Source organism: Symphalangus syndactylus, chromosome 13 (genome assembly GCF_028878055.3).
Source record: "Symphalangus syndactylus isolate Jambi chromosome 13, NHGRI_mSymSyn1-v2.1_pri, whole genome shotgun sequence".
Lineage (NCBI taxonomy): Eukaryota > Metazoa > Chordata > Mammalia > Primates > Hylobatidae > Symphalangus > Symphalangus syndactylus.
The window spans coordinates 45,549,548-45,828,286 of NC_072435.2; the positions used below are offsets into that span (position 1 = coordinate 45,549,548).

The 278,739-nt window shown below is 52.2% G+C and overlaps 7 protein-coding genes and 1 pseudogene across 26 annotated transcripts; 5 read left to right on the forward strand and 3 right to left on the reverse strand.

Moving 5' to 3' along the window:
- The first annotated feature begins 30,523 nt into the window (after positions 1 to 30,523).
- Positions 30,524 to 158,895, forward strand: GATAD2A (GATA zinc finger domain containing 2A). 15 transcript variants are annotated; one of them, XM_055235483.2, is made up of 14 exons: positions 30,662 to 30,916; positions 85,164 to 85,252; positions 114,119 to 114,388; positions 141,634 to 141,766; positions 141,909 to 142,040; positions 143,896 to 143,985; positions 145,670 to 145,801; positions 145,968 to 146,135; positions 148,365 to 148,644; positions 150,061 to 150,213; positions 151,052 to 151,350; positions 151,903 to 151,977; positions 152,267 to 152,462; positions 155,303 to 158,895. In XM_055235483.2, the coding sequence occupies exons 2-14, from the start codon at positions 85,197 to 85,199 to the stop codon at positions 155,431 to 155,433; spliced, it is 2,115 nt and encodes a 704-aa protein (XP_055091458.1). In that variant the 5' UTR covers positions 30,662 to 30,916; positions 85,164 to 85,196; the 3' UTR covers positions 155,434 to 158,895. The 15 variants fall into 15 exon arrangements, with proteins under 15 accessions (XP_055091463.1, XP_055091462.1, XP_055091465.1 ...); XM_055235487.2 differs by lacking the exon at positions 85,164 to 85,252 and having other exon boundaries at positions 30,540 to 30,916; positions 114,114 to 114,388; XM_055235482.2 differs by lacking the exon at positions 150,061 to 150,213 and having other exon boundaries at positions 30,678 to 30,916; positions 151,055 to 151,350.
- Positions 158,896 to 164,568: 5,673 nt separating this feature from the next.
- On the reverse strand, positions 164,569 to 166,109 carry TSSK6 (testis specific serine kinase 6). Its single transcript, XM_055235502.2, has one exon. The coding sequence runs from the start codon at positions 165,769 to 165,771 to the stop codon at positions 164,950 to 164,952; it is 822 nt and encodes a 273-aa protein (XP_055091477.1). The 5' UTR covers positions 165,772 to 166,109; the 3' UTR covers positions 164,569 to 164,949.
- A 224-nt stretch (positions 166,110 to 166,333) lies between these two features.
- NDUFA13 (NADH:ubiquinone oxidoreductase subunit A13) lies at positions 166,334 to 177,949 on the forward strand. The gene is given in 6 exon segments (XM_055235503.2): positions 166,334 to 166,465; positions 166,468 to 166,681; positions 175,939 to 176,017; positions 177,053 to 177,124; positions 177,455 to 177,524; positions 177,758 to 177,949. Coding segments are annotated over 6 exon segments (687 nt in total). The 3' UTR covers positions 177,878 to 177,949.
- A 648-nt stretch (positions 177,950 to 178,597) lies between these two features.
- Positions 178,598 to 187,218, forward strand: YJEFN3 (YjeF N-terminal domain containing 3). Of its 3 annotated transcripts, XM_055235498.1 has the most exons (7): positions 178,603 to 178,751; positions 179,077 to 179,220; positions 182,315 to 182,423; positions 184,643 to 184,753; positions 184,964 to 185,077; positions 185,156 to 185,306; positions 186,956 to 187,218. In XM_055235498.1, exons 1-7 carry the CDS (start codon positions 178,678 to 178,680, stop codon positions 187,159 to 187,161), a joined length of 909 nt encoding a protein of 302 aa, XP_055091473.1. In that variant the 5' UTR covers positions 178,603 to 178,677; the 3' UTR covers positions 187,162 to 187,218. The 3 variants fall into 3 exon arrangements, with proteins under 3 accessions (XP_055091474.1, XP_055091475.1, XP_055091473.1); XM_055235499.2 differs by lacking the exon at positions 179,077 to 179,220 and having other exon boundaries at positions 178,598 to 178,736; XM_055235500.2 differs by lacking the exons at positions 179,077 to 179,220; positions 185,156 to 185,306 and having other exon boundaries at positions 178,598 to 178,736.
- A 682-nt stretch (positions 187,219 to 187,900) lies between these two features.
- Positions 187,901 to 196,284, forward strand: CILP2 (cartilage intermediate layer protein 2). Its single transcript, XM_055236888.1, has 8 exons — positions 187,901 to 188,049; positions 189,290 to 189,388; positions 189,817 to 190,089; positions 190,704 to 190,859; positions 191,989 to 192,264; positions 192,480 to 192,588; positions 192,865 to 193,022; positions 193,298 to 196,284. Exons 1-8 carry the CDS (start codon positions 187,986 to 187,988, stop codon positions 195,631 to 195,633), a joined length of 3,471 nt encoding a protein of 1,156 aa, XP_055092863.1. The 5' UTR covers positions 187,901 to 187,985; the 3' UTR covers positions 195,634 to 196,284.
- A 14,819-nt stretch (positions 196,285 to 211,103) lies between these two features.
- PBX4 (PBX homeobox 4) lies at positions 211,104 to 276,682 on the reverse strand. Of its 4 annotated transcripts, none has more exons than XM_055236134.2 (8): positions 276,483 to 276,682; positions 251,626 to 251,699; positions 219,518 to 219,765; positions 219,041 to 219,231; positions 218,372 to 218,507; positions 214,073 to 214,229; positions 213,103 to 213,209; positions 211,104 to 211,503 (listed from the first exon to the last, which is right to left on the reverse strand). In XM_055236134.2, the coding sequence occupies exons 1-8, from the start codon at positions 276,608 to 276,610 to the stop codon at positions 211,411 to 211,413; spliced, it is 1,134 nt and encodes a 377-aa protein (XP_055092109.1). In that variant the 5' UTR covers positions 276,611 to 276,682; the 3' UTR covers positions 211,104 to 211,410. The 4 variants fall into 4 exon arrangements, with proteins under 4 accessions (XP_055092109.1, XP_055092108.1, XP_063472489.1 ...); XM_055236133.2 differs by having other exon boundaries at positions 276,435 to 276,682; XM_063616419.1 differs by lacking the exon at positions 276,483 to 276,682 and adding an exon at positions 262,634 to 262,676.
- LOC129459423 (PHD finger-like domain-containing protein 5A) lies at positions 237,806 to 238,815 on the reverse strand (annotated as a pseudogene).
- LOC129459409 (small ribosomal subunit protein uS5-like) lies at positions 258,216 to 259,157 on the forward strand. The gene has a single exon (XM_055236139.2). It carries the CDS (start codon positions 258,230 to 258,232, stop codon positions 259,109 to 259,111), a length of 882 nt encoding a protein of 293 aa, XP_055092114.1. The 5' UTR covers positions 258,216 to 258,229; the 3' UTR covers positions 259,112 to 259,157.
- Positions 276,683 to 278,739: the final 2,057 nt, after the last annotated feature.

Sequence of the window (278,739 nt, forward strand, 5' to 3'; positions counted from 1 at the left end):
AGTGGCGCGATCTCGGCTCACTGCCGGCTCCGCCTCCTGGGGTTCACGCCATTCTCCTGCCTCAGCCTCCCGCGTAGCTGGGACTACAGGTGCCTGCCACCTCGCCCGGCTAATTTTTTGTATTTTTAGTAGAGACGGGGTTTCACCGTGTTAGCCAGGATGGTCTCGATCTCCTGACCTTGTGATCCGCCCACCTCGGCCTCCCAAAGTGCTGGGATTACAGGCGTGAGCCACCGCGCCCGGCTAATTTTTTGTATTTTTAGTAGAAACAGCGTTTCACTGTGTTGGCCAGGCTGGTCTTGAACTCCTGACCTCGTGATCCACCCGCCTTGGCCTCCCAAAGTGCTGGGATTACAGGCCTGAGCCACCACGCCCAGCCGGTCCCTGCATTCTTAGAGAGGACCAGCCTCCGTACACCTGGGAGTGAGGGGAGTTATTTGCCCAGATTTTTTTGTTTTGAGGTGAAATTACCATAACAAATTTAACTGTTTTTGCAGGTTGTGCTGGCTTACACCTGTAATCCCAGCACTTTGGGAGGCTGAGGCAGGAGGATCCCTTGAGCCCAGGAGGAGTTCAAGAACAGCCTGGGCTACATAGTGAGACCCAGTCTCTACAAAAAATATATAAAAATTAGCCAGACAACCAGGTGCAGTGGCTCAAGCCAGTAATCCCAGCACTTTGGGAAGCCGAGGTGGGCAGATCACTTAAGGCCAAGAGTTGAGACCAGCCTGGCCAGCATAGTGAAACCCTGTCTCTACTAGAAAATACAAAAATTAGCCGGGTATGGTGGTGTGCACTTATAGTCCCAGCTACTCAGGAGGCTGAGGCAGGAGATTCGCTTGCACCAGAGAGTGAAGGTTTCAGTGACCCAAGATCCCGATACTGTGCTCCAGCCTGGGTGACAGAGTAAGACTCTCTCAAAAAATAAATACAAATACAAAATATAAAAATTAGCCGGTATGGCGGCGCACAACCGTAATCCCAGCTACTTGGGAGGCTGAAGCAGGAGAATCGCTTGAACCCGGAGGCAGAGGTTGCAATGAACCAAGATCACACCACTGCACTCCAGCCTGGGCAAGAGAGCAAGACTCTACCTCGAAAAAAAAAAAAAAAATTAGCCAGGCATGGTAGTGTGTACCTGTAGTCCCAGTTACTCAGGAGGCTGAGGCGGGAGGATTGCTTGAACCCAGGAGGATATTAATAGAGACAGAGTCTTGCTCTATTCTATATATATACAAAATAGTATTATATGTAAAGTGGACTGCTCAGTGGTATTCAGTACGTTCACAGTGTTGCACAATTATCATCTCTATCTAGTTCTAGGACATTTTCATTCCCCCAAAAGGAGATTCATTGCTATCAGCAGTCACTCCTCATTCCTCCTCCCTCCCCAGGCCCCTGGTAACTACTAATCTGCTTCCTGTCTGTGGATTTGCCTGTTCTGGATATTTTATATCAATGGAATCTCATACCCTGTGACCTCTTGTAGTCTGGGGTCTCTCAGCACCATGTTTTCGAGGTTCATCTGCACTGTAGCATGGATCATTGCTTCGTTCCTTTTATGACTGGATAATATCCCATTATATGGATGGACCAAACTGTTTATCTTTTTTTTTTTTGAGACGGAGTCTTGCTCTGTCACCCAGGCTGGAGTGCAGTGGGTTGATCTTGGCTCACTGCAACCTTCGCTTCCTAGGTTCAAGCAATTCTCCTGCCTCAGTCTCCTGAGTAGCTGGGACTACAGGTGCACACCACCACGCCCAGATAATTTTTGTATTTTTAGTAGAGATGAGGTTTCACCATATTGGCCAGGCTGGTCTCAGACCCGACATTGTGATCCACCTGCCTCGGCCTCCCAAAGTGCTGGGATTACAGGCCTAAGCCACCGCACCCGGCTTTTTTTTTTTTTTTTCCTTGAGACAGGATCTTGCTCTATAGCCCAGTGCAGTGGTATGATCTGAGCTCACTGCAACCTCCACCTCCCAGGCTCAAGGGATCCTCCCACCTCAGCCCCCGAAGTAGCTAGAATGACAGGCACACACCACCATGCCAGGCTAATTTTTCTATAGTTTTTAGACACAGGGGTTTCACCTTGTTGCCCAGGCTGGTCTTGAACTCCTGAACTCAAGCAATCTGCCTGCCTTGGCCTCCCAAAGTGCTGGGATTACCAGCGTGAACCACGTGCCCGGCCTTATCTATCCTTTTATGGACATTCGGGTTGCTTCCCCCTTGTGGCGACTGTGTATAGTGCTGCTCTGTGAGTTTTGGCTGGAGCACGTGTTTTCAATTCTCCTGGGCTTTCCCTGTGTCTTTATTGTGGACAGACAGGGCCGCTCAGCACACACAGACGGTGTGAAGGCCCTCATGTCACTCTCAGGTTAGTTCCCCATGAGAGATACACAAGCCATCTTAGCCTCGAGCCCCAAGGGGCTCTGCTGGATGTGCAACGTTTTTGTATTTTGTTTTGCTGTGTGTTGTTTAGAGACAGAGTCTCACTCTGTTGCCTGGGCAGGAGTGCAGTGGTGCAATCACTTGAGCCTCACTGCCGCCTCAAATGCCCTGGCCCAAGGGACCCTCCTGCCTCATTCTCCCGGGTAGCTGGGACTATAGATACGTGCCACCACACCCAGTTAAATTTTTTTTTTTTTTTTTTTTTTTGAGATGGAGTCTTGCACTGTTGCCTGGGCTGGAGTGCAGTGGCGTGATCTCGGCTCTCTGCAACCTCTGCCTCCCAGATTCAAGAGATTCTCCTGCCTCAGCCTCCCGAGTAGCTGGGATTACAGGCACCTGCCTCCATGCCCAGCTAATTTTTTTGTATTTTTTAGTAGACAGGGTTTCACCATGTTGGCCAGGCTGGTCTCCAACTCCTGAGCTCAAGCGATCCTCCCACCTTGGACTCCCAAAGTGCTGGGATTACAGGCGTGAGACACCACACCGGCCCTGTGCGAGTGTTTGAGTCTCAACACAGTGATCACAGCACCCCAACCATTGATGCCTGGGCTCCCTCTGCCCCATCCCCACCAGTTCAGCACCAGCCAGCCTTTTCACTCAAGGTAGACTCTGCTTATCCTTCATCATCAGCGTGGACATCATCTCCTCCAGACAGACAGGCAGGGGCCTATCTGGCCCATCTCACACCTCTCCAGCCTCTGCATGGGATTCACATCTTGAACCTGAGCTGGACCACAGCACAGCATGACGAGCCTGCCGTGGGACCAGCCACCTTTCCAGCAGGTGTGCAGTTCCCAGCTGGGAGGTGTGAACCTGTGTGTGGACAGCAGGTCTATCCCGGGTTGACCAATGTTTCACACAAAGCCTACACCCAGGCAGTCACCTTGGCCTGGGCTCCCGGCAGACCAGGGTCACACAGCTCCTCCTGTTGAGTCATTTCCGAGTAGGCTATGCCCTGTGCAGCATCCATGGGACCCTGACTCAGGAAGTGAGTGACCTTCCTTTTCCCACAAGCCATGTCCTCATCCATCTCATCCCTCATCCACTTAGAGGATGAGGCGGGAGGGAGGCTGAGGCAGGAGGATCGCTTGAGCCCAGGAGGTTGAGGCTGCAGCAAGCTATGATCACCCCACTGCACTCCAGCCTGGGTGACAGAGTGAGACCCGGTCTCTAAACAAAACATAGTGAAACAAAAAACAAATGACAGGAGCCAGATGTGGTGGAGCATACCTGTAGTCCCAGCTCCTTAGGAGGCTGAGATGGGATGATGGTTCAGGTCCAAAAGTTTGAGACTAGCCTAGGCAACACAGCAAGACCCCATCTCTATAAAAAATAAAACATCTGCCTGTAATCCCAGTACTTTGGGAGGCCGAGGCAGGCGTATCACTTGAGGCCAGGAGTTCAAGACCAACCTGGGCAACGTAGCAAGACTTTGTCTCTATAAAAACTTTAAAATCAGCCGGACATGGTGGCTCATGTCTGTAATCCCACCATGTTGGGAGGCCGAGGCAGGCGGATCACCTGAGGTCGGGAGTTCAAGACCAGTGTGGCCAACATGGCAAAACACGGTCTCTACTAAAAATACAAAAATCAGCTGGGTGTGGTGCTACGCGCCTCTAATCCCAGCTACTCTGGAGGCTGAGGCAGAAGACAGTGACCCCAGGAGGCAGAGGTGGCAGTGAGCCAAGATGGCACCATCGTACTCCAGCCTGGGCAATGGAGCGAGACTCCATCTCAAAAAAAAAAAAAATTAAAATCAGCCAGGCCTGGTGCCTCACGCCTGTAATCCCAACACTTTGGGAGGCCAAGGCGGGGAGATCATTTGAGGTCAGTTTTGTTTTTGTTTTTGTTTTGTTTTTTTTTTGTTTTTTTGTTTTTTTTTTTTTTGAGATGGAGTCTCGCTGTCGCCCAGGCTGGAGTGCAGTGGCGCAATCTCGGCTCACTGCAGGCTCCGCCCCCTGGGGTTCATGCCATTCTCCTGCCTCAGCCTCTCCGAGTAGCTGGGACTACAGGCGCCCGCCACCTCGCCCGGCTAATTTTTTGTATTTTTAGTAGAGACGGGGTTTCACCGTGTTAGCCAGGATGGTCTCGATCTCCTGACCTCGTGATCCGCCTGCCTCGGCCTCCCAAAGTGCTGGGATTACAGGCGTGAGCCACCGCGCCCGGCCTTTTTTTTGTTTTTGATCTCGGCTCCCTATAACCTCCTTCTCCCAGGTTCTAGCGATTCTTCTGCCTCAACCTCCTGAGTAGCTGGGATTACAGGAGCCTGCCACCACGCCCAGCTAATTTTTTTTTTTTTTTTTTTTTGAGACGGAGTCTCGGTCTGTCACCCAGGCTGGAGTGCAGTGGCGCGATCTCAGCTCACTGCAAGCTCCGCCTCCCGAGTTCACGCCATTCTCCTGCCTCAGCCTCCCGAGTAGCTGGGACTACAGGCCCCCGCCACTGCGCCCAGCTAATTTTTTGTATTTTTAGTAGAGATGGGGTTTCACCGTGGTCTCGATCTCCTGACCTCGTGATCCACCCGCCTCGGCCTCCCAAAGTGCTGGGATTACAGGCATGAGCCACCGTGCCCGGCCGAGGTCAGGAGTTTGAGACCAGCCTGACCAACATGGTGAAACCCTGTCTCTACTAAAATATAAAAATTAGCCAGCCGTGGTAGCGGGTGCCTGTAATCTCAGCTACTCAGGAGGCTGGGGCAGGAAAATTGCTTGAACCCAGGAGGCAGAAGTTGCAGCGAGCCAGGATCACACCACTGCAGTCCAGCCTGGGCGACAGGGCAAGACTCCCTCTCAAAAATAAAATAAACCTGGCAGGGCGAGGTGGCTCACACCTGTAATCCCAGCACTTTGGGAGGCCGAGGCAGATGGATCACCTAAGCTCAGGAGTTCGAGACCAGCCTGGCCAACATGGTGAAACCCATCTCTATTAAAAATGCAAAAAAATTAGCCGGGCATGGTGGTGGGCACCTGTAAATCCTAGCTACTCAGGAGGCTGAGGCATGAGAATCGCTTGAACCCGGGAGGTTGGAGGTTGTGGTGAGCTGAGATCAGGCCACTGCCCTCCAGCCTGGGCCACAGAGTGAGACTCTGTCTAAAGAAAAGTAATAATAAAATAAATAAAAATAAAAATAAAATAATGCAAAAATTAGCCAGCCACGGTGGTGCGCACCTGTAATCCCAGATACGTGGGAGGCTGAGGCAGGAGAATCACTTGAATCCAGGAGGTGGAGGTTGCAGTAAGCCAAGATCACGCCACTGCAGTCCAGCCTGGTCGACAGAGTTAGACTCTCTCTCGGGAAAAAAAAAAAACACTTTTTTTAAAATTTAAAATTGCCAGGCGGCCGGGCATGGTGGCTCACGTCTATAATCCCAGCACTTTGGGAGGCCAAGGCGGGTGGATCACCTGAGGTCAGGAGTTTGAGACTAGCCTGGCCAACATGGTGAAACCCCGTCTCTACTAAAAATACAAAAATTAGCAGGGCTTGGTGGTGGATGCCTGTAATCCCAGCTACTCAGGAGGCTTGGGCAGGAGAATCACTTGAATCTGGGTGGCAGAGCTGAGATTGCGCCACTGCACTCTAGCCTGGGTGACAGAGCGAGACTCCGTGTCAAAAAAAAAAAAAAAAAAAAAATTGCCGGGCGCGGTGGCTCACGCTTGTAATCCCAGCACTTAGGGAGGCCGAGGTGGGCGGATCACGAGGTCAGGAGATCGAGACCACGGTGAAACCCCATCTCTTCTAAAAATACAAAAAATTAGCCGGGCGTGGTGGCAGGCGCCTGTAGTCCCAGCTACTCGGAGAGGCTGAGGCAGGAGAATGGCGTGAACCCGGGAGGCGGAGCTTGCAGTGAGCCGAGATTGCGCCACTGCACTCCAGCCTGGGCGACAGAGCGAGACTCCATCTAAAAAAAAAAAAAAAAAAAAAAAAAAAAAAAAAAAAAATTGCCAGGCTTAGTGGTATGTGCCTATAGTCCCAGCTACTCAGGAGTCTGAGGTGGAAGGATTACCTGAGCCTGGGAGGTTGAGGCTGCAGTGAGCTATGATTGCACCTCTGCAATCCAGTCTGAGCAATAGAGTGAGACCCGGTCTCTAAAAATAATAATAAAAATAAAAAAGAAAATGGACAACTTTCTTTTGAACACAGCTTCTAGAACCCAGCACCTGAGGAAATATATGCAGGCAGAAATCCTCCCAGCGGCCACCTCACATCCTGTCTCCTCCTATTCCGGCTGCTTTAACAAATTACCACAGACTGAGGGGCTTACAAACAACAAATACTTATTTCTTACTGATCTAGAGGCTGGGAAATTCAAAATCAAGGTGCCAGCAGATTTGGAGTCTGGCGAGGGCCTGCTTCCTGGTTTGCTTCCTGTCCTCTTGCTCTCTAGCTCCACCCTCATGACATAATCATCTCCCAGAGGCCCCACCTCCAAAATACAATCACAGGCTGGGTGCAGTGGCTCACGACTGTAATCCCAAAACTTTGTGAGGCCAAGACAGGAGAATCACTTGAGTTCAGGAGTTCAAGACCAGCCTGGGCAACATGGTGAAACCCTGTCTGTATAAAAAATACAAAAAAATTAGCCGGGCATGGTGGTGTGCACCCGTAGTCCCATCTACTGGGGAAGCTGAGGCAGAGGATCGCTTGAGCCCAGGAGTTCAAGGCTGGAATGAGCCATGATCACGGCATTCCAGCCTGAGAGACAGATCAAGACCCTGTCTCAAAAATAAATAAATAAAAAACAGAAGACCGAGCGCAGTGGCTCACGCCTGTAATCCCAGCACTTTGGGGGGCCAAGGCTGGCAGATCATGATGTCAGGAGATGGAGACTATCCTGGTTAACATGGTGAAACCCCATCTCTACTAAAAATACAAAAAATTAGCCGGCCCTGGTGGCGGGCACCTGTAGTCCCAGCTACTCCAGAGGCTGAGGCAGGAGAATCACTCACTTGAACCTGGGAGGCAGAGCTTGCAGTGAGCCGAGATCATGCCACTGCACTCCAGCCTGGGTGACAGAGTGAGACTCAATTAAAAAAAAAAAAAGAAAAAACAGGCCAGGCGCGGTGGCTCACGCCTGAGCTGAGATCGTGCTGTTGCACTCCAGCCCAGGTGACAACAGCGAGACTCTGTCTCAAAAAAAAAAAAAAAAAAAATACAACCACATTTCAACATATGAATATTGAAAGAGGAGGGACATAGTGGCTCATGTCTGTAATCCCAGCACTTTGGGAAGCCAAGGTGGGCAGACCACTTGAGGTCAGGGGTTCGAGACCAGCCTGGCCAACATGGTAAAACTCCATCTCTACTAAAAATAGCCAGGCGTGGTGACAGGAGCCTGTAATCCCAGCAACTCGGGAGGCTGAGGCAGGAGAATTACTTGCCTCCCGAGCCTCCCGGGAGGCTGAGGCAGGAGAATTACGTGAGGTAGAGGCTGCAGTGAGCTGAGATCGCACTACTGCACTTCAGCCTGGGCAACAGAGCAAGACCCTGTCTCAAAAATAAAAATTAAAGGCCAGGCACAGTGGCCTGTAATCCCAGCACTTTGGGAGGCCGAGGCAGGCTAACACAGTGAAACCCCATCTCTACTAAAAATACAAAAATTAGCCGGGCGTGGCGGCGGGCACCTGTAGTCCTAGCTATTCGGGAGGCTGAGGCAGGAGAATGGCGTGAACCCGGGAGGCAGAGCTTGCAGTGAGCCGAGATCGTGCCACTGCACTCCAGCCTGGGCGACAGAGTGAGACTCCGTCTCAAAACATAAATAAATAAATAAATAAATAAATAAATAAATAAATAATATTAAAATTAAAATTAAAATACAAAAATCAGGCCGGGCGCGGTGGCTCAAGCCTGTAATCCCAGCACTTTGGGAGGCCGAGGCCGGCGGATCACAAGGTCAGGAGATCGAGACCATCCTGGCTAACACGGTGAAACCCCGTCTCTAATAAAAATACAAAAAATTAGCCGGGCGTGGCGGCAGGCGCCTGCAGTCCCAGCTACTAGGGAGGCTGAGGCAGGAGAATGGCGGGAATCCGGGAGGCGGAGCTTGCAGTGAGCAGAGATCACGCCACTGCACTCCAGCCTGGGCGACAGAGCAAGACTCAGTCTCAAAAAAAAAAAATAAATAAAAATAAAATAAAATAAAATACAAAAATCATCCACGTGTGTTGGTGCACAACTGTAATCACAGCTACTTGGGAGGCTGAGGCAGGAGAATCGCTTGAACCTGGGAGGCAGACGTTCAGTGAGCTGAGATCATGCCACTGCACTCCAGCCTGGGTGACAGAGCAAGACTCTGTCTCAAAAAAATTAAAAAAAAAAAAAAAAAAAAAAAAAAAAGGAGGCTGGGCGCGGTGGCTCAAGCCTGTAATCCCAGCACTTTGGGAGGCCAAGGCAGGCAGATCACAAGGTCAGGAGATCGAGACCACGGTGAAACCCCGTCTCTACTAAAAAATACAAAACATTAGCCAGGCGTGGTGGCGGGCGCCTGTAGTCCCAGCTACTCGGAGAGGCTGAGGCAGGAGAATGGCGTGAACCCAGGAGGCGGAGCTTGCAGTGAGCCGAGATTGCACCACTGCACTCCAGCCTGGGCGAAAGAGCAAGACTCCGTCTCAAAAAAAAAAAAAAAAAAAAACAAGGTCAGAAGATCGAGACCATCCTGGCTAACATGGTGAAACCCTGTCTCTACTAAAAATATAAATATTAGCCGGGCGTGGTGGCAGGCGCCTGTAGTCCCAGCTACTCGGGAGGCTGAGGCAGGAGAATGGCATGAACCCGGGAGGCGGAGCTTGCAGTGCGCCGAGATTGCACCACTGCACTCCAGCCTGGGCGACAGAGCAAGACTCCGTCTCAAAAAAAAAAAAGAATATTGAAAGAAATATTCAGTGAATAGCACTTCCCCGAGCCAGCCACACAGATGTTGCCAGCCAGGTCTGTTGACAGGAGCGTGATCAGGTCACAGCCTGAGTGTCCAGCAGTGGCTGACATGGAAGTGGCTGGGTAGGAGGAGGTGCACATTTCGGGGGACACACAGGAGAAGACACAGAGTGGAGTGGACATGTGTGTAGGGGACACACAAGCAGGAACCACCCAGGCTAGCATAAAGGGAAGGTTCTCCGCGCAGGGGCGGGGTCAGCCTGCAACAGCAGGAAATGCAGAGGACAGGGTGAAGCAGTCAGAAGGGAACCCACAGAGGCCGAGGGACATGTGTGTTGTGGCTGAGGTGGACAGAGTGGCCTGGACTCAGGCAGGTGCTGCAGGACAATGCCCCCGGGCACCTGGTTGAACAGGTGGAACCGCATCCAAGAAACCCATGGATCCCAGATAAATAAAAAAGAGCCAACCGGGCGCGGTGGTGCACGCCTGTAATCCCAGCACTTTGGAATGCCTAGGCAGGCGAATCACCTGAGGTCAGGAGTTCGGATCAGCCTGGTGAACATAGTGAAACCTCATCTCTACTAAAAATACAAAAATTAGCTGGGTGTAGTGGCAGGCGCTTGTATTCCCAGCTACTCGGGAGGCTGAGGCAGGAGAATTGCTTGAACCTGGGAGGCGGAGGTTGCAGTGAGCCGAGATCTCACCATTGCACTCCAACCTGGGCGACAAGAGGGAAACTCCACCTCAAGATAAATAAATAAATAGGCCGGGCGAGGTGGCTCACGCTTGTAATCCCAGCACTTTGGGAGGCCGAGGCGGGCGGATCACGAAGTCAGGAGATCGAGACCACGGTGAAACCCCGTCTCTACTAAAAATACAAAAAATTAGCCGGGCGTGGTGGCGGGTGCCTGTAGTCCCAGCTACTCGGAGAGGCTGAGGTGGGAGAATGGCGTGAGCCCGCGAGGCGGAGCTTGCAGCGAGCCGAGATCGCGCCACTGCACTCCGTCTCAAAAAAATAATAATAATAAGGCCGGGCGCGGTGGCTCACGCTTGTAATCCCAGCACTTTGGGAGGCCGAGGCGGGCGGATCAGGAGGTCAGGAGATCGAGACCACAGTGAAACCCCGTCTCTACTAAAAATACAAAAAAAAAATTAGCCGGGCGTGGTGGCAGGCGCCTGTAGTCCCAGCTACTCGGAGAGGCTGAGGCAGGAGAATGGCATGAACCTGGGAGGCGGAGCTTGCAGTGAGCCGAGACTGCGCCACTGCACTCCAGCCTGGGCTACAGAGCGAGACTCCGTCTCAAAAAAAAAAAAATAAATAAATAATAATAATAATAATAAACAAATAAATAAATAAGATGAAGTTTCTTATTTCGTCCCAAATTTATGCTCACATGGTGAGATTACAATGAAATTGGCTGAGAAAGGAAAGGAAAAGGTTAATTTCCACATGAATTTTATTTTCTTAGTACTCTGATTTTTTTTTTTTTTTGAGATGGAGTTTCGCTGGTCACCCAGGCTGGAGTGCAATGGTGCAATCTCGGCTTACAGCAACCTCCGCTTCCCAGGTTCAGGCGATTCTCCTGCCTCAGCCTCCTGAGTAGCTGGGATTACAGGCACACACCACCATGCCCAGCTAATTATTTTGTACTTTTAGTGGAGACGCGGTTTCACCATGTTGGCCAGGCTGGTCTAGAACTCCTGATCTCAGGTGATCCACCCACCTCGGCCTCCCAAAGTGCTGGGATTACAGGTGTGAGCCACTGTGCCCGGCCAGGGATGGTCCACTTTGTCAGTGTGTGTTTGTTGTGAATGTCGTCTCTAACCACAGTTCCTTACACTCAGTGTTTCTGCAGCGCGGGGTTCAGGCTCCATCTGCAGTTAGGCACACTCTGTCCAGAGTGAGTCTCTGTGTGGCCTTGGCGCTGTCCTGCTATTCCAGGGTTCTGAGCACAAATGTTCCCCTAAAGAGTTAAGCACAAACTGCTCAGAAGTGCTGTCGTGAACCGGAAGTGTATCTCCCACTCTGTCTTCATCTGCAAGTGTCCTCAGTTGCTACTGGCGGCCCCTGGCCTGCTCTGGCCTTGGCCACCAGGGGGCATGGTGGCCCAGGAACAGCAAGGGCTGCCCAAGCAATGTCCCCACCAGGTAGGACAGGTGGGAAGCTACAATCCAGCTAGAAAGACTGGGCTGGATGTTGCCAGACCCCAGTCTGGCCAGGCTTTGCTCATCTGCAGGGATGTGGGGTGACCTCCACACCACTCCTGTAACTGTTGGAGAAGACAATGGCCAGGGTTCTCCAGGTGTCAGGGTGACACCATTCCCTCCTTTACTTGCCAAACATGTATTAAGCACCTACTGTGCGCTGGATGCTGGGAACACAGCAGAGACCACATCAGACAATGTCTGACGCCCTTAAAGGGTGGACATAGTTCCCCTGATGACGGGTTTCAGAAGGGAGGGAGTGTTGACCATCTGTGAGAAGAGAGTGTTGCACAGTAGCTGGGGGACAACCACAAGGGAGGAGGTGGGGGACGCTGTGACAAGACCAAAAGGAGGGCTGGGAGCGATGGTTCATGCCTGTAATTCCAGCACTTTGGGAGGCCGAGGTGGGCAGATCACCTGATGTCAGGAGTTTGAGACCAGCCTGCTCAACATGGTGAAACCCCGTCTCTACTAAAAATACAAAAAATTAGCTGGGCATGGTGGTGGGCGCCTGTAATCCCAGCTACTCAGGAGGCTGAGGCAGGAGAATCGCTTGAACCTGGGAGGTGGAAGTTGCAGTGAGCCAAGGTCACACCATTGCGCACAGCCTAGGCAACAAGAGCAAAACTCCATCTCAAAAAAAAAAGGAGGCCCTCCCTTGGGCCAGCTGATCAGAGCTGGACAATATTCCAGCTTTGGCAATGCGACCACCAAGACCCAGGCATCTGGGGAATTGTGTCCCCTACTGGCACAATTGAGTGACTCGGGTGGGGACTGTAGGCTCTGGCCCTGGTCCCCTCCTGTCTGGCCACTCCTCAGGGGACAGTGGGAGGGTATCGCGGCTACCAGGCTGCCTGTCACATTTATGGAGGGCCAGTCCACCACCATCTTGCACTCATCTGACATCTGGAAGCACATCCAGGAGGACACGGAGGGCTCAGAAAGTGCCTGGGCCCCTGTGTCCGGGGTGAAATCAAATCTCCGAGGCCCCAGACCAGAGCCATCGTCCTTCTGCCACCACTGGACTGAGACTCACATGCCCAGAACTGCACTCGTGAATGACGGTGGTACATCCAGGGCAGAATACACGGCAGATGGGTCAGCTGATGACAGTGTCTGCTGGCCAGGGTCAGTCCCTGACTCTCTTGTATTAATGTGTAACCCAATAGCGCGTGCCCAGGGGGCTGGGGCACTCCAGACACTCAGGCCTGACCCTGAAGGAACCCGAGTAAGTGTCTCAGAGCCGGGTCCTGGATCCAAATGCCCCTAATACTTCACACACCAGCCACCATGCTGCTTCCTGAGCCACCCGCTCCCCAGGAAAAGTGACCTAATTGCTCCAGGGTGTCCTCCAGAGCATCCTCTGGTACCCACCAAAGGAAGTGACCCCTGGGTCCTACTCAGCTCCTCCACTCACAGAATTTTTTTTTCTTGGCAACTAGTTCTCCTTATACCCAAAACCTATGTGACAAGAGGATCCTTTTTATTAAAAAAATTTTTTTTGCCCGGTGCAGCAAAAAATCCCAGCACAGGTCGGGTGCGGTGGCTCACGCCTATAATCCCAGCACTTTGGGAGGCTGAGGTGGGTGGATCACGAGCTCAGGAGGTCGAGACCATCCTGGCAAACACGGTGACACCCCATCTCTACTAAAAATACAAAAAATTAGCCGGGCGTGGTGGCGGGCACCTGTAGTCCCAGCTACTCAGGAGGCTGAGGCAGGAGAATGGCGTGAACCCAGGAGGCAGAGCTTGCAGTGAGGTGAGATTGTGCCACTGCACTCCAGCCTGGGCAACTGAGCAAGACTCTGTCTCAGAAAAAAAAAAAAAAAAAAAAATCCCAGCACGTCGGGAGTCTGTAATCCCAGCACTTTGGGAGGCCAAGAGTTTGATACCAGCATAGCCAACATGGTGAAACCCCATCTCTACTAAAAATACAAAAATTGGGCATGGTGGCTCACACCTATAATCCCAGCAATTTGCGAGGCCGAGGCGGGTGGATCACCTGAGGTCAGGAGTTCCAGACCAGCCTGGACAACATGGTGAAACCTCATCTCTACAAAAAATACAAAAATTAGCCGGGCATTGGTGGTTTGTGCCTGTAGTCCCAGCCACTTGGGAGACTAAGGCTGGAGAATCACCTAAACCTGGGAGGTGGAGGTTGCAGCGAGCCAAGATCGCACCACTGCACTACAGCCTGGGCGACAGAGTGAGAATCTGTCTCAAAAAAAATTTTTTTTTCTTTGGTCATGTGCGGTAGCTCATGCCTGTAATCCCAGCACTTTGGGAGGCCAAGGCGGGTGGATCACTTGAGGTCAGGAGTTCCAGACCAGCCTGGCCAACATGGTGAAACTCCCGTCTCTACTAAAAATAGAAAAATCAGCTGGATGTGGTGGCGGGCACCTGTAATCCCAGCTACTTGGGAGACTGAGGCATGAAAATAGCTTGAACCTGGGAGGCAGAGGTTGCAGTGAGCTAGGATCATGCCACTGCACTCCAGCCTGGGAGACAGAAAGAAATTCTGTCTTAAAAAAAAAAGGGGGGGTGGTGGCAGGCACGGTGGCTCACGCCTGTAATCCCAGCACTTTGGGAGGCCTAGGCAGGCAGATCACATGAGGTCAGGAGTTCGAGACCAGCCTGGCCAACATGGTGAAAACCCAGTCTCTACTAAAAATACAAAAAATTAGCCAGGCGTGGTGGTGGGTGCCTGTAATTCCAGCTACTCGGGAGGTTGAGGCAGGAGAATTGCTTGAACCCGGGAGGTGGAGGTTGCGGTGAGCCGAGATCATGCCATTGCACCCCAGCCTGGGCAACAAGAGGGAAACTCTGTCTCAAAAAAAAAATTTTTTTTTTTTGACCAGTGTCAATGGCTCATACCTGTAATCCCACCACTTTGGGAGGCCGAGGCAGGAGGATCACTTGAGCCTAGAAGTTTCAGACCAGCCTGGCAACATGATGGGACCCTATCTCTGCATAAAATTTAAAAATTCACCAGGTGCAATTAGGCCTGGTCCCCTCCTCTCTAGCCACTCCAATCTAAATTCAAATTGAAAAAAAATGTTGGGGCCAGGTATGGTGGCTCACATCTGTAATCCCAGCACTGTGGGAGGCCAAGGTGGGTGGATCATTTGAGGTCAGGAGTTTGAGACCAGCCTGGTCAACATGGCGAAACCCCATCTCTACTAAAAATGCAAAAATTAGCCAGGTGTGGTGGTGGGTGCCTGTAGTACCAGGTACTCAGGAGGCTGAGGCATGAGAATCTCTTGAACCTGGAAGGTGGAGGTTGCAGTGAGCTGAGATTGTGCCACTGCTCTCCAGCCTGGGCGACAGGGCGAGACTCTGTCTCATGAATAAATAAATACATAAATAAATAAATAAATAAATAAATAAAATTTTTTTGTGTGTGTGGAGACAGGGTCTTACTCTATTTCTCAGGCTGAAGTACAGTGGCATGATATAGCCTCGAACTGGAGCCTCAAACTCCCAGGCCCAAAATCCTCTCTCCTCAGCCTCCCAAGTAGCTCGGACCATAGGCAGGTGCCATCACTCCCGGCTAATTTTTTAATTAATTTTTTTGTTGTTGTTTGTTTGTTTGTTTTGAGATGGAGTCTTGCTGTCACCCAGGCTGGAGTGCAGCAGTGCAATCTCGGCTCACTGCAACCTCCATCTCCCAGGTTCATGTGATTCTCCTGCCTCAGCCTCCCGAGTAGCTGGGACTACAGGCCCGCACTGCCGCGCCTGGCTAATTTTTTTTGTATTTTTAGTAGAGACGGGGTTTCACCATGTGGGCCAGGATGGCCTAGAACTCTTGACCTCGTGATCTGCCCGCCTCAGCCTCCCAAAGTGCTGGGATTACGGGTGTGAGCCACCACGCCCAGCCTTATTTTAATTTTTTTTATAGAGACAGGGTCTCACCGTGTTACCCACGCTGGTCCTGAACTCCTGGCTTCAAGCAATCTTCCCGCCTCAGCCTCCAAAAGTGCTGGGATTCCAGCCCTGAGCCACTGTTCCTCGCTGAAGGGGATTCTTTTTCAGGGCATTCTTTGTGACACACTCCTTCCCTGGGTGTGTCCTGGAATGTCCGCTGGCCACACCCAGGCCTGGTCTGGCTGTGGGGACACCCACATGCATTGTCTGCCGGGTACGAGACGGGGGTGGGCTTTGCACACAGACAGATCCCATGACTGTATACACTCAGCACCGTGACAGGAACTGTAGCCCATGGCCACAGCATCTCTTGCTAGAAACTTTTTCAAGAAACTTACCTCAGTACTCAAAGCCACTGGGGTCAGCAAGTGCTGAACATGCCCCAGTCCCTAACCTCAGAAAAGGATACTCTCTTTTAACTCCTGTGTAAAGGGTCAGAACTGGTGTCTGGCCGCCGAAGAAACTAAACATCCAGCTTCGCTTTCCCAGGTAACATTTGCTGTATCATCTGTGATGCAGGAGATGGCAATGGTATTCTTCTTCTTATTATTATTTTTGGAAATGGAGTCTCACGCTCTTACGCTGTTGCCCAGGCTGGAGTACAGAGGTGTGATCTCGGCTCACTGCAACCTCCGCCTCCCAGGCTCATGTGATTCTCCTGCCTCAGCCTCCCAAGTAGCTGGGACTACAGGCACCCAGCACCACACTCGGCTAATTTTTGTATTTTTGGTAGAGACAGGGTTTCTTTTTTTTTTTGAGACAGAGTCTCGCTGTCGCCCAGGCTGGAGTGCAGTGGCGTGATCTCGGCTCACTGCAAGCTCTGCCTTCCAGATTCACGCCATTCTTCTGCCCCAGCCTCTCCGAGTAGCTGGGACTACAAGCGCCCGCCACCACGCCCGGCTAATTTTTTGTATATTTTAGTAGAGACGGGGTTTCACCGTGGTCTCGATCTCCTGACCTTGTGATCCGCCCGCCTCAGCCTCCCAAAATGCTGGGATTACAAGCGTGAGCCACCGCGCCCGGCCGGAGACAGGGTTTCATCATGTTGGCCAGGCTGGCCTCAAACTCCTGACTTCAAGTGATCCTACTGCCTTGGCCTCCCAAAATGCTGGGATTACAGGCGTGAGCCACTATGCCTGTCCGGCAATGGCATTTTGACCAATACAACATGGGCATCTAACTAGAATTGGGGGCACCCACATGGGTCATAATTTGGGGCCAAAGTAGGGTTTTGTTTTTGTTTTTGTTTTGTTTTTTTTGGTAGCGATGAGGTCTCATTATGTTTCCCAGGCAGGTCTCAAACTCCTGGGTTCAAGTGATCCTCCCACCTCAGCCTCTCAAAAGGCTGGGATTACAGGCATGAGCCACCGTGCCCGGCAACTTTTTTACTCTTTTTTTTTTAGAGAAAGGGTTTTGCTCTGTCACCCAGGCTGGAGTGCAGTGGCACAATTGTAGCCTACTGCAGCCTCGGCTTCCTGGGCTCAAGGGATCCTCCTGTCTCAGCCTCCAGAGTAGTTAGGACTGCAAATGCACAGCACCACACTTAGCCAGTTTTTAATTTATTATTAATTAATTAATTAATTAATTTTGAAACAGAGTCTTACTCTGTCACCCAGGCTGGAGTGTAGTGGTGCGATCTCTGCTCATTGCAACTCCCCATCCTGGATTCAAATGATTCTCCTGCCTCAGCCTCCAGAGTATCTGGGACTGCAGACACATTCCACCATGCCTGGCTAATTTTTGTATTAATATTTTTAGTAGAAATGGAGTTTTGCCATGTTGGCCAGGTTGGTCTTGAACTCCTGTCCTCAAATGATCCACCTACCTTAGCCTCCCAAAGTGCTGGGATTACAGGGGTAAGCCACCATGTCCAGCCAATTTTTAAATTATTTTTTGTACAGATGGAGTCTTGCTTTGTTGCCCAGGCTGGTCTCAAACTCCTGGCCTCAAGCGATCCTCCTGCCTCAGCCTCCCAAATTGTTGGGGGGTTACAGGCATGAACTACTGTGCCTGACCTGGAAGTGGACTTTGAAGTGGATTTTGAAGCCTGTTTGTGTCTCCCAAGCCACAAAAGACTTTGACCTTCATGTATGACCAGTTCCTTGGAAGGCACCAGGCTGTGTATTAAGTGGATTATCCAAACCCAGACTGACTCCTGGCACATGGAAGATGCTTTGGGATACACTTATACTAAAAGGGTATTCATTCGTGACTGATCTGAAATCCAAATCTAATGGGGCATCCTATATTTTCACTTGCTAAATGTGGCCACCCTAGATGCTCAATGACATCCTTGAATAAAGGAAGCTGATGAAGTTCAAACAAATAATTTTACCAGTGGGGTAAAAAAAGCTCAAAGCTCAGTGCACTTTGCGAATCAGTCATTTCCTCTTCCGGTCAGAATAAACTCCTGACTCCTCCCAGGCCCAAGTGATCAGCCACTCCCTCCTACCAGCTGGCTGGGTGGCTGTGCTCAGTCTCAACTCAGGAAGGACAAGAGTAGCTCTTGTGACCAGAATGCCTGTCCGCAAGCTGAGACCCGACCCCACTCCGCCTCCTTTTTTTTTTCTTTGAAATGGAGTTTTGGTCTTTTTGCCCAGGCTAGAGTGCAGTGGCGTGATCTCGGCTCATTGCAACCTCCACTTCGCAGTGGAATGGCTCAAGTGATTCTCCTGCCTCAGCCTCCCGAGTAGCTGGGACTACAGGCACGCGCCACCACGCCCGGCTAATTTTTGTATTTTTAGTAGAGACAGGGTTTCGCCACGTTGATGAGGCTGGTCTCAAACTCCTGACCTCGTGATCCACCTGCCTCGGCCTCCCAAAGTGCTGGGATTGCAGGCGTGAGCCGCCGTGCCCTGCCACCTCCTTTCTTTTTAGACACAAGGTCTTGCTCTGTCATCCAGGCTGGAGTGCAGTGGCATAATCATAGCTCACTGCAGCCTCAAAACTCCTGGGCTCAAGTGATCCTTCTGTCTCAGCCTCCCAAGTAGTTAGGACTATAAGCGCGTGCCACCAACCTGGCGCTGAGACCTGGATTTTTTTTTTTTTTTTTTTTTTGTGAGATGGAGTCTTGCTCTGTCGCCCAGGCTGGAGTGCAGTGAGGTGATCTTGGCTCACTGCAACCTCCGCCTTCCAGGTTCAAGCGATTCTCCTGCTTCAGCCTCCAAAGTAGCTGGGACTACAGGCGCCCGCCACCCTGCCCAGCTAATTTGTGTATTTTTAGTAGAGACAGGGTTTCGCTATGTTGGCCAGACTGGTCTTGAACTCCTGACCTCGTGATCTGCCTGCTTCGGCCTCCCAAAGTTCTGGGATTACAGGCATGAGCCACCACTCTTGGCCTGAGACCTGGATCTTAAAAAGGGCTCAGCTGGGTGTAGTCACACACCTGTAGTTCCAGTGACTTGGGAGGCTGATATAGGAGGCTCGCTTCAAGCCCAGGAGTTCAAAGTGAGACTAGCAACATAACGAGACCTCATCTCTTTTTTTTTTTTTTTTTTTTTTTTTGAGACGGAGTCTCGCTGTGTCACCCAGGCTGGAGTGCAGTGGTGCGATCTCGGCTCACTGCAAGCTCTGCCTCCCGGGTTCATGCCATTCTCCTGCCTCAGCCTCCCAAGTAGCTGTGACTACAGGCACCCTCCACACGCCCAGCTAATTTTTTGTATTTTTAGTAGAGACAGGGTTTCACCATGTTAGCCAGGATGGTCTCAATCTCCTGATCTTGTGATCTGTCCACCTCGGCCTTCTAAAGTGCTGGGATTACAGGCGTGAGCCACCGCGCCCGGCTGAGACCTCATCTCTTTAAAAAATAATAATAATAAAGTTGGCCGGGTGTGGTGGCTCATGCCTGTAATCCCAACATTTTGGGAAGCCGAGATGGGAGGATTGCCTGGGCCCAGGAGTTCAAGAGCAGCCTGGCGAACATAATAAGACTCCCATTTCTACAAAAAAAACTTAAAAATTTGCTGGGCATGGTGGCCTGCACCTGCAGTCCCAGGTATTCGGGAGGCTGAGGTGGGAGGATTGCTTGAGCTGGGGAGGTTGAGGCTGCAGTGAGCTGTGATCATGCCACTGCACTCCAGCCTCAGCAGTAGAGCAAGACCCTGTCTCTAAAATCAGAAAGAAAGGAAGAAAAGGCAAAAAGAGGGGAAAAGAAGCCAAGAGAAAGGCTTGAAATGCATGCGGATGAAAGCCCTGACCTGTATTTTAGGCTCAGTTATACTCAGATGTAACTCTGTGTCTGGGATGCAAAAGAGCTCAGATCCTACAGAATCTCAAGGTGAATTCTTTTCCCTGAGTAGCATAAGGCATCTTTTTCCCATCTAACACTGGGTTGGGTTCCTCCCTTTTTTATGCAAAGTGGCCGCAAGTGTCCAAAATGAACTCCCTCCAGTTCAGAAATGCATTCCTTCCTGGTTAGGGGAGTCATTGTTTTGACTTAGAATTCTTCTATACTTCAGGTGTCTAGTGTCTACCTAATACCTTTTGCCTCAGAAAAGGGTCTAATCCCACTTAATTACGGGAAGATTTGCTATTAGGTTTTTGACCTCAAGATCTAAAAACGCCTGGCTGAAAGAGTTCCTGAGCTCCATCTGGACTTAATTCCAGATTTTCTAGCCAACCAACACTAATAAAGCTATACTCTGCTCCCCACGCCTGTATAATTCAGGTGCTACCTGACTTTCTCTGGTGAAGCAGCAGGAGTATTTAGGCCAACCTGTTGGTTTGGCTGTGTCTGTTTCTCTCTGGAAATAGACAATGACTTTTTCTTTTTTTGTTCTTTTTTTTGAGACAGAGTCTCACTCTATCGCCCAGGCTGGAGTGTAATGGCACACTCTTGGCTCACTGCAACCTCTGCCTCCCTGGTTCAAGTGATTCTCCTGCCTCAGCCTCCTGAATAGCTGGAATTATAGGTGCCTGCCACCACGCCTGGCTGATTTTTGTTTTATTTATTTATTTATTTATTTACTTACTTACTTACTGAGATGGAGTCTCACTGTCTCCCAGGCTGGAGTGCAGTGGCTCAATCTCAGCTCGCTGCAAGCTCCGCCTCCCGGGTTCACGCCATTCTCCTGCCTCAGCCTCCCAAGTAGCTGGGACTACAGGCGCCCATAATTTTTGTATTTTTAGTAGAGACAGGGTTTCACCATGTTGGCCAGGCTGGTCTCGAAATCCTGACCTCAGGTGATCCGCCTGCTTTGGCCTCCCAAAGTGGAGGGATTACAGGCGTGAGCTACCACATCTGCCCAACACTGACTTTTTTTTTCTTTTTAGTATTAAAAAGTATTACATCTTTACATTTCTGAGTGTTAAATGAAAGTAATATTAGTTAAAGCAAAGGCACCTAATAAATGTTTGTTGATTATCAAAGTGAATGACTTTGCCAAATAAAATAACAAATGTGGCCGGGCGTGGTGGCCCACACCTGTAATCCCAGCACTTTGGGAGGCTGAGATAGGTGGATCACCTGAGGTCAGGAGTTCAAGACAAGCCTGGCTAATATAGTGAAATCTGTCTCTACTAAAAATACAACAATTAACCGGGCGTGGTGGTGGGCACCTGTAATCCCAGCTACTCGGAGGCTGAGACAGGAGAATCACTTGAACCTGAGAGGCAGAGGTTGCAGTGAGCCAAGATCGTGCCACTGCACCCCGGCCTGGGTGACAAAGAGAGAAACTCCATCTCAAAAAATAAATAAAATAAAATGAGAAATGTACTTGCATATAATAAGTGTAAATGATTTCACGGATCCTTTTAATGAATAGTATTTTATTATTATTATCTTTTTTTTTTTTTGAGACAGAGTTTTGCTCTCATTGCCCATGCTGGAGTGCAATGGTGCGATCTTGGCTGACCACAACCTCCACCTCCCAGGCTCAAGCGATTCTCCCGCCTCAGCCTCCCAAGTAGCTTGGATTACAGGCATGTGCCACCATGCCTGGCTAATTTTGTGTTTTTAGTAGAGATGTGGTTTCTCCACATTGGTCAGGAGGATCTCAAATTCCCAACCTTAGGTGATCTGCCCACCTCGGCCTCCCAAAGTGCTGGGAGTGAGCCACTGCTCCCAGATGTATTTCATTCTTAACAGTTCTTTAACTGTTATCAAAATATTGGTCTCAAAGTATTTTAAGGCACTGAAATAGAGGCACACATAACATATTATCAACATGCTGAAATGTCATGAAAAAAATTATACTGAGAGAAGTATATAAAATAAGATTTTTTTTTCTTTTTTTTTTTTGAGACAGAGTCTTGCTCTGTCGCCCAGGCTGGAGTGCAGTGGCGTGATCTCGGCTCACTGCAAGCTCCGCCTCCCGGGTTCGCGCCATTCTCCTGCCTCAGCCTCCGGAGTAGCTGGGACTACAGGCCCCCGCCACCACGCCCTGCTAATTCTTTTTTTGTATTTTTAGTAGAGATGGGGTTTCACTGTGTTAGCCAGGATTGTCTCGATCTCCTGACCTCGTGATCTGCCTGCCTCAGCCTCCCAAACTGCTGGGATTACAGGCATGAGCCACTGCGCCCGACCCAAGATTTTTTTTTTTAACTGAAAAAATGTATGGTAATTAGCCAATCAACCAGAATCTATAACATTAGATATATATATGTGTATATATATATATACACATATATATATATATTTTTTTTTTCTGAGGTGGAGTCTCGCTCTGTTGCCAGGCTGCAGTTCAGTGGTGCGATCTCGGCTCACTGCAACCTCCGCCTCCTGGTTTCAAGCGATTCTCCTGCCTCAGCCTCCCAAGTAGCTGGGACTACAGGTGCGCGCCATCAAGCCCAGCTACTTTTTTTTTTTTTTTTTGAGACGAAGTTTTGCATTTTGCTCTTGTTGCCCAGGCTGGCAGTGCAATAGCATGATCTCGGCTCATCGCAACCTCTGCCTCCCGGGTTCAAGCGATTCTCCTGCCTCACCTCCCAAGTAGCTGGGATTATAGGCATGTGCCACTATGCCCGGCTAATTTTGTATTTTTTTCTTTTTTAATAGAGACAGGGTTTCTCCATGTTGGTCAGGCTGGTCTTGAATTCCCGACCTCAGGTGATTGGCCCACCTCAGCCTCCCAAAGTGCTGGGATTACAAGCATGAGCCACCAAGCCCGGCCAATTTTTGTATTTTTAGTAGAGACAGGTTTCACTATGTTGGCCAGGATGGTCTCAATCTCTTGACCTCATGATCTGCCGGCCTCAGCCTCCCAAAGTGCTGGGGTTACAGGCATAAGCCACCGCATCCTGCCTAGACACGGACTTTTTCAACACATTTTCCCTGGAAGAACCAAGACCAATTCTGATGGGCTTCCCAAAGGATGCAGGTTGTACTGGATTAACAGTTCACATATGTGAACCTGAAAGTGTTTGGCAAATCCAAATAAATAATTATGTTTTCTATTTTGGGGTATGGGGGGACAGGGTCTCATTCTGGCCCAGGCTGGAGTGTAGTGGCACTATCATAGCTCACTGCAGCCTCAAATTCCTGGACTCACGTGATCTCCCTGCCTCAGCCTCCTGAATAGCTGAGACTACAGGCATGCACCACCACGCCCAGCTAAATTTTTTATTTTTTTGTAGAGACAAAGTCTCACTATGTTGCCCAGGCTGGTCTCGAACTCCCAGGCTCAAGCAGTTTTAAAGTGCTAGGATTACAGGTGTGAGTCACTGCACCCAGCTGCAAATGAATTATGCAGTCCAATAATCTTAGGGGGCAATGATGGAGGGCACCTTGCTGTGTGCACCTGAACCACCACTGTCATTGACACGAGAGTGCTTTAGCTCTTCTGCTTATTGACCTTCTTCCCACTGGTATTAATTAGCCATCATTCCTCATTGCCAGTGGGCACTGCTTCCTTTGCCCAAGGGTACAGCATTAACGGGAGGTCTCACAGGCTAGCACCAGGGAACCGTCACTTTTCTAGCTACCACTGAGGCCCCGCCTCCCTTGTCGCTTGTGGAGTGGCCTGGCTCCATTCCCATTTCCCTATTTGGATGTGAATGTCACTTAGCCAGTTTGCCCACATGATTTCCCAGAGCCAGGAAGGGAAACGCCTTGGTGCAGAGATGCAATCACAGCTACCACCAAGGAAAGGAAGGCACATCCTTGGTGATTCTGTCACGTGGTATCTCTTTTTTTTTTTTTTTTTTTTGGTTGTTGTTGTAGGTTGTTTGGTCTTTTTTTTTTTTTTGAGAAGGAGTCTCGCTCTTTCACCCAGGCTGGAGTGCAGTGGCGCGATCTGGGCTCACTGCAGGCTCCGCCCCCTGGGGTTCACGCCATTCTCCTGCCTCAGCCTCCCGCGTAGCTGGGACTACAGGCGCCCGCCACCTCGCCCGGCTAATTTTTTTTATTTTTAGTAGAGACGGGGTTTCACCGTGTTAGCCAGGATGGTCTCGATCTCCTGACCTCGTGATCCGCCTGCCTTGGCCTCCCAAAGTGCTGGGATTACAGGCGTGAGCCACCGCGCCCGGCCTGTTTGGTTTGTTTTTGAGAAGGAGTTTTGTTCTTGTCACCCAGGCTGGAGTGCAATGGCACGATCTCGGCTCACTGCAACCTCCTTCTCTCGGGTTCTAGCGATTCTCCTGCCTCAACCTCCTGAGTAGCTGGGATTACAGGTGCCTGCCGCCACTCCCAGCTAATTTTTTTTTTTTGAGATGGAGTCTTGGTCTGTCACCCAGGCTGGAGTGCAGTGGCGCCATCTCGGCTCACTGCAAGCTCCGCCTCTTGGGTTCACACCATTCTCCTGCCTCAGCCTCCCGCGTAGCTGGGACTACAGGCGCCCGCCACCACGCCCAGCTAATTTTTTGTATTTTTAGTAGAGACGGGGTTTCACCGTGTTATCCAGGATGGTCTCGATCTCCTGACCTTGTGATCCGCCCGCCTCGGCCTCCCAAAGTGCTAGGATTACAGGCATGAGCCATCGTGTCTTGCAGATGCCTGGCTAATTTTTGTATTTTTAGTAGAGACGGGGTTTCATCATGTTGGCCAGGCTGGTCTTGAACTCCTGACCTCAGGTGATCTATCTGCCTCGGCCTCTCAAAGTGCTGGGATTACAGGCATGAGCCCCTGCACCTGGCCACTTACAGCTGAATCCTAAACTTGCATTGTCTGAATCTAAAATTGGGCCCATGTGCAGGAATGGTGACATGAAGGGAGGAGAGGTCTATGCCCTGTTGAGTTCTTGTGCAAAGTGGAACCATATTAAGAACCTAAAACTTAATATGTTAATATGAGTGCAGTGGCTCACGCCTGTAATCTCAGCACTTTGGAAGGTCAAGGCAGGCGGATCACGAGGTCACGAGTTCAAGACTAGCTTGGCCAACATTGTGAAACCCCCGTCTCTACTAAAAATACAAAAATTAGGTTCATGCCTGTAATCCCAGCTACTAAGGAGGCTGAGGCACGAGAATCGTTTTAACCTTGGAGGCAGAGGCTGCAGTGAGCCAAGAGCGTGTCATTGCACTCCAGCCTGGGTGATAGTGCGAGACTGCAACTCAAAAAACCAAAAAAAAACAAAAAAAAGTTCGGGCATGGTGGCTCACACCTGTAATCCCAGCACTTTGGGAGGTTGAAGCAGGCAGATCATGAGGTCAGGAGTTCAAGACCAGCCTGGCCAACATGATGAAACCTCATCTCTACTAAAAGTACAAAAAATTAGCTGGGTGTGGTGGCGGGTGTCTGTAATCACAGCTACTCGGGAGGCTGAGGCAGAAGAATCGCTTGAACCCGGGAGGCAGAGGTTGCAGTGAGCTGAGATTGCGGCATTGTACTCCAGCCTGGGCAACAAGAGCGAAACTCCATCTCAAAAAAAAAAAAATAAAAATAAAATAATAATAATAATTAGCCGGGCGTGGTGGCCTGTGCCTGTAGGTCCCAGCTGCTTGAGAGGCTGAGGCACGAGAATCGCCTGAACCTGGGAGACAGAGAATGCAGTGAGCTGAGACATGACACTGCACTCTAGCCTGGGCAACAGAATGAGATTCTGTTTCCAAAAAAAAACAAACAAAAAAAACAAATCAGAACATCAGTCTCTAAGGATTGCACTGAGAATTCTGAGCGCAAAGTGTTCACAGTGCCTGGTACACAGTAGAACACAGAAAATTTCAGTTTCATTCCAGTCTCTGGGATTCTTTCTGAGAGCAGGCATTTAGCCTTATTCATTTAAGTAGTCCCTCAGTGCTCTGCACATGACTTCTTTATAGTTGTTGAATTGAACCAGGATCAAAGAGCAGCTCATTGTCCAGCCTCTTCATTTCATACATGAGAAACTGAGCAGCACAGAGGGCAACTGTAACTCATCCACATCCCATTTGTTTTTTTTTGTTTTTTTTTGAGACGGAGTCTCTCTCTGTTGCCCAGCCTGGAGTGCAGGGGCGCCATCTTGGCTCACTGCAATCTCCGCCTCCCAGGTTCAAGTGATTCTCCTGCCTCAGCCTCCCGAGTAGCTGGGACTACAGGCACGTGCCAGGACGCCTGGCTAATGTTTTGTATTTTTAGTAGAGATGGGGTTTCACCGTGTTAACCAGGATGGTCTCGATCTCCTGACCTCATGATCCGCCCGCCTTGGGCTCCCAAAGTGCTGAGATTATAGGCGTGAGCCACCGCATCCGGCCATCCCACTTGTATTTTATGGCTGGATCGTTTTTTTTTTCCTGAGATGGAGTTTCACTCTTGTTGTCCACGCTGGAGTGCAATGGCGCCATCTCAGCTCTCTAAAACCTCCAGGGTAGCTAGGATTCCCAGCCTACCTTGGCCTCCCAAAGTGTCAGGATTACTAGTGTGAGCCACCGTGCCTGGCCGCTAATTTTATTTTATTTTTTTGTAGAGAGGGGGTCTTGGTATGTTGCCCAGGCGAGTCTCAAATTCCTGGGCTCAATTCTCCCACCCTGGCCTCCCAAAGTGGTACAATTGCAGGTATGAGCCCTGATTTCTTATACAGTGAAGACAGTAACTGGCTTCTCTATGGATTGGCAGGTATGGGTTCGACCCCAGCTCTGCCAACCACCAAAGTCCAAGTGTTTATTGTCCACCTGGACTGCCTCAGACACTTGCAGGATGTGGTAAGTACTATGACACAGGTGCACAGAAGGTGCTCTGGGAACAGCTTGTCTTCATGTTTACAATGGCTTCTTTCCCTAGCCAAGGACTCTATCAGCCTTGCCACTTGGGGACAGGTTGAGCTCGCTCAGGGAGTCAGGCCCCACAGGGCTCCCTGCCAACCTCCCATCACTGTGACTGAATTTATTCTTTATTTTTCTTCCAGGAACATCAGCGCACTTGTAACAATAATAATCATCTTTTCTACTGGGTATACTGTTCCATGGTTTACAAAGCACTTTCACATCCATTATCTCATTTAATCACTTCCTCCTCTACATTCCTACAACAGTTTCTTGGTACCTCTTCAGTATAATATTCTGCCTGGTATAGCAAGCCTATTTCCCTTTATTGCATTTATTTTTACTCACAGGTTCCAGCATATAATTCAGGTATCTTTGCACCTTGGACACTTCTGTGTACAAAGTAAGGGCAATAAAAGTTTGACATGCCAGTCACAGCAGCCTTCGACCACAGTACCAGCTACTTGGGAGGCTGAGGCAGGAAGATTGCTTGAGCTCAGGAGTTTGAGTCCAGCCTGGGCAACATAGCAAGACCCTGTCTCTTAAGAAAATAGTTTGCCGGCTGGGCACGCTGGCTCACGCCTGTAATCCGAGCACTTTGGGAGGTGGAGGTGGGCGGATCACTTGAGGTCAGTAGTTCAAGACCAGCCTGGCCAATATGGTGAAACCCCATCTCTACTAAAAATACAAAAAAATTAGTCGGGCATTGTGGCGTGTGCCTGTAATCCCAGCTACTCAGGAGGCTGAGGCAGGAGAATTGCTTGAACCTGGGAGGTGGAGGTTGCAGTGAGCTGAGGTCACGCCACTGCACTCCAGCCTGGGCAACAGAGAAAGACTCCATCTCAAAAAAAAAAAAAAAAAAAAAAAGTTTGCCATATTGAATCATCAGTGTTGCAGTTCTTTCTCATTCATTACTGCCTTCTTCACTCCTTTCATTCAATGGGATTGCCTACTAAGGACAAAGCTGGGTTCTTTGGAGGGGAAATGAGGCGAGAAGTTCAGAATCAAGTGAAGGGGGAAGACCCAAGTGAAGGCCCTGACCCCTGGTAGGCCACAGTACATGCTTCATGCTTTAGCAGAGGTGCAAACACTGTTGGGGCTGGGCACAGTGACTCACACCTGTAATTCTAGCACATTGGAAGGTAAGTCGGCCACATTGGGAGGCCGAGGCGGGAGAATTGCTTGATGCCAGGAGTTTGAGACCAGCCCAGGCAACAGAAGGAGACCTTCTGTTTAAATTTTTTTTTTTTTAATGTAAAAACTTAGGTTGCCAGGCGTGGTGGCTCACACCTGTAATCCCAGCACTTTGGGAGGCTGAGGAGGGCAGATTATGAGGTCAGGAGTTTGAGACCAGCCTGGCCAACATGGTGGAACCCCATCTCTACTAAAAATACAAAAATTACCCAGGCGTGGTGGCGCATGCCTGTAATCCCAGCTACTCAGGAGGCTGAAGCAGGAGAATCGCTTGAACCTGGGAGGCACAGGTTGCAGTGAGCCAAGATCACCCCACTGCACTCCAGCCTCGGCGACAGAGCAAGACTCCATCTCACAAAACAAAACAAAACAAAACAAACAAAAAAAAACTTAGGTCTTGTGGCATGCACTAGTGGTACCAACTACTCAGGGGCTGAGTCAGGAGGATCACCTAAGCCCAAGGAGTGGAGGTTCCATCATGATCTTGCCACTGTACTCCAGCCTGGGTGACAGAGCAAAATCCTGTCTCAAAGAACAAACAAACAAAAAGAAAAAAAAAATACTCTTGCTTCCCAGAGTTTGGGGTGACTTTTTTTTTTTTTTTTTTTTTTTGAGACGGAGTCTCGCTTTTTCACCCAGGCTGGAGTGCAGTGGCTCAATCTCGGCTCACTGCGAGCTCCGCCTCCCGAGTTCACGCCATTCTCCTGCCTCAGCCTCCAGAGTAGCTAGGACTACAGGCGCCCGCCACCACGCCCGGCTAATTTTTTGTATTTTTAGTAGAGACGGGGTTTCACTGTGTTAGCCAGGATGGTCTCCATCTCTTGGCCTCGTGATCCGCCCGCCTCGGCCTCCCAAAATGCTGGGATTACAGGCGTGAGCCACCGAGCCCGGCCTGGGTTGCTTTTCTAAAAAGGTCTAACTCCTTGCATTGTCCTAGGGCAGAGGCGTCAGAAAGTTGAAGTTTCAGGAAAAGGGGACCCCTTCCTCCCACACTCAGATGCTGCTTAGAAAAGCACATGAAGCACAACTCCCTGGCATTTCTTTTGTTTTTCTTTCTTTCTTTTTGAGACGGAGTCTCACTGTCATCCAGGCTGGAGTGCAGTGGCAGATCTCAGCTCACTGCAACCTCTGCCTCCCAGGTTCAAGCGATTCTCCTGCCTCAGCCTCCCGAGTAGCTGGGACTATAGGCGCCCACTACCACGCCCGGCTAATTTTTGTATTTTTAGTAGAGACAGGGTTTCACCATCTTGGCCAGACTGGTCTCGAACTCCTGACCTCAGGTGATCCGCCCACCTCGGCTTCCCAAAGTGCTGGGATACAAGCGTGAGCCACCGAGCCCGATAACTTTCTTTTTTCTTTTTTTTGAGACAGGGTCTCGCTCTGTCGCCCAGGCTGGTGTGCAGTGGCACGATCTTGGCTCACTGCAGCCTCGACCTCTCGGTTCAAGCGATCCTCCCACCTCAGCCTCTGGAGTAGCTGGGACTACAGGTGTGCGCCATCATCCCTGCTGATTTTTTTATTTTGATTTTAATTTTTGTAGAGACGGGATTTTGCCATGTTGCCCAGGCTGGTCTGAAACTCCTGGGCTCAATCGACCCTCCAGCCTCGACCTTCCAAAGTGCTGGGATTCCAGGCGTGAGCCACCGCGCCCGGTCGCATTTCCTTAGTAAAGGGGTGAGGGGAGCCCTTCTCCTGCCATCCTTCTCCGGGAAGAGGCGAGGTGCTTGAAGTCCCAAATTCCTCGTGTAGTGAGAGAACAGGGGAGGCAGAAAATCCCCAAGTTATCTTCAGAAACGAAGGTGGAGTGGGGCGCGCAGTCCCCACTTTCCTCAGATAAAGGAGGGACAGGGAGAGCGGCCCCCAAGAGTGCTTAGAAAAGGAGTGTATGTGCCCCAAATATTCCTCGGAAAAGGCGGTGGACCCTGGATTCCCCAAATGCTCCTTAGGGATCCCGAACTCCCATGTTTTCTTAGGAAACAGAGCTGGGGTCCCGAATCTACAACATAATCGTGATCCCGGCAATTGTCCTCAGAAAAGCGGGTAGGGCAAGAAACCCCTAAACTCTCTCAGAAGAGGGGTCGGGGCAAGATTCCCGAAGGTCCTCCTCAGAACGGGGGCCAGGGAAAAGAATCCCGAAGCGGAGTCTTCTCAGAACCGGGGCCCGCGCCAGAATCTCCAAGATTCTCCTGGATAGAGAGGGTCGAAGCCACAAGACTAGGCAGAAGGAGCGCGGGGCCACCGGAGCCCCTTAGAAACATTGCCAGGCCACGACGCGCCCGGGCTCCTCGGAGGCGCCGCTAGCAGCCCGGCGTAGCTGCCCCACGCCCGCCCGGCCGAGGCCGCCTCCGGTGCATTATGGGTGGGGCGCCCCTGCAGAGCACTGCGGGGAACCCCCTGCCCAGCCAGTTGCCGGCCGCCGGGTGGCCCAGGCTATCCGCCCTCCGGGGTCCCAGCGAGCCGGCCACGAATTGACGCGTCCCCCTAGGCCCCGCCCCTCGCGGGGTTCCCGCCCCGAAGTTTAAGTCCCGCCCCCGCATGGCCTTGAGTGGCTCTGCGGCCCGCTCCCATCTACCATTGGCAGGATGGCTCTCAGTCATTTCGTCCCGCCTCCTCAGACCCGCCCCGGCCGGCGGCGCGATCCCGAGAACCAGCCGGCCCGCGCACTCATTGGTCGTCATGAGCTGTCTGTCATGAAGCTGGCCACACCTTCTATGGGGTGCGGGTCCTGGGAGTCCTGGCTGGACCTCATTGGCTTGTGGCGCCTTCACTCGGAGAGACGCGCCTCAACCCGGAAGTGTGCGAGGCGAAATCTGCCTAGCAACCGGGGAAGCCGGGCTGTGAAGCGGGCAATTTCAGTGTGAGACTGAGCCGCGAGACTGAGCGGCGGCTCCGAGCGCGGCGCAGCGGCTCCTCCCGCCCAGGGTCAGCGCCCCGGCGCGCGCACGCGCACCCCCGGCGCCCGAGCGCGCCCCGCGCCGCCCGCGCAGTCGGTCGGTCGGTCGTCTGTCCTGTCGCCGCTGCCGCCGCCGCCACCGCGGCCGCCGCGGGCGCCACCTGAGGGAGTCGCCTCCGCGGGACGCCACAGGACCTGACCGGACTGCGCCGCCCGAGGCCGTCCTGTGGCCCGGCCACCGTCGGCGAGGGCGCCGAGCAACTTCGGTGAGTAAGGGGCAGGCGCTGCTGGCGGGTCCCCGGCTTCCGGTGCCCCAGGCTCTCTGGGGCTTCCGCTTCTCCAGCACTACCTTGGCCGGGCTTACTCCCTTCTCTACAGGACCTCCCTCTCAGGGGAGCCCCCTGCTCTGGGCCCCCCCCGCCTCTCCAGGGGACCCCCGCCTCTCTAGGAGACCCCGTCTCTCTTAGGGACCTTCGCCTCTCTTGGGGACCCCCGCCTCTCTAGGGGCATCCCGCCTCTCCAGGAGACCCTTGCCTCTCTAGGGGACCCCGTCTTTCTTGGGGACCCCGTCTCTCCAGGCGGGGGATCCCATCTTTCTAGCGACCCCCGCGTCTCTAGGGGACTTTCTTCCCTTCTAGGGGACCCTTGCCTCTCTAGGGGACTCTCATCTCTCCAGGCAGGGGACCCCGCTTCTCTAGGGGAACGCTGCCTCTCTAGAGGATCCCCACCTCTCTAGGGGACCCCGTCTCTCTAGGGGACCCCTGCCTCTCTAGAGGATCCCTGCTTCTCTAGGGGATCCCCGCCTCTCTAGGGGACCTCGTCTCTAGGGAACCCCCGTCTCTCCGAGGGGAGCCCTGTCTGTCTAGGCGACACTGCTTCTCTGAGGGGACTCCCCCCTTATCAGGGGCTCCCCCGCCTCTCTGAGGACCCCTGCCGGAGGGAACCCCCACCTCTCTGAGGAATCCTGCCTTTTACAGGAACTAACTCCCTTCTTTGGGGATCCCCAACTCTTTGAGAATTCCCGCTTATCTGAGGGGACTCCCTTCTTCTCTGAGGGTCTCTCTACTTTTCTCAGGAACCCATCCTTTTGAGGGACCCCTGCCTCCCTAGAGACCCCTTCCTATCTGAGGACCCCTGCCTCTGAGGGGAGTCCCTTTCTCTGAGGGACCCCTGCCTCTTTAAGGGGAATCCCCATCTCTCTGAGAGACCCTCTGCCTCTCTGAGGGTCCCCCCTTTCTTTGAGGGGCCCTGGCCTCTCTAAGACCCTATCCTCACTCCTCTAAGGAGAGACCCCTGATTCTATTAGGGTATACTTTCTCTGAGGGATCCCCCACCTTTTGTGGACCCCTGGGGAACCCCTTCTTCCCCAGGGGACCCCTGTTTTCAGAAGACACTCCTGCTTCTCGGAGGAAGCCCTACCTCTCTGTGGGGACCTCCCCACCCCCACCTCTCTCAGCTGTGGTCCTACTTTTCTGACTTGTGCCCCTTTCTTTTTATTTTGAGACAGAGTCTCACTCTGTCTCCCAGGCTAGAGTGCAGTGGCGCGATCGGGGCTCACTGTAACCTCTGCCTCCCGGGTTCAAGCGACTCCTCTGCCTCAGCCTCCCGAGTAGCTGGGACTACAGTCACCCACTACCACGCCCGGCTAATTTTTGTATTTTTGTAGAGAGGGGGTTTCATCATGTTGGCCAGGCTGGTCTTGAACTCCTGACCTCAGGTGATCCACCCGCCTTGGTCTCCCAAAGTGTTGGGATTACAGGTGTGAGCCACAGTGCCTGGCCCCCTTACTTTTTGATGAGTGCCTTCACTTTTCTGAGGGGGTCCCCCACTTCTTTGAAATGCCCATCTGACCGGATCGTTAGTTATCTGAGGTATACCCCTACTTTACCAGTATCCTTCTTTTCTATTTCTTCTGGGCCCCCTAATGCTGTATGGATCCTGCAGTTTTCTGAGGGGTCCCCAGTTTCTCCAGAGGTTCTCCCCTTAACTTGAGATATCCCACTCCTGTAGCCTCTTCACGTCTCTGAAGTGTGTCTCCCTTTTTCCAAGATATCCCATCTCCTGATGGGAGACACTGTGGATCTCTTCACTTCTCTAAGGGGTCCCTCTGAATTCCGTGGGGATGCCTCCCACTTGCCTGAGGGCATTCCCTCTTTCTGGAGGCTTTCCTCCTGATTTTCTAAGGGAGAAACTCTTTATTTATCCTTGGAACACTCACATCAAGCTTCTCTTTCTGTCTGTGGCACCCACCTCCCCCCACTGTGGAGGAAGAGAGCAGAAATGTACCCCTCCTTCGGTCTTTGTTGCCACTCTAGGGATATTCTCTGGGCTTTTATTTCGGTTTCCAGGAGCCTGGAGGATTTTGTGGCTGGAGGGGAAAGTCGGGGACAGAGAGACAAAAAGCATGATTTCGTCATGTCCCTGTAAGACCTGCTAGATTTGGGGGAGCAGGAGCTGCTACTAGATGACCACCTTAGTTACTCCATTTTCCAGCCGTGAGGCCATCACAGTGTTGTCAGGCCTTTGTGATGACAAAAGGGACAAGGGAGAAACATTGTATCCCCATTATCACACTGTCAAGCTGTGGGAGTGACCCACTTCCTGTCCCATCCCTCAGTCCTCCCTCTGCATAGTATAACTTAACCTTCCCTCCCCCTGCTGAAAAAAATCAAAATAGAAAGGAGAAGAAAACTCTCCTTCATCTCTTCCTGTTGCATTTTCTCTCCCAAGACCCCCTGATTCAACCCTCGATCAAATAGGATCCCTAGTTCATAGACCACTTTGGTTTGAAAGACAGAGCAAGAAGCAGGAAATGGGTCACCTTAGATCCAGTAACAGAGGAAGGGAGGCAAGGGACAGGATTTGACGACATTTCTATAAGTTTTAGGTGACTTTGGCCTGGCCCAAAAGGAACTTTTTACGTGGCGTTTACAAATCTCGTATGTACTTTTTTTAATGGCCCACCCTGGATTCCAAGTTCACTCCAGTAGCTAATTTTATCTGCTTTGCCAAACGCAGAGCTCTGTGGAGCCCAAGTAGATGAATGCTGGCATTGAGAGATGGTCCAAAGGACAGGAATGAACTCAGTTTGAAACCTGAGTAACTTGTAACCACTTCGTGTCCACGTACAAGTCTCAAGCTAAAAACGTGGGGAGAGTTTGACTGAAGTGGAGTTCTGAAGTATAGGCTGCGCTTGTCTTTGGTTTAGCATTTCAACAAGTTCTTCCCTCTGACTCCACTGGAACTGCAGTTCACTTTACAGTTTGACTGAGGGCAGTCTCTCTCCTGTTCGTTTCCATCTGGGTCTTGCTTAATTTGAGTCCTTTGTGAAGACTCCTGCCGAGGCTATAATTTGAGTTCTAAATCTGTCGGTGGACCATGTGGACACAAGTTTCAACTCGAGCTATTTTCTTCTGGGGAGAAGTGCTTGGAGACTTTCCTGGGCCCTCTGCTGCTGGGCTAAGTCAAGTCCAGGCAGGAGGCTGCTGCAGACTTGGTTGCTCTTCTCCTGCCTCTTCCTGGTCAGCTGTAGGCACTGCCCTCAGGGGAAGGGAAAGCTGGTGGGGAGCTTGGGACTGAGATGAGGGTAGAGAAGTACCTGAGGTGAGGGTAGAGAAGTGCCTGCATGTATTTACTATTTTATTTTTTTGAGACAGGGTCTCACTTTGTCACTCAGGCGGGAGTGCAGTGGTGCGATCTCAGCTCACTGCAACCTCTGCCCCACTGGCTCACGTGATCCTCCCATCTTAGCCTTTGAAGTAGCTGGGACCACAGGCGCATGCCACCACACCTGGCTGTATTTTTATATTTTTGGTAGAGATCGGGTCTCACCATGTTGCCCAGGCTGGTCTCAAACTCCTGAGCTCAAGTGATCTGCCTGCCTCAGCCTCCCAAGGTGTTGGGATTACAGGCGTGAGCCACTGTGACTGACCTATTATTTTAAATAAAACCTATAGGACCAGCAGATGGGATGTTAAAAAGGGAATGGACAACTTTGAAGTCAGAAGGAGCCAGTTCAGATTCTGGTGCTGCCCTTCTTAGTTATGTGGCCTTGGACAAGTGATGGCACAAAATTGGCATGTTATTAAATATTTGAGGGAACACATTGCTGTGAATGTGTGTCAAGGTGCTTACTGATGATGGGAGGTGCTTCCTAGATAGATGGATGAATGAATGAATCCGAGATAATGAACTGGAGGCGGATAGCACAGCTCCTGGCACACAGTTGGTGTGCAGTAAAGGCTGCTTGTTGTGTTCCTGGCCTGGACTCACAGACCAGGAAGCGCTTGATATTCTGCCAAGGCTAAAAATGCCCAAAGAGAAAGAAACTTGGTATGTCTGTTGGAAAACCCACTCCCCCACTGCGTCTCTTAGCAAGAGTTTTCTGTGTTCTGATACCAGATGTGGGATGGATTTACTGTATGGCAGGGCATTTGTGTTTCTCTTGGCCTTGGTGTCTCCCCCCGTAAAATGGGGTAATTTGTGAATTAAGGGCAAGTAGAGAGACGTATTACTCTAATTAGACCACAGGCAAGATAGAAGATTATAATGAACTTGAAGAATTGTGGGAAGAAGAAAATAGATGAACTGTGTAAGCCTAAGGGATCATATGTGTATTATGAGACTGCTTGAGTGAGTGAGTCCAGCAGTTACCTGGTGAGTGATCTGTTCTTACACTTTAGAACCTTGAAAGTAGAGCCGTTCTTTCATTGTAATAGATCAGATTTGGGGACAAAAGACTGGGAAAGTGATGTACAAAGGCATTTGACGCCACACAATAATAGTACTTTGAGAGGGCCAGTGTGTGGCTTAGTGCCCACGAGGAGATCAGAATGCACCTCAAGCTCCCAAGGCCCAGAGGGTTGTGGAGATGCTAACTCAGCTTAGAGGCTGGGGCAAGGGTCGGGGGGCAGTGGAATAGAGGGGAGTGGACAGGACATTTTAAAAAATTTTTTTCTTGAGAGGATTTTTTTCTTAACAATTAGTAAAAGCCGTAGAATCATGGCTGGTGAATTAGGCCCAGCCTTCTTCACTTACTAGTATGGGAACAGATGGCATTCTGCCCCTGACGGCTAAAACCCAGGAGGAAATAATGGGTGAAAATCTGAGCTAGGCCCCTGGTGGGCTGCTCCTACGTTTGAAGAAAGAGTTGTGGGTTTGTTTGTTTGTTTTCTTCCTGGAAATATACCCTCTCTCTTCCTCCTTCTTTCTTTCTCTCTTTCATGCACACATATACAAACACACACTGACTTTGATATTGAAGCAAAGAAATATGCACCAATCTTAAATTTCTTTCAGTTCTTTTAAGGACAGTTATTCCATTACATGGGAAAGGAGCAAAATTTATATTATTTAAAATATAAGAACTAAGGTAAACAACTTTAAAGGGATCACTCTCCCCTTTAACATTATGCTATGTCCCTTGTGTGCCACAGACTTCACTTTGGTGGATGGTGGCGCCACCATCAAGTTTCTATCTAACAGGAAGTTTTTTTAACTTTTTTTTTTTTTTTACTTGAAGGATCCTTACAGCAATAAAAAACCTTGGATAGTTAGAAATGATATTGATCTAGGTACATTTATTAGATGTAATGTAATGTGGTTATCTGTTGGTGGGCAGGTCTAAAAGGCATGTGGGTCCAAACACTGCCCAGCTTCTAACTCTGGACGATAGAAACTGTTGATTTATGGAACTGAAATAGCTAGGGAAGTCAGGGTTTCCTTCCTGTTGGAGACAGCACTGGGGGCATTAAATCCCTGTAGGATCTTGATGATAAGAAATAAGCTGACCTCTTTTGGAATTGGGAAATAACTACTGTGTCAAGTGGTTCCATCCAAATGAATGGATGGTGTTATTTTTGATTTCTAGTTTTAAGTTTGACTTCATCCTCTCTGAAACTTGACTGCCTTTGTTTATACTGGTGTGTCTTTTGAATAAGAGTTTTTCCTTTTTTTTTTTTGAGACAGAGTCTTGTGCTCTGTCACCCAGGCTGGAGTGCAGTGGTGCAATCACAGCTCACTGTAGCCTCGACTTCCGGGCTCAAATGATCCTCCCACCTCAGCCTCTTGAGTAGCTGGGACTACAGGCATGCGCCACCACGCCCGGCTAATTTTGTATTTTTTGTAGAGACAGAGTCTCGCTATGTTTCCCAGGCTGGTCTTGAACTCCTGAGTTCAAGTGATTCTCTCACTTTGGCCTCCCAAAGTATTGGGATTATAGGTGTAAGCCACAGTGCCCGACCCAAGTTTATTTATTTATTTTTTTTTTCAGACAGAGTCTCGCTCTGTCACCCAGGCTGGAGTGCAGTGGCGCGATCTTGGCTCACTGCAACCTCCATCTCCTGGTGGAGCAATTCTCTGTCTCAGCCCACCCTGAGATTAATGGCCCACCCTGGATTCCAAGTTCACCCCTGAGGTGGGCCTGGAGTGAACTTGGAATCCAGGGTGGGCCAAGCAATTCTCTGTCTCAGCCACCCGAGTAGCTGGGATTACAGGCACCCACCACCATGCCTGGCTAATTTTTGTATTTTTAGTAGAGACGGGGTTTCACCATCTTGGCCAAGCTGGTCTCGAACTCCTGACCTCGTGATCCACCCGCCTCAGCCTCCCAAAGTGCTGGGATTACAGGTGTGAGCCACTACGTCTGGTCAAGTTTTTTTTGAAACAGAGTCTTGCTGTGTCACCCAGGCTGGAGTGTAGTGGCACGATCTTGACTCACTGCAACCTCTGCCTCCTGGGTTCAAGCCATTCTCCTGCCTCAGCCTCCCCAGTAGCTAGGATTACAAGTGCGCACCACTGCGCTCAGCTAATTTTTGTATTTTTAGTAGAGACAGGGTTTCACCATGTTGGCCAGGCTGGTCTTGAACTCCTTACCTCATGAACTGTCTGCCTCGGCCTCCCAAAGTGTTGGGATTACAGGTGTGAGCCACCGAGCCTGGCCAGTTTATTCTTTTAAATTGGCTTATAAGGGGCCAGGTGCGGTGGCTTATGCCTGTAACCCTAGCACTTTGGGAGGCTGAGGCAGGGGATCACTCGAGGTCAGGAGTTTGAGACCAGCCTGGCCAAAATGGCGAAACCCTGTTTACTAAAAATCCAAAAAGTAGCTGGGCATGGTGGCACGTGCCTGTAATCCCAGCTACTCGGGAGGCTGAGGCACAAGAATGGCTTGAACCTGAGAGGCACAGGTTGCAGTCAGCTGAGGTCGGGCCACTGCACTCCAGCCTGAGTGACAGAGTGAGATTCCGTGTAAAAAAAAAAAAAAATTGACTTATAAGGGACAAGTGAACACTCAAGAGCTTTACTTGTGTGGCCATAAGATATGGTGTATGTGTGTTTTCTTTTTTTTTTTTTGAGACAGTGGCGCGATCTCGGCTCACTGCAGCGTCTGCCTCCCGGGTTCAAGCAGTTCTCCAGCCTCAGCCCCCCAAGTACCTGGGACTACAGGCATGCGCCACCACAGCCAGCTAATTTTTTTTTTTTTTCGAGACAGAGTCTCGCTCTGTCACCCAGGCTGGAGTGCAGTGGCATGATCTCGGCTCACTGCAAGCTCCGCCTCCCGGGTTCACGGCATTCTCTTGCCTCAGCCTCTCCGAGTAGCTGGGACTACAGGCGCCCGCCACCACGCCTGGCTAATTTTTTGTATTTTTAGTAGAGACGGGGTTTCACCGTGGTCTCGATCTCCTGACCTCGTGATCTACCCGCCTCGGCCTCCCAAAGTGTTGGGATTACAAGCGTGAGCCACCGCGCCCGGCCATATGTGTGTTTTCTAGTGCAATTTACATTACATTAAAAATTAGAAAGTGTTAAATCTTCTGGCCCATGTAACTTCTTATGCGAACAAATAATTCAGGAACAAACACTTTGATGCCTAAGATAAAACATTTTCATGCTTGGTGATGGGGGTCTGGCAGTGAGCAGGACTGATAACAGTTGGCCTTCCAGGAGCTTACATCTTAGTTGCAGAAAAATAAACAAGCAAATGAATGAAAGAACATTGTGAGGTTTCTTGAGAATATCCCTAAGTGCTGCAGCTACCCTCATTGGGAGCTTCAGGTGGAGTTTCTTGGAGGTGTAGAAGTGAAACCTCAGTACCTCTTTAATTTCCTCACTGGGCTCCTGTTTCCTGTGTCTAAAGGGAGACAGAAATTATGGCATTTTCCTACTTGATTGTTGGTGATAGTTGATTCATGACCACTGTGGCTGTAATTTTGGAGAAACAAGAGAGAAACTAGAATGGTCATGGCAGGGAGCATTTTCAGGTTTGCCTTTCTTTCTTTTTTTTTTTTTTTGGAGACAATCTTGCTCTGTCGGCCAGGCTGGAGTGCAGTGGCGCGATCTTGGCTCACTGCAACCTCCACCTCCTGGGTTCAAGTGATTCTCCTATCTCAGCCTCCTGAGTAGCTGGGATTACAGGCACCTGCCACCATGACTGGCTAATTTTTTGTGTTTTAGTAGAGATGGGGGTTTCACCATGTTGCCCAGGGTGGTCTCGAACTCCTGAGCTCAAGCAATCCTCCCGCCTTGGCGTCCCAAAGTGCTGGGATTACAGGTGTGAGCCACCATGCCTGGCCAAGTTTGCCTTTCTTGAAGTCAGTGGTGATGTGTTTTTGGAATCCTGTGGTATTTCTTCATGGCAATGCATATTACACTAAGTGATAAACCACTCTAAAAGCTCTTCCCTTGTTGCAATCTTAAAAACATTCAGACAAGCTGGGGCTGCCTGGGTGTTGGTGGTGGTTTAGGAATAATGAGATTTCCAATAGATGACTGCTTTGTTATGTATTGGTAGACTCTTGGTGCATGGATTTCCCTCTGCCCGGGCTTTCCTCTTTTTTTTTTTTTTGAGATGGAGTCTTGCTGTGTCGCCCAGGTTGGAGTGCAGTAGTGCGATCTTGGCCCACTGCAACCTCTGCCTCCCAGGTTCAAGCGATTCTCCTGTCTCCGCCTCCCGAGTAGCTGGGATTACAGGCGGCACGCTGCCATGCCTGGCTAATTTTTTGTATTTTAGTAGAGACGGGGTTTCACTGTGTTGCCCAGGCTGGTCTTGAACTCCTGAGCTCAGAAAATTCACCCGCCTCGGTCTACCAAAGTGCTGGGATTACAGGTGTGAGCCACCACTCCCGGCCCAGGCTTTCCTCTTACACTGGGACTGGGAAGGTGCTGTTTAGACTTTTTTTTTTTTTTTTTGAGACGGAGTCTTTCTCTGTCCCCCAGGCTGGAGTGCAGTGGCACGATCTCAGCTCACTGCAACCTCCACCTCCTGGGTTCACACCATTCTCCTGCCTCAGCCTCCTGAGTAGCTGGGACTACAGGCACCCGCCAACATGTCCGGCTAATTTTTTGTATTTTTAGTAGAGACGGGGTTTCACCGTGTTAGCCAGGATTGTCTTGATCTCCTGACCTCGTGATCTGCCTGCCTGGGCCTCCCAAAGTGCTGAGATTACAGGCTTGAGCCACCGCGCCTGGCTTGTTTAGACTTTTTTATGTTGGGCAAGGCTGGAAGTCTTAGATCTGACAGGTGCTTTTCTTAAGTAAGTGTATCTGTGAGAGGTAGGGCTGGAGAGCAAGGCGGGATATTCATTTTGGGCACAGCCTCGAGGGCAAGAGGGAGGGTGTTAGAAGGAGAGTTTCTGGTTGTCTTTTTTTTCCCCTTCCACCCAAGTTCTGACTCCGGAGGTGGAGAGGCAGGCCCAGGCCGGAAGTGGGCGTGGACAAGTAATGCAACTGTCCATGTGACCAGGCTCCCACCTCTGGGCTCTACTGCCCTTGGGAAGTGGATGCTTGCTCCCTCCTGACTTCCTGTTCTCCCTCCTTACAGGCTGAGTTCTTGGGCTCCAAGTTGAGCACAGAATATACGTTCAAGGCCGGGCGCGGTGGCTCATGCCTGTAATCCCAGCACTTTGGGAGGCTGAGGCAGGCGGATCATTTGAGCCCAGGAGTTTGAGACCTGCCTGGCCAACATGGCAAAACCCCATCTCTACTAAAAGTGTAAAAACTAGCTGGGTGTGGTGGTGCACGCCTGTAATCCCAGGTACTCTGGAGGCTGAGGCAGGAGAATCACTTGAACCCAGGAGGCAGAGTTTGCAATAAGCTGAGATCGTGCCACTGCACCCCAGCCTGGGCGACAGAGTGAGATTCCGTCTCAAAAAAAAAAATAGAAAACATGTTCAAGTTCCCCCTTTTTCCTTGGTAAGCCACTTTATCAGAGCTGGAAGCCACCAGTGGACCTGTACTTGCCAGTTTTGGGGTCTCAACTAATACACCCACAAACTCAGAGGCCTATCTGGCAGGGCAGCCAAAAAGATGGTTTCTTGTTATACTATCATAGTGTTCCCTTCTGGAGCTTGTCTGCACCAAGAGCTGCCTGGAGGTGTGTATGGAACTTAAAGAATCCGACAGTAGATAGGTCCTTCAGGAAGAGTGTGCTCTCGAAGAATGGTTTGCAGTTACTTACAGCTTTTTGCTTTATAAAAGTACGGTGGGAGTCCCTGTGCCGTAGAAACTTCAGAGCCAAAAAACTTTGGGCTTGATCCTGATTCTACCACTTGCTGGCATGTGACCTTAGAAAAATAGCCTAACTTCAAGTGGCCTACTCTTTCTGAGCCTCAGTTTCCTCAAAATTAAACTCAAATCCTTGTTTGTGGGCTGGTTTGTTTGTAAGCATACAGCAAGCGGCCAGACTGTTGTAGATGCCTAGTAAAGGTAGTTGTTAAAGAATCATATTTAGGAGCTGGGCACGGTGGCTCACACCTGTAAACCCAGCACTGTGGGAGGCTGAGGCGGGTGGATCGCCTGAGGTTAGGAGTTTGAGACCAGCCTGGCCAACATAGTGAAACCCTGTCTCTACTGAAAATACAAAAAATTAGCTGGGCGGTGGGCGCCTCTAATCCCAGTTACTAGGGAGGTAGAGGCAGGAGAATCGCTTGAACCTGGAAGGCGGAGGTTGCAGTGCACTGAGATCGTGCCACTGCACTCCAGCCTGGGCAACAAAAGAGAAACTCCGTCTGAAAAAAAAAAATCATATTTAGGCTGACTGTTTCTCTTGAGGTTGGCACCTGAGTTTGGACAACAATCTGTGGATGTTAATACTGCCCAAGAACAAACCAGTTGACACTGGGCCAATAGGCTGGGCATGTTTGAAGGCCAGTGATCTGCAAGTTCCTAGATTGGTTGATTTTTCCCAGTGAGATCCCTTAGTTCATTGTAGCTTTAACCCCTACAGCCTCACCTTACTGTACTCTCCATATGGACTTGAAGCGCCTCAGGAAACATGATGGGGTAATTGGGAAAAAGGCTCAAATCTTGAGCTAAGGTGACCTGCCTGCCTCGGCCTCTTTTTTTTTTTGAGACGGAGTCTCACTCTGTCACCCAGGCTGGAGTGCAGTGGCGCAATCTCCGCTCACTGCAAGCTCCGCCTCCCGGGTTCACGCCATTCTCCTGCCTCAGCCTCTCCGAGTAGCTGGGACTACAGGCGCCTGCCACCACGCCCGGCTAATTTTTTGTATTTTTAGTAGAGATGGGGTTTCACCATGGTCTCAATCTCCTGACCTCGCTATCCGCCCGCCTCGGCCTCCCAAAGTGCTGGGATTACAAGCGTGAGCCACTGCGCCCGGCCCTGCCTCGGCCTCTTAGAGTGCTGTGATTTCAGGCATGAGCCACTGTGTGCGACCTATTTGTTAGGTTTCTTTTTTTTTTTTTTTTTTTTTTTTTTTTTTTTGAGACGGAGTCTCGCTCTGTTGCCCAGGCTGGAGTGCAGTGGCGCAATCTCGACTCACTGCAAGCTCCGCCTCCCGGGTTCACGCCATTCTCCTGCCTCAGCCTCTCTGAGTAGCTGGGACTACAGGCGCCCGCCACCCCGCCCGGCTAATTTTTTTGTATTTTTAGTAGAGATGGAGTTTCACCGTGGTCTCGATCTCCTGACTTCGTGATCCGCCCGCCTCGGCCTCCCAAAGTGCTGGGATTACAAGCGTGAGCCACAGCGCCTGGCCTTGTTAGGTTTCTTTTCCTTTTCTTTCTTTCTTTTTTTTTTTTGAGACAGTCTTGCTCTGTTGCCCAGGCTGGAGTGCAATGGCGCGGTCTCAGCTCATTGCAACCTCCACCTCCTGGGTTCAAGCCATTCTTCTTCGTCAGCCTCCCGAGTAGCTGGGATTACAGGCGCCTGCCACCATGCAGGACTAATTTTTGTATTTTTGGTAGAGATGAGGTTTCACCATGTTGGCCAGGCTGGTGTCAAACTCCTGACCTCGTAATCTGCCTGACTCAGCTTACCAAAGTGTGGGATTACAGGCGTGAGCCACTGCCCCCAGCCGTTAGGTTTCTTAAGTGGCTAGGTGTTCTGAGAAGAGGCATAGCATGGGCACAGGCAGAGACCTGGAGTTGAAAACAGCCAAGTGAGTTCCCTTGACCTGAGGAGGTTATGCTCTTCTAAAACTCAGAGTTTGAGCTGATCACATTGGCAAGAAAAGTCCAAAATTGCTTCCAAAGGTAGAAAGTTAAAATGTGCTATAGTAGGATCCAAGATTAAACTCAAAATAGTATTTAAATTGAGCTTTTTTTTTTTTTTAAGATGGAGTTTCACTCTTGTTGCCCAGGTTGGAGCGCAATGGCGTGATCTCAGCTTACTGCAACCTCCGCCTCCCAGGTTCAAGCGATTCTCCTGCCTCAGCAGGAGAATGAGTAATGTGTAATGAGGCTAATTATATATTTTTAGTAGAGATGGGGTTTCTCCATGATGGTCAAGCTGGTCTCGAACTCCCGACCACAGGCGATCTGCCTGCCTTAGCCTCCCAAAGTGTTGGGATTACAGGCATGAGCCTCTGCATCGGGCCTTAAATTGAGCTTTCAGTAAACATTTTCAGTCAGGAAGCAATGATGGCCAGTGAAATCAGCCATCTAGACTCTGTAATGGTATACTGTATATGTAGACTTTAACCTCCAAAGGAGCTTCAAGAGAACAGACTTCAGGGCTGCTTCTGACCTTTTTCCTTTGAGAATTGTTATCATTTAAGCTGGTCTAAAATTCTTAATACATCAGAACAGTTGTTTTTTTTTGAGACAGAGTCTCACTCTGTTGCCCAGGCTGGAGTACACTGGCATGATCACTGCAGCTTTGAACTCTTAGGCCCAAGCCATCCCCTTGCCTCGGCACCCAGATAACTAGGACTACAGGCGCATGCTATCCTGCCAGGCTAATTTTATTTATTTATTTAGTTAGTTAGTTAATTAGTTGAGACAGAGTTTTGCTCTTGTTGCCCAGGCTGGAGTGCAGTGGCGCAATCTCGGCTCACCACAACCTTCGCCTCCCGGGTTCAAGCGATTTTCCTGCCTCAGCCTCCTGAGTAGCTGGGATTACAGGTGTGCGGCACCAGGCCTGGCTAATTTTGTATTTTTAGTAGAGATGGGGTTTCTCCATGTTGGTCAGGCTGGTCTCGAACTCCCGACCTCAGGTGATTTGCCTGCTGTGGCCTCCCAAAGTGCAGGGATTATAGGCGTGACCCACTGCTACCTGCCTTATTTATTTATTTGAGATGGAGTCTCACTCTTGTTGCCCAGGCTGGAGTGCAGTGGTGTGATCTTGGGTCACTGCAACCTCCGCCTCCTGGGTTCAAGCGATTCTCCTGCCTCAGCCTCCTGAATAGCTGGGATTACAGGCATGCGCTACCACGCCCAGCTAATTTTTGCATTTTTAGTAGAGATGGGTTTTCACGTTGTTCAGGCTGGTCTCCAACTCCTGACCTCAGGCGATCCGCTTGCCTTGGCCTCCCAAAGTGCTGGGATTACAGGCGTGAGCCACCACACCCGGCCAGCTAATTTTATTTTTTAACTTTGTCTTAGAGACAGTGTTTCACTGTGTTGCCCAGGCTGGTCTTGAACTTCTGGACTCAAGGAGTTCTCCCACCTTGGCCTCCCAAAGTGCTGGGATTACAGGCATGAGACACTGTGCCCAGCCTAGAACAATTTAAACTTACTTTCGGCTGGGTGTGGTGGCTCACGCCTGTAATCCCAACATTTTGGGAGGCTGAGGTGGGTCAATCACCTGAGGTCAGGAGTTCACATGGTGAACATGGTGAAACCCCGTCTCTACTAAAATACAAAAATTAGGCTGGGCGTGGTGGCTCACGTCTGTAATCCCAGCACTTTGGGAGGCCGAGGTGGGTAGATAACCAGGTCAGGAGTTTAAGACCAGCCTAGCCTAGATGGTGAAACCCTGTCTCTACTAAAACTACAAAAATTAGCTGGGCGCGGTGGTGGGCGCCTGTAATCCCAGCTACTTGGGAGGCTGAGGCAGGAGAATTGCTTGAACCCGGGTGGCAGGGATTGCAGCAAGCTGAGATCATGCCACTGCCCTCCAGCCTGGGCGACAAAGTGAGACTCCGTCTCAAAAAAAAAGCAAAAATTAGCCAGGCATGGTGGCCCATGCCTGTAATCTCAGCTACTTGGGAGGCTCAAGCATGAGAATTGCTTGAACCCCAGAGGTGGAGGTTGCAGTGAGCCGAGATCATGCCACCGCACTCCAGCCTGGATGACAGAGCCAGGCTCCATCTCAACCAAACAAACAAAAACCTACTTTTTTTTTTTTTTTTTTTTGAGACAGGGTCTCATTCTGTCGCCCACGCTGGAGCGCAGCGGCAGTAGTGACACAGCTCACTACAGCCTCGACCTCCCAAGCTCAAGCCTGCTAATTTTTGTATTCTTTTTTGTAGGGATGGGGTTTTGCCATGTTGCCCAGGCTGATCTGGAACTCCTGGGCTCAAGTGATCCGCCCGCCTGGGTCTCCCAAAGTGCTGAGCTTACAGGCGTGAGCCACCTCGCCCAGCCAATTTTTAATCTTTCACCGCATTTTCAAACTTTAGCTTTTATATTTAACCTCTCAAATTGTCTCTATTCAAGGTTACCTTTTTGACCGAAATTTGAAATAAATATCTTAGTCTTCCCAAAACAGGAGTTGGTTAGATATAGACCTGATTACGTGGGCATGTGAGAGGGCATGGTTGTTATTATCAAGCTGTGAAAGAGAAAACAAACTAGAAGGGCACTCCACCTGTGTTTTTTAAATAAATTACGGGCATTTCACTATAAATGGGGGGTTTGGGGAGTATGCATCCTGTTAGGAAAACATTTGGGAAGAATGTTTTCCTAAGCTGGCAGATCTGCCATTTAACAAATGGGGAGTAGGGTGTGAAATAGATGCCAAGTTTTAAAAATACGTTTTTCTGCATGTCCAACTAAGGATATTTATTAGACTGATCATGTGACTAACACTCTTTCCCTGCTTGGGGGGTTTGAATAGGCTGATTTCCAGACTCGAGGCTGTCATATAGCCTTTTTGTTTTTCCTGGTAGTTTTCTGAATTTTTTTTTTAATCTTTAATTGATAGAAAACAGTTTACTTCCATCCAAATTAGGTGGGAATTTTTTTAAACCATATGTAGACACAAAAGAGATATTCCTTGCCAACTAGTGACACATGGCAGATGAAGACAGAGTGGGAGATACACTTCCGGTTCACGACAGCACTTCTGAGCAGTTTGTGCTTAACCCTTTAGGGGAGGATTTGTGCTCAGAACCCTGGAATAGCAGGACAGTGCCAGGGCCATACAGAGACTCAGTCTGGAAAGAGCCTGCCTAACTGCAGATGGAGCCTGAACCCTGCGCTGCAGAAACACTGAGTGTAACGAATTGTGGTTAGAGACGACATTCAAAACAAACACACGTTGACAAAGTGGACCATCCCTAGAGAGCTGTTTTTCAGGGAACTTTTCAGCATAAACGATGGTGATGGGCACAACGGGGGCCGCTGACCCATGTTCCACAAACTCTTGATCTAGTGTGAGAATGTTGTGAATGCAAAGATGACTCTTCTAGCAGTGGTGATACATTGGAAGTATTGTATTTTTCATAAAGCATCACTGTAAGAGTCCCTATAGCTATTTTCTGGTCCCTCCCTGAAGAAAGAATCAAGAATATCAAAGTATTAAGGAAATCAAAATCATTAATAATTAATCTTTTCCTTTCCTTTCCCAGCCAATTTCATTGTAATCTCACCATGTAAACATGGATTTGGGGTGAAATAAGAAACTTTAAAATGATCCTCCCTTAGAGATTGTTGTTATATTGTCCCTAAACTTAATGAAAACAATTTTAAACTTTAGAGTACTAAGAATGCAAAGTACAGAAAGTAGGGCCTGGTGTGGTGGCTCCTGCCTGTAATCCCAGCACTTTGGGGGGCAGAGGATTGCTTGAGACTGGGAGTTTGAGACTGACCTGGCTAACATGGTGAAACTCTGTCTCTACTAAAAATACAAAAATTAGCTGGTGTGGTAGCACGCGCCTGTCATGTCAGCTAGTCCAGAGGCTGCGGCACAAGGATCGCTTGACGCCAGAAGGTGGAGGTTGGAGTGAGCCAAGATGACGCCAGCCTAGGGCAACAGAGCGAGACTCTGTCTCAAAAAAAAAAAAAAGTAGTCAGTGCTCGTTTTTCATAAAGGTGATTAAAAGAAAAAAAACTTGGCGTATTTTTTTTTTTTTTGAGAAGGAGTCTCCTTCTGTCGCACAGGCTGGAGTGCAGTGGCATGTTCTTGGCTCACTGCAAGCTCCGCTTCCCGGGTTCATGCCATTCTCCTGCCTCAGCCTCCTGAGTAGCTGGGACTACAGGCGCGTGCCACCATGCACAGCTAATTTTTTGTATTTTTAGTAGAGACAGGGTTTCATCCTGTTAGCCAGGATGGTCTCGGTCTCCTGACCTCGTGATCCACCCGCCTTGGTCTCCCAAAGTGCTGGGATTACAGGTGCGAGCCACCGTGCCCGGCTGATTCTTCAGTCTTTATTATGAATACATTTCTGCATTGAAATCATTTTGTGTCTTTCAGTGGCACCAGCCTGTCAGCTTCTGGAGTATGTGCCTGTAGGCTTCTTGGGGTCCAAAACCCTTGGGAGGAGTAGACTCTCAGTTGTCAATCAGTGTTTATCACATAAGTCATCTTGTATGTTGTCCACCAAGAACTTCAAATAAATTTTCTGATTGAAAAAGTACAAAAAAAGGAAAAGAAAAAGGACAGTACCTTGAACATTCAGTAGGTGATGCTACTCTTTTTCAGTAGTTTCATACTAGTTTGGAGCCTTTGGCCAATTTCTGCCATAAAAGCAGACATGAACATGGAATTTGGCCCCAATTTCTTTTCCTCAGTCCCTCAGTTGTATAGGGACGGGCTCAGGTGGTGTTTAGAAGTTTAAGAGTACACTTGAAAGATCATTAATTGTCTATTTTTGCTGTAGTTAAGGTAGAAGGAGGCCTAGCTATTATTAGTGGGGTTTGGTCTATGAAAGACAATAAAGTTTAAAATGAATTTGGAAGTTTTTTGTTGTTGTTTTTTTGAGACAGGGTTGCACTCTGTCACCTAGGCTAGAGTGCAGTGGCACAATCATGGTTCACTGCAGCCTCAAACTCCTGGGCTTGAGTGATCCTTCTGCCCCAGCCTCCTGAGTAGTTGGGGCTACAGGCATGTGCCACCATGCTGGGCTAATTTTTTCTTTTTTATAGAGATGGGGTCTTACCATGTCGACCTGGCTGGTTTCAAACTCCTAGCCTCAAGCAATCCTCTCACCTTGGCCTCCTAAAGTGCTGGGATTACAGGTATGAACCACTGTGCCCGGCCTGGAAGAAAATTTTAACTAAATAACAGATGTTTTGAAAGTACAGTATTGGGCCGGGTGCAGTGGCTTATGCCTGTAATCCCAGCACTTTGGGAGGCTGAGGCAGGCGGATCATGAGGTCAAGAGATCGAGACCATCCTGGCCAACATGGTGAACCCTTATCTCTACTAAAAATACAGAAAAATTAGCTGGGCATGGTGGCACATGCCTGTAGTCCCAGCTACTCAAGAGGCTAAGACAGGAGAATCTCTTGAACCTGGGAGGTGGAGGTTGCAGTGAGCCGAGATTGCACCACTACACTCCAGCCTGGTGACAGAGCAAGACTCTGTCTCATTAAAAAAAAAAAAAAAAAAAAAAAAAAAAGTACAGTATTAACAACTGCTATCACTAAGGTTTTTTTTGTTTGTTTTTATTTTTTTTATTTTTATTATTTTTTTTGAGATGGAGTCTGGCTCTGTCGGCCAGGCTGGAGTGTAATAGCGCGATCTTGGCTCACTGCAACCTCCGCCTCTTGGGTTCAGCGATTCTCCTGCCTCAGTCTTCTGAGTAGTTGGGATTACAGGCGTGCACCACCACGTCTGGCTAATTTTTGTATTTTTAGTAGAGACGGGGTTTCACCGTGTTGACCACGATGGTCTCGAACTCCTGACCTCAGGTGATCCACATGCCTTGGCCTCCCAAAGTTCTGGGATTACAGACGTGAGCCACTGTGCCCTGCCAGCACTAAGTATTGACTATCTTGTTTTCAGAGCAGAGAGAAAACTTTTAGAAAACATGGTTCTAGGCCGGGCGTGGTGGCTCAAGCCTGTAATCCCAGCGCTTTGGGAGGCCGAGGCGGGCGGATCACGAGGTCAGGAGATCGAGACCATCCTGGCTAACAGGGTGAAACCCCATCTCTACTAAAAATACAAAAAATTAGCCGGACATGTTGGTGGGCGCCTGTAGTCCCAGCTACTCGGGAGGCTGAGGCAGGAGAATGGCGTGAACCCGGGAGGCAGAGTTTGCAGTGAGCCGAGATTGCGCCACTGCACTCCAGCCTGGGGGACAGAGCAAGACTCCGTCTCAAAAAAAAAAAAAAAAAAGAAAACATGGTTCTAGCCCTAGGTGTTTCTTAATTAGAGTTTCTTCAGCTTTAGTATGGCATCTGAAGGTGATTGCATCATATTTCATAATCACCCAGCTGAACTATTTGCTGTTTAGTCCAGTACTGGGCACCGAGGCTAAAAGATCTTTAATCCAAACAGCCTCAGCATTCACCCAACCTGAGCCTATGGGACCCCAAGCAGATCTGGATTCACTGTCACTTACCATCTACCCACCTGGCCCTCTCTTCCTATGACAGACAGAAATAAACCCTGTAGCTATTTCACCCCACCTACATACCCCGCACCCCTCCTACTCCCTGTCCGACTTTCCTGGCTGAGAAGTTGGCACTGCCCTCTGGAGCAGGCCCTGTCACCAGTGCACCCCTCAGTCCACAGGGGTGTGTCATTAATATGTTGCAGTTGATGCCTCCCTCTTAAAAAAAAAAGGGGTGGTTGTCACCCTGGTGACTCACACAGGGTTTGCCAGCTCAAACTCTGGAATCTGTATATCTGTCTCAAGTCTCAGGTCTCCCACCTGACCACACTTTGCTCTGTTTGTAGTTAATTAAATTGACATTAATCAAGACCCAGGTGAGGAGCAGTGAGGTAATAGTTTGCTTGTATTGCTTTAATATACATCCTCTGATTAATCATCGTAGCATGAAGCAGTTCTTAAAATATACAGCCACCATGTTAGGGTGAAAAACCTGGATAGTTGCCCTAAACCAACCTTGCACTTGGGATCAGGGAGCTCTCTGAATTCCTATACCGAGTCACCTGTTTGAGAATAAGACTGTTTTGTTTGGTTTCTGAATTTGAACATTTGAATTTCTTTGTAGCAAAGCAAGGCAAATTAGTGACATAACTGGGTCAGGGAAAGTGATTGGGAGTCAACAGTTTGTATTTTGTATCATTTTTAGGTTGAATTCTCTTTTAGCCTAGGAGAGGTTGTGCCAGATGTTGCATTAAGTAGTGGGAAGATTTTGGGGGGCAGGGCAGTGTGTGTGGGGAGGTGGGAGGTGGTGGGGTGGGATAAACTACAAAAAGTTGACAATTGTATGTACAACTCAACACAGAATTAGAAAGGAGCTTTTTTGAACTGTGTTTAAGGGGACATACAGCAGAAAAACAATTTTTTTTTCTTTTTAGAAAAACAATTTTGTAAAATTTGTTCTACATGAAGCTACATGAAGTGTTTTTCAGGTTTGCGGTTGAGACCCAATTATTGTTGGGCGTTACATTGATTTTCTTTTCAAATGAAGTAGAATAGAAAATAACAGTACAGGCTGGGTGCAGTGGCTTATGCCTGTAATCCCAGCACTTTGGGAGGCTGATGCGAATGGATCACGAGGTCAGGAGATGGAGACCATCCTGGCCAACATGGTGAAACCCCATCTCTACTAAAATACAAAAAAAAAAAATTTGCCGGGCGTGATGGAACGCGCCTGTAATCCCAGCTACTGGGGAGGCTGAGGCAGGGGAATCCGTGAACCTGAGAGGTGGAGGTTGCAGTGAGCCGAGATAGCGCCACTGCACCACTCCAGCCTGGCGGCGACAGAGCAAGACTCGTCTCAAAAAAAAAAAAAAAAAAAAAAAAAAAAAAAAAAAAAGAAAACAGTACATTGCATGTGGTAAATTTATGTTTGGTGAAACTTTTGTTTCAGTTGTACATATAGATGTATTAGGGTATGCGATAAAGCATGTCACCACCACTCTTCAGGAGTCTAGGTGTCTCATCAGGAATCGTTTGTTTTAAAACAACATGAAAAGAGGCGGTTTTGGGGATTCCTCAGAACCTGATTTTGGTATTGAGAGCCTTCTTGTGGTAGATTTTCCATGAACTTGGTATTTTCCCTACTGAAATTGTATTTCGCTTTATGTAGTTTAACATCTCCAAAGTCCATTCTCTTTCAGGCTTTCATTCTGTCTCCTGTGTTTCCTCCTTGTCACTGGAGAGGGAGGGGTGCAGATTTGCTTTTTTGAGGGGGTTTCACCTTCTCCCAGAGGCACGAGGGCAGACTGGGAGGTAACTGGAGAGGGAGAGCAGTCGTCCCCAAGTGTCTTGAGGTGGGTGGGTTTGGAGCTTTCTTTGTAGAACTCTGTTCACTGTGTTGGAGAAGTGATCGTTCAGCCGATCCACACCCCGCCCTCCCCACAGACACCGGGGCCGAAGTTCCCAGAGAAGAGCTTCCGCGTGACGACCCCGCGGGGGTGACATTCTAACCCGCGTTTCAGAGGCAACCCTGAGTTGCTTGAGGTCGCCCAGCTCAGCTGGCTTGAGGTCAGCAGTGAGCGCGTCGTGAGTCAGCCTTGGGTGCGGCCCGCCCGGCTCTGCCGCCGGTGAGTTGGCCACGACCCTTCGGCCTGTGGAGGGCGCTGGGACTCGGCGGGGAGGGAGCCAGCCGGAGCCCGCGTGGGAAACCAGCGCGCCCAAGGAGGTGTCGCGTGGGAGCGCGCCGGAGAGGGGCGGTGCTTCCGGGGCGGTACCGGCCGGCCCCGCCCCCTCAACTCAGGGCCCGCCTTCTACGCCCGGAGCCACGCCCACGAGCTCCTCCCTTCTCATCAGGCCCCGCCCCTCGGTCGCCGCGCCCCGCCCAGCCGGGCGCGGGCGGGCGGCGTCGCCTTTAAGAGCTCCCCGGTGTTTTGGGGGCCGCGGGCCGGGCGCGCTGACCTGGTGCGCATGTCCCGGGCGGTGACGCCGGCGCCGGGCTCCATGTGTGCGGCCGAGGGGCGCATTATCTGGCCGGCGGCGCGGGCGGGCGGGCGGACCGGCGGAGCGAGCGCCGCGGGCCCGGGCGGCCCCACAGGCGGAACGAGCGCGCGCGGCCCGGCGCCCCCGGCCCCTCCGCCGCCCGGCCCCGCGGGCGACCCCGGACCCGCAGCCCCCCTAACCTGCGCGCTGCCCTAGGGCCCGGCCGACCCGCGGCCCGGTAAGTTCTGGACCAAACTTGGCGGGGGGCGGGGGCCGGGGACGCTCGGCTGAGACTGGAGCTGCGCGGGCCGCGCAGGGTCGGGGCCTCGGGGGGCTGTGAGGGACCCCTGCATGAGCGTGGAAAAGTGAGAGCGAGCGAGTTCTACTCCTTGTATTCTGGGAGCGTCTTCTTGCGCTGCCCTGGAAAGTTCCTCGCCCCAAGGCGGCCGGGGCACGTGGGGGCCGGGCGGGGCTGGGGTCCCGGAAAGTCGCGGCGTCGCCCCGCTTCCGTCCTGCGCTTCCTGCGGGGTCGGGGGAAGGGCTGGGCCGCGAGGCGTCTCTTCCGAGCGGTCGGGACGGGTGGAGGCGGCGGGAAGACGGCACGTGGGCGCGCGGGGCGGGGGTCCCGCTCAGGGGCGGGGGTCCCGGGCGGGTTGGGCAGCAACGCTGAACCCCGCGGCGGCGGCGGCGGCGGCGGATCCCGTGTCAGAATAAGAGTCCCCGCGCGCCCATGCCTGGAGGGCCGGCCCTCCCCCAGCTCGCGCCCTTCTTGCCTGACCCCCGGGAGCCGCGGGACCCTTCCCCCTCTCTGATCTCTGGCCTTTCTCAAGGCCCGACACTTTAAATTTGCCTTAGCATCTAGGCGGTGGCTGCATTGATTTCTTTTTTCCCACCTGGAGTGGGTCGGCATCAGTGACTAGACAGCAGCATCTGGCCTTTTAAAGGGATTATTGCCAAGAATCGGAATTGATCACTTCAACAAGGAAAGGCTTATGGGCAGGGCCCAGGCTGAGAGCCTGACGGACACTTGGATTGTGCGTACACTGGGACCCAGAAATGAATGGTGACCCCTCCCTTAGGAAGTGAATGACAACCCTTAGGTGCGTGTTTCTGTCCTGAGAATTTTGCACAGGGCAAAATTTTGTAGGTTTGACTTAACGTCTTTAGATGTGTAGTTCATCCTTATCTTAAGAGCTTTGGATTCTTTAGATCAAAGTCCGAGTGAGTCACTTGAGCCTTTAATTTTCTCTCTTCCTACCGGTTTAGTTCTTTCAGTTTTCTTGGAGTACATAGTGCTGGTTACATCTCTGGTTCTGTGTGCCCATTCACACAGTGACACCTCCTGGCTGTGGCAGCACAGAAACTGAGAGACAGCCCTCTGTGCGGGTGCCTCAGTCTTGGACTGTAGTCCTGTTGACTGACTTACTCTTCTGGTAGTCGTTACAAGTTTTCTTTTAAACTAGATTACATGAAATAATGTTTGCTGGCACCAGTTTGTTAACATATGCTAAGCAGTAGTTTGTCAGACTTGACCACGAACTGTGGAGGGCTGATAGCTCATACTAGCCCTCGGGTTTGAGTGCCTCCGGTGTGCTAAGCTCCCCTGCACAGACATATTCAGTGCCCATAACAATCCCGTGGGGAGAAGGGGAGTATTATCTGCGCTTTACAGGTGAGGAAATTGGGGCTCCTGGAGGCCAGGCGGCTTGCTCAAGGCCTCTTAGTAGAGAGGCAGAGCCAGGCAGCCCGTACTTGGTGCTCTAGAGCCCACAAATGCTGCAGTTTGCGAACCCTAGTGAACATTTCCCTGGCGCTTCTAAAACACAAGGCCATTTTCTTGTCCAGGCTCCAGGCAGGGCACCTCTGTTTGCAGACGTAGGGGATAATCTGGTGACATGGGGACACCATGCTAGCCCTGCTTTGTTCTAGTGGAGCAGCGTTACCAGCTGGATTTTAAGGAACTGAACCACAGAGTTAGTTGCTACTTTGCATTCGCTTCTTCAGCTTCGGACTCAGAAAAGTTGGTCCTTTTCTAGAGGAAACAGTTTATAGAATGTGGGAAATTTGCAAGGGATTTTCTGTATCCTCTGTCTTCACTTATTCCCTCCCCTCCTTCATCTTTCATTTCTTATTTGTCTCATAAAATTCCGAAGCTGGTTTTTATGAAGATTGCTTCTCATCTTGAAAGGGCTATAGAGAATGGGAAAATTTGGATGCAGTGTGTTTTGTTTGTTTGTTTGTTTGAGACGGAGTCTCGATTTGTCACCCAGTCTGGAGTGGCACCATCTAGGTTCACTGCAACTTCCGCCTCTCGGGTTCAAGCAATTCTCCTGCCTCAGCCTCCCGAGTAGTTGGGACTACAGGTGTGTGCCACCATGCCCGGCTAAGTTTTGTATTTTTAGTAGAGACGGGGTTTCACCATGCTGGCCAGGCTGGTCTCGAACTCCTGACCTCGTGATCTGCCCACCTCAGCCTTCCAAAGTGCTGGGATTACAGGCGTCAGCCACCACGCCTGGCGGATGCATTGTTATTTCCACTCAGATGACATCATTTTTTAAAATGTCAAGTCATCTCTATTAATGCAGTATCATTTGGCAAATCCTATAATCTTACATTTTGATAGTGAGGGAAAAATATAATGCTACTTTCAGAAGGAAAAAATCCTGGAAAGATTTGTACCAGAATGTCAATAAAGGTCTCTACATTAGGATTAGCAATAGTTTTTCTTTTTTAGAAAACTTTTTAGTGTCTCTGTATTTTGCATGTGTATGTTTTTAATGAGGAAACATGTTTTAAATACTTTAATTTTCAACTCTTCAGTATCTCCTCTGACTTGTTTTGCATCATTTATTTTCTGAATTTCTGGCATTGCAAGTAGTGATTTCTAGATTGATACATTCAACAAATATCAGAGTGCATACTGTGCCTTTGACACTGCTAGGAATCCCTCCTCAGTAGAGTTTATAGTGAGATTAGTGGGCCAGGAGTCGTAATTAATCTCATAAACATGGGGAAACTTACAGGGATCAAGAAGAGAAGGACACTGTGACCTGGTGAGCCCGAAAGGGCCTTTCTCCTACTGGGATCAGAGAACATGTAGGGGAACCCTCTTGAAGGGGATAAGGCAAGGGCTGGTGCAGTGAGGCTCACAGCCAGGACCTCTTTGGGTCTTAGCAGATGACTAAAGGATGCCTCTGAAGAATGTGGCTGGGAAAGTTGTAAAGCCATTCTTTAAATGTTGGCTTTTTTTTTTTTTTTGGTGTTTGTTCTCTTGGGAGAAAATTAAGAATGACCAGCAGAGTCTTGGATATGTCAATTCCCAACAGAGACAAAAATGTAATGGCCCTTACCACTGAATTTAGTTAAGCACCATCATTAGCATGTACTGACACCTCAAAAGCCTGGGCAGCTCCGATGCTTGTCTGGAGAACTACCTGCTTGGACTCGGTGTGTTTCTGTGCCATCAAATGGAACAGGCAGGGCTATTTTCTCTAGACCTTTCCCCCCCATAATTGAGTTAATTTATGCTGGTTGTAGAAAACTAGGAAGATTATGAAATAGGTGAGTGGGTGAAGTCTTCTCGAGCAGCTGTCCTGGGGTAATAGAGCATCCCTGGGATTTCCTCCTAACCCTTGTCTGGTTGGGAAGTGTGGCAGAACCAGAAGAACAAGTTGGCAGTGTCATATTTTGAGGCTTACAGAACTATGCTGCCTGCTAAGTGTGGTTGTTTGTTAGAATGGATGCTTTTGAGTTATCTGAGCTGCTTCGGGAGGTGACTTTCCACAGTCTGGCCTCAGACTGTAGGTCTTTCAGGTTAACAGGACTTAAGTGCTAACTGTGCAAAGGTATGTCTTTGAATGGAATTAGGAAGGCAGTGTATTAAGAAGGTTGAGATTTAAAAAGACGGATCTTGAAGTGGTTGGTGGTTGCAGCGAGGTGGAAGTAGTGAGACCCGTACTGTCAGAAACAAAGATACCACTGGGGACAGATCCCGCTCGAGCATGGGTTCCCCAGCATCCCCGCAAACAGGATCTGGGACTTTTTTGTCAAGAGATTGTCAGACCTTTGGCTTCTTGCCCCTCCCCCACCTTGTGCTTTCCAGACTATATTTGTGACCTCTTTTTGTCTGATGGAAATGTAGGTTAGTCTTTTAGAAGACAAAGGAATTTACTCTAATAGAATACCTTCAGGTAGCCTCAGGAAGTGATTGGGAATCCACGAAACCCTCTAGGTGTGGGAGAGAGGGGCCGTAGGTGAGAATGTCACACGTTTGCACCGGTTTGCACAGTTGCCAGGGCCCCTTGCAGCTCCTCTGTACGCTGTACCCCCTTTGTCTCTCCTGAGCCTCCAGAGGCACCTTCACAGGTGAGTTTGTCAGGGAACTTGCCTTTCTGTCTGATTCCTGATTTTAGGGTTCCTTATATGGAAGGGCTGAAGACCTGCAATTTCTGAGGATGCTGGAGGCTAGCTTCTGAGATAGGATTTGCTGGCAGGAGATGAGCAGTACTCTAAAGGGGGGCTCCCAGCAAGTCAAAAGTGGTAGTTTTTGGGGCAGGGGGTGGGGGATGGAGGGTGGTGGGTGGAGTGGTCGAGGCTTCAGGGCTTTCCTGCTACTTGGCCTCAAAGATAGTAGCTATGCCTGTGGGGAGGGGTGTGGCCATGTGGTACAGGATTGGGGAGAAATTCCACTTGTTTGAAAGATTTGTTGAAGAATCCCTCAGCTATTCCTCCTGCAGTTCCGTCTCAGGACCTGGCGCTGCCTGGCCTGCCTTGCCGGTTAGATATTCTGGTTTGAACCTTGATACGTAGCCTAAATAAGGTGGTGCCTTCGAGCGCACACTTTAAAAATACTGCTGCATTATGGTGGCACAGCAGCTCCTCCTGTGCCAAGGAGGCCACTTTGAGTCTAGGGGGCACCTGCTTTTTGCCAAGTGTGGCCATGTGCTTATTGCTGAGCAGCCTGTCTCTAGTGGCATCCAGGACAGCCCTGGCTTTGCCTCAGACAGCCTGATGTGAGCTCTGCCTGGCCACTTCCTAGCGAAGGACGTTGTTGAATTTCACCCCTGTTTCCCATTTCTGTCAAGGGGGTACTTACTATCTCCCATGGAAGGTTGTGTTGGGAGTGAGATAGCAAGTGCAAATGATCGACCCCAGTGCCTGTGTTCCACACATTGGAGTTCAGTGAGTACTGTTATGACTGTAACAGATGAGCCAGAGTTCACAAGCATTAACAACTGCCCCATCTCTTCTGTGGGGTACGACACCACGCTCATGGTAAACTGTCACTGTCTGCATGCCCCCTTTGGAGCCACACTGGGGTGTATGCCTCAGCTTTGTGCCCCAGCCTATTCCCCTCTCTCCATGTTCCTGAGAAGAAGGCAAAGTTCCCCACAGGGGGTGATACTTGCCATAGTCACCTTGCTCATTATTCTGTGGCTGGGACCTACTCCAGCCTTTCTGATTTCAGACTTTGTCTATTTTTTTCCACTACCTTGGGGCCTTCTTGACGATACTGAATGCCTGGGTTGGTTGTGCCCCAAGCCAGGAGGCAGCCTCTTTCCTGGCCCAGGGCTTGCGGAAGCCAGCATCCTGACTTCCATCTGTGAGATGGGAAGCCGTTTGCCAGGCAGATCTGTCATCGGAGCCTTCCTTGGAGAACTGAGAGGGGTCCCTGTCATTGAGTGGACTCTGGGTGGAGGCTGGAAGTAGGTGGTTTGATGGTACTTGCAGTGGCGTCTGGGAGCGCTAGGGTGAATCTCATCCTCCTGGACATGCCTTCCAGACTGACAGCTTTCCAGCCAGCTTGGAGTTGGACAGACCTGGCTTTGTCCCTGACAGCATGCAGTTTACCACTCTTCAGCGTTGGGTGGGTCACCTGGTCACCTGGCCTCAGCTTTCTTTTCTGTTGGCGGAGACAGCATCTTTGACCTAACAGGATGCTGTGAGGACAAGTGGAAAGTGTCTACAAGCAGTCAAGGGTATTCCAGCCTTTGCCTCTCCATTTACCTCAGAGCCAAAAAGCTTTCTCCCCCCAGATGTCAACTACACAGTGATTCTTGAACACCTCACATCTCAGTTATCACATATAATGTAACACTCAGATTGAGGAGCTTGGTTTTCTTTATAACAGAATCCCACTGCAAGCTAACAATTTGGAGGCCTAAGAGTCAGGTCAAAGCCGGGCACGGCGGCTCACGTCTGTAATCCTAGCACTTTGGGAGCCTAAGGCAGGCTGATTACTTGAGCCCAGTAGTTCGAGACCAGCCTGGGCAACATAACAATCCCCCATCTCTCTCTTTTTTTTTTTTTTGGTGGGCTGTCTCAGGCCGCTTTTTTTTCTCTCTTTTTTTTAAATTTATTTATTTATTTATTTATTTTTTTGTTGAGACGGACTGTCGCTCTGTCGCCCAGGCTGTAGTGCAGTGACGCGATCTCAGCTCGCTGCAAGCTCCGCCTCCCAGGTTCATGCCATTCTCCTGCCTCAGCCTCCCGAGTAGCTAGGACTACAGGCGCCTGCTACCATGCCCGGCTGATTTTTTGTATATTTAGTAGAGATGGGGTTTCACCATATTGGCCAGGATGGTCTCGATTTCTTGACCTTGTGATCCACCTGCCTTAGCCTCCCAAAGTGCTGGGATTACAGGCGTGAGCCACTGCGCCTGGCTAATCCCCCATCTCTTAAAAAAAAAAAAAAATTAGCCAGGTGTGGTGGCACGCATCTGTTAGGCCCTGCTACTCACGAGGCTGAGGTGGGAGGATCGCCTGAGCCCGGGAGGTTGAAGCTGCAGTGAGAGGAGATCATGCCATTGCACTCCAGCCTGGGCAACAGAGTGAGACTCTGTCTGCGGGGGTGGGGCGGGGGGGGGGATGGGCATAAAAAAAAGGTCTGATCAGATTATCTGGAAGGGATGTGAAAAACCCTGTGGCCGTAACTCTACAAATAATACCAACTTAACATTTTCTCTAGTCACAGCCATTCTGTGCAATTAACCTTTGAGTCAGTGGCTGTGAATCTATACTCAACACATTCTTACCTTAGAGACCGCTGCTTGCCCTGACCTTGGAGGTGGGCAGGTTTTAGGCCAGTAAAGTAGGCCTCCAATTTACGATGGATTGACTTAAAATTTTTCAACTTTATGTTGGGTTTATCAGAGGTAACACCATTGTAAGTCGAGGAGCTCCCTTTGATTTATAACAGTTTCTCCTGAACGCGGATCCCTTTCGTACCATGGTAAAGTTGAGAAATTTTAAGTCGAATAATTGTAAAATGGGACCAGTGGCTGTGCTAAATGCATTTGATATTTTCTACTCCCAGTGGAGCTGCATTCTAATAAACCCATCATAAGTTGAGGAGCATCTGTCTTCTTGTTGCTGGGGTTTCAAGTTGGTGGATTTTGGTGGTAGTGACAGCAGATTTGTAGTTCTCTTGTGTGTTTAGCACAGGCTCACTCTGCCAGCAAGTTTTTAAAACTGCTGCTGCCACCTTCGTTCACATCCGCAGAGGAACATTTTTCCTTGTTGCTCAGTGTGGCTGGAGAAAGTAGGAGAGTAGTGAACTGAATTCTTGGTTTGAAGGCATCGATTGAATTGGTTCAGTCACTCATGAGACCTGTGCTGTTCTCAGGACTTGCGTATCATTGACGGAACACCTGAACTTCGTTTTCTGTCGTCTCATTTAGTGTCCCTGGATATGCCGAGGATTCATGCCCACCCCCTTCAGTGGTGGTTCTTTCAGAGGATTCTGTAGTCAGCTCCTTTCCTAGGATTCTCTTATAGCCACTCTAACCCAGGGAGAGTTTGCTGGTGTGTTTGGTGTTTTTGTTTTTGTTTTTTTGAGATGGAGTCTCACTCTGTCGCCCAGGCTGGAGTGCAGTGGTGCAATCTCGGCTCACTGCAACCTCCGCCTCCTAGGTTCAAGCGATTCTCCTGCCTCAGCCTCCCGAGTAGTTAGGATTACAGGCACCCACAATCATGCCTGGCTAATTTTTGTATTTTTAATAGAGACAGGGTTTCGTCATGTTGGTCAGGCTGGTCTCGAACTCCTGACCTCAGATGATCCACCCACCTCGGCCTCCCAAAGTACTGGCATTACAGGTGTAAACCACTGTGCCCGGCCGTGTTTGATGTTTTTATTAAGACGTTTGTTTGATGAACTGACCTTCTCGGTAGTTTGTATGTGGGTCATCTGTCTCCTGCCTCCCTTCCCCAAACTTTTGGTCAAGTTTTTAGTGTTGGGTCTTTTTGTTGTTGTCTCTTTTCCGACTGTACAAGCAACATTTCCTGATGCCGAAGTCAGGGGAGGGGGTGGGAGCCTCAGGTGTCGGTGGTAGGAGTTGCCTGGTCTGCTTTTGAAGTTTTCTTGGGCAAGTATATTAACATATACTGAGTTTAGGCCGGGCGCGGTGGCTCACGCTTGTAATCCCAGCACTTTGGGAGGCTGAGGTGGGCGGATCACGAGGTCAAGAGATTGAGACCACGGTGAAACCCCGTCTCTACTAAAAATACAAAATATTAGCCGGTTGTGGTGGTGGGCGCCTGTAGTCCCAGCTACTCGGAGAGGCTGAGGCAGGAGAATGGCGTGAACCCGGGAGGCAGAGCTTGCAGTGAGCCGAGATTGCGCCACTGAACTCCAGCCTGGGCGACAGACCGAGACTCCGTCTCAAAAAAAAAAAAAAAAAAACATATACTGAGTTTAGGTTGAAATGTAATTGCAGTCTTATTGTTAGTTTGTATCTGTCAGGTTATAGGATTAGAAATATAACTATTTTTGGTAGTTGGGTAGCAGACAAACTGAGGATTCTACCTGGGACTTTCTTCTGTGTACTGTGCTCTGCTGAACCCAACACTGGGCACAAACAGGAAACTGAGGCTCAAGCGGAGGAGGAGTGGCCTGCCCAAAGTTGATTTGCAGAAGCAATGAGGATATATCCCTGTTTTCTCCTGGAATTAGACTTTCTGATCTCTGTTGTTCTTACTGATGTCTTTGTGGCTTGGTGAATTTTGTTTTAGCTTCCTTCTTACTTTATTTATATAGGTCCGTTGGTCAGCTTCCTTCCTCAGGGCCTTGTCTTTTTTTTTTTTTTTTTTGAAACAGAGTCTTGCTCCATTGTCCAGTCTGGAGGGCAGTGGCATGATCTCGGCTCACTGCAACCTCTGCATCAGGGTTCAAGCAATTCTTGTGCCTCATCCTCCCAAGTAGCTGGTATTACAGGCGCATGCCACCACGCCCAGCTCATTTTTGTATTTTTTTTTTTGTAGAGGTGGGGCTTTACCATGTTGGCCAAGCTGGTCTTGAACTCCTGGCCTCAAGTGATTTGCCCACCTTGGCCTCCCAAAGTGCTAGGATTACAGGTGTGAGCCACCATGCCTTGCCTTTTTTTTTGAGTCCTGAGGTCATTTTGGGTGTCTGTAGGGTGAGGATGGGACAGGACATGGGGAGGGAGAACTTAGGGCTGCCTCTGGTTTCTCAGGGCTGCCTTAAAAAAACTATAGTGGCCAAGTGCAGTGGCTCAGGTAACCTTAGCTCTTTGGGAGGCTGAGGTGGGAGGATTGCTTGAGGCCAGAAGTTGGCCTGGACAACATAGTGAGACCCGCCCCCGCCCCCCCGCCCAAAAAAAACCCCCAAAAATGTAGTAGTGTTGAGTAGGTGATGGCTTTACTTTTTTTTTTTTTTTTTTTTTTTTTAAGACGGAGTTTTGCTCTTGTTTCCCAGGCTAGAGTGCAATGGCATGATCTCAGCTCACTGCAACCTCCGCCTCCTGGGTTCAAACGATTCTTCTGCCTCAGCTTCCCGAGTAGCTGGGATTACAGGCATGTGTCACCACACCCGGCTAATTTTGTATTTTTAGTAGATACAAGGTTTTTCCATATTGGTCAGGCTGGTTTCGAACTCGCAACTTCAGGTGATCTACCCGCTTTGGCCTCCCAAAGTGCTGGGATTACAGACTTGAGCCACCACACCCGGCCTTTTATTTTTTTTTTTTTTGGAGATGGAGTCTCACTCCGTTGCCCAGGCTGGAGTGCAGTGGCACAATCTTGGCTCACTGTAACCTCCGCTTCCCAGGTTCAAGTGATTCTCCTGCCCCAGCCTCCCAAGTAGCTGCAATTACAGGCGTGCGCCACCATGCCCGGCTAATTTTTTTTTTTTTTTTTTTGAGACACAGTCTCACTGTGTCACCAGGCTGGAGTGCAGTGGCATGTTCTTGGCTCACTGCAACTTCTGCCTCCTGGGTTCAAGCAATTCTTCTGCCTCAGCCTCCCAAGTAGCTGGGACTGCAGGCACACACCACCACGCCTAGCTAATTTTTGTATTTTTGGTAGAGACAGGGTTTCACCATGTTGGCCAGGATGGTCTCGATCTCTTGACCTTGTGATCCACCCGCTTTGGCCTCCCAAAGTTGGGATTACAGGTGTGAGCCACCACGCCAGGCTGACTTTACATTTTAAGAGCATAAAACTACTTTTCCCTGTATTTTTTTTTTCTCCCAAGAGACATGGTCTTGCCCTGTCATCCAGGCTAGAGTGCAGAGGCTCGTGATCACAATCACTAGGCCTCGACCTCCTGGACTTAAGCCATCCTCCCACCTTAGTCTCCTAAAGCACTGGGATTACAGGTCCCCATCTATTATAAGATGTAATTGCACTTAATTTGTAGACATCCTTCAAGTGATATGCGGGTGACCATTTAAAGATACAAAAAAGGAGCACATGGAAATGGGAGGAGCCAACTAAATATCAGGTCCTGCACTGGGCTCCAGTGGTTGACTGTGTTAGTCCCAGGCGAGAGCAAGGGCCTTAACACTACCAAGGATGCTGGATGAGACCTGGTTAAGGGAATTGAACATGTTTTGTTCAGATGAGAGATGATTTGGGGTGGGGGTGGTGGCAGGTTCCAGAAGGCCCCAGGATCCTGGCTCAGGACTGGACTGAAGGCCTTTCCTGTTGCTGGCACCAGGCGGGCTTGCTCACTTCCTTGGGAAATACAGAGGGGATTCCTCTTACTTTCCAGAGATGAAATCAGGTGACCCTATTGCAAAAGGCAGCAGAAGTGGACAGTGGCTACCTGGGGAAGGAGCTCAGCATCGAGTGAGCAGCTCAGAATCTTGCACCCACCTTCTATGAAGTTTAAGGTGAAGGGAGCTTCTCTACTCTGTTGCCTTGGTTTATTGCATTAGGGAAAAGGATACTTAAATTGCTTGGAAAAATTGGAGTAATTTTGAGCTGTTTAGCCAGTCTTCTGAGTTAGTGAACTACTCTTGGTTGTTTTTTTTTTAAAACTATTTTCTTGTTTTTTGTTTTTTTTTTTAGACGGAGTCTTGCTCTGTCGCCCAGGCTGAAGTGCAGTGGCGCAATCTCGGCTCACTGCAAGCTCCGCCTCCCGGGTTCACGCCATTCTCCTGCCTTAGCCTCTCCGAGTAGCTAGGACTACAGGCGCCCGCCACCACGCCTGGCTAATTTTTTGTATTTTCAGTAGAGACGGGGTTTCACCGTGGTCTCGATCTCCTGACCTCGTGATCCGCCCGCCTCGGCCTCCCAAAGTGCTGGGATTACAAGCGTGAGCCCCCGCGCCCGGCCCTTTTTTTCTTGTTTTGAGGCGGAGTTTCGCTCTTGTTGCCCAGGCCAGAGTGCAATGGCTCTATCTCGGCTCACTGCAACCTTGTCTCCAGGGTCCAAGCGATTCTCCTGCCTCAACCTCCCAAGTAGCTGGGATTACAGGCATGCACCACCATGCCTGGCTAATTTTTGTATTTTTAGTAGAGACAGGGTTTCACCATGTTGGCCAGGATGGTCTCGATCTCCTGACCTTGTGATCCGCCCGCCTCGGCCTCCCAAAGTGCTGGGATTACAGGCGTGAGCCACCGCGCCCGGCCTAAAACTTATTTTTTAAGTCAATCCGTTGACATTTTAGAGCTTAAGCTGCTCCGGCAGGTACCCTGTGGAATGAAATGCAGCTGGGCTTTGCATCACCACACAGTGAAGTGACCAGTGCAGGAAATGTGTTGCTGGCTGTAGGATTCTCTAAGCAGAGCTTCTTAGTTGGTTGCCTGGGATGAGTGACAGGAGTGCAGATGTCCTTGTGGGTAAGTGGCCCCTGCCCTTGACCAGCTCCTTAGGCTGAGAATAGCCTCATCTTACTCTAGTGTCTTCCACACTTCGAATTCTTACTACATGGCAGAAGCTGAAAAAGATGGGGCATCTGATTACCCCCTCCACCCACTATTCTGAGAAGAGAGATGATTTTTCTTGGCTGTCTCAGTCTCAGGGTATCCACAGCTCCTGTGGAGAAGGGGTTCCTCTGTATGCTGCACTAGAGGAATGTTGGGGGCAGGGGGTGGAGTTGGCCATTCACCCTCCTGGACCTCAGGATTTATGGAAAGTCATACCGGGAACTAAGATCGAAAGCGCAGGTTGTTGTGATTATTGTTGATGTTCTGAAACAGGAGACTGTTTATACTTCACTCAAAATAAGGAGAGCCCTCAGAGGTTTCTGAGCATGACAATATCGACTTGAATTGCAGAAGAAAGGCCATTGATAAAAGGCAGGCATGAGCTAATATGGCCTTGGATTTGCCTGATGGAATAAAAAGCAGGGACAGGTGCCAGAGACACTTCAGGAAGATTGGATGGGGATTAACTGGATATCAAGGGTTGAGGACAGTTCATCTGTTTGACAACTGTTGGAGTGCCTTCCCTGCTTGACCAGTGCTGAGCCCCAGGGTTGTCTGGTTGTGAGGGAGATTCCTGCCCTCTGGGGTCTTAGAGCCTCATGGGGGAAACAGGGCAGGGTGTCATGATGCAGACGTCTGGGGCTCTCAGAGAAAGGGCGGGCAGGAGAGGTGTCGTAGCAGTGACAGCTGAATGAGGACTGGAGGGTGACATAGGCCCTCAGATTGTGGGTCTTTGGTTTTAGGGGTAGTGAGCTAGGTCCTGGAGGATGCTCTGGGACAGCTGGGTATTGGCCCTGGGCAGTCATTGTCAGCTATGATGGCCGAGGATGCAGTGGGTGAGGTGTGGAGGCCCCATGTGACCATCAGGACCTTCATGAATGAAGAGAGCATGGCTCTCTGACCCCATCTGACTGGCCAGCTCCAGGGGCAGATGTAGAATTTGATCCATCCTTATGTGTCCCCCTCTCCAAACTGTAGTGCTTTGTGTTAGGTGAAAATGTGACAAGTAATAGTTGAAAGAATGAAATATCCGAGGGACCATCTCCATACATTGGAAAAGTTTGTTCTGCTCTGTTCCTATGAATGAAATAGCAGCAGATGGATGGAAGTTCGAGGAACACAGACTTGTCTTAGCCTGAGAAAGAGCTTTCTAGCACTTGGAGCTATCGAGAAGAGGCTCAGTGTGAACCCAGAGCCCTGGGAGCTGGTTGGGAACCCACATTTTCTAGATTTCTGAGGATTTTCCAGCTTGAGGTTTTAGACATTTTTCCAGAAAGACCCAGAGCGATTAAGACACGTCTCTGAAACAACCACATGAATTATTCTAACAGCTGCTGCTTGCTGGTTTTAGGAAGTTTCCTTGTTTCATGCATTGCTCAAATGTTTTCAGATTCTAGCTCTTTTGGCAGAGTTCGGGGGAGAAGACAGGTGGGTGTCCCGCTGTGACACTGGTTTCGAGAGTGGGGAGGGGTTGTGGTCGCCGGAAGGAAAAGAGCCTTGGGGATTTGCCACTTGGATAAAAATGAATTGGTATCTGTCTAGTAATCACCAAGACCCAAACAGAGTCATTTTGGGGTGGGGGTGAAGTATCAGATGAGTTAGGTGGGAGTGGGCTGGGATGTACTGTGGCTACTGCCCACACTCCAAAAGGCCTCCTAGCTGGGCCTGGGCTGTCTCTCAGTGCCTGTACCCTCCACCATCCTTGAATTCAGTGGCCAGGGAACCTGTCCCCTCCCCCTGGTCTGTGCCCACTCTGCTCATTGCTCTGCTCATGCCTCACATATGTGAGCACTCAGTGGAAGGAGGAAGGGATGTCTGCACACACTCCCCGTTGAGGGACCCTGGCTTGCTCCTGTGGTGCCCTGAGCATATAGTTGCATGCACGTGTGTCTCAATGAAAATGAAGATGAGAATTGGTCCTGGTTTATGACCCAGGCCGGGTAGTATTTGTCAATTCTTCCAGCCCCTTCCTGCATCTCGTACAATGGCAGACAGGGACTCAGAGGCCAGGTGGCTTTTCATGCCCATGGAACTCTGAGGGTTTCCACGCCTTTTACAGCTGGGCTCAGTCCTGGGAGTTTCTAGCAATTCAGTAGAGGGTTAAGTTAACATGCACTTAGTTAGAGGAATAGAGGAATCCCGGGTCTGTACTGATCTCTACATCTTTTTTTTTTTTTTTTTTAAAGATGGATTCTTGTTCTGTCACTCAGGCTGGAGTGCAGTGGTGCGATCTCAGTTCACTGCAGCCTCCGGCTCCCAGGTTCAGGTGATTCTTGTGCCTCAGCTGCTCGAATAGCTGGGATTACAGGCACAAGCCACCACGCCCAGCTAATTTTTGTATTTTAGTAGAGATGGGGTTTTGCCATGTTGGCCAGGTTGGTCTCGAACTCCTGACCTCAAGTGATCTGCCTGCCTTGGCCTCCCAAAGTGCTGAGACAGGTGTAAGTCACCGCCCTGGATGATGCCTGCCTACATCTTTGGTAGAGGAAGTTTTCCCAGAGCCTTGGGAAGGATCCAGTCCTAGGACCGTCTCAGTCAGATTGTTCTCAGTGGTACAGTGGTTCAGGTTTGAGCCTGGGCCTAGGAGGTGGCTGACCTGGGTCTGGATTCCCATCTGACTTATTAACTGTGTGACCTTGGACAACCATCTTGACTTTTTTTTTTTTTTTTTTTTTTTTTTTTTGAGACGGAGTCTCATTCTTGTCACCCAGGCTGGAGTGCAGTGGTGCGATCTCAGCTCACTGCAACCTCTGCTTCCCAGGTTCAAGCAATTCTCCTGCCTCAGTCCCCTGAGTAGCTGGGATTATAGGCGCGCACCACTATATCCAGCTAGTGTTTTTTTTTTTTTTTTTTAAGTAGAGATGGGGTTTCACCATGTTGGCCAGGCTGGTCTTGAACTGCTGACCTCAGGTGATCCGCCCACCTCGGCCTCCCAAAGTGCTGGGATTACAGGCGAGAGCCGTCGCGCCCAGCCCATCTTGACTTTTTTTTTTTTTTTTGAGACGGGTTCTCACTCTGTCGCCCAGGCTGGAGTGCAGTGATGTGATCTTGGCTCACCGCAAGCTCTGCCTTCCAGGTTCCCGCCATTCTCTTGCCTCAGCCTCCCAGGTAGCTGGGACTACAGGCGCCCACCACCACGCCTGGCTAATTTTTTTTTTTTTTTTGTATTTTTAGTAGAGACGGAGTTTCACCGTGTTAGCCAGGCTGATCTCGATCTCCTGACCTCGTGATCCGCCCGCCTTGGCCTCCTAAAGTGCTCGGATTACAGGCGTGAGCCACCGTGCCTGGCCCCATCTTGACTTTTTAAACCTTGGTTTTCTCCTCTGTCAGGTGTGGATATTGGCGGTAGTCCCTTGCGTGAAGTGCTGATAACGGTTTGGGTTCCATCGTGTGAAGTGTGGGTATGATGACAGTCCGTCGTGTGAGTGTGTGTATGATGACAGTACCTCGTTCTGTGGTTATGAGGATTAAATGAAATCAGGCATGTAACGTGTTGGCACATCGCCTGGCACCAAATAAAGAATTCAGTAATTGTTAGCCACTGTTTCCTCTTTCAGTAACAAAACCTCTTGTCAACATATTAGAGATAATTCTCTTGGTGTCCCCAAAGTTTTCAGAAGTGTGCTTTTCTCTAGCAGTTTGAATCCATGTACCTGGCAGTAACTTTCTCAGTTGAGGGTCAGGTCCTCCCCATCCTGCCCCAGCAGTGCCTGACGGACACTGGGGGAGGCCTGGACTGTGAGGATGCATGAGCAGCCCCATCCTGGGGACAGAGACAAGCAGGGCCTGGCTTGGCTGCATGTTAGTGCTGACATAGGGGTTAGGTAGGGCCTGGATCTGCTTGAGGTGGCTTGAGATAGAGGAAGGGAGGGCCAGGGAGGTGAGGGCAGCAGGCCTCCTTGGAGGAAGAGAAGGCTGGCCCAGTGAAAGCCAGTTGAATGGATGAGTGAACTAATGCCCCTGCCCCTATGGCCCTGCCCCTCCTCCCCCCTTCTGGCCTGTACTGTCCCTTCGTCTGTCCATACCAGTTAACCAGGGCATGTATTGCATGTAGTTTGGGTTGTCTAGGCAGTGCTGTGCTTCAGTGACACTTTGTGGTTGACTTGGGACCCTGACCACACTGAGAGCAGTGCGCTTCTCTGGGTTGGATGGCTGGGTTCTCAAGGACCAACAGCTTAGAATTGTGGAGGGTGGAGTGTGTGCCAGCCCTGTGTTGGCCTGCCTGCTGGCGTGAAGCCTGATATGTGCAGCCACTCTACTGTGTGCGAGGGAAGAAAGACATCCTAGTCCATATTGGACATGGGCTCTGTGTGGGAGAGTTCAGCCTCTTGTGGGGCCCTGTCTTACTCTGGGGGTGACGCAGGTGAAGTCTGCTGAGGACCTAGCCTAAGGCTGCGTAGTCTGACAGATTTCTTCAGACCTTCTCTCTCTTTTTTTTTTTTCTTTTTGAGACAGAGTCTCACTGTGTTACCAAGGCTGGGAGTATGCAGTGGCACAATCTTGGCTCACTGCAACCTCCACCTCCTGGGTTCAAGCAGTTCTCCTGCCCCAGCCTCCCACGTAGCTGGGATTACAGGCGCCCACCATCATGCCCAGCTAATTTTTGTATTTTTAGTAAAGATGGGGTTTCACCATGTTGGCTAGGCTGGTTTCGAACTCCTGACTTCAGGTGATCTGCCCTCCTTGGCCTCCCAAAGTGCTGGGATTACAGGCGTGAGCCACCACACCCAGCCAGACCTTCTTATTTTTAGGCAGCGATTCTAGTGAAATTTACATTGTTCCTTATAACACGTCAGCATTTTCATACTGAAGCCTCTTCCCAGCAAGGAAAACGCCACTTGAGGCAGAAACAGCAAGGGTATTTCAAGGCTCTGGGATTGCTTGCTTCCCACCGCAGGAGGCAGGTGGTTTGGCCTTTGCTATCTGGCTCCTCTTGGAGCAGGGTTCCCCAGGTGCCAGCCCCCACCAGCACAGTTTTTCTCCCTGCTTGCTCCCACAAGCAGAACTCCTCCTAGCTGGCAGGGCCCCACGTCCACCTGGCACCTCCTTTCCCCAAGCCTCGGTGTCCCTTCTGTGACATCTAAGACTTCAGGGAGGCATTGCTTCCTCCATCTTGGCCTCAGTTTATCCTGTAAGGGCTGGGGATAGTGGTGAGGACAGTTGACAGTTCTGTGAAACACTCTGAGGAGCCCTTGCTGTTCTTGCATCTTCCAATCCTACTTTTATTGTCTGATACTGTACATTGTTGAGGAGGTGTGGAGTATGTGTACAGCCTTGCATTTCTGTATTCTTTTTGTTTGTTTGTTTGTTTGTTTTTGAGATGGAGTCTGGCTCTGTCACCCAGGCTGGAGTGCAGTGGTGCGATCTCGGCTCACTGCAAGCTCCGCCTCTCCGGTTCACACCACTCTCCTGCCTCAGCCTCCTAAGTAGCTGGGACTACAGGCGCCCACCACCACGCCCGGCTAATTTTTTGTATTTTTAGTAGAGACAGGGTTTCACCGTTTTAGCCAGGATGGTCTTGATCTCCTGAACTCGTGATCCTCCTGCCTCGGCCTCCCAAAGTGCTGGGATTACAGGCATGAGCCACCGCGCCCTGCCTTTTGTTTGTTTTTGAGATAGGATTTCCTTCTGTCACCCAGGCTGGTGTGCAGTGGCACAAAAATGGCTCACTGGAGCCTTGACTTCCTGGGCTTAAGTGATCTTCCCACCTCAACCTCCCGAGTGACTGGGATTGCTGGTGCGCACCACCACACCCAGCTAATTTTAAAATATTTTGTACAGACAGGGTCCCACTGTATTGCCTAGGCTGTTCTCAAATGCCTGCGCTCAAAGCAGTCCTCCTGTCTGTCTCCCAAAGTGCTGGGGTTACAGGCATGAGCCACCACACTTGGCTCATTTCTCTCTTAACTGGCATATGAGATTCGCTGATAGATGATTTTGCCATTGTTGTAGTTTCTTTTTTTTTTGAGATGGAGTCTCGCTCTGTCACCCAGGCTGGAGTGCAGTGGCGCAATCTCGGCTCACTGCAAGCTCCGCCTCCCGGGTTCACACCATTCTCCTGCCTCAGCCTCTCCGAGTAGCTGGGACTACAGGCGCCCGCCACCACGCCCGGCTAATTTTTTTTGTATTTTTAGTAGAGATGGGTTTCACTGTGGTCTCGATCTCCTGACCTCGTGATCCGCCCGCCTCGGCCTCCCAAAGTGCTGGGATTACAAGCGTGAGCCACCGCGCCCGGCCCATTGTTATGGTTTCTTCGTTCATACTTTGCAGCATTTCAGTCATCACATGCTTTTTGTGATGGCTGTGGTGCATAATCAGTTTGTGGCAGTGATGAAGCTTCTGGGACTAAGAACGAGCTTGTTGGCCTGGTTCTTGGGCAAGGCCCTGAGAGTCCTGGGCTGAATGCCCTCGTGAGCTGACCACGTGGCCTTAGCCAGGGCCATTGGTGCCATGGCGTGGTTGGTAGATGGTTCCAGCCAAGTCTGGGAATTTACCGAATTGACTGTTTGATTTGGCAGCTGATGGTCAGAGAAATTCAATTCTGCCTCTTAGTAAAGGAAGCTTGGTGGATTTCTAGAATTCTTTGTTGTAGAGGGGGTTGGGGATGGCGTGGGCAGAATGAATTCGAAGTGTGGGGGCTTGAGGTCTGCCAGGCCCTCCCACTTGCCCTAAACGGGATTTGGAGGTGTCTGGAAGGTTGTGGGTGGACAGCACTGATCTTGCTGCTTGGCCAGTTGTTCCCCAGCCACTCTGGATTTGGATCTAGGTGGACCCTATGGTATCCTAGAAACTACCTTTGTCTTCTTTTCTTTTAAGAAACAGTGTCTTGCTCTGTCATCCTGGCTGGAGTGTAGTGGCATGCTCATGGGTCACTATAACCTTAAACTCCAGGGCTCAAGTGATCCTTCCACCTCAGCCTCCCGAGTAACTTGGGACTACAGGCATGCGCCACCACACCCAGCTAGCTTTTAAATTTTTTTTTTTTTTTTTTTTGAGACGGAGTCTCGCTCTGTCGCCCAGGCTGGAGTGCAGTGGCGCAATCTCGGCTCACTGCAAGCTCCCCCTCCCGGGTTCACGCCATTCTCCTGCCTCAGCCTCTCCAAGTAGCTGGGACTACAGGCGCCCGCCACCACGCCCGGCTAATTTTTTCTATTTTTTAGTAGAGACGGGGTTTCACCATGGTCTCGATCTCCTGACCTCATGATCCGCCCGCCTCGGCCTCCCAAAGTGCTGGGATTACAAGCGTGAGCCACCGCGCCCGGCCGCTTTTAAATTTTTTATAGAAACAGGGTCTCACTATTTTGCTAGGGCTGGTCTTAAACTCTTGGGCTCAAGTGATCCTCCCACCTCAGCCTCCCAAAGTGCTAGTATTACAGGCATGAGCCTCTGCATGTGGCTTTGTAAGTTTTTGTTGTTGTTTTTGATATAGGGTCTTGCTCTGTTGTCCAGGCTGGAGTGCAGTGGCGTGATCTTGGCTCACTGCACCCTCCACCTCCCAGGCTCAAGTGATTCTCCTGCCTCAGCGTCCTGAGTAGCTGTGACCATAGGCAGGAGCCAGCATGCCCAGTTAATTTTTGTATTTTTTGTAGAGACGGAGTTTTGCTATTTTGCCCAGGCTGGTCTTGAACTCCTGAGATCAAGAGGTCTGCCCCCCTCAGCCTCCCAAAGTGCTGGGATTACAGGTGTGAGACACTGTGCCTGGCCTCCACTGAGTTTTTAAATTTTTTGTAGAGATGGGGGGGTCTCTTTGTTGCTCAGGTTGGTCTCGAACTCCTGGGCTCAAGTGATCCTCCTGCCTCGGCCTCCCAAAATGCTGGGATTACAGGCATGAGCCATCATGCCTGGCCTGGCGCTTTACTTTTGACCCTGTGACACACCTGTTGTTGGGGTCTGGGGCCTCAGAGGCAGCGACTGTGCTGTGCATTGGTGAAGGAAGCATCCTCACCTTTCCAGGAGGTTGCCCATATGACAGATTAGGTGTTGTTCCTGCTTGAAAAACAAACTTAAGCTAGGTGTAGTGACTTGTGCCTGTAATCCCAGCACTTTGGGAGGCTGAGGCAGGAGGATTACTTGAAGCTAGGAGTTTGAGACCATCCTGGGCAACATAGTGAGATCCCATCTCTACAAAAAATAAAAAAGGTGTGGTGCAGTCATTGACACCTATAATCCCAGCCCTTTTGGAGGCCAAAGTGGGAGGATTACTTGAGGCCAGGAGTTCGAGACTAGCCTGTGCAACAATAAAAAAAAAAAAAAAAACCCAAACTTGAGAAAACTTGCCATAAGAATAGAATAACTGGAGGTTTTATTTCTTGTTATAAAGTGAACAAAACCCAGCCACTGACCATAAAGGTAATACAATTGGTTGAAATATTGCAGTGTGGGGAGGCTACTTGGGTGGCAATTTGTTGGGGACAAGGATGGCTGTCATCAGAACCTTCTGTGTGCATTCTCCTACGATGGAGGCAGTGTCTTCTGCCAGATGGAGCCTTTTGGGATCCTCCCAAATTTTTCTATTTTGACCGGTCCTGGCCATTTGGCTATTCCCTCCCCTCCCCTTTATTAGAGTCATCCCAAGAGGACTCTGTGCTTTGTGGTCACAGGTCACACAGGTGCATGTGCAAAGGAGACAGCCTGTTTAGAGGTGAATGAGGTGGGAGCCCCAGATAGTCGTTTACCCCCTTTCCCCTTACTCTATTCAGGAGCACTTGACCAAGCCATAATTAGCATGCTTTGCACATTTCCAATCTGAAATGATTGGCAAAGAAATGCCCGCTCTCTTGTTCCAGTTGGGTACCTCAGGCGGGGTCACCGAGTATTTTGTTTTTCACCCAGCATCTGTGGACTCAGCCACACACCGGCCTGGCAGACAGCTCCCCAATGCAGCAACTCCCATGGGCCTGGCTTAGCCTACAGGGTAGGCAGGCTTGGAGCTCAGAACTTGACGAGGGGGGACATAGTGGTTTTCTTTTTCTTTTTTTTTTTTTTTTTTGAGACAAGGTCTGGTTCTGTTGCCCAGGCTGGACTGCAGTGGCTCAGTGTCTACTCACTGCATCCTCCACCTCCTGGGCTTAAGGTATCTTCTCATCTCAGCCTCTAGTGTGGCTGGGACTACAGGTGCTCTGCCATGCCTGGCTAATTTTTGTATTTTTTGTAGGGATAGGGGTTTTGCTATGTTGCCCAGGCTGGTCTCGAACTTGTAAGCTCAAGCAATCCATCCACCTCGGCCTACCAAAGTGCTGGGATTACGGGCATGAGCCACTGCACCTGGCCCCTGCAGACATAGTGGTTTTCTTTTTAATGACGTTAATTAGTAGGGGCACTATGGGTGGGTTGTCTGGAGTCTCCCTTGTCTAGAGTTAGATGTGATGGGAGCTCAGGGCTCATACCCAGCCATGGGTCCATGTAAGTCTCCCTGTGTCTAGCTTGGGTGCTCCAGGGAGTGGATTTGGGATGTCTTTGGCTTCTATTCCACAAACTTAGAGGAAAAGTTTGTACCCAAGATGAGCTAGTCATCTCCATTCACACAACAAGCATTCCTTGGCTTATGGCTGTGAGACAAGGCTAGAGTTCCTGGGAGGTAGAGTTCTTCTGCAGCTGAGAGCTGGGATCAGGCCGGCAGACTTGTCCATCTGTGGCATAATGTGTGGATGCTGCTGTTATCTCACCATTCCGTGTGTTTCCACTGCTTTTTAATTTAATTTTTATTTTTTTGAGATAGAATCTTGCTCTGTTGCCCAGGCTGGAATACAGAGATGCGATCTTGGCTCACTGCAACCTCCGCCTCCTGGGTTCCAGTGATTCTTGTGCCTCAGCCTCCCGAGTAGCTGAGAGTACAGGCATGCAGCACTACCCCTGGCAAATTTTTTTTTGTATTTTTAATGGAGATGGGGTTTCACCATGTTGCACACACAGGTCTCAAACTTCTGGCCGCAAGCGATCTACCCGCCTCAGCCTCCCAAAGCGCTGGGATTATAGGCGTGAGCCACTGCGCCTGGCCTCCAGTGCTTGCTTTATGCAGCTTATTTGAGAAGCGGAGGGAAGGACTAGTTGGTAGTGAAGCACGTCAGTGGCATGGCTGAGCTGGGGAGCAGAGTTTCAGAACCATGCTTTGTTTGGTGCCATGGGTATACCAGGCTTATGGGCTTTTTTTCTGTACAGACTTTGGCCCCACAGGGTGACTGATGTATGTAGCTCTGCCTTGAGGACATTATGCTGAGTAAGAAAAGTCAGGCTCAAAAAGACACACTTATGATTGCACCTATATGAGGTTCCTAGACTCTCAAATTCTTAAAGACAGAAAGAGGAAGGGGGGTTGCCAGGGGTTGGGGGCAGAGAGATGAGAGTGAGTATTTAATGGGGGTAGAGTTTCAGCTGGGGAAGATGGAAAAGTTCTGGAGATGGATGGATGATGGTTGCACAACAGTGTGACTGCACCTAATGCCACTGAGCTGTGAACTCAAAATGGTTAAGATGTAAATTTTGTGTACGTTTTACCACAATTTAAAAAATTGAACCTTTCTGAATTCAGAAATATTCTATACCTTTATGACGACATGTATTCTGTCCTCTCAGAATTAGCTTGGGGACAAAGGGACAAAGGCACACACACTCATTGCCTACCTTGTGCTAAGTACTGGGGGTGTTAAAAAAAATGCACGTGGTTCTAGAAGGCTCTTAATGACATCATCTTGGGATCACAATGTTGGATGCGGATATTCTATGGGTTTTCTTCAGTCCCTGGACAGGTGGGGTCATCCTAGGACCCCTGAAATCTTTAGGGCATTTAGGGAGAAACAGTGTCCAGGAACATCTGAGGTCTCTGTTCCCGTGCATTGCTTGGGGATTGAAGGTATTTCTTTCTTTCTTTCTTTTTTTCTTTTTGAGATGGAGTCTCATTCTGTCACCAGGCTGGAGTGCAGTGGTGTGATCTTGGCTCACTGCAACCTCTGCCTCCTGAGTTCAAGTGATTCTCCTGCCTCAGCCTGCTGAGTAGCTGCGACTACAGGCATGCGTCACCACACCCAGCTAATTTTTGTATTTGTAGTAGAGACATTTTTAGTATTTTTAGGTTTCAACATGTTGGCCAGGATGGACTCGATCTCCTGACCTCATGATCCACCTGCCTTGGCCTCTCAAAGTGCTGGGACTACAGGTGTGAGCCACCATGCCCAGCCTCGAAGGTATTCCTTATTTTCCTATATCTGTTTGTCAGTGAGTTTCCTTTAATACAGCAGTGTGTTGGTATTTTTATTTTTACTTTTATTTCGAGGCCAGTTCCTAGATCCTCAGTATTAGCAGAGAAGTCATTTCCTCTTTTGTTCTTGGGACATTTTCTTCTGGTGTCCTTTAATACTGCAACACATCAGGCATCTGAAATACTAAACACTTAAATGTTTCAGACACTTCCTAAGGCCTCAGTGTCATCTGCACATAGACATTTGGTTTCTGGGCATTTAAGATCTGGGGTCGATAGGCAGTTTAGGACTGCTGCGTGCACTGCCCAGGCAGCTGCTGGGAGCCTGGGTGGAAACAGTAAGAGGAGCATCCAGATAGAGGTGGCAATATTTTGAGGAACAACATTAATCATAGTAATAAAAGAAAGAAGTAGTTGCTTCTGTTTGAGAAGCTGCCTGGTGCCAGGGCCTGTCGCTGGGTTCTCAGGATGGTCTGGAGGCCTGAGGTGGGTTCCATGCAGGCAGGCAGGCTCCCCGGGAGGGTACTGGGCCCAATGTTTAACTGCCAGGAGAGCCAGGCTGGGCAGAATGTGCTAGGAGGAAGCTCGTGAGCATTTGGGATGGTTTGGAGGGAGGCCTGGAGTGCCAGGGAGGGAGAGGGGTGTGGTGCTGGAGTCTGAGCTTTCCAGAGGGCAGGGCTCTGGACCCTCATGAGAACCGTGAGTGGGGTTTTAGGGTGGGACACAGCCTCTGCCATAAGAAAGGAGACGGGGAGTGCAGAGTGTGGGCGCTACTGACACTGGGGCAACTCTCAATTCTCAGTGGTGGCCTGAGGGAAGCCCTTCAGACACAGGGTCCCCACAGCTCCCCAAATAGCATGCCAGGGGTGGGGCAGGAGGGGGGCATTGGCCCCACCCTGAAGCCCTGGACTCACCCCAGGGGCTGTGCTGTGCCCATGGCTGTAGTCTTGCCTATCTCCATGTGGCTTCTTCCTGGCGCTGATTAACTATTTTAATTAAATACAGCATTTGTATGTTTTTTTTTTTTTTTTTTGCCTCCAGCCGGTGGTAGAAACCTCTTGGTTGGGTCCTGACAACTCGTGGAGGTCCCCATTTTGTAGTCTCCTCCTCCGTGCCCATGTGGGTGTTAGATGAGGTGATGCGCAAGCACCTTGTGTCCATGGAGCGTGGAGCCTTTGGGAAGTGGGATGCTCGATTTCAGGTAGCAAGTTTCAGCAAAAAGTTCCAGCATCGTCCATGGTGAGGGGCTGGGGGAGAGAGCTTGCCTGAGTAACAGGTTCTTGAACCCAAAGGATGAGTGGGAGCTAGGAGGGGTTCTCCTGGCTGTGGGAACGGTGCGTGCAAAGACCTGGCACGGGGAGTAGGCAGGCGTGCTGGGTCTGAGGAATTGAGAGGAGGCCAGGTGGTTGAAGCGGGAGCATGGAACGCGTATGCTCCTTCACGTGCATGTAGCGCTCTTGCATCTGAAGTGGGCCGGGCCTTGAAGGCCGTGGTGAGGTGCTGTGACGCTGGGGGGGACCTGGGAAATTAAGAAGGGCTGTGCCGGTTTATTATGGGGAGCAGAAGATGGTGGAAGTGGAAGACAGCCAGTAAATGCTTTAGGCTGCTGGCCTGCCCCTGCCTGTCTCCTCCCTCAAGGAGGCTGTGGTTCCCATGGCTGAGGGAGGAGACAGGCAGGGGCAGACCAGGGGCCTACAATATGTCCTTGCTGTCACCGTAACGGGAATCTCAGTTTGAGAGCAGAGGTGGGAACTCCAGCCTCCAGCGTCAGCTCTGGTTGCCAAGGATGGGCTTGTGTGGCCAACCTCACGATTGGGTCTTGGTCCTCCCGGGGCTGATTCTCTGCATCTCTAGTCTGCCAAGTCATACTCTTCCCCACAGAGGGTTGATGGGGCTCTGTGCCTTGGGGAGAGCAGGGACTGCTCAGGGACTGACCTGAACACCTCCTCAATGTGCCTCTCCCCTGACTTCTTGGCGGCAGCTTGCTGCTGTGGCTAGGGCTACCTCTGTCTTTTTACTGAGTAGCTCACTGGGCACAGTTTCTTCCTGATCCCCCTTCAAATCTCAGTATTGGGATTTGGGCCTTATGGTCTCTGTTGTTAAAGGTGGAAACAGCCATAGACAGTGTGTTCTTGAGTACTGACATGGCTGTTTCCCAGAAATACTTTATTTACTAAGACAGGTGGCAGGCAGTAGTGTGCTGACCCCAGACTGAAAAACTGGATCTGTGGCCCCTGCTAATTCTTCTCCAGCCAGCCAGCACACGGTAGAACAGCCTGACATCTGGGCTTCCTCAGGATGATCTGCTGTTGCCTTGCTTCAGTTTTTTCTTTCCTGATTGAGCTGGGGACTTCCCCACATTGAAAGTTTGATGGGACCATTAGCAAAGAGGGTCTGGGTGACCCTGTGAAGGGGGCATTCAGTTTGTGCAGGACCTAGGAGAGGGTCGGCAGAAGGTGAACGGTGTTGTTGGGTTTCACCTTGTATGTTGTTGGCCATGTCATGTTCCCAGGATTGGACTGGAGCCAAGCTGTGTTTGGATGCAGAACTAGTTGAAAAATTCTAGAGACAGCACAAGTTTTTGGTGACTACAGATGGTGATAGGTCAGTGGGTCTGGGACCAGGGAAGGGACAGCGGGGCTTCCTAGGGGCACCTGATAGAGCCCATGCTTCTGGATCAGGTGCTGACAGCCCCAGAGACACCATCACAGTACCAGCCATGAGTGCCGCAACCACAGCATCCCCATGGAACCAGAGTTCCCTAGGTGGTGGCCAGTGTCAGGCCATGTGTCCTTTCCTCAAATTAAAAGGACCTCGCTAGCCTGAGCTTGAGAGGATAAAATGGCAAGAAAGGACTTCTGTTGCCCAAAGTGCAGTGACTTGATTTCATGTAAATTGCCATAGCTACCTTCTCACCAAGGCTGATCTTCCCTCAGTTTGAGAAGTCCTTGTGTTTGGGTGGGTTGTACGGTAGGGGTGTGTGTGTGTGTGTGTGTGTGTGTGTGTGTGTCTGTGTGTAGTACCCAGGTGCAAGGTCAAAGCCAAACCATAATGATTTATCAAGGGAGTGGAAGAGTCTCTTATGAGCTGGTAATTGTGCACTTAAGGGTTACTTGATACTGCTTTAAATGTATGGGTTGGAGATAAAAACAGTAAAAGCTCTCTGAACTCAGCCACTGTGGGGTGGACGGCAAAACAGTCCAAATGGTAGATTAGTGGAAAGCGATTACAGTGTATTTTCAAGAAATGCCGCTAGTTGTGATCATGCTAAGTGGTCTTCTGCTTGGTCTCCTCCTCTGTGAATCTTGCACTGACTGTATTGCAGGGCTGCTGCAGTGGGCTTCTCAGATCGGCCCCTTCTCTTTCAGGGTTAAACTATCCCTGCTCGTCCGTTCAGTAAATATTTATTAAGCGGCTGGGCGCAGTGGCTCACAGCTGTAATCCCAGCACTTTGGGAGGCTGAGGCAGGTGGAACACAAGGTAAGGAGTTTGAGACCAGTGGGGCCAATATGGTGAAACCCCGTCTCTACTAAAAATACAAAAATTAGCTGGGCATGGTGGTGCGTGCCTGTAGTCCCAGCTGCTCGGGAGGCTGAGGCAGGAGAATTGTTTGAACCCAGGAGGCAGAGGTTGCAGTGAGCCGCGATCGCGCCACTGCACTCCAGCTTGAGCAACAGAGCAAGACTTGGTCTCAAAAAAAAAAAAAAAAATTTATTAAGTACCAGTTATGTGTCAGACGCTGTTGTAGGTGCTTGAACTAAAATCGAGCATCAGGCAGATACCCCTGCCCTTGTGGTGTGTACGTTATTGCTGGGTGAGAAAGTTCGTCGGCAACACAGTAGCTGTGTTGTGTGGAGTGTGGGAGGGGCGGTGCTGTGGAAGAAGAGGAGCAGGGCCAGGGGATGGTGGGCCTCTGTGAGGAGACCTTTGAGCAAAGGCAGGGCTGGTGAGGGATCACATGGAGGGGTTAATTTTTTATTTTTATTTATTTTGAGATGGAGTTTCACTCTTGTTGCTGAGGCTGGAGTGCAATGGCACGATCTCAGCTCACCACAACCTCCACCTCCCAGGTTCAAGTGATTCTCGTGCCTCAGCCTCCCGAGCAGCTGGGATTACAAGCTTGCGTCACAACGCTTGGCTAATTTTATATTTTTAGTAGGGACAGGGTTTCTCCATGGTGTCCAGGCTGGTCCTGAACTCCTGATCTCAGGTGATCCACCTGCCTCCATTTCCCAAAGTGCTGGGATTACAGACGTGAGCCACTGTGCTCGACAGTAAGTTTTGTTTTTGTTTTTGTTTTTTGAGACGGAGTTTTGCTCTTGTTGCCCAGGCTGGAGTGCAGTGGCACAATTTCAGTTCACTGCAACCTCTGCCTCCCAGGTTCAAGCGATTCTCCTGCCTCACCCTCCCAAGTGGCTGGGATTACAGGCATGTGCCACCATGCCTGGCTAATTTTGTATTTTTAGTAGAGACGGGGTTTCGCCATGTTGGCCAGGATGGTTTCGAACCCCTGACCTCAAGTGATCCACCCCGCCTCAGCCTCCCAAAGTGCTGAGATTACAGGCATGAGCCACCGTGCTTGGCCGACAGTCATTTTTTAAAGGTCGTTTTCAATTTGGGATGCAGATTGAATAGTTAATTGATTGATAAATGACAGAACTAGGATTTTGTTTAACATAAAAAGACCTCAAAGTGGGGAGGGTCCTAGTGTGTTGGAGGCACGGCCAGGAGGCCAGTATGGCTGGAACAGAGTGAGCAGGCTGAAGTGGGGATGGGATGCTTGGGTCTGCAGGCAGTGTGTGGGCCTCTGGGGTTAGGAGAGGATGGGCTTCACTCTGAGTGAACTTTGAGTCCAGGAGTTTTGGAGACCTCCATCCCAGTAGAGGACAGTGTGGCCAGTGGAGGTGTGAGGAGTGGTTGGGCTCCAGATATATTTAATGGCAGAACCAACAGGCTTTCCTGATGGACTGGATGGTGGGTGGAGTCTGCCCAAGGGGACAACTCCAAATTTTAATCGCTGTGAGAACGGATTTGCCACAAGCTGGCTTTGAAAGCAGTGGTAGAGTGTAAAAGAAGTTACCTTAAGACTTCTTGCCAGTTGCACTGTAGGTATGATGTACTGTTTGTTGTGATTTGACCTTCCTCCACCACCCCCCGCCCCAGGAAGATGTGATCTTGTGCATCTTGTGTTCATGCAGAGTAGGGTATTTGGATCTTTGTCAAGTATCAGTGATCCACATACGTGCATCTATTCTGTGAGTCAGTCTGCTTGTCTTTGTGTCCATATCATACTGTCTTGATGTAGCTTTATGTTAAATCTCAAAATCAGTTGGGGTAAGTCCTCCAAATTTGTGCCTGTTTTTCCAATTGTTTTCATTATTCTATGTCTGTTGCACTTCCATGTAGATTTTGGAATCAGTTTGTCATTTCTGCAAACCATCTGCTGGGAATTTTTGATTGAGACTGCATTGAATCTATAGATCAATTTGGGAGAGAATTGATATCTTCTGACCCATGAACAAGACACATCTCTTCATATACTTCGGTTTTCTTTTATTTTTCTTTTTTTGTTGTTGTTTTGAGATAAAACAGTGTTTTACACAAGTGAGACTATCGTGATTGATTCATGCAAACAGCAACTTTAGAAACATCTTTTTTTTTTTTGGGTTAAAGAGTTTGAATACTTTCTTTTTTTTTTCTTTTTCTTTTTTTAATTTAATTTAATTTTTTTTTGCACACAAAACAATAAACATTTTCTAAAAGTACATACGAACAAAAAGATGCATATCAAACATATTAGGAAGGTTGCACATGGGAAGACGGGGAATAGAAATGAGGGGCGGGAATTAAAGAAAATAAATGAGAGAGGGACTTTGTATGGATCAATGATAATAACTCAATCCTCTATTTGACAAAGAAGAAGGAGAAGGAAGAGGAAGAAAAAGAAAGTGAGATAAAGGATCAGAAAGGGAGGAAAATAGAAAAAATTAGAGTATGACTCCAGGGTAGACCTGTTTTGTTGTCGCTTGGTTCGTTGGTTGGTTTGGCAGTTGTATTTTTCATATGTTTCGCCATGTTGGCCAGGCTGGTCTCCAGCTCCTAGCCTCAAGTGATCAACCCGCCTCAGCCTCCCAGAGTACTAGGACTGCAGGCGAGAGCCACCACATCCAGCCCCCACATTGCTTCTGGCCTCTGTGGTAGACCTCCCAGACGGGGCGGCCGGGCAGAGGCGCTCCCCACATCCCAGACGGGGTGGCCGGGCAGGGGCGCTCCTCACTTCCCAGACGGGGCGGCCGGGCAGGGGCGCTCCTCACTTCTTCCCAGACGGGGCGGTCGGGCAGAGACGCTCCTCACTTCCTAGATGGGGTGGCGGCCGGGCAGAGGGGCTCCTCACTTCCCAGACGATGGGTGGCCGGGCAGAGGCGCTCCTCACTTCCCAGACGGGGCAGCCGGGCAGAGGCGCTCCTCACTTCCCAGACGGGGCGGCCGGGCAGAGGCGCTCCTCACATCCCAGAAGGGGCGGCTGCGCAGAGGGGATCCTCACTTCCCAGACGGGGCGGCCGGGCAGAGGCGCTCCTCACTTCCCAGACGGGGCGGCCGGGCAGAGGCGCTCCTCACTTCCCAGAAGGGGCGGCTGGGCAGAGGCGCTCCTCACATCCCAGAAGGGGCGGCTGCGCAGAGGGGATCCTCACTTCCCAGACGGGGCGGCCGGGCAGAGTCGCTCCTCACATCCCAGACGATGGGCGGCCGGGCAGAGGAGCTCCTCATAACCCAGACGATGGGCGGCCAGGCAGAGACGCTCCCCACCTCCCAGACGGGGTGGCGGCCGGGCAGAGGCTGCAATCCCAGCACCGCACTCCAGCCCGGGCAACACCGAGCACTGAGTGAGCGAGACTCCGTCTGCAGTCCCAGCACCTCGGGAGGCCGAGGCGGGCAGAGCACTGGAGGTCAGGAGCTGGAGACCAGCCTGGCCGAGATGGCGAAACCACGCCTCCAGCCAAAGGAGAAAAACCAGGGAGGGGTGGTGGCGCGCGGCGGCAATCCCAGGCAGCCCGCGGGCCAGGGCAGGAGAATCACGGGAGCCGGACGCAGGGAGTCTGCAGCGAGCCGAGTTTACTCCAGCCTGTGCCACAGAGGGAAGAAAGAGAGAGAGAGAGAGAAAGAGGAAGGAAGGAAGGAAGGACGGACATCTTTTAAACATGTTCAGAGAGTGTATAACATACAACAGAAATTGATGAGAAGTGTAACACTAAAATAAAATTATTCTCATTTATTACTGCAGCTAGTACTTCCCCATACCCCCCCCCCCGCCCCACCTTTTTTGAGACAGGGTCTTGCTCTGTTGCCCAGGCAGGAATGCAGTGGCATAGTCAAGGCTCACTGCAGCCTCCTGGGCTCTGGTGATCTTCCCACCTCAACCTCAGAAGTAGCTGGGACCTCAGGTGCACACCACCACACCCAGCTAATTTTCAAAATTTTTTTTTGTAGAGATGGGGTTTTGCCATATTGGCCAAGCTGATCTTGAACTCCTAAGCTCAATTGATCTGCCTGTCTTGGCCTCCCAAAGTGCTGGAATTACAGGAGTAAGCCACTGTGCCCGGCCTTCTTTCAGTTTTCTTGTTTCATTGTAGTTTCTTTATCCTTAAGTATTTCACCTTTTTTGTGCTAAGGTAGATGACTTTTTTCAGGTTTTGAGTTCTGATTGGTTGGTGCCTGTGTGTAGAAACACAGCTGATTTTTTATATATAGACCTTGATCCTGCAGCAGAACAGCACAGGACAGCTGCTTCTGAGGCTTCCCACTCTCGGGGCAGAGAGGCCTTGGATTGGCAGATGCAAAATAATTAGGACTAACGCTGCCCATTGGGTTCCTCAGCTTGAGTGGGGCTAAAAAGAGTGGCAGAAAGGGTTCTTCCTGAGGAGCTAGCCCTGTGCCTCATTTAGGAGGTGCCTAAAGGTCTTTCCATAGAGTTCACTGGTGTTGTCCCCATCCTTATTTTTGCAAGTTCTCCTGTGGGAGTGTTTCTCGCCATCCATCAGCTGTGAATTGCTGTGAACCTAGTTTAAAAATAAAGGCTTCGTATCAGAGCAAGCTCCTGGTAGTCATGTGGGTGCAAAGAATGACAATAGAGGTGATGTTGACACTATTTGGCAAGCTACAACTGACAGAACTGCTTGGGAGTCTGGGATTTGGCTGGTTCGTAAGGTTCAGCCTCTGGCCCATAGCCCTGGACGTCTGATGATACAAACCGGAAGTGGAAGTCCGAGGCATTCTCTCTATGACCTTGGAAGAGAAGTTCCTGAACATTGTTGAGCGTTAGTTTTCCTGTCTGTAAGACAGGCAGCCTCTTTCTCTCTGGACAGCATTCCATAGGGACGACCATGACCTTTGGTTTTGGAGGTGAAGCCCTCTCAGTCTGGAGAGTGAATTCTGCCCATTCCCAGGCACATCATGCCCTCATCTTGAGGATAAACCTAGCACTGCCTTCACCAGGAATGGTGGCTGGTTTCCCTGGGGTCCATGACAGAGAACATGATGGTGAGGAGGTTACATGGGGAGAATGAGCCCTGGGTGCTGCCTGTGTGCTCTGTGACTCTGGGCAAGTTCCTGAAGATCAGACACATCATGATGATCCCTTATCTGTAAAATGGGCATGATCCAGGAACCTGCCTCTATGGTTGCCTTGGGGATTCAGAGATGCTGTGTGAGCACAGTACCTGGAACATACTCCTAAGTACCTATTAAATGCTAGGTTTCTGGGTTGTTTTTTGAGACAGGGTCTCACTCTGTCGCCCAGGTTGGAGTGCAGTGGTGGGATCTTGGCTCACTGCAGCCTCAACCTCCCAGGCTTAGGTGATTCTCCCACCTCAGCCTCCCAAGTAGCTGGGACCACAGGCACACGCCACCACACCTGGCTAATTTTTGTATTTTTTGTAGAGACAGAGTTTCACCATGTTGCCCGGGCTTGTCTCAAACTGCTAGGCTCAAGCAGTCCTCCTGCCTTGGCCTCCCAAAGTGTTGGGACTACAGGCGTGAGCCACCGTACCTGGCCTATTTCTGTTTTTAATGTCATTACTATTATAATAAAAACCTTGGGCTGGGCACGGTGGCTCATGCCTGTAATCCTAGCACTTTGGGAGGTCGAGGTGGGTGTATCGCCTGAGGTTAGGAGTTTGAGACCAGCCTGGCCAACATGGCAAAACGCCGTCTCTACTAAAAATACAAAAATTAGCTGGGCATAGTGGTGGGCGCCTATAGTCCCAGCTACTCGAGAGGCTGAGGCAGGAGAATCACGTGAACCCAGAGGGGCAGAGGTTGCAGTGAGCCGAGATTGTGCCACTTCACTCCAGCCTGGGCATAAGAGCAAAACTCCGTCTGGGTTGGGGGGAAAAACTTGAACCATTTATCTGTATTCAGTAGATGAAAGATAAAAATAATTGTATTTCATCGTGTGACTGCTTTTTATGTCACCATCTGTATTGGTGAAGACGGTGTCTGGGATGTTGGCATTTATTGGTTAGCACTGTATTGTTTCATACCTCAGAGATCAGTAGAAATTTGTTTCCTCCGACTGTCCCCGTTGTGGAAGGTAGCTGAGGCAAAACTCTGGAAATCTGAAATTTCGCTATGTAATTCCAGGGGTTAGAGACATTTTAGAAATGCCAATATGTTCCAGAAACCTTGCTTGGAAACACAGTGTTTCTTTCTCTGTCCTTTGCTTTAGGTTGGTCAGCACGTTGTCTCAAGTAGCCTTTTGATGTCACTGTGGCCATGGCCAGCTGGTAGGACCAGCACCCCATACCCCAAAGCCAGGTGAGTGCTTGGGGTGTAGTGTCTGTGGAGGGAAGGTTCCACGCATCCAGCAGGCTTCGGTCAGCTTTTTGGACACTTTAAAGTGAGTGCTGTTTCAGCCACCTCCTAGAGAAGATGGAGGGAGGCAGGCCCCCTGGGATCGCACACTGTGCGGTCTGTATGGGGCTGCCTGACCCGTCCCTTCAGGCCTCAGGAAAAAAGAAACCATTCTAATTGGTCATTCATTTGAAAACTCTAGGTCTAAATAAGATGAGCCTGTCCTCTCTGAGGGGCAGGGGCAGAGGATAATCCTGGCCAGTGGCCTTTGCCCTCTGGCCATTCCCATGATTTCCCAGCACTGATAGATGCCGTTATACTTTTTCCTTATTCACCGCAAAGCCCAGGGCCCCGCACTGGTTCTTGGAGCTGGTTGCCCTTACCTTCCCTCGTGCCTCATGGCAAAGCTGAGCTGCCCCTGCTGCGTGGAGCTCTTAGATGGAGACTGTCAGGAGCTGTCCAAACCTACCAGGGCATTGCTGGGTACCATGGATTTTCTCTGTTACTATCAAGCCTGGTCAGCGACGTTTTGGCCCAAGGCTACCTACCTGGAGAAGAACGCAGAACTGAAAGATGTCTTAGAACTTGGAGGCAGCCCCTGGGTCAGCTGCTCCATTTTATAGACGGGGACACACACGGGCCAGAGTTGGCAGGTGACTTGCCTAGGGGTTCATGCCCCATCTAACAGGATCTTGTCGGCCATGCGGTGTGAGATGTGGCTGCTCTGCCGACCATGGCACAGAACAAATGTTGTGGTCAGTTTTGTGAGGTTTCAGCTCTTCATATGGCAAGAAAATATGGGCATAGTCAGGTAATTCTGTTGTCAGGAAAACATTTCCAGAATGTTCTCCAAACAAAATGAAACTTTTGTTGTGCTTACATTTTTATTTTTTATGTTTTGAGACAGGGTCTCACTCTGTCAGCCAGGCTGGAGTGTAATGGCATGATCATAGCTCACTGCAGCCTCAAACTCCTGGGCTCAAGCGATCCTCCCTGCCTCAGGCTCCTGAATAGCTGGGAATACAGGCGTGTGCAACCACACCCAGCTAATTTTTGTATTTTTTGTAGAGATGGAGTTTGCCGTGTTGCCCAAGCTGGTCTTGAACTGTTGGCCTCAAGCGATTCTCCCGCTTTGGCCTCCCAAAGTGTTGGGCATACAGGCAAATTACACCCAAAAAATTTTTTTGAGGTATAATTTGCATACCATACAATTCACTCATTTAAAGTGTACAGTTCAGTTTTTTATATATTTTCAAGAGTTCTACAATTACCACCTTTAATTCCAGAACATTTTCATTATCCCAAAAGGAAACAGCATACTCATTAGCAGTCACTCCTCATCTCCCCCTCCCCTTTCTCCTGATGACCTCTAATCTACTTTCTGTCTCTGTTGATTTGCCTGTTGTGGACATTTATTGTAAATGGACTCTTAACACTTGTGTAAGTGGCCTTTTGTGTCTGTCTTCTGTTAGCGTGTTTTTGAGGTTCATCCACATTGTAAGCGTGAATCAGTGCTTCTTTCCTTTTTATGGCTGAATGATATTCCATTATATGGATGAACCACGTTTTGTTTATCCATTCGTTCATTGATGGACATTTGAGTTGTTTCTACTTTTTTAGTTATTGTGAATAGTGCTGCTTTTAACATTCGTGTACAAGCTTTTGTTTGAATACCTGTGTTGTGTTTTTCCTAGTATATACTTAGGGGTGCAGTTATTGGATCATATGGTAACTGTTAATCTTTTTTCAGGAATTGCCAGACTGTTATCCATGGTGCCTGCACTATTTTACGTTCCCTGACACTTACACAGGGCTCTCAAACTCTTTGGAGACAAGTTCAGACTCAAAGTCTGTGCCAGTTTCCTACGGAGAGTTGAGACGTGTCAGAGCCTATTACCTGGTGCTGTTATGCTGTAACTACTATTTGGGGGATGTCAGGCATTGACAGAAACAGAGGGGAGGACTAGGGACTCAGAGTCACAAAGCCACATGGCCCTCATCATGTTTGCTCACCTCCTTTTTGGAGACAGGGTCTTGCTCTGTCACCCAGGCTGGAGTGCAGTGGTGTGTTCATGGCTCACTGCAGCCTTAACATCCTGGTCTCAAGCGATCTACCTCAGTTTCCCAAGTAGCTGGGACTACCGGGTGTGGGCCACTGTGCCCAGCTTGAGCTCACCCCCTTTGTTGAGGGGGAAGCACCCACATCCAGCCTAGGGAAGCGAGCGACTGCCTCTTGTCCTGCAGCCCAGGGCATTGTTTGAGGGCAGTAGGGCTGGCTTTGGTTTCTCCCAGGCCCCAGGCTGGGTACCCACCCCTCTGCCTGGCCCTTTCTTAACTCAGAAGCACATGGTCTGAGCAGTAGGTACTTGTTCAATGAATAAATGAATGGAGGAAACCTCCCTCTTCTCTGTTGCCAGCCAGCAGGGAAGACCTAGCCATAGCATTCAGGCAGTCAGTTTTGGAGTTCAGAAGGGAATTTCCAGAGGCCACCCCAGGTTTTCCTTTGGCCTGTGCTTGAAGGGACTTGATAGAAAAGGACAGTCTATAAACAGTCGTGGCACACGATACTTAGTGATCAGATAGGCGGAAGCCACCTCTGAATAATTATTTCTTCAGGACTTATAAATGTGTCAGCTTGTGTGCACTTTTTGTTGTGGGTATGTAAGACAGCCCAGCATATTGATTGATTTTAGGTTTTCTCCACAAAATGCAAGTTTCACCCACTCTTGGGTGTGTCTCACTCAGCACTAGCCCACACTTGCTTTCAGTGGAAATTATGGACTGTGATCGGCTGGGATGTCCCCATTTCTGTCACCCAGGACCACATGGGCACAGCGGAGGGGAGCAGGGCCGGAGGAGGGCTGGCCCTCAATGTGCCCAGCAGCTCCTTCCCATGTCTGAGGCACACAGTCTACACACAGCTCCCACTTGTGTGTACATTTATTCTTATGGGCACAGGGGCAGTCTTGCCTGCTCATGGACTTGGTGTCTGCCCTTGAATTTGGCCTGTCAGGTCCTCTTTGTTAAGCAGGCACACACTGCCTAGTGCTGGGCGTTAAGGATCAAAAAATGGGTGTGACTGTAGAAAAACAGATTGCATCACAGGACAGGTAATGGCACATGGGCCTTGACCAAGGTGTGAATGATGCTCAGTTTTTCTAATATAAGAATCCTGCACGTTGGAGCACCACCAAGACATTTCTGACTTTTCGGTTGGCAAGCATCTGGAGTAGACACTGTTCTAGTGGTGGGAGTCAGGTAGTGCCGTGGTAGTTGCTTTTGGAATTCACAATTCCTCTCAGGGGTATTTGCAACATCTAGCAAAAGGACAAGTGGCCAGGTGCGGTGGCTCACTCCTGTAATCCCAGCACTTTGGGAGGCTGAGGCGGGTGGATCATTTGAGGTTAGGAGTTCGAGACCAGCCTGGCCAACATGGTGAAACCCCATCTTTTCTAAAAGTACAAAATTAGCTGGGTGTGGTGGTGCACGCTTGTAATCACAGTTACCCAGGGAGGCTGAGGCAGGAGAATCGCTTGAACCCAGGAGGCGGAGGTTGCAGTGAGCCAAGATCATGCCACTGCACTCCAGCATGGGTGACAAAGTGAGACCCTATCTCAAACAACAACAACAACAAAAACCAAAGACATGTGTTTACTCTTTGCTCCAGCAAATCCACTTCTGGAAATGTATCCGAAACATGGTCAGAAATAAGGAAGGATTGTGACAAGGACTGTGTTTGTTACAACTCTCCGGAAACAAACAAAGCTGGGAATGACTTAGATGTGTCAGTGGTCAGACTGGGCAACTTGTGGTGGTGGCTCTGCCTGCAGGGTGGTGCCTGAGCCCCTGAGTGAAGGGAGGAAGGAGTAGGTGATGTCTTCATTTGTGGTGGTGACGGGATTTCTAGTTGAAATGACAAGCAGAAAAAAGAAGAGTGTAAAGGAAGAAGAGATGGAGTGTGCTGTCACTTACCTAAGGAAAGGTGGGGGGATTTGCTCATTTTATTTTTATTTTTATTTATTTTTTATTTTTATTTATTTATTTTTTTGAGATGGAGTCTCGCTCTGTCGCCCAGGCTGGAGTGGAGTGGCGCGATCTCAGCTCACTGCAAGCTCTGCCTACCAGGTTCACGCCATTCTCCTGCCTCAGCCTCCCGAGTAGCTGGGACTACAGTAGGCGCCCGCCACCACGCCCTGCTAATTTTTTATATTTTTAGTAGAGACGGGGTTTCACCATGGTCTTGATCTCCTGACTTCGTGATCTGCCCACCTCGGCCTCCCAAAGTGCTGGGATTATAAGCGTGAGCCACCATGCCCAGCTGCTCATTTTATTTTTATAAACCATAAAGGAACCGCATTGCCACCTCCAGGAGAAGGGATGGAGAGGGCACTGGGAGACTTTTTCACGTGTCCTTTCTTTGTAGCATCATGTATGTGCTTTACATAATTATAAAACAAAAGCCAAGTGGTGGCAGTGGAAGGGGAAGCAATCCCTTAAAAACTAAAGACAAAAATGAATGAATCTAGGTACATGTCAGTTGTGACACACATTGGTGACTTAACCTCTCAGAACTTATTTCCGATAACTTTAAAACATAGTAGTTTGACCGTAAATGTTTTAGCGAGATACCCAATAAAGGCAAACAAATTTCTTTCCTTCCTTTCCTTCCCTTTCCTTCCCTTTCCTTCCCTTTCCTTCCCTTTCCTTCCTTTCCTTCCCTTCCTTTCCTTCCTTCCCTTCCTTCTTTCCTTCCCTTCCTTCTGTTCCTTCCCTCCCCTCACTCTGTCACCCAGGCTGGAGTGCAGTGGTGCGATCTCGGCTCACTGTAACCTCTGCCTTCAGGTTTCAAGTGATTCTCCTGCCTCAGCCTCCCGAGTAGTTGGGATTACAGGTGCCTGCCACCATGCCCAGCTATAAACAACTTTCTTAAAATCTTCAGCTGTTTTTTGGAATCCTGGTTTTGGTTTCAGGGTAACAATATTAGCATTATTCCTGTTATATATTGTAGGAGAAAACAAGTAATTAATGTCATTAAGAACCAAAATTTTCCACACAAAAGAAAAATGCAATAAAAACCCAAAGCACTAGCTTTTTGTTTTTTTTTTTTTTTTTTGGTCAGGGTCTTGCTCTGCCACCTAGGCTGGAGTGCAGTGGCGTGATCATGGCTCACTGCAGCCTCCAGCAGTCCTTCTACCTCAGCCTCCCAAGTAGCTGGGACAACAGGTGTCTCGCTCTGTTGCCCAGGCTGAAGTGCAATGGCGCGATTTCGGCTCACTGCAAGCTCCGCCTCCCAGGTTCATGCCATTCTCCTGCCTCAGCCTCCCCAGCAGTAGCTGGGACTACAGGCACCTGCCACAACGCCTGGCTAATTTTTTGTATTTTTAGTAGAGACAGGGTTTCACCGTGTTAGCCAGGATGGTCTCTATCTCCTGACCTCGTGATCCACCTGCCTCGGCCTCCCAAAGTGCTGGGATTACAGGCGTGAGCCACCGTGCCTGGCCTGGTTTTTGTTTTTGAGACAGAGTTTCGCTCTTGTTGCGTAGGCTGGAGTGCAATGGCATGATCTCGGCTCACCACAACCTTTGCCTCCTGGGTTCAAGCGATTCTTCTGCCTCAGCCTCCTGAGTGGCTGGGATTACAGGCCTGCATCACCACGCATGGCTAATTTTGTGTTTTTAGTAGAGATGGGGTTTCTCCATGTTGGTCAGGCTGGTCTCAAACTCCGACCTCAGGTGATCGTCCCGCCTCAGCCTCCCAAAGTGCTGGGATTACAGGTGTGAGCCACTGCACCTGGCCAAGACCTGAAGTACTTTAAGTAAAACACTTAATTCTCATTCTGCATCGGGAACGTGGTAATTGTGTAAGACACACTGGGGTTGTATCAGAGGGACCCACAGGGGCCCCGCTGGCATGGGTGGGACAAGTGAGAGTGAACAAGAACGAGGAGCCCCTGAGTTAGATGTGTTAAAAATCCAAGGCTGGCTGGATGCCGTGGCTCACACCTGTAATCCCAGCACTTTGGGAGGCTGAGGCAGGTGGATCATTTGAGGTCAGGAGTTCAAGACCAGCCTGGCCAATATGGTGAAACCCCGTCTCTACTGAAAATATAAAAATTAGCTGGGCGATAGTGATGCACGCCTGTAATCCCAGCTACTGGAAAGGCTGAGGCAAGAGAATTGCTTCAGCCTGGGAGGCGGAGGTTGCAGTGAGCCAAGATCGCGCCACTGTACTCCAATCTGGGCAATAGAGTAAGACTCTGTCTCACAAAAAGAAAAACCTAAGGGTTTAAGCTGGCTGTGGTCAGGCACACCTGCCATCCTAGCTGTTCCGGAGGCCAAGGCCATAAGATTGCCTTAGCTCAGGAGTTTGATTCTAGCCTGGGCAATGTAGCAGGACCCCCCAAGCTGGAAAAAAAAAAAAAAAAAAAACCCATAGTTTCTTATTGGTGCTTAAAGGACAAGGAAGAAACTCACTGGCCCCCTTTGGTAGGAGTTAGAGAGCTAGCTCGTTTTGAAAATGGGTAGAGGGAAAGCAACAGGCATTTTTCCTGCATCTTCTCTGTGGGCTGCACACTCCAGGAACAAGAGTGTGGGTGAGGGCAGGGCTCCCTCACGGGGCAGTTGCTGGCCCACAGAACTGCCTAGGGTGACAGGGATGCTCTACACCGTCTGCCCTGCGTGGTGTTTAACATAGCATGACTGAGGACGCCGAGTTTAATTTTGTCTATTTAAATAGCCACATGTGGCTAATGGGCAGCACAGCTATTGATGTGTTTTAGCAAATTAATATGAAATGACAGGCACCTAGTGAATTGAGGGGTTCCAGACTGTGAGGTCCAGACAGTGATTTTCCCTAGCTGCTAGCCCCCAGGGAGGGTGTCCTGTGCTTCCACAGGGACACGCACTCACTAAGCCTCAGGGTCTAGTTCATGAGAAATTGGGGGTATGTGGACTTATGCCACAGGGACGCCATTTGCAAAACCAACAATGGGAAACAGGGCAAGCATCCTAACTGTTTGAGCATATGATTGTGTCAGTAAGGGGACCTGTGGATTTCAGCCAAATGTGACTCCAACAAAGACAGAAGATCGTTTGTGAAATTGTCAAAGGTGGGATCACAGTTTTGTGGTCATGCTTGTTGTGTAGAGATAAATACTGACCCCTTTAGCACAAATGCATGTTTCATAGGATTTGCTTTCTGGAAGCTAGTGGGAGAGAGAAGGAGAAAGGAGCGGCATGTGGAGGACACAAGGGTGGTCCCCGATGGCCGTGGACCTGGGTGGTAAGCACCTGCAGTTAATCACACCATTATCTACTCTGAGTGGATTTGAAATTGTCCTTAATGAAAAGTGTGAAAATTGGGCTTGGCCCAGGTCTTAGGGAGCTTTACGACTGGATCATCTAGAAGAGGGGAAATGGCCATTTATAAAAGCTGAGGTAGAGGCCACTTGGGGGTAGTTTAAATTCAAGCAGAAAACCATGAGCAGAGACTGGAATTGCCAGAAGGGACTGTGGCCTGTCAGCCCACCAGACGGCCTCTCTTACACACTCTTATTTTCTATAATTACAACACTCACAGCTACCCTTCATGGAGCCCTCAGGAAGTGTTAGCAATAAAGTGGGTGCTGTTCCCATTTTACAGGTGAGGAAGCTGAGGCCCTTGAGGGTGAATCAGGCTTTCTGGCTTTGACCGGACAGCTGAAGGCAGCTTCCGCAGCATGAGCTTCTGGGCCTCCTTCCTGTCCCCTCCCTGCTCAGTACCTGGGGCACATCTGACCACCACTCCAGTACCCTGACTCTATGATGAAAACCATTTTCCCCTCCCCATTGGTGTTGCCCATCCACAGCAGTCGTAGCCCATCACGAGTAGATAAAGTAGGTGGTTAGCTGGACTTGCACATGACTGTTTCGTGAACAGTAGTGCTTAGAGTTGTGATCTAGGGACCCAGCGAACAGTGTGTGAGGGACTTCAACCCTGCCTCTCTCCGGTATGTGCTGTGCCTGCTGTGCCCCCCACTCCAGTGTTCTCCTTGGGGCTCCTGAGGCAGCTCCCAGTAGGAGACCTATTGTTGTTGGCACCCCAAGGGTGTCCCTGATCCCTAAGTAGAAACTTGATCCCTAAGTAGAAACTTAAGCAGGTTTTTGGACGAATGAATGAGTGAAACACCTTGTGACGTTGAGGCCTGTGGCACTTCCCCGATAGTATGTTAGTGTAAAACTACCATGTATGATGCCTGTTGGTCCGGGCACTTTGGGAGGCCAAGGCATGTGGATCTCTTGGGCCCAGGAGTTTGAGACCACCCTGGGCAACATGGTGAGGCCTCGTCTCTACAAAAAGTGCAAAAATTAGCCAGGTGTGGTGGTGCATGCCTTTAGTCCCAGCTACTCAGGAAGTTGAGGTGGGAGGACTGCTTGAGCCCTGGAGGTTGAGGCTGCAGTGAGCTATGATTGTGGCTCTGCACTCCAGCCTGGACAACAGAGTGAGACCTCGTCTCTTAAAAAAAAAAAAAAAAAAAGCCACCACGGCAGTTTTGTTTTATTTGGATTTTAAGCAGTGTAGGGCCTGTGATAAGGCCTGGCCGAGGTGGGGCTCTGCTGGTGTGATTCCAGCCCTCTGAGGCCACTTCCTCTTTCTGCCTTGGCTCCTCCTTGGTGAATTCTCCCTTATGTGTCCCACATTCTCATACTCCCAGGCATTGGATGTTTAGCTGGGAGATGGTTCTGAATTCCCATGTGTATAGTAGGCTTGCCTCCTGCAGTTCTCCTGTGGGACTCGTGGTTGGTGGTGACATAGAGGCTGCCTACCCTGATGGCTGATGGCTGTGTGGTTGTTTGGGGTCTTGCTGTACAAAAGGAGCATATTTACTGAAGGACCCAGTTCTGTGCTGTTGGGGTCACAGCAAACCTGCTTTTGCCTGTTAGTATTTCAGTAGCTCTAGAGGGGTTCATGGCTATTGGAATTAGTATTTTTGTTTTTGTTTTCTTTTCTCACCTCTTTAAAAAAGCATGTAAAATTCACATGGTAGAAAATTCACCAGTTTTAACATTTTAAAGTGTGTTGTTTAGTGGCATTTAACCCATTCACAATATTGTGCAACCATCACCTGTAATTTTAGAACATTTTCGTCTCCCCCACCCCAAAAGAAACCTTGTCCCCATTAGCAGTCACTGCCTTTTCCTTGACTCTGCTCTCCACCCTCCCAGCAGCCAGTGATTCTACCTTCTGTCTCTGGGTTTGCCTCTTCTGCCTTTTCATATAAATGGGATCATGTAATATGTGGCCTTTTTGTCTTTTTTTCACTTAGCGTGATGTTTTCAAAGTTCAGTCACATTGTATCAGAGCTTCATTCCTTTTTATGGCCAAATAATATTCCATTGTCTAGATGGACCACATTCTGTTTATCCATTCATCCATTGATGGACATTTGGGTTGTTTTCTACTTTTTGGCTATTGTGGCTAATGTTGCTTTTAATATTCACCTGCACATTTTTTTTGAATACCTATATTCAGCTCTCTTGGATATGCCTAGAAGTGGACTTGCAGGACACTCAGTAGCATGGTGATGCTGTGGGCTGGAGGCCCTGCCCAGGCTCATGTGGGAACTCTGCGTTTAACTTTTTGAGGAACTGGCCGTTTTTCACATCACTCTACTGTTTGCTTTCCACGGTTTTCCACGTCACTCTACCATTTTACTTTCCACCGTTTTCCATGTCATTCTACCATTTTACTTTCCACCATGCAGTGTATGAGGGTCCTAATTTCTCCACATCCTTACTAATACTTATTTGTCTTTTTTTATTGTAGCCATCCTAGTGGGTGTGAAGCGGTTTCTCATGGTGGTTTTGATTTGCATTTCCCTCATGACTAATGACACTGAGACAGAGTCTTTTTCACTTGCTTATTGGTGATTCGTCTCTCTTCTTTGGAGAAATGTCTGTTCAAGTCTTTTGGCTGTTTTTTAATTGGGTTGCTTGTCTTTTTGTTGCTGAGTTGTAAGGATCGTTCATATGTTCTGGACACTAGACCCTTATCAGGTGTATGATTTGCTATAATTTTTTCCCATTCTGTGGGTGTTTTTTTTTCCACTCTATAATGCCCTTTGCACAAAAGATTTTAATTTTGATGCAGTCCAAATTATCTTTTTTCTTTTTTTGATACTGTGCTTATACGTAAGACTGCCAAACACAAAGTCATGACATTTTTCTCCTGTGTTTTTTCTTCTAAGAGTTTTATGGATTTAGCTCCTAATACTTGGGTCTTTCATCCATTTTGAGTTAATTTTCATGTACGGGGTGATGTAAAGATTTTGTTTTGTTTTTATTTTTTTGTAGAGACAGTCTCACTATGTTGCCCAGGCCGGTCTCAAACTCTTGGCCTCAAGCGATCCTCCCGCCTTGGTCTTCCTAAGTGTTGGGATTACAGGCGTGAGCCACTGCCTGGTGCCTGGCCAGGTTTTATTTGGTTTTGATCATTATCTTTTCTGTCGGCATGAAGACATTTTGGCTTATTAACCAGGAAGGAGGTTGAAGGGCAGTGGTAGTTGGGAGTTCTGAAAGTTCTATTTCAAATCTGTTTAACACATATATATACATTGCCTCTTCTGTGCAAAGCATTGTGCCTGCATGGGCCCTTGGATGGTAGTGCTAGAGAAATAGGTATCCCTTGATATCCTGGAGGTGGAAGCCCACAAACAGAGAGGTGAGTAAATAGCATGTCAAGTGGTGATGAGGCAGGAAAGGGGATAGAGACCCCCTGGGGGGCATGTGTGGAGGTGAAGTGTTTCTCACTTTGCATTATCAGCTGAGTCCTGGGGGAGTGGAGATGCAAAGGCCCTGAGGTGGAAGTGAGCCAGGATGTCAGTGTGGCTCCAGCTGAGAGAACAGGAGAGGGGTTGGTTGGACTTGGGGGACGGGCACAGGGGTAGCTGGATTATGGTCAGAGAGGCCAGCAGGACCTTCTGGCCAGGGCTTTGCTTCTGTGTTATTAAGTATCATGTTTTACCAAAGAAGCACTGATACAGACCCCCAGCTCCCCCACTTCATGGCACAGCTCAGCTTAGCTGTTGCCCAGAGGTTGGTGTGGGTGTCTATACCCAGACTTCTCCCACCCCTGAGGGGAAGAGTTCCATTTTCAAGGTAGAGGGTAGAAGTAGGATTTCTGTCCCAGCCCTTACAGCTATATAGGAACCTGCTGCAAGGATTGTTTGTGGGTAGACCCACAGGCTGGGGCTGCGTTGAGAGCAGATAGTTTGTTTCATCATAGAAGTAGGTTTCCCTGCTGGCTGTGATCCTCCCTGTGGCTCTGTGATGCTGCAGGATGATTGTAGGGAGGAGCTTGAGGAAGGGCGCCTGGGCAGGGCCTCCAGCCCACAGCGTCACCACGTTGCTGGGTGCCCTGATGAAAATGGCAACAGATGAGTTTTTGGTTCCTTCACTTTCCATTTGACATTTCCTTACAGGAACTGAGAAGGCTTTTCTGGCCCTTGGAATTTTCTGTGCCAGACCTCCCTGCCATTTCTAGTCTCAGGCCTTGATCGAGCTGGTGGTCAGGGCCACAGCTTCGCCTGGCTCAGCCCTGAGAGACTGCAGCCCTGGAAGGGTTAAGGCCTCCCATTTTGTGATGTGACGCCCGATGGGCACGTAGCAGATGGCATGGAAATGGCAGGCGTAACCCTTCATAGGCCACGTAGGCTCACGGCACAGGAGGCATCTGGGAGGGGACAGAGAGCCAGGCCCTTCCCACAGAAGGGGAGCATAGCCAGCGCTCACAGTGACGTCCTACAGCTGGGACTCTGGTCCCCACTTACCTATGGAGGTTTAAGACTGCTCGGACTCCCCCTTCACGGGCAGCATCTGTTTCTCTCTCTGGGGCTGCAGGGTTGGGCTTGGGCACAGGCCCTGGCCAACAGCAGCGCAGGTGTGGGGCCACTTCAAGCACGGCCTCAAATGAGGGCAGTGTTGGGCACTGAGCAGTTCTCAGATGTCACACACAGAAACCAAGTCCTGATCTCCAGTGTGAGCACAGGGAGCTATTGGTAGTTGTGTTGTGTTGTGTTGTGTTGTTTTTGAGACAGAGTTTCTGTCTGTCTCCTAGGCTGGAGTGCAGTGGCACGATCTCGGCCCACTGCAACCTCTGCCTCCCAGGTTCAAGCAATTCTCCTGCCTCAGCTTTCTGGGTAGCTGGGATTACAGGCGCCCACCACCAAGCTGGCTAATCTTTAAATTTTTTTTGTAGAGATGGGGTTTCACCACATTGGCCAGGCTGGTCTTGAAGTCCTGATCTCAAGTGATCCGCCCGCCTCAGCCTCCTGAAGTGCACCGCCCCGGCCTAGCAGTAGTTTTAAAGACACTTATTTGCTACTTGTCTTTCTCCTCATAAGCCCGTGATCAGTTTAGGTGTACTTTTTCCTATTGTCTGGTACAACTTAGGGGTGAAGACAGGCTTTCATCTCGTGTTACCCGGAAGGGCCCTCAAGCTGAGACACAGGGCCAATATACAGAAGCAGCTAATTGTGATCCTTGTGGGGCTCTTTCATGGCCAGTGTGTGGACACTATCGTCCCCTGGTTTTGGGAGTTTTCAGGCAATCATCTGTGTATCTGGAAGATGGCATAATCCCTACACCATCTTCCCTGATTAAGAACTATGCTTCTCCAGTTTTTTTCCCCCAGATGACACCAGAGAGGGAGTTTGGGGTCTGGGGACCTGTCTGTCCCAGGCTGGCCCTGCACAGTTCCGTGGTGAGTCTGAGCGATGGGGCACACCATGGGAGGGCTGTTGGTTATTGGGATCAGTGATCTATTTTCTAGAGACAACTTATGCCCAAAACAGCTTTGCTCTGCACAGGGTGCTGGAGTGAGAGGCTACCAGAGCTGCTCTCCACTGTGCAGGCTTAGTGTGAGTTACATTTAGGAATTTGCAGACCATCTAGATGTTACTTATTTTTAGAGACAGGGTCCAGGCGGTTTCAAACTCCTGGGCTCAAGCATTCCTCCTGCTTTGGCCTCCCTAGTAGCCGGAACTACATGCACACGTACCACCAGACCTGGAAGGTTTTATTTTTAAAACGTTGATGGTTACTTGGGTATATATTAATATACCTGGGTATGTTTCTGTGATGTTTTGCTCTCCAGGTTTACTTTGTTAAATGTATCAAAAAAAAAAAAAAAGTCCAGCCTGGGCAACATGGTTGAAACTCTGTCTCTACAAAAATTAGCCCAGTATGGTGGTGCCCACCTGTGACCTCGGGAGGCTAAGGTGGGAGGATCGCTTCAGCCCAGGAGGTTGAAGCTACAGTAAGCTGTAGTCACGCCACTGCTCTCCATCCTGAGCAACAGAGTGAGATCCTGTCTAAAAACCTTAATAAATTGATTTTAAAAAATATTTTGGAGGCATCATTTACGAGTCCTCTACCTGAAACACATGAGATTGTAAGTGTGCATTTATTTGTAAATGGGAAAGCCAGAGGTGCCTTTTGTTTTTACTTCCTTCATTCTTTTATTTATTTATCTTATATTAAAAGGTTTTTTTGTAGAGACAGGGTCTTGCTATGTTGCCCAGGATGGTCTTGAGCTCCTGTCCTCAAGGGATCCTCTTGCCTTGACCTTCCAAAGTGCTGGGATTAACAGGCATGAGCCACTGCACCTGGCCCCTTTCATTCTTAATTACCTGCATTTCTGAGTAGCTCTAGAACCAAGAACTAGAGATGGGATGGATGTCCTGGTCATTGCCTCAGATTCCACCCACTGTTTGGTGATGGGAACCAGCTTATATTCGTAGGTCATTAGCATTTCGGATGAAGTGCTGGCAAGGGACCCTGCCATTCAGCAGCACAGCGCTGGGCACACCTGGGTTGTCACATGTGCCCTGTTAGGAGGAGGCAGTAGATGCCCCTCTCCCTCTGTCAGAGCTGAGCATGGCACTTGTAAATAACATCTTTCTGGAAGTGCTGGGTAGGGAACACCTGTGGGGGCTGTTGCTCACCCCCCTCCAGGGAATGCTGGTGCTCAAATTTATGTATTTGGTGGCCTGAGGGGAGGTACTTCACTTGAATTGGATGTGTGCTGCTCGTGTCTTTTTGGAGTGCGTTCTGTGCCTTTTGACAGCTTTCAGCTTTCTCCTCCTCTTCAGGACCTGTTAAAGGTTTCAGGCCTCTTCTCACAGGCTAGGGGGCGGTCAGGATCCCCGTACCACAAGGTGCTGGGGGGTATGTGGGGGCTTTTTTCTTCATCGTGTTCAGCTGAATACAAGTGTGACCTCTGTACTGGGATGCTTTCTTTCAGCAAGCAACCTCATTACATTAAAAAAAAAAACAACACTCTTTTTTTGTTGTTCGTTTTGTTTGAGACGGAGTTTCGCTCTTGCCTCGCAGGCCTGGAGTACAGTGGCATGATCTCGGCTCACTACAACCTCCGCCTCCCAGTTTCAAGCGATTCCCCTGCCTCAGCCTCCCGGGTAGCTGGGATTACAGGCGCCCGCCACTACGCCCAGCTAATTTTTTGTATTTTTAGTAGAGACGGGGTTTCACCATGTTGGCCAGGCTGGTCTTGAACTCCTGACCTTGTGATCCACCTGCCTCAGCCTCCCAAAATGCTGATATTACAGGCGTGAGCCACCACACCCGGCCAAGATTCAAACTTTTAAAAAGTGGGGTGGGCGTGGTGGCTTACTCCTGTAATCCCAGCACCTTAGGAGGCCGAGGCAGCCGGATCATGAGGTCAGGAGATCGAGACCATCCTGGCCAACACGGTGAAACCCCCTCTCTACTAAAATATAAAAAAAATAAAATTAGCCGGGTGTGGTGGTGCATGCCTGTAATCCCAGCTACTTGGGAGGCTGAGGTAGGGGAATCACTTGAACCCAGGAGGCGGAGATTGCAGTGAGCCGAGATCATGCCACTGCACTCCAGCCTGATGACAGCCAGGTGGGCTGTGAATTAGAAGGGGTGTCTCAGGCACCGATCAGGCTCCTCATGCTGCAGAAGTTTCCTTCTGAGTTCACGCATTGTCCAGATGTGCAACAGTCAACAAGTCAGTTCTTGTGGCTTCTCTGGAAGCTGACATTACCATGTTTTCGGCATGAAGTAGAACCAACAAGCAAGGTTGCAGTGCCAATGAGTTGAGGGCGTTCTGTGGCTCTATCCAGCTGGGCGAGAAATTGCGGGGCCAATGAAATAGTGTGGGTTGAAGTGAAGTAGGCGGGTGGGAATGCGTGTGAGACTCAGCAGGGCTCTGGGCTCCTTCACATGCCCTGCAACTTGGTGATTCCGGCCTTGTGTCTGAAAACCATACTTTGTGGTTTTCCATATTCGTGAGACAAGTAGATCAGTAGCTATGTGGACGTTGAATTGCTCTTGAGAACCACTGTTCTTTTGTTCAGAATTAAACGCAGAAGAAAGACTTTTTTGCTTCTTTTTTTAGAGACAGGGTCTTGCTCTGTTGCCCAGGCTGCAGTGCAATGGTGCGATCATTGCAGCCTTGAACCCCTGGTCTCAAGTGAGCCTCCCTCCTTGGCCTCCCAAAGTGCCGGGATTATAGGTGTTAGCCACTGCTCCTGGCCAGAAATATTTTCTGAGACAATTGAGCAAGACTCAGAAGTGGGAGGAGGAGATGAAAACCATGCAGGCGTGTGAGTCTGAGTATACACGTGTGTGTAGTTCAGGATTGCCCTGTGTTTAACTAGTGTATACTTTGCAGGGCAGGGAGGTGTCTGTCTGCTGTCCCACTGTTTCCTTTGTCTGTTGTCTGCCTTTCCTGCAGGGTCAGATGCTCTTACTTCATGGGCGCCGTGTGTTCCTTGTCCCCTTCCCAATCTTCTTGTTGCCCTTGGCTTCCCTGGATCCCACGGCCCAGGTGGGGCCGAGGAGTCCCTGCTCAGGCACTGAGAGCCTTGCTGTGGCTGTCAGAGGCTGATGGGGAGACTGCCCATCTTGTGGGAAGCCTTTGTAACAGTGACTTGGCACCTTCAACAGGACGGAAGAATGTGTTCTGTCTCCTGTTTTTTGTAAAGTGGTTGTCTACCTGTTGAACTGCATCAGCCTCTCAACCAGGCAGAAGGCTTAGAGAATCCACGTCAGCCCTCAAGTCCAGCCCCAGTGTGAGCTGGACAGGACATAGATTGCCCCCAGGCTGGGGGGTGAAGTGACGGGCATAATTGAAGGACCAAGGCAGTGAGTGGCAGTGGGCAGGACAGGTGCTGGTGGTTCTGCTGAACCCCTGGGCTGGGGCTGGGCTGAGGAGCTGAAGCCACAGGCAAAATGTACCACATGCAGACCTTTAGCCACCCCCAGTAACTTTGTTTTGGGACCTTGATTCATTCTGTGGGACAGGACATGATGTAGGTTACCTGCCTGTCCAGATCCTGCCCCAGAGTGGGACAGTCATGTGTATGGCAGAGCATTAGTTGGGAGAGGTCACACTAGCTGGGTGTGGACCTTGTCCTCCTGTGCGTTCCCCCAAAACCAGGTAATGTGTCCTCAGGGTTTCCCTGGCACAAACGACCTCGCTCTCCCTCAGTCCTCAAAGGTGATGGCCAGTCCTGGTTACCCGGGAAGCCCGTGCCCTGTGACTCCCTTCCTGCCACTGGGCATCCCTGGAGCCCCCATTCCTCCAGCAGTCAGCCTCAGTGGTGTGTTCAGTTCACACCTTGCGCTGGCACTGTGACTGAAACCTCTCCTCCTCAGTGAGGCTTCTCCTGGGCCCCCAGGCTGGGCTTATGCCCCTCAGATCCTTCTCAGCCCTGTGCTTTTCCTTAGGGCTTTGGTGTGATTCTCAGGCACCTGTGCTTAGGGAGTGCTTGTTTCTGTAACTGGGTTAAAGTTTCATCCACTGCAGCAATTGAGTTTATAGCATGTAATTTCCTTCTATCAGGGACCTATTTATCTTGAGTGTTCTAAGTGTGGGCTTTTAGGACAGTATAAAATTGACCCTGTAGCAAGCTGTCTTGTCTGCACATAGCACTTTTTGAAACTGAATTTCCTTCTGACTTGTCAAAAGAGTTAACCTTGAGTCCTTGCTCTGGATTGAATTTATACGTTCGAGTCCGTCCACTGTGCCCCCCACATACAAGGTCTTGCTCCGTTGCCCAGGCTGGAGTGCAGTGGCACAATCACAGCTCACTGCAGCCTTGACCTCCTGGATTCAAGCAGTCCTTCCACCTCAGCATCCTGCGTAGCTGAGACCACAGGCATGTACCACCACGCCCAGCTAATTTTTTTTTTTTTTTTTTTGAGACGGTGTCTCGCTCTGTCCCCCAGGCTGGAGTGCAGTGGCATGATCTCAGCTCACTGCATCCTCCGCCTCCCGGGTTCAAGCAGTTCTCTGCCTCAGCCTCCCGAGTAGCTGGGATTATAGGTGCCCGCCACCACACCTGGCTAATTTTTGTATTTTTAGTAGAGATGGGGTTTCACCATCTTGGCCAGGCTAGTCTCAAACTCCTGGCCTTGTGATCCACCTGCCTTGGGCTCCCAAAGTGTTGGGATTACAGGCGTGAGCCACCACGCCCGGCCAAATTTTTTGTGTTTTGTTTTTTTGTTTTTGTTTTGCTTTTGAGACAGAGTTTCGTTCTTGTTGCCCAGACTGGAGTGCAATGGCGCAATCTTGGCTGATCGCAACCTCTACCTCCTGGGTTCAAGCGATTCTCCTACCTCAGCCCCTGGAGTAGCCGGGAGTACAGGTATGCGCCACCACGCCCGGCTAACTTTGTATTTTTAGTCGAGACGGGGTTTCTCCGTGTTGGTCAGGCTGGTCTTGAACTCCTGACCTCAGGTGATCCGCCCACCTCGGCCTCCCGAAGTGCTGGGATTACAGGCATGAGCCACTGCACCTGGCTTAAAAAATGTTTATCAGAAGGCCAGGTGCAGTGGCTCACTGCCTGTAATCCCAGCACTTTGGGAGGCCGAGGTGGGTGGATCACCTGAGCTCAGGAGTTCAAGACCATCCTGGGCAACATGGTGAAATCCCATCTCTTCCAAAAATACAAAAAATTAGCTAGGTGTGTTGGCACCCACCTGTGGTCCCAGCTACTCAGGCTGAGGTAGGAAGATCGCTTGAACCTGGGAGGCGGAGGTTGCAGTGAGCTGAGATCGAGACATTGCCCCCAGCCTGGGTGAGAGTGAGACCGTCTCAAAAAAAAAAAAAAAAAAAAGAAAAAAAAAAAAAATTTATTGGAGACGAAGTCTCCCTTTGTTGCCCAGGCTCGTCTTGAATTCCTAGGCTCTAGTGATCTTCCCTCCTTGGCCTCCCAGAGAGTTGGGATTACAGGTGTGAGCCACTGCACCCGCCCCCCACCCCCTTAGATTTCTGTTTTTGAAACCTACTTTTCTCTGTAGTCCATTCTGCTATAAGGCTTATGTTGGAAAAGCAGATTTGTTCCAACACGATTGATGTGTTAGAGGACTGTTGAGGTGTAACACAAATGTTGCGATGGTTGCGTGTGGTTTTGTTCAGGAGAAACACTAGGGATTGGAAAACTACGGCCCACAAGGTGGTGGCCTGTTTTGGTAAATAAAGTTTAATTCGCAGACACGCCCATTCAGGTATGTTGGGCCTCCATATCCTTGTGTTTTGCGTCTTTGAGTTCCACCAACCGTGGATTGAAGATATTTGGGGTAAGCCAGGCATGGTGGTATGTGCTTGTAATTCTAGCTACTTGGGAGGCTGAGGCAGGAGGATCTCTTGAGCCCAGGAGCTTGAGACCAGCCTGGGCAATACAGTGGGACCCCATCTCTTAAAAAAAAATTTTTTTGGGGGCTGGGCACGGTGACTCACACCTGTAATCCTAGCACTTTGGGAGGCCAAGGCAGGTGGATTGCCTGAGTTCAGGAGTTCAAGACCAGCCTAGGCAACACAGTGAAACCCCGTCTCTACTAAAATACAAAAAATTAGCCAGGCATGGTGGCGTGTGCCTATAGTCCCAGCTACTCGGGAGGCTGAGGCAGGAGAATTGCTTGAACCCCAGAGGCAGAGGTTGCAGTGAGCTGAGATCATGCCGCGCCACTCCACTCCAGCCTGGGTGACAGAGCAAGACTCTGGCTCTTAAAAAAAAATTTTTTTTTGCAAGAAAATAATGGAAAAAACAAAACAACATAAAATAATACAAATAAAACTGTAGTATAACAGCTGTTCACGTAGCATTTACATTTTATGGAGTATTATAAGTAATCTAGAGGTGACTTACTAAAGCATATGGAAGGATGTACATAGGTTGTATGCTAATACTACACCATTTTATATCTGGGATTGAGCATCTGGGAATTTTGGCATCCAGGGGGTTCCTGGAAATAATCCTCCAAGGGTCTCGAGGGACAGCTGTCCTGTCAGAACCACAGAACTTAGCTTTCCTGACGGAGACTAAATGGCCTGCAGAGCCAAAATTATTTACTGTGTAGCATTTTAAGAAAAAGTTTGCTGGCCAGGTGTGGTGGCTCACGCTTGTAATCCCAGCACTTTGGGAGGTCGAGGCAGGCAGATCACAAGGTCAGGAGATCGAGACCATCCTGGCTAACTCGGTGAAACACCATCTCTACTAAAAATACAAAAACGAAATTAGCCAGGCGTGGTGGCAGGCGCCTGTAGTCCCAGCTACTCGGGAGGCTGAGGCAGGAGAATGGCATGAACCCGGGAGGCAGAGTTTGCAGTGAGCCGAGATCGTGCCAGTGCACTCCAGCCTGAGCAACACAGCGAGACTCCGTCTCAAAAAAAGAGAGAGAGAAAAAGTTTGCCAACTCTTGCTTTAGGTGAATCTAGAAAACGGTTCCCAGTTTAACAGAGCACCTGTGAGTACATGAAATAAAACTACCCACACCTCAGACATGCTCCAAGCCCCCTCGAGGTCCCGCACGTTATGGGCCACACCCTATCCCTTTCCCGAATCAGACAGCCTCCCTCCAGCAGAAATGGCAGCGCACCCATGCTCACGGCAAGCAGCAGGTCCTCCCTGAGGTGAGGGTCAGACGTGCAACATTTGTGTATTTCTTAGCCACTGAGCGTGTGTGCCGCTGTGCTGCCCATATATCCACGTGTCGTTGCTTGGGCTCCTATCTTATGTCATAGATGAAGTTTTGGAGTACTGTGTCCCTAACCTTCTTATATCTGTAAGCCCTGTGTTTTTATCACATGGGTTTGCATCCTGCAGTGGTTTTTAGGAGTGCTACCTCTGTTGTACTATAGCAGAACTTAACCATGCTTTGAAGGCAAAGGCAAACACCAAAAGGTTTGCTCTCATTCATGATAATAAAGTCGTAATCACTTAATATCTCATCTGGACCCCTTGATGTGAGAGGGCAAGGTCAAGCCCAAATTGCCACAGGTGCAGTGCTCCCCATGTCCTTTGGAATCTTCAGGTCTGACTCTTTGAGTGGTTGATGGGACCTTCTGATGGCTGACTGGGTACTTTTGTGACTTGGTTTCCCCACCTGCAAAAAGGCGGCTGATGAGAGTATTTACCTTATAGGTGATTGTGGGGTAGATGCTCAATCAGTGTTAGGTGTTTTGCACTTAAAAATTAGAAGATCCCCATGCTTCTATTAATTACAAAGGAGCAATAGATTTGGATGAAACCCTGAGGATCCCAGTGCTGAAAGTGAGTTTGAAGTGTCCGATCCAGTCCCTCAACTCAGAGGACTCCTATCTGTGACACCTCTGCCCACGCACCCAGTATGTGCAGCACACCTACTCTGTGACTGACACTCTTGCAGAAGTGGGGCCACTTCAGGGACATGGACAAGGTGTTGTACCTGCTGTCACAGAGCCTGTTATCTGGTGAGTGGTTGGGACATTCTGAGGGCTCATACCTTCTGGCTGCAGGTTCTTCCCAGGGGCCTCCCAGAGCTTCTTCCATAGATAGCCCCAGGCAGGGCAAGTCTAGATTCAGTTTTGCCTGGAGACATCTGAGGATGGCTGTTCCATCCTCCTCCTCACATGTATGCAGCTCTCCTTTGAGCCCCACCTGTGCCTGTCACTCCAGGTAAAAGCAGTTTAAACATGATTAACAAGGCCGGGCGCGGTGGCTCACGCCTGTAATCCCAGCACTTTGGGAGGCCGAGGCGGGTGGATCACGAGGTCAGGAGATCGACCACCCTGGCTAACATGGTGAAACCCTGTCTCGTCTAACAAATACAAAAAATTAGCCGGGCGTGGTGATGGGCGCCTGTAGTCCCAGCTACTGGGGAGGCTGAGGCAGGAGAATGGCGTGAACCCGGGAGGCGGAGCTTGCAGTGAGCCGAGATCGTGCCACTGCACTCCGGCCTGGGTGACAGAGCGAGACTCTGTCTCAGAAAAAAAAAAAAGATTAACAAAAGGCCCTTGGGAGCACACTGTGGAAGGCTCATCAGAGTGGCCACCTAGACAGAGGCATGGTGGCCTGAGTTCAGACCTAGCCTGGACCTTCACCCAGCCAGACTTCAGTTGCCTGTGCCTTGTGGGGTGACACATGCCCGTCTTCAACTCATGCAGGCTCTCAGCGGTAGTTGGCTCCAGCCAGCTTGCACCTCCCCACTGCTGGTCTTGTCCTAGGACCACTGCAGGGAGACGATCTCTCAGTCTGGGGTCTTTGAAGGCTTAGGGAGCTCCTAGCCAGCTGGCTGGGCTGGGGTCCATCCTGATAACATGTGAGAGAGAAGATGTCTGTATCTCTGGTGTGTCTTTACTTTTCAGGCCACCAAGGGTTAAGAACCCAGTGTCAGCCAGTGAGTGGTAGACATCTGTTCTCCTTTTGAGAAAGCCGTTAGTTCAGGACTCACCACGGCCTTCCCTTCCTTGGCCTGAGACCCTCCCTGCTCAGCTGCTTGGCGCATGCTGTTCCCCTGCCTGGAATGTCTCGCCTGATTCCTTTTCCTGCCCTGGCCTCAGTCTGGGAGACGCCATCTCAGTCCCCATGTCTTGGAGTTTTAAATGAAAGCACTTTACTTGTTGGCTCCTCTTTGCCCTGTAGGGCAACCCCGGGAATCACATGCTTCATGAGTCTAATTTACAGAAACGTAGGCGTAGCTCAGCAGTGCATACCAAGCCCATACTGTTTGCTCTACACTGAAAATGAAGATGAATGGGGAAAAAAAGTTTCTGCCATTGAAGAGCTTAACATTGAGTTGCAGGGAGAGATGAAGCTCCTGATTGGCACAGAGATTGTTGCCAGGGCCCTGGTGAGGTACGCTGTGGCCTGGTGGTTGTAACCACTCAGGGAGGCTTGTGGCCCATATAGAAGGCGGGCTGTGGGAATGAGCTGAGGGGTTTGGGTTGACTGTTTAGAATTTGAGTCTGTAGCATGTGGCACAGAAGGTAGATGATTTAAGCTGCGTGGATATCTTCAATAAACACTGTGGAAGAGTAGGCAGTGGTATCCTCTCTCGGCCCACCGAAGCTTCTGTGTCCATCTTGTGTCCTTAGTCCTATGCGTTGGAGTGTTGGAGGAGCCAGCTTCCCCCTCTCTCCAGAGCTTCTCACCCTAGGGAGCCTCCTTCCTCCTCGCCTGGATGCGGTACTGTCTTTCTTTGTTAGTTTCCTTCTTTCCTTTTTTCTTTAAGAAACAAGGCCTCACTATGTTGCCCAGGCTGGACTCATACACTGGGGCTCAAGTGATGCTCCTGCCTTGGTCTCCTGAGTAGCTGGGACTACAGGCATGTGCCACTGTGCCTGGCTTCACACTTGTGCTTTTGATTCTCATCCTTAGCAGGTAGGGCTGTTGTTTTATATGGTTTTCTTTTTTAATCCTTGCTTTCTTTGGGTACAGGACTGATTCATAGTCACTGTTAAAAGAAAGAATTCAAGCAATACAGAAATGTTTACTATAGTAAGTGAAAGTTTCTTAATAATCTACTCTTCAGAGATTACTACTACTGATTTTGGTCCAGTTCCTTTCAGTTTTGATTTTAGTGAAGTTGCTTTCAGTTTTTTCCCCTATATAAACCTTTTTTTTTTAAAACCATGTAAATAGTACTATGTTATTCTGCAACTTTTCTCCCAGTTCTTCCATTTTTCTTCACATAGCATTGTCTGTGAAGTAGGGATGGGGAAACTGAGGCTCAGAGCATCACTTGAGCCCAGGTGTTTGAGTCCAGCCTGGGCAACATAGTGAGACCTTGTTCTTAAAGAAAAAAGTTTGGGTTGACTGTTTAGAATTTGAGAGTCTCTAGCATGTGACACAGAGGGTAGATAATTTAAGCTGTGTGGACATCTTTGATAAACACTGTGGAAGAAGGGGCAGTGGTGTCCTCTCTTGGCCCACTGAAGCTTCTGTGTCCATCTTGTGTCCTTGGTCCTATGGTTGATTGACAGGCCTCTCCCCTGGCCCATGGCCAGCCAGCGCGTGTGTGATGGAGCTGAGACCAAGTCTCTGTTCCCGGCTGTGTCTAGTTGTAGGAGCGGACTGCTTGGAACACCTTTCTGTCTCTCAAGTTGTATCTCTTGTACTTGGCCTTAACGAAGTTTGACGTTGAGAAGTCCAGAGCTGCTGTTTCCGGTGTGGCTTCCTTCCGGAATGAGTCCTAGTCACTGTTACTCAGAGATGTGCGTCAGGAAGTGGCTCGGGCCACAGTTCTGAGCAGATGGAGGTGTCTGTTCTGCATGGGAAAAAGTATGCTTGTCAGGCAGGCGCTGCCAACGCCAAAACTTGGCCCACCTATTCTCTCCTTACCCCCTCCACAGGTCCTTCTGGGCCAAACAAGGTACCCTGGTTTGACTCTTAGGAAGTGGGGGAGCCACTGAAGGGGGTACAGATCCAGGATGTGGCTTTGGGAGCTTCCTTGGGCTATGCTGCCGGGAGGAGAGTAGACAGGGGTTCTGGGTCCAGAGGCCCGTCTGTGCTGTGCATCTATCTGTGTGAAGGGCAGGGCCACAGGGGCGCTCTGGAGGTGGGCACCTGGGCGCAGGCTTGCTGCAGCTGTGTGCCTACAGGGCCCTTGTGTCTTGAGTGTTGGGCGCAGCTCACAGCTAGCGAGGCTAGCACCTGGACCCCGTCGTCATCATCTGACTCAGCACTGGTTGCTTCATGGGACCTTCTTCCTTCCTGATAGGAAGAGGTGCCCCGAGGTGCCCTGTGCCTCCTGAGGACAGTGGCTGCCCCCAGGTTCAGGGCTCTGCTCCTCAGCATCTCCGTGGGGCTCATCGTGGGCCTCACACTCAGCACATCCAAACTGTAGCCCAACCTTGCTTCCTCAAATCTGCTCCTCCCCATCTCAGAAAAGCCAGCCCCACTGGTCCAGTTGCTCAGGCAAAAACAAGTGAAAGAAAGCAACCCCCTCCGGAGTGCCCCGTCTCCCCTCTGCTCTGTCCCCTTCCCAGTGTAGCTGCACCATAGGAACCGCTCCCCTGCCCTGCAGTCCTCCAGCCAGGTGATCATTTAGAGCAAGCCAGATTCCTCCCCTCCGGCCTGGGCCAGTGCTTCCCCCAGCACACGTCTCCGCTTGGGCCCTGTCTCCTTCAGGACTGGCTTCCGGTGCCGCCCGTTCCGCCCAGCCTCCGTCCCTCTGCGTGCTCTGACTGCCCCGTGCTCTGCCTCGTGTCCCCACAGCACCATCACCAACACCCTCTGTCATTTCGCTCGTTTTCTAGCATGGGGGTGGATGGTGTTCCACAGCCCACAGTGGAGGCTCGGTGAGCTGCTATTGGGTGAGGAGGCAGGAAGACGCCTAAAATCCACGGTTGAGAGCATCAGCCCTGCCACTCCCGCCAGTGCTTTAACCCACTTACTGCGAAGCCTCACTTTCTTCCTGTCTGAAATAAGAGTGTTAGTATGGGTATGTTAGTGATGGGTGCCATAGATGGCATTTTATGGTAGAGTTAGTATTAGCAGTGTGATCTCAGGGGTTTGGGCTTATGATTTGTGTCTATGTACTTAATTTCTCTTTTAATTATCAAGGGATGCATACTGGCCTGGTGTGCCAGAAGTGTGCTGGGTGCCTTCTGTTTGTCCCCCAAGTCCTCTTTAAGAGTTCTGGTTCCTGCCACAGCATCAGTCAGCCTTTTGGAATTGTTCTAGAACATGTTTTCTGCCTGAGGCTCTCAGGCCAGTTGGATGGTGGCATTTTACAAAAATTAAAGCAGCATTCGTATCTGCCCTAAAGCCCATGGAGGTGCTCCCGGTCAGAGCTGCGCTATGCCTGTGTGGGATCTCTAGTGTGGCTGGAACCTGTCCTTTTTGGCCCCTAGTTGAGGAAGAGCTGGGCTACGCCCCCAACACCTGCCAGCCCAGTGTGTGTGGGACGTGTCAGAGGAGACCGATGCCCACTCAGCCTTGCTGGTGCTGCTCATCTGTGCTGGCTTGCAGCCCGGCCTGGGGTGTTTGGAGAGAGTGAGGAGGAGGGTGAGGCTGACCTTCAGCCTTGTGTCTCAGGCAGCCCTGGCAGCCTCAGTGTTCTCCTCTTTCACATGGGCACACTGCTGTTGGGATCTGTCTGCAGGCAGCAGCCGGCAGAGGATCTCAGCCTCCAGGACGGGGCTGCTCTCCATGCACTGGCAGCTCCCACACAGGCCTGGCCTGGAACTTCCGCCACTGGAGCTGCCTTCCCCTCACTCTCCCGTCACTGGGAATTTTGAAATGAATCCTCATTTGCCAGGCAGGGTGACCTAGCCTCTTCACCTACTTTTAGGAAGTGTTCTAATGCACCCCCCACTGCTCTTCGCAGGAGTCATCTGTCGTGCTTTCTTCTTCCTGACAACTTTGCTCCTGGGTCTGTGCTTGCTGTGCAGTGGCCGCCAGCCCTGTTGTGCTGGGGGCACTGGTATTGCTTGCTTTGAGGAGGGAGGAGCCACTCCTTACCGGCACCTGCCTTCCCCAGGAGCAAGTGTCCTGTGGTGGCTGAGGATTGGCCAGTAGCAGGCCCTGCGTCATTGGTCTTGGCAGTGGAGGAGGCTCCTGCCAAAGGAGCCCCCTGCACTCGGGGGCTGGCCCCACCCCCTCCAGCTGTGCCTGTCCTTCCTGAGGTGGGGGAGGGGTGCTGCAGGGTCCCGCCCCATAGTGGCCTGCCTCTGGGAGGCACAGGCATAGGGCAGGCGGACGCTGTGAGGCCAGCCGTCAGTGCCGGGCCTGGGATTGGCAGAGTTCCAGGCCTTAGGCTTCATAGTGAGCTGCTGTGCACCCTGAGTACACGCCAGCTAGCCCTCTGCTGAGGACTCTGACCCGCTACCACAACGGGGCGCCCAACAAGAGAGGTCTCTGGGGCTTCCAGCAGGGAGCAGCCCTGCTGGGCACCTGAGGCCCTGCTCTGTCCTGCATCTCTCAGAACCTCTGGGTAGCCTCTGGTCCTATACCAGTGACAACGAAGTGAGGCCACACAGGCACGCCCCCCCGATCTGGCTGTCAGTTCCACCTTGTCCATGTGGGCCGGAGCAGCCTCGAGAACTCATTCAGGGTCTTGGGTTCAAATGGGCTTCATGGAACTGAGCCCAGGGCTTACAGGATGGGAGGCTGTGCTGGGAGGGACCCTGTCTGGCTGGAACAGGGGCAGAGTAGGGAGCAAGGGGATTTCTTTGAGTCACAGGGAAGGATGCTATGTCCTGGAGGTGGAGGTGCATTCTCCCTGTCCACCTGGGGACTTCATCCCCAACAGTAGTTATCAGGCCAGACTGGGAAGCTTCACCCATAGAGTGGGAGCCTTACTTGTCCGATGTCCTGGCCTCCCCTCATCTCTCACCTAAACAGGCTCCTCCCTGGCCTGGGCCTGGGAGTGCACATACCTGCTGTCTAAGGCAGTGCTTGAAGGAGAAATGTCCCACCCCTCCCACAGTGAGGGAAGTGAAAGGAGAGGAGGGGACCCACACTCTGAGGGCAGTGACTTATCTGTGGTCTCATGGGAGGCGAGACAGACAACCTGTTAGTGAGCAGTTCAGATGGGGTTTATGGGCAAGGCACATCGGAGGAAGGAAGGACAGAGACCATAGAACTTCGGGGCTGAGAGGGACACCGTAGCATTCCTCACCTCCCGCAGAGAAGTGAGGCCATGACCTCCACATTCGACCTCTACCTGGGCTCCATTCCATGGGGGAGCTGAGGGGCAGCTGAGCAGGAGCGGGGGCGGGGTGGACAGGCTGGCCAGGGGCAGCGGAGGCCGCATAGTTGGTGTGGGATAGGTGGTAGGTGCAGGCTGGGATGCCGGAGGGGCTGGGGACAGGTGGAGGCAAGTCTGAAAGCCTGTGCCCTTGAGATTTGGGGTCTCCCTGCCTCAGCCTGGTCATGTTAGGGGTCAACCATGGCACCTGGGTGGTGGTGAGACAGGGTAGGGAGCACAGAGCTGCTCTGGGCCTGTGCGAAGCACACCAGGGATTTCCTGGCCTTGAGAAGACCCGAGTGTTTCAAGCCGGTGCCCAGGTGCCCTGGCTGGACCACACTGGCACAACACGCTTGTAGACGGCCTGCTTTCCCTCTGGCTCCAGGAGCATGAAGCAGCTATCTCTTTCTTTCCTTTGAGTTTGAGTGCGTGAGGAGGCACATTTGGGCAGGGCCTTGCGCTATTGCTCATTTGTGAAATTGGCTCCTTTAAGGAAGCTGCAGATGAGTCAGCTCTGGAGTGTGTCCCATGGATTGTGACAGGACCCCTGTGTTGCCTTGTGCTGCCCCCAGCCTCCAGACTGGGTCTGCCTGGCTCTACCTGGGACAGGCTTCCCCAGGGTGTTTGCCAGTGAGGAAACTAAGGCTCTGGCAAGATGAGTGCCCTGCCTGTGAGGGCACAGATAGGACCAGAGGGCTTCAGCATAGAGCATGCCACAGGTGTGAATCAGGGTTCTCTGTGGGGGCCCAAGTGGGCACCAACTGTCCCATGGAAAACTGTGACACGTCGGGAATTCCACTAGAGCTCAGCTGCTAAGTTTCTCTTTTGTCCCCTGGTAAACACTGGGATGCTTTTTTAAGAACCTGACTCTCTCTGTCTCAATTCCTGTGCCTTGTCCTGTTGGGACGTCGAGGCTGGGATTAGAGCAGTCCTTTTAAGAGTGCCAGTGTCCCAGACCCTGCTGTGGAATGCCAGCCGCCTCCCTGCAGGCAGACATCGCTGTGCTGTCGTCCTGTCTCCGTGAGGGTTAACAACACTTCAGCCTGTTGTCTGGAACCGGTTCAGACTGGTTTTCTGGAAAGTGCTTTGTCTCTCCGACTGAATCCTGGGAAGGGTCATGTGGAGCCCAGTGATGTCATGAGATCAAAAACTGACTCAGCTGTTTTTTTCTTCTTTTTCTTTCTTCTTTAAATCAAGATATGTGTGTGCTGCAGGTACAGGGCGGTGGCACGTTCATGGGCCAGGCCTCACTCTACTCAAAGTGTACCTCGCTGGCAACCAAAGGGTTAAATGTGATCCCCAGTCCCCACTTCCCAGAAGTGAGCAGGGAGTGAGGAGACCTCCCTTCCCTGAAGGGGAGAAGCTGGAGTCACCACAGTGTAGGGCTAGTCCCAGGCCCCGACCCTGCTCCTAGAACAGTGCAGTCACCGCCCTCCTGGATTCCAGACATTGCAGGTGCTGAAAATCCCAAAGGCAGGTAGTTCAGATCTAGAACAACTTTTCCTCTGTTTGCTGTTGAGCCTTTCCTTGCTGATAAGCAGCTGCCTTCCACTGCTCCTGTTCAGCACCCTGCTGCCTCTGTCCCCTAACAGGGCAGGGTGTAGCTTGGCTCCACCAATGTTCAGCCACACGGTGGAGGCTGGGGACACACCCCTCCTGCCTAGCCTTCCTCAAGGCAGTGATGAAATGTCCTGGGGATGCTTTTCTGGGCCCTGCATTTGTTGTACATTCTTTTGCCATCCTTCCCATAGGGAGGAAAACACTGAAAGCAACACTGAAAAGTTTCCAAGAAGGTGGCACCTTCATTGCACCCAGTTAAAATGTTGTGTCTTCTCCTCCCTCCCAAGTTCAGAATGACCGAAGAAGCATGCCGAACACGGAGTCAGAAACGAGCGCTTGAACGGGACCCAACAGAGGACGATGTGGAGAGCAAGAAAATAAAAATGGAGAGAGGATTGTTGGCTTCAGATTTAAACACTGACGGAGACATGAGGGTGACACCTGAGCCGGGAGCAGGTCCAGCCCAAGGATTGCTGAGGGCAACAGAGGCCACGGCCATGGCCATGGGCAGAGGCGAAGGGCTGGTGGGCGATGGGCCCGTGGACATGCGCACCTCACACAGGTGAGTGGGAGGAGCCAGTGGGAGGGGCTGGAACCTGGAGACAAGCCTAGTGTGCCCAGGTTGGGGCTGGCCACACTCCAGGCCTGTTGGTAACAGCTTGGCGGGGTTATGGAGAGGGCTGTAGGCTCAGCTCGGGCATCACCCACCACTGGCAGCTGTGCTGTTGTGGCCATTATAGGGCCCCAGGTCCCAACTGCAAGTGGCACAGAGTGTGGGTCTCACAGGAGAAGGAGTGGCACATTCCGTCAGCTCCCCTGCCATCAGTAGGCCTTTGCCACCCACGTACCTGCTGTCTGTCCAACTCGGTGCTTTTGGTTAGTAGGGACACTTGAGTTTTTCATTTGGTTTGCTTCCCTGCTTTTCAGATCTAGAGGTCAGAGGGCCAGGGATGCTACACCTACCTTGGTCACTTGGCTAGGGATAGAGTTGGGAGCCCAGCCCAGGGCACCCTCCTCGGAGCGGGTACGGGATGCTCACTCGACTCCATGTTCACTTGGTTCTGGGCTTCGGTTTGCTCTGTTGGTTTGTCCTTAGTCAACACTGATTACTTCAAGAGTGACTTTCCTCATATTCACCTTTTGTGAATCTCTTAAGGTAAAAGCTTGAAATAAAAATAAGACCCAATCTACCACCCATTTCTTGACTTCAAAACCTTCCTTTCTCTCTGTAAAGAGAAATTCAGACCCAGCACCTGCTCTTGCATCACCCCTCCCCTTGGAGCTCTCCAGAATGTTCATGCCAGACACCCACTGAGGGCTGTGGTGTGGCCACAGCTTCGCGGCTGGCCCTGTGACAGACTCCTCTGTGGCCCATTGCTCTCTCTTCTCACCACCCACTGGAGTCTTCTCCCTGTGGAGGGCCTGTCTCTCCACTCCTGTTCGTAAAGGACAGCTGGTGGCTCCTCACCTTCCTGTGTCAACTAACCCCACAGGGTGACCCCAGCCTGCAGTCTTATGTCAAATTCGTTTTTGGAACCCAAACTGTTGGGATCCTGAGGACTTCAGAGATCATCTGGTGTTCACAGCGTTTAAAATGGGAAAACCCAAGCCTGCTCCTGTTGACAAAGCCTCCTAGTCTGAGGAAACATACTTTGTAGTCCTGCTGTCCAAAGAGCTTTTCTGTCTGACTCTGCTGTCTTTAGTCCCCATTCTAAAACCAGGGTCCTCTTCTAAAGTTCCAGAAATAAAACTATAGGTCCAAGTCTCCTTTCGCTTTCTCTGTGTGTTCAGCCGGAGTCCAGTCCATGACAGCTCAGCAGGGGTGAGCAGTGAGGGCTGATGTGGAGTCGGGGCAGGAAGAGGAGGAGTCCATGTTCATGGGAATCTGCAGTCCATGTGCATGGGGCCCCTCATGCATTCCTGGGCTCCTGGCATGCATTTTCTCCTATAATCACCATGTTCCCCTGCAGGGTAGGTCAGTGGATTGTGAAGGAGAGGTTAAGTGTTAAAGAAACTCAGAGGCCGGGCGCGGTGGCTCATGCTTGTAATCCCAGCACTTTGGGAGGCTGAGGCGGGCGGATCACGAGGTCAGAAGATCGAGACCACGGTGAAACCCCGTCTCTACTAAAAATACAAAAAAAATTAGCCGGGCCTGGTGGCGGGCGCCTGTAGTCCCAGCTACTCAGAGAGGCTGAGGCAGGAGAATGGCGTGAACCCGGGAGGTGGAGCTTGCAGTGAGCCGAGATCGCATCGCGCCACTGCACTCCAGCCTGGGCGACAGAGCGAGACTCCGTCTCAAAAAGAAACTCAGAGTTTAGCTGGGCGCGGTGACTCACACCTGTAATCCCAGCACTTTAGGGGGCCGAGGTGGGTGGATCACAAGGTCAGGAGATCGAGACCATCCTGGCTACGCGGTGAAACCCCATCTCTATTAAAAATACAAAAAAATTAGCTGGGCGTGATGGCAGGCGCCTGTAGTCCCAGCTATTTGGGAGGCTGAGGCAGGAGAATGGTGTGAACCCGGGAGGCGGAGCTTGCAGTGAGCCGAGATTGCGCCACCGTACTTCAGCCTGGGGACTGAGTGAGACTTCATCTCAAAAAACAAAAAAATGTTACTAGCACCTCTGAAGCCCCCTCATGCTTGCTTGCTGTCACTGTCCTCCAAGAGTAATCACGTTCTTGACAATATGGATTAGTTTTTCCTGCTTTGGTACTTTAAATAAGTGGGATTATATACTATGTACCTTTTATCTTCCTGCTTTCACTCAACATTGTGAGATTTACCCATATTGTTGAGCATACCAGTAGTTAATCCATTTTCATTGCTGTATAGTATCTGTTTGTAGAGTTTCTATTTGGGTGTTTTTCAAAACTACCTTTTTTTCTTTAATGCTAACTTATTACCGTCTCGTGACCGAATCTGGGCATATAGAAAGCTAGAGGCAGTTTCTGATGGCTTCTAGGAGAGAGAATTTCCTTTTTCTTTAGTGGCTGGTGAATTGGAATCATCAAGAAATATATATGTGTGCATGTGTTTGTGTAGTGTACATATTACTATGTTGGATGATTTGGAGCATGCAGAGGCAGATACAGTGGTAGAATCAGCTTTATGTCTCCCTCCTTTACTCCCCTCCTTGTCTCTCTTTAACTCAGCAGTTTTTCTGTCTTAGTCTCTCAACTTGTGTGGTGTTTTATATTCCACATAAATTGAGGGTGGAGGGCAACTTCTGGTTGTGTTGAATGAGGAGATTGGCAGAATTGACAAAAGCAAAATGAAACAATCTCAGCATTCTGGAAAAATTGAGCAGGGGCATACAACAATCTGAGAAGTATTTATGCCTATAACTGCTGAATTTCAGGTGAGAACAGTGAGACTCTATGGCATTTGGCCTGGAGCTGTTCCCATGCCCTCTCCCATCTGTTTGGTAAAGAGGTTCTGTCCAGCCACTGTCAGCTGTGAGGACCAACAGCTTTGCTGTGTGGGTGAAAAGGAGGAGGACTGTTCATTTTACAGTGGCAACAACCCTGCCTGTGGCCTTGGAGATGAGAGTAACAGTCTTGGAGATGGGCAAGTGGGGAGGGACAGCGGCTCTGTTTTAGCCCAAGGTTGGGGCAAGATAGAAAAACTATTTGAAGAAATAATGGGCAAAATCATACTTGAGGAGAAACTCATCCAGGAAGCCCAACAAACCCTAAATAGCATAAGTACAAAGAGATCTTGACCTAGATACATCATAGTCAAACGTAGAAAGCCAAAGCAAAAAAGAAAATCTTGAAAGTAACAAAAGAAAAACAACGCGGCACATCTGGGGAGCATTAATAAGATGAACAGCTGACTTCTGACTCGCAACAATGGAAACAAAAAGGAGTTGAATGATGTTAAAAGTATCTGAAGAAGAAAACTGCCAACCCAGAATTCTATAGCCAGTAGAAACAGTCCTTCAAAAATGAAAGCAAAAAAGACATTGTCAGGTAAACAAGACTGAAGGAATCCATTGCTGGTAGACCTGCCAGTTCTTCAGCCTGAAAATAAATGACACATTGGCAGCTTGAGTCTATGAGAAGAAATAAGGAACACTGGAAATGGTAAATGCATGGGTTAACTGGAAAGACTTAACTAGTTCTGCAGTCTGGAAGCCAACCAAAGGCTTCGAATGATTTGTTGGGTTTATGATATCCATAGATAAAATATATGTGATATTAGTACAAAAGATGGGGAGTGAAATGGAGCAATATTGGAGCAAAATTTCTGTATCTTACTGGAATCAAGTTAGCATCAGTCTTATATAGATTGTGATTAAGATGCTTACTGTAATGCCTAGAGCAGCTATGAACAAAATATCTTTAAAATATAGTTTTTTAAAAAAATCAGGGCTGGGCACAGTGGCTCACTCCTGTAATCCCAGCACTTTGGGAGGCTGAGGCAGGTGGATCACAAGGTCAGGAGATCAAGACCATCCTGGTTAACACGGTGAAACCCCATCTCTACTATAAATACAAAAAATTAGCCTGGCATGGTGGTGGGCGCCTGTAGTCCCAGCTACTTGGGAGGCTGAGGCAGGAAAATAGCGTGAACCCGGGAGGCGGAGCTCGCAGTGAGCCAAGATCGCGCCACTGCACTCCAGCCTGGGCGACAGAATGAGACTCCATCTCAAAAAAAAAAAAAAATCAGATCATCAGAAGAATTAAAGTTGTACACTAAAAAATATTTAACACGAAAGAAGCAGTTTCTTTATTCACTGAGAAATAAAGGAACAAAAAAGAGGACATGTAGAAAACAAAATGGCAAATGTCAATCCAGCCATGTCAATAATGCAGTAACTATGAAGGATCTAAATACCCCAATCAAAAGGCAAGGACTATCAGATACTGTAAAGAAGCAAGATTCAGGCCGGGCACAGTGGCTCACACCTATAATGCCAGCATTTTGGGAGGCCAAGGTGGGTGGATCGCAAGGTCAGGAGTTTGATAGCCTGGCCAATATGGTGAAACCCTGGCTTTACTAAAAATACAAAAATTAGCCGGGCGTGGTGGCGCACACCTGTAGTCCCAACTACTTGGGAGGCTGAGGCAGGAGAATTACTTGAACCCGTGAAGCAGAGGTTGCAGTAAGCTGAGATAATGCCACTGCACTCCAGCCTGGGCGACAGAGCAAGACTCCGTCTCAAAAAAAAAAAAAAAAAGCAAGATTCAGCTTAATTATATGTTGTTTATAAGTGACGCCCTTTAGATTCAAGGAATAATACAAAAGTATGGAAAAAGAGATACCATAAGTAACTATTTGAGAGCTGGAGTAACTGTATTAATAAGACATAAAAGACACTTTAAGACAAAAAATATTACTAGAGCCAAACTGTGACTTTTTTTTTTAATTATTATTTTTTTGAGACAGAGTCTCACTCTGTCACCCAGGCTGGAGTGCAGTGGCACGATCTCAGCTTACTGCAACCTCCACCTCGTGGGTTGCAGCGATTCTCCTGCCTCAGCCTCTTGTGTAGCTGAAACTACAGGTGCCCACCACCACGCCCGGCTAATTTTTTGTATTTTTAGTAGAGACAGGGTTTCACCATGTTGGCCAGGCTGATCTCGAACTCCTGACCTCGTGATCCGCCCGCCTCAGCCTCCCAAATTGCTGAGATTACAGGCGTGAGCCACCATGCCCAGCTGCGACATTTCATGATATTTCAGGAAGATGTACATAACAGTCAGAGCCCCAAAATACCTGAAAACATAAACTTGATAGGATTGATGGAAATTAATCAGTTATAGTTAGAGATTTCAATATCCCACTCTCAATAATTAGTAGAACGTCTAGACAAAATTGGCAAGGTATGGAGGACTTGAAGAACATTATTAACTCACTTAGCCTGACTGACGTCTATAGAATAGCTGGTGAATGCAGAATACATCCTCTCAATTGTAGGTGAACGTTCTCCGTTGATCATACATTGGACCCTAAAACAAGGATCCAGTATAGCTGTAAAAAACAAACAAAAAAAGGAAGTAACAAGTGTTGAGGAGGAAGTGTAGAAGCTGGAATTCCTTATACATTGCTGGTAGGAATGTAAAATAGCCCAGATCGTTTCTTACAGAGTTAGATGTAAACTTACCATATGACTTAGCAATTTATCCAAGAGAAATGAAAATGTGTCCACACAGACAGGTACACCTGTAGCAGCATGATTCATACTGGTCGAAAAGTAGAAGCAGGGCCAAGCACAGTGGCTCATGCCTGTAATCCCAGCACATTGGGAGGCCGAGGCAGGCGGATCACTTGAGGTCAAGAGTTTGAGACCAGCCTGGCCAACATGGTGAAACCCCGTCTCTACTAAAAATACAGAAATTAGCCAGGTGTGGTGGCATGCACCTGTAGTCCCAGCTACGTGGGAGGCTGAGGAAGGAGAATTGTTTGAACTTGGGAGGCAGAGGTTGCAGTGAGCCGAGATCGCGCCGCTGTACTCTAGCCTGGCAACAGAACAAGACTGTCTCAAAAAAAAAAAAAAAAAGTGGAAGCAACCCAGTGTCCCATGGATAAAACAAACCTGCGACTCTATATACCAGATTACTGTTCAGCTTTATAAAGAATAAACTACTCATGTGTGCCATAACATGGCTGAATCTCAGACTTACCACGCTAAGGAGGAAACAGCAGATCCAGGGACTACTTGTTGTATAGTTTCACTTACAGGGCATGTCCTCCCAAAAAGCAAATTTATTTGAGAGATGGAAAGTGACCAGTGGTTGACTAGGACAGGGCTGGGGGTGGGTAGGAGCAGTGATTAACAACACATGGGCACATTTTGGGAAGATGGAAATATTTTAAAATTGTATCGTGGCGATGATTGCACAAATTTACTGAAATCATTGAATTGTACTCTTACGGTGGCTGAATTTTGCGGTATGTAAAGTGTACCTCAATATGGATGTTAAAAATAAATAATTAAATGAAGGTTAAAATAGTTTGGTTTCTGTTCTGGCATCCATAAATGTGCACACAGAAAAACAAAACCCGCAGAGGTAGAAGTTGTGAGTCTGTTGGTTTTATGAGGCCAATACAAAGGTGGTGGGCGTGTGCTGCCCCCATGCCGAGTCTGGACTGTCAGATGAGGCTGGAGCTGGCAGGCAGAGGAAGCTGCTTTTGGTTCTCTGTTTTTTGGAGTTGGTCTTGCGCTGTTGGCCAGACGAGTGCAGTGATGCAGTCGTTGCTCACTGCAGCCTTGAACACCTCGGCTCAAGCCACCCAAGTAACTAGGACCATAGATGCATGCTACCACGCCCGGATGGGGTTTTTTTTGTTGTTCTTTTTAAAAATTTTTTGCGGCCGGGCGCGGTGGCTCACGCTTGTAATCCCAGCACTTTGGGAGGCCGAGGCGGGTGGATCACAAGGTCAGGAGATCGAGACCACAGTGAAACCCCGTCTCTACTAAAAATACAAAAAAATTAGCCGGGCGTGGTGGCGGGCGCCTGTAATCCCAGCTACTCGGAGAGGCTGAGGCAGGAGAATGGTGTGAACCCAGGAGGCGGAGCTTGCAGTGAGCCAGATTGCGCCACTGCACTCCAGCCTGGGCGACAGAGCAAGACTCCGTCTCAAAAAAAAAAAATTTTTTTTTGCAGAGATGAGGTTTATTATGCTCCCCAGACTGGTCCTGAACTCCTGATCTCAAGTGAGCCTCCTGCCTCAGCCTCCCAAAGTGCTGGGATTATAGATGAGCCATGGCACCGGGCTGGTTCTTTCTGTTTTGTTTGTGATAAGTAGCAGATCCAGTCCTGCACTTTTCTGTAGAGGAGAGTCTCTTTCTGTCAAATGATTGATCTTCAGAAATAACTGGCAACACCCAGATGGAAATAGGTTGATTTGTTTTCTTTTCTGTTTTTTTTTTTTTTTTTGAGATGGAGTTTCATTCTTGTTGCTCAGACTGGAGTGCGGTGGCGTGGTCTCAGCTCACTGCAACCTCTGCCTCTCAGGTTCAAGCGTTTCTCCTGCCTCAGCCTCCCAAGTAGCTGGGATTACAGGCACAGGCACCTGCCACCACGCCCGGCTAATTTTTGTATTTTTAGTAGAGACAGAGTTTCACCATGTAGGCCTGGCTGGTCTTGAACTCCTGACCTCAGGTGATCTACCCACCTCAGCCTCCCAAAGTGCTGGGATTACAGGTGTGAGCCACTGTACCCAGCCTTGATTTGGTTTTTTTTTGGATGGAAGAGCATGTTGCTCGGTAAAAATACGGCTTTGCTCCAGGGGTCCTGCAACCGAAAGGTAAGGACTGAGGGTCCCTCAGTCAGCTTGGGCCTGCATGGGGTGAGGGAATGAGAACTCTCTGAATGGCCACACCTCACTGAGGATGTGTTTGTGTGTGCCTTTTCTGAGGTGTCAACTCTTTCTGGATTGTCAGTGGTCCAGGGCCAGACCTGCTGTATGTCAGGTTACTATGCTGATCTCTGGTGGAGAGGTAATCAATACAGGATCTGATTATGCACTGTTTTTTTGGAAGACTGTGTTGTGAAGGAAAGTGCAGAGGTCTTGGAAAGAAGGACTTGCCATTGCCGGTGTGGCTCACCATCTCCATTTCCTTATTTCACGTGGGAGGAGACTGGGCTGTGGCTTCCATGGTCCATGGATTGGGCAGACTTCAACACAGCCTAGGTGGATATCTGGCAAGTTGTCCACCTGTTAGTGGTGTGTGGCGTTCAGGCAGCTCTTGTGTCTTGCTCTTCTCTCCCCACCTCCCCTTGTACCATGAGTGGCTTGTCTGCTGTGGGAGGGGGCAGCACTTGGACCAAAGGCCTGCCCCATGGTCTGGACAGGGCCCTGGGCCACTTTGGGGCTCAAAGTAGCATCTGTGCTGTTAGATCTGATCTTGGCTTTAGTTTTTTTTGGCCTTCAGCTCCCTGGTCAAGCACTTGTGGCCAGTGACAGACTGTAAAATGCACTGGAAATGTAGTCTGTTTACTGGGCCTGCAAAGCCAGTCACAGTTGGTGACACTGGTGTCCTTGATGACAATTAGAATCATTGCCATTGTCTTTCTTTTTAGACTTTGGCAGTCACCAAGGGGGCGGTGGGGTGACATATCTGTGTCACTTCCCTGCCCAGAGAATGCACTGGCTGATCATTTGATATTAAGACAGGTTAGGCCACCCACCACGGTGAGCATGCGTGCCCATCATTAAAATGCATGTTAGGCCGGGCGCAGTGTCTCATACCTGTAATCCCAGCACTTTGGGAGGCCGAGGCGGGCAGATCACGAGGTCAGGAGATCGAGACCATCCTGGCTAACACAGTGAAATCCCATCTCTACTAAAAAAAAACCAAAAAACAAAAATTAGCCAGGCATAGTGGCGGGCACCTGTAGTCCCAGCTACTTGGGTGGCTGAGGCAGGAGAATGGCGTGAACTCGGGAGGCTTGCAGTGAGCCCAGATCATACCACTGCACTCCAGCCTGGGCGACAGAGCGAGACTCCGTCTCAAAAAACAAAAAACAAAACAACAAAAAAAGACACATATTAACACCCAAGCCTTCCAAAACCAAAAACAAATCAGAAAGTAATGTGATATTGCTTCTTCCTAGACATCCAGCCACCCAGTTGTCTAGAACGTGGGAGTGTGGACAGCTTTGTTTTGTTCTGTGCCAAAATGGGGCCAGCTGGAAAATAGGTGTGCATCGCATAATTTTTGCAAGATGACTCTCTGAAGATCATGGACAGAGTCCTTGCTGTTTGGACAGATGCTTTTTACAGGGAAGGAAGAGGAGGGTGAGGTTGACACTGGAATTGCCCCCAACCCGCACAACCACGTGAGCATGGGGCTCACCTGGTGTGCCTAAGACGATGAGTTCTGACTCACGCATGCACCTGTGAGTCAAACCCTGATTTAGGTCACAAACTTTATCACTGCCCAGAAACTTTACCATCCCACTCCAGAAGGGCCCTCACGCACTCCCAGCCCTTCCTGTTTTGGTGTTTCCCCTCATGAGACTGGTCTTGCCTCTTTTCCGGTTTTCCGGGGATGCACTCACAGAGTCAGTGCTCTTTGGGGTCTGTCTTCCTTCTGAGTGTTTTGGGATTTGCCCCTGGTGTATATTGGTGTACCTCTGAGTGGTGTGCACAGGGCACTTCTCACCTGTCAGTAGACATCTGTGCAGCCTCCAGTTTGGGGCTGGTGTGAGCACCCACTGCTGTGCAGGTCCCTACAGATGGTCTCTTTGTGGGCGCGGGTCAGCATTTCTCTTGGTAAACACTGAGGTTGAAGTGCAGGGTTACAAATTGTGTGTGTGGTTAGTCATTTTAAAGAAACGACTGGGCTTTTCCCGCAAAACGGTCTGTGCTTTTCACACTTAAGGCGTGGCAGTCCAGCACACCATCTTCACTTGTTGTTCTCAGTCTTTATAGTTTTAGCCACTGGGTCCCCGGAGAGGTTGGGGTCCAGACTTGGCCTACATGTGTGGCTGTGTCTTAAGCCCATCACCCTTGCCCCTCTTTGATGGAAGCACGACACCAGGCAGAAGAGCCCACTGCCCCTTGTGCTTGTCAGTCACATAGCGGATGCTTGGACAGTTGCTGGTGCCACAGAACCCCTGTCATCGTTGTGTTGGCTTCCTGCATACGGGTGGAGGGGGTGTCTTCACAGCGATGTGCAGAGCTGAGCTTCCACCCCCTGCTCTCAGGACTATGCCTCCCCGCAGCTGCGCCCAGCCTGCCGGCCGGCTGTCTACAGGAATGCACGTCCTTGAATGAGATGGACGATGGACTAATGTGGCACAGCTGTCGACGTGAGGGCTCAGGAAAGGGCTGGGTTCTCACAGCCCAGGGACATGGTTTGTGGCCCTCACACTGGCTGCCTCCTACAGCCCTCTTGGCAGGGATTGAACCCCTAAATCCCCCATCAGGATGCCAGAGCTTTGGAAGTCCCGCAGCAAGAAGCCGTTTTCCCTTTGTGTGACCACTGGCCTGTCCCAGAGTCAGGGTCCAGACAAGGGGCTCCGGAGCGGGGTACTCTGTGGGCGGCTCTCTGGAGCCCCCTCCTCCGCTGCCCCAGCCCCTCCCCAGCACCTGTTGAGGGCTGGCTGCTGCCTTTCACTTGCTAATTCTCTGTCTGCTGCTGGGCAACTTCCAGGAGAGGCTGGGTGGCCCCAGGGAGTGCCTTCACCAGCTCTGACTAGAAATCCACAGCCCACGGGCATTTCTTAGCTCTTGGGAACTGAGAGGTATGTTCCCTTGGCAATTTGTTTTGTGCTCCCTTCCCTGCCTTAGCCGCTGCCTCTCCAAACCTCAGTGGCCACCGTCTGTCTCCTCCTTGTTCTCTATGTCACCCCTTTCCTGCAGGCTCCTCATCCCATTTCCCTTTATCTGGGACTCTAATCCCAGAAATCGCTGAAATGTGAGGGGTCCGCCTGTACTTCTAAGAATCGTTAGATTATATAGGGGCACCAGGATAACAGACTGCCCTGTTTCTAACTCCCCAAGTCCTCAGCTCACATGAGGGCCGTAGCATGAGCCAGCCCGGTGCCAGGTAAAAGAGCATCACTCCTGGTCTTCCTGAACTTCAGCTTCTCCAAGGTGTTGCCAGCTCCCTGTTGCCTTTAGACACCCTCCTCTGGTCATGGAGGGGACTCAGGATCCCTGACTTTGAAATGGGGCTTCTCTCTTGGACAGTGCAGGCTCTCTGGGGATGTTATTATCCTGTGGTGGCTCTGACAGAAAACCAGAGGCCACACTCTATATGGACATCGAGGTAATCACCAGTAAATGTTTGGCCTTCTCTGTCTGAACTCCTCTCACACATCTATAAATTGAGCAGACTTGCAGATTAAGCAGACCTCTTCCTTCTTTTTAAATGACTTGCTTTCTGTTTTGCTGCTGCGGCTTCTGATATCTCCTCGCAGCATGTATTCCTGCTGTTGTCTTATTTGTCACTCACTGACAGGCTCCTCTTCCTGTAACTGATGCCCCAGCTGCTGTAGCGGGTTATTTAAATGTCCCATACACAGGGACAAGACAGGGAGGGTGTCTGACCAGCACTCTGCTGTGCCCACTGAAACTGAGTTTAGCTATGTTGCTTTTCAGTCTGCAGCCAGTTTCCCTGCCATGCTGCAAGCAGTTGCACTGAAACCAACCTGGAGGCTACGGGGCGGCTTCTGAGTGCTCCTTAGGCCGAGAGCCAGTCCTGTCCCTCATGGTCCCCTAACGTGGTGAAGGAGTGGAGCGAAGGGCAGTGGGCGCCAGGCCTTGGGGGTCTCTGTGTGCAGGACAGGTAGAAACAGAGGGAGTGGATACCTGGGAACCTGGAGGAGCATGTGTGATCCTGGGTGGGACAGGCAGGCGTCACACCCAGGGCGGGCAGTGTTCTCCCGGTTAGCAGAATGTGCCCCTGGAAAAAAAGAAAAGCCCACCTGGTTAGAAGAGATCTTTCTGAGGTTTTTCTTCTCTCTCTTAAGATGAGCATATGAATTATAATTTGTGAGTCTGAGGGGGCAGCTGGTGGTAGAAAAAAGAACATGGGGTGTCTGACAGCCTGGATCGGCCATGTACTAAATCTGTTTGTGGCCTGGGACAGTCTGCCCCCACTTTGTGAATGCCTCTTGTCTCCTCTGTGAATTGAGGCTCCACCATAGTGTAAAGTCACAGTGCTGAGAGGAAGGCAGGGTAACGCCTGAAGCCAAGCTGGATCTGCTGCCTTTGGAAACGCTGAGTTCCCTGTGGCTGAGGCTCGGGCAGATGCCACCGTTCTCTCTGGAGGGTGGGAGACAAGGGAGGAGACGTCTGATGGGTGGAAAGATGGGAGACATACCAGATGTTGCTATGTCCCTCCCTTGCTTGGGACCCATGCCATAGGACTGCGGATTTTTAGAGCTTATATCTTTAAAACAGTTGTGATGTAATCAAATTGAAAAGCTTTGGGGGTTCATGGGACTGAGACTTGATGCCATGCAGAATTCCTCAAGGCAGGGCCCTGATAGCTTTCGTACAAAGAGCATTCTAAACAGAGCCATCAGTCCAGGCCTCCAGGAGACTTGGCGTGTCTGCAGGCGGTGTGGGAAGGAAGAGTGGTCTGAGGGCACTCTCTGGGGGACTGCGGCCCAGAAATCATGGTGCACCGGGTACAGGGGTCAGAGTCTGAAGGTACATGGTGGTGGGAGCAAAGACCGGAAAGGTGGGCTGGGATAGATTGTTGGATGCGGGAAGAGTGGAACATAGAGTTGGGACTGGGCCTTGGGTTTGGGACCCCCCTCTGGAGAAGGGAGAGTTGATGCTCTGAGCCTAGGTGGAGCCCAGGATCTCTCAGGCATTTGGACAGGAGAGAGGCGGCCAACTTGCTGAAGAAGGAAGGAGACTCCTAGTCCCGGAGACCAGCAGTCTAGGGGCAGTGGGGCACAAGATTCAGAATAGCGTCCTCACACTGAGGTCCTGGGTGACCTGGCTAGCCATGTTCCTGTGTTTGATCCACAGCCATAGGCCGACGCCCACTTTCTGTGACTTAGGTAAACATAGAGGCTGTACAGTTGCCACATAAGGCTGTGAGAACCTTAAGGTGACCAAATTTTGTTGGCTGATGATTAAATAGGTTTTATAAGCAATTATAGCATATCTTCGGGGTGAATCCTATTAAATTTTTAGTACTTCTCCCTTTTCAAAATACAACTTTGGCAGCAAAAAGAAAGTTACATGGGCCATGATACTATCAACAGGACAGGACCCAGGATCCCAGCCTCTGCACTACTGTCGGGGCTGCCAGAGACGGGAAATCCTTTTCCCGAAGCACTGGCACCTCCTCCCCTTTTCCATCTCTGGGCCCCAGGCAGCAGTTGGATTTGTGGGATATGTCTGTTGACATTTACTGTGTTAGAAAATTTGAAAATACTGGCCAGGCGCAGTGATTCATGCCTGTAATCCCAGCACTTTGGGAGGCCGAGGTGGGCAGATCACATGAGGCCAGGAGTTTCAGACCAGCCTGAGCAACATAGCAAAACCTCGTTGCTACAAAAAGTAGCTGGGTATGGTGGCGCACTTCTGTAATCCCAACTACTTGGGAAACTGAGGCACAAGCATCACTTGAACCCAGGAGAAAGAGGTTGCAGTGAGCCAAGATCACACCACTGCACTCCAGCCTGGGCAACAGAGTGAGACTCTGTCTCAAAAAAAAAAAAAGAAAAAAATTTCAGCCCGGGCAACATAGCAAAACTGTCTCTACTAAAAATCCAAAAAAATTGCAGAGAGTGGTGGTGTACCCTTGTAGTCCCAGCTGTTCGGGAGGCTAAGGTGGGAGAATCACCTGGGCCGGGAGGCAGAGGCTGCAGTCAGCTGAGATGGCACCACTGTACTCCAGGCTGGACAACCTGAGTTGAGACCTTGTCTCAAAAAAAAAAAAAGTATTATTAATTCATTTAAAGATGACTATAATAGACCTGTGACATATTAGCATAAATAACTTTTTATTAAAAATCTATTTTGCAAATCTCTTTAATACTCAGCTTACTAAGAAGGCAGCTGCTAGGTTCCCGTGGTTGTTTCTGTGTCCATCCTCTTGCATTCTTTGTGAGGGTTTGAAGCATGGTGAAGAAAATGTAACTAGCATGGAGAAGAAGTTAGAGAGTGGAGGAGCGTTTCCATAGGCTTTTTGGATCGTTGTGCATTTTCTCCTGTAATGAGAAACCAAAATCCAGAGTGGCGAGTCGCTACCGGTGAGTTGGCCCTTAGACTCTGAAACCTCATCATTGAGCTTTTTGTACGTGGTTACATTAAAATCCGTGGGACTCTTTTGCACTTTGAACAAAAAAATCTTTTTAAAACTAACTTTTAATTTTAGAATAGTCTTAGACTCACAGAAAAGTTGCAAAGATCAGTCCTGCAAACCCCACCCCAGTCTCCACATTGTTAACACACTGCAGAACATGGGTCACAAGTAGTGACCCAGGGTCCATGTATTATTTTAACCAAGTTCATAGTTTATTCTGATTTCCTCAGTTTTTTCCAGCTGTCCTGTTTCCCTTACGTTATATTTTGTCGTTGCATCTCCTTAGATTCCTTGGACTATGACAGTTTCTCGTACTTTCTTTGTTTTGGGTTACCTTGTCAGTTTTGAGGAGCAGAGGTCAAGTGTTCTGTAGAACGTCAGTGCATTGGGATTTGTCAGATGCTTTTCCACAGGCAGGTGATGGATTTGGGGGAGGAAGACCACAGAGGGTGAAGTGCTCTTCTCGTCACATCATATCAAAGGTACTGCTGGTCTTGACTGAACGATATCTGGGTAAGGTGCCATTTGTCAGGTTTTTTTTTACTGTAAAGTTACTCTCCCCTCCTTCCCCTGCTCCACCCTTTCCATACTGTCCTCTTTGGAAGGAAGTTACTATGTGTGGCCCACTCTTTTTTTTCTTTTTTTTTGAGATGGAGTCTCACTGCGTTACCTAGGCTGGAGTGCAATGGCATGATCTCAGCTCACTGCAACCTCTGCCTCCCAGGTTCCAGTGATTCTCCTGCCTTAGCCTTGTGAGTAGCTGGGATTACAGGCACTTCAGAGAAGGGGTTGTTCACCAAGTTGGCCAGGCTGGTCTCAAACTCCTGGCCTCCTGTGATCCACCCGCCTCGGCTCCCAAAGTGCTAGGATTCCAGGTGTGAGCCACCGTGCCTGGCGACACAGCCCACTCTTGAGGAATGGGGACTCATGCTCACCTCTTCAAAGGTGAATTGTCTGCGTAAATTATTTGGGATTCTTCTGCCTGACAGTTTTATCTTTTCTTCCCCTGAATGACATTTTACTCACATATGAGTTTGTAATACCATTGAACGTTGGAAAATAGTAGTTTACTGAGTTATAGAGACGTTTCAGATACACATATCATCATTTAGTGTCACAAAATCAGATTTGTCAATGTCACCACCTATCCGTTGGGAAGTTGTTGAGCTCACAGCAAGTAGCAAATATAAGTTTTCCAAAATTCTGAGTTTTGATTATTGGAAGCTCGTACTTTATCACTGGTACCAGATACCCTCGGGTGTTTTTCATGAAGCACCAGGCTTTGCATGAATGCTCACGCGTGCGCTTCTCTTCATGGCGCCATTCCACTGCAGTATGCAGCAGGAGGGCTTCATCCTGTTGTACTTTGTCATGGGATACCACAGAGACACTACTCAGAGGTTGAGGATTAATCGCATTTCATGACTGCCCCCTGAGGTGAGTGGCGTCCCCTTCTGCAGATGAAGAAACTTGGCCTCATTGAGGTTTGGTGAATGGGCCAGTCGCCCCAACACCTGCAGAGGTGCACCCAGCCCCCTCAGTGGTACTCGTGGGTCACCTGCGGCCATTCTGCACAGAGCAACTGGAGCAGGTCTGATTGGGGTGTGGGTGTACCTAGCTGGCTAGGAGGACAGGTGCAAGTGATGGGGATCCAGCCACTTGTGATGCAGATGTTTAAAAGAGGGGCAGGAGGTTTCCAGGCACAGCGAGCACTTTCCATTCATTAAGAAAGTTTGTGGTCGTTTCAGAAGCAGTGTGTGTTTCATGTTTGTGGCTTTCATGCACACAGGTGACTTCTCTCTCCCTGTGTACTGGCGAGGAAGCTGGCATCTCTCCCAGGAGATGCCTTCAGTTCATTTGCTGTAGAGAGTCCTTCCTCCACCCTGCTTGAGGAGGGTGTTTTCTCCCTGGAGGAAGGTGGGCCTGGCATGGGTGTAGGGACCAGCTTCAGGAGGGGTGCTGTGGTCGGTGGCCAGGGTTTCTCCTCTTCTTTGTCCTTTACTCTCCCCACACCAGGCCCTCAGGAGCCTGGATTCCTGAGCACCACAACCCCATCCTACCCCTTCCAGCAGGCATTGGCCCACTCCACCACCTCTGAGTTTTGTTTCTTTCCTTTTTTAAAAGACAGGGTCTTGCTCTGTCTCCCAGGCTGGAATGCAGTGGTACAATCATAGCTCACTGTAGCCTCCAGCTCCTGGGCTCAAGTGATCCTTCTGCCTCAGTCTCTTGAGTAGCTGGGACTACAGGTGCTTGCCGCCATGCCCAGCTTTTTAATTTTTTTAGAGACAGGGTCTCACTGTGTTGCCCAGGTTGGTCTTGAACTCCAAGGCTCAGGTCATCCTCTCACCTCAGCCTCCCAAAGCGCTGGGATTGCAGGCATGAACCATCGCACCCAACCATATTTTGTTTCTGACCATCCCCTGACTTGTCTTGTGATTTGGGTAAATTATCGTTTCTTGATAGAGTCCGAGGGCCACATCTGTGTCCTCACACTGCCCCCTCCTTCACACCTCAGGGACTTAGCTTGTGGATGCTACTGGCTGTCCAGGATCCTTCAGCCATAAATAAAGGTTCACTATTCCAAAAATGACATAGTGGGGCTCAGTGGCTCACGCCTGTTACAGCACTTTGGGAGGCTGAGGTGGAAGGATCACCTGATCCCAAGAGTTCAAGACCAAGCCTGAGCAATACATAGTGGTTCCCATGTCTACCGATAAATAACAAATTAATTCGCTGGGTGTGGCGGCTCGTGCCTGTACTCCCAGCTACTCAGGAGTCTGAGGTGGGAGGATCACTTGAGCCCAGGAGGTCGAGGCTGTAGTGAGCTGTGATTGTACCACTGCACTCCAGCCTGGGTTACAGAATGAGACCCTGTCTCAAAAAAAAATAAAATATGACCAAGCACAGTGGCTCATGCCTGTATCTCAGCACTTTGGGAGGCCGAGGTAGGCAGATCACTTGAGCCCAGGAGTTTGAGACCAGCTTGACCAATGTGGTGAAACTCTGTCTCTACTAAAAATACAAAAATTAGCCAGGTGTGGTGGTGGGTGCCTGTAGTCCCAGTTACTGGAGAGGCTGAGGCCGGAGAATCAGTTGAACCTGGGAGGCACAGTTTGCAGTGAGCCAAGATCGCGCCACTGCACTCCATCCTGGGCAATAGAGGGAGACGCTTGTCTCCAAATAAAGATATTTGATGACCTGAATTAGCAGCTGCCAGTCACATGAGGCCTATCCTCTCTAACCCCACACCTCCTCTTTTGGGTTCCCCCAGGGTCCTGGCACAGTGAGGGGTCCACACAGGAGCTCAGGTGCTGTAGGAGCCCAGGTTGTCTGCAGGTCCTGGTGTGTGACCTTAGGGAGTCATGTGGCCCTCCCTTAAGATTGTTCCCTGGACTGGGAACTGGGGGTGATGATGGATCTGTGGAGAGGATTATGTGGAAAGGTGAATTTTGGTGGTTGGCCTAGGAATGGCTATCATAAAGGCCCAGCAGGTGTTTACTGGATTTTCGAAACCTGAAAAGTTAGCCTTTCAGTTCTTCAATTGTAGTCATTCATTTCTAATGCATGTGTCTTCCTGTATTTCTAAGCAGAGCGTGCTGGATTTGATGTGGCCTTCCCTGTGGTGTCAGCTGCTGGCAAGGTTGGGCTGCAGTGGCCTCTGTGGGCAGGTAGAGGCTGCTGGCCCACATGAGCATGGTACTAAGGTCTCCTAGGCTTGTCTCTACTACCCTCAGCCAAGCTATTCTGCACGCCCCCGAGACTGGCCCCTGTCACAGTGAGGTCCTGTGGGCCTCCTTGGCTGGGCCCTTTGACTTCAGGGGCTGTTGCGTTCCTAGAAGGCGTTCTGGCAGCGCTGGCTGTGCTGATGCTGGGGGCGGGCGCTGCATGGGGCTCCTCTGCTCTAGCTGGGGACCTGGGACTGCTCCCTTCTGTACTAGGGAAAGGAGAGCGGGCAGGGATCGGCTCAGAGGTCTGGGCCAGCCACACAGACTCTCTCTCTTTTTCCTGAGCTCTTTAGCCAGCACTGTGGCAGTGCTCACCATAATGGAGTCCCAGAGCGGTCGTTGGACCTGAAGTCTCCAGGAAGAATGATGGCTGAGTTTCAAAAATGCATCCCAGCTGCTCACCTCCACGGCCTCTGTGGCAGAGAAGCAGAATGTGTTCTGTCTTCCTGGGCCCCACAAAGCAGGCTCTGGGCTTCTCTCTCACATCCCCGCCAAGAGGAGCTCAAGTTACGTGGCGGGAGGAGTGTGATGGATGCTAAGAAGGGAGTTGAGGGAACCGCAGAGGGGCCGCAGCGGGCGAGAAGCAGGTGGGCCTCAGGGCATGGGGAGCGGGGTGGCTCGGGAGGACAGCAGACAACCCCCAGGAGTTCTCCAGTGTTGTTTTTTTTTTGGGGGGGGTGGGGTACTGAGTCTTGCTCTGTCACCCAGCATGGAGTGCAGTGGCACGATCTTGGCTCACTGCAAGCTCCACCTCCTGGGTTCATGCCATTCTCCTGCCTCAGCCTCCCGAGTAGCTGGGACTACAGGTGCCCGCCACCATACCCGGCTAATTTTTTTTTTTTTTTTTTTGTATTTTTAGTAGAGACAGGGTTTCACCATGTTAGCCAGGATGGTCTCGATCTCTTGACTTCATGATCTGCCCGCCTCGGCCCCCCAAAGTGCTGGAATTACAGGTGTTAGCCACCACGCCCAGCCTAGTTTTTGAGTTTTGGGGCACAGCCTGTGTCTAGACAACAGAGCTCCCTTTCTATCAATTGAGTGTCTCTGAGTGAACACCACCCCTTGGGAAAGGAGGGAGGACTGTGTGGGGTCCCAGTGAGCAGCCCCCACATCCAGGTTGCAGTAAATGCTGCCAGAATTGTATGTCAGCACATCCACTACACAGGGGCCTGCCACACAAATATTGCCCGGACTGGCCTGGGCAACACAGCGAGACCCCACCTGTACAAAAACTTTAAAAATGCAGCGAGCCATGATCATGCCACTGTGCTCCAGCATAGGCAACAGAGTGAGAGACCCTTTCTCAATATCAAAAATTGAAAATTGAAAAAAATTAGCCAGGCGTGGTAGTGCTTGCCTGTGGTCCCAGCATCTTGGGAGGCTGAGGTGGGAGGATCACTGGAGCCCAGGAGTTCCAGGCTACAATGAACTATGATCACACCGTTGCACTCCAGCCTGACAAGAGTGAGCCCCTGTCTCTAAAAAAAGAAGTTGCTCAGTGGTAGGACTAACTTGGGGAACTGATAACTGTGTCCTTTTTCTCTGTCATAGGATTTTTCTAGGAGTGTTTCTTGAAGGCAGGTAGAGAGACTGGATGAAGCATAAGGAATTGCTTTCTGGCTTGACTCACTTCACTCCAGGTGCTGCCTGAAGCTGGGGTGCCTCCCAGCCTGCAGACTGTCTCCTCCTTTTCCATGGGACCGTCTTCACCTCCTTTCATTGTTGGGCAGCTCTGGTCTCCCACCTGACCTTCCTAGAGCTGTTCTCATCTTGAGTCTGCACCTGTCCGGGGGGCCTCTGTGCAGGCTGCTGTTGGTCCCTCTGTCGGGGGGAGCTTTAAGGCTCAGTGGGTAGTTACTTGGGTAAACTCTTTCTTTCCCCTTTCTCTTTCCCTGCTTTGTCCCAGGGTAGCGTCTGAGGGAGGAAGTGGAGTTACAGTGATATGGGTTAGCTCCCCAGGGGCCAGGCTGGGCCATTGGCTCCATTAGCTTAGTGGTTTAAAGCAGCGAGGTATTGACGTTTTTCAGTCTGTCGGTTCTGCTGGTTGGCTGGTCCCGCTCAGCTGGGCACTGCTGCTGGGGCCCTCTGGTCTTTGCAGTTGCATGTCAGCTGGGCTGGGTGTCCCCAGTGGTTTCATCGCTCACATGTGATGGCCAAAACAGCTGGGACTGGCTGGACCAGTCTCTGTGCCTGTCTCCATCTCCCCTACTGTAGCAGGGGCTAGCGTGGGCCTCTGACCCCAGGATGGTTTGGGGCAGTCAGACCTCAGCTCTCCTAGAGCAAGCATTCCGAGGGCTCAGGCAGAAGCTGCAACGCTTCTGTGACCTCACCTGAAAAGGCTGCCACGTCACTTCCTCTGCATTTTGTAGTTTGGGAATTGAGCCATAAAACCAGCCCAGGTCAAGTACTACAGGGGCTATGAATAGATGCAGCCAGAGCCTCCGGCCTCCTCAGGACTACAGAGATGGGCCGGGGGGCCTTGCAGAGTCTGGTCTGGTGTACAGGGTTTGTCAGCCATGAGTATTAGGGCTCCTCCTTCATATCCACAAAAGCGCTTGGACTCAAAGAATAGGAATTTGGCTTCCAGGGTCTGTTGCTTTACAAAGACACATGATGACACACAAGTCAGAAATCCTTGTGAGTTTCCCTTTCCTCCAGCAGCACAACATCTGTGTGCACGAGAGAAGCAGCTGCTCACCGTGCAAGGGGGTCCATCAGTCCTTGGCGCTGGTTCCTCTTGAACTCACAGCCCCCACCCTGGAACCTCCACCAAGGCAAGAGGAGGAAGTGGGCGCTCTCCAGCCTTGCCGGGCCCCCAGCAGACCCAGTCTGCCCTTGGGGGGGTTTGTGAATGTTCGGGTGTCACATTTCAGGACCTGTTTACTGAGATTGTCTCCTCTGTAATGGGCTCCCACTCTTTCCTCAGAAAGCTGTCAGGTCAGGCAGATGTTTCAAGTTTGCCATTGCTTCCATCTGGGAGCTGCGAGATGAAGGCACGGGCGGCCTATTTGCTGCCCTTATCTTCCCAGCTTTGGGGACCCCAGGAAGTACTGTCCTTTAAGGCCCTACAATCCAAAAGAAAATCACTCCTGCACGCTCCTAGCCCCTTCAAGGTTGCATCCTGTCAGAGCATCCATCTGGCCTCAGGAGGCCGTGGTGCTGCTGCCATCTGGGTTTTGGGGGCTGCTGGATGTGGGCGGCTGGCTCTGAAGAGGCAGCTTGTGATCTGACAGCAGGATGCTCCTGCCCCACCAAATGACAGCCCTGGAGCAGCTCCTGGCAAACAACTCCATTTCCTTCTCTGAGGTGGGAATGGGACCTGGTGCAGGGGACGCAGGCTGTCGGGGCAAACCTCTCTCTCCATCCTAGGGGCATGCAGGGTGGCTATGAGTGCTCTCAGGAAGGTCACTGTTCCCGAGGCCTGAGCTGAGCACTTTCAGATCAGCAGGGCTGCCTGATCCCCTTGCACCCAGCCGGCTGTCTAAGGTGCCCGAGCCTCCTCAGCACTGAAGTCTCACCTCACCAGGCAGCCCTGAGAGGCTGTGGGACAGGGATTCCTCTGCCCTGCCATGCAGGAGCCATGGAGAGGGAAGTGTCACTTGCAAGAGGCAGAACCAAGTGAGACCCAGGTGTCTTCTGACTCACTGGGTGAGGGCTCTCTCACAGCCTGACTTGCCTGCAGTTGTTTGAAGTCCAAGACTGGGCAGGGGTGGCCAGTGAGCTCCAGACCTCAGCTTGCTAAAGGAGCTACTCCACAGGAGTGTGCGGGCTCAGGGCTCAGCACCCTCACATGATGGGCTCAGCCAGCCTCTCCCCCATCCCCAGCCATCATAGACTTAGGAGGAGATTCCTGGCTCTGAGGACATGGGGGCTTGCCCCCTTTTCTGGGGCTGTGGTATCACCCCAGGGCTGGATACCCCCTTGCCCTTTGTTCATCTGGTCACCCTGGGAACACCCTGTCCCTTGTTGGGAGCTGAGGCTGTGCCACAGAGTGGGGCCATAGGTCCCTGGGTGCTGTGCCGGTGCCACACCCACCTAAAGGAGGTCGTGATGGCCCCCAGCTCAGGGTGCAGGAACCTGCTTGTCAGGTGCTGACATGTCACCCTGCAAGGCAGGGGGAGGGAGGGCTCATCTTCACGGGGGTGGAGTGGGGTGCCGTGCAGGGAGCCAAAGGCACTTAGATGGGCTTGCTGGGCCAATGGGGGGTGGGCCAGTCACTGGGCTGGGGGTGGCTAAGGAACAGAGACCCACCAGCCAGCCCTTCTTGGGAAGCTGGGGGGTTTCTGCTCAGACCTGCACTCCCCTGAGTGGAACCCCACGTCTGCCATGACCTTCACCCCGAGGCAGGGGGACAGGGCCGGGCAGGCTTCCTGAGGCATGTTGTGAAGAGGGATGTTCTGCAGACAGAACATGGCCATGCCGGGCCATGTCTGTGGGCCAGGCCACAGGAGGGTGGGGGATGTTAACAGCTTGGTTCATGTCAGGTAGGGCCTGGTGAGCCCAAGATGAGTGTTTGCACAAGGGACAAGCGAGCTGGCAGGGCTGGTGTTGGCTCTAGCAGAGCCCTCATCCCACCTTTACACACAGCCAGCAGCCCACCCTGCTAGGCCTGAAAGAGGTGAGGAGGAAAGGTTCTAGTGGGAAATGGTTGTGTGGCTGGAGAAGGCATTGTTGGGCCCTGCCTGTCTCCCCAAGCCAGCCTGGAGGAGGATTTCTTGTCCCGAGGCCTCACGGGCCACTGGTCATGGTCATCCCTAACTTCCCTAGTGTGTGCAAGACTTGGGGGATCTTGCCAGGCGCGGTGGCTCACGCTTGTAATCCCAGCACTTTGGGAGGCCGAGGCGGGCAGATCACAAGGTCAGGAGATCGAGACCACAGTGAAACCCCGTCTCTACTAAAAATACAAAAAAATTAGCCGGGCGTGGTGGCGGGCGCCTGTAGTCTCAGCTACTCGGAGAGGCTGAGGCAGGAGAATGGCGTGAACCCAGGAGGCGGAGCTTGCAGTGAGCCGAGATCGCGCCACTGCACTCCAGCTTGGGCAACAGAGCGAGACTCCGTCTCAAAAAAAAAAAAAAAAAAAACTGGGGGATCTTGCTGAAATACAGACTTTGATCAAGCAGGTCTGGGGCAAGGAGGACACGCTGCATTTATACAAGTTCCGGAGAAGCTGTCCTGCTGCTATGGAGGTGACAGTGGTGGTCAGACATTCACGGGGCCAGCCCCAAGCCCACCTACAGCCTCGCCCCCACCTGCCACTCCCATTTTGTGTCTGTCCATCCTGGTAGACTGAACCCTAAGGACAGAACTTCCTTTTATCCAGGGGTTCCTCCCCACTGCCTGCTGCAGCACCTGCTTTTTAAATGAGCTCTCAGGAGATGTAAGGAATGAATGAATGAATGAATCAGTGAATGAATCAATGAATGAATGAATGAGGGAGAGGGGTATGCCTTCCCTGCATACCAGGCAGGCCCGTTCAGAGAACCACAAAGGTCCCAGTTTCCAAGGACGGCTCCTTCCTGGCACTGGCTGAGGGGACACTAAATATTAACCACATACTGGCCGCTGGTTGCTGAGCAGCTGAAAGCCATAACCTTGTGCTGTGGAAGTGGGATCGTGTCTCAATTTAAATTTATAATCCCGGGCTCTCCTCCAGGAAATTCTATGGAAGTTCCTGGCAGGTAACAGAATTTCTGTGCTTGTGAGGTCAGGGCCAGTGCCAGTGGGTCAGGGAGGGGGGTGGTGCGTGACAGGGAGCGGGTGAGACCATTCACGCTGATAACAGCCTGGCCTGCTTCCAGGGAGTTTTGTAGGTCACATAAAATCTCTTGATCACTATGTTTTACATTAAGGCTTCTCAAGATGGGCAGGACGGGCTTATGGGATTTGTCCTGAACTATCACATCACTTCCAAATAAACTTGGTGCCCGGGATGGCCGCTGTGGAGTGAATGGCAGACACTGTCCCTGAGCCACGATGCCATCCCTCCCAGCATGTTGGGCTAGATTTCCACTGGTTTTGTTTACTTTAGACAGTTTTTATAATTAAATTTTTCCCTGAAATAATGCCTGCAGTCATTTTGAGCCACATGCTCTTTTTCCTGAATTAAAGATCTCTTAAAAAGTACTGAGACTCTTAAAGCCCCTCTCCTTTAAAAAGTGAGCTTAACAAAGTTTTTCATTTTAGAAACTTAGAGGGGCCAGTGGCCCTGCTGTGTGCGGTGTATGTACAGGTGACTGGAGCCTGTGGTGCAGCAACAGTCCCCTGTGGGCCGGCGCCACACAGGAAGTGCCTGCAGCTCCACAGCCCTGGGGTGAGCCTGGCGCCTCCATTTTCTGACAGCACCTGAACCTTTACCTCCCTTCTCAAAATGAAGGCTGCGTGTCACAAACCGGTTGGAACTGGCCGTTGCCATGGTTTTCATGTTGGAAGGCACAGTTAAAGGGTCATGTGACCAAGGAGGGAAATGCCTTTGTCACATGACTTTTTGGTGGCCTGATTAGCATACAGGAAGTTCACTCCCTGCTGGCTGCTGGGATGCTGAGTGATCATTGATGGGTGGTGACATCATCTCTTGGATGAGTTATTGATTAGTCGCAGGCCAAGATGGGGCCAGGGAGCACCGTGGTCAGAGCAGCCCTCTCAGGCAGCTTCAGCTGCTAGGTGGTCTGGACCCCTCGCCTGCCTTCTTCCCTCAGGCAGATTTGAATTTTATTAGACATCTCACCTCTGGAAGAAGCATATGCATGCCCTCAATAACACGATAAGAACTGTTAAGTTCCTTAGAGCTTGGCTGTCATTTCATTTCAGATCATGCTAGCCCAGGAAGTGTGTCTGTAACTCTATACAAGATGCTGCCTTGGCCCCCTGCTCCCCTGTTCACTTTGGAGACCACCTGGGTGGAGGCCAGCTGCTGCAGCTCTGTAGTGGAGCCCTGGGACTGCCTGCCTCTGAGGTGCTCAGTGTGTGTACACGTCCAGGGAACCTGGAATTAGAGCCCTGAGGTCACCTTGAAAGTCGATCTTGGGCAGCATGGGGCCGGCAGCAAGGAGAGACATGCTGGCGGTTTGCTAAGACCTGAGTGAGGTGTCCTGGGTTACTTTAGAAACAAACTACCCGGTTCTGGGCTTCAGAATGTGGACTGATAACCCCTTGCCTGGGGGATTGTATACTTCGAAATCGTACCTTTCTGTCTACGCCCAGGTCTCTGGTGAGAAGCTGGTTCATCAGGGCTAGGACCAGCATTCAGGTACAGCTGCCACGTAGCTCTGGTGGGTAGAATTAGGAGGGACCAGAGGAGAACAAGTAAAGCGGTTCCTGAGTCCGGCATCTGGCGAGTCCAGGGCAGCATTGGTGAAGCCTTAGCCTCTGGTGCTCTGTGTCCACCCTTCCCTGCGGACACAGCTCATGGGCGTGGAGGGGACCTCAGAGGTCCCGAGGGCTGCTAGAGCAGAGTCAAGTTCTTCATCCTAGCGACTCTCCTCAACCCTGCCAGGGTCTTATTATCAACTAGACCCTGGCAGAGCAAGACCCAGGACAACTTTGAGCTGCGGCTCCCAGTTAACTTTGTCCGAGTTTGTTCTCTGGGTCACAGTGCCACCTAGAGGACGTGTTCTGTCCTTGGCTGGTTTTCCTGCTGACAAAAAAACGGACCTGATTCACATCGATAAAAGTACAATGAGGCGGAGGCGGGCGGATCATCTGAGGTCAGGAGTTCAAGACCACCCTGGCCAGCAAGGTGAAACCCTGTCTGTACAAAAATACACACACAAAAAAAAATTAGCCGGGCATGATGGTGCATGCCTGTAATCCCAGCTACTCAGGAGGCTGAGGCAGGAGAATCACCTGAACCAGAGAGGTAGAGGCTGCAGTGAGCCGAGATTGCACTCCAGCACTCCAGCCTGGGCGACAGAGCGAGACTCCATCTCAAAAGAAAAAAGAAAGAAAGAAAGTACAATGAACCCAGATCTTCAGGGACAGTTTGCCTTGTGCCGTCAGCAAATGGAGCTGCTTGGTTGGGGACAAAGTGCCATCTCTGGGACTTGCATTGGGTCAGCGACACCACAGCAGGTGTTCAGCCTTGCGCCTTCAGTAGTGTCAGCTGTACACATACACCCTAGAGGATCGTTCACAGGAAGGGGAAAGTCAGACTAGTGTGTTCCTGCCTGGGTCAAATGACTTGGGGTGCCATGAGCACTTGTCTTGGACCCTGGCCCGCAGTTAGCACAGAATGGATATTCACTGTTTCCCAGTTCTGATGAATAACAGCAGCTGATCAGCCACACTCTTAGACGTTTGTGACCATATTTTGACAAAATAACAAAAGAGGAAAGCCTGCAAGTACTTCCCTGATTGTCCCCTGGTGCTTACCAGCTGGTAGTGAGATGCCGTGGGCCGACAGTGTAAAGGGGAGGAACAGGCCTCAGGTCAAGTTCACAGGTGGAAGTGAGCTCCCCAGACCGTGGCAAATTCATTAGAAAGAAAAAGGTGTGGGGGCTGGAATCATGAGAACTGTCTCATGTTGCAGTTTTGAGCTGGGACTTATGGAGTGGGCAGCAGGGTAACAGGCAGAATGACCTTGGCATCCACGTGGGGCTGGAGGCAGCCAGCCAGAAACCAGTCCATGAGTAGATCAGGCAGGTGAAGAGTCTCTGGTCTTTGAGAGAACTTGTGTCCTAGTCAGTTTCAAAACAGATAGCCGCTGCCACCACGTGAGGCCCAAGAAGGGCCATCTAGCACCTGGTGCCACCTTGTGAGCAAGCTGGCAGCCTGTGGATACACCCCTCGGTCTTCTGGGGACAAGTTGGCTGCCAGGTGTCAGGGCTTTGGCCTGCCTGGGTGGAGAGAGAAGAAAGTCTGGTTCACGCAGGGAGCTGGGCTCCCCTTCAAGGGGTTTCCACCATGGCCAGGGGCTGCGGCTGGTGGCGAGGCACACACATGCCATCAGACCCAGCATGCTCAAGCCCCAACAATGGCTAACACTGAGCAGGGCCCCAGGATCCAGAGCCGAGTGTTTACCCAATCCGAGGCACACGGTAGAGGGAGCAGCTGTGTTTTCCAAAGTCACCATGTCATGCTCAGGGGCATACGCACCCTCAGCCCTGGCGACACGCGGCAGGCATGAAGTCCCTACCATCCGGGTGCCCACCTGGGCACTGGGATTGGGTGCCCTATGACGTGTGGGTGAGAAGGAGGAGGCAGCCTGGGAGCCATGGGGCGGGGCCGGGGGATGTGGAGGATGCAGGGCAGACAGGAAACAGATGGGGAAGTCTCAGCTCCCTGCCATGTGTCCACAGGGGTGGGCGCTGGGTCCAGCTGTCAAGGGCGCTCTGGTCACTACTGTCTCCACCCCACAGTGACATGAAGTCCGAGAGGAGACCCCCCTCACCTGACGTGATTGTGCTCTCCGACAACGAGCAGCCCTCGAGCCCCAGAGTGAATGGGCTGACCACGGTGGCCTTGAAGGAGACTAGCACCGAGGCCCTCATGGTGAGCCACGTGTTGGCGCTGCTGCCGGAGCCCCACTGTGCCCTTCCTACTCATGGCGCCCTCAGGTGGAGCTAGTGATGGCAGGGCCTCTGCTCCTCACCAAGGACGCTCCCTCTCAACCCTGTTCCTCTCGCCCCTGCAGAAAAGCAGTCCTGAAGAACGAGAAAGGATGATCAAGCAGCTGAAGGAAGAATTGAGGTTAGAAGAAGCAAAACTCGTTTTGTTGAAAAAGTTGCGGCAGAGTCAAATACAAAAGGAAGCCACCGCCCAGAAGGTGTGTGCGTCTCCCCTCCTTCCTGGGCCATCAGGAGCCCCTGGCCTTGCCTTGATCCCCTCATCGATGTCAGCAGCCAGAAAGGTGAAAGGGCTTCCTTGAGGGAGTATAGGGCAAGGTCCCACTCCCCCATTTGTAGACTCCGGTGTACATTTTGGATTTCGCTTAAAAGATGTTAAAGTGAATTTCAGTCTAGAGTATTCTGGATCTGAGAGTCTAAAGCTTACCTTTTTTTTTTTTTGAGATGGAATTTCATTCTGTCGCCAGGCTGGAGTGCAGTGACGCAACCTTGGCTCACTGCAACCTCTGCCTCCTGGGTTCAGGTGATTCTCTTGCCTCAGCCTCCCGAGTAGCTGGGCCCACAGGCGCGTGCCACCACACCCAGCTAATTTTTGTATTTTTTAGTGGAGACGGGGTTTCACCACATTGGCCAGGATGGTCTGGATCTCTTGACCTTGTGATCCGCCCGCACGGGACTCCCAAAGTGCTGGGATTACAGGTGTGAGCCACTGCGCCCGCCCTAAAGCTCACTTAGACAACAGGTGTCAAGGAAGTGGAGCACAGATGTCTGGTGCCGCTGGAAGCATGTTTCTGGGTGAAGCACTCTGTGCAGAAAGGCCGCCTGCACTGTGGGCACAGGGGATGCCCCAGTCTCTACCATCCTCCCTCCTGCTGTGTGCGTCTCAGTCCCCTCCCAGCTGGATGTGTGCTGAGCTCCCGTGGATCTCAGCCCCAACTCTCGGGAGGGTCCTGCTTCTGTTTCTTCTTTCCTGAAGCTCGCTCTTGCGCTGCTTCTAGATGCAGCTTAATGGGCAGCGAGGTTAAGTTTATTTTGTTAGGCTTTTTGAGTGCTCTGTTCTGGGAAACTCCTACCTTCCAAGTACTTTAGTCATTGCCTCAGTGAACCAGAAAGTAAGTGTGTCCTGGGCAGCAGGAGCTGAAGGAAGGACAGGACTCTCCCTGCTCTGGCTTGGGGGTTTGTTTTTTGAAACCCCCCCCCCCACACACACACACACACCTCACACCTATCCAGTTAGCAAGTGGACTGGAAAGAGCCTGCCTGTTTCTTTTTTCTATTTCTTTTTTTTTTTTTTGAGACGGAGTCTCGCACTGTCGCCCAGGCTGGAGTGCAGTGGCGCAATCTCGGCTCGGCTCACTGCAAGCTCCGCCTCCCGGGTTCACGCCATTCTCCTGCCTCAGCCTCTCCGAGTAGCTGGGACTACAGGCGCCCGCCACCACGCCCGGCTAATTTTTTTGTATTTTTAGTAGAGACGGGGTTTCACCGTGGTCTCGATCTCCTGACCTCGTGATCCGCCCGCCTCAGCCTCCCAAAGTGCTGGGATTACAAGCGTGAGCCACCGCGCCCGGCTTCTTTTTTCTATTTCTTTGTCACTTGCCGAAAACTCATGAGGGACACCAAGTCTGTCACTGACTCTTCTCTAGTGGAACATACAGCTTTAAAAAGTGCCCAGAGTCACTGTTTTCTCACTGAGATTGAGATCTCCCTGCCTGGGCCATGGGTCCTTTGCCTCAGCAGCGCTGCCACCATCAGCCATTCTGTCCCCTAGAGGGCACAGCGGGTGCCAGGACACTGCGTGGGTGTCAGGGAGTGGCCAAGAAGTGATGCTGAGAGTAGGGGGTGGGGCTGCTGGAAAATCTCTTCTAGGCCCATGTAGAAATTGTCACCTCCTGCTGCAGATGAGGTCACTTTCAGCCTTCAAGCAGAACCTCTGAGTGCCTGATGCCGTAGAGGAGGAAGACAGTCAGTTCTCTTCGGCAGCATTAAATCTTGGCGCCTCCATGTGAGGAAAGGGCCTGGTGGCCCCTCACCTCCTGGTGTCCTGCTCTCTTGCAGCCCACAGGTTCTGTTGGGAGTGCCGTGACCACCCCTCCCCCGCTTGTTCGGGGCACGCAGAACATTCCTGCTGGCAAGCCATCACTCCAGGTCAGTGTCCCCTCTGCGTCTCGGTGGGTGCCCTGCCGGCACTGCTGCTGTCAAGAACAGGTTCCTCGGGCTCCCAAACAGCCCTAGTCCAGGTTCTGCAAGAGGTTGCCCTTTCCTTCTGAGTAGGCTGGAGTGAGGCCCTCCAGCCCACAGCCCAGGGGAAGAAGCACACGTGCACTCTCCAAGCCCCACGGCCCAAAGTAGGTCACTGTTAATGTCACAGACAGAAATCATGGCCAACACTGGAAGGAGGCTTTCCAGTGAGTGCCCCTAGCAAGTCTGATCTCCCTTCGTGTTGACTTTTCCAGCCAGAGAGCCTCCTTCCAGGGCCTCCAGGTGAGGGGCAGAGGCTTTCTCCCAGTCATATGGCTGAGGTCAGAAGAGGCCCTCCTGCCCCTCCCTCTCAAACAGGCCTGAGCCCCCAGCTTGCTCTAGGGGGTGACCATGCCCATCCTGCCATGGGCCGGCCAGTGTCACGTGAGAATGAACTGCCATGTTGGTGGGACTCACTCAGGAGTGAGCCCAGGTTTGCACGGCTCTGGGTGGAGTCACTATTCCTTGTTCCAGTATTTAGAATCAGTAGTCATCTTTGCTAATTTTGTGTTATACGTTTGCCTTGTTATTTTGTTTTTGTTTTTTATTTATTTATTTTTTGAGACAGAGTCTCGCTCTGTCGCCCAGGCTGGAGTGCAGTGGCGCGATCTCGGCTCACTGCAAGCTCCGCCTCCCGGGTTTACGCCATTCTCCTGCCTCAGCCTCTCCGAGTAGCTGGGACTACAGGCGCCCGCCACCATGCCCGGCTAATTTTTTTTGTATTTTTAGTAGAGACGGGGTTTCACCATGGTCTCGATCTCCTGACCTCGTGATCCGCCCGTCTCAGCCTCCCAAAGTGCTGGAATTACAAGCGTGAGCCACCACGCCCGGCCTATTTTGTTTGAGACAGGGTCTTGCACTGTCACCCAGGCTGGAGTGCAGTGGCACTATCTCAGCTCACTGTAGCCTCTGCCTCCTAGGCTTAAGCCATCTTCCTGCCTCAGCCTCCCAAGTAGCCAGGATTACAAGCACACACCACCACGCCTGGGTAATTTTTCCATTTTTTGTAGAGATGGGGTTTCACTGTTACCCAGGCTGTTCTCAAACCCCTGGGCTCAAGAGATCCACCCGCCTTGGCCTCCCAATGTGTTGGAATTACAGGCGTGAGCCACCAAGCCCAGCCAGCTTTTTTTTTCTTTTTCTCTTTTTTTTTTTCTTTTTCTTCTTGAGATGGGGTCTTGCTCTGTCGCCCAGGCTGGAGTGCAGTGGCGCGATCTTGGGTCACTGCAACCTCCGCCTCCCAGGTTCAAGCAATTCTCCTGCCTCAGCCTTCTGAGTAGCTGGGACTACAGGCACGTGCCACCACGCCTGGCTAATTTTTGTATTTTTAGTAGAGATGGGGTTTCACCATGTTGGCCAGGCTGGTCTCAAACTTCTGACCTCGTGATCTGCCTACCTCAGCCTCACAAAGTGCTGGGATTACAGGCATGTGCCACTGTGCCCATCCATAATTTTCTTTTTTAACTTCTCTGCTGCTTAAAAAAAAAAAAAAACTAGTATGTACTTTCATAAAAGCAGCACACCTGCTTGCTTTAAAAAAAATGGGGGGGAGTCTGGTCCATGTAAATCTGGGTCTTGGTATCGTTGGCAGACCTCTTCAGCTCGGATGCCCAGCAGTGTCATACCCCCGCCCCTGGTCCGAGGTGGGCAGCAGGCGTCCTCGAAGCTGGGGCCACAGGCGAGCTCGCAGGTCGTCATGCCCCCACTCGTCAGGGGGGCCCAGGTAAGCAGGGCTGTGCACACGGGGGAGACCTGGCAGCCTCAGCAGTCGTCTACCTGGAAAGTAGGGCCCTTCCCAGTCCTTGGGGCCAGGGTGCCCTGTGCCTTCTGGTCCCGCTCCATTGTTGATCTCAGTCAGATTTCTTGTTCTCCCCACCCTACCCCAACAGCAAATCCACAGCATTAGGCAACATTCCAGCACAGGGCCACCGCCCCTCCTCCTGGCCCCCCGGGCGTCGGTGCCCAGTGTGCAGATTCAGGGACAGAGGATCATCCAGCAGGGCCTCATCCGTGTCGCCAATGTTCCCAACACCAGCCTGCTCGTCAACATCCCACAGGTGAGGGCTGCGCCGCACCACGCCAGAGAGAGAGTGTGTCCCACCTGTGACTGCTCCCCTTGGACCCAGGTTCTGGGGCACAATAGTGTCTCCCTGGGCTGTGTGGCATGACCTGCCTTGCTCCCTCAGAGCCAGGCAGGGGCTTGGACTTGAGCTCCTGGGGGCCACAGGGCTGTCTGGGTCATGGGCAGAAGTTTTGTGGGCAGACTTGCTGTCCAGCACAGGTGGGCAGCTGCCGAGAGGGGCGATGCACAGACCTGAGCTGAAGGTGGGGTCTGCTCACCAGCCCCATGGCTGAGGAAACAGCATGTGGCACACAGCAGGTTTAGGGGGATAGTCGAGGCCCAGGAGAGGCCGGTGATGGGCCCGGAGATGCCTTGGGGGGCACCGGGGCCCATGCCGCCCTCCCGGCAGTGGCTTCTTCCGATCGCCTCCTCAGCAAATGTTCTCATGTCACCAGGCGCGCCTATTCTTAGCCGCACGTCCCTTTGCCTCTGTACAGAGGCTCTCAGATGGGCAGAGTCTGTCCCCACCCCCTGGAAGTAGGATGGGAAGAGCAGGACCAAGGGGCGGGTGGGCTGGAAACAGGCGCCTTGGCTGACAGATAAAATTACCAGATCCGCAGGGGTTTTTGTTGGTGGGCGTGTTCGCTCTTTCTTCCCTCTTTGGCACAGTTTGTTCTTTCCCGCCCTCCTCAGACAAGAGCAAGGCTCTGGGCAGTGTCCCTGCCTGCTTTTGAAGGTCAGGTTCGAGTGCAGAGAAGATGGCTAGTCCTGGACTGACCCAGGCAGGTAGTTTCATACACCTGTTAACTTTTTTTTTTTGGAGACAGTCTTGCTCTGTTGCCCAGGCTGGATGGAGTACAGTGGTGTGATCAAATATCTTTTATTTTATTATGAGACAAAAGTCTCCGTCTGTTGCCCAGGCTGGAGTTCAGTGGCGTGATCTTGGCTCACCGCAACTTCCATCTCCCAGGAGATACTCCTGCGTCAGCCTCCCGAGTAGCTGGGACTACAGGTGCCTGTCACCATGCCCAGCTAGTTTTTGTATTTTTAGTCAAGACAGGTTTACATTACACCATGTTGGCCAGGCTGCCCCTGAACTCCTAACCTTAAGTGATCCGCCCGACTTGGCCTCCCAAAGTGCTGGGATTACAGGTGTGAGCCACCACATCCTGCCCACCCGTGAACTTTTATCCAGTCCTTTTCTATTGTCTTTGTTTCCTGAGGGTAGGCACAGGCAGTCAGTGGCAGAGAAGGTGGTCTGCTCCTAGCAGGGCTGGGGGAGGCTGTGAGGGGAAGGAGGAGGGGAACTGGCTGGTCAGAGGTGAGGGAGGCCTGGGTTTGGTCTTGGTTGCTGGGGGGACAATAAACCGGCAGGCCGGTCTCTGGGAACCTTTGTTGGCGGGTGGGACCCTGGGATGGCATCCTGCACACCCTGTGCCCCACAGTGTGGCGTTTGCAAGTCATTGGGTGTGTCCATTTTCTGGGGGTGGGGTGCACAGCTTTCATCATATTTCCAGAGGGATCCTCAGCCCCCAAAAGCTAAGAAGATTGGCATGTGGTCGGTTCTGGGTTTCAGGGAGAGCACTATCCAGCAGTTGTGGGACTGGTGGAGACAGTCAAGGGTCTACTCCTGGGATCCAGGCAGGACTGTGAAGTGGCACTGGAGCAGTGAGGACTGGGTGGAGGGCAAGGGGAAGAGTTTGGCCTAGGAGCTGCTTCCCCCATCATCCCCATAAGGACTCGGGGACTACCTCAAACATTAGCATCCCAGGGGAGCACGTGCAGAGAGGCTCATGGGGGTGCTGCGGTGAGCACCCTCATACCCTGTGAGAAGGCAGTAGGCCAGGCCACAGCCAGAGGACAGTGGCCCTGCTGGGCAGGGTGGTGACCACCAGAACCTGGTGACAGCCACGTGGATGCCCTCACATTCACATGGCGGAGCGCAGCAAACTGTAGATTTTAAGTGTGTGCGGTTTAACTGGTAAACCTCGGTGCACGTGTGCAGATGAGCAGTCACCACCTAGGGTGGTGTGTTTCTCGCACCTCTCCCTGCTGCCCTGGCTTCTGAGAGCCTGTTGTCATGGCTGGGTTCACTTTTGTTAAGGATGCCATCATCAAGGGTACTGGTTAGTGCAGTTGACGGGACCTCGGGCATGGGGGCGCTGGGGAGCCTTCCTCTGGGCAGGCGCACGGAGTGCCCTGACTGAGTTTTTGTCTCCCAAAGCCCACCCCAGCATCACTGAAGGGGACGACAGCCACCTCCGCTCAGGCCAACTCCACCCCCACTAGTGTGGCCTCTGTGGTCACCTCTGCCGAGTCTCCAGCAAGCCGACAGGCGGCCGCCAAGCTGGCGCTGCGCAAACAGCTGGAGAAGACGCTACTCGAAATCCCCCCACCCAAGCCCCCAGCCCCAGAGATGAACTTCCTGCCCAGCGCCGCCAACAACGAGTTCATCTACCTGGTCGGCCTGGAGGAGGTGGTGCAGAACTTACTGGAGACACAAGGTGAGTGGCCTGGACCCAGCCGGGCTGCTTCCGCCTCTGGCCTCCAAGGGTGCTGCCCCGTGGGTTCTTTCCAACACACAGCAGAGGCTGGGGCAGGGCTGCCTAGCCAGGATGGTCCTGGGTGGGCTTGGGAGGGACACCGTCAGTGCCGCTGTGGAGTCTGGACACTGTCCTCCGGTTGGGGCCTCTGAGAGCCAGGCCCCGAGAGGCTCAGGGTCCAGGGGTACGGGCAGTAGTGGCCTCCGTGACGTTGGCGTGTGGTGGGGTAGACGTGAGGGTGCACATCTGTGGGAGGCTGACAGGGTTGGCCTCCACGAAGGGCTCCCAGGCCAGTGTGGGGTTGTGACACACAGGCAGAACCTTCCAGAGCCTCAAGTGCTCCCAGCTTCTGAGGAGGGAGAGGGACAGCCCACCCCACTGACTCCGCCTGGGCAGGCTCGCATGATCACCCTCTTCGGGCAGTATGGGAGTGCACCGTGTCCTGGGGGATTTAGGAATAAAAGGACATCTACGGGGTGATCACAGCATTGGAGATGGCTGGGCGGGTGGATCTGGGTGGCCGAGTTGGCCCCCAGGGAGCCCCTGCTCCCCAGACATGGAGACCAAGGACGTTTCTGCCCACAGGTTGAGGTGGGGGTGACACGAGTAGACCAGGAGGCTGAGTCCTCTCCTGGTGTCTGCATCAGATTCTGAGAGCAGAGGAGTGGGCAGGACTGAGGGGCCCAGGGCAGGGGCAGGGCCTGGCAGCCTGAGAGCCTTCCCAGCACAGACTTGGGAGCAGTGGGGTGGGTGTGTGCAGAGAAGCACCTCCCGCCCACTGCCCAGGATGCAGAGGGAGGAGGGCATGGGGGCCAGGTCGAGCTGTGCCCCCAGTGCCTGGGGTTGGGAAGATGCTCTCCCCACTCCCTTAGGCTACTTTGGTGCATCAACTGGTGCCCCCGTGTGGTTGCACCCAGGGTCCCCAGGAGGCAGAGCCCTCCACACTTGGGCGGGGCTGGGCCTGGCAGGGCTGGGCCTGGCGCAGCCTCAGAGTGGCCCTCAAATGTAGAGTTGCTTGTAACCCACTCCCTTGCCCCTAAGTTGCTCTCGTAACTCCCGGCCACAGGATGGTACTAACTGTGCAGCATGCCCCAAGGGCATGGCCTCCAGCTCCTAGCTGCAGGAGGGACCTGGGGGAGCTGTGGGGAGGTGAGGCTCTGACACAGCCCGGCTGGTGCTTTTGGTGCCTCCTTTTCGACAAGGTGATGTCGGCAAAAGAGCCACCTGGGGCTGCTGTAGGAAATGAGGGTTGGAGGCCGAGTTGAGACCAGTGCCCCTCCTTGCCCCTGCCTATGTGGGCATCCGCTCTCCCAGACCAGCCTGTCTCTGCCATTGCCTCATCAGGGCTCAGTCTCCCTCTCCTGTTGCCAAGGACAGGACCTCACTGTGGGAGGGACTTTGAGCCCTGCTGGAGGCATCTCCTGACACCTCCCAGAGCCCCCAGCCTCGTGCCATGTCTGGTTCTGGCGCCGCTCACACTGGCCATGGGTTGGATGTGTGCAAGGAGATGTGCCGTTGTCACCAGAGCATGTAAGCTGCAGGTGGCGGTCTCATGGGCCAGGGGCTCAGAAGGGGCCAGGCCAGTCCAGGCAGGAGAGGGAAGGCCGAGGGTCTCGCCACATCCGTCTCCCCACTCCCCAGCCCCTGCCATCCTCCGACATTGTCTGTGATGACCAAGAGCAATTAAGGCCCCTAAGTGCTGAACACAAAAAAGGTGGGCACAAATACGCCCAGACCTCACGCCTGAGCACAAGCTTCATGTACACTTCCCCAGCTACCTCTTGCAGCCCCCAAGGAGACTCTGCATTCTGTCCCCCAGACAAGGGGACCAAGCCCTTTCTGCCCCTGTAGCCTGCTGCCCACCTTGTGCAGTGGGTGCAGCCCAAGGCCTGGGGCCTGTCCCGGGTGTGAGTCCTGCCCTGCCACTGGGTGACCATGTGATCTACAGGTCACTTGGTCTCTCTTGGCCTCAGTTTCCTCGTCAGGACATGGAGCATTTAGGGGTTCCCCCTCCTAAGAATGAACTGAGTACCTCAGCACCCACAAAGCACTTGCTGGGTGACTTGCCTGTCACCCTTATTAACTCGTACACAAGCAAGGGTGCCCACCACATTGAGGCAGGGCTTGGCATGGTCCCTGCTGGTCCTCAGTGGTGTCATGTCCAGCGATGGGTGGGACAGGAGGCTGACGTTTTCTGAAGCTATTCGGCGTTGGCCGGCCCCATGTCCACATGTCATTGGTGCCCAGTAGGCAGTTGCAGAACGGACAGACTGTGGTGACTGAGACTCCAGCATCCTGGGCTGGGGCGGCTGGGGCCCTGACTGTCATCCTGTCCCTTTGACGTGAGCCATGTGCTGACTGCTTGCAGCAGGCAGGATGTCGGCCACCACTGTGCTGTCCCGGGAGCCCTACATGTGTGCACAGTGCAAGACGGACTTCACTTGCCGCTGGCGGGAGGAGAAGAGCGGCGCCATCATGTGTGAGAACTGCATGACGACCAACCAGAAGAAGGCGCTCAAGGTGGAGCACACCAGCCGGCTGAAGGCCGCCTTTGTGAAGGCGCTGCAGCAGGAACAGGAGATTGAGCAGCGGCTCCTGCAGCAGGGCACGGCCCCTGCACAGGCCAAGGCCGAGCCTGCTGCCGCCCCACACCCTGCGCTGAAGCAGGTGAGCCTGGCCTGCTGCCAGCAGTGCCATCCCTAGGAGGCAGAGGCCGTTCCGCGATCCACCCCACGCCTGCGCTGCACCGCCTGATTGTTAACTGCATGTCTAAATTGCAGTTAATGGTGGTGTTGGGTGGCAAAAACACTAATTTGCAGTTTCTTTAGACTTTGTAGCTCTCACTCGCAGGCTGCCGGCTGACAAGTACTGCTTGTCTCCAAGGACTTTTCTGAAAGCCACGTTGAGATACCAAAGGGGCGTTTGGAAAAATGTTCTTGCTAAATTTGGAGAGGAACAAGTTTGAAATCAAGTTTTTTGTTCTCGTGTTGTTTTATTTTAATGCTTCTCCTTCCCACCCTCTTGTAGACCCGAAGCTCCCTTTTGGCAATTTTTGTTTTCTTGGAAGTTCTTTGCAATTCACTAAACACATTTTCTCAAGATCGCCACGCGGCACCTAAAGTCCCCGGGGGACGGGCCTGTCCTGTGGGGCTCCCCCTCAGTCACCCTGGGCCGGCCAGCAGACGGCACTGACTTCGCTTTCAACCCCCGTTTGTGTAGGTCATAAAACCCCGGCGTAAGTTGGCGTTCCGCTCAGGAGAGGCCCGCGACTGGAGTAACGGGGCTGTGCTACAGGTCAGAACCGCGCCGGGCGCCGGGAGCCTCGCGCCCCCACCGCAGCCCGTGACCACGTCAGTCGCCGACTGTCACGCTGCCTCTTCTGTCTGTCTCTCCCTATGTTTCTGTTTCTCTCCCTCCCCTCCCCCACCCCTCTGTGTAACTTACCTGGTCTCCTGATTTTGGACTTTAGGGACCCCATGTGGGTGGGAAGAGGTCAGCCAGAGCAAGGAGAGGCTGCGCTGAGTGTCTCGCCCGCTGCTGTCTTTTCCCTGCGTGAGCCGTCACCCCCCTCTCTCCACTGCAGGCCTCCAGCCAGCTGTCCCGGGGTTCGGCCACGACGCCTCGAGGTGTCCTGCACACGTTCAGTCCGTCACCCAAACTGCAGAACTCAGCCTCAGCCACAGCCCTGGTCAGCCGGACCGGCAGACATTCCGAGAGAACTGTGAGCGCCGGCAAGGGCAGCGCCACCTCCAACTGGAAGAAGACGCCCCTCAGCACAGGTGGGTGACCTCCACAGGGCTCCCCAGGGGACCTGCCCATTGCGGGGTCCACCCTTCCTTATCCTCAACAGAGGCACATGTGCAGCGGGTGAACACAGGAAGGCCTGCTCCCCAGACCCGCTTCCCAAGCTCGGCCTCCTCGGACTCTGGCTTTCTCTCCTCTTCCTAACCAGGATACCCTGAAGAAGTGACAGCCCCGAGCAGATAGGAAATAGTAACCACCCTCACTCTCTGCACCCAGGCTCAGTCTTTGACCGACAAAACATGGGCCAGGCCTGGCTCAGAGGGTGCCCCCACAGCCATCCATGTGGACTCTTGTCAGCACACACCCCTATCTTGCCCGCTCAGGGTTCCCCTTTTCTCTTTGTGCCGCAGTGAACATCTTTTTTTGTCATTATGCCATCCATGCTGCAGTCGCACCGAGTGGTGTAGAGTAGAACAGTAACGCAGGGCAGGGGGTGCACCCAGGGCAGGGGCTGGCTCACCCGGGGCAGGTAGTGGAGCCCTTGCCGGAGACGGTGTTTGAAGAACAGCCAGTGGGGGTGAAGGCCCTCCAGTGGGCTCTCCTGAGTCAGCCGTGGCCCCACGGTCCCTGGCATGGTCCCGACGGCCTGTTTATTTTCTCACGTATGTGTTAACATTAGAACAAAAGTTTGATATTTCTTGTGTCAAAAATGGGGAAAGAAAAGGTGGTCAGGAAGGGCCAAGTTAAGGAGATGGGCACCCTCTGGGAGAGGAAGCAAAGTGTCCCACATGCACCCTGAAGCCTGTGGCCCTGCAGGTAGGAGAGGACAGTCATGAGACAGGCCCCAGGCAGAGTGGGGGAGCCTGAGAGCCTGCTGAGCCTGCCGCTGTCCTAAGTGAGGGGCGTGCCCAGGTGCCAGGCTCTGCAGGGGCAGTTCAGGAAAGAGCAGAAGTTCGGCTGCAGAGGAATCCAGGCAGCCTGGACAGTTGAGTGGGTTTGTCATCAAACCAGCCAGCCAGACGTTCTGCTCAGCAGGTTTAAGACAGCTAAGGACTCATGGGCCGGTCAGAAATTACTCTTGTAGGAAGTTTGAAAGGATAAGAAAGAAGTAGGAGAAGTCGATAAGTGTAGGAGAAGTCGATAAGTGTGTGCATGTGGGCACAGTGGTGGAAGTCATCTGGAAGCCTGTGTGTGTGTGTGTGTGTGTGTGTGTGTGTTTAAAGTTTGAAAGGGAGCATGAAGGCATCAGTAGTTGCTGTGTCTGATGATAGGATTAGAGGGGAAATAAATAGTTGAAAGCAACATTTCCTAAAAGAGTTACCACGAGGGTTTTGAGAGAGCACCTGGCAGGACCCAGTTGCCAGGTTTCTGGAGTGCTGCCCTTGCACACAGGGATGGTTCCTAAGAACATTTGACCTGGGAACGCTTTTTCCCCAAAATGTATTAGCCACCACTAAAAATACTCTTAGGGCCAGACATGCTGGCTCTCACCTGTAATCCCAGCACTTTGTGAGGCCGAGATGGGAGGATTGCTTGAGCCTAGGAGTTTGAGACCAGCCTGGGCAACATGGTGAGACCTTGTGTCTACAAAAAAATAGCCAAGCACATGGCATGTGTCTGTGGTCCCAGCTACTCAGGAGGCTGAGGGAGGAGCATCGCTTGAGCATGGGAGGTTGAGGCTGCAGTGAGCACTGATTGTGCCACCGCACTCCAGCCTCGGCAAGAGTGAGACCCCATCTCAAGGGGTCTGGGGCAGCCCTTACCTCCAACTCTGGCCAAAAATTCCACGTGTGCTGGGTGGGGGCATTTATTTATTTTCCAATTATAAAAGTGATACTTGTCCATCATGGAAATTTGGAAAGTACAGAGAGAAAAGACCATGGCAATGGCTTGTATTTTCCTCCCGCAGATGAACAAATGTTACGTTTAAGGGTTTTCCCCAGTGTCTCCCCTTCACTTGAGGGTCCTTTGTGGAAATGTGTGTCTTGCGTTGGCTACTTTGTGTGTTAATGAGAGACCCTTACTGGAAGCATTAAAAGTGGAGCTGGGCACAGTGGCTCATGCCTATAATCCCAGTGCTTTGACAGGCCAAGGCAGAAGGATTGCTTGAGGCCTGGAGTTTGAGACCAGTAAAGAACAACAACAACAACACTTGAGGGTAGGAGATAGTTTTTTTTTTCCTTTTTTTTTTTTTTTCTTCTTTTGGAGACAGCTTCTTGCTATGTTGCCCAGGCTGGAATGCAGTAGCACGATCATAGCTCACTTGCAGCCTGGGTCTCCTAGGCCCAAGCAATCCTCCCACCTCAGCCTCTGGAGTAACTGGTACTACAGGGATGTGCCACCATGTCCAGCTGATATTTTTTTTAGAGATGGGGCCTTGCTATGTTGCCCAGGCTGGTCTCTATCTCCTGGCCTCAAGCAGTCTTCCTGCCCCAGCCTCTCAAGTGCTGGGATTCTAGGCTGAGCCTGTGCTCAGCTACGATAGTTTTTCATGGCTGCATAGTATTCCATCCTGCATTATTGTCCTGTTGCATACATTTGTTTATGGTTTTCCACTGTTCTAAGCAGCACCGTGGTCAGCGCCTTCATTTCTGTAGAACGTAGGTAGCTGCTCACCCTCTGATAATTGCCCCACACTTGGGATTACCTTGGCAGAGCCTGGGAATGTCAAGGCCATTGAGTTGCTGCCCAAATACTCTTCAGCTCTGGGGCCTGGGATTTGAAACGTTGATTGAGGAGTAGTGTGGGCGGGTTCGCAAGGGCTCCTGGGTCCTTAGTCTGTACTGGGGCTGGGGTCTAGGCAGCTATGGCTGGGCTCCTCCCAGGAGCCCTCCTGATGAGGGCCTTCTCGGCTGGTTGCTCTGTTCTGTTGCAGGCGGGACCCTTGCGTTTGTCAGCCCAAGCCTGGCGGTCCACAAGAGCTCCTCGGCCGTGGACCGCCAGCGAGAGTACCTCCTGGACATGATCCCACCCCGCTCCATCCCCCAGTCAGCCACGTGGAAATAGTGCGAGCCAGGCCCCGTGGAAGACGGGCTCCCTCCTCCCCCACCTGGCCCCCAGTCTAGAAGGATCCACTGCACCACCCTCCGCTGGCTCGGGAAGACACCGTGCCTGCCCCAAGAGCAAGCACCGGCCATGCTGCAGAGGCGAGACCTCAATTCTTGGCTGCAAAGTTTCATCAGGGCTGGGGGGCTGGTGCCGCCTCATAGGCAGACGAGGATCATCGCTGGGGGACCTTTCCCGTGGGCTTTCTTCCTTTCTCTCTTTGCCTTTAGTTTGCCCGACACCAGCAGAAAAGTGGACCTTGGCGGGGGCTGGTTCTGCTCCTGGCCCCCTTGTTCGGCCCCTGCCGGCACACGGGCGGCTCACCCTGGACACTGTGACGCACATGGGCAAGGCCAGCGCCCGGGGGTTCTGAACCAAGTGGGGTGTTTTGTTTTTTTGCTTTTCCCTGTCTTAGGCTCCCAATTTTTGACTGCCTTCCCATGGCGATCTACAAGTTGAAAGATTTTTTTTTTAATCACCTCATGATGATGGAGTTAAAAGTAAACCGTGCAGACCCTGGGGTCCCTGTTGTGCGCTGCATCGTCCCGCTGGCCCTGTGCCCTATGCCCTGGAGGGTGGGCGGCTCATGGTGCCACAGCCCCTGGCAGGGACGGCCGGCCCGCCCCGGTGACTGACTGACAGATGCAGGGATGGCCGAGGCAGCCCTCGCTTCAGCCGAACGCCTCCATTGCTGTTTGTTCTGGAGACCCCCGCCCCCGGACCTCCCAGACTTAGTAGAAGAACAAACTGAAGAACAGACCCAGCCAGAGAAGCAGGGATTCCAGAAGCTGTCCATGAAGGGAGAAGGAGAGGATCCAGTCGGCAGTAGCCCCGAGCAGGAAACTGGAGGGGGGACTGTTGCGGGGTTTTTCTGTTGTGGTTTATTTTATTAAATTTTTTCCTTTTTTCTATTCATTTCGACGGACGCAATCTTAAGCCACCCTGGCCTTGCTCCTAGGAGGTGAGCATGCACAGGTGTGTGCAGGTCAGGAGGTGCCGTCCAGGTGTGCGGCGAGCCGCTGCACACACATGTCAGGATTTCCATTTGGGTCTAGTTTAGAACCTGTCCTTAAACCTAGGGGTTGCTGTCAGGATTTGCTTTCAGACTTTTTTTTTTTTGTAATTCCCTTTAGAGTCTACAAAAATGTTTTTAAAAGGATCAGGTCTGCTTTTAGTTTCATTTTTGTTTCTTTCCCGTCCCACTCTTTAAAAACTGGTTCCATGAGGAAAGGCAGAAGCCGTTCCGTGTCTCCTGCAGGCTGGGCCGGCTTCATGCCAGTGCGAGGGCGTCCCATGCCCACGTACATATGTGTGTCTCCATGAGGACTGGGTTCCACTGGTCCCAATTGAGCTCAAGCCCTGGTTTTCCGACCCATGCAGTTAGGGACTTTAAAAATTTTTTTTGTAGGGCCACCGCCTTCAAACACAACTGCTACAACCACATTCTAATAAAGGCTCATTTAACCCCCAGGCTCCTGTCGTGTGAATATCCTCAGTCTGCAGGAAACTTTTTTGACACACCATAGAAAACCTAGTTTTGGAAAACATTATCTAATTTTTTGTTGTGCAAATCCCCAAATTTCTCACTAATTTTTGTTTTTTTTGTGCATAACTTGGATGGGCTGAAGGAGGTGAGGACAGATTGGGGAAGGGTGGCTTTCATTCCAAGATCCAGGGATTTGGAGAAAAGGAAGGAATTTGATGTTTTTTGGGGTGGGAGGGGAGGGTGTGTTTTTTACACCAAAAAAAAAAAGTATGCAAACATTTCTATTCCTCGCATTTTTCTGTGTGCCTGGCAAATAAATACCTGTCTCCTACGACCCTGAGCTGTTAGCCCTCTCTGTTCCATGACAGGGGCCAGATCTTCCAGCTCCTCCCGGAAGGAGCACCCAGGCTGGCTTCTTCCCACTGAAAGCCCTCCCCGGCGAACCAACCTCAGTTCTATGCAGTGGCTGGGGATCAGGCATCCAGGCCGAAGTCACCTCTGCCTGCTCCAGCTTGGGTCAGCTGGGTCTGACCAGGGGGCCAGATCCGAGCCGCACCCACCGGCCCCCAGCCCCAGCTCCAGCTCCTGACCTCTCCCAGCCTGGCCCGGCTGTTCCTCCAGGGCTGATGGCTGTCAACCCATCCTTGTGAGTTCATATGGACTGCTGCCCCTTGAAAGGGAGAGGGTCAGCCCCATGTCCCCAGGGAGTACTCCATCAGGGACAACGTACATACTGTGATGTAAACTTTTTTTTTTTTTTCAGGGGGCAAAAGTGTGAGATGCCTTAATCTTTCCTTCATTTCTGCTGTCTTGAACACTCTAGCCCATTATTTCCTTTCAGTTCCTTGCAGCATAACCTCTATGATAAGCCCCAAGCGGGTTGTTGTATTATGACATTTATGATGTTCCAGGTGAAGGCATTATTAAGTACCTCTCTGGGTGTGGGGTTTGGACGCACCAGGATAGCTATTGATTGATGTTAAGGGTGTTCTACCTGCAGCAAAGCACACCCTCAAAACCGGCCACTGCCTGGGTCCTGATCCCGAGAGCCCTACCAGGATCAGGTTCCTGCAAGCCGTCAGAATGTGGGAGCCCCCAGTCCAACTGATTGTAACTGTCCCCTGTTATCTGTGACATGAACCTCCAACAGCACCTGGAAACCGTTCCTTCTGTCAGCTGCTCTGTAGACAGGGCAGGGGAGATCTCAGAGTTCACACCTTGCCTGTTGTAGGGGAGGTGGGGGGTAGGGTTTGGAATGGCCAAGTGCCCTTGGAACCTCCCACAGCTATGGCCATCCTGACCTCATCCCAGGAACTCCACGGTGACATCAGGAACCACCCCTCTGACGAGGTCTGTAGCAGCCCTTCTCAGGGTGGAACAGCCCACAGTGCTAGTGGCGCCTGGTCTTAACCTGTACTCCACGGACCTCGGTGAAGCAAAAGCTTCAGAGCAGAGGAAATGAGGCGACCCGGTGGCAGCCCCGCTGGGCCCCGTGGCTCCCACTCTCCTATTGGACGTAGAGGCAGGGGAGAGACTTCTCTATACAAATATTCTCATCACAGGGGTCGCCATCACAGAAGGGATGATCCTTGCTGCTCTGCCGTAGGGTTTTTGATGCTGAGCTATGCTGCACATGACGTTAACCTAAATAACTTGGACTGAGCTTTCAAAAAAGGACAGCAGACAATTTTATAATCCTTAAAGTGTAATAGACAGTTACACTAGTGCAGGGTATTGAGGGGGGGCTCTTCGGGGGTGGAGGCTGTCACTTGTATTTATTGTGACTCTAAATCTTTGATAGTAAAACAAATGTAAAAAGGAATGTTTGCCACCAGATGGGAATCGAAGTTCCAATAAGCAGGCTGGAATGGGTGGCTATACGTTGTATCATGAGGAAGTTTTAGACTCTGAAGGATAATAAATGGATGATGTGTCAACTGGACTTTTTTTTTGTCCCTTCTGCCCTGGCTTCTCTGTATTGTTTCGTCCTAGCTTCTGAGGCAGGTTGGAGGGAGATGGAGGATGACCCTTTGTTAATGAGAGAAGCAAAGGGCGGGGTGCACCTGCTGCTGGGGCCTCACTGTGGGGATGGAGTCCCCATGGCCCCCCTCCTCTGGAGCTTTGTGGCCAACTTACCCCATGGGCTGGGAGAGAGGAATGAGAATTTCAGTGGGGACTGGGTTTGGTGGCTCACATTTGTAATCCCAGCACTTTTGAGAGGCTGAGGTGGGTGGATCACCTGAGGTCAGGAGTTCGATACCAGCCTGGCCAACATGGTGAAACCCCATCTCTACTAAAAATACAAAAATTGGCCAGATGTGGTGGTGGGTGCCTGTAATCCCAGCTACTTGGGAGGCTGAGGCAGGAGAATCACATGAACCCGGGAGGCAGAGGTTACAGTGAGCCAAGATTGCGCCACTGCACTATAGCCTGGGTAAGAGACAGTGACACTGTCTCAAAAAAAAAAAAAAAAAAAAAAAGAATCTCAGTGGAATTTGCTTGTGTTTGCCCCATCAGCCTTCACGCTAGACTGGTGGGTTTTCCTGGAGCAATTTTCAGGCTTGGGGCCTCGATGGTGTCTTTGCTGCAGGATGTGATATTACAGATGTGAAATCTAAGCACAGAGTCACCAACCTGGATCCAAAATGAATGACTTCATGGCAAAAATGTGTTTTCAAGTGTTGATAGTTTCAAGTTTTATTCATAAAGTGAGACCTGGGATCATTTTGGTGAATTTTAATGTGCGTAAAACATGACCCTGTTTTCCTAGGTGCTATTTATTTGAGGCAGGGTCTCACTCTGTTGCCCAGGCTAGAGTGCAGTGGCTTGATCTCAGCTCACTGCAGCCTCAATCTCCCTAGGCTCAGGTGATCCTCACATCTCAGCCTCCTCAGTAGCTGGGACTATGGGCATGCACCACCACGCCCAGCTAATTTTCATATTTTTTGTAAAGACACATTTTTGCCATGTTGCCCATGGCTGGTCTCGAACTCCTGGACTCAAGCAGTCCTCTCACCTTGGCCTCCCAAAGTGCTGGGATTACAGGTGTGAGTCACCACACCTGGCCCTGTTTCTTGTCTTTGAAGCATCACTGCCTCCGGCCTGGGAGCTCATACCTTCCCCACAGCTCCCAAGTGCCTGGTCTTATGGGCACAGAGCTGGTAGAGGACATGGTAGAAACTGAACCCCAGCCTGTCCCACTCCACCTGTGACACATCTAGACTGGTATCCCGGACCCCAGTACTGACCATGATAACTTTTTTTTTTTTTTGAGACAGGGTCGTTCTGTCCCCCAGGCTGAAGTACACTAGCGCGATCTCGGCTCATTGCAATCTCTGCCTCCCAGGTTCTAGCGATTCTCTTGCCTCAGCCTCCGAGTAGCTGGGATTACAGGTGCCACCACCACCATGCCCAGTTAATTTTTAGTGGAGATGGGGTTTCACCGTGTTGGCCAGGCTGGTCTCAAACTCCTGAAGTGATCCACCAGCTTCGGCCTCCCAAAGTGCTGGGATGACAGGTGTGAGCCACTGCACCGAGCCACTTTTTTTTTTTTTTTTTTTTGAGATAGGCTCTGTGTTGCCCAGGCTAGAGTGCAAAGCACAATCATAGCTCACTGCAGCCTCAAACTCGGGCTCAGGTGATCCTCCCACCTCAGCCTACCCTGTAGCTGGGGCCACAGGCTTGCTACAGTCATTTCTCGCTTGGCCTGAGAAACATTCCTATGGGGTGCAGTCTCCTGGGCTTGGCTCTTTGTCCTTCGTGAGGCTCTGCTTCCCTGGATTGGGCACAGGCTTCTCAGTGCAGTTGGCGCAGATTCAAGGGGCGGTCCTGGGTCATGGTCTCAAATAGCCTCTCCAGCTGAGAAAATGGGACACTCCCCTCGTCCCTGACATCTTGTCCCCGACATCTCATCCTCTCTGAATTGAACCTTGGGTCTGTGGCCACATGGCAGGCAGAGACCCTGACCCCATCTGCTCCCACAGATTTGTTGGTAGACAGATGGCATGCACTATGCCCTGGGCCCTGGAGATGTGGCAGGAGCTATCCAGACAGAAACATATAGCACCTTGAGAGGAGGGCATGGGGTGACATTTTAGGCAAGGCTTGAAGAGGGGAAAAGTGCCAGGAGTGTGCAAAGGCTTGGAGATAGAAGCCAGCATGGCAGGTCAAGAACAAAAAGGGCAGTATGGTGGGACTGGGTGGGAAGACGGGGCAAGGGCGTGGGTTTTAGCTCAGTGCAGTGGGAGCATAGGGAAGGCCCTGGGCTCAGTACTGAAGCTACGCACACTCCGAAGCCATGCCCACTACTCCAAGGATGGGGTTTTGCCCCCATTTTCCAGGTGAGGAGTCTGAGGCATGGCCCCAGTCAGGAGCAGCACCCTTCGAATAAACCAGAGGGGCTAGGGGCTAGGGGCTAGGTTTTCTCTTTTTCTTTTTCTTTTTTTTTTTTTCCAGGCAGAGTCTTGCTCTGTTGCCCAGGCTGGAGTGCATTGGTGGGATCTTGGCTCACTGCAACCTCCACTTTCCGGGTTCAAGTGATTCTCCTGACTCAGGCTCCAGAGTAGCTAGGACTACAGGTGCAAGCCACCCATGCCTGGCTAAATTTTGTATTTTTAATGAGATGGGGTTTTACTATGTTAGCCAGGCTGGTCTCAAAGCTCCTGACCTCAAGTGATCCGCCTCCCAAAGTGCTGGGATTATAGGCGTGAGCCACCATGCCCAGCCCCAGGAACTAGGTTTTCTACCTCCACTCTGATGTGGTCCAGCCAAGACTGGAGGCTAGGCACTGCCCCTCTTTTAGCCTCGGTTTCCTCATCTGCAAAATTGAAGGGGACAGGGCCATACCCTATTTGGAGGGATGAAGGTAGAGCTGGTACTGCATCCCCAGGGCACCAGAAATCCATTGAGACTGAGTGAGCAGGGGCTGGGCACGGGGAGACCCACCAGAGGAGCAGCTATGTGGGGCTCATATGCAGGTAGGCACGATTAGGATTTCCTAATACACCTAATACATTTCCCCATATACCCCAAATGGGAGCCACTCCCAGGCTCTGTGGGGTCCTCTCTCGATTTCCTCCTTACCTTGCCATCTCCTCTCCCTCTCTCCCTCCCTATTCCAGGCAAATAAGCTTACTGGCCTTACTCAAACACACCAGCTCTCCTCTTCCTGGGGAACACCTGGACTGTTTCTCTTACCTTCAGAGTCCCTTGACTTTTTTTTTTTTTTTTTTCTGAGACAGGGTCTCACTCCGTGGTTCAGGCTGGAGTGCAGCCTTGAACTCCCAGGCCCAGGCGATTCTCCCACCTCACCCTCCCAAGTAGCTGAGACACGACACCATGCCTGGCTAATTTTTAAATTTTTTGTACAGACGGCTGTCTTGCTGTGTCGCCCAGATTGGTCTTTAACTCCTGGGCTCAAGCGATCCGCCCACCTCAGCTTCCCAAAGTTCTGGAATTATAGGAGTGAGCCGCCACGCCCCGCCCAGAGTCCCTCCTTGAACACCTCCCAATCTACCTGGCATTTAGCACAACTTACAATTATTTTATTTCCATGTCATTCTTTTATTTTACTTGACTTTTCAATTGTCTCGTTTTCGGCAGGGATGGGCCCAAGTCTCTTCGCCATGAGCTCTGGGGCTTGGCAGACAGTAGGTGCTCAAGAAATGCATGACTACATGAATGAACAGAGGAGGGAACGAGCTAGTGGGTCCAGCTGAATAGCGCCCAGCCCCGCCCTGACTCCTCCACCCCCTCTTCCCGAGAGGAAAGGGACCCACAGCAGGGAGCCCTTCCCCCACCCCCGCAACGTCACGGTTGCTAGATCTGGGTTCAAATTACAGCTGTAAGCCGGGTGCAGTGGCTCATGCCTGTAACTCCAGCACTTTGGGGAGGTCGAGGCAGGTAGATCGCTTGAGGTCAGGAGTTCAAGACCAGCCTGGCCAACATGGTGAAACCCTGTCTCTACTAAAAAAAATACAAAAAAATTAGCCAGGCGTGGTGGCCTGTGCCTGTAGTCTCAGCTACTCAGGAGGCAGAGGCATGAGAATTGCTTGAACCCGGGTAGAGACTGCAGTGAGCCAAGATCGTGCCACTCCAGCCTGGGCAACAAAGAGAGACCTTGTCCCCCTCCCCTCCAAAAAAAAATCACAGCTGTGTCTTTTTTGTTTTGTGAGACGGAGTTTCACTCTTGTTGCCCAGGGTGGAGTGCAGTGGCACGATCTCGGCTCACTGCAACCTCCGCCTCCCGGGTTCAAGCGATTCTTCCGCCTCAGCCTCCCAGTAGCTGAGATTACAGGCGCCCGCTCCCGTGCCCAGCTAATTTTTTTTTTTTTTTTTTTTGTATTTTTAGTAGAGACGGGGTTTCACTATATTGGCCAGGCTGACCTCGAACTCCTGACCTCAGGTGATCCACCCGCCTTGGCCTCCCAAAGTGCTGGGATTACAGGCGTGAGCCACCGCGCCCCGGGTTTTTCTTTTTTTTTTTTGAGACGGAGTCTTGCTCTGTCACCCAGGCTGGAGTGCAGTGGCGCGATCTCGGCTCACTGCAAGCTCCGCCACTGCAAGCTCCGCCTCCCGGGTTCACGCCATTCTTCTGCCTCAGCCTCTCCGAGTAGCTGGGACTACAGGCGCCCGCCACCACGCCCGGCTAATTTTTTTGTATTTTTAGCAGAGACGGGGTTTCACCGTGGTCTCGATTTCCTGACCTCGTGATCCGCCCGCCTCGGCCTCCCAAAGTGCTGGGATTACAAGCGTGAGCCACCGCGCCCGGCCTTTTCTTTTTTTTTAAGAGACAGGGCGGGGGCACGGTGGCTCACGCCTGTAATCCCAACACTTTGAGAGTTCGAGGCGGGTGGATCACGAGGTCAGGAGTTTAAGACCAGCCTGGCCAAGATGGTGAAACCCGGTCTCTACTAAAAATACAAAAATTAGCCGGGTGTGGGGCACGCGCCTGTAGTCCCAGCTACTTGGGAGGCTAAGGCTGGAGAATCGCTTGAACCCGGGAGGTGGAGGTTGCAGTGAGCCGAGATGGTGCCACTGCACTCCAGCCTGGGCGACAGAGCGAGACCGTCTCAAAAAACAAACAAACAAACAAACAAACAAACAAACGAGATGAGGGCTCGGCTGTGATACCCAGGCTGTTTTCGAACTCCTGACCTCAAGTTATCTGCACGTCTCGGACTTGCAGTGTTGGGGTTACAGGCGTGAGCCACCGCGCCTGGCCCTTGGCTCTGCCTTTTGGCAAGTGACATCCATGTGGGCCTCAGTTTCCTCATTATAAACTCCTACTTTACGTGGAGACAGGCCACCCTCGCCCCACCCCTGGCTGTTCCATCCTTAAAAGATGTGGACGGGGAGGCGCTGGGGTCCACTTGCTTCCCAGCCCATCATCACAGCACCATCACGACCCGGGGACAACAAAGCTCCTTTGAGTTTGCCCATACTGGGGAGCTCAAAAGGTCCAGGTTCCAATCCTCCCGACTCCCTTTTGAGTCTTGGAGCAATAACCTCAACATGCCTGACTCTAAAATAGGGCACCCGCGCCTGCCTTCCCCGGACGGAGCGATCGCTTCTCCACTAATCCGCAAATGGGGGCCACCGTTAGAGCCAGGTGCGAGGAACAGCGAGTTTATTGCAGGTTCCAACCGGGAACCTGGCACCCACGGCTGGTTGGGAAGGGACGCCCTCCGCGCAGAGGCTGAGAGTTCCGCGCAGGCGCAATGCTTCCGTCCCCTCTGGTTTCTTCCCTCTCGGGGCCTGGTCGCAGGGAATCGCGGATACGCATGCGCCTCCAGCTCTCGGATTCGCGGAGGACGTGGATTCCCAACAGGAGCAACTGCGGACTGGGAAGGAAGGGAGGGAAGCGGAAGGGAGAAAGCGCATGTGCAGCAGCACGCGGCAGCTTCTCATATTCTCTCGAAGCGCGCCTCTTGCGCGTGCGCCGCGCTGGCCCAGTGCCCTTGGCTGCAGGAATGGCTGGAACCGCTCGGCTTCTAGGCGGAGTCCCCGGCGCGCAGCCAGCAGTTGCGCGCTACCTGGCCCGCGGAGGGCCTGGCGGACGGGCTGAACTGCAGCAGCTCGGCGATCAGGGCCTTGCAGCGCTCGGAGAGCTCGAGGCCTTCGGGGTAGAGCACGCCGCGCTTCTGGCGCCGGGGCAGGCCGGCGATGTCTGAGTCGTCGAAGGGCATGCACCCGGTGACCATGACGTAGAGCACGACGCCCATGCTCCACACATCGTACTTCTTGGGGTCGTAGGGGATGCCCAGGAGCACCTCGGGTGACGCGTAGGCGGCTGAGCCGCAGTAGGTGGTGCTCAGGTCTGGGTAGCCATGGGCCTGGCGGCCGAAGCCGAAGTCAGTGAGCTTGACGCGGCGCTCGTCCGGGCTCAGCAGCACGTTTTCGCACTTGAGGTCGCGGTGCACCAGGTGGTGATCGTGCAGGTAGCGCACAGCGCCGGCGATCTGCGCAAAGAGGTCGCGCGCCTGAACTGCGGGGATGTGCCCGTTGCGCTGCACGGCTTGCAGCAGGTCGGTGGCGGCCGCTTCCATCACGATGTACAGTTTCCCGTTGCACACCTCGATGAACTCGAAGACGTGCACGATGTGCGGGTGTCGCACGCCCCGCAGGATGGACAGCTCTCGCGGCAGGAACTTGTTGACGAAGTCCGGGGGCGCTCGCCGCCGGTCCACCACCTTGATGGCCACGGTACCCTTGTACTTCTTGGATGTGGCCACCTTCACCTTGGAGTAGCTGCCCTCTCCAATTGTGCGGCCCAGCTTATAACCGAGTTCGCTCAGAAGTTTGTCTCCCGACATGGTGGCGCCTTCGGCGCACGGGGGGCAGGAGGCGGCTGCTGACGGGGGGCGGCCGGACTCCAATCTCGGGTCTAAGCCATGGCGCCTGGCACCTACACCCCCGCACCCCCATGTGCCCACTGCCAGGCATTGGCCGCTGTTGTGCCTTTTATTGCCCCGTAACAATTTTTGCCTTGTGAAGTGACCGCGGGCGTCACTCCGCCTTAGGGTGGGGGTCCGGGACCCCGCCCCGAGGCCACCCTAGCCTCCCTGCTTTGTGACTCATAATCATCCTGAATGGTCAGTTTCCGATGAGAGGCCACTAGCAAGGGATACCCACCACCACCAGGGAGCAGAATGCGTTCTGGGGATTGGGGTGAGTCCGAATTCGAGCAGCAGCTGCCCCCCAACATCATGTACCCAGCCCGTGACTATGTGGAGCCCTGGGCTTCCCGAAGAGTCCCTAGACGGGGCGAAAACGGGAAAAGGGGCCTTAACTAGGGCACCTGGCTCCTTCGGGAGCTCGGAGTTTCTGACTGGCCTGCGCAACACCCCAGAGGCAAGGTGAAGGCGAGGGCCTTTAATGCAAGAACCAAGGCGAGTCACACCCTGTCTGGGCGAAAGAGGAGTAAAGCCTCCTCAGCTGCAGCCCGGCAGCGCATTCCTACCCAGGGTCCGCCGCCGGAGCTTTCCCGCGCGGTCGGGTAGTTACACCCGGGTAGTGTCCCGGGCTTCCTAGCGCGGCGGCGGACCATCTCGAGTGCTTCCGCCACACTCATCATGGCGGTGGCAGTATGTCACTTCCGCCCGGGACCGGAAGTGTGGGATACTGCGAGCATGGCGGCGCCAAAGGTGAAGCAGGACATGCCCCCGCCGGGGGGCTATGGGCCCATCGACTACAAACGGAACTTGCCGCGTCGAGGACTGTCGGGTCAGTATCACTCTGCGCCGGGGTCTCAGAGTCTGGGCACTCAGGGCTCGGGGGCGGGGTTCCGGGGACACAGGGGGGCCTCAGTTTTCCCGGCGGTGTGACCGGAGGCAGAGCCCGGGGATCCACCATAGCTTCTGTAATAACGCTAAGTGCTGCAGTTTGTTGAGCGCTTTCCCAGCTCCTCTTCCTTCTCGTAACAGCCCAGGAAATCGGTCCCTCTAATTATTTACATTTTACAGTGGGTTAAACTGAGTCTTAGCCTGTGCTCTGGCCCTCAGCCACCCTTGGATTTCTAAGATGGGGAAACTGAGGCCCAAAAGAGGCAGCGGCTCCCCAAGGCAAGGCTGAGGCCGCAACCTGGAACCTGGAGGGAATTTACAAGATGTTCTATGCAGTGGTTCCCTGCTGGCAACCCCCGCCTGCATGGTGTCCCAGGAATCCGTATTCTTAAAGTTTTCAATTTTTTTTTTTTTTTTTTGAGACGGAGTTTTGCCCTTGATGCCCAGGCAGGAGTGCAATGGCGCCATCTCGGCTCACCGCAACCTCCGCCTCCTGGGTTCAAGCGATTCTCCTGCCTCAGCCTCCCGAGTAGCTGGGATTACAGGCCTGTGCCACGACGCCTGGCTAATTTTGTGTTTTTAGTAGAGACGGGGTTTCTCCATGTTGGTCAGGCTGGTCTCGAACTCCCAACCTCAGATGATCCGCCCACCTCGGCCTCCCAAAGTGCTGGGATTACAGGCGTGAGTCACCATGCCCGGCGTAAAGTTTTCAAATGTTTTAAGTAACACGTTAAATTTTGTTATCGGGCGCAGCACAGAAAATTGAAACAGAGAACTTAAAAGGCGCCCATACCCAGTCCCCAGGTTAACGGACAAATAGAAACTTTTAAACGTAATTTAAGGGTGAATACATACATTTCTTTTTTTTTTTTTTAAGACAGGGTGTGGTTCTGTTGCCTGGGCTGGAGTGATCTCTTGGCAACCTCTGCCTCCTGGGCTCAAGCCATCCTCCCACCCCAGCCTCCCGAGTAGCTGGGATTACAAGCCTGCGCCCAGCTTTCTGTATTTTCTGTAGAGATGGGGTCTCGCCATCTTGCCCAGGCCTGGTCTTGAAGTCCTGGGCTCAAGTGGTCCACCCACCTCGGCTTCCCAAAGTGATGGGACTATCGCCATGAGCCACCCTGCTCAGCAGAAAGCATGTCTCTTAACAAATCAAACTTTACATTTAAATTACATGTTATGCACATGATGCCTCAATTTTAACACACACAAAAAAATGAGCATGGTAATTAAAAATGTAATAATTCAGACAGTAGAAAAGTCAGTGTGAGGTGAAAAGTCCTCCCCAGCCGCTTCTTGTTTTTTTTATTTTTTATTTCTACTTTTTGTAGAGATAAGAGTGCAGCTATGTTGACCAGGCTGGTCTCAAACTCCTGGGCTCAAGTGATCCTCCAGCCTCAGCCTCCCAAAGTGCTGGAATTACAGGCATGAGCCACCGCGGCCCGCCTCCTCTTGTTTATCTTGTATCCCAGAGCTGAGATTGGCAGACTGTTTCTATAAAAGGGACAGATGACGAGTATTTTGGGTTTGGCTGGCCAGAAAGTTTCAGTTACTGAGACAACTATTTACAAATGGAAAGTGTTCTTAGCCTGGGGGCTATACACAAGCAGATTGCCTCTGAGCCAGGTGGCTCATGCCTGTAATCCCCACACTTTGGGAGGCTGAAGCGGGAGGATGGCTTGAGCCCAGGAGTTTGCGACCAGCCTGGGCAACATAGTGAGACCCCCACCTCTACCAAAAATTAAAAAAAAAAAAAAAAAAAAAAGAGGCTTCAGGCTAGATCTGGCCCATGAGTCCTGTCCAAGAGCACATTGGAGGAATATAATGCATTCTGTTTCCTCATTTTTCTTTTTTCTTTTCTTTCTTTCTTTCTTTTTTTTTTTTTTTTGAGACAGTCTCATTCTGTCACCCAGGCTAGAGTGCAGTGGCCCGATCTTGGCTCACTGCAACCTCCACCTCCTGGATTCAAGCAATTCTGTCTCAGCCTCCCGAGTAGCTGGGACTACAGTTGGACGCCACCACACCTGGCTAATTTTTGTATTTTTAGTAGAGACGGGGTTTCACCATATTGGTCAGACTGGTCTCGAACTCCTGACCTCAGGTGATCCACCCACCTCTGCCTCCCAAAGTGCTCATATTGCAGGCACGACCCACCACACTTGGCATTGTTTTTTGGTTGTTTTTTTTGTGGTTTTTTTTTTTTTTTAGACCAAGTCTTGCTCTGTCGCCCAGGCTGGAGTGCAGTGGCACTATCTCGGCTCACTGCAACCTCTGCCTCCCAGGTTCAAGCGATTCTCCTCCCTCAGCCTCCCTAGTATCTGGGATTACAGGTGCGCACCACCACACCCGGCTAATTTTTTTTTTTTTTTTTTTTTTGAGGTGGAGTTTTCAGTTTTATTGCCCAGGCTAGAGTGCAATGGTGCAATCTCGGCTCACCGCGACCTCCGCCTCCCAGGTTTAAGCGATTCTCCTGTCTCAGCCTCCTGAGTAGCTGGGATTACAGGCATGTGCCACCATGCCCAACTAATTTTTTCTATTTTTAGTAGAGATGGGGTTTCTCCATGTTGGTCAGGCTGGTCTCGAACTCCTGACCTCAGATGATCTGTCCGCCTTGGTCTCCCAAAGTGCTGGGATTACAGGTGTGAGCCACTGGGCCCGGCCTAATATATATATATATTTTTTTGTATTTTTAGTAGCGACGGGGTTTTGCCATGTAGGCCAGGCTGGTCTCGAACTCCTGACCTCAGGTGGTCCCCCTGCCTCAACCTCCCAAAGTGCTGGTATTACAGGCATGAGCCACCACGCCTAGCCGAGTCTCATTCTTCTGAGGTGTAACCTGGGCTACCCTACCCCTTCAGGTGTGCAGCACAAGGTCCCTTTCCAAATGTGCACCTGTGTGACCTGCAGCCAGACCAGGCCACAGAAGGACCCCAGCCCTGGAGGCTCCCTGAGCTCCCCGCTTCCAGCATCTCATTTTTGTATAAATACCCTGGTCCTCTCCCAGTTGACCACAGAGCAGTGGTCCCCCTGTGCCAGACAGTGCCCTAAATACCACTGCCTGGGGTTGTGTGCTTCTAATGGTGTGGACTTTTGTTACAGCACATACACACCCACCCCAGCCTTTCCCGGCAGAGGAGTGAGGAGGATACCCCGATGCTGGTGTGCTCTTTGTTTATGGCCCTGCTTTCATTGTTGAGTGAGCACATGGTGCCGGCCCCTGTCCCCAAGCAATCACAGCTGAGCTGAAGAGATACAACACATCATGCCAGGATTTCTAGTTGTTGGTGAGGCCTGGGATAACCTGGGCCCACGTAAGCCAGGATGTGCCAGGAGGACCTCTCTGAGAAGAAGCCTGCTCTGCAGAAAAAGAGCAAATACACAGGCCCTGCCTCCTCTCCCTCCTCTGTCCTCCTCCCCTGCCTCTCCTGAGCCGTGGTCCACAGTGGCCTTCCCACCAGACCTACCTTCTCTGCTCCTGTCCAAGGCCTGGTGGCCCCAAGCCTGGCACCCACTCCCTTCTGTCTGCCTGGGTCAGCCATTCACTCACTGCCAGCGTCCCAGGACATGATGGGCTGGCTCAGGCTGCTTTTTTGCTTTTTGTTCTTTTTTTTTTTTTTTTTTTTGAGACAGAGTCTTGCTCTGTCACTCAGGCTGGAGTGCAGTGGCACGATCTCAGCTCACTGCAAGGATGGTCTCGATCTCCTGACTTCATGATCCGCCTACCTCAGCCTCCCAAAGTGCTGGGATTACAGGCATGAGCCACTGCACCCAACTGGCTCAGGCCCCTTTTAATCCATGCCGCTCCTGAAATGACTTCCACCCCACCTCCTCCACTATCTCCCACACCCAGTTCTCCTGTCTCCACTCCCTCCTGAGCCTAGCAGGAAGCCCTTTCCTTTTCATCTTGTGTCTTTAATATATTTATTGAGGTTCCCATACCATACCACACAACTCACCCATTTAAAGTCTGTCCAATTTAATGGCTGGGAGCGGCTCACGCCTGTAATCTCAGCCCTTTGAGGACAAAGTGGATGGATCACCTGAGCTCAGGAGTTGGAGACCAACCTGGCCAACATGGCAAAACCCTGTCTCTACTAAAAATACAAAAGTTAGTCAGGTGTGGTGGTGCACACCTGTAATCCCAGCTACTCGGGAAGCTCAGGCAGGAGAATCGCTTGAACCTGGAAGGCGGAGGTTGCAGTGAGCCAAGATCTTGCCTCTGCACTCCAGCCTGGGCAACAGAGCAAGACTCCATCTCAGAAATAATAATATAGTGAAGTGTGTCCAATTTATTGATTTTTTAGTATATTCACAAAGTTGTGTGGCCATTGCCATGATCAGAATTTAGACCACTTTCATTATCCAAAAGAAACCCTGTCCTCCCTATTAGCAATCATCCCACCCCTGGCAAACACTAATCTGCTTCCTTTCCTTGTGGATTTGCCTGTTCTGAGCATTTCATATCAGTGGAGTCACAGACCGTGTGGCCTTTTGTTTCTGGCTAATTAATATCCAGCACCAAGTGTTGTGTTTTCATTTTTTGATGGGCACTTGGGTTGTCCACCTACTCTTTGGCTGCTGTGAATAATGTGAGTACTACTGCCATGAAGATTCACGCTGTACAGGTGTTTGTATGGATATAGGTTTTCATTTCTCCCTTGTGAACTTTCCCCTAAGAGACAAACCACTGGATCATATAGTAACTTCGTGTTTAACATTTTGAGGAACTGCCAAATTGTTTTCCAAATTGGCTGTACCATTTTGTGCTTCCACCTGCAATGTATGAGAGTCCCAATTTCTCCACATCTCAACAACACTGATTATTTTCCATTTTTTTGATCATAGCCGCCATCCTAGCGCATGTGAAGCAGTATTTCGTTATGGTGGAGTTTTTTTTTAAATTCTTTTTGGGTCTTTTTTTGCTCAGTTTTCTGGGCATTGATCATTGATTTGCATATCACTGCTGGCTGATGATGTCGAACATTTTTTCATGTTTTTTATTATTTTTATTTTTTATTATTTTTTTCAAGACATGGGGCCTCAATGTTGCCCAGGCTGGTGTCGAACTCCTGGGCTCGAGCTATCCTCCCACCTCGGCCTCCCAAAGTGCTGAGATTCTAGGAGTGAACCACCACCTTTGCATGTGTTTATTGGCCATTTGTATGTCTCTCTGTGAGAAATGTCTACTCAAATCCTTTATATATTTTTAGTAGGGTTTTTTGTTTGTTTGCTTGCTTGTTTTTTTGAGACGGAGTCTCGCTCTGTTGCCCGGGCTGGAGTGTAGTGGCACGATCTCGGCTCACTGCAAGCTCCGCCTCCCGGGTTCACACCATTCTCTTGCCTCAGCCTCCCGAGTAGCTGGGACTAGAGGCACCTGCCACCGTGCCTGCCTAATTTTTTGTATTTTTAGTAGAGACGGGGTTTCACTGTGTTAGCCAGGATCTCCTGACCTCGTGATCCGCCCGCCTCGGCCTCCCAAAGTGCTGGGATTACAGGTGTGAGCCACTGCGCCCGGCTTAGTAGGGTTTTTTAAATTATTGAATTATTGAGTTGTAAGAGTGTGTATATATATGTTGTCTTCTCAGCTAATTGATAGTTTCATTTACAGCACAAAAGTTTTTAATTTCGATAAAGTTGGGGCCGGGCATGGTGGCTGATGCCTGTAATCCCAGCACTTTGGGGGGCAGAGGCAGGCAGATCACTTGAGGTCAGGAGTTTGAGACCAGTCTGGCCAATATGGCAAAACCCTGTCTCTACTAAAAATACAAAAATTAGCTGGGCACGGTGGCAGGCACCTGTAGTCCCAGCTACTCGGGAGGCTGAGGCAGGAGAATGGCGTGAACCCGGGAGGCGGAGCTTGCAGTGAGCCAAGATTGTGTCACTGCACTTCAGCCTGGGCAACAGAATGAGACTCCATCTCAAAAATATATGTATAATAATAATTTCAAAGAAGTCCAATTTCTGTATTTTTCCTTTTGTCACTTGTGCGTCTGGTGTCATATCTAAGAAATCTAGTTTGAGGTCACAGAGACTGACTTTTCTAAGAGTATTAATAGGTTTAGCTCTTACGCTTGGGTCTTTGATCCTTTTTTTTTTTTTTTGAGACGGAGTCTCGCTCTGTCGCCCAGGCTGGAGTGCAGTGGCACGATCTAGGCTCACTGCAAGCTCCGCCTCCCGGGTTCACGCCATTCTCCTGCCTCAGCCTCCCAAGTAGCTGGGACTACAGGCGCCCGCCACCACGCCGGCTAATTTTTTGCATTTTTAGTAGAGATGGGGTTTCACCGTGTTAGCCAGGATGGTCTCGATCCCCTGACCTCGTGATCCGCCTGCCTCGGCCTCCCAAAGTGCTAGGATTACAGGCGTGAGCCACCGCGCCCGGCAGGTCTTTGATCCTTTTGAGTTAATTTTTGTGGATGGGATAAAGAAGGAGTGCATCCTCATTCTTTAGCATGTGGCCGTCTGGCTATCCCATTTGTTGAAAAGACTGTTTTCTCCTCCATTGAATTATCTTGGCACCCTTGTCCAAAATCAATTGACCATAAATGTAAGGGTTTATTTCTGGACTCTCAGTTCTGTTCCATTGATGAACATCTCTGTCCTATGCCAGTGCCACACTGTCTTGTACACACAGCTGTGGGATAAGTTTTGAAATAGTGAAGTGTGAGTCTTCCAACTTTGTTCTTTTTCAAAATTGTTTTGGCTATTCTGGGCCCTTGCATTTCCATATGAATTTCCCAACCTGCTTGTCAGTTTCTGCAACAGGAAAAGAAATGGTTGGGATTCTGATGGGGATTGTGTTTCAAATCTGTATCAGTTTGGACAGCATTGTCATCTGCACAATGCTAAGTGCTCTAATTCTTGAACACAGGATGGGTTTTTATTTATTTTGGTCTTCTCTAAGAATGGCCAAGGCCGGGCTCAGTGGCTCATACTGGTAGTCCCAACACTCTGAGAGGCTGAGGTGGGAGGATTGCTTGAGGCCAGGAGTTCAAGACCAGCCTGGGCAACATAGCAAGACCCTGTTTCTATGAAAAAAAAATATATTTTTCTTTTGTTTTTGTTTTTGTTTTTTGAGACAGAGTTTTCTCTGTCACCTGGGCTGGAGTACAGTGGTGCCATCTCAGCCCACTGCAGCCTTGACGTCTTGGGCTTAAGTGATACTCCCGCCTCAGCCACCCAAGTAGGTGGGACCACAGATATGTGCCACCACATCTAGCTAATTTAAAAATATGTATTTTGGGCCGGGCATGGTGGGTCACACCTGTAATCCTAGCACTTTGGGAGGCCGAGGAAGATGGATTACCTGAGGTCGGGAGTTCAAGACTAGCCTGGCCAACATGGTGAAACCCCGTCTCTACTGAAAAATACAAAAATTTAGCTGGGCACGGTGGCGTGCACCTGTAATTCCAGCTATTCAGGAGGCTGAGGCAGGAGAATCACTTGAACCTGGGAGGTGGAGGTTGCAGTGGGCTGAGATCGCACCAGAAGGCTGAGGGCAGCCCAGGTCTGTCTGCTGGGTTCTCTGTAGCCGTTGAAAAGAGTGAGATATGGCTGGGCATGGTGGCACACGCCTGTAATCCCAGCACTTGCAGGTGGATCACGAGGTCAGGAGTTCGAGACCAGCCTGGCCAATATGGTGAAACCCTGTCTGTACTAAAAATACAAAAATTAGCCAGGCATGGTGGTGGGTGCCTGTAGTCCCAGCTACTCAGGAGGCTGAGGTAGAAGAATCGCTTGAACTCGGGAGGCAGAGGTTGCAGTGAGCCAAGATCATGCCACTGCACTCCAGCCCAGGCAACAGAGTGAGACTCTGTCTCAAAAATAAATAAATTTAAAAAAAGAAAAGAACGAGATATGACCAGCCTGGGCAATATAGCGAGACCCCATCTGTACAAAAATTAGTTAGCTGGACATGGTGGTACACACCTGGGGTCCCAGTTACTCGGGAGGCTGAGGTGGGAGGATCACTTGAACCCAGGAGTTGGAGGCTGCATTGAGCCATGATCGCACCCCTGCACTCCAGCCTGGGTAACAGAGTGAGACCTTGCCTCAAAACCAAAAACCAAAAAAAAAAAAAAATGAACAAGGCAGCTGATGAAACCTCCCATGTGCTAGACAGGAGGCTGAGAGCTGGGAGCTGGCCCTGAGCACCCTGGGCCTCTCCAGAGATGTGCCTCTGAGCCCGGACCCAGCACACCCTCATTACCTGTAGCATGGAAATGTCTTACCCCTGACTTGGGCTTCTAACAGGTTAAATAAGCCAGGTACAAACTTGAGACAGTTTCTCATTTATCTCCGGGTCTAGCAGAGGTGCCCCCATGAGCTCCATGCTGGAGCAGAGCTGAAGGCAGAAGAGCAGGACAGGTGCAGAGCAGGGCCTGGCAGGCACGGAGTAGCCCCAGCAGGCATCGAGCAGGGCCCAGTGCCTTGGAGGCCTGGAGATGGCCTTGCCTTACACCTGCTGGCCATTTCCTGGGTGTTGACTGGAGCCCGGCCTGCCTGAGCTTGTCATTCATCCCACCAAGCGCAAAGCCTGTCCAGGGAAGACTGGGGCTGGAAGGATCTGGGGGGTGCAGGGTGAGCCTGGGAGCTGGATCCCAGACAGCCCAGGCCTCCCTGAAGACCCCAGTGGGCCCCCAGCCTGTCAGTCAGGATTAGAGCAAGGCCCCACTGGTGCTCAGTAAATATTCATGATGGCCTAGGTCCTCCCTGGGGTGCAGGGCAGGGGGCTTCACCCTGCAGAGCCAAGAGGTAGCACGGCCACCCCTAGAGCCCAGGGGGTGGCTGGGCAGCCCCCACAGGGCACTGCCTGTCCCTGGCAGCTGTGTGCAGCCCCTGCAGGGCAGCACACGGAACTGTGGCCCAGGTGGCCGGGAGCCACCATGGACACTGTCAGAGCCGCCCTCCCACTTGGGGGCCAGCCTGCCGCCCAGGGTCCAAACAGCCTTTTAGAAGATGATGGAGCTGGGGTGCCCCCAGCAACCACCATCTAGACCCTCAGACCTCCTGAGGTTGCTGCCTGGCTTGTACCTTTCAGAAAACCCCTGGCATGGGGTCAGAGGTGTCACAGTGCAAGCAGCCTCACTCCTGAGAAAGAAGCCGCCAGTGTCCCCTGACTGCAGAGTGGGCAGCGCCTGGAGCGGTGGAGGAGGGTGTCTGGGGGCAGGCTGGCCCGCTGAGCAGCGCCTCTCTCCACAGGCTACAGCATGCTGGCCATAGGGATTGGAACCCTGATCTACGGGTACTGGAGCATAATGAAGTGGAACCGTGAGCGCAGGTAGGGCCCCCGGTGGGCGTTGTCTGAAAGTCCCCCCGGCCAGTTGTCAGGGTCCTGTAGCATTCCACTGTTGTCCGTGCTGGCGAGGGGTGAACGGGCCCCTTGGACTTGGCCGTGCAATCCCAGGCCCCAGAAAGTGCAGATCCAGACCCAGCACTTCCATTTCTAGGCTCTGTCCTCGAGATGTCTCCATCTCTGCAATCCCAGCACTTTGGGAGGCCAAAGTGGGAGCATTGCTTGAGCCCAGGAGTTCAAGACCAACCTGGGCAACAGAGGGAAACCCTGTCCCCACCACCCCAAAAATGTGTCTAGTGAGGAGGGCTGGGACCCGTGGATCCAGGTTAGTACAGGATATGAGTGGAGGGCCTGCCTTGGACCTTCTAAGCAGGATTTTGTCAGAGGTGACCAGGATCAAACCAGACCACACCAGGCAGTGGACACATAGGGCCAGATGAACTAGGGCCAGGAGCCCCCCTCTCCCTGTGTCACAGGCTGGGCACTGCTTCTCCACCCCTCCCCCCACCCCAACGCAGGCCAGGCAGGACTGGGAGATGGGGGTCATTGCAGGGAACTTGGAAACTGCCAGAAAGCAGGGAGAAGAAAGGAAGGATTGTGGCCGCGCCTGTCCCAGCCTCACACACTGTGATTATTTTGAGATGAAGGGGACGTGGTTTTGTGAGGCCCAGAGCCCCGTGATGAAGTCACCCCCACTTCATGGCGATCATCAGGCAGAGTTATTTTTAGGATAAAAAAAGTTTTTAATTGGAAAGAAAGTAGAAAGCCAACAGTCTTGTGGGCAGTCACCCGTGCAGCTGCCTGCACCCGCCCTCCTCTCAGGCTGCTGGTGGGCTCTGCCCATGGCCCTTGCCCTGCCCACGACCCTCGCCCTGCCCATGACCCTCGCCCTGCCCCCTGCCTGCCTCCCCGCCCCCCTCCACCTCTTCCCCCAGCAGCACCCTGGCCCCTGAGGTCTGCTGCCTATGCTCCCCCGACCCAGCCTGGTCTGACCTGAGTGTGGGTTTCCGGCTTTCACAGGCGCCTACAAATCGAGGACTTTGAGGCCCGCATCGCGCTGATGCCACTGTTCCAGGCAGAAACCGACCGGAGGTAGCACCGCAGGGGCCAAGGTCGGGAGGTCACTGGCCTGAAGGCCCCAGGCTGCAGGTGGCCAGAATGCACATGGGGGCCATCGCCGTGTGCTGTCAGCTGCATCCTCAGAGAGGCGTGGAGACTTAGTGGAGACCCAAGGGGGCGAACCGGAAGGCTTCCTGGAGGAGGAGGCAGCACTGGGGTTGGGGCAAGAGAAAAGCTAGGAGTTTGCCTGGGGAAAGGGAGACAGGGTGGGAGGGAGGCTTGAAGGGGTGCTACCAGGGGCCCTAGGCAGGGGCCCCTCAGGGCACTGAGGCCCCACCCCCACCATCGGCCCCATCCCCACAGGACCTTGCAGATGCTTCGGGAGAACCTGGAGGAGGAGGCCATCATCATGAAGGACGTGCCTGACTGGAAGGTGGGTCCCCGGCTGGGAGGGCAGGGGTGCCAGCCACGGCAGAGACAGGGCCTGGGGTTGGGGAGCTTCACAGCTTTCTATAGAAACCCCAGGGCCAAGGGGGTGGTGGGTGCCAGGTCCCAGAAGGGAAGGCTGTAGCGCCTGCCATGCATAGGGGCCACTGGTCCTGGGGGATGGGTCCCAGCAGGTATATGGGTGGCTGTGCCTCTACCCATACCCCACTGTCCCCACAGGTGGGGGAGTCTGTGTTCCACACAACCCGCTGGGTGCCCCCCTTGATTGGGGAGCTGTATGGGCTGCGTACCACAGAGGAGGCTCTCCATGCCAGCCACGGCTTCATGTGGTACACCTAGGCCCTGTGTCCTCCGGCCACCTGGATCCCTGCCCCTCCCCACTGGGACGGAATAAATGCTTTGCAGACCTGGCCTGCCTGTTTTCTTGGGGACTGGGGGAAAGAAGGGGGAGAGGGCCCAGCTAGGCACCACCGGATCACATGTAGCATGGGGACGCAGCAGATGTGACGCAGGGTGACCTCAAAACACACCTAGGGGCTGCCCCTGGATCCACCGGCAGCCTCCGTCTCTGCCTCGGGTATACCTGGACTCTCCTGCCTCCCTGTTGAAACCGTGCCTGTCAGCAGCCCGCTCACCCCTCCAGGCTGGGGGCCCCTGGGTCAGCTTTGGGTCAGACCTTCTCCACGGAGGTCTGGAGAGTGGGGGGAGCCTTGACCTCCTGGATGCAAGTGATCCTCCCGCCTCAGCCTCCCGCGTCACTGCGATTACAGGCGTGAGCCACCATACCCTGTGCAGCCCTGCCAATTGTAGGCATGGCGAGGGTATTTGGCTGCGGAGGGGCTCCTCGCTTCCTGAGAGGGAAGCTCAGAGACACGGGGATATCTGCAGGGAAACTAAGTCGGGGGAGGCAACCAAGATTGGCCAGGTGGCTCTGCTGTGGGCTCCTGGCACGAAAGGGTTAAGTCCGTCTGAGTCCACCGACCAATGGTGACGCGCAGCGCCTTAGCGGCGCTTCTTGAGTGGCGGGCACGCAGGGTGGGCGGGAGGGAGGAGAAGAGGGGGTGCTGCCTCCTTCCACGGATGCGCTTAAAAGGCGGTGGCGGTAGCGGCAGCGCCCGGCGCCCCGGCTCACCTCAGCCATGAGCAGCGCAGCCGGCCCAGACCCGTCGGAGGCGCCCGAGGAGCGGCGTTTCCTCAGGTCAGCTGGGGAGAGGGACGCTGGAGACGGGCGTGGCTCGCATGGGGCCAGGAGCAGCCCGTAGGACCGGAGGCAGGGGCATAGCTGGGACAGAATGGGGTCCGGGGACTGGAGACGGGCACAGCCGGGATGGAGGTTCAACGGCAGAGGCATGACCATGGTGGGGAACCGGAGGCAGGGATATGGCCAAGACGGGCCTGGGAATCCAAGACCCGCCTGGCATCTTGCTGGAGACACTAAGCCGCGTTGCTGGGGAAACTGCCTCCAGGGCAGCCCAGCCCCTCATGAATGATTCATCAGCAGCGCTGGTCACTCCCCCACCGAACCCCAACCGTGACCCACCCCCACTCTCCATCTCTCCCGACATGGGAAGAGCTGAGCTTAGCTCAAATGCTACCACCTCCCTTGTCCAGAGGAGGAAACAGGCCTGGGGAAGGCAGTCATGGCTAGAGCAGATTTGGAACACAGGGGCTGTTTGCCAGAGGTTGGTGAGTTTGGGATCTAGAACTGGCACCGTAGCTGTGACTCTCACCTCATCCTCCTCAGCCTTTGTGACATGGGACCCCAGGCAAGGCTGTTGACCTCACTGTGAACCAGGTGTGTCCAACAGCTCCTGCCCACTGCGCACCTAGCAGGGCACGTGTTCCCTCAGCCAATGTCCAGACTCAGTCTAGGGAAGAGTGTTCTAGGAGCTGGAGCCGTGACTTCACCTGGTGTGGGGGGCCTCAAATGCTAAGTGAGGGGAGTGAGGGGGCTCTCGGGGTGGGTAGGAGCCAGAACGTAGTGGGGAACCGGCTGACGAGGCTGGAGACACAGAAGGGCCTCTTAGGCATGGTGAGGAGTTTGGAGTTTGAATGTTCCCAGAGCCCTCGGGAGCCATCAGCAAGTTTGGGACCCGGTGATGCAATCTGGTGTTCAAGTTTTCAAAGCCCCCCAGGCTCATGTTGAGTTTTGGGGGCAGGAGGCTGCTGTGTGCGGCCAGGTGATCCCCCGTGATGGTCTGGTGGGCAGAGGTGTGAGGTGGAGAGAAGCAGGTAGGACTGAGAGCAGGGTGAATGTGGCATGGGCACCCTGGCCTGAGGTTTCACCTCCCAGAAAGCCCTCTCCTGGAAGCATTTGGGGAGTGTCAGGCCCAGTTCCCTTTGGACCCAGGCCACTTCAGGCCTCCTGGGTCTGACGGGGAAATCCTTGGGGCCTTGAAGCCTCTCTCATCTGGCGACTGAGACTAGGGGGAGCAAAAGGCACCACTGAACACCCCCAGAATCCCACAACAGCAGAATGGACCTGCCCTGCCTGCCACCCTCCTTCACCAGGCTCCAATTCCCACGCAGCCTCCCACCCCCACCCCACAGCTGCTGCTGCGCCCCACCCCCAGGTTCCTAACCTGGACGACCCTCTGCCCACAGAGCCCCCATTATCATTCTAATGACCAGTTAGGCAGGAAGAGAATGTTCCAAGTGGCTGCTAGAGGCCAAAGCTTTGGGATAGAAGAGGAATGCATCACCCTCCCGCCCTCTACTTCCTCCCCGCACCCTCCTGCGGGGGCGGCAGTCAGAGCTGTCACAAGATGGAGGTGGAGGAATGAGCCATGTTCCCAGCCTGCCAAATTCCTCACCCCGAATGCAAACGCACCTTCTCCTATGTGCTTTCCTGGGAGCTGCACTGGCCTGCCCGGGGGACTCCTGAGTTCACCATGAGCTCCTTTTCCCCACCCCGTCCGTCAATTTCATCCTATGTCAGCTGCAGACAGGCTGAGGTTTGAATTTGGCTCTGTTTACTGGGGTGTCCCAGGGCATGTGACTTTCCTGCCCTGAGTCTCTGTCTCCCTCTTTATGTGTGGACCCCCGAAGTGTCCTCCTCACCATGTTCCTCAGTCTGGCATTTGAGGCCCTGCCTGCCCTGCCCCCTTGATCACTCTGCTTCAGCCTCCCTTCTGCCCCTTGAACATACCAGGCTCCTCCCCACCCCAGGATCTTGGCTTTTGCTATTCTTGCCCCTGCATTACCTCCCACGATGTTCCAGGCCTCCTCCTCCAGGAAGCCCTCGCTGACTCCCATCCCATAGGAGTCCTCGTTCTCCTGCACTCTGCCTACCCGGCCTTATCATGCTGCAAAATTGGCCAGAGGGCAGACATCTCCCACCAGAGAGTTGAAGGAAAGAACCTCAGGATTCATGCCCCCAAACATCCACCATCTGTAGGTCTGGCTCTATGTCTTTGTTCATGTCCTGTGGCTCTGGAGACACCAAGGGGGAAAGACCCAGTTTCCCGACTTGCTTCCTGCATGATCCTGGGCAAGCCACTCCGCTTCTCTGAATCATTAGTTGTTTTTCCAACTTTTCTAGGCCTGGCTCTTTTCATTTATGTTTTGTGTTTTTTATTATTATTTTAGAGACAAGGTCTTGTTCTGTCGCCCAGGCTAGAGTGCAGTGGCGTGATCATAGCTCACTGCAGCCTCCACCTCCCAGATTCAAGTGATCCTCCTGCCTCAGTTTCCTAAATCACTGGGATTACAGGTGTCCACCACCACGCCCAGCCTAGTCCCACCAATTGTGTAGCTCACCCGAATATTCAGTTTTGCTCCGAGAGGTGGAGACAGACCCCAGTCACTCAGTGAAGTGGATGGCAGAGCTTCATCTCAAGCTAAGTAGCCCCATTTTCTGGCAACAAATAACCTTTTTTTTTTTTTTGGAGATGGAGTCTCTGTCACCCGGGCTGGAGTGCAGTGGCACAATTTCGGCTCACTGCAACCTCTGCCTCCTGGGTTCAAGCGATTCTCCGGGTTCAAGCCTCAGCCTCCTGAGTAGCTGGTACTGCAGGCGCCCACCACCATGCCTAGCTAATTTTTTATATTTTTAGTAGAGACAGGGTTTCACCATGTTGGGCAGGCTGGTCTGGAACTCCTGACCTCAAGTGATTCACCCACCTCATCCTCCTGAAGTGCTGGGATTACAGATGTGAGGCACCGCGCCCGGCCTGGCCACAAATAATCTAATTATGTCACTGCCCCTGAAAATCGGTCACCAAAGGGTCTCATAGCCCCAGGCCTCAAGGCCACCCTGCTTAGTGTGCCATCAAACTCTGCAGCCTTAAAAACCCATGGACCCCAGATGCCCTCAGTCCTGTCCGCCCCTTTCAGCGTCCTGAAGCTTGTTCAGTGGCTCCCACTGCCTGAAATCAGCCTATCGCCCCCATCAAAGTCCTTCATGCTCCATTCCCCTTCTTGGTTCCCTCCGCCCTGGGAGCTGGGGACGTCTAGGTCCGGTTCTGTGTCCCACGCTTTGGAGCAGTAGAACCAACGTGCGCTTGCCGGCGCATCTTCTGCCACCAGAGGGCGCCCGCGCCTCGGGCTTTGGCTCCCACACCGCGGCCCGCCAAGCCTCGATTCAGCCCGTGCGTCGCACGGTGAAACTGAGGGCAGGCATCCCCCAGCTCAAGGCTGCAGACGCTACTTGGGGGTACGGGGTGGGAGGGTGGCTTTGGGACCGGGTTCAGAAGCTTGGCGGAACATTTCTGGCTCCATCTGAGGCTGTCTCTGTCTCTGTGTGTCTCTGAGTGACCCATCCTACTCTGTCCCCAGCACCGCGGAGGCAGCCGCCCTGGAGCGGGAGCTGCTGGAGGATTATCGCTTTGGGCGGCAGCAGCTCGTGGAGCTGTGCGGTCATGCTAGTGCCGTGGCTGTGACCAAGGTACCTGACCCCTGACCCCCAACCCTGACTCCAACCAGACGGCCAACTCTCCTGAGCTGCATGACTCCTGTGACCTGGGTGGTCCAGCCCTCAAGAACCCCCTTTTTGCTTGGGCCTACCCCAGCCTGATGGGTAAACTGAGGCCCAGAGAGGCTTATGGCTGGTACAGGCCATACGGGGACCTGAGACCCCTGGTATCAGAGAAGGCCAGGGCAGAGGTTATTGCAGGGGCAGTGCCGTGACCCTGGAAGTGCAGACCCCTCCTGCACATGTGACCCGCCTGCTTTTGCCACCTCCTGGGTCTTGGGCACCAGGGACATCTGCTCCCGCGATCTGAACACCCCTGAACAACCCCGTTCTGCAGATGGGGAAACTGAGGCTCAGAGGTGGCGAGGGGCCTTCCCTGGGTCACAGGGGGATGGAAGCAGAGCTGCAACCCAGGTGTGTCTGGCTCTGGAGTAACTCCCCACACCTCGAGGGGCCAGGAGGATGACACAAGGGTGATAGCAATAATCATACTATGGAGTGCTTCACCGTGCAGCCAGCCGTGCTGGGCGCCAGTTTCCTCCTCTGCAACAGGATAATAAATGGTACTGACGAGTCAGTCCCTAAACGAGAATGCCTCAGAAAAGTGTCCCATACAGTCAAGGCTGTAGCGTGACTGCCTCCTCTTCCTCCCCCACCCTCCTCATCCCCCTCGCCTTTCTCCTTCTTCCTCCTCCTCCGGCCCCCTCCTCTTACCCTCCTCCTCCTCCTTTCTCTCTCCCTCCTCCTCCCCTTCCGCCCCTTTCTCCTCTCCTTTCTCCTTCCTCTCCCTCCTCCTCCCCCTCCTCCTGTTCTCCTTCCTCCTTCCCACTTCCCCTACCTCCTCCCTGTCCTCCTCCTCCTCCCCATTCTCTCCCTCCTCACTCCTCTTTTTCTTCTTATTGCCATGGTATACTTTTTAAAAACTCAGTGTTTTTCTTCATGTGGACTTAAATGTTTGTGTTTCCAAATGAAATAGATCCCGGGTGAGGTGCCCAAAGGAGAAGGAAAATCAAAACCCCAGAAAGAAACCCAGTAGTCACCGCTCGCCTGGCGCTCAGTGGCCAACCGTCTGGTTTTTGTACTGAAAGCCCCTTTTCTGTCCAGAAGCCCCTCGGTCCCCGTCTTGGGTCTTGGGCTCTGGGCCTGGCATGGCTGGGATCGCAGGCATGTTCATGGCAGGTCAGGACTGCGCTAAGCCCTTGGGGAGGATACTTGAAAGGGGAGTAATCTGCTGTCTGTGTGGTTGGAGCTGAAAGTACAACTGGGGCTCAGGAGACACCCAGTGTGCCTGTCAGGCGGTGGCACTGTCATCGCATTTGATAAACGCCACACTGAGTCTGGGAGAGGAGAAGGGGCTGGGGCCATGCAGAATCAGGGCAGGGCTGGGGCTGAAATGCCTGGAGAGACAGAGTCTGAGAGATACAGAGAGACACAGAGATGGCCAGAGACAGGTGGAGAGAGACAGAGATACAGAGACGGAGAGAGACAGAGACAGAGAGATACAGAGACAGCCAGAGACAAATGGAGAGAGACATACAGAGAGAGACAAATGGAGAGAGCCAGAGACATACAGAGAGACAGCGACACTAGAGTCTGAGAGATACAGACACAGAGACAGCCAGAGACAGATGGAGAGAGACACAGACAGACAGAGACACAGAGAGTCTGAGAGATACAGCCAGAGACAGGTGGGGAGAGAGACATGAAGAGAGCCAGAGACATACAGAGAGACAGAGACACGGAGAATCTGAGAGATACAGAGAGACACAGAGAGAGACAGAGAGGCCCCAGGGCATCTTGGCTAAGGTTGGGCTCCCCGACTCCGCGGCCTCGGGGAGGGACTGAGGTCTGGAAACATGGGCGGGGGCGGGCCCGTGGTGAGAAAGGTGGAAGAATGTCTGCAACTCAGGCGGAGAATAAACAAACCGCACTCCAGGCGACGGGCAGTGGCTGGATGCACGTTTTTCGTGCACCGACCTGGCAGAGCCTGAGACCAGGCCTCTGCATCTCCGATGGGGAAACTGAGGCCCCAGGAGGCCCAGCCCCTCATCCAGAACACCTCACCTCCTGTCGTATCTTGTTGCCTCCAGGCCCAAGCCCCATCCCTTCCCCTACTCCAGGCCTCAGTTTCCTCTCCAGGCAAGGAGGAATCTGGACCGTGCCTGTGCCTTTGCTGTGTCCCCCACTACCAGGCGTTCCCGTTGCCCGCTCTTTCCCGGAAGCAGAGGACGGTGCTAGTCGTGTGCGGCCCAGAGCAGAACGGGGCAGTGGGGCTGGTCTGTGCCCGGCACCTGCGGGTGTTTGTAAGTAGCAAGGACCCCTTCGACCTCCCAAAGTCCCTGCCCCTGCAGAAATCACTGCCTTCTTTTGATAGCTTCCCAGGGGGACATCGACGCAGGGCCACCTTATAGAATATGCCCAGTGCTTGTCCCAGGCAGGGTCTGGTGCTGGTGACCAGGTCAGGGGAGCCTGGGAGGGCCTCCAGCCCTGACCCCCTCTTCCCCCACCCCCAGGAGTACGAACCCACCATCTTCTACCCCACACGCTCGCTGGACCTGCTGCATCGGGACCTGACCACCCAGTGCGAGAAGATGGACATCCCCTTCCTGAGCTACCTGCCCGCTGAGGTCAGCGCCGGGCGGCAAGTGAGGGGGACACGGTGTGCAGTGGCCCTGGGCTGCCCTGACCGTGCCTGCCTTCCCCAGGTGCAGCTCATTAATGAAGCCTACGGGCTGGTAGTGGACGCCGTGCTGGGCCCAGGCGTGGAGCCGGGCGAGGTCGGGGGCCCCTGCACCCGCGCGCTGGCCACGCTCAAGCTGCTGTCCATCCCCCTCGTGAGCCTGGACATCCCCTCAGGCATGCTGGGCAGAGGGGGGCACATTGGGGCCTGGAGGGCTTGGGTGGAGGCCCCTGTGCCCCGGCTCCTGGTCGCCCCTGCCTGTCTGAACCTCAATCTCCCCAGCTTGGATGGACCCACACTCGGCTGAGGCTAAGGGTCACACCCATCCCTCTGATGGGGAAGATCGAGGCTGCCACCCCAGGTGACCTCAGGTCTCCTCCTTCCTCCACCCCAGTGCCCAGCCCATATGCCCTCTGCCCACCCCTGGCCCAGTCGCCTGGGCAGACGTGAGCTCACTCGGCAAAGGCCGCGCCCGCCCTGGCTGCCGCCCCACGCCTGTTGGAACCATTAGGCGACAGGCAGACGGAACAAACAGCCGCTGGCCAGCCGGACCCTCCGTGGGGGTGGCTGGATTCCGGGGGATGTCCCCTGGCTCTCGGGATCCCAGGGACATCCCAGCAGGGTGCCACAGAGCAGGGACACAGAGCAGGGGCATGCCACAGGAGGAGGTGTGCTGTCTGATCTGAGTGGGGAGGCTGCAGGCTCGGCCTAGGACAGAGAGGGTGGCTCTGTCAGGTCAGAGGGGATGGTTAGGAACCTCTAGTCTGAGGGTGGTGGCTAGGGTCAGAGAAGGATTAAAGTCTGAGGGAGGATCCAGTGTCTTCTGGTGAGTGGCCCCAGAATCAAGTCAGAGATAGGAGAGAAGGCAAGGCTCCTAGGTGGAAAGTGGAGGCTCATTCAAGAGGTGACGGAGGCTGGGCGCAGGGGTCACACCTGTAATCCCAGCACTTTGGGAGGTCGAGGTGGGCGGGTCACCTGAGGTCAGGAGTTCCAGACCAACCTGGCCAACATGGCGAAACCCAGTCTCTACAAAATACAAACATTTGCTGGGTGTAGTGGTGCACGCCTGTAGTCCTAGCTACTTGGGAGGCTGAGGCAGGAGAATCACTTGAACCCGGGAGGCGGAGGTTGCAGTGAGCTGAGATCGTGCCACTGCACTCCAGCCTGGGCAATAGAGAGAGACTGTATCTTAAAAACAAACAGGCTGGGCGCGGTGGCTCACGCCCATAATCCTAGCACTTTGGGAGGCTGAGGTGGGCAGATCACAAGGTCAGGAGTTCGAGACCTGCCTGGCCAATATGGTGAAACTCCATCTCTACTAAATATACAAAAATTAGCTGTGCATGGTGGCGTGTGCCTGTAGTCCCAGCTACTCGGGAGGCTGAGACAGGAGAATTGCTTGAACCCGGGAGGCAGAGGTTGCAGTGAGCCGAGATTGCACCATTGCACTCCAGCCTGGGTGACTGAAGACAGAGGCTGGGTCAGATGGAGGAGGGCGATTGAATAGTAGGATAGCAGCAGAAGCAGAAAAGTCTGAGTGCAGAAGCTCTGGTCTGATTGGGAGGGAAACACCTCCAAGGACTGGGAGAGACTTGTCTGTGGGCAGAGGCAGAGTCCTAGGGGGAGACAAGTCTCACCAGGACCCATGTGCCAGATGGGGGTCTGATGGGGGAGGGGAAGTGGGGGGTGGGGCAGCAGGACTCTGGTCTGAGGGCAGAGGCTCAGTGTTGGAGGGGAGAGGAGGGGAGGCAGGGACAGGATGGACTCTAGGCTGAGGGCGGGCCACCCTGCCAGTTCCCAATCCCCCTGGACCCTCCTCCCTCAGGCTGGGACGCAGAGACCGGCAGCGATTCGGAGGACGGGCTGCGGCCTGACGTGCTGGTGTCTCTCGCGGCGCCCAAGCGCTGCGCCGGCCGCTTCTCCGGGCGCCACCACTTCGTGGCCGGCAGGTTCGTGCCCGACGACGTGCGCCGCAAGTTCGCTCTGCGCCTGCCGGGATACACGGGCACCGACTGCGTCGCGGCACTGTGACCGCCACCCGCGCCCACACCGCTGGGACCCTCGCCAATAAAGAGCCCTCCCACCACCGCCGCCTCGCCTCCGCCTCCTTTGTGCACCGGGTCCGCTGCGGGGTGGGCACACTCGAAGAGGGACTTCACACGGTCCCTGGGTGATCCAAGGCGGGGAGCATGAGAAGGGCGGTGGAGTGGGACTTCCCACTGGCCTCCTAGAAAACTTGAGCTAGGGCTGGGGGCGGTGGCTCCCGCCTGTAATCTCAGCACTTTGGGAGGCTGAGGCTGGAGGATCGCTTAAGGCCAGGAGTTTGAGACCAGCCTGGGCAACATAGCAAGACCCCGACTCTACAAATTAAAAGGAAGAAAGAAAACTCGAGCCAGAAGAATGGAGGGTAGATTCAGGGTGGGACTCCCAGACTGCTTGGGGGTGGCCTAAAGCCTATGGGATCGAAGTCAGACGCGAGAGAGGACTTCCAGTCACCTAAAGCGGGTCGGAGCAGCTTGAGGCTGGATTCCAAGTGACACTTCCTTCAGGCAGCTTGGGATGCAGCCTGGAGGACGGAGTGGGCTCGGGGAGGGAGTTCCAGCAGGCCACGGGGAACCCAGGCCAGCCTGAGGACGGAGGCACAGCCGGACGCACCAAGGGGGGCGACCCAGAGGGGTTGCTCGAGCGCCGGTCACCCAGGGCCAGGGGGCGTGGCCTGAATGGGGCGTGGCCAGGGCGGGATCTGCGGTCGCATCCCGCCCCCACCCTCAGTCCCAGCGGCCGCCAGACCCGCCGGAGTTGGACCCGAGCAAGCCGCGGAGCCCGGACCCTCCCTCGGACGCTCTGCGCCCGCCATGGCGTCGCTGCTGCCACTGCTCTGTCTCTGTGTCGTCGCCGCGCACCTGGCGGGGGCCCGAGGTGAGGCGCCTCCAGCCCCCGCGCCCAGCCCCTGAGGCTCCCGAAGGCCTGGCAGCCGGCCTTGCGCGAAGCCGCACTCGGGGAGAGAACCCAGGGATTGGGTCCCCTTCACCAGTCGGATCCCCGCGACCACCTGGGGCGCGGAGCGGGCCTCATCCATTCTCTTCCTTGGCTAAGCCGGGAGTGTGGATAAGAACCTAGGGTTCCTCCCGGGGTTTGGACTCTGAATCACCGGCCAGGTATCCCACCCTAGACCGAAGGGGTCGGAACTGGCCCCTCCCACCTAACTCCCACACACCCACTCACTCCAACCGCTGGAGAAAGAAATGCCCATGCCTGGAACACTCAGTGGGGCGGGGGACGGGCCCACTTCTCAAGTGAGGAGACTGAGGCGCCCAGAAGGAAGGGGCTTGTCTGACCTCATCACTCTGCCGGGATTATCTTGGACAGCTCCTCAGCTCCTATCTTGGAGAAGCCAGTCTAGATTCCAAGGACTTCCCGGCAGCTCGGACTCTAGTACAGGGATGGAAGATAGACTAAGGGAGGGACTTCCAGCAGGCCAAGTGGATGAGGGGGAGCCCAGCCTGAGACCAGAGGCACCGCCGGCTGAACTTGATTGATCTCGCGGCAGCTGAACACAGTGGGAGGGAGACTCCGGCCTAGGGGAACTGGGTGGTACTTGGACTTCCCCAGCCGGGGGATTAGGGCTAGGTCAGAGGTACCTGGCTTTGGGAGCCTGGTAGTGGTCATGGGCAGCGCGCTGGAGGAGAGTGTATGGCAGCCCGTGGGGCTAGAGCTGGGTTCTGGCCTCTCAGAGCCTCAGTTTTCCCTCCTGTTAAAATGGGGATCATGGGCCAGGCACGGTGGCTCACGCCTGTAATCCCAGCACTTTGGGAGGCCGAGGCGGGCGGATTACCTGAGGTTAGGAGTTCGAGACCAACCTGGCCAACATGGTGAAACCCCATCTCTACTAAAAATATAAAAATTAGCTGGGCCTGGTGGCGCCTGCCTGTAATCCCAGCTACTCAGGAGGCTGAGGCGTGAGAATCACTTGAACCCAGGAGGCAGAGCCTGCAGTGAACCGAGACCGTGCCACTGCACTCCAGCCTGGGTGACAGAGGGAGATTCCGTCTCAAAAAAAAAAGGGGGGATGATCATGGCTGCACCTTGCCTAAAAGGAGGCTCCCAGCCGTCACCATCAGTAGCAGCGTGCTTCCTTCTCCCCACTCCTCACCCACAGACGCCACCCCCACCGAGGAGCCAACGGCGACTGCATTGGGCCTGGAAAGACGGTCCGTGTACCCCGGCCAGCCCTCACCAGCCCTGGAGGACTGGGAAGGTGAGTTAGCCTGCCTCGGAGTCCCGTCTCTGCTGCGGGCTTGTTGGTTGGGGGTGGGGGGCTTGGGCTACTGGAGTCGTGTGAGGAGAGGTCACACACTGGGCGAAGGGCCCAGCGCCGTCCTGGTCCCCGGACATGACAGCCCCTGGAGGTGATGCCCCAAGTTCAAGATCTGAGAGGCCGGTCAGACAGAGGCAAGAGCTCAGCGCACCGGGATGGACCAGATCAGGCCCTGGGCGGCAGAACTGGGGTCGCGGGGAACCCAGTCTGCCCTGCACTTGTTTCAGGCCGCTGGCTCGGGTCGTGGGCGCTCTCGGCTAGCCAGTGCCTACCGGGGGAGGGGGCTGAGACAGCAGGTAAGGCCTTTGCACGCACGCATGGGGGCCTACAGGCCGCCGCCCCGGTCCCAGCGCGTGCGGTGCCTGCAGAGGCCAGCGAGTGGACGTCCTGGTTCAACGTGGACCACCCCGGGGGCGACGGCGACTTCGAGAGCCTGGCCGCCATCCGCTTCTACTACGGGCCAGCGCGCGTGTGCCCGCGACCGATGGCGCTGGAAGCGCGCACCACGGACTGGGCCCTGCCGTCCGCCGTCGGCGAGCGCGTGCACTTGAACCCCACGCGCGGCTTCTGGTGCCTCAATCGCGAGCAACCACGTGGCCGCCGCTGCTCCAACTACCACGTGCGCTTCCGCTGCCCACTAGGTGAGGGCGGGGCTGGATGACGGGGGCGGGGCTTGGAATGGGCGGGGCTGGCAAAGGCCGGGAAGCGTCGTGGGTGGGTGGGGCTGGGAGGGGCAGGACCGCGTGGGTGTGGGCGTGGCTGGGAAGAGCTGGGGGACCCTTAGGCGTAAGACCATGTCAGGGGGCGGGGCCAGGCAGGGCGGGGCTTTTGAAGAGAGGTGCTGGGAACAGCGCGGGGCCCAGGTGCAACTTCAGGGGGCCCAGCCGGTCAGGACCCATGTCCGACCCCCTGGAACGCATCTCCCTCCCGCTGCCCTCATTTGAGCATCTGTAAGAGCTCAGTTCTGTGGCGTGTCTTGAGCCCAAATGTGTGCAGGATGCAGGGAGAAGAGCAGGACTGATCCCCGGGACCTTATGCGGGGGTGGGGAGATGGGCGGTACCTAAGCTATGTCTTCGACAGGCGCGCCTAGGGGAGCATGGGTGGGGGCGATGGCAGATCTGCTCTCTGGAGTGTCCGCCTTAGGATGAACGCATGTAAGGGGGTTGGGGAAGAAGGGTCCTTTAGTCCCAGGTTACCCAGAGGCGCGGTTCCTGGGGAGGGCTGCCACCTGATCTCCGTCCCTGCCTTCCGCAGAAGCCTCGTGGGGCGCATGGGGCCCGTGGGGTCCCTGCTCGGGGAGCTGTGGGCCAGGCCGTCGCTTGCGCCGCCGCCACTGCCCAAGCCCCGCTGGGGATGCATGTCCCGGGCGTCCTCTGGAGGCGCAGAAGTGCGTGCGGCCTCGGTGTCCAGGTAGGAGGGGCGGGGTCTGGAGGCGGGGGCCGTGTACAAAGGGGAAGGAAGGGAGGTTAGGGGCTCAGCCTGGAAGAGAGGGTGGAGTTAGAGGCGGGGCCTGGATGTAGAGAGGCAGTGCCTCTCCTGAGCGACGCCTAGAGGGGAGGAGCTAGTTGGGGGCGGGGCCTCGTGGGAGCGGGCTGTGAAGGGCGGGGCCTGGTGCGGGGGCGGTGCCTGGAGGACCCAAACTCTGGAGCCAGGTGGAGACTGGCCCTTCCTTCCCTCCTGGGCCCAAGGAGCACTGGTAACTATGCACATCTGGACAGGTGGATGCCAGGGGGCTCTTGTGCAGGCAGACATGGGCAGATAGGAGGGGGTGCTTCCCCTGTGTGCATTCCAGACTGTACAGATGTCTCCGTGGGGAAACAGAAGTCAGTTCATGCACTCAGGGTGCACACGTGCATGGCATTTGCAGCCCCCCCGGTCCCCCACGCCCACACAGACACCCGCTCACAGCCTGGCAGACATGATGCCTAGGCCCTCCCGGGGCCAGACACCGGGCAAGCCAGGAGGAGACTGGAAATTCCGCTAGCGCCTGGGCTCCACAAACACGGCCTGGAGACTGCTCCGGGGAGCCCGTCACAGGGTGGGGGCACATGGTGGCCAATGGGGCGTTGGGGTCCCCACCCCATCGCGCCTGGCTCTGCCCTCCCGGCGCCTGTGCCCTGAAGTTTCCAGTGGAATTTTCCATTTTATGGAGAAACCGCAGGATTGGGAAGGGGGGCAGTTGTTCTCAGCCCAAGATCCAGCCCCTTACTGGGCCCCCAGCCCCTGTCCAGACATTTTCTCTTCTGCTGGAAAGGGCAGTGCCATATTTTGAGACTCATCTCTCCTGTCCCCTCCTATAGGACCTCTTCCCTACGTCTCTGGATCCCAGTTCCTACCCCCTGGCCCAGCCCTGACCACTTAGCCCATCTCCCCTTTACACTAGGCACTGCTTCAAGCAGGGCCATGCTGAGGCCTCTGAGAGGCACCTTATTATGGGGGGGCCCCAGGCATATTTGTTGAGTGACTGATTGAATGGAAAGCCCTCCTCAGGAGGGAGTGTGGAGGCTTCTCTGTCCTGCTTCTTCTCCATATCCCCCAGGGTGCAGCCTTGACACCTGTGAGTGCCCGGACCACATCCTCCTGGGCTCAGTGGTCACCCCATCTGGGCAACCGCTGCCAGGAGCCAGGATCTCCCTGCGAGACCAGCCTGGCACTGTGGCCACCAGCGATGCTCACGGAACCTTCCGGGTGCCTGGTGTCTGTGCTGACAGCCGCGCCAACATCAGGGCCCAGATGGATGGCTTCTCTGCAGGGGAGGCCCAGGCCCAGGCCAATGGATCCATCTCTGTGGTCACCATCATCCTTGATAAGTTGGGTAAGCACCCTTGCAACATGGGGCATGAAGGGGCTGAGGATCTGGGGAGGAAGTTCTAGCACTCGAAGTCAAGGGAGGAAGAAATAAGATGTGACACAGTCATTGGCGAAGGCGCAGAGTGAGTCGGCATTTCTAGGAGAAAGGAGAGGATGGGGATGTTGCTCCTAGGAAGGGTGAGTGGGAGAAGCTCTGATCTTTACCACCTTTGACCCCAGAGAAGCCATACCTGGTGAAACACCCTGAGTCTCGAGTGCGAGAGGCTGGCCAGAATGTGACCTTCTGCTGCAAAGCCTCCGGGACCCCCATGCCCAAGAAATACTCCTGGTGAGCTCCCGCCCCGCGCTCAAGGGCATCTTCTGCGGCTTTGGGGTTAGATTCAATTTCATGTTGTTATGTGGTTTCCCATCTGGAGAGTGGGGAAAGCGTTAACGGCGAATGAATTGGGTGGGAGAGGGACTACCAAGGAGGCTGAATGGGGCCAGTCTTGCTGGGGAGGAGGCTGACTTTGGCAAAGCCTCTCTGCAGCTCCCCAGCCTGCAGACTGGGGGCCGACACAGCCTCTCCCACTGAGTCCTATGGTGTCGCTCACCTGCCATCCAGGTTCCACAATGGGACCCTGCTGGACAGGCGAGCTCATGGGTACGGGGCCCACCTGGAGCTCCGGGGGCTGCGCCCAGACCAGGCTGGCATCTACCACTGCAAGGCATGGAACGAGGCGGGTGCCGTGCGCTCGGGCACTGCCCGGCTCACTGTACTTGGTGAGTGTCCTTGGCCACAGCCCTGAGCAAGCCTTCACCCAAACGGAACCCGGACTGTAGCTAAGCTCAACCCCAAATGGAGCCCCCACTTCAGACTGATCCAATCCTAGGCCTCCACTGAGCCCCCAGACCACTCTGAGCACCAACCTTCAGTCCTTACCTTTGGCAGGCCCCTGTCCCGTGGGTGGAGTCCTTGACTGCAGACAGAGCCCCCAGCCTTGGCCTCCATGAAGTCCTCCTCCCTGCCCTGACCTGCATGTTTTCTTTGTCCCTAGCCCCAGGCCAGCCAGCCTGTGACCCCCGGCCCCGAGAGTACCTGATCAAGCTCCCTGAGGACTGTGGTCAGCCAGGTAGTGGCCCTACCTACCTGGATGTGGGCCTCTGCCCTGACACCCGCTGCCCCAGCCTGGCAGGCTCCCGCCCCCGCTGCGGGGACGCCAGCTCCCGCTGCTGCTCTGTGCGCCGTCTGGAGAGAAGGGAGATCCACTGCCCTGGCTACATCCTCCCAGTGAAGGTGGTGGCAGAGTGTGGCTGCCAGAAGTGTCTGCCCCCTCGGGGGCTGGTCCGGGGCCGTGTTGTGGCTGCTGACTCCAGGGAGCCGCTACGCTTCGCCAGGATTCTGCTGGGCCAGGAGCCCATCGGCTTCACCGCCTACCAGGGTGACTTTACTATTGAGGTGCCGCCCTCCACCCAGCGGCTGGTGGTGACTTTTGTGGACCCCAGCGGTGAGTTCATGGATGCTGTCCGGGTCTTGCCTTTTGACCCTCGAGGTGCCGGCGTGTACCACGAGGTCAAGGCCATGCGGAAGAAAGCCCCGGTCATTTTAGATGCCAGCCAGAGCAACACGATCCCCCTGGGCGAGCTGGAAGATGAGGCGCCCCTGGGCGAGCTGGTCCTGCCTTCTGGCGCTTTCCGCAGAGCCGACGGCAAACCCTACTCGGGGCCTGTGGAGGCCCGGGTGACGTTCGTGGACCCCCGAGACCTCACCTCGGCGGCGTCCGCCCCCAGTGACCTGCGCTTCATGGACAGCGACGGCGAGCTGGCTCCGCTGCGCACCTATGGCATGTTCTCCGTGGACCTCCGTGCGCCCGGCTCCGCGGAGCAGCTGCAGGTGGGGCCGGTGGCCGTGCGGGTGGCCGCCAGCCAGATCCACATGCCGGGCCACGTGGAGGCCCTCAAGCTGTGGTCGCTGAACCCCGAGACCGGTTTGTGGGAGGAGGAGAGCGGCTTCCGGCGCGAGGGGTCCTCGGGCTCCCGGGTGCGCCGGGAGGAGCGCGTCTTCCTGGTGGGCAACGTGGAGATCCGGGAGCGGCGCCTGTTCAACCTGGACGTGCCTGAGCGCCGCCGCTGCTTCGTGAAGGTGCGCGCCTACGCGAACGACAAGTTCACCCCCAGCGAGCAGGTGGAGGGTGTGGTGGTCACGCTGGTCAACCTGGAGCCCGCCCCCGGCTTCTCCGCCAACCCCCGCGCCTGGGGCCGCTTTGACAGCGCGGTCACCGGCCCCAATGGCGCCTGCCTCCCCGCCTTCTGCGACGCCGACCGGCCGGACGCCTACACCGCCCTGGTCACCGCCACCCTGGGCGGCGAGGAGCTGGAGCCGGCCCCTTCCCTGCCCCGCCCACTCCCGGCCACCGTGGGCGTCACCGAGCCCTACCTGGACAGGCTGGGGTACCGTCGGACGGACCACGACGATCCCGCCTTCAAGCGTAACGGCTTCCGCATCAACCTCGCCAAGCCCAGGCCAGGTGACCCCGCCGAGGCCAATGGGCCTGTGTACCCGTGGCGCAGCCTGCGGGAATGCCAGGGGGCCCCGGTGACCGCCAGCCACTTCCGCTTCGCCAGGGTGGAGGCGGACAAGTACGAGTACAACGTGGTCCCCTTCCGAGAGGGCACGCCCGCCTCCTGGACTGGCGATCTCCTGGCGTGGTGGCCCAACCCGCAGGAGTTCCGGGCCTGCTTCCTCAAGGTGAAGATCCAGGGTCCCCAGGAGTACATGGTCCGCTCCCACAACGCAGGGGGCAGCCACCCGCGCACCCGCGGCCAGCTCTACGGACTTCGGGATGCCCGGAGCGTGCGAGACCCCGAGCGTCCGGGCACCTCGGCAGCCTGCGTGGAGTTCAAGTGCAGCGGGATGCTGTTCGACCAGCGGCAGGTGGACAGGACGCTGGTGACCATTATGCCCCAGGGCAGCTGCCGGCGCGTGGCCGTCAACGGGCTCCTTCGGGATTACCTGGCTCGGCACCCCCCGCCGGTGCCCGCGGAGGACCCAGCTGCCTTCTCCATGCTGGCCCCCCTAGACCCTCTGGGCCACAACTATGGCGTCTACACTGTCACTGACCAGAGCCCACGGCTGGCCAAGGAGATCGCCATTGGCCGCTGCTTTGATGGTTCCTCTGACGGCTTCTCCAGAGAGATGAAGGCTGATGCCGGCACAGCCGTCACCTTCCAGTGCCGGGAGCCACCGGCCGGACGACCCAGCCTCTTTCAGAGGCTGCTGGAGTCCCCGGCGACAGCACTTGGTGACATCCGCAGGGAGATGAGTGAGGTGGCACAGGCACAGGCCCGGGCCTCAGGTCCCCTCCGCACCCGCCGGGGCAGGGTCCGGCAGTGACCTGGGCCAGGGCCTCGCTTTCCCGCCTCCCTCCAGACTCCTCTGACCCCAGGAAATTTTGCCCCTCCTTGTTCTCCAGACAGCCCCCTCCCCAGGTGTCTGGGCCCCCTTTCTCATCCCCTTTTCAGAACTCAGAGTCAGACAAGAACCCAGAGCATCCGATGGTAGAAACACCAGGGAGACAATTGTTGCTGTGTGGTATGGAATGGAGTTTGCTGTGACTCTGGGGCCAGCACCCTGGGGACGACGTTCAACCCTAGCCTGAAGGGACCTGCTCCCAGCTCAGAAGCCGTCTCTGACTTTTTGTGCGTATTTTGACCCTGATTTCAATCTTCTACCCTTGGGAGTTCTGACGTTCGGCACAAAGTCCTCTCTGCCTGTTGAGCTCAGTGCTAGACCGGGTCCCCTGCCCTGAGCTTTGTTTTGGGGGTTATTTATTGAAACAAAGCATGGGGAGCTGGTTGTGGGTGTGAGTGGGGGTGCGGGGTCCTGGATGGGCCCAGTGAAAAGGAGGAAGGAGTTCCCATGCGGGGGAGGCTCTGGGGCTGAGGAGAACAATTCTCACGTGTTTGGTGCTTAGAGACCTGCCCGGGGCATTGGGATGGATGTTCCTGCCCTCCGGGGGCTCAATTAAAAATGCTTTATTTCCAACTCACGGTGTCAGGCTCTAGGGAGGAAGGATAGAGGCTGGGGCTGCCTGGCCCAGATACACCTTTGCAGGCAGAAACACGCGGAGGCACATGCGGGTACCGGGGGCAAGAAGTGCGGGCGGCGGTGACCGCTGAACACAGTAGCAGCCGCTGCTCTGGCCTGGCCTCCTTGGCTGTGCCTGGCTGTGTGCCCCGGGGCTACAGCAGGCAGGGAGGGGCCCTGGCAGGGGAGCCTCTGGGGCAGGCAACAGCGAGCCAGGCCACCCTGGACCTCCTCAGTCGAGTCCAGAGCAGCCCCACCCTGGGCCCCACCCACCTGAACCCCGGCCACACCTCGGTCATGTGGCGTCGGGGCTGCCCGAGGCCAGGGCTTTCTGACCTTGCCAGGACCCTAGGTCCGGAGGCGGCAGAATCACGGCTGGCTGGCGGTCTGTGTGCACGTGTGTCCTCCTGGCGCTCCACGGGCCGGTGCTGTTCTGACCACACCCCCACTGTGCAGACAGAAAAACTGAAGTCCTGGGGTGTGGCATGAATCCCAGCAGGTTTGAGCCCCCTATAGCTCTAGGTGTGTGATTCCCCAGGGTCTGGGGATGAAGGCATCAATGTGGCAAGACTGGAGTGGCCTCCAGGGCACCTGGGATGGGAGACTTGTCCCTGGCTGACACCCCCCAGGGAGTGGGGGTGTGGAGCGTCCCTTAGCTTAGGGGGCAACCACCCACTTCCTCTTCAATCTCCCACCCATCCACTGGCCTCCCTCCCCAGACCCCCTGATCCCATCGTCCACCCATCCAGCATTTGGAGGCGTGAGCTCTGCGCTAGCAACTTCAGGGGCCCTGAGAGAGCCTATCTCTCTAGGGGGAGATAGGCTCACAGGTGCAGACCCCAGTATGCCCTGGGGCCAGTGCTCCACCCAGAGGGTCCCTGGCTCTTGTCTACCGGCCACATCCCCCCTTTGGCTGAGGCCTTGGCAAATCTGAACCTCCGCACAGCTCTCACCCTTTCAGTCAGGGAAACACTTCCTTTGCCTGAGGGTGGACTTGGGGGCCTGGAGGCACGGGGAGAAGCCCAAAATGCGAGGCGTCACCCCTGGTCTCTGAAGGTGGGCCCCAGGGCTCTGCTGGAGTTTGTCTGGGCAGCCCCAGACATCGGCACCCCAGCCTCACCCTCGATAGGCTGTGACAGGCAAGAGAGGCGAGATGCTTTGAGGTCCCTGAGGGAGCTGGCAGGGCTTGGGAGAACACACATTTATCCAGAACTTACTGTCTCTACACCCCTAGCTGATAGGCTCAGAGGCACAGGCCCCCCTCCCAAGGCAACCTAGGTTCCCGGCCTGCCTGACGCAGAGCCCTGCTTAGGGCTGCCTGGTGGGGGTCCTGGGGAGGGGCGGGAATGGGGGCACTCCCATTTGCAGCGGGCAAAGCTGGCTGTAGCTTTCCAGGCGGAGGGTGATGAGGTGTCAGGCTCCAAGGCCAAATACCTTTCATTGAGAAAGTGTTGGGGCCTCCAACGCTGCCAGGCTAGGGCGGCCAGCCAGGCATGGGGCGGGCAGCTGGCCCAGCCCTGTCCCCTTCCCTAGGGTGGGGCAGGGGTGGACGGGCATCCTCCTGAAGCCCCTCCCCAGTCACCATGCCTGGGCCAGGAAGGGCATTTCAGGAGGAGGACATGGCTGAAGCAAAAGCTGGGCAGGGCACGGGGGCTAGAGTCCAGCTCCTCCCCATCCCTGCTGATAACTCTGCAAGAGGGCAGCGTTTGGCCACAATTTCCAGATGAGGAAACTGAGGCTCCAAGAAAAGGAAGCCATCAACCTGAGTCAACAGCCTTGTGCCTCTTGACACTGCCTGTCTCCCCCAACTGCAGCCCTCAAGCCAGGAATCCCACCCCCTCCCTCCTGGAACCTGGGCTACCGTCCGCCTCCTGGTAAATCCATTGTCTACCCCCCAACCAAATTGGGGCTGCCAGACCACACCCCCTCAGTTTGGGAGGAGTAGGGGGCAGGGGACCCCCCAGAAGAGACCCCCAGCTGCAGCCACCCTGGGTCAGCTCAGGGCACAAACAGGCCCTTAGTCCCGCCCACGGCATTTTAGACTTTTATAATTTTAGAACCAGGGGTTCTTAAAATTCCTAGCACCATGATGGGGAAAAAATCTTGGAACAGTAAAATGTTTAAAACAAGAGTCTTAAAACCACAGAATCCAAGAGGAGGGAGATAAAAATGAACACACATTGAGCGTTGACTGACTGTAAGCCCTCCAAGCCAGCCCCCGCAAAGCCTAATTCACTTTAAGGGCATTTAGTGTAAATCTGTTGCCTTGGGATCCCCAAAATATGCTTTTAGGGAGGATGATTTTTACCCCCATTCCACAGCTGAAGGAATGTTCTCAGAGTCAGACAGCAAATGGGGATACTGTGGGCTAGGGGAAGAGCAATGTTTCCTGGAGAAGGGGACATAAGCACTGGGTCTTGAAGGATGTGTAGGAGTTTGCTGGGTGGCCAAGGCAGGAAGGGCATACCAGGGAGCCGGAAAGGTGAACGTGAAAGCTGGAGGAGGGAGACCCACGGAGGGCGGCAGTAGAAGGGAGACACAAAAGGGAGGTGAGCAGGGGCTCAAATGCTGAGTGAGAAGCCTGAGTTCTCTGGTGAGCAATAGGGAGCTATGGGTTGTGCTGAAGCAGGAGAGGGTTACACAATATCTCGTGACAAAGCCTCCCCTGGAGCTGGTGCAGGACTCAGCTTCTTAAAACATGCTTCTTTCACGGAACTGGGGTCTTCTCCCTCCCACTTGGGGGCCCCTCCAGGGTCCAAACCCTGCAGCCCAGTGCCCTCTCCCCGCCAGCTGCCTCCCGTCCTGGCTGAACATCCCTGGCTCCTCCACTGGGGCCTCGTGGACCTGGCGTGGCCACCCACCACTTCCCCAGCCCCGTCTGTCTCTCTCATCAGCCCTCAGAGTTGGGTCTGACCCAGCCTCAGACCCCAAAGACTGGAGCCAGCCTGGCGGGGAGACCTGGCTTTGGTCAGGTGGGGGAAGTGCTTGTGCTTTAATGGTGGAAACAAAGGCAGGATGCCACAGGGCGACAGCAGACCAGGCGAATGCCATCTCCCGATGTCTCAGCCCTCCCAGGGCAGGAGCTAAGGCTAGACCCCTGGGCCGAGGGTGGAGGGTGTCTGGGCAGGCAGGAGGGAGGAGACCCCAGCTGTCAGGGAATCAGCAGACCCTGGTGTTTGGAGGTGGATGCAGAGAAACAAACACTACCCTAGGCAGGGCGAGTGTGTCACACAGAACCAGACACGCCTGTCATCAATCTCGAGGTCACACTGCCCTCATCACGCCCCATCCCTGTCCCCTGTAGTCAGGGGCATGACTCCCTCCTTCCCATACTTCCTAGCCAACTTCTCGTCACCTGATTGGTGACACTTTCAACCTCAGGAGAGCCACATAGGCAGTTGCACTCGAAAAGAGCATGAAGCCAGACACACCAGACCCATGGGACACGCTGGACACTGTCCCCCCTCATCACAGCAGCACGGGCAGACAGATGCACCCTCAACACAGAGAAAGGCCCATGCTTAGGGTCAGGTAGCGGTGCCTGCAGCTGTGTGCACCTGTGCATACCTGTGCACACCTGTGCACACCTGTGCCCAGCTCCCCCTTGACCCACCCATCATCACTCCACACATCGGGACACACTTGACCCCCAGACTCCCAGCTGGCCTGAGTCAGGGCCAATCTCAACCACCCACGACCCTCCACAATTCAGCCCCACTGGGCACATGAAGCCATGCGGAGCACAGGCAGCACCTCCCACTCTCTCGGGGCCCTGGGGAGCAGGTCGGCCCCGGGGCTGGGGACTGGCGGGAGGCCTCAAGGTCCCAGCCGCTTTTCCAGGGAAGTCCTGAATCCCTTCCTGCTGACTCAGCCCTGGGGGCTGGCTAGGCTGGGGGCTGCCAAACCTCAGGTATGTCCTTGAAGGCTGCCTGGCGGGGCCTCTGAGGCGGGAGCGGGGGCTCCCACTCGGGACTCAGTCCTTCCCTGGGCTCCAGCCTCCCTCCTTGTCCCAGATGGAGCTGCAGCTTTAACCGTGGCGTTCAGGGCATGCGGCCAGCACGATGGAACCTGAGGCCGGCTGCTCCCACCCCAGTTCTTCCCGGCTGAGGATTGGTGGAAGAATAAGCTCCCAGCCGAGCCAGAGTATCCCAGCCTGACTGTGGCCTCATAAAGACGGCACTGTCTGGTGGGAGGTGGCCTGGCTGCTCATCCTTGGGCCCAGCACAGGGACCCATGCACACACAGTGGACGCACACATGCACCCATGTGATGGCTACATGCAGACCTGTGGATACAGATGTGCGTCATCAGACACAAACTCAGCCCCAGGACTGGCCCCCACAGAACCCCAGTCAGGAGGGGGAGGCAGCACTGGCCACAGATACCCCAGGCTGCAGGGCCAAGGTTGGCCCAGCCCAAAAGCCAGGGGCTGGGAAAACCCAGAGGAGGGCCCAGGGAAGGCTTTCTGGAAGAGAGGGCATTTTGACTTGGGCTTTGAAGGGTGAGTAGGAGTTTACCAAACCAAGCTCAGATGTCCAAAAGTCTTGAATGCTTATTTTGAGGTTTACCTTTTGTCTGTGAGGATGTTGAGCAGGGGAGGGAGACAGACAAACCCCAATTCACTACCTCCTTTTAAGGACCCAGCCTCTGCCCTCAGGGAGCTTCCAGTCAGATAGGGGAGGCAGCACTGACTCAGCCAGGAGGGATAGAAGATACCTCAGCTTTGTGAAGCACCTGTCGTGCGTTGGGTTGGATCCTGTCAAAAACCCATAGGGCAAATTCTATTATGATCCCCATTTTATAGCCGAGAAAACTGAGGCTGAGAGCGGGACATACCTTGCTCAGGGCCCACAGGGAAGCAGAGCTGTTCACACACAGCCCTGGTCGCTGACGTGCAATTGTGGCTGCTGACCTGGTTCCAAACTGACTCGAAAGTTTGCGGGCCAGAATGGTGCAGCTCAAAGAAGTCTGCGTTGGCAAAAGTTGCATCTTTGCACCTGGAGTCCTGGCCAGCCTGGGAGGCCCCTCCTCCCAGGACATACAAGATCCCCCTGGGACTTTTCAGCGAGATCATCCCCTGTCCTTTGTTATCTGGCTGCTGAGTGGCATTCACGGGCGGGGGCTTCTAGGCAGAGGGATGTTGGAGTGAGGGCCTGGGGGTGCTTCGCTAGGACTTCTGGGAGGCCTGGGTCCCCAGCCTCCGCCCCGCTTGCCATCTGGCCCAGCTGAACACAAACACTTGGACATGGCCGACCCAACGGAATCTGGGTTGTGGTCAGGCCGTGGCTGAAAAAGCCACTGGAAAAACACGCAGCCCACGGGGCCAGGCCCAGCTTACGTTTCACCAGGCAGGAGTGGCCTGCTCGGCACCCAGAGCCGAGGAATGTCCGTTCTCTAACCCTTTGGAACTTGTTGTCTGACTGGGGAATCCAGCAGCTAGGCGGTGCCATCCTCAGTGCCCTCTGGTCAGGCTGTGACTTACCTCCTGCTGTGTTCTTGGAGAATCAGGCCTCTTGGCATGGCGCCCTGGCCCAGCCCCTGGCCAGCAGCTGCTGAAGACCCCTTGTCAGCTTGCACACCCCTGAAGATGGAGGGCTCACTCTCTTCCAGCTGTCATGCCAGGCAGCCGGAAGCCTGTAATTAGGCTGATTTTTTTTTTTTTTTTTTGAGATGGAGTCTTGCTATTGCCTAGGCTGGAGTGCAGTGGCGCGATCTCGGCTCACTGCAGGCTCTGCCCCCTGGGGTTCACGCCATTCTCCTGCCTCAGCCTCCCGAGTAGCTGGGACTACAGGCGCCCGCCACCTCGCCCGGCTAATTTTTTGTATTTTTAGTAGAGACGGGGTTTCACCGTGTAACCCAGGGTGGTCTCGATCTCCTGACCTCGTGATCCGCCCGCCTCGGCCTCCCAAAGTGCTGGGATTACAGGCGTGAGCCACCGCGCCCGGCCTAGGCTGATTTTTTATAGGAAATTTGGGCTTCCTTGGCCACACAGATGGGAGGTCCGTGCAGCCTGGGCATTCCCTCCTTTCCCTGGGGTCCCACCTCCTTCTGGATCTCTGGATGTCCCATCAGGCCCCTAGGATTCAGCAGGTCCCAGTGGACCCCAGTATCTCACCACAAAACATGTTCCCCCCTGTGTAGCCATGTCTCAGGGTTATCCATCTGTCTGTCTGCCCTGCGCCGCAGGCAGGGCTGGTGGCCCACACATCCACTGAGCGCCTACTGGATGCTGAAGCACCTTACTTGCATCTCCTCACTGACCTCTCCTGGTGAGGCTGGTCCCATTAGTGCCCCACTTTGCGGGGGGCGTGTGTGGGGAAACAGAAGCTCAGGGGGTTTCTTTTACGTTCTGAAAATGTGGTGGCAGATTCTGGAAGTAGGAGCCAGTTCCCCACTGGCTCTAGGACAAGGGCCTGGGAAACCTTGCTTGTCAGGCTGGGACGACGCCTGGTGGCCAAAGGGGGAGGTGCAGCCTGGGCCATGGGGAGGCCTGTTGCAGTGTCCCTAGCTTAAGGCTGGCTTGGGTTACTTCTCTGCTCACACACCCTCCATGGCTCCCGTAGTCTCCTCGGCGGGCACAGGGGTGCCAGATGAGCCCCTCCTGGGTCATTACAGAGACTCCTGACTACAAAACCTTGCCTCTTGGGTCAGACCTAAGCCCTGTCCTCACTCAGCCTCACAGCCTGTTTCCCCAGCTGGGGAATCAACCAACAATGGCCTCCGCCTTTTCAGGAATTGGTGACTGCAAGGCAGGCATGGGTTAGGTGCTCTGTAATTACAATCGTCACCCTCAGTAACACACAGGAGAAGGGCAGGGACTTGAGCTGGGGTGTCCCAGGCAGCCTCAACCCCCTCCCTCAGCAATCGCTATCCGCCCCCACCCAGGACAAGGCATCTGAATCAGGGCCTCAATTTCCTCCCCAGAGTGTGGGGGCCTCCAAACTTTATCGAGGGTCCTAGTGTGTTAGGTCTTGAAATGCCCCGTGGAGTGGTAGGGGAACAGAAATGTTCACTAGGGAGTGGGTATACGGCCTTGCTAAGCACTGATGAAGGGGCCCTAGAAACTTCCATCCTTTTTTTTTGAGACAGAGTCTGGCTCTGTCACCCAGGCTGGAGTGCAGTGGTGCAATCTTGGCTCACTGCAACCTCCACCTCCCGGGTTCAAGTGATTCTCCTGCCTCAGCCTCTTGAGTAGCTGGGATTACAGGTGGGCGCCACCATGCCCAGCTATTTTTTGTATTTTAGTAGGGCTTCACCGTGATGCCAGGCTGGTCTCGAACTCCTGACCTCAACTGATCTGCCCACCTCGGCCTCCCAAACTGCTGGGATTACAGGTCTGAGCCACCGCACCCTGCCAAAACTTTCATCTTAAAACTATGAGGGAGACCTTGAGACTCTATGTGGGGAGAATTGAAACTGCATATGGGGGTCTTGAAGCTGCCACTGCACACCTTGCCTGGCCTGAGCATACCTGCAGGTTACTTCCACCCGTGACCCACGTGGGGAGACTGACGCCAGAGACCTCCTCCCCATACACCACACTTCTCTTCATCCCTCAGCCCTCTCTAGGACCTGCTTCCGTCCAAAAAACCCCCATGGGCCAGGCAGGCGTAAGGTTGTGGCCCAGGGAGGGGCAGCCCGGTCCCTAGGGCCACACAGCCCAGCCCCTTACCCCGTTACTTGGGGCAGGGGTAGATTCCGGGCCAAGGGTCGGGGCGACGGATCTAGAGTGACTGGAGCTATGCCCACGGCTGCCTGAGTTGTGCCATCTCTATCCCAGGAGAGGGAACCAGTGCCAGGAGGAAGACCAGGCACCCACCCCTGCGGACGCCCCTAGCCCCTTGGCTAACGTCTCAGGACACCGGCTGGCGGTGAGGAGGGGGCAGCTCAGGGGAAAAGAAAGCGAGGCCCGGGGGCTCCGAGAGGTTTTAGGGAGGGGTACAGCAGTTAGCCAGGCGGAGGGAATGCCAGTGCAAAGGCCTTCCCTGCGGTGGGAATGAGCTTATTCAGGGGCAGTGAGGGGTCAGCGAAGAGGGAGATTCCCGGATCCTGTTCTGTTGTAAGATCGCCCCCTGGCGGCCCAGTAGAGAACGGGCGGGGAGATGGGGCCGGTCCAACCTCCCGTCTACCCTCTAGCTCTCCCAGCCCGGCAGATGAGTGGCCCCCTTCTTCCAGGCTGGATGTCCCCACAGGCAAGAAGGAAAAAGAGAATCCCAGACCTTTCGAGAGCACCCCTGCATGGACACAGCCGTCAGCGCCTTTCTGTGCTCATGGGATTGCCACCAAGCCCTTCGGGCAGGAGCACCCAAGCGCATTTTACAGAGGGGCAAATGGGCTCAGGGATAGAGGGCAGCACGCAGGGTGCAGAGGCAGGACTCAAACCCAGGACTCCGGCCCTGTCTGAGGCTCTGGCAGGTTGGGCTGAACCAGGTTGAGGGTGTCTGTTGGGAGCTGGAGGAGCCACTATGGGCCTGTGAGGGTCTCAGGTAGGTGGTCAAGGTGAGAGGCTGGGGAATTCAGAATGCGGGGGCAGGGGACTGTACACATCACCAGGGTTCCCTCTCTGTGCCTCGGTTTCCCTAGCACTTAGTTGAGGGAGGTGAGAACATCACTGACTCCCTCCTCAAATGGTCCCCCACTCGTTTTGGGATCTGCTGGGGATTCTTGCTTGAATTCATGTGCCCATGGGCCACTGGGAGTCCCTACAACGCTGCCAGTGGCCCCATTTAACATGCAGGTCCCAGGTCAGGTGTGGTGGCTCACACCTGTAATCCTAGCACTTTGAGAGGCCAAGGTGGGTGTATCACCTGAGGTCAGGAGTTCAAGACCAGCCTGGCCAACATGGCAAAACCCCATCTCTACAAAAATACAAAAATTAGCCGGGCATGAGGGCGGGCGCCTTAATCCCAGCTACTTGGGAGGCTGAGGTAGGAGAATCGCTTGAACCCGGGAGGCAGAGGTTGCAGTGAGCTGAGATCGCGTCACTGCACTCCAGCCTGGGTGACAAAGCAAGATTCCGTCTCAAAAAATTAAATAAAATGCAGGTCCCCAGCTCCCTCAGCTGAGGCTCCTACAGGTTTGGATGTGTCTAGAGATTGAAAGCATTATCCCTCACTTTCCAAATTCTTGCTGTTTCAAAATGAGGAAGGCTGAGAGCTGAAAGCCCACCATCCCGTCTCAGCTGGACCCACAATATGGGTGATGCGTGGTCCAAGGGCGGGCAGAGGCGGTTACCCCAGTCAGGATCACACACTCCAGGTGTTTAGCCACCATTTGCAAAACACTCTTGCTAGAGGTGGTGGTGCGTGTCTATAGTTCCAGATACTCAGGAGGCTGAGGCAGGAGGATCACTTGAGCCCAGGAGTTCGAGGCTGCAGTGAGCTATGTCACTGTACTCCAGCCTGGGCGACAGAGCAAGACCCTATGTCTAAGTAAGTAGGCCGACATGGTGGCTCAGTCCTGTAATCCCAGCACTTTGGGAGGCCGAGGCAGACGGATCACTTGAGGTCAGGAGTTCAAGACCAGCCTGGCCAACATGGCAAAACTCCATCTCTACTAAAAATACAATAATTAGCTGGGCCTGGTGGTGGGCGCCTGTAGTCCCAGCTACTCAGGAGGCTGAGGCAAGAGAATTGCTTGAACCTGGGAGGTGGAGGTTGCAGTGAGCTGAGATTCACGCCACTGCACTCCAGCCCGGGTGACAGAGCGAGACTCCGTCTCAAAAAATAATAATAAAAATAAATAGGCTGAGTGCAGCGGCTCATGCCTGTAATTCCAGCACTTTGGGAGGCCGAGGCGGGCAGGTCACCTGAGGTCAGGAGTTCGAGACCAGCCTGGCCAACATGGTGAAACCCTGTCTGTACTAAAAATACAAAAATTAGCCAGGCATGGTGGTACATGCCTGTAATCCCAGCTACTCGGGAGGTTGAGGCAGGAGAATCACGTGAACCTGGGAGGCAGAGGTTGCAGTGAGCTGAGATCGCACCACTGTACTTCAGCCTGGGCAACAGAGCAAGATTCTGTCTCAAAATAAATTAATTAAAATAAAATAAAAAGAAACACAAAAGGCCGGGCGCGGTGGCTCACGCTTGTAATCCCAGCACTTTGGGAGGCCGAGGCGGGCGGATCACGAGGTCAGGAGATCGAGACCATGGTGAAACCCCGTCTCTACTAAAAATACAAAAAATTAGCCGGGCGTGGTGGCGGGCACCTGTAGTCCCAGCTACTCGGAGAGGCTGAGGCAGGAGAATGGCGTAAACCCGGGAGGCGGAGCTTGCAGTGAGCCGAGATTGTGCCACTGCACTCCAGCCTGGGCGACAGAGCGAGACTCCGTCTCAAAAAAAAAAAAAAAAAAAAAAAAAAAGAAACACAAAAATTAGCCAGGAGTGGTGGCACATGGTTATAGTCCCAGCTACTCAGGAGGCTGAGGTGGAAGGATCGCTTGAGCGGAGGAGGTCAAGGCGGCAGTGAGCCATGATTGCACCAATGCACTCCAGCCTGGGTGACAGAGTGAGACCCTGTCTCAAAAAAAAAAAAAAAAAAAAAAGCCGGGTGCGGTGGCTGACGCCTGTAATCCCAGCACTTTGGGAGGCTGAGGCAGGCGGATCACTTAAGGTCAGGAGTTCAAGACCAGCCTGGCCAACATGGTAAAACCTCGTCTCTATAAAAACACAAAAATCAGCCGGACACGATGGCAGGTGTCTGTAATCCCAGCTACTCGAGAGGCTGGAGCAGGAGAATTGCTTGAACCTGGGAGGCAGAGGTTGCAGTGAGCCAAGATCATGCCCCTGCACTCCAGCCTGGGCAACAGAGGGAGACTCTCTCTCTCTCTCTCTCTCACACACACACACACACACACACACACACACACACACACACACACACAGAATTTGACCTGGGGGGAATTTCTTTTATCGAAACCCCCCAAGAGGCCTAGCTCTGAATCTCTGAACCGTGATCTGCATTCACGCTACGGGCACAGGAGGGCGGGCGGGAGCTGGAGGCGTAGCTGCCCACAGGTTCAGCTCCAGCCTCTGGCAGGCACATCCAGTTGCCGCTTTGTCCTCAGCACCCAGAGAAGCTGCCCGGCAGGTCCTGCCCTCTCCCTCCTTCAAGGACCTGGCCAGCAGCTCTCCCGGGCTCACAGCCTTAGTTTCCCTTCCACACCGCATGTCCCCCAGTGAACTCTTTGCTCTGAATCCCCCCAAGGGCTGACCAGGCTGGAGCCTCCGATTTTCTAGTGGTTGTGGCCCCATCACTCCACTGAAGCTGTCACCCCCGATGCTGGACTTGGAGGTGGCTTCTTGATCCTGGTGGAGCTTCACTTCTGCTCCTGGTGTTTGTCCTTCTTTCTGCTTCTATGACATCCTCTCCTAGTTTCTGTCCCATATTTTGGCATCCCTTGACTTCCAAATTGCTCTCTGCAGAGCAGGCCTCTCCCATGAGTGCGACTCCCACGTGCAGCTGTAGGATGGACACCCTGGGCCTGACAGTGCGGAGCCGAACCGGTCTCCCCCTCAAAACCATCCCCGTCTATTCCACCGGAGACTTCGGGCACCGTGACTCCTCCTCATCAGCAAGTACTGTGGCTCCACCTTCGCCCCCATCACGAGCTCAGTGACACTTGACCATCCACCACCTAGGTCCCAGGACCCTCCTATGCCCCTCACTGCTGTCTGTCCTGGATGCAGCATTGGAGTGGCTGTGAAGATGCTGAGTCTAATGGGCACCCCCGAGGGCTGGCACCTCCCGCCCCTCCTCTGTGTGTGTGGACACCTCGAGGTAGGGTCAGTGCCCTCTGCACGCTCATGCTCACCTCCTGTAGGCCTTGTCTCGGAAGGCGCCTTCCCCAGTTGGGATGGGACTGAGCCACGAAGCAGAAGGCGCACTGGCCCATGCTCCAACATGGATGAACCTCAAAGACACAATGCTGAGTGAAGGAAGCCAGGAATGAAGGCCACACAGTGCACGAGCCCATTGATCTGAAATTTCCAGACCAGGCACATCTGAGACAGGAAGCAGATTGGTGGCCGCCAGAGGCTGGGGAAAGGGAATGGGGAGTGACTGCTCATGGGAACAAGGCTTTTTTTGGGAGATGAGGAGGTTTTGGAAATAGAAGTGATGATGTCTCAACATTGTGAATATATTCACTTCATTGAGTTGTGCACTCAAAAATGGCATACTTGGGAGGGCACAAGGCTGAGGTGGGCGGATCACTTGAGATCAAGAGTTCAAGACCAGCCTGGCCAACATGACAAAACCTCATCTCTACTAAAAATACAAAAATTAGCCAGGCGTGGTGCATGCCTGTAATCCCAACTACTCAGGAGGCTGAGGCACAAGAATCGCTTGAACCCACGAAGTGGAGGCTGCGGTGAGCCGAGATCGTGCCACTGCACTCCAGCCTGGGTGACAGAGCGAGATGGAGTGCAGTGGCGCAATCTCGGCTCACTGCGAGCTCTGCCTTCTGGGTTCACGCCATTCTCCTGCCTCAGCCTCCAGAGTAGCTGGGACTACAGGCGCCCGCCACTATGCCCGTCTAATCTTTTCTATTTTTTAGTAGAGACGGGGTTTCACCGTGTTAGCCAGTATGGTCTCGATCTCCTGACCTCATGATCTGCCCACCCCGGCCTTCCAAGGTGCTGGGATTACAGGCGTCGGCCACTGCACCCAGCCAAAAAAATGTTTTTTAAAGGGGAAGCTGGCCGGGTGCGATGGCTCACTCTTGTAATCCCAGCACTTTGGGAGGCCGAGGCGGGCGGATCACGAGGTCAGGAGATCGAGACCACGGTGAAACCCCGTCTCTACTAAAAATACAAAAAAAAAATTAGCCGGGCGTGGTGGTGGGCGCCTGTAGTCCCAGCTACTCGGAGAGGCTGAGGCAGGAGAATGGCGTGAACCCGGGAGGTGGAGCTTGCAGTGAGCCGAGATTGCACCACTGCACTCCAGCCTGGGCAACAGGGCGAGACTCTGTCTCAAAAAAAAAAAAAAGAGGGGGGGAAGCTTTATGTTATGTACATTTTACCACAATTTAAAAGAAAAAAGATAAAAAAGGCCTTCTCTTGGAAACTGGCCCTGAACCCACCCCCCAACTTTTGCATGTGTTTCTGATAACTTCTGTCTGGAATGTAGCTCACAAGAGCAGGGACATGCCCTGTCTGTGAGTCTTGGGCTGCAGGGGGCCATGAGGCAGGCAGACTAGATGTGACAACAGGAACTTAGGGTGGGGACGGGAGTTGCTTTCATCTCCTGGCTGCAAATGGTAGAAAGCCCAGCCACACCACTATGGGGAGGGAATCCTATGCCAGGGCTGACTTGGTTATGAGCAGGGGGTGGGCAGAGGTACCATGACTCCAGGCTTCTAGTCCCTGGATGCTCTTCCCACCCAGTCATGCCTTGGGCCCCGCAACACCCCAGGCTGCAAAGAGCCCAGGGCCCTGGTTCTTGGCACCATCCAGCACCCAAACACGAACTGGGGGATGCCAAGCTCCAAGCCGTGCACAGCAGTGGGCCAACAGGACCTCAGGCACAGCATGCAGGAAAAGCGCTTGGGAAGTTTATCGTCTTAAATGACATTTCAACTGAAAACAGAAACCAGCTGGGAGCAGTGGCTCACACCTTTATAGGTAATCCCAGCACTTTGGGAGGCCAAGGCAGATGGTTCACCTGAGGTCAGGAGTTTGAGACTAGCCTGGCCAACATGGTGAAACCCCATCTTTACTAATACAAAAAAAATTAACTGGGCATGGTGGCGCGCATGCGTGTAATCTCAGCTACTCAGGAGGCTGAGGCAGGAGAATCGCTGGAACCCAGGAGGCAGAGGTTGCAACGAGCCAAGATGGGACTATTGCACTCCAGCCTGGGCGACAAGAGCGAAACTCTGTCTCAAAAAAACAAAAAAACAGCAAAACAGCAAATAGAGCAAAACCCGAAAAAAGTGCAAAACTAATTCCCAGTAAAATTGAGCTCCGAACATAAAATAAATATATATAATTGAGACAGGTCTCACTCTGTCACCCAGGCTGGAGTGCAGTGGTGTGATCTCAGCTCACTGCAGCCTTAACATCCCGAGCTCAAGTGATTCTCCCACCTCAGCCTGTTGGGTAGCTGGGACTACAGGCATGTGCCACCATGCTCAGCTAATTAAAAAAATTTTGGGGGGTGGGGCGGGGGTCGGGCGTGGTGGCTCAAGCCTATAATCCCAGCACTCTGGGAGGCTGAGGTGGGCAGATCACTTGAGCTCAGGAGTTCGAGACCAGCCTGGCTAACGTCGTGAAACCCCATCTCTACCAAAAAACAAAAAATTAGCTGGGCATAGTGGCAGGCACCTGTAATCCCAGCTACTTGGGAGGCTGAGGCGGGAGAAAAGCTTGAACCTGGGAGGCAGAGGTTGTGGTGAGCCGAGATCACACCACCGCACTCCAGCATGGGTGACAGAGCGAGAATCTGTCTCAAAAAAAAAAAAAAAAAAATCTGAAAGCAGAATTTTTTTGTAGAGACAAGGTCTCACTATGTTGCCCAGACTGGTCTCAAATTCCTGGGCTCAAGCAATCCTCCTACCTCGACCTCTCAAAGTGCTGGGATTACAGGCATGAGCCACTGCACCCAGCCAGCACATTTTAAAATCAGAACAGAATGATACGATCCCACAGAAGATAGTGTTGGGAGTCGGTGACTGTGCGGCGCAGATGAGTGGCAGAATCACAGCACACATGACACTGCAGCTGTGACCGGTGTCAACTACCATCCAAAACAAATCTGGTGAACAGACATCGGAATTAAAATAAGTCAAAAATTTTAATGGGAAAATCTGTGCCAAGTCCTAGAACAGACAATTCATAGCGTTACCATAAAATTACTATCAAAAAAACGAACTGAGGTGGGAGAATGAGTGGCGTTTCAGGCCATCTCGAGTCCCAGCAGACACATGAGCCGGCGCCACTGGCCTGGCTGAGGAGCAGGGGCTCATGGGCACCACCACCCATCTGGGTTTTCTGAGGTCATCGGCAGCATGTTCAGTAACAAAGCAGTGGCTGGCGATACACGGCAGCTCACACGGCACTCTTTCCTGCTTATCCCCAAAACTTAATTAGACGTACTGGAGTTGATGCTGCCAGGGTCTCCAGCAGGTGAGGCAGCTGCAGGTGGGGGGGTGGCCCCCTGCCAGCTACCCTGGGCCTGAAACGACAGAGACTGAGCATCAGAGTGGGTGGCCGTGAGACTGGTGACTACCTAGCCCACGTGTCGCAGGTGGAGCCTCCAGGGGTCCCTGGGAAGGCTTGGAAAAGATCCACAGATGACCTCCAGCTCAGTGGAGGAGGGAAGGGATGGAGGGGTCAGTCCTGGGTCACAGCTGGCCTTGCCACCTGACATGGGACATGGACGAGCTTCCCCGGCAGGAAAACTGGCCTCTAGTGGCTTCCCTGGGGCTTGGGCAAAGGACTGACTGGCATCGGGTACAGCAAGGGCTCCTGCCCGGTAAGGGGCAGGGAGGCAAGGTCAGGCCTGGAGCCCATGATGACGCCCGGAGCGTCATGGTGAGACTCGATGGGAAAAAGGGGCTCTGAAACCTGGCCCAACACTGGCCTGGCTGGGCAGCAAGGAGGGTGGGAGGCATCCACTTGTCATGAGGGGTGGGGGCTCTGTCTGCAGTGCAAAGATGGCGTCAGGTCCAAGGGTGCTAAGACGTTTGTCCACAGGACCCACCCCTACTATGGTGGGCACGGTACAGGCTAAGGAAGGGGCTGGGACTGCTCTGCCCATGAGTGTGGGAGCAACTCAGACGGGTGCACCACCCGGGGGCGCTCTGCTCTGCACTGGGGTGGACACACAGCTGCTGGCACGTAGTCAGGTCCCAGGAGTGCAAAGGGCAAGGTGAGGCCCCTCACGTGTGTCCCTGGCTGGGGGCTGCATAGTTATGGGGGGCAGCTGCCAGAGCAGGGCAGTGTGGGATGTGCACTTCCCAGGACCAGGTGGGACCCCACAGACGGCACAGGAGGCATCTGTTCTCTGAGCCCCTGGGAGAGTGGTGAGTTGGGAGGGGCACCTGGCTCTGCAGGGCCCTGGCACACTCCGCACAGACTCATGCCTGTGCTGGGCACATCACACCTGGGCCTCCTGGGTGTCTTCAAGACGGTCCCCACTCGCGGCCTCCCCTGCCACTGGGGTCAGGCCCCTGTGGCCACCAAGGGGGAGTGGGAGGCCACGGGGCCTGGGTGGGGTGGGTGTGTCAGCTGCCCCAGACCCGTGGCTCCTTTTCTTCTTGGTGGCCAAAACGAATCCTCACTGTGGTCAAGCAGGGTGCCCTCAGTTCTGCATCAGAGCAGCAGGAGAGGAGGTACTGGCGCAAAACCTGCCTTCCCGGCCAAGCTGCGGCACTGAGGGTGCCAGGTCTGAGCCCGAGGGAAGGCCCCATCTCTCCTCCGGCCTCCTCTGCTGGCCGCCTCCCTCTCCCTCTCGAGGGAAGGACACCATGTCCTCCCACAGTCCTCTAGGAGGTGCCCTTCCCCTCCACAGCCAAAATCCTCATCTTGGGGTTCATCCCCACTGACTGTTCCCAGCGGCTGCCGTGGTGACAGGTGGAGGTGGGGGAGGGCACAGTCATTACAGAGTGGGGCCCTGCAGAGCTGTGCCCCAGAGGTGGCCACGCAGCATGGCCTGTGTGGCTGCTGGGACCTCTGGGGAAGCTGCCCCAAGGCTGAGGGGTGGCTGACAAGATGACCCTTTCTGAGAACCTGCCACCCACCTGGGCGCTGTGGGACAGTGCCTGAGACTCACCTGGGACTGCAGGCAGCCTCCCCCAGGAGGAGGCTGGAGAGAGGCCAGAGTCCGCAGGGTGAGGAAGGCGTCCCCAGCACTGAGCAGCGGGAAGGGTCCAGAGGAGCCTGGAAGAGATGGGAGCCCGGGTGGGCAGAGTCGTGGCACCTCCTCAGGTGGGACCCGCCCAGCCCCTCAGCCGGCAGGAGGCCTCGAATGTGGCTCCTGCTCCTCCTCAGCATCTGGCCTCTGCTCCTCAGCCCCCCACCCCAGGGAGGCCAGCAGGGCCCTTCCCATCACACTACTAATGTCCTTTTATGTCTTGTCTTGTCTTTTCTTTTTGAGACAGTCTCGCTCTGTCGCCCAGGCTGGAGTGCAGTGGTGCGATCTCGGCTCACTGCAAGCTCCGCCTCCCGGGTTCACGCCATTCTCCTGCCTCAGCCTCCCAAGTAGCTGGGACTACAGGCGCCCACCACCACACCCAGATAATTTTTTGTATTTTTAGTGGAGATGGGGTTTCACTGTGTTAGCCAAAATGGTCTCTATCTCCTGACCTCGTGATCTGCCAGCTTCAGCCTGGGATTACAGGTGTGAGCCACTGCACCCAGCCCATGCCCAGCTAATTTTTTTTGTATTTTCAGTAGAGACGGGGTTTCACCATGTTGGCCAGGCTGGTCTCAAACTCCTGACCTCAGGTGATCCACTCACCTCGGCCTCCCAAAGTGCTGGGATTACAGGCGTGAGCCACTGCGCCCGGCCCTTTCATGTCTTTTCTTATTAGTATCGCCATTCTGTCCCCAAAGCACAGGTATCTGTTGGTTGGGATCACGGCCAAGAGGAAGAGAACTCTCACAGTTGAAACCGAGGAAAGAGTTACACAGAGTTGACCACTGGGGGAAGGGCGATGTGGTCCCACTGTGGCCTCCCCAGATGCAGCTCAGTGGCCGTCCACGTGGGTACAGATGACTGTCCCTGGGCCAGCCTCACTCACCGGAGCTGGGTGTTGACAGGCAGCTGGCATGGTTCCCTGGGACCCCAACTTCCGTGGTATCCACAGCCGTTTTACCCATGTAAATAGTAGCCTCTTCTTGAAACTTCCCTATGTTCTTTTTATACCGGATTCTTTTGTTGCCAAACCAGTTAGAGACCTGTGGACACACAGGAATCACTGGAGGAGCTGACCCGGCGACTTCTGAGACACGACGCAGTCTGTGGGTTCCCTGGGATGCCCGTTGCTCCCACTGCCTTAGAAGACAACACTGCACCCTGGGGCTGTGAAGAGTCTGGGACTGAGAAGGTGGTGCCCTCTGAACCACGGACCCAGGGAGATGTCCACATGGATTGAGGACACCCTGGAGCCAGCATCTCTTAGAACTCTGCTGCCTAAAACCGGGTGTTGCTGGAACTTGGACCTGGGAAGAGGTTGGAAGGAAAACAAGACTGTCTGAGATGGGCGGGGACAGAGCCTCTGGCTGCCATTGCAGCAGGCGGCAGGTTACGTTCCCTGTTCTCTTCAGGAAAAGTGACAGCCAGGGAGACCTGGGGATCCAGTAACTGCGATCGAATCCCAAACTTATCAAATGAAAACAAGGTGAACTCTGAAGGGGTAGTTGGAATGTACCAGGTGCTAGGCTAAGCACTCCTCATATATTTATATATTTTTCTTAATTTTTATTTAAAAAATGTTTTTTGACCGGGCGTGGTGGCTCACGCCTGTAATCCCAGCACTTTGGGAGGCTGAGGTGGGGGGATCATCTGAGGTCAGCAGTTTGAGACCAGCCTGGACAACATGGAGAAACCCCATCTCTACTAATAATACAAATATTAGCTGGACACGGTGGCGCATGCCTGTAATCCCAGCTACTTGGGAGGCAGAGGCAGGAGAATCACTTGAACCTGGGAGGCAGAGGTTGCAGTGAGCCAAGACCGCACTACTGCAATTTAGCCTGGGCAACAGAGTGAGACTCTGTCTCAAAAAAAAATTTTTTTTTTCTTTTTTTTAGAGATAAGGTCTCGCTCTGTTGCCCAGGCTGGTCTCAAACTCCTGGGCTTGAGAGTTCCTCCCGCCCTGGCCTCCCAAAATGCTGGGATTCCAGGCCCAGCCTCATCCTCATGAGGACCTGGGAGGCAGCTGTTATCGTCCCTGCTGTAAGAAAGCAGAGGCAGGAGAAAAAGGAGCTAGTCCACGGCCAAGGTGGAATCAGCCCAGCTCTGACTGCAAACTGGCACTGGAGTCCCCCAGGGAGGGGCTTGTCATCTTTGGTGGCACTGCTGATGCTTGGGCTCCATCTGCTCTGTGGCGGCCATCCTGTGCACTGCAGGGTGCTGAGCGGCATCCCTGGCCTCCACCCACTGGGTGCCAGGGGCACTTCCCTCCTCTAGTCGTGACAACAAAAATGTCGCCTGGGCAGATTCACATGGGTGAGCACTCCAGGGCCAGCGCCTTCCTACAGGCATGGAGACGTCCTCAGATGCCCATCTAGGGCCACATTTCAGTATCCCAAAGCAAGCAAAATAAACATATAGTGTAATAACACACAGAAATGAAACAGCCGAGGGATGGAGGAGGATTGTGGATGACCTTTGCTACTTCAAACATTTTTTTCTCACTCTGTCACCCAGGCTGGAGTGCAGCGGTGTGATCTCAGCTCACTGCAACCTCTGCCTCCCAGATTCAAGTGATTCCCTTGCCTCAGCCTCACCAGTAGCTGGGACTACAGGCACATGCTACCAAGCCTGGCTAATTTTTGTACTTTTTTTTTTTTTTCGGAGACGGAGTCTCACTCTGTCACCCAGGTTGGAGTGTGGAGTACAGTGGCACGATCTCGACTGACTGCAACCTCCGCCTCCCGGGTTCAAATGATTCTCCTGCCTCAGCCTCCCCAGTAGCTGGGATTGCAGGCACGTGCCACCAAGCCTGGCTAATTTTTGTATTTCCAGTAGCCACGGGGTTTCACCATGTTGGCCAGGCTGGTCTCGAACTCCTGACCTCAGGTGATTCGTCCGCCTTGGCCTCCAAAGTGCTGGGATTTCAGGCATGAGCCACCATGCCTGGCCAACATTTGGTGTACTTACATTATCCTTGCAATGTTAACTATAAAATGAAGGATCCCTGTCTGTGTGCTCTCTGTTCCAAAAATAGTGTCTGCCTACCCCTGGGGTATGAGCAGCCTTCTCTTGATCCACGTGGGAGGCCCCAGAGGCTCCATCCTGGTTGAAGCGGCCCTGGTTGTCCTCCAGACAATTGTTCCTTGGGGGCCAAATGTCTCACGCTTCTCCAGGGGCCTTGAAGACCCAGAGGCGCGGCCCCTTGCTCCAGCCCTGGCCTTGTTTCTGACACCACAGCAGATCTCGATGAGCAAAGTGATATGTGACTATGATCCCAGGATGTTTTGCTGCCTGCGTGACCCCGAGGGGTTCCAATTGCTCTCTGTCACAGAGACTTGACTGGACTTAGCCTGGGTTGGGGCAGAGCATGGTGGTGAAGGACTAGAAACTCAGCCCCTCCAGCTGCAAAGTAGGGAGGGCTGTGGTGACATGAAGCAAGCCATGCTGTGGGTCAACACCTGCCATTCCTGCTGCCATAGAGGCTGTGGGGCTGTGCCTGCCCAGGTGGGAGGGCGGCACCCAGGCCCTGTTCCACACACTCATGCTGCCGAGGGGGTATGGCCTGGACCTGGCTTGCTGCCATAGGCTGCCTGGACTTACTGTTCCCATGTTAAAACCTTCAGAGGCCGGGCGCGGTGGCTCACGCTTGTAATCCCAGCACTTTGGGAGGCCGAGGCGGGCGGATCACGAGGTCAGGAGATCGAGACCACGGTGAAACCCCGTCTCTACTAAAAACACAAAAAATTAGCCGGGCGTGGTGGCGGGCACCTGTAGTCCCAGCTACTGGGAGAGGCTGAGGCAGGAGAATGGCGTGAACCCAGGAGGCGGAGCTTGCAGTGAGCCAAGATCGCGCCACTGCACTCCAGCCTGGGTGAAAAAGCAAGACTCCGTCTCAAAAAAAAAAAAAAAAAAACCTTCAGAAATGTTTCTTAGCCTCTTGGTCTTAGTGTCTCCCTCCTTCACCCCCAGTTCCACAGAGGACACTGGTGGCTGCCTACCAGGCTATAGAGTCAGGGAGCTCACACTCTCTACCACGTCATCTCAGGGAGCTCACACTCCACAGCATCCCCCAGGGAACCCACACTCCATCTCAATCACCTCAGGGAGCTCACACTCCATCTGTACCTCTCAGGGAGCTCACACTCCACCTCAATCACCTCAGGGAACTCACACTCCATCTGTATCCCTCAGGGAGGTCACACTCCGTCTGTATCCCTCAGGGAGCTCACACTCCCTCAGGGAGGTCACACTCCGTCTGTATCCCTCAGGGAGCTCACACTCCGTCTGTAACCCTCAGGGAGCTCACACTCCGTCTGTATCCCTCAGGGAGCTCACACCCTGTCTGTATCCCTCAGAGAGCTCACACTCCCTCTGTATCCCTCAGGGAGCTCACACTCCGTCTGTAACCCTCAGGGAGCTCACACTCCGTCTGTATCCCTCAGGGAGCTCACACCCTGTCTGTATCCCTCAGAGAGCTCACACTCCCTCTGTATCCCTCAGGGAGCTCACACTCCGTCTGTGTCCCTCAGGGAGCTCACACTCCGTCTGTGTCCCTCAGGGAGCTCACACTCCGTCTGTGTCCCTCAGGGAGCTCACACTCCACAGCATCACCTTTGGGACCTTGCATTCCATCTGCATCCCTCAGGAAGTCCCCAGATCTCTCTGCGGGTACACTTGCACCCCTGCCTCACAGATGAACGGGGAGAGCGCCAGAGTCCCACATTTGTAATGCAGAGCCTGGATCTGAGCTGGCCTGGCTGACTCAGAGCCTGGAGACTTGGCTCCTATTCCACACTTTTTTTGTTTTTCAGAGATAGGATCTCACTCTGTCACCCAGGCTGGAATGCAGTGATGCCATCATAGCTCACTGCAGCCTCACCCTCCTGGGCTCAGGTGATCCTTCCACCTCAGCATCCCAAAGAGCTGAGACCACAGATGCACACCACCAAGCCCGGCTAATTTTTTAAATTTTTTGTAGAGACAGTGTCTCACTATGTTGCCCAGGCTGGTCTCGAACTCCCGGCCTCAAGCGACCCTCCTACCTCATCCTCCCAAAGTGCTGGGATTCCAGCAGCCATGCCTGGCCTCTGCACACATTTAACAAACTTCCCTGGGTGTCCTCATGGGACCTAGTCATCCACTCCTCCCAGGCGTGGTGAGGCATGGCAGGAGAGAACGTCACCTGGGAGACGGTGATGCCGCCCTTCCTGGCCAGCTCTTCTTTGGCTTCTTCGCTGGGGTAAGGGTTGTTCAAATGGGAGTAAAAATACTCATTCAGCACTTCTGTCGCCTGCTTGCTGAAATTCCGCCGCTTGTGCCTGCAAAAACAACCAGTCTTAGTAGGCGTTAATATGCTGGGACTCCAGTACCACCCCCACCTCTAGTTCTGAGTATGATTTTCCAGTAGTTCTGAAAACAGCAATCACTTGAGGTCAGGAGTTCGAGACCAGCCTGGTCAACATAGTGAAACCCCATCTCTACTAAAAACACAAAAATTAGCTGGGCATGGTGGTGGGCGCCTGTAATCCCAGCTACTCGGGAGGCTGAAGCAGGAGAATCGCTTGAACCCGGGAGGCGGAGGTTGCAGTGAGTGGATATCGCACCACTGCACTCCAGCCTGGGCACGAGAGTGAGACTCAGTCTCGAATAAATAAATAAATAAATAAATAAAAACAAAATAAAATAAAAATGAAAACAGCAATACTTCAGGCCTTCTTCCCAAGAGGCTGTGAGGTCTCCAACCGTGACTGCGGACACAGCCTCTAGGGCTGTCTTCAACCCAAGCCAGCACTACTTCCCTCCAGTCCCTCAGAGCTGGCCCTTGAGGTCTTGGGTGCGTACAGGCCCTGACCTGGCATCGAGCAGCCGCGAGCGCAGGGTCATCACCGCCTCACAGGTGCTCTGCTTCAACTGCATCTGGATGGCGCTGAACTTGCCGTGAATGGCGCTGACCATGCACTCAATCTCCTTAGGGGAGACAGGCCTCATCTTGCTCTGCTCCTGGAGGAGGTTGGTGACGTGCGTGGTGAACTCACGACAGGCCTGGGGTGGGAGCACAGACACGCCGGCCTGTGACTAGGCAGCAGGGTGGCACAGGGCAGCAGGTTCCACAGCGGAGCGGCCGCCTGCCACCCCCTGTGGCTCACATACCAGCGGGTGACTGTTAAGTAAATGGAAAGGGCTTTCAGTAACAATCGGCCACCTCTGCAGCGACCAGCTGCATGGACTCCCTGTTCTGCACCACGAAAGAAAGGTGGTTAGCGTTCCGTATTTCGCTTTGACAAATGCGCATTCACATGACAGAAACTCTTACATGCAGAAAGATCACCTGTTCATATTTCTCTAGCTCAGAGTGGTAAATCTGTCGGATCTGGGACAGCTTGGCCCTGTAGTCAGAGTGCTCAATGCTATTGTCATTTGGACAGCCACCTGGTGTTGCTGTGCCAGCCATAGCCACGGCTCCTCTTCTTCCTCTCTTCTCGGGCCTGCACACACCCTCGGCCAGCAGCATGGTATCCAGCCTCATGAGCTGGGCGTCAGGGGGATCTTCGTCCTGAATGCCATGGATGCTTACCCCTAGATAAGAGAGACGGGGACAAGTCACGATTCATTTTCTAGAGAGAAAACAAACCATGAGAAAATGTGAGCCCTGGCGTTATGTCTGAAGATTTTTGCATAGAACCCTTCGGGAGAAAGGAATACTCCACCTTATCACCAAATTGGATGATGGATACTGAGCACCCCGCTAAGACATGGGTCTAAGTGCTATCCTTAGAGCGCAGTCTGGGGAGGAATGGGGAGAGACAGGTCGCAGTTTGGCATAGCCCATGAGGGCAAACCTTGGTCACAGCTATGTGCACTCAGCAGGGCCAGGCAGGTGCCTGTTGCTGGGGACACCTGAACCCCTGAACCGAGTCTCAAGAAGTGCTGGGGAAGAGGGGGCACCCGAGATGCTGCATACTGATAAAGGCAAGTGGCAGGCTGGCATCGGGGTGGGGGTGCTGTTATAAAACTGGAGAGGAAAAGCCTGATGAAGAAAGTGCCAGAAAAGATGAAACAACCCACTGAAAGATTTTAAGCAGAGAAACAAGATAATGGGCCCTACAATTTGGAAAAGCCATCCCTGCTCTGCAGAGAGGAGACCTGCACAGGGGCAGGGCTGGACTGCAGGGGAAGCAGTCAAAGGGCAGCCACCGTCAAGGTATACACAGCTGTGGGGTCTGCAGGTCAGCTACAGGGCAGTCAGAGAACCCCCAGGATTCATGCCCCGGGACACGGGTGTCAGAGAAGGGAAGAGTCCAGGGTCATTCCCAGATTCCACCATGGGCAGCACAGCCAATGGCGCCGCATTCTTCCAAGTAAAAAGCCTGGTGCTGCAGCTTGTGCAGGTAGGGCTAGGTGAAAAGACGGCTTCAAGGCCAGGCACAGTGGCTCACGCCTGTAATCCTAGCACTTCAGGAGGCTGAGGCGGGTGGATCACTTGAGGTCAGGAGTTCGAGATCAGCCTGGCCAACGTGGTGAAATCCCGTCTCTACTAAAAATACAAAAATTAGCCAAGCGTGGTGGTGCCTGCCTGTAATTCCAGCTACTTGAGGGGCTGAGGCAGGAGAATCGCTTGAACCCCGGGAGGCAGAGGATGCAGTGAGCTGAGATCTTGCCACTGCACTCTAGCCTGGGGGACAGAGAGACCCTGTCTCAAAAAAAAAAAAAAAAAAATGTTCTCTTAGAGTCAGGCTTTTTTCTTTTCTTTTTTTTTTTTGAGATGGAATCCCACTCTGTCACCCAGGCTGGAGTGCAATGGTGTGGTCTCTGCTCACCGCAACCTCCACCTCCCGGGTTCAAGTGATTCTCCTGCCTCAGCTCCCCAAGTAGCTGGGACTACAGGTGCGTGCCACCATGCCCGGCTAATTTTTGTATTTTTAGTAGAGACAAGGTTTCACTATGTTGGCCAGGCTGGTCTCAAACTCCCGACCTCATGATCCACCTACCTCAGCCTCCCAAAGTGCTGGGATTACAGGCATGACCCACTGTGCCCGGCCAGAATCAGACTCTCTTAACATGGTCAGCTACTAACTGAATTAGTGCTCAGATGACAATTCCGTTTGATTATATCATATAGATATTTAGTCATTTACAAGTGTCCCTTTCTTATTCCCTACATAACAGATGAATCTTTTCTGTCAAAAACTCACTAGTCAAAACTGAAGGAGCTCAAGCGATATCCTTGTAAGAATTTTCCTTAGAGATTTCCACTTCAGGCCGGGCGTGGTGGCTCACGCCTGTAATCCCAGCACTTTGGGAGGCCAAGGCGGGCGGATCACCTGAGGTCGGGAGTTCGAGACCAGCCTGGCCAACATGGAGAAACCCCATCTCTACTAAAAATACAAGATTAGCCGGGCATGGTGTCGGGCACCTGTAATCCCAACTACTTGGGAGGCTGAGGCAGGAGAATCGCTTGAACCTGGGAGACGGAGGTTGCAGTGAGCCGAGATCACGCCATTGCACTCCAGGCTGGGTGACAAGGGCGAGACTCTGTCTCGGAAAAAAAAAAGAGATTTCCACTTCAACACTTAGTGCTAGTTTATTAAGCACACATGCAACAAATTTTATAAACCAGGATTTTGAACAAAAGACAAAAAAAATTAGCAACCAGATCCAAGGACTGACCACAAACCTGGTGCTTAATATAGGATAGTGTCAGCCAGGTGCGACGGCTCACGCCTGTAATCCCAGCACTTTGGGAGGCCGAGGTGGGTGGATCACCTAAGGTCAGGAGTTCGAGACCAGCCTGACCAACATGGAGAAACCTCATCTCTACTAAAAATACAAAATTAGCCGGGCATGATGGCGCATGCCTGTAATCCCAGCTACTCGGGAGGCTGAGGCAGGAGAATCGCTTGAACTCGGGAGGTGGAGGTTGCGGTGAGCCGAGATCACACCACTGTACTCCAGCCTGGGCAACAAGAGTGAAACTCCATCTCCAAAAAAAAAAAAAAAAAAAGTATATATATATATACACATACGCATATATATATATATATACAGGATAGTGTCCCACCTTCTCCAAAACGTTTCTTACTCAATTAAAATTGGAAAAAGCAATATGAGAAAAATGGGAAGATTACAAGAAGAATCCACACACCCTGTTAAACTTTTAAGGTAGAATAGATGGCGGCACAAAGTTGCAGACATGCAGAGACTTAACCACAAGTACTCAGGCAGTGAATGTCCATGGCACAAATTAGTCATGCTAATTAGACATAAATTTGTCTAATTTGATAATAAGAACATAAACTTTAATAGAAACAGCCAAAATAGCTAATACATGAGATTGGTTAAGTAAATTATGATAGAACCATAAAATAAAGCCGCCAGCAACTCTATTTTCTTTTCTTTTCTTTTTTTTCTGAGATGGAGTCTTGCTCTGTCTCCCAGGCTGGAGTGCAGTGGCGCAATCTTGGCTCACTGCAACCTCCACCTCCCGGGTTCAAGCAATTCTTCTGCCTCAGCCCCCTGAGTAGCTGGGATTACAGGCGCTCACCACCATGCCTGGCTAATTTTTGTATTTTTAGTAGAAATGGGGTTTCACCATGTTGGCCAGGCTAATGTCGAACTCCTGACCTCAAGTGATCCACCTGCCTTGGCCTCCCAATGTGCTGGGATTACAGGCGTGAGTCACCACACCCAGCCTCACACCCAGATAATTTTTGTATTTTTAGCAGATACGGGGTTTCACCATGCTGCCCAGGCTAGTCTCGAACTCCTGAGCTCAAGCGATCCACCTGCCTCAGCCTCCCAAAGTGCTGGGATTACAAGCGTGAGCCACCGCACCTGGCCTGTTTCTAAAATTTCTATCACCAAGTCTATGAAAAATCATCAGCAGGAATGAGGGCATCAGGATACATCCCCTTGGGAGGCTGAACTATATCAGAGTGGATATTCCTCAAACTGCTTTTGTGAATATCACTCAAGCTTGGCCCTGTCTCTTCACAGATGCCCTCCTCTGCCTCCACATATTTATTTAAGCAGAAACTTCAGGCTATACTTGGTGCCGGCTCCCTGCAGCCCGTGGCCACTGTGGCCCTTGGCCTCAAAGCTTCAGAAAACACCCCCTCTCCCTGAGTGCCAGGCTGAACTGCAGGTTCCCGCCACCTCACACCCAAGGTCCCTCCCCACTGGCTCACTCAGTCTCTTTGGACTGCACCGAGGCTCCTTCTGAAATGGCTGAAGGAAAAGTGTCCCTTTTATTGGCTGGCAGCCAGCCTTCCAGTTTGGTGGCCCAATTTCCCTTTTCTTTTTTCTTTCTTTTTTTTTTTTTTTTTTAAAGACAGAGTCTCTCTCTGTCGCCCAGACTTGAGTGCAGTGGTGCGATCTTAGCTCACCGCAGCCTCCACCTCCTGGGTTCAAGCGATTCCCCTACCTCAGCCTCCCGAGTAGCTGTGATTACAAGCATGCGCCACCACACCTGGCTAATTTTTTTTTAAGAGAATTAAATTGTTTATTGATTACAACTTTTGTATTTTTAGTAGAGATGGGGTTTCACCCTGTTGAACAGGCTGGTCTCGAACTCCTGACTTCAGGAGATCCACCCACCTCAGCCTCCCAAAGTGCTGGGATTACAGGTGTGAGCCACCACGCCCAGCCTGGAGACTCAATTTTCTAACAATCTTACTTTATCTTCAAGAAGCTCCACCATCCTGGCTAACACGGTGAAACCCCATCTCTAATAAAAACACACACACAAAAAATTAGCCGGGCATGGTGGCGGGTGCCTGTAGTCCCAGCTACTTGGGAGGCTGAGGCAGGAGAATGGCGTGAACCCAGGAGGCAGAGCTTGCAGTGAGCCGAGATCGCGCCACTGCACTCCAGCCTGGGCGACAGAGCGAGACTCCGTCTCAAAAAAAAAAAAAAAAAAAAAGAAGCTCCAGCTGTCTGTTTTAGTTCCTCCCACTGCCAGCATCCATGAGCGAGGACAGCCCACTTGGAATGATGCTCATGGGGTGCCGTGCCCACAATCTGGGCCTTACAGATCTGGGTGACAGTCACAGCAAGTGGACACCCTTGGATAGCCAGGTAAAGGCCGCTCCCAGAATTGGCCTGTGTTTGCCTATTCCTCGTAATGACCCTCTCCTCCTCCTAATCTCTCCTGGCTCAAAACAGACAACGGCTGTCCTCTCTGTGGTCCCTCTGTTTTCAAATCCTATTGATTCCGCCTCAACAATCAACTTTCCACTTACCCCTCCCTGGGCCCCTACTGTGCTAACCCTCTCCTGCCCTTTGTGACCTGTGGAGGAAAGTCTCTCCCCTCTCATCCCTCATACACACCTGCAGGCCAACCCTCTTCAAACACATCATGCCGCTCTTTTGTTTAAAAGAAACCCAGCCTCTAACATCCTTCTGGACCTGCCTTTGGAACCGTTCCCTCACAGAGCCTTGCACGGCCTCTGACAAGCACAGATGTCCCATGTGCCCCTGAATCTTGTTCAGCAGCTCCTTCCTGAGCACCCGTGGAGATCACGGCCAGGCGTCACATGTGGGCGGAGGATACACAGGACCCAGTCCCTCCACAGAGGACCCTGGCATGCTCTGACAGCCGGGGTGAGGAAAGCCACCTCCACACCGTCCATTACAGGCCCAATTGAAATAGTGAAAGGAGCATGGTCAATGTTGGCACATGCAGTGTAATGAGTGTATTCATGTGGGTGTGAAATGCAGAGCTGCCGCAGAATATGTGGCATTCTTTCATTCATTCATTTATGTATTTAGGGGCTGGCAAGGTGGCTTATATCTATAATCCCAGCACTTTGGGAGGCTGAGGTGGTAGGATTGCTTGACCTCTGAAGTTCAAGACCAGCCTGGGCAACATGGTGAGATCCTGTCTCCAAAAAAAATTTTTTTTTTTTCTTGAGATGAAGTCTCGCTCTGTCACCAGGCTGGAGTGCAGTGGCATGATCTTGGCTCACTGCAACCTCTGACTCCCTGGTTTAAGCGATTCTCCTGCCTCAGCCTCCCAAGTAGCTGGGATTACAGGCACACGCCACCATGCCCAGCTAATTTTTGTATACTTAGTAGAGATGGGTTTTCACCATGTTGGCCAGGATGGTCTCGATCACCTGACCTCGTGATCCGCGCACCTTGGCCTCCCAAAGTGCTGCGATTACAGGCGTGAGCCACCGCGCCTGGCCAAAAAAAAAAAAATTTTTTTTTAAATCATTTACTTATCCAACAACAAACATCTGAAAGCCAGGTACCATACTAAGTGTTGAGGATTTTTATTGTATTTATTATTTTTGGGGTCTGTCTTTGTTGCCTAGGGTGGAATATAGTAGCATCATCATAGCTTTCTGTAACCTCGACCTCCTGGGGTCAAGCGATCCTCCTGCCTCAGCTTCCTGAGTAGTTGGAACTATACACATGCCACCACACCTGGCTAATTTTTTTATTTTTGTAGAGATGGGGTCTCACTATGTTGCCCAGGCTGGTCTCAAACTCCTGTCCTCAAGTGAGCCTCCACCTTGGCCTCCCAAAGTGCTTGGGATTATAGTTGTGAGTCACCACACCTGACCCGAGGATTTTAAAAAAATATACCAAAACCCACAGGACTTACTGTTCTCCAATTAAAACTCTCAAATTACAGTGAGAGGCTGAGGCGGGCGAATCACCTGAGGTCAAAAGTTCAAGACCAGCCTGGCCAAAATGGTGAAACACCATCTCTAGTAAAAATACAAAAATTAGCTGAGCATGGTGGTGCATGCCTGTAATCCCAGCCACTCTGGAGGCTGAGGCTGCAGTGGGCCAAGATCGTGCCACTGCACTCCAACCTGGGAAACAGAGCGAGACTCCATGTCAAAAAAAAAAAAAACTCTCAAAGTGAAGAATACGTGTGCCTTTCCATTTACTCTTCATGGGGTATGCATTGTAGAGCATTTCTAGAGAAGAGTTTTGAGATGCTGGTTAACCTTGAAAAAGTGCATAATCTTTAATCTCCAAATTCCCATTCTGTACCTGGAATTTATCCTACAGGGGTACTGACACCTACAAACAAAGATGTATTTACAGGAGGCAGAGTGTTTGTAATCGTGGGCGACCAGAAGGGTGCAGATGTGCACGAGTTTGGGCACAGACAGCATACCTGTCACCCTCGGGCCCTGTGGTGTCACCTGTGAGTCTCTTGAGGGTGCCATTATGAGGCAATCAGATGTGATAAGCCTTATTTCTTTAAGATTACACATTTCTGGCCGGGCTTGGTGGCTCACGCCTGCAATCCCAGCACTTTGGGAGGCAGGCGGATCTTGAGGTCAAGAGGTCGAGACCATCCTGGACAACATGGTGAAACCCCGTCTCTACTAAAAATACAAAAATCAGCCAAGCGTGGTGGCGTGCGCCTGTAGTCCCCACCGCTTGGGAGGCTGAGGCAGGGGAATCGCTTGGAACTGTGTGAGGCAGAGGTTGCAGTGAGCTGAGATCGCGCCACTGCACTCCAGCCTGGCGACAGAGGGAGACTCGTCTAAAAATAATAATAATAATTAAAAAAAAAAAAGATTATGCCTTTGAGGCTGGGCACGGTGGCCCACGCCTATAATTCCAGCACTTTGGGAGGCTGAGGCAGGCTTGAGGCCAGGAGTTCGAGATTAGCCTGGCCAACATGGTGAAAACTCATCTCTACTAAAAAAAAAAAAAAAAAATTAGCTGGGTGTGATGGCACAAGCCTGTAATCTCAGCTACTTGGGAGGCTGAGGCAGGAGAACTGCCTGAACCCAGGAGGTGGAGGTTGCAGTGAGCCAAGATCATGCCACTGCACTCCAGCCTGGGAAACAGTACAAGACTCCATCTCAAAAAAAATATATATGTTGGCCGGGCGCGGTGGCTCACGCCTGTAATCCCAGCACTTTGGGAGGCCGAGGCGGGCGGATCACGAGATCAGGAGATCGAGACCATCCTGGCTAACACGGTGAAACCCCGTCTCTACTAAAAATACAAAAAATTAGCCGGGCGAGGTGGCAGGCGCCTGTAGTCCCAGCTACGCGGGAGGCTGAGGCAGGAGAATGGCGTGAACCCCGGGGGGCGGAGCCTGCAGTGAGCCGAGATCGCGCCACTGCACTCCAGCCTGGGTGAAAGAGCGAGACTCCATCTCAAAAAAAAAAAAAAAAAAAAAAAAAAAATATATATATATATATATATATATATATATATATGCATTTTTACTATATATGTGTTATAAGCAAAAGCAAAACTTAAAAAGCTGTTACCAAGGAGAACCGCTGTGCCTTGGTTGCCACCATCAGTCCATGCTGGGGACATCTGCCCTGCCAGCTGCCGCTTGGGTGGCGCCTACAACAGCTCCCTCAGCACCGTGCCTTTGTGCTCCCCGTACACTGCTGCCGGACTAATTATGGTCATTAGACATGCGTTACCATCAATTACAGCAAGCTCAGTTCCGGTGACTGTTCCAGAGCTTCTCAGCTGTGCTCCTCAGCTCCCCCAGGGCCCTTGACTGGCAGGCAGGGAGGCTGGAGGTACCAGAAGCTCGGTTCAGGGATACCATCTGTCGGAGGCACTCACATGGGGAAACAGACCTAAAACAAAGGTACCCCCCTCCTCAAACTGCCAGGTTTCCTTCTGTTCCTAACTTACTGTGTGTGACAGAAACTCTAGTAAATCAAACAATGACATAAAATAAAATTGGGATCATGTTTTTCTAAGAAACAATATGGCAATGCTGTGAGCCGAATGTTTGTGTCACCTCCAAATTCACGTTGAAGCCCTAACTCCCACGTGACTATTTGGAGGTGACGCTTTTAGGAGGCAATTAAGGTTAAATGAGGTCATAAGGATGTGGCTCTGATCTGATACGATTAATGTCCTGATGGGCAGAGACCCCAGGGAGCTTGCTTTCCCTAAGAGGTCATGTGAGCTCACAGCAAGATGGCGGCCGCCTACAAGCCAAGAGAAAAGGCCTCATAATGGACTCTACCTGGCCAGCACCTTCGTCTGGGACTTTCTAGGCCCCAGAACTGTGAGAAATAAATTTCTGTTTTGTAAACCACCCAGTCTGGGCTGGGCATGGTGGCTCACATCTGTAATCCCAGCACTTTGGGAGGTCATAGCGGGTGGATCACAAGGTTGGTGGATCACAAGGTCAATAGATCGAGACCATCCTGGCCAACATGGTGAAACCCCATCTCTACTAAAAATACAAAAATTAGCTGGGCGTGGTGGCGCATGCCTGTAATCTTAGCTACTCAGGAGGCTGAGGCAGAAGAATCACTTAAACCCAGGAGGCGGAGGTTGCAGTGAGCCAGGATTAAGCCACTCCAGCCGGGCAACAGAGTGAGCCTCCGTCTCAAAAAAAAAAAAAATCACCCAGTCTGTGCATTTTGTTAGGGTGGCCTGAGTGGACTAAGACAGTAACATAACCCCAAGTTGCTTTTTCTCCTCAGGAACAAAGATGTGGAGAAAAGCAGAAGGCTCAGAGGGGACCCTTCTTTGCCCTGACTTCCCCAAGATGCTCACCTGCCCCCTCACCCACTCAGGAGTGCTCTCACTTGGCAGCAGGCTTTGCTCCTGCCTCCTTCCCACAGCAAGTGGGAGCCACCTCTGGGACCCCACAGGGAGAAGACTAACCCATGGATTAAATCAGATGCCCTGACTGACCCCTTGAGTCTGCCACTTTCCAATCATGTGGCTGTCAGTGGTCACTCCACTGGCTGCAGGCCCCAGTTGTGAATGGAGCCGCCCCAGGCACCTGACTGGATGGAATTACATAGAACCTGGCCCGGAGCTCATCAGGGTATGGGACTAAGCAAAACACTCACTTCAAGCTCTCCCTGCTGTCTCAAATCAGCAAGAAGCTGGCCCCTCAAAAGCAGAGGCAGGGCCTCCTGTGCCAATCAATCGATCATGGAGGCTGAGCCTCCTCCCCATCTCCCCCCACCATCCACAGCTGGAATGAATCTTGGAGATGGATTAAACTGTGGAATCTGGAACAGACAGAGGGTTGACGCCTTGTGAGAGGCAGCCAAATCTCTCTCTGAGGAGTCCTTTGGTGACAGAGAGCCCAAGCCTAGTGTGCCAACCTGAGTCGCAATAAATACCTATAGTCACAGCTTGCTCTGATCACACAGGCGCAGGTGCAGACAAGCATGTCCATCTGCCCTCGGGCCCACCCACCGAGTCTGGAACTGACAGTGCCGGTGACTCTGCACAGGTGAGAATCGACATTAAGGAGAAAAAATGGAGACTTCCTGCTCTCTAGAAACCTTTCGAGGCTTTTTCAGTCACTTACTGAGTACCTACTGAGTGCTGGACCTGAGCTTTGAGGATGACAAGTGGCTGCTGCTTGCCCTGGGGGGATAAGAACCAGGGTCTTGCTGCTGCTACTGGGGTCTCCTGTGCTACTGGCCTCCTGACCAGTGACCCTTAGAAAGAACAGGGCCACTGGCCACAGTTCTGCCGGTGGGACCCAGCGTGGTAAACTGGGACCTAGGCTGAGGTTAACTTTCATGTCCCGATTTTCAGAATGAGAGCTCAACTTCCATCAGCTCCAGCTTATCTTGTAGTCAAAGAAACAAAGGTAATAAGGAAATGAGTTCTACAAGGCATTCTAGCAAGGTGCTCACCAGGAGCCACTTTCATTTGTTGTGAGGGTGTTTCCTCCCTAAACAAGGCCTCTGATATTGGAGGACAGGGATAAGGTAGGCAGGTGGTAAATAACCTTCTGTACTTAGATCCCAACTGCTTAAAAGAAAAAACACCAGCTATTGGGAAGATCACTCAGGCAGGAGTGCAGTGGCATGCTGCAGCCTTGACTTCCTGGGCTCAAGTGATCCTCCCGCCTCAGCCTCCTGAGTAGCTGGGACTACAGGCATGCGCCACCCTGCCCAGCTAATTTTTATATTTTTTGTAGAGACGAGGTTTTGCCATGTTGCCCAGGCTGGTCTTGAATTCCTGGATTCAAGTGATCCTCCTGCCTTGGCCTCCCAAAGTGCTAGGATTACAGGCATGAACCACTACGCCCGACCAGATTTTACCTTGTTTAGAGTAGGACTCCTAGAAAGGTGATCTGTCCTCTGGGCCAGCACACACCTGTCACCTGCCTACAGCAAGGCCAGCACAGTCACCAGCATCTGCACATGGAAATGTATTGCAATTTGACAGAGTAATTTGATGTCTATTGAATTTAACACAACTTTTGGCCTTACTGACTTGTATGTCTGTTTTATTTTTCCTTTCTTTTCCCCATTAGTTCATCTTGCTTCTGTTTTACATGGCCACCATGCTGGGGTGGCCAAAACCCTGCCTGAGGCTGGAGGGGCCTGAAGGCTGAGCCTGAGCTGCTGCTGGGAGCTCTGATGAGCCTCTGAACCACCCCAGTCCAAAATCCAAACTCTCAGGGCCCATAAGAGCTGGGGTGGAACAGTCCAGAATTGAGAGTAAGCCTATTTCCTCGAACACACCTGTAGGATGCCTGCTTCCCCTCTGCATTATTACTGTCTTTCGGGTGGTGGTGGCACTGCCACTCGGAAGGATCCGGCGTTCTGCGTTCCTGTGTCAGGGAGGTGATGACACAGGGCAGAGCGCCTGCTCCAGCGCTTCCAGTGGAGAAAACACCAGGACACCAAACAAGGAACGGGAGACAAAGGCCACGCTGCAGGAGGAGCAACCTACTCGCTTTGGGAGACCTGTTTGGTGGGAAGCAGGCCTGTCCGACCCCAAGAATGCCAGCCCAGGGGTGTCAGGAAGGCTGCAGGAACCCAGGCCACGCGGTGCTGCCATTGGCTTTGGGAGCTGAGGGACTGGATGAGGTTATTGGCCAAGGAAGCTGTTCCTGCCAAGATGCAAGGTGACAGTGTGGGAATAGGCAGGGGCTTCCAAGTGGCTGGGTGGTGCTCTGAGCAGCAGGAGACGAGACTGGCTGTGAGAGGCCCATGGAGGAAGTCGTACCACCCAGTTCCCTAGGAGAGTGCCCTGGGATGTGAAGGACATCGTGGGGTGGCCCCAGCAGGAGGCTGGGGAGCCCAACACAGTGAAGGCAGAAGGCCAGCAGGATTCTTCCATGAGAACCCAAGGCCCCCTACCTTTGGGATCTGGCCTCATTTGCTCCTGGCACCTCCCACCCCCCAAACCCTGCTGCTGCTTGCTCCTCTCACCTCTCAGCTCCAATCTAGCTTCTCAGTTATATGGGAGTGGGGCAGGGAAGTGCTGGGTAGAGAAGGGCGGGGACCCTGGTGAGGGCTCCACCCTCAGGCCTGTGCCCTTGGACCTAAGTGAGAACAAACATTTCTGTTTTTGTGGCCAAAAAGTTGCCTTTTGGCCTGCCACGCACCCCATCTTGTGCCCAAATAAGCCTGAGACCTTAAGCAGACACACACAAGCAGCTGGACGTCGAGAGGAACTCACCAGCAGAAGAACATACCAATAGACGCTGGCGGGCCATTGATAGTGGAATGATGCGGACACCGAGGGAAATCCAGGACAGCCCAGTTGCTGGGCGGCCCAACTCCAGGGCAAGACAACCTTCCCAATCCAACCCCCTTTGGGCCCCGCATCCATCTGCTGAGAGCCACCTACACCACTCAGTAAAACCTTGTACTCGTTCTCCAAGCCCACATGTGATCCGATTTTTCCAGTACACTAAGGCAAGAACCCCAGAATAGAGAAAGCCCTTTGTCCTTGAGATAGGGCAGAGGGTCTAACTGAGCTGATTAACACAAGCCTGCGGACAGCTAAGCTGAAAGAGCACACTGTAACACATGCCCACTGGGGCTTTGGCAGCTATAAACACAACCCTAAGACGCTGCGCTGCCGCTGTGGGGTCGGAGCCTGCGCTCCTTCCACCTGCCTGACTGCATGCTCCCCCTTAGGGGTTTGAGCTTCGGGCACCGAAGAAGTGAGCCACACCCCTGTCACATGCCCTGCAAAGGGGAAAAGGGAACACTCCTGTTTCACCAGGGCTCCGGGAACACCAAGCTCAGGCCCACGTCATGAACTCTTTCCCAGCAAGAAAGTGGAGGTGGCCAGGTGCGGTGGCTTATGCCTGTAATCCCAGCACTTTGGGAGGCTGAGGTAGGTGGATCACCTGAGGTCAGGAGTTCGAGACCAACCTGACCAACATGGCGAAACCCCGTCTTTACTGTGATCCCAGCTACTTGGGAGGCTGAGACATGAGAATAGCTTGAACCTTGGAGGCAGAGCTTGCAGTGGGCCGAGATCGTGCCATTGCACTCCAGCCTGGGCAAGAGAGTGAGACTCAGTCTCAAAAAAACAAAGCAAAACAAAACAAAGATGCAGAAAGGCCAGGTGCAGTGGCTCACACCTGTAATCCCAGCACTTTGGGAGGCTGAGGTGGGAAGATCACTTCAGCTCGGGAGTTTGAGAAAAGCCTGGGCAACATAGCAAGACCCCATCTCTACAAAAAAATTTAAAAAATGAGTCAGGTGTGGTGGCACACACCTGTAATCCCAGCTACTCGAGAAGCTGAGACAGGAAGATCGCTTGAGCCCCGGAGTTTGAGGCTGCAGTGAGCTGTAACTGCGCCACTGCACTCCAGCCAGTTCGACAAAGCAAGACCCCCTTCCCTGCCAAAAAAAAAGATACAGAAAATTAACAAAATCAATTAAAACCCTTGGGCAAACCTGGTCAGGCACAGTAGCTCATGCCCTAATCCCAGCACTTTAGGAGGCTGGGGTTGGGGGGATCACCTGAGGTCAGGAGTTCCAGACCAGCCTGGCCAACACAGTGAAACCCCATCTCTACTAAAAATAGAAAAAGCTCACGCCTGTAAACCCAGCACTTTGGGAGGTTGAGGCGGGCAGATTACCTCAGGTTGGGAGTTGGAGACCAGCCTGACCAACATGGAGAAATCCCATCTCTACTAAAAATACAAAATTAGCTGGGCGTGGTGGCACACGCCTGTAATCCCAGCTACTCGGGAGGCTGAGGCAGGAGAATCGCTTGAACCCAGGAGGCGGAGGTTGTGGTGAGCCGAGATAATGCCATTGCACTACAGCCTAGGCAACAAGAGCGAAACTTCGTCTCAAAAAGAAAGAAAGAAAAATTAGCTGGGTGTGGTGGTGCACACCTGTAATCCCAGCTACTTGGGAGGTGGAGGCTCGAGAACCACTTGCGCCCAAGAGGCGGAGGTTGCAGTGAGCCAAGATCGTGCCACTGCACTCCAGCCTGGGTGATAGAGTGAGACTATGATTCAAAAAAATTAAAAACCCACAGGCAAATCAAAGAATGGAAAGAACCTTCCTTAACCTGATAATGGGCATGTCCTCAAGCCCCACAGCAAATCCCAGTCTTCCTGGAGATATTTTAGAGCCACTGCTTCAAATCAGACACAAGTAGGCAGGGAGGTCCCTCCTCAGCTCAGACCAGCAGGGTCCAGTCAAGGAGACCAGAAACTCGGGAGGGGGACAGACCAGCAGGTAGCAAGGCATGACAAAGAAGATATGACCCACTCACAGGCTGAAGGGTGTCCCTACAGCTGGAGTCACCCAGAGTCATGGATGTAATGGACAACTTCCCCTCCTCTCCACACTGCCCCCAACAGACCTCAAGGTGTGGTCTGACACGACCAAGGGCTGTTTTTTTTTTTTTTTTTTTTTTAAGATGAAGTCTCACTCTGTTGCCTAAGCTGGAGAGCAGTGGCACAATCTCGGCTCACTGCAACCTCCACCTCCAGGGTTCAAGCAATTCTCCTGCCTCAGCCTCCCAAGCAGATGGGACTACAGGCATGTGCCACCATGCCTGGCTAATTTTTGTATTTTTAGTAGACATGGGGTTTCACTATGTTGGCCAGCCTGGTCTCGAGCTCCTGACCTCGTGATCCGCCCCCCTTGGCCTCCCAAAGGGCTGGGATTCCAGGTGTGAGCCACCTCCCGGCCCAAGGGCTGTTTTATCTTATGGTTTCCTGGGCATCATGGGCACTGAGGTTACTCCTTAACTCTAAACAAGGAGACTTCTGGAGCCCAGCCTGTTTGTATTGAGAACTGCCTGGCTTTACCTTTTAGGCTACGTCCCACAGGTTAGTTCATTTAAGTAACATTCTAGGACAGGCGCTAGAACAGGCTTTGTTCTGTTCTCTGAGGCAGACCAGCCTGGCTAACATGGCGAAACCCCATCTCTACTAAAAATATAAAATTAGCTGGGCGTGGTAGTGCACACCTGTAATTCCAGCTACTTGGGAGGCTGAGGCAGGAGAACCTCTTGAACCCGGGAGGCAGAGGTTGAGGTGAGTCCAGATCGCGCCATTATACTCTAGCCTGGGTGACAGAGCGAGACTCCATCTCAAAAAAAAAAAGTAACATTCTAGATAAATCCTTATCTTAAGTCATGGAAGTTTCTCAGATCCATCAGTTTCTGAAATAGTGGCTGCCACACACTAGATATTCACCCAACTGAGGGATTATCACACTAGGCAAATCTCCATCATCTCTAATTAAAATACATCACAACCAGTCACAACTGAAGTGTCAGGCCTCTGAGCCCAAGCTAAGCCATATCCCTTGTGACTTGCACGTATACATCCAGACGGCTTGAAGCCACTGAAGATCCACAAAAGAAGTGAAAATAGCCTTAACTGATGACATTCCACCATTGTAATTTGTTTCTGCCCCACCCTAACTGATCAATGTACTTTGTAATCTCCCCCACCCTTAAGAAGGTTCTTTGAAATTCTCTCCACCCTTGAGAATGTACTTTGTGAGACCCCTGCCCGCAAAACATTGCTCCTAACTCCACCGCCTATCCCAAAACCTGTAAGAACTAATGATAATCCCACCACCCTTTGCTGACTCTCTTTTCGGACTCAGCCCACCTGCACCCAGGTGAAATAAACAGCCATGTTGCTCACAGAAAGCCTGTTTGGTGGTCTCTTCACATGGACGAGTGAGAAATGAAAATGCTGGAACCACAATCAAATATGCAAATTAATTTCATTTCCATATGTTTACACGTTTGTTAATTAAAACCCTGCAGTTCTGAAATAAACTATTAGGTGATTTAAAAAAAAATTCCTACTGTTCTGTACATTTAAAAAGTAAATAGGCCGAGCATGTGGTGGCTTATGCCTGTAATCCTAGCACTCTGAGGGGCTGAGACGGGAGGATCACTTAAGCCCAGGAGTTCAAGACCAGCCTGGGCAACACAACAAGATCCCCATCTATAAAAAATACAAAAATTATGCCGGGCGCGGTGGCTCACGCTTGTAATCCCAGCACTTTGGGAGGCCGAGGCGGGCGGATCACGAGGTCAGGAGATCGAGACCACGGTGAAACCCCATCTCTACTAAAAATACAAAAAAAGTAGCCGGGCGTGGTGGCGGGCGCCTGTAGTCCCAGCTACTCGGAGAGGCTGAGGCAGGAGAATGGCGTGAACCCGGGAGGCGGAGCTTGCAGTGAGCCGAGATCGCGCCACTGCACTCCAGCCTGGGTGACAGAGCGAGACTCTGTCTCAAAAAAAAAAAAAAAAAAAAAAAATACAAAAATTAGCTGGATATGGTGGCTTGTATCTGTAGTCTCAGCTACTTGAGAGGCTGAGGTGGGAGGATCACCTGAACCTGGGAAGTCAAGAATGCATTGAGCCATGATCATGCCACTGTACTCCAGCCTGGGTGACAGAGAAAGACCCTGTCTCTAAAAATAAACAAACAAACAATTATATGAACTGCTGATGCTGACTAAAAATGATATGCGGTTTAGGCTTGTTTTTCTGTGCTACTGTCCTTGCATGTGGTAACAGGGCAAAAGGAAGACAGCAAAACACTGTAATATATAGTGCTGTAATATATATTTTTCCAGATGTGCCAGGCAGCACATCTGGAAAAATAAGCCCCTGTGAGGAGTTGCAAACATTTAGGAGCCACAGCTAAGAAAAACAGCACTTGGCCGGGCACGATGGCTCATGCCTGTAATCCCAATACTTTGGGAGGCCGAAGCAGATGGATTGTGAAGTCACGAGATTGGGATCATCATGGCTAACACAGTAAAACCCCGTCTCTACTAAAAATACAAAAAATTAGCCGGGCGCGGTGGCATGCACCTGTAGTCCCAGCTACTCAGGAGGCTGAGGCAGGAGAATCGCTTGAACCCAGGAGGTGGAGGTTACTGTGAGCCGACATCGCGCCACTGCACTCCAGCCTGGGCGACAGAGTGAGATTCCGTCTCAAAACAAAAAAAAAAAGAAAAACAGTACTCACTGATGGCTTCTATCTACCATAAACAATTTTATTTTTCTTTTTAATTTTTTTGAGACGGAGTCTCACTCTGTTGTCCAGGCTGGAGTGCAGTGGCACAATCTTGGCTCACTGCAACCTCTGCCTCTCAGGTTCAAGCGATTCTCCTGCCTCACCCTCCCGAGTAGCTGGGATTACAGGCACCTGCCAACCCACCCAGATAATTTTTGTTTTTTTGTTTTGTTTTTGTTTTTTGACTACCAGAAGATAAACATGAACTTTATTAATAGCAATAGAAAGGGTTTCCAATTTCTCAGAATGAAAATAACATGACACCAGCACAAGTGTTAAAACAGTAGGCCGGGAGCAGTGGCTCACGCCTGTAATACCAGCACTTTGGAAGGCTGAGGCGGGCAGATCACCTGAGGTCGGGAGTTTGAGACCACCCTGGCCAACGTGGTGAAACCCCATCTCTACTAAAAATAAAAAAATTAGCCAGGCGTGGTGGCGGACTCCTGTAATCCCAGCTACTTGGGCAGCTGAGGCAGGGGAATTGCTTGACCCCGGGAGGCGGAGGTTGTGGTGAGCCAAGATCGAGCCATTGCACGCCAGCCTGGGTGACAGAGCAAGACTCCGTCTCAAATTAAAAAAAAAAAAAAAAAGAGTAAATGCCTACATTTCTTGTTCTGATAGCTCCCCACCTCACACTGAAGGTTCCTCAAGGACAGCTGCCACCAGAGCTGCTGCAAGAACATGTTTTCCACTGAGTGTAGTTTCATAGTCAACTACTCAAGCAGAAGACTAAAATATTATTTCTTTTTAGAAGATCTTGGTTGAGGGAGCTACATATCAATATGGAGAACAGATCTTTGCTTCTCGAATTCAAGAAAAACCATTAATTAATCTATCAATTTTTCTCCGATACAGTGCCCCAAAGTGCTCTGTGAAGAATCCTTTTCCATCCCTACTACATGTCTGTGTGAAGGGAGAGGAGGGGGTGGCAAGCTGCCAGTACACCAGCAGGGACTCCTGGTGATGCTCTGGGCTCTGCTCCTTTCTGCTGGTAATAGTAGACATCTTTTCTGGCAGCTGCAGCAGCTTGATGTGGGGCGGTGGGGAGGAAGGGGCCACCCACCAATCACTTCTTTTTTTTTTTTTTTTTGAGACGGAGTCTCGCTCTGTCATCCAGGCTTGAGTGCAGTGGCGCGATCTCGGCTCACTGCAAGCTCTGCCTCCTGGGCTCATGCCATTCTCCTGTCTCAGCTTCCTGAGTAGCTGGGACTACAGGCGCCCGCCACCACACCCGGCTCATTTTTTGTATTTTTAGTAGAGATGAGGTTTCACTGTGTTCGAGGGTCTCGAACTCCTGAACTCGTGATCTGCCCGCCTCGGCCTCCCAAAGTGCTGGGATTACAGGCGTGAGCCACCGCGCTCGGCCAATCACCTCTTCTTGAAGCCATATTTTTTGCGTTCATAGAAGAGGTCTTAGGCCGGGCGCGGTGGCTCACGCCTGTAATCCCAGCACGTTGGGAGGCCGAGGCGGGCGGATCACGAGGTCAGGAGATCGAGACCAGCCTGGCTAACACGGTGAAACCCTGTCTCTACTAAAAATACAAAAAATTAGCCGGGCGTGGTGGCGGGCGCCTGTAGTCCCAGCTACTCGGAGAGGCTGAGGCAGGAGAATGGCGTGAACCCGGGAGGCGGAGCTTGCAGTGAGCCGAGATCGCGCCACTGCACTCCAGCCTGGGTGACAGAGCGAGACTCTGTCTCAAAAAATAAAATAAAATAAAAAAAGAAGAGGTCGCCGGGTGCGGTGGCTCAAGCCTGTAATCCCAGCACTTTGGGAGGCCGAGGCGGGCGGATCACGAGGTCAGGAGATCGAGACCATCCTGGCTAACACAGTGAAACCCCATCTCTACTAAAAATACAAAAAATTAGCCGGACGTGTTGGCGGGCGCCTGTAGTCCCAGCTACTCGGGAGGCTGAGGCAGGAGAATGGCATGAACCCGGGAGGTGGAGCTTGCAGTGAGCTGAGATCGCGCCACTGCACTCCCGCCTGGGAGACAGAGCAAGACTCCGTCTCAAAAAAAAAAAAAAAAAAAAAAGAAGAGGTCTTAGAGCTCCCCAAATAGACAATCTTCAGGCAGCCATCCCTATTCTTCTCCTGGATGGTGCACTCCTTACAATAATAGGCATCAGAGACCCCAGGGCCTCCACAGATCACACAGCGCCCTGGTAAGATGCATAGTTACACTCATCACATATGCGCATCAGAGTGCAGGGAGGCACACAGGAGTCACAAATAACACATTTGCCATCAAATTTTTCACACAGTCATCTGATGGCAACACCAGCCTGCTTGCAGCAAAAGATCAAATCAGGATGATGTTTAGCCATAGTTCCCAACTAAGCTAGCCACCACACAATTTTTGTATTTTTAGTAGACACGGGGTTTCACCATGTTGGCCAGGCTGGTCTCGAACTCCTGACCTCGTGATCTACCCGCCTCACCCTCCAAAAGTGCTGGGATTACAGGTGTGAGCCACCGTGTGGCCCAATTTTTTCATCTGAAGAAATGCTCTAATTTCAAACAACAACTAATGAGAGCCATGGGGGAAAGGTCTAGAAGCTTCAGGAGCTGGGCTACAGTCACCATGAGGTGTGGTGCTTCTTTGGCTGAGTCTCATACAGGGAGGTAACCAGCCTAGCAACATGCACACTAACCATGACCAACCAATTCCCAACCTGGGAATCAAAGAGTTTTAGGCCATCCAATGCCCTGACTACTCTAAAAGGAATTTCCCAAGGAACTGATCTATCAATAAGTTCACCAGGGCTGGACAGGTTGGCTCATCTCTGTAATCCCAGCACTTTTAGAGGATGAGAAGGGAAGATTGCTTGAGGACAAGAGTTTAAGACCAGCCTGGGGGGCCGGGCGCGGTGGCTCACGCTTGTAATCCCAGCACTTTGGGAGGCCGAGGTGGGCGGATCACGAGGTCAGGAGATCGAGACCATGGTGAAACCCCGTCTCTACTAAAAATACAAAAAAATTAGCCGGGCGTGGTGGCGGGCCCCTGTAGTCCCAGCTACTCGGAGAGGCTGAGGCAGGAGAATGGCGTGAACCCAGGAGGCGGAGCTTGCAGTGAGCCGAGATCGCACCACTGCCCTCCAGCCTGGGCGACAGAGCGAGACTCTGTCTCAACAACAACAAAAAAAAGACCAGCCTGGGCAACACAGCAAGATCCCATCTCCACAGAAAAATATCCAGGCATGGTGGTACCCACTTGTAGTCCCAGCTACTCCAGAGGCTGAGGTGGGAGGATCACTTGAGCCGGGAATTCAAGGGAGCAGTGAGCTATGATCACACCAGTGCCTCCAACCTGCATGACAGAGCGAGATCGTGACTCAAAAAAATAAAATAAAAAGAGGCTGGGTGCGGTGGCTCACGCCTATAGTCCCAGCACTTTGGGAGGCCAAGGCGGGCGGATCACGAGGTCAGGAGATCAAGACCATCCTGGCTAACACGGTGAAACCCCGTCTCTACTAAAAATACAAAAATTAGCGGAGTGTGGTGGTGGGCGCCTGCAGTTCCAACTACTCGGGAGGTGGAGGCAGGAGAATGGCATGAACCTGAACTCGGGTGGTGGAGCTTGCAGTGAGCTGAGATCACACCACTGCACTCCAGCCTGGGCGACCGAGTGAGACTCCGTCTAAAATAAATAAATAAAGACAAAGAAAAAAAAAAGTTCTGGTCAGGCATGGTGGCTCATGCCTGTAATCCCAAGCACTTTGGGCGGCTGAGGCGGGTGGATCACCTGAGGTCAGGAGTTCGAGACCAGCCTGGCCAACGTGGTGAAATCTCATCTCTACTAAAAATACAAAAATTAGCTGGGCATGGTGGCGGGCACCTGTAATCCCAGCTACTCGGGAGGCTGAGGCAGGAGACTCGCTTGAACTCGGGAAGTGGAGGTTGCAGTGAACCGAGATCGCACCATTGCACTCCAGCCTGGGTGACAGAGCAAGACTCCAGCTCAAAAGAAAAAAAGACGTTCTCGGTATCTATGGTGTGCCAAGCCCACAACAGGGCAGAGATGAACCACAGATCTGCCCTGTGCTTTCTTGATGCTGGTCTTCCAGGAAAAGAGAGGTCAGAAAACAACCAGAAAAGTACAAACGCACAAGACAGTTTCCGTCAATGGTTAAGCCCCAAGAGGCAGCAAAAAAGTGCTAATTCATAAGAATGTGCATGTGCACTAAGGCCTTAAGCTACAGGCACACTGTTTTAGATACGGCCCCTACCAAAGACTCTCAATCCTTGAGGTGAGCTTTATTGAGATATAATTCACATGCCATATAATTCACCTGCTTAAAGTGAATAATTCAGTGGTTTTTAGTTTATTCCCAAGGTTGTGCAACCACCACCACTAGCTAACATTCTCATCCTCCCTAAAGATACCCCGTCTCTGGCCGGGCGCGGTGGCTCACGCTTGTAATCCCAGCACTTTGGGAGGCCGAGGCGGGCGGATCATGAGGTCAGGAGATCGAGACCATGGTGAAACCCCGTCTCTACTAAAAAATAGAAAAAATTAGCCAGGCGTGGTGGCGGGCGCCTGTAGTCCCAGCTACTCGGAGAGGCTGAGTCAGGAGAATGGCATGAACCCGGGAGGGGGAGCTTGCAGTGAGCCGAGATCGCGCCACTGCACTCCAGCCTGGGCGACAGAGCGAGACTCCGTCTCAAAACAAACAAACAAAAAAAAGATACCCCGTCTCTATGACCGCTCAGTCACTCTCTACGCCCCCTCCCTAGCCCCGGGACAACCACGAGTCTTCTGGTCTCTATGGATTTGCCTGATCTGGACTCTTCATATTGATGGAATCACACAGCACGTGATGTGACATTTCATATCTGGCTTGTCCTACCCAGCATCATGTTTTCGGGGTGCACCCACATTGCAGCCTGTGCCAATACTTCATTCCTCTTTACGGCTGAATAATACTCCATTGCATGGATGGACCACGTTTTGTTTTGTTTTCTTTGTTTTTTGTTTGCTTTTGAGACAGAGTCTTGCTCTGTCGCCCAGGCTAGAGTGCAGTGGCGTGATCTCCGCTTACTGCAACCTCCGCCTCCCAGGTGCAAGTGATTCTCGCGCCTCAGCCTCCCGAGTAGCTGGGATTACAGGCATATGCCACCACGCCCAGCTAATTTTTATATTTTTAGTAGAGATGGGGGTTTCACCATGTTGGCCAGGCTGGTCTTGAACCCCTGACCTCAAATGATCCACCCACCTTGGCCTCCCAAAGTGCTGGAATTACAGGTGTGAGCCATGGCGCCTGGACACACATTTTGTTTTTCTAGTTATCATGGACATCAGGTTGTTTTCAGATTCCTTAATCTGTATATTTATATACACTGATCCACTTCTCTGTCCAACAGACACTTTGGCAATGATGGGATGTTCTAGACCTTTCTATCACAGGAGGCACCAGCCCTGTGTGGCTGCTGAGACTTGAAATGTGGCTGGTGTGGCTGAGGAATGCACTGGTTAATTGCATTTGGTTTTAATTAATTCAAACGTAAACAGCCCTGTGGTGAGTGTCTGGAGCCACTTGGCTGATGAGACTCAAGGGCTCAATTTCTGAGTTACCCTGAGACTGAGGGGAGGAAAGGATACTCCAATCAACCTGGAGAATAAGTCCCCCAGCTGCCGGGGTCTACTCCCACAAGAACCCTAAAGAAATGTACATGGTACTTAGCCCCAGGGTACAGCTAATTACAAAAAGGATCTCAGTTCCAGAGAGATGACTCACAGGCCTCAGGGTGACTGCTAGGACCCAGGAAAGCCCCATGAGCACCATGACACCCCAGCTTCCTGGCTGAATTTACAGAACCCGATTCTGTAATTGCAACAGACCCGACCTGCTGACTGCTGACGAGGAAGGGAAAGAATGAGAATGGCTTATGCCTGCCAACTAGCAAGGCCAATCATTAGGAAGACAAAAAGGCATTCCCTGATGTTATGCATTATTTACATTTACTCCTCTGAATGGGGCTCTGTGCGTTCCTACAGCACAGCAAGGGTTCCTGCAGCACAACAGGCCTGGCTGAGAAACTTCTCGTTCCCCAGAGACACAGTCACAGGGTGGAGAAAGCAAAGCAGGCTCCTTCTCAAGAACTGCCCAGTATGGGATGGCCGGGTGGGTCTGCAAGGGGCCTCTGGGGCTCAGCACGCCGTCTCGGAGCTGCCTACCCACTCGAGATCTGAGATCCGAAGCTTTTCACACAAGCTGTCACTCATGCTCATGTGGAGGTAAAGCCTGACCCATTCCAATGTGCCAGGCTGTCCCTGCTCTGGTGCCAAACACCACTGTGTGAATTCAGGCCACGCCTCAGTCCTCACTGGAAACATCAATGTGACAAACCTTATTTTTTATTTTTATATTTTTTTAGAGGCAGAGTCTCACTCTGTCACCCAAGCTGGGGTGCAGTGGTGTGATCTCAGCTCACTGCAACCCTTACATCCCAGGTTCAAGTGATTCTTCTGCCTCAGCCTCCCGTGTAGCTAGGATTACAGGCACCCGCCACCATGCCCAGCTAGTTTTTGTATTTTAGTAGAGACGGGTGGGTGAGGGAGGTGGGGGGGTGGTTCACCATATTGGCCAGGTTGGTCTCGAACTCCTGACCTCAGGTGATCCATCTGCCTCAGCCTCCTATAGTGCTGGGATTATAGGCGTGAGCCACTGTACCTGGCCAATGTGACACTTCTTAAATCCAATGCTTTTGAATTCTGCAACATACCTAGTCCCAGAGTCTCAGCAAAGGGACTGTGGCCAGTATCTGGTCCTCCCAGCTAAATTCAAAGCTCTGCAACTAATCAGGGTTTATTTTGTTCTCAGAACAGCTCCTCTAGACACCGAGGAGGACAGCTGTTTCTGGGAAGGAGGGTTTGGGAGGAAACGCATACGCTGAGGGTGTCCTTGCCTTCAGAGACCACCGCAGGGCAGGAACGCCCAGACACTGTGGTGTGGTGAAGCTGACCCCAGGAGACAAGCTTTGAGGGACCTGCCTGCATACCTCCGACAGGCCATTCCTGGGGTTCGCCAGGGAGTGCTGCCAGTGCATCCGGTGATGCCAGGTTTACATGGAAGACCACTTTCTTTTCAGGCTGCTGTGAGTGATAAGCCCTGTGTTCTAAGTCAGGCCCCCAGACACTGAATCTTCTGAACCTCATAAGGGGAACCGGATGAAAGGGATTTCAGTTAATATGTATCAGTCACCAGAAACAGTTTTTCATTCAACAAAAACAGAAAGGCACCAGGACAGACCCTGAGAACACAGTGCATCCTAGACCCTGCGCTGGCCAGGAATGATCATTGTTCAGATGACACAGGTGGGTGTGTGGGGCCCATAAGTGCCGGCCATGAGGGACAGGCCCTGGGTCCCTTTCACGAGTGAGGGCAGCGTACAGGGTGGGACGGCATGCAGCCGGGCCATGGGTGACTGGCCTGCCCTGGGGAGGCCCTTGTCTCTTAGAGCTTCCCACTGCCCATCTGTAAAACAGGAGAAACAGGGTCTGCCCAAGGCTGTGCAGGGCTCTGGGGAACAACTCGAGGAAGCCTGTAGCTGCCTGCCCAGGCTCCATCAATACCCACCAGACTTAATCTTTGTTGTTGTTGTTGTAGAGACGGGGTCTTACTGTGTTGCCCAGGTTGGTCTCATACTCCTGGGCTCAAGCGATCCTCCCACCTTGGCCTTCCAAAGTACTGGGATTATAGGTGTGAACCACCATGTCCTGCCCCACCAGGCTTTAAAATGCTCTGTGGAAGTTTGGTCTTTACTATAAGGCCTGCTGCAGACTTCAGCCATAGGGCAATGTGAGAACCGTGGGTTAAATTGAGAAGCACGCCAGGACCCCCGCTCATGGGATTGCCCTTCGAGAGGTGGCCCGTGGATACCACAGGGTGCAGGATCAGGACCATGAACAGTTTCCTCTGGGCTGAGACTTGGCCATTCCTGGTCACGGGATGGGGACAGATGGAGCAGAATCGAGATCCTGTTTACTTTCCTGCCACTGGCTGGCTTGTCTCCGAGACTAGAAGGCTGAGGTGTTCCTCACATCAAGGCCGGTGGCCCACAGGTGGGACCCACAGCACTCACCGACTGCATTTCCTGATGTAAAAAGATACCTGGACACTCCAGGTGACACTCAGGAACAGGCATCCCCCAGCTCCAGGCTTGTGCATTTTGGGGAGGAGCAGTTGCTGTCTCATCCCTGTCCTACTGTACCCCAAAACATACCCTGTACCCAGATGTTTGAGCCAGTCAGTGGGAAGAAAGCATTAGCTTCCAAGGAAATGCCCAGGTGCTCTGAGCCCTGCAGTGGCCTTGGGACTCAGCTTGGAGGAATCAAAAGTCCTGGGTGGCCGGGCAGTGGCGCATGCCTGTAACACCATACCTTGGGAGGCTGAGGCAGGAGGATCACTTGAGCTCAGGAGTTCAAGGCCAACCTAGGCAACATACTAAGACCTCATCCCCCCAAAAAATAGTCCTCAGCGACCCCTGGACATGGTGGTGTGTGCCTGTGATCCCAGCCACTGGGGAAGCTGACATGTGAGGATTACTTGAGCCCAAGAGTTTGAGGCCAGTCTGGGCAACACAGTGAGACTCTGTGTCTTAATTTAAAAAAATTAAAAAATTTTAAATGTTGCTGGGCGTGGTGGCGCATGGCTGTAATCCCAGCACTTTGGGAGGCCGAGGCGGGCAGATCACCTGAGGTCGGGAGTTCGAGACCAGCCTGACCAACAGGGTGAAACCTTGTCTCTACTAAATACAAAAAATTAGCCGAGTGTGGTGGCAGATGCCTGTAATCCCAGCTACTCGGGAGGCTGAGGCAGGAGAATTGCTTGAACCTGGGAGGCAGTGAGCCGAGATCGCGCCATTGCACTCCAGCCTAGGCAAGAAGAGCGAAACTCTGTTTAAAAAAAAAAAAAAAAAAAAAAAGTCCTGAGCATGGCCCTCAAAGCATAGGCGGATGGGGGTGGGGAGGCGGGGCCACGCCAGGGGTTGAAGTGGACAGACATCTCAGCTGCACTGGCAACAGTTGGTATCAACTCTTGTTTTCCCTCCTGAAACTGCTGAATTTGAGACTAACAGACTCATGCAGTAACATCCACACAGGGGCAGATGGAATTATGAAGAGGCGTGCCCAGGCTGAACACCCACACTCTCAAAAACTGGTTTCTCGTCAGCCCCAGCAGCTCACTGGTAGGAAGGTCAAGAATGACAGCTTCCCAAGACTACAGTTGATTAAAGTACTTTTTTTTTTAGACAGGGTCTCACTCTGTCACCCAGGCTGGAGTGCAGTGGTGCAATGTAATCTCACTGCAACCTCTGCCTCCTGGGTTCAAGTGATACTCCTTCCTCAGCCTCGTGAGTAACTGGGATTACAGGCGCACGCCACCACGCCCAGCTAATTTTTGTATTTTTAGTAGAGACGGGGTTTCGCCATGTTGGTCAGGCTGGTCTCGAACTCCTGATCTCAGGTGGTCCAACCGCCTCGGCCTCCCAAAGTGCTGGGATTATAGGCGTGAGCCACCGCACCCAGCCTTAAAAGAGTACTTTTTAAAATAGCTTTTTAGGCCGGGCGCGGTGGCTCACGCTTGTAATCCCAGCACTTTGGGAGGCCGAGGCGGGCGGATCACAAGGTCAGGAGATCGAGACCACGGTGAAACCCCGTCTCTACTAAAAAATACAAAAAATTAGCCGGGCGTGGTGGCGGGCGCCTGTAGTCCCAGCTACTCGGAGAGGCTGAGGCAGGAGAATGGCGTGAACCCGGGAGGCGGAGCTTGCAGTGAGCCGAGATTGCGCCACTGCACTCCAGCCTGGGTGACAGAGCAAGACTCCGTCTCAAAAAAAAAAATAAAAAAAAAAAAAAAAATAAATAAATAAATAAAATAAAATAAAATAGCTTTTTATTATTACTAAATTCCAGATGTTGCATTGCTAAACACCCGCTGTGGGCAGTGGGGAGCCCCCAAAGGCTGCTTCCTGGGGTCAGGGTCAGGGGTGAGCAAGGGATAACTTGGGCTGCCTGTGCCTAGTGGTACACATGCCTCAGCAAGTGGTCCTGATACTGGCTTATTTTTATTAGGTGAAAAGTGAAAGGGATCAACATTACACAATTTCACAATACTAAGAAACACGTGACCACAGCCAGTGTCTCCAGGGGGTGGATACACACTGGCTGTGTCCTTCTGAGCAGTTTCCCTCAGCTTGCAGTACTTGGGGCTCATTCAGGTGCAGGGCCTCCACTTGTCCAGCTCACCATACGAATGCTGAAGCACCATCAGAGAGTGCTGCCAGGGAGTTGAGGGCAAATTTGCTTAAAACCAGTTCACTGCTAACAAGAAACTTGTGTGTCTGGTTCCCTAGGAAAGCCTAACCTTTGTGTTTCCATTTCCATAGCATCTGCTCCCCATAATTTAAATAAGGAACAGAAAAGACAGGTCATCAGATATTCACACACCCGTGAGAGGCATCTGAGGTGGGCAGGAAGCCAGGGGCATCAGAGCCCAGCATCTGGCCCCGTCGGGAGGATGATCTGGCACTGGGTGTTGGAGACCAACAGGGGGCGTATCATGTGGGGGCTGTCAGCAGCAGGAGTCTGCTGGGGGGTGGGGAAAAGGAGGGGTCTGCTTGGCTGGGGGATTAAGTATACTTTGGGGTGAAGGAGGTGGGAGATTGATTACACAAGCAAAAGTACTGAGGACAACAGGAGCAGGCTCTCACTGTTGGAGGAAGGAGTCACAAACCTGGAAAGAGAGAAAAATAGTGGGAACCCTGTGGTGAACTAGAATTAAAGATATTGGAATGGGCCAGGTACAGTGGCTAATGCATGTAATCCCAGCATTTTGGGAGGCCAAGGTGGGAGGATTGCTTGAGCCCAGGAGGTTGAGGCTGCAATGAGCTGTGACTTCACCACTGCATTCCAGCCTGGTGACAGAGTGAGACCCTGTCTCAAAAATAAAAATAAGCTGGGCGTGGTGGCTCACATCTGTAATCCCAGCACTTTGGGAGGCTGAGGCGGGCGGGTCACTTGAGGTCAGGAGTTTGAGACGAGTCTGGCCAACATGATGAAACCCTGTCTCTACCAAAAATACAAAATTAGCCAGGCATGGTGGTGCACACCATAATCCCAGCTACTCAGAGGCTGAGGCAGGAGAAATGCTTGAACCTGGGAGGCTGAGATTGTACCACTGCACTCCAGGCTGGGCAACAGAAGTGAGAATAAATAAATAAATAGATAAATAAACAAAAATAAAGATATCATAATGAACTCATGGTTTTTAATATATACAGACATGGGAAAACAGATGTGAATGTGTGCGCACGTGTGTGTGTGTACACACGCATCTGTAATAACCCACAAATATTCCTTAGCTCTGTGTCCTAAGAATGTCCAAGAGCAGCAACACCCCAACAGCAATGAGCACATCAAGGGCCAAGATTTACTCTGAAAGGAATCAGGGCTCCTTAGAGAATTGGGTGAAGCAGGCAGAGGCAGAACAGAATATGAGCCTGGTTGGGCACAGTGGCTCACACACGTAATCTCAGCATTTTGGGAGGCCAGGAGTTTGAGACCAGCCTGGGCAACATGACAAAACCCTCTCTCTACAAAAAATACAAAAATTAGCTGGGCAACGTGGCTCGTGCCTGTAATCCCAGCTACTTGGGAGGATGTGGTGGGAGGATCACTCACCCAGGAGGCTGAAGTGAGCCAAGATTATGTCACTGCCCTCCAGCCTGGGTGACAGAGTGAGACCCTGTCTCCAAAAAAAAAAAAAGGCCAGGTGTGGTGGCTCACGCTTGTAATCCCAGCACTTTGGGAGGCCGAGGCGGGCGGATCACGAGGTCAGGAGATCGAGACCACGATGAAACCCCGTCTCTACTAAAAATACAAAAAATTAGCCGGGCGTGGTGGCGGGCGCCTGTAGTCCCAGCTACTCGGAGAGGCTGAGGCAGGAGAATGGCATGAACCCGGGAGGTGGAGCTTGCAGTGAGCCGAGATTGCGCCACTGCACTCCAGCCTGGGAGACAGAGCGAGACTCCGTCTCAAAAAAAAAAAAAAAAAAAAAAAGACCAGCCTGGCCAACATGGTGAAACCTCATCTTTAATAAAAAAATACAAAAAATTAGCTGGGTGTGGTGGCAGGCACCTGTAATCCCAGCTACTCGGAGGCTGAGGCAGGAGAATCACTTAAACCCGGAGGACGGACGTTGCCATGGGCCAAGATCGTGCCATTGCTCTCCAGCCTGGGCAACAAGAGTGAAACTCCATCTCCAAAAACTAAAAATAAAAATAAATTTACACTGGTGAGGGCTCGGGACATCATGTCCTCATAGCATTTAGGTGAAACTTAAATGTAGATTTAAACTTGGAATTTCGCCGGGCATGGTGGCTCACGCCTGTAATCCCAGCACTTCAGGAGGCTGAGGTGGGCAGATCACAAGGTCAGGAGATCAAGCCATCTTGGCTAACATGGTGAAACCCTGTCTCTACTAAAAATGCAAAAAATTAGCCAGGCACTGTGGTGGGTGCCTGTAGTTCCAGCTACTCGGGAGGCTGAGGCAGGAGAAGGGCATGAACCCGGGAGGCGGAGCTTGCAGTGAGCCGAGATAGCGCCACTGCAGTACGGCCTGGGCAAAAGAGTGAGACTCCATCTCAAAAAAAAAAAAAAAAAAAACTTGAATTTCTCCTTTAGTCACCAGATTCTTTCTGACAGCTGGGCACCATGCCCACAGCCTTACATATATGAATTCACACAGCCCTCAACAGTCCTCAGTAACCATGAGCTAAGTATTATTATTGCCCCCCAAATCAGAGGAGGACCAGGAACAGAGAAAGGTTCAGCCAAGGACCAGGGTCATGCAGCCAGAGGTGGAGGCAGAATTCATACCCTCTTGCTGTTCTCAACCACTATATATGTCAAGTACACATCAATCTTGCACCAAAACAGTGTTCAGAAAGAAACACACTTTTGTACAACATATACACACACTTGCCACAAGCCTCAGCAAATATGAAGTGCTATGTTCCAAAGTGACACACAAAATTCAAATAATTGACCTCAAGAGACGAACTCACTCTAAGAAATCAAGTGACACTTTGTGTAGAAGACCCTTGGTTTAAATATCTTCACCTTATTTGGTGGCCCCACTTATAAGCTATTTTCAAATTGTTATTAACCTTGACCAAATGATCAAGGTCAATGGTAGTAGTGACAGGACATATTGACAGCATGTTTTCCCTGACACAATGTGCCAAGGACACACACATCACCTCTGTGGGACTCTGGCCACAAACGCACAACTTCAGTCCAATCTAGAGGAAACATCAGACAAACCGCACTGAGGGATGTGCTACAAAATGACTGAGCACTTCTTTTTTTTTTTTTTTTTTTTTGAGACGGAGTCTTGCTCTGTCACCCAGGCTGGAGTGCAGTGGCGCAATCTCGGCTCACTGCAAGCTCCGCCTCCCGGGTTCACGCCATTCTCCTGCCTCAGCCTCTCCGAGTAGCTGGGACTACAGGCGCCCGCCACCACGCCCGGCTAATTTTTTTGTATTTTTAGTAGAGACGGGGTTTCACCGTGGTCTCGATCTCCTGACCTCATGATCCACCCGCCTCAGCCTCCCAAAGTGCTGGGATTACAGGCGTGAGCCACCGCGCCCGGCTGACTGAGCACTTCTTAAAATGATCAACGTCATTCATGGATGACAAGGTCACAGATCACAGGAGACCAAAGAGACATGGTGACTAAATACAACGTGGGATTCAGGGCAGAGAAGGGCATTAGGGCAAAAACTGGGGAACTCCAAATGAGGTTTGTAGTTCAGTTAAAGATCATTGTACTCAGTGTAATTTCCTGGTTTCTTTTTTTTTTTTGAGACGGAGTCTCGCTCTGTCGCCCAGGCTGGAGTGCAGTGGCGCAGTCTCGGCTCACTGCAAGCTCCGCCTCCCAGGTTCACGCCATTCTCCTGCCTCAGCCTCTCCGAGTAGCTGGGACTACAGGCGCCCGCCACCACGCCCGGCTAATTTTTTGTATTTTTAGTAGAGACGGGGTTTCACTGTGGTCTCGATCTCCTGACCTCGTGATCCGCCCGCCTCGGCCTCCCAAAGTGCTGGGATTACAAGCGTGAGCCACCGCGCCCGGCCTAATTTCCTGGTTTCTATATTTGTACTATGGCTCTGAAGGTGTTGACGAGACAGGAAGCCCAGAGAAGGAGATATGAGAACTCTCTGTACTATTTTTTCAACTTTTCTTTCTTTTTTTTTTTTTTTTGAGACGGAGTCTTACTCTTGTTGCCCAGGCTGGAGTGCAATGGCGCGATCTCGGCTCACTGCAACCTCCACCTCCTGGGTTCAAATGATTCTCCTACCTCAGCCTCCCAAGTAGCTGGGATTACAGGCATGCGCCACCACGCCTGGCTAATTTTGTATTTTTAGTAGAGATGGGGTTTCACCATCTTGGCCAGGCTGGTCTTGAACACCTGACCTCATGATCCACCTGCCTGGGCCTCCCAAAGCGCTGGGATTACAGGTATGAGCCACTGTGCCCAGCCGACAAAATGTTCTTATTCAATTTCCCTAAGTCTGTCATTTTTCCTTTTTCTATATGACTGAATGTTAAGCACCTCTTAGGTCTTCGACCTAGAATGCAGCCACTTATTACTGATTTGCAACAGTATTTCTCAGTTATAAACTACAAAATAAATCAGTGTGCATACCAGAAACCAGGGCAATGATAAGGCAGAAAGAAAACATCTTAGCCGTCTTCTGCGAGACAGAAGGGATGAGCAAAATGGTCCACCATGCACATAAGGGCTGAGACAAGATCAGAGGTGTGCTGCCGCAGCTCTAGACACACACAGGAAGTGCTTTTTTATTTTTTATTTTTTTGAGACGGAGTTTCACTCTTGTTGCCCAGGTTGGAGTGCAATGGCGCGATCTTGGCTCACCGCAACCTCCGCCTCCCAGGTTCAAGCGATTCTCCTACCTTAGCACCTCGAGTAGCTGGGATTACAGGCATGCGTCACCACACCTGGCTAATTTTTGTATTTTTAATAGAGACGGGGTTTCTCCATGTTGGTCAGGCTGGTCTCGAATCCAACCTCAGGTGATCTGCCCGCCTCGGCCTCCCAACATGCTGGGATTACAGGCATGAGCCACCGCGCTCAGCCAGAAAGTGTCTTCTAAACAGCCTACCTGTCTTTTCCTTGATCTCACAGAGCACGCTGAACAGAGCAGGCTTCATCCGATGGCAATTCAGAGCATGCTTTCTGAAAGGGAGGTGACAGAGGGGGGTGTGAGAAAAGAATAGTCATCATCTTGTCCCCAAGAGTAAAGATCTTCCATATTGAGAAATCATACCAAACAAGATCTGCCATTCTGACTGTAGATAAGCTGCCTTATGAAAATGCAGTACAATCACATTTCATGTGAATTTGATTTGCATAAAATCAATATAAAGGCCAGGCGTGGTGGCTCACACCTGTAATCCCAGAATTTTGGGAGGTCGAGGCGGGCAGATCACTTGAGGTCAGGAGTTTGAGACCAGCCTGGCCAACATGGTGAAACCCTGTCTCTATTAAAAATACAAAACTTGGCCGGGCACCGTGGCTCACGCCTATAATCCCAGAACTTTGGGAAGCCAAGGCGGGTGGATTGCCTGAGGTCAGGAGTTCGAGACCAGCCTGGCCAGCATGGTGAAACCCTGTCTCTACTAAAAATACAACAATTAGTCGGGCGTGGTGGTGCCCACCTGTAATCCCAGTTACTCAGGAGGCTGAGGCAGGAGAATTGCTTGAACCTGGGAGGCAGAGGTTGCAGTGAGCCGAAATCATGCCACTGCACTCCAGCCTGAGTGACAGAGTGAGACTCCATCTCAAAAAAAAAAAAAAAAAAAAAAAAATCGCCAGGAACAGTGTCATGCACTTGTGATCTCAGCTACTCAGGTGGGTGAGGCAGGAGAATTGCTTAAACCTGGGAGGCAGAGAATGCAGTGAGCCAAGATTGTGCCACTGTACTCCAGCCCAGGCAATAGAGTGAGACTCTGTCTCAATAATAATAATAATAATATAAAGCAATATACAAATATTCAAAACATTTCCCACTATATGTAAAAGTTTAAGCAATGCAAATAACTCATCAAAAACTATGGCAAGGCATTAGTGGCTCATGTCTGTAATCTCAACACTTTGGGAGGCCAAGGCAGGAGGACCACTTGAGCCCAGAAATTTAAGATCGGCCTGGGCAACACGGTGAGACCCATTCTCTTCAAAAATTTAAAAATTAGCTGGGCGTGGTGGTATGCCTGTAGTCCTAATCCCTTGGGAGGCTGAGACAGGAGGATGGCTTGAGCCCATGAGTTAGAGGCTGTAGAGAGCTATGAACATGCCACTTTACTCCAGCCAGCATAACAGAGGCCTTGTCATTAAGAAAAAAAAAAAGACCGGAGGCAGTGGCTCATGCCTGTAACCCCAGCACTTTGAGTGGTCAAGGTGGATGGATCGCCTGAGATCAGGAGTTTGAGACCAGCCTGGCCAACATGGTGAAACCCCGTCTCTACTAAAAGTACAAAAAAGCTGGGCGTGGTGGTGCACTCCTGTAATCCCAGCTACTTGGGAGGCTGAGACAGGAGAATTGCTTGAACCAGGGAGGCAGAGGTTGCAGTGAGCTGAGATCGCACCAGTGAACTCCAGCCTGGGCAATAGAGAGAGACTCCATCTCAAAAAAAAAAGAAAGAAAGAAAAAAAAAAGAACTATGAAATGTCAAGGTCCAATGACTTGAAATCTGTGTTCACGCTATGGTCCTGCAGGGGCATATCCTGGTGCATAAGCAGAAGCACCAATCATCCTCTTCCAGTGTCACTTGGCAGGTGTTTACTGAGTACCTACTATGTGCCACACACCATTCTGGCATCAGAGACACAGACAGGTGAGGTTTTTACACATGTGGCAGTTAAGAGGGAGGGAGGGAGACACCAAAAATACACACCAACAAGAAACCCATCAGCCGTGGCAGTTGCTTTGGGGCGACTGGGCTCACATGACAGTGATGGTTAGAAGGCTTTTTGGAATTTCCATGTCTCCGAGGTGACATCAAAGCTGAGATCAGAATGAGAAGGAGAAATCAACCAAGAAAAGGGCTGGAGAGAGGTATGGTTTAGGCAGAAGAAACAGCCAAGTGCAAAGGCCCTGTGAGAACACATTGGGTTCAGTACTGGCTCTTTGAGATCAGGCTGCTGAGTGTTAGGGGTGAGGGAGAGAGCTACGAGAAGTTAGAGTGGCAAGTGGAGATTGACTCTAAGGGCCTTGAAAGTCATGGGGACAACTCTGGCTTTTGCTCACTTGGGATGGGAACTGTGGTTGGCAGGATAATGGCTCCCAAAAGGGTCCACATGCTTATCCTCAGAACCCTAAATATGGTACTTTACAAAAAATGGGAAAAATAATTCTGCCAATGTAATTAAGGTTAAGGACCTTGAGATGGAGAGATTAACCCAGATTATCTGGGGGGACCTACTGTCATCACATGACCCTTAAAGGTAGAGAACCTTTCCCAGATGTGGGCAGAGAAAGTCATGATGATGTAAGGGTTGGAGAGATACTATGTTGCTGGCCTTGATCATGGAGGAAGGGACCATGAGCAAGGAATGCAGGTGGCCTCAACAGTCTGGAAAAGGCAAGGAACCAGCCCATGGGCTCACTGGGCAACACCTTGATTTTAGCCCAGTGTGCCCATGTGGGCTTTCTGACCTATGGAAATGTAAAATCGGTGGCTCATGCCTGTAATTCTAGCATTTTGGGAAGCCAAGGCAGGCAGATCGCTGGAGCTCAGGAGTTTGAGACCAGCCTGGGCAACATGGCGAGATAATGAGCTGGGACAAGAGGCACGCGCCAACACACCTGGCTAAATTCTGTATTTGTTGTAGAGACAGGGTCTCGTTATGTTGCCCAGGCTGCGCTCAGCCAAGAGAAGAATTTCATGGAGAGAAGAGTAATCTGTGAGAAATGCTGCTGAGAGATCAAGCAGAATAAGAACCCAGAAGAGAATCTGAGGCTGGGCACGGTAGCTCATGCCTGTAATCTCAGCACTATGGGAGGCTGAGGTGGGAGGACCAGTCTGGGCAACATAGCAAGAACCTGTCTCAAATAAATAAATAAATAAATAAATAAATAAATAAATAAATAGAATTCGGATTTAGCAACATGAAGGTCATAGGTGACTCAGCAGAGGGGAACAAGGTTGGGAGAGAATGTGGAGGTGAAGAGGAAGCGGAAGCAGCAATCACAAAGTCTTTGATGTTTATCATAAGGGAGATCAAACAAACATAACAGGAGCTAAAAGACAGGGTGTGTGTTAATCATGTTTTTTTCTTTTTCTTTTTGATACAGGGTCTTACTCTGTTGCCCAGGCTGGACTGCAGTGGCCATGCTGTGCCTGAACTCAAGCAATCCTCCCGCCTCAGCCTCCTGAGTAGCTGGGACTACAGGTGGTGCTACCACGCCTGGCTAATTTTTAAAAAATGTTTTTTGCAGAGCTGAAGTCTCACTATATTGCCCAGGCTGTTCTTAAACTCCTAGACTCAAGAGATCCCCCAACCTTGGCCCCTCAAAGTATTGGGATTATAGGCATGAGCCTGGACTATTAATTATGTTTTTTTTTATCTTGCTTCGACATTCTGGGGCTTGGAGGGACTGCCCTTCCCAGGGCTAGCTTATTACTACAGACAGCAAACAACTTGCCAAAGAACATGCCATTCATATGCAAATCAACCAATCAAAAGCCCACATTCCCAATCTTCTTCTTCATTTAATGCTCACACACAAAGCCAATAATTTCCCAGCCCTAAATCACCCCAGGGCCAGGTACTGACCAACTAGAGACCACTCCTCTAGCACAGAGCCTGCCAAAATTATTTAAACTATCTAACCTAAGCTTGCTCAAACTTGTCTGCCATGCTATGCCCATTCCTTCCTGAGGAAATCACTATAAAAGTTCTGGGCCGTGCTTTCCCTCCCTCCACTGTCGCCCACTGACCCAGGTGCTTCCCCACGTAGCCCTGCCTGGCATCGTGTGCCCCCTCCACTGGAGCTGTAAGTAATAAACTTCCCTTTCAACAGGGCAGTTGTCTCCATGTTTGTCATCTTACCATACCTGATTAAAACAAATCCTGGGTACAAAGCAAGGCCAAAGCGTAAGTCAAAGGAGGTTTTTTTTCTTTTTTTTCTTTTTGAGACAGAGTCTTACTCTATTGCTCAGGCTGGAGTGCAGTGGTACAATCATGGCTCACTGTAACCTCCACCTCATGGGTTCAGGTGATTCTCCTGCCTCCGCCTCCAGAGTAGCTGGGATTACAGGTGCCCACCACCACACACAGCTAATTTTTGTATTTTTAGTAGAGATGGGGTTTTGGCATGTTGGCCAGGCTGGTCTTGAATTCCTGGCTTCAAGTGATCCACCAGCCTCAGCCTCCCAAAGTGCCAGGATTACAGGCGTGAGCCACCGCGCCCAGCCTGTTGTCTTTGACTGTTCTTAAAGATAGGAGGTACTAGCACATGTTTCTATGCCAAAAAGCCAGTCTAGAGACAGAATTTGATAATACAAGGATAGGGTAACTGGCCAGGCGCAGTGGCTCACACCTGTAATCCCAGCACTTTGGGAGACTGATGTGGGCAGATCACTTGAAGTCAGGAGTTCGAGACCAGCCCGGCCAACATAGTGATACAACGTCTCTGCTAAAAATACAAAAACTAGCTGGGCATGATGGCATGTGCCTGTAATCCCAGCTACTCAGGAGGATGAGGCAGGATAATTTAATTGCTTGAACCCAGGGGGTGGAGGTCACAGTGAGCCGAGATCATGCCACTGCATCCCAGCGAGTGAGACTCCATCTCAAAAAAAAAAAAAAAAAAGAATAGGGTAGCTGGTAGGTGCATGTAGCAGAACTTCTGTGAACAACTTTGATGAGGGCCGGGCGCGGTGGCTCACGCTTGTAATCCTTGCACTTTGGGAGGCTGAGGCGGGTGGATCACGAGGTCAGGAGATCGTGGCCACAGTGAAACCCTGTCTCTACTAAAAATACAAAAAATTAGCTGGGCATGGTGGCGGGCACCTGTAGTCCCAGCTACTCGGAGAGGCTGAGGCAGGAGAATGGCGTGAACCCGGAAGGCGGAGCTTGCAGTGAGCCGAGATTGCGCCACTGCACTCCAGCCTGGGTGACAGAGCAAGACTCCGTCTAAAAAAAAAAAAAAAAAAAAAAAAAAAAAACTTTGATGAGTACTATGCTATTAACATATACTATTATGATGATTTTAAATCCTATAACTCTGTCATCCAAGCGTCCATTATTAAAAGATCCATTACTAAAAGCCACAGCTGAATAATGTATCTGAAAATCAATAACTTCACAACGGTAATCAGATTTGATTAACACCATGAGAGGCCGGGCACAGTGGCTCATGCCTGTAATCACAGCACTTTGGGAGGCCGAGATGGGGGGATCACTCGAGGTCAGGAGTTTGAGACCAGCCTGGCCAACATGACAAAATCCTGTCTTTCCTAAAAATGCAAAAAATTTGATGGGCATGGTGGTGTACACCTGTAATCCCAGCTACTTGCTGAGGCACAAGAATCGCTTAAACCCAGGAGGTGGAGGTTGCAGTGAGACAAGATCACATCACTGCACTCCAGTCTGGGCAACAGAGCGAGATTCCATCTCAAAAAAAAAAAAGGAATACAACTGGGGTGCAGAACTAAGATCTTTGTCTCTGAACTTCAAATATAAAATGTTTGTGGGGGATGAGATGACATATGAACTTCCGAAAATCTAAACCTGAACATTAGTCTTTCTTTTTTTTTTTTTTTTTTTTTGAGACGGAGTCTTGCTCTGTCACCCAGGCTGGAGTGCAGTGGCGCGATCTCGGCTCACTGCAAGCTCCGCCTCCCGGGTTCACGCCATTCTCCTGCCTCAGCCTCTCCGAGTAGCTGGGACTACAGGCGCCCGCCACCACGCCCGGCTAATTTTTTGTATTTTTGGTAGAGACGGGGTTTCACCGTGGTCTCGATCTCCTGACCTCGTGATCCGCCCGCCTCGGCCTCCCAAAGTGCTGGGATTACAAGCGTGAGCCACCGCGCCCGGCTAGTCTTTCTTATTTACTTTTTATTTTTATTTTTTGAGACGGAGTCTCGCTCTGTCACCCAGGCTGGAGTGCAGTAGCAGGATCTTGGCTCACTGCAACCTCTGCCTCCCAGGTTCAAGTGATTCTCCTGCCTCAGCCTCCTGAGTAGCTGGAACTATAGGTGCATGCCACCACACCCGGCTAATTTTTCATATTTTTAGTAGAGACGGGGTTTCACTGTGTTAGCCAGGATGGTCTTGATCGCCTGACCTCGTAATCCACCTGCCTCGGCCTCCCAAAGTGCTAGGATTACAGGTGTGAGCCACCATGCCCGGCCATGTTAGTCTTTCTTATAAGGTGTACAGTCATTGATCACATGAGATATTCAACTTAAAATATTAAACATTTTCTTTCCATAGAAGGGGTATTAACATTAATTAAAATGGACTCTGGTTATAGCTCATCTTCTAGAAATTTAACTTTTTCTCTTTAAAAAAATACATTTTAGGGCCGGGCTCGGTAGTCCCAGCTACTCGCGAGGCTGAGGCAGGAGAATGGCGTGAACCCGGGAGGCGGAGCTTGCAGCGAGCCAAGATCACGCCACTGCACTCCAGCCTGGGTGACAGAGCGAGACTCCCTCTCAGAAAAAAAAAAAAAAATCGCTTCTTTTCCGAGAAAACACCAAATGGCGGATGACGCCGGTGCAGCGGGGGGGCCCGGAGGCCCTGGTGGCCCTGGGTTGGGGAACCGTGGTGGCTTCCGCGGAGGTTTCGGCAGTGGCATCCGGGGCCGGGGTCGCGGCCGTGGACGGGACCAGGGCCGAGGCCGCGGAGCTCGCGGAGGCAAGGCCGAGGATAAGGAGTGGATGCCCGTCACCAAGTTGGGCCGCTTGGTCAAGGACATGAAGATCAAGTCCCTGGAGGAGATCTATCTCTTCTCCCTGCCCATTAAGGAATCAGAGATCACTGACTTTTTCCTGGGGGCCTCTCTGAAGGATGAGGTTTTGAAGATTATGCCAGTGCAGAAGCAGACCCGTGCCGGCCAGCGCACCAGGTTCAAGGCCTTTGTTGCTATCGGGGACTACAATGGCCACGTCAGTCTGGGTGTTAAGTGCTCCAAGGAGGTGGCCACCGCCATCCGTGGGGCCATCATCCTGGCCAAGCTCTCCATTGTCCCCGTGCGCAGAGGCTACTGGGGGAACAAGATCGGCAAGCCCCACACTGTCCCTTGCAAGGTAACAGGCCGCTGCGGCTCTGTGCTGGTGCGCCTCATCCCTGCACCCAGGGGAACTGGCATCGTCTCCGCACCTGTGCCTAAGAAGCTGCTCATGATGGCTGGTATCAATGACTGCCACACCTCAGCGCGAGGCTGCACTGCCACCCTGGGCAACTTCACCAAGGCCACCTTTGATGCCATTTCTAAGACCTACAGCTACCTGACCCCTGACCTCTGGAAGGAGACTGTATTTACCAAGTCTCCCTATCAGGAATTCACTGACCACCTCGTCAAGACCCACACCAGAGTCTCTGTGCAGCGGACCCAGGCTCCAGCTGTGGCTACAACATAGGGTTTTTATACAAGAAAAATAAAGTGAATTAAGCGTGAAAAAAAAATCCATCTATCTATATATTTTAATATAAAAATAGAAGAAACCTGGGGAACATGGTGAAACCCCATCTCTATAAGAAATACAAAAAACTGTCAGACACAGTGGCTCTCGCCTGTAACCCCAGCACTTTGAGAAGCCAAGGCAGGTGGATCATGCGGCCAAAAGATCGAGACCATCCTGGTCAACGTGGTGAAACCCCGTCTCTACCAAAAATACAAAATTCAGCTGGGCATGGTGGCGCGCGCCTGCAGTCCCAGCTACTCAGGAGGCTGAGGCAGGAGAATCACTTGAGCCTGGGAGGTGGAGGTTGCAGTGAGCTGAGATCGTGCCACTGCACTCCATCCTGGTGACAGAACAAGACTCTGTCTCAAAATAATAATAATAATAATAATACAAAAAATAAATTATCTGGGTTTGGTGGCACATGCCTGTAGTCCCAGCTACTAGGGAGGCTGAGGTGGGAGGATCGCTTGAACTCAGGAGATCAAGGCTGCAGTGAGCTGTGATCACACCACTGTACTCCAGCCTGGGTGACAGAGTGAGACCCTGTCTCATAAATAAATAAATAAATAAAACAGACGGGTTCTCCCTATGTTGTCCAGACTCGTCTCAAACTCTTTGTCTCAAGTAATCCTCCCACTTTGGCCTCACAGTGTTAGGATTACAGGCGCGAGCCCCTGTTTCTGGCCTGGAAACTTAATTTTAACAATAAGAGGAAAGAAAATGAAGTTGGCTCCTCTGCTTCTGTAAAGGCTCTAGGATTTTTTTTTTTTTTTTTTTTTTTTTTTTTTTTTTTTTACCAGTTTTCTCCTTATAAAATATTTTACTTTAGGTATAGTAGAAAGCACTTTTTAACGCATACAAAGTAATTTCATAGTTTCTGTGGCTTATTATAAAAAGAAAACAAGTTCCCAAGCTTTGAGCATGTCCTTGAGCTAGCAGTGATCAAGCAGCTGCTGCAAATCAATGAGGAAAAGGGGACTGACTAGTGAGACCTTCCCCAAGGGGATGAAATCACTTACTTGGCAGACATACCCTAAGGTAACCCCCAGTGAGTCATGTCCTTATATAATCCTTTTTCCTTGAGTTCAGGAAGTACCTGTGACTTGCAATGTGCCAAAGGTGATGGTATCATCTCTGCCATGGTTATGTTGTTATCTAAGACTCCACCTTAGATGACTAGAGAGTCACCCACTGGCACCAGCTGCCATGTTATGAGAGCTGGTGGCAGGAACTGCAGGCAGCCTCTAGAGCTGAGAGCAGCCTCAACTGACAGCCAGGAAGAAAGCAGGGACCTTTGTACTTCAACTGCAGGAAGTGAATTCTTCCATCAACCATGTGACATTGGGAGAGAACCCCATGCTCTGGATAGGAACATAGCCCAGCCAACACCTTGACTGCAGCCCCATGAGACCCTAAGCAGAGGACCTAGCTAAGCTGTGCCCAGAATCCTGACCCAAGGAAACTGTGAGATAATAAATATCTGCTGTTTTAAGCTGCTAGGCTTGCGGTGATTTGTTATAAAGCAATAGAGAGTTGATAATGAGATAGACTGGAAGACAGAGAATGGGGACTGTGGGGAGAAAAATGGGGTTGGTGCTGGTATGTCTAACAAGTACATGACACGTTATGGCCGGGTGTGGGGGCTTATGCCCGTAATCCCAGCACTTTGGGAGGCTGAAGCGGGCGGATCACCTGAGGTCAGGAGTTCAAAACCAGCCTGGCCACCAACCTGGCCATCATGGTGAAACCCCGTCTCTACTAAAAATACAAAAATTAGCCACGCATGGTGGCACACGCTTGTAATCCCAGCTACCTGGGAGGCTGAGGCATGACAATCGCTTGAAACCAGGAGGTGGAGGTTGCAGTGAGCCAAGGTCGTGCCATTGAACTCCAGCCTGGGCGACACAGCAAGACTCTGTCTCAAAACAAACAAACAAACAAAAAACACAAGTATATGACATATTCTACCAAATCCACATATCTGAATTTTTTTGTTTGTTTTTGAGACAGAGTCTTGCTCTGTTGCCCAGGCTGGAGTGCAGTGGCATGATCTCAGCTCACTGCAACCTCTGTCTCCCAGGTTCAAGCAATTCTCATGCCTCAACCTCCCAAGTAGCTGGGATTACAGGTATACGCCACCACTCCTGGCTAATTTTTCTATTTTTAGTAAAGGCGGGGTTTCATCATGTTGGCCAGACTGGTCTAGAACTCCTGACTTCAAGTGATCCACCCACCTCGGCCTCCCGAAGTGCTGGGATTATAGGCGTCAGCCACTGCGCCTGGCCACATATCTGAGGTTTTTAAAATGCTAATGTTTATGCGAAAAATTCCAAAAAAAGGAAGAACAGTAAATCTTTTAAATTGACTTCCGAAGAGTCTTCTAACCTAAACAAAAATAAAAAAAGCCCAAAACCAAAATTCTGAATATCATTTTTAAACAAAGATTCAAAATCTATAGCAAAACAATTGACAGTCATATAGAAAATGCCAGAAAGTGAAAGCATAGAGCTTTCTTTATCTCCCTTCAACCTCATTTATTCAATATTTATAGGACAAACGTTTACTGTGGAAGTACCATATGCTGGTCCTTGTATAAGGGCTAAGGAACATGAAAATGAATAAAAACATAATCCACGTTCTGGTATCTACCAACAGTATGTTTTAGCTGATAATTTTAGCTATAATTTACTTTCCCAAATTATGGAACAATCTGCTTTCCTCAGCAAGGTATCATTTTAAATTACTTGGGAATTTCATTTAAAGATATATTCAGAGATTTCAGTCCCTATGGAATAGAATACTTCTTGAAAAAGTCTTCCTGAAAGCAACAATGATTCTAACACCTTAACCAAGGATAGAGTAGATTATCCTTGATTATTCTCAGTTCTAGAAGGATTATTTTAGCTGACAAAAGCAGTCAGCAATATTATACATCTCCTGGAGACAAACCTAGGTACAAACAAAAATTTAGAACTTATGTTCCCTGCTCTTAAGAAGTAAAACTGCAGGCTGGGCACAGTGGCTCATGCCTGTAATCCCAGCACCTTGGGAAGCCGAGACAGGCGGATCACTTGAGGTCAGGAGATTGAGACCAGCCTGACCAATATGGTGAAACCTCGTCTCTACTAAAAATACAAAAATGAACCAGGCTGTGCTGGCGAGCGCCTGTAATCCCAGCTACTCAGGAGGCTGAGGCAGGAGAATCGCTTGAGCCTGGGAGGTGGGGGTTGTGGTGAGCCAAGATCGTGCCACTGCACTCCAGTCTAGGCAAGTGAGACCCTGTCTCAAAAAAAAAAAAAAGAAAGAAAGCTGAACTGCCACCTGGGCAACAGAGTGAGACTCTGTCTCAAAAACAAAACAAAAACAAAAACAAAACAGAACAAAACAAACCAGGACAAATACCTTAGAAAGGTCAGAATACTTTGCAAAGTACTTATACTGTACAAGTCTGGAACAAACCGCGTGCTCACTCCTTACCTGGCAAGGAGTTCAAGGCCATGCTTGGTCGGACAGCAGCTGAGGCAGGCAGAGTCACCCCAGAGTCTCCCTTCCAAGGTCACACCCACCACTCATGCCCTATGGAACCACAATGCATGCCTTCATGCTCCATGCCTGCCTTGCACCAAGCCTACAATGCCGCATCGATTTTCGTTGCCTAGGTAAAGCCTCAAGTCCAGATCTTGGCCATCTCCTCAAGGCTCCTTGTCCCCCGCCCGACTTCAGCTAGACTCCAGAGTCATGCACTCCGATTGCCCATGCTCTACAAGCTCTAGTCTTGCTGAAGGGCTAACTCCTCATTGCTCTCTCTGGTCCCCGTGTCACCGCACTCTCTGTCTGACTCTCCAAATAATGAATCTCCTTTCAGAACTCACTGCTGCATTCCCATGCCCAGCACCAGACCTGGCACAAAATACATGTTTATTGAGTAGATGACATTTAATTTGCGAGAATGTACTTTTAAAAGTGTCCTGTAAAGCCCAAGCCTGTAAAAGTGTCCTGTAAAGCCCAAGCCTGACTGTCTGATCTCCCACGGCACCCAATCAGCTGGGCTCCTCTGAGCAGGAAGCGATGTCAGATTTCAGTGAGTTTTGTAGGATCCCTGGGAAAAGCAGAGACAGGTGGCAGGCAGTACAGCCTCAGAGTTCAATAGAGCATGCCCAAATCTCCATCCAACTACCCTCCAGTTATCGGGCCACTTGATTCCTTATCTAGAAACACAGTGAAGAGCTAGGTGCAGTAGCTCACGCCTGTAATCTCAGCACTTTGGGAGGCTGAGGTGGGTGGATCACTTGAGGTCAGGAGTTCGAGACCAGCCTGACCAACATGGAGAAACCCCATCTTTACTAAAAATACAAAATTAGCCAGGCGTGGTGGTGCATGCCTGTAATCCCAGTTACTTGGGAGGCTAAGGCAGGGGAATCGCTTGAACCTGGGAGGTGGAAGTTGTGGTGAGCCGAGATCGCGCTATTGTACTCCAGCCTGGGCAATAACAGCAAAAATCCATATGAAAAAAAAAAAAGAGCTGGGTGCAGTGACTCACGCCTGTAATCCCAGCACTTTGGGAGGCCGAGGAGGGCAGATCACAAGGTCAGGAGATCGAGACCATCCTGGCTCACACGGTGAAACCCTGTCTCTAATAAAAATACAAAAAAATTAGCCAGGCATGGTGGCGAGTATCTGCAGTCCCAGCTACTCGGGAGGGTGAGGCAGGAGAATTGCTTGAACCCTGGGGGCGGAGCTTGCAGTGAGCCGAGATTGCGCCACTGCACTCCAGCCTGGGTGACACAGCGAGATTCCCTCTAAAAAAAAAAAAAAAAAAAAAGAAAGAAAATAAAAACAAACAGTGAAAACCCGCCCACTTCCTAGGGTTCTGGGGAGGTGTAAATGAGGGAAATCCATACTGCCATCATTACCAACCACTGTGTTCTGATAGAGGCACTCGGTAACTGTCATTTAAAGGAGTGAGTGGTACTTGCTCTTTTGCGAAATTCTACATGTGGCTTTACTTTTCATTAATAAAGCTATTACAAAGGGGATTTTGCCAAGAGCCTTTTAGATAGCTTCAGGAAATTGTTTTAAAACCAACACAATTTTCTTTCCTTCCTTCCTTCCTTCCCTCCCTCCCTCCCTCCCTCCTTCCCTCCCTCCTTCCTTTCTTTCCCTCTCTGGCCCAGGCTACAATCTACTCGGCTTGCTGCTGCCCGCGCCGCCGACTGCCTGGGACTGCCGGCGCGCGCCACCGCTGCCTGCCTTTTCTCCTTTGGATGCAGGCACGCGTTCGCCATCTTGGCCACGCTGCTCACCAGCTCCTGACGCCGAGTGCTCTGCCCGCCTCAGCCTCCCGAGGTACTGGGACTACAGACGGAGTCTCGCTCACCCAGTGCTCGGTGTTGCCCGGGCTGGAGTGCGGTGGCGTGGTCTGGCCTCGCGGCAGCCTCTACCCCCCGGCCGCCTGCCTTGGCCTGCCAGGGTGCTGGGATTGCAGCCCCTGCCCGGCCGCCGCCCCATCTGGAAGGTGGGGAGCGCCTCTGCCCGGCCACCCCGTCTGGGAGGTGAGGAGCACCTCTGCCCGGCCACGCACCGTCTGGGAAGTGAGGAGCGCCTCTGCCCGGCCACCCACCGTCTGGGAAGTGAGGAGCGCCTCTGCCCGGCCGCCCCGTCTGGGAAGTGAGGAGCGCCTCTGTCCGGCCGCCCCGTCTGGGAAGTGAGGAGCGCCTCTGCCCGGCCACCCACCGTCTGGGAAGTGAGGAGCGCCTCTGCCCGGCCACCCACCGACTGGGAAGTGAGGAGCGCCTCTGCCCGGCCGCCCCGTCTGGGAAGTGAGGAGCGCCTCTGCCCAGCCACCCACCGTCTGGGAAGTGAGGAGCGCCTCTGCCCGGCCACCCACCGTCTGGGAAGTGAGGAGCGCCTCTGCCCGGCCACCCACCGTCTGGGAAGTGAGGAGCGCCTCTGCCCGGCCACCCACCGTCTGGGAAGTGAGGAGCGCCTCTGCCCGGCCACCCACCGTCTGGGAAGTGAGGAGCGCCTCTGCCCGGCCACCCACCGTCTGGGAAGTGAGGAGCGCCTCTGCCCGGCCACCCACCGTCTGGGAAGTGAGGAGCGCCTCTGCCCGGCCACCCACCGTCTGGGAAGTGAGGAGCGCCTCTGCCCGGCCACCCCGTCTGGGAAGTGAGGAGCGCTTCTGCCCGGCCACCCCGTCTGGGAAGAAGTGAGGAGCGCCTCTGCCCGGCCGCCCTGTCTGGGAAGTGAGGAGCGCCTCTGCCCGGCCACCCATCGTCTGGGAAGTGAGGAGCGCCTCTGCCCGGCCTCCCATCGTCTGGGAGGTGAGGAGCGCCTCTGCCCGGCCACCCCGTCTGGGAAGTGAGGAGCGCCTCTGCCCGGCCACCCCGTCTGGGAAGAAGTGAGGAGCGCCTCTGCCCGGCCGCCCCGTCTGGGAAGTGAGGAGCGCCTCTGCCCGGCCACCCATCGTCTGGGAAGTGAGGAGCGCCTCTGCCCGGCCTCCCATCGTCTGGGAGGTGAGGAGCGCCTCTGCCCGGCCGCCCCGTCCGGGAGGAAGTGAGGAGCGCCTCTGCCTGGCCGCCCCGTCCGGGAAGAAGTGAGGAGCGCCTCTGCCCGGCCGCCCCGTCCGGGAAGAAGTGAGGAGCGCCTCTGCCCGGCCGCCCCGTCTGGGAAGTGAGGAGCGCCTCTGCCCGGCCGCCCCGTCCGGGAAGAAATGAGGAGCGCCTCTGCCCGGGCGCCCCATCCGGGAAGAAGTGAGGAGCGCCTCTGCCCGGCCGCCCCATCCGGGAAGAAGTAAGGAGCGCCTCTGCCCGGCCACCCACCGTCTGGGAAGTGAGGAGCGCCTCTGCCCAGCCACCCACCGTCTGGGAAGTGAGGAGCGCCTCTGCCCGGCCGCCCCGTCCGGGAAGAAGTGAGGAGCGCCTCTGCCCGGCCACCCCGTCCGGGAAGAAGTGAGGAGGGCCTCTGCCCGGCCGCCCCGTCCGGGAAGAAGTGAGGAGCGCCTCTGCCCGGCCGCCCCGTCGGGAAGAAGTGAGGAGCGCCTCTGCCCGGCCGCCCCGTCTGGGAGGTGAGGAGCGCCTCTGCCCGGCCACCCATCGTCTGGGAGGTGAGGAGCGCCTCTGCTCGGCCACCCATCGTCTGGGAGGTGAGGAGCGCCTCTGCCCGGCCACCCATCGTCTGGAAAGTGAGGAGCGCCTCTGCCCGGCTGCCCCATCTGGGAAGTGAGGAGTGCCTCTGCCCAGCCACCCATCGTCTGGGAGGTGAGGAGCGCCTCTGCCCGGCCGCCCATCGTCTGGGAAGTGAGGAGCGCCTCTGCCCGGCCACCCATCGTCTGGGAAGTGGGGAGCGCCTCTGCCCGGCCACCTATCGTCTGGGAAGAAGTGAGGAGCGTCTCTGCCTGGCCGCCCCGTCTGGGAAGTGAGGAGCCCCTCTGCCCGGCCGCCCCGTGTCTGGGTAGAAGTGAGGAGCTCCTCTGCCTGGCCGCTCCGTCTGGGAGGTCTACCACGGAGGCCAGAAGCAATGTGGGGGCTGGACGTGGTGGCTCACGCCTGTGGTCCCGGCACTCTGGGGGGCGAGGCGGGTTGATCACTTCGGGCTAGGAGTTCGAGACCAGTCTGGCCAACTTGGCGAAACATGAAGAATACAACAGACAAACCAACCAACCAACTCAATGACAACAAAACAGGTCTACCCTGGAGTCATACTCTAATTTTTTCTATTTTCCTCCCTTTCTGATCCTTTATCCCACTTTCTTTTTCTTCCTCTTCCTTCTCCCTCTTCTTTGTCAAATAGAGGATTGAGTTATTATCACTGATCCATATAAAGTCCCTCTCTCATTTATTTTAACTCCCACCCCCATTTCTATTCCCCGACTTCCCATGTGCAACCTTCCTAATATGTTTGATACGCATCTTTTTGTTTGTATGTATTTTTAGAAAATGTTTATTGTTTTTGTATGCAAAAAAAATTAATAAAATTATTATTTTCTGGAAGGCAAAAAAAAAAAAAAAATACTGTACCTTAAGCTTTTCCCTGTTATCAAGTACTCATAAGCATTATTTGAATGGTTGTATCAGAATCCAAAAAAAAAAAAAAAAAAAAAACCAACACAATTCGCCAGGCACGGTGGCTCACGTCTGTAATCCCAGCACTTTGGGAGGCTGAGACGGGCGGATCACCTGAGGTTGGGAGTTCGAAACCAGCCTGAACAACATGGAGAAACCCCGTCTCTACTAAAAATACAAAATTAGCTGGGCGTGGTGGCACGTGATGGAATCCCAGCTACAAGGAAGGCTGAGGCAGGAGAATTGCTTGAACCCAGGAGGCGGAGGTTGCGATGAGCAGAGATTGTGCCATTGCACTCCAGCCTGGGTAACAAGAGCGAAACTCCATCTCAAAAAAAATTTAAAATTAAAAAAAAGAAAAGAAAAGAAAAAAAACACCACAATTCAAGCTGGGCAAAGTGGCTCACACCTGTAATCTCAGCACTTCGGGGAATCTGAGGCAGGATGATCAATTGAGGTCAGGAGTTCAAGACCAGCCTGCCCAACATGGTGAAACCTCGTCTCAACCAAAAATACGAAAATTAGCCGGGTGTGGTGGTGCACGCTTGTAACCCTAGCTAATCAGGAGGCTGAGGCATGAGAATCACTTGAATTTGGGAGGTGGAGGTTGCAGTGAGCCGAGATTATGCCACTGCACTCCAGCCTGGGTGACAGAGCAAGACTCCGTGTCAAGCAACAACAAAAACCAACACAATTCAACTCTTAGGAAAAGTACACCAAAGACAGCAAGACTCCTCTGGCACTAGACCAAGTCAAGCTAAGCCTGCAAGCAAGCTAAGAAGAAAGACTACAAGGCACGAAGTCAACTGGCATCTAATTTATCTCTTTAGGGATACTGAAAAAGAAAATTTCAAATATGAAATCCTACTTCCCAGGTTTGAACTGATAGATCCTCTCAAGCTAATGCTATCTGGCTCTGGGAAATTCCACATCATAAATTCCCCCTAGAGCCCTTGCATTCTTTGAATGGGTGTGCGGAAGGCTGAATGCTCACTGACATGCTTTATAACTATGTATGAATATAAGGTCAGAACATACATAAGTATACATACTTTATAAGTATATATGTTCTGACCTTATATTCACTATTGCAAAAGTACCAAGCCTAGGGGAACACATTGCAGGTATCAGTTCACGCCTTGCCTCTTCAGTAAGTTTAAAGGATAGTCAAAATCACTTCATTATCTCCCCTTCATAATAGGAATTTAATCCACATCTAGGCAAAGTCAATCTGCAGAAATATTGGAGGGACTAAGAAAGTTATGCAAATCTCTACTAGTTGAGGTCATATTAATAAAAACCAAATTAAAAAGAGAAGGCTGGGCACGGTGGCTCACACCTGTAATCCCAGCACTTTGGGAGGCCGAGGCGGGCAGATCATGAGGTCAGGAGATCGAGAGCAGCCTGGCCAAGATGGTGAAACCCCGTCTCTACTAAAAATACAAAAAATAGCCTGGTGCAATGGCAGGAACCTATAATCCCAGGTACTCGGGAGGCTGAGGCAGGAGAATCACTTGAACCCAGGGGCAGAGGTTGCAGTGAGCCGAGATCATGCCACTGCATTCCAGTCTGGGTGACAGTGAGATTCTGTCTCAAAAAAAAAAAAAAAGTTCAGAGATATGTTTTCTTCCTAAGAAAAGCTATGCAGGCACTGTTGGGTTGCCTAAAACCAACTTCTAAATACATTTTTGGTTTTAGGTATGCCATCTCACACACCACACTCTTGCTTCTAAAACATTATAACAGTGAGCATTTAGAATGGGTGGGATGGCTCATGACTGTAGTCCCAGCATTTTGGGAGGCTGAGGCGGGAGGACAGCTTGAGCCCAGGAGTTCAAGACCAGCCTGGGCAACATAGTGAGACTCTGTATCTACAAAAAAATTTTAAGGCCGGGCACAGTGGCTCATGCCTGTAATCCCTGCACTTTGGGAGGCTGAGGCGGGCAGATCACCTGAGGCCAGGAGTTCTAGACCAGGCTGGCCAACATGGTGAAACTGCGTCTCTACTAAAAATACAAAAATTAGCCAGGCATGGTGGTGCATACCTGTACACACCTGTAATCCCAACTACTCGGGAGGCTGAGGCAGAATTGCTTGAACCCAAGAGACGAGGGTTGCAGTAAGCTGAGATAGCACCACTGTACCCCAGTGAGGGCAACAGAGTGAGACTCTGTCTCAAGAAAAAAACAAAACAAAACAAAAAACCCAGGTTTGAAGAGAGAGCTATATTTTCCTTCTGAAAACAAACTGATGGCAACAAAACATGTTGAGAGGGCCTTATGACTGAGATGAAAAATTCCTTCTTGCTAAACCGTTGAGTTCAACTGACTGCTGGGGTGATGAAAGGGGTGACTGGCACATTGAGAGTGGGCAGGATCAGAAAGATTTGCAAAAGCCTCACAGGGTCAGTTGATCAGAAGAGATAATCTGCTTCCCAGCCCAAGTTGGTAATCTACCAGGCTGCAGGGTTTACTGTGAGGAGCTGTATTTCCTCCAGAGGGGTGGAAATGGCCCATTTGAGGATGGAAGATTTTTGTCTGGACTTGAGTGAACTTTAAGGCTTTGAGTTCATCTAAAGGCTAGGTCCAAAGAAATGAGGAATATTTGAAGCTTCAAAGTCTCAAAATAAAAGCCCCAGGGGTCATCCCAATTCAGAAAGAGGCCAGAAACCAGGAACCAGCTACCTAACACCTGTGTTATCAAGCATGAATAATGCCCACCACCACACCATTTAATTTCTTTTTTTTTTTCTCTGTCATCCAGGCTGGAGTGCAGTGGCATGATCTCGGCTCACTGCAACCTCCGTCTCCAGGGTTCAATCGATTCTCCTGCTTCAGCCTCCCCAGCAGCTGGCACATACTACAGGTGGGTATCACCATGCCCAGCTAATTTTTGTATTTTTAGTAGAGGTGGGGTTTCTCCATGTTGCACAGGCTGGTCTCGAACTCCTGAGGTCAGGTGATCCTCCTGCCTTGGCCTCCCAAAGTGCTGGGATTACAGGCGCAAGCCACTGCACCCAGCCTAATTTCTTAGCCTTAAAACAAAAAGAGCTATCTTTGAAAATGGTAAAGAAGTAACTGGCTGGCAGGGCGTGGTGGTTTATGCCTGTAATCCCAGCACTTTGGGAGGCTGAGGTGGGCGGATCACCTGAGGTCAGGAGTTTGAGAGCAGCCTGGCCAACATGGCAAAACTCCGTCTCTACTAAAAAAATACAAAAATTAGCCAGGTGTGGTGGCAGACGCCTGTAATCTTAGCTACTCAGGAGGCTGAGGCAGGAGAATCTCTTGAACCCAGGAGGCAGAAGTTGTAATGAGCCAAGATCACACCAGAGCGAGACTCCGTCTCAAAAAAAAAAAAAAAGAGGCCGGGCGCGGTGGCTCACGCTTGTAATCCCAGCACTTTGGGAGGCCGAGGCGGGCGGATCACGAGGTCAGGAGATCGAGACCATGGTGAAACCCCGTCTCTACTAAAAATACAAAAAATTAGCCGGGCGTGGTGGCGGGCGCCTGTAGTCCTAGCTACTCAGAGAGGCTGAGGCAGGAGAATGGCGTGAACCCGGGAAGCTGAGCTTGCAGTGAGCCGAGATTGCGCCACTGCACTCTAGCCTGGGCGACAGAGAGAGACTCCGTCTCAAAAAAAAAAAAAAAAAAAAAAAAAAAAAAAAAAGATATAACTGGCTACATTCCATTCTAAATCTAAAGCCTATCTAGGGAAACTAGAATCTCAGGAGATTGTTGCAAGGAAAATGCAGCAGCCTTGGGGCTGTGCTGGCCCTGAGGAAGGCCACATCTGAGCAGAGCTCACCCCTTAAGCAGCAATATCCCAGTCTGGAAAGCACAAAAGTAGCTTCCAGGACACACCCAAAGCTCTGCCTCTGTGGTGACATTCCTGAGTGTGTCAAATCCACCTTCCCACTTTCCCAACTCCTACTAATCCCTCTAGAATCTCCTCAGTGTCATGAAACTACTGAATGCAAGGTGCTAGGCATGGATCCCGGCTCTGGGAACACAAAGTATAATAAAGCCACTGCTCCCCGACTAGCATAACAGACATCAGGGAAGGCACCCTCTCCTGGCACAGCTCTTCTGTGCTAGGAATTACCTCTACACAGCACATTCCTGTTATAACAATTATTTACAAGTTGGTCTCGCACACACCCTACTTGTCAGTGAGCTCCAAGAAGGCAGAGAACATCTTAGCCATCTTGGTTTCTCTAGCACCTGGTACAATGCTCCAAAAAGAATAAAAACACTAGTTCACGTCTGTCATCCCAGCACTTTGGGAGGCCAAGGTGGGTGGATCACTTGAGCTCAGGAGTTCAAGACCAACCTGGACAACATGGTGAAACCCCATCTCTACAAAAAATACAAAAATTAGCCAGCCATTCATTGGTGGTTTGAGGCTGTAGTCCCAGCTACTTGGGAGACTGAGGCTGGAGAATCACTTGAACCTGGGAAGCAGAGGTTGTAGTGAGCTGAGATTGTACCACAGCACTCCAGCCTGGGTGACAGAATAAGACCCTGTCTCAAAAAACAAACAAACAAACAAACAAACAAACACGGCCGGGTGCAGTGGCTCACGCCTGTAATCCCAACACTTTGAGAGGCCAAGGCGGGTAGATCATCTGAGGTCGGGAGTTTGAGACCAGCCTGGCTGACATGGTGAAACTCCATCTCTACTAAAAATACAAAAAACTAGCCAGGTGTGGTGGTGCACACCTGTAATCCCAGCTACTCGGGAGGCTGAGATGGGAGAATCGCTTGAACCCGGGAGGTGGAGGTTGCTCACTAGCCGAGATTGTGCCACTGCACTCCGTCCTGGACAATAGAGTGTGAGACTCTGTCTCAAACCAAACCAAACCAAACCAAAACAAAAAACAGCCAAACAAACAAAAACAAACAAACAAAAAAACACAATGAAAACAGTTGGAGGGGCCAGGCGCAGTGGCTCATGTCTGAAATCCTCGACCTTTGAAAGGCTGAGGCGGGAGGATTTAACTCAGGAGTTTGAGACCAGCCTGGCCAACATAGGGAGACCTAAAAAAATAGAAAGATTAATCTAGGTGTGGTGGCTCAGGCCTGTAATCCCAGCACTTTGGGAGGCCGAGGTGGGTGGATCATTTGAGGTCAGGAGTTCAAGACCAGCCTGGCCAATACGGTGAAACCCTGTCTCTACTAAAAATACAAAAAACATTAGCCAGGCGGTACTGGCACACGCTTGTAATCCCAGCTACTCAGGAGGCTGAGGCAGGAGAATTGCTGAGCCTGGGAGGCAGAGGTTGCAGTGAGCTGAGACTGCACCACTGCACTCCAGTCTGGGTGACAGAATGAGATCCTGTCTCAAAAAAAAAAAAAAAGAAAGAAAGAAAGAAAGATTAGCCAGGCGGCCAGGCGCGGTGGCTCACGCCTGTAATCCCAGCACTTTGGGAGGCCGAGGCGGGCGGATCACGAGGTCAGGAGGTCGAGACCATCCTGGCTAACACGGTGAAACCCTGTCTCTATTAAAAATACAAAAAATTAGCCGGGCGAGGTGGCAGGCGCCTGTAGTCCCAGCTACTCGGGAGGCTGAGGCAGGAGAATGGCTTGAACCCCGGGGGGCGGAACCTGCAGTGAGCCGAGAACGCGCCACTGCACTCCAGCCTGGGTGAAAGAGCGAGACTCCGTCTAAAAAAAAAAAAGACAGATTAGCCAGGCATGGTGGCACAGGCCTGTGGTCCCAGCTGCTCAAGAAGCTGAGATGTGAAGATTGCTTGAGCCCAGAAGGTTGAGGCTGCAGTGAGTCATGATCACACCACTGCACTCTAGCCTGGGTGACAAAGCGTGACCTTGTATCAAAAAAAAAAAAAAAAAAAAAACCAACGAAATAGTTGTATAGTGACAAGGACTCTAATTTCTCAAATAGAGCATCTGAAACTACAAAGTGTCAACATTCCCTGAGAAGCAAAGGAAAGAAGGTTTGGGCCGGGCGCAGTGGCTCACGCTTGTAATCCCAGCACTTTGGGAGGCCGAGGCGGGCGGATCACGAGGTCAGGAGATCGAGACCATGGTGAAACCCCGTCTCTACTAAAAATACAAAAAATTAGCCGGGCGTGGTGGCGGGCGCCTGTAGTCCCAGCTACTCGGAGAGGCTGAGGCAGGAGAATGGCGTGAACCCAGGAGGCGGAGCTTGCAGTGAGCCGAGATTGAGCCACTGCACTCCAGCCTGGGTGAAAAAGCGAGAATCCGTCTCAAAAAAAAAAAAAAAAAGAAAGTTTGAAGAACAAATTTACTTTCTCTCCCCAAACCATGAACTTGAGAGCTATGTCAGAACCCAGTTCAGTACCCAGATATTGTAGAGGTCCAATAAATATTGGCCAAATTTGTTAAAAATTCATTGAAGAACAGGCCAGGCACAGTAGTTCACGCCTGTAATCCCAGTACTTTGGGAGGCTGAGGCGGGCAGATCACCTAAGGTCAGGAATTTGTGACCAGCCTGGCCAACATGGTGAAACCCCACCTCTACTAAAAATACAAAACTAGCCAGGCATGGGGGCGTGTGCCTGTAGTCCCAGCTAGTCAGGAAGCTGAGGCAGGAGAATCGCTTGAACCCAGGAGGCAGAGGTTGCAGTGAGCTGAGATCGCGCCACTGCACTCCAGCCTGGGCAACAGAGTGAGAGTCTGTCACACACACACACAAAATTCATTGAAGAACAAATGCATGCATTATCCACCTTTTTCTCTGCCTCTTCCTTCATAGGACTGCTGTTTACCTGGCTTTGTAACCCCTCCCCACTACAGGGCTCTAGTGGGTACACAGTCCAGTACATAGTCCCATACCCAGAGACCGTCCCTCACCTTACAACAGTCCCCATTGAACAAGGCCTCATCCTCCAAAAGGACTTCAGTCCTTTCCTTTCCTTTTCTGTAATAATCACTGCAGGACCCAGACACAGTGGGCTGCCTTGTGAAGCAGATTCTACGGATCCCGGCTGGCTGACAAGTAGTGAGTGGAGGTAAACGGGATGGGAGGTCTTAAAACTCCTTTATTTTTCCCCATTGCAACTGGAATAAATAGTCCGAACTCCCTACTGATTGTTACCCAGATGACAAAAACAAAACTATTTTTTTATTGAGACAGAGTCTCACTCTGTCGCCCAGGCTGGAATGCAGTGGCACTTGAACCCAGGCGCCTCCTGGGTTCAAGTGATTCTCCTGCCTCAGCCTCCCAAGTAGCTGGGACCATAGACATGCACCACCACGCCTGGCTAATTTTCGTATTTTTAGTAGAGATGGGGTTTTGCCATGTTGGCCAGGCTGGTCTCAAACTCTTGACCTCAGGTGATCTGCCCACCTTGGCCTCCCAAAGTGCAAGGATTACAGGTGTCAGCCACTGTACCTGGCTGAACAAACAAAACTCTTTACTGAGACTCGTAGGCCCCATGTAATTGGGTTCCAGCCTCCCTTTATTATTATTATTATTTTTTGTTCAGACGGAATCTCACTCTATCACCCAGGCTGGAGTGCAGTGGTGTGATCTCGGCTCACTGCAGCCTCTGCCTCCTGGGTTCCAGTGATTATCCTGCCTCAGCCTCCCAAGTAGTTGGGATTATAGGTGTGCACCACTACACCCGGCTAATTTTTGTATTTTTGGTAGAGACTGGGTTTCACCAAGGCTGGTATTGATCTCCTGACCTCGTGATCCACCTGCCTTGGCCTCCCAAAGTGCTGGGATTATAGGCGTGAGCCACCGTACCTGGCCCCAGCCTCCCTTTAAACTCAACTCTTTCCCTCCCTGGCTAGGAACTTTCTCTTCCCAGCCAGACTCCGCTTTTTACATCCTCTTTCCCACCTCAGGGCCTCTGAAGGTGCCGTCCTCTCCAAAGATGTTCTTCTCCACCTGGCTTCCTACAGCATGCAACCCCTATCCCTACAGCTTTTATTGCCATTTATTTTATTTTTTTCTTTTCTCAGATTGGTACAGGATGGTCTCACTATATTGCCCAGGCTGGTCTCAAACTCCTGGACTCAAGTGATCCTCCCACTGGTAGGCAGCTGGGATTACCTACCCATGCTACCATGCCTGGCTTATACTTTTTTGCTTTTGTTTGAGATAGGGTCTAGCTCTGTCACCCAGGCTTGAGTGCAATGGCTTGATTCGGCTCACTGCAGCCTCAGCCTCCTAAGTAGCTGGGACTACAGGCTTGCATCATCACACCTAACTAATTTTTTAATTTTATTTTTGGTGGAGACGAGGTCTTACTACATTGTCCAGGTTGGTCTCGAACTCCTGAGCTCAAGCAATCCTCCTGCCTCAGCCTCCTAAAGTGCTCTGATTAGAGATGTCAGCCACTCCACCCAGTCATTTTTTGCTATTTACTTTCCCTCCTCTCAGTCATGTACTCGTGAGCAGGGACTATGTCAGCACCCGGTTCCCTACCCAGTTATTGTAAGGATTCAATAAAAATGTGCTGAATTCATTAAAAAGAAAATAGGTCTTCCATCTCCACCCACTCCTCTACTAACCCTTTTCCCAAAAGTTCTCGATGGTTCCCACACCAAGTTACCCCAGTTCAATTCTTCAGTCTCCTGCAGACATTCCTGAGTCCCATTCCCCATCACTCACTCTCCATCATCTGCCCTGGAAACTTCCCACCCACAGGCCGGGCTCGGTGGCTCGCGCCTGTAATCCTAGCACTTTGGGAGGCCGAGGCGGAATGATTGCTTGAGCCGAGGAGTTCAAGCAACCATAGCGAGACACCTATCTCTACAAAATATACAAAAAAATTAGCCGGGCGTGGTTGCACGTGCGCCTGTGGTCCCAGCTACTCGGGAGGCTGAGGCAGGAGAATCAACTGAGCCGGGGAGGTGGAGGCTGCAGTGAGCCATGATCACGCCACTGCACTCCAGCCTGGGCGACAGAGCGAGACCGTGTCAAACAACAACAAAAAACTTCCCAGTCGCAGGAGTCCCATTAACGTACCCATTTAATCATTCACTCGTCAAAAGTCCCGTACGTGACCATTTCTCAGCCCTACTCCCTAACCCCCTAAACCCAACTTTCTCGCCCCAAGATGAGCTGCTGAAAATCCTTCACGCCACTGCTCGGTCCCATAAGGCCTGTCCAGCCCGTCACGTTTGAACCCCATACATCCCTTCGTCCTCGGGACCCCCCTCCAGCCCTCCTCAAGTGCCCCTCGTCAGTCTGGCCTCCCCGCCCCGTCCCCTCCGCCCGCCAACCTCACTGCCACGACCCTGCGTGGCCCCTGCCGAGCCCGCGGGCAGCACCTGGCCTGCGCCTCGTCCAGGCTCTGGTCGGTGATGGCCATGATCTGCTGCAGGACGTCGCTCGTGTCGGGGCGCCGCGGGCGGCGCGGGGCGGGGGGCGATGGCGCGGGGTGCGGCGGGGCGGCCATGAGCGGCAGGGCCGGGCGGGCGCGGTGAAGGAGCCGTCGAGCCTGGAGCACTAGCGCGGGCGTCGCAGCCAACCGCCGTTGCCTGAGCGCCGCGCCCGCTCGCGCTGGCGCCTAAGCCACGCCCACCGCCGCTACAGCCAGCCAACCCGTGTATTGCACCGCCTACAGACACGCCCCTTCATCGCCGTCAGCCAACCGGCGCCACGCACCGCCCCCGGGACTCGCCCCGAACTTCCCCCTCCCCAAGCTTGGACTCGGTTTGGGGTTGCCGAGGCAACGGCACTTCTCACAAGCTCCCTCCTTCCCCCTGAGAGAGGGCAGCGCTGGCTCTGCTCCAGCCAGAGGCCCCCATCTCTCACATCTCGCGCGGTGCACGCCTCCTTCAGCCCCACTCGTATCTCCTCAGAGTTCCTGCTCCTCCTCAGAGCCCCCTTCTCCTCAAAGCCCTCGGTCCTCAGAGACCCTCACTCCCCGGAGCACCCCAACTCTTCCTCCAAGCCATCCCCTTCTCTTCAGAACCCCACACCTCTTATAGCTTGATCGACAGCCCCCATTCATTTCCAGAAGCCCCAAGCCCCAGACCCCTGCTCAGTTCCCCTAATGCTCCCTGCATCCTCAGCCCCATCAGGTGGGCCACTGGAGCCCCTGGCTCTTCCTCTAGAGCTTTCCACGGCCCCTTCACCTGGCCAAGGCGGGGCGCAGGCCTGCGTGGTTGATGGCAACGAGGTCAGAACGCAGCGCTTTTCTCCACTGCAGAAATTAATTCCAGTCACCTTTCAAGGTCCAGCTGAAGAGTGACCTCGCTTGTTTATTCATCTTTTCACATTACAGTTCTGGGCATAGAAAATGCTACCACGTGGTTACCGAATGAAGGAAGGATGTTTACTGAGAGACTCCCCTGCAGTGCACCCCAAATCAGAGCGAATCCTCACATCTTTGTTTCTAGCCCTTAGGACACAGCATTGGAGGCTCCTAGTGCACAAGAAAAGGAACTGGGCGGTGGCTCATGCCTCATGCCTGTAATCCTAGCACTTTGGGCGGCGGAGGCGGGAGGATCACTTGGGCACGGGAGTTTGAGACCAGCTTGGGCAACATAGTGAGACCCCGTGGTGGTGCACGCCTGTGGTCCCAGCTACTTGGGACTTGAGAGGCTGAAGTGGGAGGATCACTTGTGTCCGGGAATTTGAGGCTGCAGTGAGCCATGATTGCACCACTGCACTCCAGCCTGGTTGATGGAGACCAGGTCTCAAAAAAAAAAAAAAGTAATGGACTGGACCTGAATCTCTTCTCCAAAGTCACAGAACCTCCTGGAGCCTATTTGCTATGAGGACAGGCTCCAGATGTGGGCTCAATAAAATGTCCTCAGCCTGCTGGCTGGGAACCCTTCCAGGGTGGGGCCCATGTTCTCTCCATTGCTGCTGGGGAGGAAATTCAAACACCATCTGGTATGGCTGGATTGGAGAGCGTCGGGAGACTCCAAAGGGGACGGCAGGGAGTGAAGATGAAAGACATTGACGGAGTGTCTGGACAATAGGGAAAGCTCTCTGACGAAGGAAACCGACACTTAGCTCCAATGACAGGAAGTAATAGATTGCATGGGAGCCACGGAGACCAGTGCCTGTTCAAAAGGTCACCCACAAGCACAGCACTGCCCAGGAGGCCTGAACAGCAGTGGCCTTCAGGCTGGGTGCAGTGGCTGACACCTGTGATTCCAACACTTTGGGAGTCTGAGGCAGGAGATTACTTGAACCAGGACCAGTCTGGGGAACATAGCGAGACCCCATCTCTACAAAAATAAAAATTAAAAAAATAGCTAAAGTAGCTGGTCATAGGCCGGGCGCGGTGGCTCACGCTTGTAATCCCAGCACTTTGGGAGGCCGAGGCGGGCGGATCACAAGGTCAGGAGATCGAGACCACGGTGAAACCCCGTCTCTACTGAAAAATACAAAAAATTAGCTGGGCGTGGTGGCGGGCGCCTGTAGTCCCAGCTACTCAGAGAGGCTGAGGCAGGAGAATGGCGTGAACCCGGGAAGCTGAGCTTGCAGTGAGCCGAGATTGCGCCACTGCACTCCAGCCTGGGTGACAGAGCAAGACTCCGTCTCAAAAAAAAAAAATAAAAAAAATAAAAA

Bases quoted from the DNA above. Each gene is read 5' to 3' on its own strand.
- LOC129459409 (XM_055236139.2), top strand. From the start codon at position 258,230: ATGGCGGATGACGCCGGTGCAGCGGGGGGGCCCGGAGGCCCTGGTGGC.
- PBX4 (XM_055236133.2), bottom strand. From the start codon at position 276,610: ATGGCCGCCCCGCCGCACCCCGCGCCATCGCCCCCCGCCCCGCGCCGC. The intron at 218,508-219,040 runs GTCAGGGCCTGT...TTGTTTTTGCAG, and splicing joins TCGCGGCTGCTCGATGCCAG to GCACAAGCGGCGGAATTTCA. The intron at 211,504-213,102 runs GTGAGTCTCAGG...CTGTCGTTTCAG, and splicing joins GAGGCTGCCTGCAGTCCCAG to GCCCAGGGTAGCTGGCAGGG.
- YJEFN3 (XM_055235498.1), top strand. From the start codon at position 178,678: ATGAGCAGCGCAGCCGGCCCAGACCCGTCGGAGGCGCCCGAGGAGCGG. The intron at 182,424-184,642 runs GTACCTGACCCC...CCCCACTACCAG, and splicing joins GTGCCGTGGCTGTGACCAAG to GCGTTCCCGTTGCCCGCTCT. The intron at 185,078-185,155 runs GTCAGCGCCGGG...TGCCTTCCCCAG, and splicing joins TGAGCTACCTGCCCGCTGAG to GTGCAGCTCATTAATGAAGC.
- TSSK6 (XM_055235502.2), bottom strand. From the start codon at position 165,771: ATGTCGGGAGACAAACTTCTGAGCGAACTCGGTTATAAGCTGGGCCGC.
- GATAD2A (XM_055235483.2), top strand. From the start codon at position 85,197: ATGTCACTGTGGCCATGGCCAGCTGGTAGGACCAGCACCCCATACCCC. The intron at 142,041-143,895 runs GTGTGTGCGTCT...GCTCTCTTGCAG, and splicing joins AGGAAGCCACCGCCCAGAAG to CCCACAGGTTCTGTTGGGAG. The intron at 152,463-155,302 runs GTGGGTGACCTC...GTTCTGTTGCAG, and splicing joins GAAGACGCCCCTCAGCACAG to GCGGGACCCTTGCGTTTGTC.
- CILP2 (XM_055236888.1), top strand. From the start codon at position 187,986: ATGGCGTCGCTGCTGCCACTGCTCTGTCTCTGTGTCGTCGCCGCGCAC. The intron at 190,090-190,703 runs GTGAGGGCGGGG...TGCCTTCCGCAG, and splicing joins GCGCTTCCGCTGCCCACTAG to AAGCCTCGTGGGGCGCATGG. The intron at 193,023-193,297 runs GTGAGTGTCCTT...CTTTGTCCCTAG, and splicing joins TGCCCGGCTCACTGTACTTG to CCCCAGGCCAGCCAGCCTGT.